At 40.7% G+C, this 216,698-nt stretch overlaps 5 protein-coding genes, 7 long non-coding RNA genes and 2 other non-coding genes across 24 annotated transcripts; 10 read left to right on the forward strand and 4 right to left on the reverse strand.

Moving 5' to 3' along the window:
* The first annotated feature begins 221 nt into the window (after positions 1-221).
* On the forward strand, positions 222-4,866 carry LOC114145522 (uncharacterized). Its single transcript, XR_003595714.1, has 3 exons — positions 222-678; positions 783-852; positions 2,785-4,866. It is a non-coding gene; the product is annotated as an uncharacterized LOC114145522 (long non-coding RNA).
* A 5,171-nt stretch (positions 4,867-10,037) lies between these two features.
* On the forward strand, positions 10,038-21,070 carry LOC114145515 (suppressor of cytokine signaling 1-like). Of its 5 annotated transcripts, XM_028019148.1 has the most exons (6): positions 10,084-10,175; positions 10,755-10,873; positions 11,799-11,839; positions 12,269-12,708; positions 15,683-15,870; positions 19,571-21,070. In XM_028019148.1, the coding sequence occupies exons 4-6, from the start codon at positions 12,490-12,492 to the stop codon at positions 19,893-19,895; spliced, it is 732 nt and encodes a 243-aa protein (XP_027874949.1). In that variant the 5' UTR covers positions 10,084-10,175; positions 10,755-10,873; positions 11,799-11,839; positions 12,269-12,489; the 3' UTR covers positions 19,896-21,070. The 5 variants fall into 5 exon arrangements, with proteins under 5 accessions (XP_027874947.1, XP_027874948.1, XP_027874949.1 ...); XM_028019147.1 differs by lacking the exon at positions 10,755-10,873 and having other exon boundaries at positions 10,078-10,175; XM_028019150.1 differs by lacking the exon at positions 11,799-11,839.
* Positions 21,071-42,013: 20,943 nt separating this feature from the next.
* Positions 42,014-43,338, forward strand: LOC114145519 (ADP-ribose glycohydrolase OARD1-like). The gene is made up of 4 exons (XM_028019155.1): positions 42,014-42,573; positions 42,711-42,769; positions 42,858-42,970; positions 43,077-43,338. Exons 1-4 carry the CDS (start codon positions 42,381-42,383, stop codon positions 43,213-43,215), a joined length of 504 nt encoding a protein of 167 aa, XP_027874956.1. The 5' UTR covers positions 42,014-42,380; the 3' UTR covers positions 43,216-43,338.
* A 140-nt stretch (positions 43,339-43,478) lies between these two features.
* Positions 43,479-44,591, reverse strand: LOC114145521 (uncharacterized). The gene is made up of 3 exons (XR_003595713.1): positions 44,535-44,591; positions 43,989-44,115; positions 43,479-43,776 (listed from the first exon to the last, which is right to left on the reverse strand). It is a non-coding gene; the product is annotated as an uncharacterized LOC114145521 (long non-coding RNA).
* An 8,439-nt stretch (positions 44,592-53,030) lies between these two features.
* LOC114145495 (caskin-1-like) lies at positions 53,031-160,124 on the forward strand. 6 transcript variants are annotated; one of them, XM_028019103.1, is made up of 22 exons: positions 53,031-53,686; positions 96,046-96,097; positions 98,198-98,295; positions 104,687-104,832; positions 104,935-105,030; positions 108,378-108,499; positions 109,341-109,449; positions 109,668-109,776; positions 119,280-119,374; positions 121,305-121,419; positions 121,868-122,131; positions 124,325-124,423; positions 125,481-125,665; positions 132,382-132,463; positions 138,309-138,376; positions 139,180-139,287; positions 141,428-141,529; positions 151,808-151,946; positions 152,816-153,600; positions 153,678-154,320; positions 156,446-157,076; positions 158,462-160,124. In XM_028019103.1, the coding sequence occupies exons 1-22, from the start codon at positions 53,593-53,595 to the stop codon at positions 158,544-158,546; spliced, it is 4,227 nt and encodes a 1,408-aa protein (XP_027874904.1). In that variant the 5' UTR covers positions 53,031-53,592; the 3' UTR covers positions 158,547-160,124. The 6 variants fall into 6 exon arrangements, with proteins under 6 accessions (XP_027874904.1, XP_027874903.1, XP_027874905.1 ...); XM_028019102.1 differs by having other exon boundaries at positions 53,032-53,686; positions 138,306-138,376; XM_028019104.1 differs by lacking the exon at positions 121,868-122,131 and having other exon boundaries at positions 53,038-53,686; positions 121,305-121,440; positions 138,306-138,376.
* Positions 58,150-61,485, reverse strand: LOC114145523 (uncharacterized). Its single transcript, XR_003595715.1, has 3 exons — positions 60,963-61,485; positions 59,513-59,578; positions 58,150-59,378 (listed from the first exon to the last, which is right to left on the reverse strand). It is a non-coding gene; the product is annotated as an uncharacterized LOC114145523 (long non-coding RNA).
* On the forward strand, positions 114,970-115,753 carry LOC114145532 (uncharacterized). Its single transcript, XR_003595723.1, has 2 exons — positions 114,970-115,099; positions 115,189-115,753. It is a non-coding gene; the product is annotated as an uncharacterized LOC114145532 (long non-coding RNA).
* Positions 145,916-148,178, forward strand: LOC114145534 (uncharacterized). Its single transcript, XR_003595725.1, has 2 exons — positions 145,916-146,167; positions 147,689-148,178. It is a non-coding gene; the product is annotated as an uncharacterized LOC114145534 (long non-coding RNA).
* A 1,567-nt stretch (positions 160,125-161,691) lies between the features above and the next one.
* Positions 161,692-164,353, forward strand: LOC114145520 (uncharacterized). The gene is made up of 4 exons (XR_003595712.1): positions 161,692-161,875; positions 163,188-163,300; positions 163,496-163,546; positions 163,738-164,353. It is a non-coding gene; the product is annotated as an uncharacterized LOC114145520 (long non-coding RNA).
* On the forward strand, positions 163,342-163,430 carry LOC114145671 (small nucleolar RNA SNORD60). Its single transcript, XR_003595757.1, has one exon. It is a non-coding gene; the product is annotated as a small nucleolar RNA SNORD60 (small nucleolar RNA).
* Positions 163,580-163,668, forward strand: LOC114145669 (small nucleolar RNA SNORD60). Its single transcript, XR_003595755.1, has one exon. It is a non-coding gene; the product is annotated as a small nucleolar RNA SNORD60 (small nucleolar RNA).
* A 771-nt stretch (positions 164,354-165,124) lies between the features above and the next one.
* LOC114144853 (guanine nucleotide-binding protein G(I)/G(S)/G(O) subunit gamma-13) lies at positions 165,125-171,852 on the forward strand. Its single transcript, XM_028018060.1, has 3 exons — positions 165,125-165,417; positions 171,028-171,135; positions 171,488-171,852. Exons 2-3 carry the CDS (start codon positions 171,038-171,040, stop codon positions 171,591-171,593), a joined length of 204 nt encoding a protein of 67 aa, XP_027873861.1. The 5' UTR covers positions 165,125-165,417; positions 171,028-171,037; the 3' UTR covers positions 171,594-171,852.
* Positions 171,690-208,986, reverse strand: chtf18 (CTF18, chromosome transmission fidelity factor 18 homolog (S. cerevisiae)). Of its 2 annotated transcripts, none has more exons than XM_028018055.1 (22): positions 208,599-208,986; positions 206,919-207,008; positions 206,694-206,844; positions 206,368-206,557; positions 206,178-206,276; positions 204,350-204,399; positions 204,131-204,269; positions 203,822-204,046; positions 203,644-203,741; positions 203,438-203,561; positions 203,232-203,365; positions 202,061-202,154; positions 201,877-201,975; positions 201,653-201,783; positions 194,740-194,854; positions 194,422-194,646; positions 194,164-194,313; positions 190,623-190,753; positions 185,566-185,710; positions 185,376-185,471; positions 175,750-175,819; positions 171,690-172,010 (listed from the first exon to the last, which is right to left on the reverse strand). In XM_028018055.1, the coding sequence occupies exons 1-22, from the start codon at positions 208,684-208,686 to the stop codon at positions 171,889-171,891; spliced, it is 2,766 nt and encodes a 921-aa protein (XP_027873856.1). In that variant the 5' UTR covers positions 208,687-208,986; the 3' UTR covers positions 171,690-171,888. The 2 variants fall into 2 exon arrangements, with proteins under 2 accessions (XP_027873856.1, XP_027873855.1); XM_028018054.1 differs by having other exon boundaries at positions 204,131-204,272; positions 208,599-208,985.
* A 6,450-nt stretch (positions 208,987-215,436) lies between these two features.
* LOC114144858 (uncharacterized) lies at positions 215,437-216,442 on the reverse strand. Its single transcript, XR_003595562.1, has 2 exons — positions 215,939-216,442; positions 215,437-215,847 (listed from the first exon to the last, which is right to left on the reverse strand). It is a non-coding gene; the product is annotated as an uncharacterized LOC114144858 (long non-coding RNA).
* Between the last annotated feature and the right edge of the window lie 256 nt (positions 216,443-216,698).

Raw genomic sequence — 216,698 nt, forward strand, 5'->3', positions numbered from 1 at the left:
GAAGAAGTTCATATGATGCAGCTTTTAAGTTGAGGTCTATCGATCTGGCAGTACAGATCAAAGCTCGGCATGAACTAATCCATGGTTCAGCGTTGGAGACCCAGGGCCGCGTCCTTAATAGCAGATTTATTAAGTTAAATAGCAGCAGAGATACCAGCGGCATATAGCCTGGTGCGGTTTATATATGTACGTTTCCAGGTTTTTGTTTTTGTTTTTAACTTTGTAGGTGCGGCGTATAGTCCGGAAAATACAGTATTCATTTATGGGGCTTCCTTTTGAATAGAATAGTGACTTGCTTGGATTCGTTCAGCTGTATAGTAGCATTATGTCGCCTAGTTTTCTCACAGTTATGTCAAAAGGTACATTCAGTGGAGGGATCAGTGGTAGAAAAAAAAAGAATTAAAAAAAAGACAAGAAAAAAGATTGTTGCTGCCCTGAGAGCAACATGAGGCACTAGTTTAGATATGTCGGAATTTTGCGTCCTCTTGTGGTTACTTTTAAAAACAGCAGTCATTTCACAGTTTGTATTACTCCCTCAAAGACCCGCCTACCAGGTCGTAGCTTATTGGTCAGCTGTTCTTATAGAGGCACGGGATTGGTCCGGAGGCGATTGTCGTCAGCGAAGTCGGAAAACAATAAACACACGGTTAAATGGTATTTAGTAACTTACAGTCTCCGGTAGGTATCGCTTTAAATGTTCACTTTATTTAATTATCATTCAACAGAGCGCGTGTATAAAAGAGGAAACTCATGTTTTAGGTTGTTGTTTAAACTGTGTGCAGAAATGCCAACATCTCCTGTGAAAACCCGGATCCCCTCACCAGCTTCGGTCATCTCATCACAGAGGTGAAGGTAAGATCCCAGAAATATATGCCGTTTGTCTTATAATGATGGAAAACACCAGGAGCCGGTGCTGCAAGACTCTCCACACACAGAGGGAGCAGGATGGTCAGTATACCTGATCCGTAATCAGTCATACAGCAAACTGGATCGTCAAGAAGAAAATAAGACAGCAGAGTCCTTCGCAGGACATGGGACACGTTGAACTACTGAACCCGGACAGCATCAGAAGCGTCCTGTCTGACTCAGGCCCGGCGGGCATTGGGGTTCACTAGCTAATACTTTGAGTAATATTATTATTTCTACGTAGTCTGATTGTCCCCCCCCTCCCCTCCTCTCCCGAAAGTGGAAAAAATGTGACAACCACAAACTTGAACATGCCATCTAAACTGTGGGAAAATGGTGGCAGCATCATGCTGTGAAGATGATTTCCAGAGTTAATGGGAGGATTAACTACATCGGAATGGTTTAGATCAAAGTGTAGCCATATGTTACAATGGTCCAGTCAAAGTCCAGACCTTAATCCAGTTAATAAAAATTGTGGCCAAACTTTAGGATAGCTTTTCACAGATTATACTCTCTATGTAGTCAGACTGAACTAGAAGAAGAATGGCCAAAGCCCCAGTTTTTACATAAAGACATAACCCAAAAATCTTTAAGATGACATTTCTATTTTAAGGAGGATCACACATGCCACAGATTTCAGATTTTTATTTGTGGAAAGAATATACAAACTATGTAAACATTTCTTTCCATTCCATAGCTTTGTACAACCTTGTGTGAGAAAATACATTGAAGTTTGAGGCTGTAACATGACAAGAGGAGGAAATATCCAGGCTTCTAAGTAATTTGCCATAAAGAAATTACAGAACTGTAACATAACTGCAAATTAAGCAACAGTAAAACATGGATTGCCACTAGAGGGCAGAAGAAAGTATTTACAAATGCTTGCATGATCATCCCTCAGGATAGTATGTAGGCCAACATTTTAATCAGGCAGATTAAAAGAACACCCAACCCTGAGTGAGGGAATGTTAATACAAAATAACTTTATATAAAGAAGATGAATGACTGTCAGCTGCATGATGCTCTTCATCTTCTTTAAAGTCACCAGATTGTGTTTGCTGGAGGCTTACTGAAGCTGCTGTTGCATGCAGGGCTCGGCCTATTTTAACACATAAAGTCCAGACCTAACTAAAACATGAACTAGTGGTGGCAGCATGATGCTATGGGAAAGCAGTTCTTGAGCAGAAACAGGAAAACTGGTAGAGCTTAGTCAGAGGGGCTGGATATAAATGCAAGCCACACTTTTCAGATTTGTATTTGTAAATCAGTTTAAAACGTTACCTTTGCAAGGTGCTGAATAGACAGCATCGGCTTTAAAAATGCAATATTTAAAATGTAGTAATTTTCAGGATTTTTGCATAAATAAATTAGAACATTTGACAGAAAAACTTTTGACTAATAAAATATTGGAGCATATAAATTGGGCCTCAGACTCACAGAGGTGACCAGTCATCAGAACAACACATGAAACCTTGTTGGTCATTCCTGGCCATAGATTTCCTGACTGACCGTCTGTCCTGTTAACTCAGAGCTTCATTAGCTCAGAAACAGAACAGCTACTAAACAAACTCAAGTCTTTTCTTGGACACGTTTGATTTAATGACAGACAGGCAGAGGAGAACCAACCAGAACCTTTTCTTCATAGTCACATTCAGCGTCAACACAGACAAATTCTTCATCCATCTGTTGCTTTCACATTCAGTTTGACTGTAACTGCTTTGCTTGACGGTAATCATGTTTTATTCTGTTCAGGAAGTGATCATGTTACCATACTTCTTTAATTGCTGTGGCTTACAGTTTTTTTTTTCTTTTAATGCTTTTAACTTGGGATTGATATCTGTTGTTGTTCTGAGAGGAACATTTTTTTATGTGTTTCAGAAGCAGCTGTTTGGCATCGAAGGACCCTCATCTGTGCAGCTGACCGGTTGGAGGAAATACTGCAATAGCTACACGCTGCAGGGCCTCAGAAACATACATAATGCACTTAAATACAGCACTTCACATACAGCACATATTTAAAACATATATCCAGTCCAGGATAGCAATTCATGAAAAACAATTGTTATACTTTCAATTTTTCACATTTTGTACGCTAAAGCCACTAACTTCAGTTTACTTAGCTGGGATCAGATGTGATAGGGCATCACAGATAATGCATACTTGTAAAGTGGAAGGAAAAGGTGACTTTTTTTTAATTGCCGTATTATTTGTTTAACTATGACTCCTTCAGTATTTATAAAAATGCTATATATATATATATATATATATATATATATATATATATATATATAATTGATTTCATAATTTAATGCCTTGAAATGAGGCTTCTGTCTCTTTAAACTCCTGCTCTTCCTGAAACTCCACCTTTAAGGAAGTCATCATAACATCGCTCCTCTATTAAACCTTTTTGCTGAGAAGGGGCTCCTATAATAAACTTGTAAAATTCAGCTTGATTTAAAGCAGAACTCACAATATACTGAAGGGGGATCTGTCACAGGAATCAGGTAAAATATGTTACACCGTTTAGTTTGATAAGAAAATAAATATCCAACCACTCAATATGAAATTTGTTGATTTTTAGCAACAATGATTTATTCAAAAAAAACCACAATACTGAGAAATAGTAATAGTTATTCTGAAAAATAATCAGTAACCAAAAATCCCTCAAAAATAATTATAGGTAAGATTTAAATCACTCAGTTTATGTCAGCAAAAAGAAAAAAACCCTAAATAATTAAATGTCCAAAAATTCCCGTTCTTTTTTAGTCAGAATAATGTCCGAAAAGGAGTCCCATATCCTCAAAAACCAAAACAAAGTCCTGGAAGCATTTCTCCATTTTAATCCAAAATGAAAAATCCAAAATGTCAAAAACCCCAAAAGGAAGAGAAAAAACAGTGGTACCACCAAAAATCCCAAAAAAGAAAAGTAAAGTTCTGATCTCACGGGGTGCATAAGCACCGGAACAGGGGGGCCCAGGGGACCATTGCCCCCCTCCTCCCACTTCACGGCCCTGCCCAGCTGGTCCCGCCAGACATTTACACAAGCTGCACACAACTCTGACAATCTGTGACTGACATCTCTGTGTTTGTATGCAGATAAAACCTCCAGCACTGAGATCTGGACCAAATCTAATCTAAGGCTCCAGATCAGAACAGTCAAAGGTTTACACACATGCGGCAGCTTCGGGTCGGGTTGGGATTATGAACTGGTCTGACATCTGAAAAAAGGATTGGACTCTGATCCGGTCCAGGTCCGAACCAATTGTGCCTAAAACTGAAATGAGATTTCTGTATTTGTCACCATTTATAGAACCGTGATGATGTTTTCTTTCTAATGGCGTTGGGATGAGAAAAAAAAGAACATCGGGCCCATTTCCTTTTACAGTCCGGACCAAATGCTCAGAGCAGATCATTTTGACTATAATTGCGTGAATTATTATTATTTTTTTCCTCTTTGCTCTTCCAAAAACCAATGAGCCATCAGTAGCCATAAATATCGATGGCTGCTGATGGTTTTCAGGTGTCTGTTTCTGTTGAAATTCATTTTTGTCTGCTAAGTAAAAAACACATTAAAGTTTATTCATGGTGTTTTTCATTTTGTTTTTAATGCAAAGATATTGACATCTCTTTCCACACAGTTTGTGGAACATGCAGCAAATATAATCTGCGCTGCCTTTTGGTTTCAGACCCAGATCATCCAGATAGCTGCTGCTGCTGCTGTGTGTGGTTTGGCGAACTGAAGAGCTGACGGGTCACCCGGCTGGACAACTGTTTAACCCGTTACTGGTGCCTTCACACCAGTGATGTAATGATGACGAAACCTTCATACAATCACACACGGTGTTTTAATACCGTCGATCTGTATTCAGCTGTTCTTGGTGCTGCAGGCATTTCTCCGAATTTTACATTTTTCCAGACTCCAGTTTGGAAAAAGGAATAAAGTCCATTCCACCATCTAAATGGAACTGACAACTTTTAATGTTTTTTTCTGATTATTTTCCACCAAATCTCCATGACCATTTAATAGCAAACAATCATCAAATCTAGCCAGACCGCAGCGCATGGTCGACCCAAAAACATCGTCCTCCAGGTAAGAGATGTTGACTGTTTACTTCGGGACAAATTGCGACAAACCCACTGAATTGATTGACAGGTTTCATCATATCAATTGAACAAGTGCCCGCGCCTGACATTCAAAGTTTGCAACAGAGGTGGCCAAACACTCCATGACCCCCCACCTCAAAAATGAATCCGGCGCCGCTGACCGGGAGCGTCTTTCTTCCCCTCAGCGGCGTTTCCTGGGTTCAAACTCCGATCCAGTTTCTAAAACGCACAATCTGCGGCGCTGGGAAGAACTTTGATCGCTGTTTTATGTCTTTTCTTTGATATTTTTTTACTTGTTTTAAACGTTCGATCAAGTCAAGTCTCCCGCTGCACAGAGCTGACGGTTTGCGTCTGTAGTGGTTATAAAACTATTTTAGACAACTAAAAGGGAAAACAAGATCCAGTGATCTGCGATCGAGTATTTTGGTCTTTCAAGTTTAGTGCTACAGACAGATACAGTAAAAGGTAAAAAGTTTAATGAAGTTTAAAAACAATGTATTTTTCTTTAATGTTACTTTTCCGGCTATGTTTGTTTATAATTTTTAAAAAGTTCAACCTTTTAGATTTTAAGTTATGAGAGTTTAATCATTCGAGTTTCGATTGGTTTTGTCTGATCGGATTTAGGGGAACGCGACGCCTCTGCTCCTCCATTACAACACTGGAGACGAAAGCAGTGACATCGTGTCCGTGTTTTCATTATTCCCCTACAGGTAGAGTTCTTACTCATAAGGGGCGTAACACGTCTTCCTCTCTGGTTGCGCCGACGCCACGCCCCTTTTTCTTTGTTAAAATCAACCACACCTAAAACCAGCATGATGCTGCCCAAAATCAGTTTTAAACGGTGGAAATACGGAATAATTTAAACAATGGAATAACAGCAAATGTTCTACAAAACAGTTTGATACATTTACTTCTTTAATATATTTATTCAGAAAAAAGCAAACATAGTGGTTATGTTACAGACTCACCAGTTCCACCAGGTGTTTACTAATTACCACTAGCTAGTCTGAAGGAGCCCAGTGGCGGAGTCTTGGGGGAGCGCTGCTCTGTGAGGTGGAAACTGCAGCTCTGTGGAGGAGCTGCGCCTCAAAGGCTGGGCTATGTCCACCAGGCGTTTTGCATAGCTGAATGGTTGCCATGGAGATAAAAAGATTTCCCAAACATGCATGAAAAAAATTGAGGTATGTTTTTGGTGAAGAAATAACATTATAAATTAATGTTATAATGTTAAATAATTAAATGCAAATAACTTTTTTTTAAATATATTAACCAGTGCACGACACTGTAAGGTCTGTCCCCTTCCTCCTCAGCCTGATTACATCTTTCAGTAAAATTTCCGGATATACAATCAATTGGTCAAAGAGTTGATGCCTCTTTCCAATACGTTCCCATCTGGATTCTTACAAAAAATCCCATTCAAAGTGGTTGAGAGCCGTCTTACCTATCTCGGTCTTACTATACCCAAAGACCCTAAACTTATTTTCAAACTAAACTTTGCAGAGTTTATATCAGGATTAAAGCAAAATATCAAGTACTGGAAGACTTTTTCTCTGTCAATGATTGGACGCATTAATTCAATCAAAACGATCTCCCTACCTAGGTTCTTGTATTTATGTCAAAATCTTCCTATTTATCTTACAGCAACTTTCTACAAGGACTTGGACTCGATCATTCAATCCTACATATGGAATGGGAAAAATGCTAGGATTTCTAAAGTGCATTTACAGAAGCCGAGGGGGGAGGGAGGTCTGGGCCTACCTGTACTTAAACACTATTATTGGGCTGCCAACATCAGAGCATTAGGAGTTTATAAGGGTAGGAGTAGGAGTTTATAAGTTCTCACTTCTTCCTACCCCATTTTGAGCATGATATGTTAACTGAAACAAAAAATCTGTATTTCCTCTTCTTTTTTATGCACTTCTTGTTACTGTGCACTATTTTATTTTTATATTTGTATCATGTTCGAATAAATTTCATTTCATTTCATTTCATTAATGTCTTGGCAACAGGGCTCCCCGGGTAACCCAATAACTAATATCCCTCTGTGGCTCAAGATGGAATCCAATCTGGCAAATAATTTCTCCCTACCAGCTATGCTGTTTGCCCGGCTTGAAAAACCGGAAGCCTATCGAAATTTGAGCTTTGTGTTAAGACACAAAGTAAGAATTCTAAATCAGATCAGGACTTTCCTTGCACTACCAAGTACATCAGCACAGACGCCGTTTTGCTTTAATCACAGTTTTTTGCCTCCTTGGCAGGACAAAGCTCATCATGATTGGAGGGAAAGGGGATTGGTGTCGATTAAGGACATGTACTGTATATTGGCAATAAGTTTGCCTATTGAAAGAAAAATACAATCTGCCTCATTTACACTTCTTTCGATATCTGCAGGTCAGGCATTACATTAAGTCAAAAATTGAGAACTTTGACACTCTTCCATGGGAGAACAACATTTTTGACATCTTTGGGAGCCCCCTGACTCTAAACATCTCGTTACGAGAATTGTACATCTACTTGGTGACCGCATTGTGACACACACCACAAAAATCAGGGAGGCCTGGGGAAGTGAGCTAGGGATAACAATCCCTGAACCTTTATGGAACAGATGCCTTTCCAAAATTCACTTGTGTTCAATAAACAGCAGGCATCAGCTAATTCAGTTTAAAATCACGCATCGGTTACACTATTCAAAGGTCAGATTGCATAAGATTTATGCCTCTGTCTCCCCAATGTGTGGCAGGTGTAACATTTCTGAAGGCACACTGTCTCATGCTGTTTGGTCTTGTTCTTCATTAACGGGTCTTTGGTCTAAAGTGTTTGATTGGTACTCCAAGGCATATAACCATACAACCTGAACCAGGACTTATAATTTTCGGATGTCCTCGGGTGCAGGGGACTATACCCGCTACAATGCAGCAACCGTTAGAACTGGGACTGATTGTTGCCAAGAGACTAATCCTGAGGGACTGGAGGTCCTGTGTTCCCCCTTCATTCCGCCTTTGCATGATGTCCATAATACAGATAGAAAGATTTTGCAAAGGCTCTAAAGACACTTTTTCATACTACTGGAATCCCTTCCTGGAACACTTTTCACAGACTAGACTAAGTTGAACACAGAGCTGGACTCTCCCCTTAATGGGTGCATGTATTCTCATGTATGTAACTTTGTATACATTTGTTATGTGTGTACACCATTTGTCAACTGGAATGTTTTCTGTATGACCTGTGCATCTGGGTTCTGTCTGTTTGTTTTTCTGTATGTTCTAAACCTTGAAAACTTAAAATAAAATTTATTTTAAAAAACAAATTAACCAGTGAGATCAAACTGTTTAAAAACCTCACACATCGGTGATTGAGAAGCTACTAGAAGCTGATAAGAATCTCAGCGGAAAGATGATGATTTTTTTTCATGTAAATAAAGGAGCAGCAGCCAGCAGGACGGGTTCAGGATGAACACATGTTTCAAGCTCTCAGTTGATCAAATTCTAACTTCCTCTTAATTCCCTGGATTGTGTTTCTTTCACTTCATAATTGTGTACTATGATGTGCTGGTCAATCACAAAATCCCAACAACACAGAAAAGGTTCAAAGGGTCTAAGTTGTTCTGCATATTACTGTCTAAATAAAGGAATTCTCCTTTTGTCTTGGCTACTTATGGGGTCCTGGTGGCCACAGCTGCAGTTTTCCTGATGCACAAACAAAACAAAGATGGAAGTCGGATGTCTGCCTCCACACACTGAAACTCTGGTTCACTTATTGTTATTCTGTGAAGGAAATAAGATTCTTGAAGCTCTGAGCTGTTTACTGCGTGTTTTATCATGTCAGTAAAGGCTACACTCATGCTTCTCTGGTTACTGCATTATTGAATTCAGGTTGAGCAGAGCAAGATTAGGGTTAGGGTACCCTAACCCTTTGCTTTCATCATTGTTTTCTCACAAGATGCTCATCCCCTGTGATGAGTCTGGACTATGATTGTGTTTTCTCATGCCAATCACCAACCCTCTGAAATGTTTTTGGAACATTGTTGCATAAGACTGAGATGTTGAGCAATAAAGAAAGCGATAGTAAGTTTGCTTTTTATTGAAGCTCAATTTATTCATAGTTTGCGAGACCTAATTATTCCTAAAGTTTTATGCATCGTTATGTGTGTGTTGATCTTTTTTATTATGAACAGTGTGCAACACTTTGGTGAAGTGGAAACACTGACATGCTGTACAAGAAGTGAGAACCATCAGTGGCCTCAGAGTAATTCTCAGAAACTGGGAGGAACTCGACTACAAACTCAATTAAAAAAAGAAGTCAGAACAGAAAGCTGTGGCAGGCAGTAACATATTTCAAACCACAGCCTTTAGTATTTATTTCACATTTTTACAAATAGTTTGACCTTGTTTACCTTCCATTGGGTCAAATGTTTATGCTAGAACACTGGGAACATTGGAACAGAAAAGGAATTGTAAAAAACTCAATTCATCTTTGAGAATTTCCTGCAGTCAAGTTCCCATCACAATGGCTCTGACTCACCAAGTCAGACTTTAAAAGCTTACAGATTGGGTTCATTTTAGTTGATTTGAATTTATGTTTAAAAAGTTCACTTTTTACTAACTTACTGCTCTAGAATGGATTTAATACTTTAAATTTCCATATAAGAGGCACTTGTTTAATTGATCATCACGTTTGAAAATCACTTTGAAAGTAGGAGGTTTGGCAGTTTCAGGTCTTCATGTGTCTGTTTCTACACAGCAGCGCCTGCTGCCCTCAACCAAGTAAAGAACCCACTGCTCTCAATTGGTTCTGGGTAAATGACTGAGCCTTTATGATGCCAGTTTTTATTAATCTTTCTTAATTTTGGTCCCAAAAAAGAAAATGTATCAGATATGAATGTTCTCTTTGCATTATAGATATATAGTTTGCTTAGCAACGCTGCATTTCTAAACGATAGAACCGTTTCCACGCACACATATATGAATACTGCTGCTGGAATATCACGTGATTTATAAGAATCAGCCGCCGAGAAAGAGAAAGTAAAAGCAGCGGCTGCTCTAACACCTGATCTCCTTCATGACTCCGCCTTCAGAAATATAGTAACCGAAAGCACAAAGTTTCTGTTAAAACTTCTTCTACCCTCCGCTTGCGATAGAGAAGCTGCCCAGAGCTCACTGCTGTCAGTAAGTACATCACAAACTTTCATTATTTTCAATTCGAATCGACATGCTATTAAAATGTATTTGCGCCCATCTTGTGCGTAGTGACGTGTCACAAGTGATATCTCAGGTTAGAGCAGCGCTGACAGATGAACTATGTTTCACATTTAAATGGGAAGTTACCATCTCCACCCTGCTACAGCACTTCATTAACGCCTCATTAACTTGTTTGACATCATGAAAATATTCAACCTTCCCTTCAGAAACCGGGGTTTGGTTGAATATTTTTATTGAGCAGAACATAGTTTTTGTTGTTGTTTGTTTTGTTTTTTAAGTCAGATGAAATCATTCAAACGGATCCGGAAACCTTACAGAGAAATCCTTATTTCAAAACTAAAAGCTTCAGTAACAGGAGTTGTGTGACACACAAAAAAGGCTCTTGGAGTGACAGAGTTACTGTGAAGGCTATGAAACCATGATTAAAATCTGCAGCTTTGAAATTTTACTGGATGCAAATAAAAGTGAAACCAAACTGCAAAAAAATCTCAAATTTATAGTTGAAGGCTCCTATGGCATTCTGCTCATCTCTTACTGTTCCTCCAGGTCAGAGTTCAGAACCAGACAATAACTGAATGTGGAGCAGCAGGAACTATACTGAAAATCTGAATTTTTCATTCATTGGATCAAAGCTAATTTTGGTGTGTAATGCACCAACCAAACAGGTATTATGAATTTTTACAAAAGAACATAGTACCGGTACCTTTTACCAAAAATGTATAAAAGTTAATAACACCATATTCATAAATTTAAATGTTTACATTTCAGCTAGCTTCAGAGCTACTGCCTTTGTCGTAGAATCTCCAGCATCTTTGTTCCTTCTATGATGACCTTAGAAAAAAATCCTCAAAGATCAGAACTAAGAGAGATTCATAAATCGGTGCATCTCTGAAAATTTACTGGCATTATTTATCACAAAAATTTTTATTTATCAATAATTTTTATAACTTGGAGAGAAAAACACACGGCTTTATCTCCACTGTTGCAGTCCAGTCTCCCTTTCATATCTTCAGCTTATTCAGGATGCAGCAGCTGCGTCTTTCGGCTGACATGACCTCAACTTTCCTGTCCTCAATTTGTCCACTTCCTGTGCATCACAGAATTCATTTTAAAATCCTAATGTTGGCTTATGAATGCATAACAGTCTTATTCCTGAAAAATATTAAACTTTCTGAAGATGATAGTTTGATAGTTTTAAAAGAATCCCATAATACAAATTGAAGCACTTTGCTATATTTTTTCAATACTTAAAATATACAACAGGTTTTCACTCAATTATAGTGTTTTTTAAAATTTTTTTAATCATTTTTAGGGGGTCTGAAATTTTGGCCAAAATATATATTTTTTTCTTCAAAAACACATAGCTGCAGATACATTTTGTTTAATTGATATTTTGATATTCCAGATTATTACCATTTATGCATCAAAGCATGCTCTTCTAACCTTTATATGATTTTTGTTTAACTCATGTGGTTGATGCGTTTGTGGTACAAAACATGGTTGGAGTTTTTAGGTATTTATCTAAAAGAAATGTAATTTTCAGTTTTTGAGCCAATCAAGGAATAATTTGACAAATCTGATCTTTTGCAGGTTGACTGGTGCATCTGTTACCTGTGTTCATTCTAGCTGAGGTATTATAACATCTAAAGTAAAATACAAGTTATTGTCTTCTGCCAATCTTAGAGAGCCATTCAATATTTTTTTGCCATTCAACACACAGCTGAAGGTGTCTAAACTGCAATGCTTGAAACTATTTATTTGCCTTTTTTCAGTGTTCTGTAAGTAGCTGTAATATTATACCTTTACTGCAACTCATATCCTCTCAAATGAAATGAACAATGTTGTTGGACATCATCATTCACATGACAGAGTGAAGAAATTAACCACTCAAAGTTTCTAATTGTTGAAAAACCAAAACCAAAACTAAAACACACTGAGCTCCAGGCGACATGACGAACAGGAACAACTGTAAGCAGTGATTTGTTCCTGCCAGTTTTCAGCAGACAAACTTATTTTTATAGTAACGTGAGATTTTCTGTGTTTATCTTCCTTTGTTGCAGATCACCTATGTTTAACTGGAAGATCACAGAATACGTCCATGCTCTGCCCTCCTATCAGAACTTTGTGTTAGAGCCCAGTTCACACTGAAGCTTCATGGAGCCTCAGAGAGAACCTGGCTGCTGATGAGCGAGTGGGAAAGAGCCGATGATGGAGAGCCTGCTTGTGAAAACAGACGAAACCGGTGCAGTGGGCGGTCAGGAAGAGGATTTTCCATTCTAGGATGGTCAGAGACAGTCTGGACAGAACGTCTGATCAGAACCAAAAACGGGAGCCAGCAGCTGAGCCACAGAGTCCGAGGCAGAACCCAGAGGAGTCACATCGACCCGAACGAGCAGCGGAAAAAATAAACACAGAAAACAAGGACTCTGCAGGATCACACCTAGACTTTCTGCTCTGGTGCAAACTCAAATTCGAGGAGGAGTCGGAGTCCTGGAGGCTGGTCAGTGTGCCGTTTGATTTCTGTACAGCAGCTATGTGCTTTCATTACTGCTGAGTGTTTAGACCAACAATATAAAAGGAACAAGTGAAATCAAGAGAAAGGAACATTTCACTTAGCAGATTTTCATTTATTTATGCTGTACAACAAAAGGATATTACTACACATATATAGTAATGATCAATTCCGTATTATTATTAAGGATATATTTCAGTGTTTCAGCTGCTAAAAATGAGGGAAAATACTTTGTTTCATGTCTCACATGGTCTCTGGAAGTACGAAGTGTTTGAGTCTTCCCAGGTCTGGATGAGAAGATAAAAACAAGTTTAGAAAAAAAATCCCATTTCCAGCCTTAATATGTATTAATTTAATTCAATGCAATTAAAAAGACCACTATCTTGATCCCATAATGAAATGACCTTTTCCAAGCAGCAAAAACTCTGACTCTGGAGAAGCAGCCGCCCAGACTGCTGGATCTCCCACAGCTGTCAGGTTGGGTTTCCCAGGCTGCTGCTTGTCTTCCTCCTGACTCTCTATGCCGGGGGTCTCAAACTCCAGTCCTCAAGGGCCGCTGTCCTACAACTTTTAGATGAGCCTCTGTTGCACCACCTGAATAGAATAATTAGGTCATTAAGGCTCTGGAGAGCTGATCTACACAAGGAGGAGGTCATTAAGTCATTTCATTACCAGTGTTTTGTACCTGTGGCACATCTAAAAACTGCAGGACAGCGGCCCTGGAGGACTGGAGTTTGACACCTCCAGTGGGTTCTAGAGCCACCAAACACGGACATATCCATGGTAACTTGCATGTAGGACAGTGGTGCCCAAAGTGGGTCCTGGAGGGCCGGCATCCTGCATGTTTTAGTTCTCTCCCTGGTTTAACACACCTGGATCCAATGATGGCTCATTAGAGGCCTAAGAAGAACATTGACCTGCTGAAAAGGTTGTTGGTACCACCAGGGAGAGAACTAGGACATGCAGGATGCCGGCCCTCCAGGACCCACTTTGGGCATCACTGGTGTAAGCCATAATGTCAAGTTTGTCTCCATCTTCCAATTTTCTGTAAACCTGAATTGGGGAATTTCATTAAGCCTTTGTCAAAACTAAATGTTACTTTTTAAACTGAATTACTGTAATTGTTTCACATCTGTTGTATTTAATTGTCTAAAAGGCACTTGGATGAAAAAAAATGATGCTGATCATATTAACTTTATTCATAGTGCACTTGATTCAAGTGCACCAAAGCACTAAAGTGTGCACAAGATGAGAAAATAGTCGCATGATTCAATAAGTCAACATCTCAGATGGTGTCAAACTCCAGGGAGAAGAGTTGGGTTTTAAACTGGCTCCTGAGTTAATATTGGAAAAGACATGAACCTGAAACATTTACACTCAAACCAATCGCAATTTTTAGAACAAGATTCTTATTTATAGCTGAATGCATAAGTATTTTTTTGTTGTTGTTTTTACTCTAAGTCTTATTCTAAAATTTAGGATAAGGTAATCTGTATTCAGTAATTTAAAAAAATGTTCATGTGAGGATTAAACCATAAAATGATTTTTTTCAATAAACATTGTTACCTACATTAAATATGTTAAGTCATATTTTGAAAAAAATGCCTGAAGACCATCTGAGAAATCTTTGAATTTTAAGTCTAGAAAACTAAAATATGACATCTATTATAGTTCCCAAATGATTGACTTCATTTGGGAACTAAAGAATCAATCATTTGTAGGTTTATCTGTGAGATGCAGATAAACCTACAAATGATTGATTCATTAGTTCCCAAACCTACAGGTGTCAGAGGAAATCTATTTCCTTCAAGAATGAATAGAAACATGCAAGACACCGAAAGATATATTTTAATGTGTGACTGCATGTTCAAAAACATTTAGTGAAATAGTAACAGGAATAATTTAACAGTATTGATGCTTCAGTTCCTGAAATGTTTCTTAACACATTTTTTGTGGGAGGGTCTTTATTCGAAAGCTTCCAACATTTATCAGAGTGAACTTCAAACCTGATCGCAGAAACTTTTATCTGCAAACCTTTTAGGCCCGTTTAGAAAATACTGTTACTGTATTGTTTTATGGTCGTTGAATAAAGTTGTAAAAATAGCTTGAAATATAAACGTCCAAAGTGTGATTATCTAAACTAGACATTTTCTCCAGGCTTTTTCATATGGAGCGTGTAACTCTGAGTGTTTTAATGCTTTGTGCTTGATGTCAGTGTTTGGACAAAGTCATATGTGGTTTTTAAAGTTGGAAAAAATGGGGTTGTTATTAATGTCTTATTATTTCACTTGTAACAAGACATTATTCCCATATTACAAGTTAATTTATCTGCCTATGTGTAGTGGCACTCTGCGTCCCAAAAGTTCGTTGTACCACCTTTGCAGTTTGTCTAACAACCAATATTTGAATCACTCGACTGAAACCAAGTCTTCTTTTATGATGTTTACTTAAAGAACTCCAAAAGTACACTTACAGAAAAAATGAAAGGCTCGGTACAGATCGGTCAAAAAATTGTGTTGCTTCCACCGAATCCAACTGCAATCTGACCTCAAACGTGCATACGGGCGATGTTAATGTTATGCATTACGTAGTGGAAGCCAAAATTACTTTTCACAATAAAAGTATCCCTTTATATTAACTAAGTTATACATTCCAGAAAATATACTCATCATGAATTTCTTAAAATTAAATTAAGCATATTTATACATTTTTAATCTAAATTATTATTCTATATGAATTCCCCAGTAACTGGCTCTTACACTATGGAAGAAGTACCTTTTCGTCAATATTAAGGAATTATTTACTCAAAACAAGCCCTATATCCTGCTGAAAAGTTACTTTTAATGTAGTATGTCTTATTCCATGTGTACTAAGATATTTGCACTAGAAAGTAGACCAAAAAACTTGGTATAACTTTGTGTTCTTGCAGTGAACGTGATTGAATTGTTTTGTTCTGCTGCAGCCAGAGACAGGAGCAGATGCTGACGGCTTGCCCACACACATCCGTCCATTCACCAGCTTTGCAGAGTATCGTCTGGTCAAACTCACCTACCTACAGCTGCAGGAAAGTGGTTTCTACTGGGGGCCCATGACCATGGAGGAAGCACACCAAAGACTCACTCGCGCAGCTCTGGGAACTTTCCTTCTCAGGTAGCATCACAGCTTCATTTCACTTCTTATTCCTGGTTTACTGCTTTTATTCAGATGAGTCTGGGGCATACCATGAGCTGAGGAGCACTGATGCTTCATAAGTTTTTTGTTTTTTTTTAATTATTTAAAAATAATAGTGTCATTCATCATTCATTTGTTGGCTGATTTTTTTTGTTTTGTTTTTTTTCTACTATTTTAGGGAATTCATATTTTCCTGAGCAGGTAAATATGTTTCAGTGTCATTTGATCTGAGCTTCATACCACATATTGACCAAAAAATCAGTAAATAATTATTGTTTATAAATATAATTACGCACTAGATAAGCTAACACCAGCCTATGATAGAAGGCGTGCTTTTTTGTGTTTCTAAATTTGCATAGATCATTTTGTAGAGGTTCTTACTTCCAGTTTGTAAAATATTTTTAGTAAAAAGTTTTCTCTAGGACTGCATCACGTAACAGTGCCAGGGTTTCCAGAGCAACGCTTGGCAGAGGTAGTTGTTTTTGTATTTCTAAAAAAGAAAAGAAAAAAATCACAACTTTATTTTTAATTTTTTTTTAATAAAAAAAAAATCGTTCCTGAAAAATGCATTTATAGTTGGTGAATTGAACAGGGCATGAAGCCAAGAGGCCCGTTCATAGCAATCAATCACTCTGTTGTGCCTGGTTCTCTGAAGTTTACCTTGGCATGGATCCCATTTAAACTGGACACAGGTTGATCCCATTTAAACTGGACACAGGTTGATCCCATTTAAACTGGACACAGGTTGATCCCATTTAAACTGGACACAGGTTGATCCCATTTAAACTGGACACAGGTTGATCCCATTTAAACTGGACACAGGTTGATCCCATTTAAACTGGACACAGGTTGATCCCATTTAAACTGGACACAGGTTGATCCCATTTAAACTGGACACAGGTTGGTCCCATTTAAACTGGACACAGGTTGATCCCATTTAAACTGGACACAGGTTGATCCCATTTAAACTGGACACAGGTTGATCCCATTTAAACTGGACACAGGTTCACCTGTATGGACATTTATATCAAGCCCCTCATGTTGAGAAGTCATCTTTCTCCAAAGACTCGTTTTTTGCAGAATTCTTCATCAAGGTATGAGTCCAGTTTAAAAGCCATCGCATTTGTTCTGCTTAGTTCAATGTGAAGTGCATATATAACCCTATAGTCGCGCGTTTAGAGGTGCGTGTTCAGCGCGCATTGAGGCCAGTTTTCCACCGGCTCGGCTCGGCTCGCTTTCAGAGCTTTTCCACTAGCTTTTTTTCGGGGCAGGTCCTGCTTTTTAGGTCCCTGCTTCGGAGCAGGTCCAGCCAGGCCGGCCTGCTTTGGTGGGTGACGCAAGCTTGGCTCCTGCTCACTGATTGGCTGTGGGCGTGGTCAGACGGAGCAGCAAAGAAAGAAGAAAAACGAACTTTTCAAACTCACTACAACATGGAAGTGATGGAAGCTGCAAACAAGCCGTGAACTAAAAGATGCCGGCTTTTCTTTGCTTCGGATTTCAATATTCAGCAGCAGCTGGATGGAGCAGTGAGGAATGAGAGGTTTTTGTTGATGTGGTGGAGAGAACGGAAAGCCTTCAGAGCCCCACAGTGATGCTGAGGCCGCTGCTGATCTCCAGCCAGGTGAGCAGTTTCTAGATATATCTGTCTACTTTTTACTATAGTTAAGGTTGCCTACTTACAGCCACGGAAGACATTTGAAACAAAAAGTCTGCTGTATTTTTATTGATAAAAAACACAACTTGCGCATTTTCTAAAGATACTCAGTTGCACATTCCTCAGTTCTAAATAATGTCAGTATTGTACAGCATGTCGCCTTCATTTGGTTTTTATGTTTTATCTTTTTGTGAATCTAAATGCTTCGACTGTTTCTCATTTTTCATATCAATTATTAATTGTAGAAAACATAAAAATAAACGGTAGTGGTATTTTATCCATGGCTGTATGTCTACATAGGTTTAAAAATTACAAGTAATTATGTTTTGTCTTTAATTTAAACAACTATTTGTTATAATTGTTTGTCTGGATGGTAAAAAAAATAGTGTTTGCATATATATAAAGTAACATGTCTGTGTTAAATAATTCCTTCTGTGTATATAACTTCCACATTAGTAACTCTGTTATTTATCTACTTTTCCCAGGGAACAGAAGAAGAGGAACATGGCTGACATGATGGAGAACAATGAGGAGAACCGTCAGAACAACTGGATCTCCTTCAGGAGTTGAGACAAAATCAAGAATAAAATAAAAGCTGTTGTGCTCTCAATGAACAAAGTCTCATTTTTTTATACCCACTCCACACATTATTGTACATACTGTAGTTTGTTTGGCATCAAGGTCCTAATACAATCCTCCCAAAAATATGAGGAGCGTTAGAGTGAAAATAACATTATATTATGTAAATATATCATTGACACTTAACATTGTAGATTACCAATGAAGGTATCCAAAAGTGAATACATTATTCAGCACACCAAACAATTTCACATTATTATCAGGGTTGCTATTAACAAGAACCCAAAATACAAATCATGTTTGTTAGTTTCTACTTTGTACAACATCATTCTATCCACTCACTGTTTAGCTGTCTTCCTGGAGAATCTTCAGTGTAAGAAAGAGAGAAAATGTGTCCAAAACCTGTAACCTGCATTATGTAACGTTAACGTGTTGAGCTTTTTCAAATAATCTTTAAAGTGTCAATGCTTTAACATTAACAGCCTTACAGGAAACATTCTTTATGACCCACAAACCTCTGAAGGAACTCTACATTCACTGGTCACTTTATTAGGTACACCACTTTAGTTTGACCTCCTTTTGCCTTCAGAACTGCATCAGTTGACTCAAAGGCCTTCTGTCAGACTGAGGTCAGACGACTGGACAGGTCATTCTCTGTGAACTTGAGACATGGTCCTGAGTAAAATCCCATCTGATCATCAGTTTCTTGCACCAACAGTCATGACTAGGTTCACTTAAATCACTTAATTCCCCTTTTCTTTCTCACTTTGATATTCACCTTAGACTTGAGTGATCTCTCTACTGTACACAATGTCTGGATGCTTAATGCATTGAACTGCTGCCATGAGATCTGCTGGTTTGTGCTTTGTGTTGACAAGCAATTGAACACAGGACTGTTTCTCAAAAGTAGGATTCAGGATAAGGGATAAAGCCAGGGTTGGCATATCCACCAGTTCATCCTGTCTTTATCCGTTTCAGGCCAAACCAGCTTCAGGGGGTGCAGCTATGTTGAGCCAGGCTTAATTAATTCAGGTGACTGTGCATCAATAGATTTTTTCAGCAGACCATGACAAACTGATGCTACAATAGCAAACGATAGCAGATCGATTGAATGCCTAATTAGCCCAAAATATACACTTTCAAAAAAATGTTATAATCTTACCACTCATTTGCTCAAATAAAAAAATGTAACCCAAGAAATGAACAGTGGAAGTCAAAATAATATGTTAAACTAACATGATCTTACTAATAATTATATAGAACAAACATAACGGGTCAAGATTAAATATAAGAACATTTTGGAGTATCTAGGAAGTATTAAAAACAATTACCGTAATAGTTTGGATTGGTGGACATGTTTTTTTGTTTAAAAGCATGAAATACTACTAACTGTTTAGCAAGCACAGTGATCTGCACAGAGTGACAAGACAGTCCTTGTTTTCACAGGGACAGCGGCCAGCCCGATGTTTTCTTCACTCTCAGCTACCAAAGCGAAGACGGCCCCACCAGCGTCCGTGTCCAGCTGAACAACCTGCTCTTCAGCCTGCATGGCAGCCAAAAAACTTTCCCTTCGCTGTTCGCTTTGCTTGCCTTCTACACCAGCTCCCCCTGTAGGCTGACTGAGCCCTACCGCAGGCAGCGGCCTGAGCGCCTAAAACAGATGTGCAGAAGAGCTCTGGTACGAACCTACGGTGCCGAAAGGATGTGCACCTCACCTGGACTCAGCCCTGATGTTAAGGCTTATGTCGGTGCGTACCCGTACTGTACATAGACAAACCTGTGGATGCAGTGCCTTTTACAGCATTTAGATGTGATTTATTAAGTTAAAAACTGTGTATTTGTTGTTTTTGTATTTTGCTGGAGACAATTTGGTACCACATGTACGGTAATGAGAAATCAGATTGAAAGTGTTTTATTCATGACTTACAACATTATTGTATGCTTGACATCTCCAGTTAATCTGACTGTTCTTGTTAGTAAAATTTAAATGAAAAGGAAGTCAAAACAAGGCACACAAATCATTGTGGACATTTTTTTACCTTTAATATGACATCTACCCAGTGCTTCACCAGAAGAAGAGAAAACCTCTGGCTAAGTCCAGACCTGAGTCTGATTTACTCCTCAGAAGCCGACAAATCTGGAGTTTGGTTTTATAAATTGTTTGTCAAATTGTTAAATTGTTTATCTTGCTCTCATCTTTTTTGCATCATAAAATCCAGACATTTTATCAAGGGTGTGAAATCTTTAGCTCCACTGTTTTCAAATCCTGAGGCAAATGAGGAAACTTTTAATACAAAATGTTTTTTAGACAGCACGTTGCCTTAAAACGTCTTCAGGCAACATGTTGCCAAACTGCACCTCATCTTGCTATTATGTGGAGAAACTGAGAAATGCCATTGCAGCAAGTGTCTTTAAAGTTAATAACATTTGACCTGTGAATAATAACATAATCTGTGATATGCTTAGTAATTTATTTCAGGAAAACAAGAACATAATCATCAAAGCATCTCATGGTGAATTACATAATTGACACGAGTAAGCGACATGTTACAAATTAAGAAATTCATATCTTTTCTGTCTCATACAGAATGGACAGAAAAATGCTTCTCTGCATGTTAGTGGACATGAAGGCCTCATTTGAATTTAGGTGTTTGCAAAAGACATTTCTTTGTTTTTTGGCAGTTTTATTTTTCTGTTTAGATCTGTTGATCTTTCAGTGTTGAATTTTGTTCCATTCTGCATTTGTTTTGTATGTTATGCACAAATCAAACAGTTATGCACTGAACCCAAAGATTGCACTTTGGTTGTTCTAGTTGGAGACATTCGATTCAATTTTACTAATGTGTGCAATTTTAAAACTAATTCAAAACTTGAATTAATTTGTCATGTTCTTGTGTCTGTAAAAATGTATATATTGGTACAAATGCAGCTATCTATTGCACAATCGTTTCTAAAGGCTTTTCCATTTTTTTGACCAATGAAGCTGTTATTTTGGCTAACTTCCCATATTTACTTTAGGTCATGCTAATTATAATTTTATGTTAATATGAAGCCTAGGCATAAATTCAAACTGAAAGACTATTCATCTGACCTGCCCAATCAAAGATGTCGTCATGCGCCTCGATTCCAACCAATCGGTGATGGTCTCCTCCTCCAATCATCAAGCGTCTTCCTTGATAAGGTCCAGCTGTTCATCGTCTTCCGCTCTTGGCTGAGCTTCAAGCTGCTGCTGCTCAACCTCGCCGTGTTCTCGCTCTTTCGTGGAAATATTGGACTCTTTCTTCTTTCTACCCAGGCTTGAAAGCTCCTGTTGCGCAGTTGATACGGATTTCTGCTCTTCCGAGGTCAATCTCACTCAGCTCCGGGATGATCCATCCCTAATCTCTCTCGTTGCACCTTCGCATCACGGGACCCTCCATCCGTCTTCAGTAGCATGTGAACCTTCAACCTCGGCGTTATTCTCCTTCCTCCGATCCAGTTTCCAACTTCTTGTAGCCTTTCGTCTAGTCCTTAAAGTCCTTATCATCTAGTTTGTTATATTTTCTATTGTCTATATTTTAAAGGGGCCGCGCTAGATACAAATCTTAGTTCATCACGTTGTCAAACACTATCTGAACTCTCGTTCCTATTTTTTCACTTGTTTTCTCCCTTGGCAGATTTTCCCGCTTTCAAACCTCTTAGGCAAAACTCCACCTGTCCGTGTCTTCCCAATTTCCATTAGGCAATTAGCCAACCGGTGAAATTGCGCATCTTTAGAGCTGGAACTATTTCTCCTTCGTCTATAGAAATTTGCTCATGTATCCGGAGCTAAGCGTTTGGAAGATCAGACTCTCTAAAACTAAGACGCCTGTTTCAAAGCTGGATTTTTGAAGTCAACTCATTTATATTCATTCCTGTGGCATTTTCATAAATCATATTGCTGCTTCTCGTGCTTTAGAATTATTCTGCAGCTGGCAACAATCATTGCAGCTTCGGTGCCAGAGGAGCTGAGCTGCGGCCGATGGCTTTTATTTGGGGGCAGAATAAACACCCAGCTAGCATTCAATGTCCGCCGGTGTTCTGACTATCAGTGCTACCTCGTCAGATTTTCCTACCGTAGCACGGATAGATAGTCTGTCTGTCGGTGCTACGCGTCCAAAACTGCTACCGTCATGTTTACAAACAGAAAACTACAGCGGGTTGTGTTAATGTTAAATATATTGAATAACATTATTTGAGTGACTGAAGTGGAAGCTTAGGAGTTACTGTATATTTAGCTTAGCATTGGAACAATTTATGACGAAACCACAAGAAGATAACTTCCTTCATCTGAATATCCTACCCGTTTAAAATGAAAAACTGTAGTGTGCACTAATCCTTTACTAGAATATCCTACCTTTTAAAAAATATTTTAAATACAGAGGTGTTTCTAAGAATAAAACAGTATCAGACAGGGGAAACAGGTTTTTATTGGAATTAAATTAAACACAAACAAATCCAGATCACCGCAACTCTTTTGCGCATTAATCCGCTGTATGACGGACTTTATCAAATGCAGCGCAGCCGCAATGTGTCACTGAGCCGCGCAGGTCACTGTGTTCCTGAAATGATAGGATATGATTAACATACACTGATATTACATCGCTATTACACAGCTTCAGTCCCACATAGTATCGCTAACATCTATTTAGCAAAGTTTAATAATAAAAAAAGAGTGTAATTAAACTAAAATATTTTAAAATATAGGGACAAAATAGCTTAAAAAACAACGTATTTTGTCCTGATTAACCGCCAAACAATGACAGTTGTTTACAGCAGTAATGACTTTGCAGAGGGCAGCACATTTCAACAGAACACCAGCCCAAGGTATAAGCAAACTAAGCAGCCACTAAGGGGCCCCCTCAGTGGAGCTGATTTTTTTTAGTAATAATTTCTATGTCACAATATCAAAAACACACAATTTCACTATGAAGTTATTTTCACAATAATATATATTTGATAATGTAGAAATCATTATTTTATGGCTAAAAAGAAAAACAAATGCTCTTGGGGGCCCCTAGTGGCCACAAAGTCCCGAATAACATAAACTTGGTTTTATCTTAATTTAGGAATAATTTGTTCATATCAAACCACTTTTTCAATTTATATAACTCTGAATTTATTTCTATCAAAAGCTGCCACAAATTTTCACCTGTACAAAAAATGTTTGTATTGTCTGCAAATGAAACAAAATTAAGAATTTCTGAAACCTTATACATATAATTTATGTATAAAATAAACAACTTTGGTCCCATTTCGGAGCCTTGGGGAACACCACAAACAATGTCCAGGCATGAGGACTGGAAATCACCCAATTGCACAAATTGTTGCCTGTTGCTTGAGATAATAGAATAGAATAGAAGTACTTTATTCATCCCAGCAGGGAAATTACTTTTCATCCAGTGCAAAACTCCTCCTCTTAGACCTTAGTGCTCGAGTTTCTTTATGAGTATTTCATGATCAAATGTATCAAATGCTTTTTTAAGTCAATAAATTCCACAACAGCAGATTTCTTTTTATCTGATGCACTGGTCACTTCTATTAAATGAAGATCTGCCATCGTGGATCTTTGTGACCTAAATCCAGACTGACTCTCAGTGAGTAGTTGGTGTTTATTAATAAATCTATCAAATCTAGCAACAAATGTTTTTTCCAAAATTCTGGAGAATTGTGCAAGTAATGAAACAGGCCTGGAATTTGTGAAGTGATGTTTATTCCCAGATTTATATCGTGGGATGACTTTTGCAATTTTCATTTTTTGTGGAAATACACCAGTTTGAATTGACAGAGTGCAGATATATGTTAGTGGCTGGATAATTTCCACAATCACTTTCTTTATTATTATCACAGTCAGTTGACCTTTTACTATTACATTTATTTACTATATCTATATTTTCTTTTCCTTTCACTGCTGTGAGAACCATGGAATCTGTTGCTGAGATAAATTAGCCACAGGTTGCTAATAAATCTCAGCAATCTTCTAACTAATGTGTCATTTAGTGTTTCATAAACTGTGGCCTGCAGGATTTCCTCAGCCAATTTAGGCCCCACATTTACAAAATATTTATTAAAATTATAAACTATCTCTTCTATGTTATTAAGGTTTTTATCATTATTTTCAAAGTGTTGAGGAAAGCTTGTGTGCCAGAAACCTTTAATATTATTTTTGTTTATATCTAACTGTTTGCTATAATAAAATTGTTTTGCTATCCATAAAATAGCAGTTAATTTATTCTTATATTTCTTGTATTTATTTTCAGCCTTAGTCGATCTATGCTTTATGACGTCTTTGTATAGTTTCATTTTTTTTACAGGGATTTTGCAGTCCCTTAGTGATTCATGGAATATTTATTTTTATGAATAAACTTTGTATTGGGACAATTTTTATCATATAATCATTTAAAAATATTCAGAAAATGATCATATGCTTACTGACTCCCAGTTTTGTTTAGATAATTCATCTTTAAATGTTTGTATAGATTCTTCAGTCCGTAATCTTTTAGAAACTGGATTACTCTTACTCTTATTTTTCATGTGGCAGTTGTCACAAACAACAAAAACAGGTAAATGATCACTAATATCATTAACTAATAATCCACTTGTTGTTATGTATTAAATTTGTAAATATGTTATCAGTGGCGCAGTTGGTAGCACTGTTGCCTTGCAGGAAGAAGGTCCTGGGTTCGATTCCTGGCCGGGGTCTTTCTGCATGGAGTTTGCATGTTCTCCCTGTGCATGCATGAATTCTCTCCGGGTACTCCGGCTTCCTCCCACAGTCCAAAAACATGACTGTTAGGTTAATTGGTCTATCTAAATTCTCCCTAGGGGTGAGTGTGTGCGTGCATGGTTGTTTGTCCTGTTTGTCTTTGTGTTGCCCTGCGACAGACTGGCGACCTGTCCAGGGTGAACCCCGCCTCTCGCCCGGAACGTAGCTGGAGATGGGCACCAGCAACCCTCCCGACCCCATTAGGGACAAGGGTGAACAGAAAATGGAATGGAATGGATATGTTATCTATTAATGTAGCGCTGTTAGATGTGATTCTGCTAAGTCTTGTAATTTGAGGAAAAAGGCTCAGACTGCATGTAGTATTAATGAACTCTTCAGTCGATTTGTGATTGATTATGTAACCCTGTCTGTGTGAGATCAAACCTCTCTGTTCCTTAGACTCTGTATTGTGCTTTCTTTAATGGTGGTCGTCGCAATGAAACTTGAGGCAGGAATCGAACACGCGGCAATTGAGATCGTGGTTCAGACCGTTGTTTCGGACCAGCCGACAGCGCAGCGGCTTCGCCTTCAGAATTCACAGCAAATATTGTCAACATAAGTCTCATTAACGCAGTTATTTTGTTTTGTTTTTTTGTTTACAGATACAGCGTATATTAAAAAAGAAGAAAAAGACAAAATGATACAAAACTAACCACTTGGACATTAAAAGTAACATTTGGCTACAGTGAGGAGCTAGCGGTCAGTATTTCTTACCTTCATACTGACCGTTGTTCTGCCAACTTGCCGTAACAGACGCCAAGTACGGCGTTCTTCAATGGACAGACTTTACCAACATCCACAACCCAAAGAACAAATCTAACATTTTGGTGGCATCCGCTGACATATTAAAACTCTGCCCTACATTTACATTCAGCAGATTAATATTAAAGTCCCCACAGATCAAATAAACCTTTGGAGTTGGAGTTGTGTAGTTTTTTAAAAACCATTCTGTAAAGAGATCCATATCCAGGAGCCCTATATATACAACTAACAATGACATTTTTATTTTTTTCCATATATATTTCAACTGTTATACACTCAAAATGATCTTTAACCACATTAGTCATGTTTTTAATTATATTATATCTAAGACTGCTTTCCACATATACAGCTACTCCTCCACCAGTATTCCCCTCTCTATTAATATAGCTGAATTCATAACCATCTAGTTCAAAATCAGCTCCCTTCTCAGTATTAAGTCAGGTTTCAGAGATAGTTATGACACTGAAAGGTTGATTAAACTGGCTACAGTCCTTTGATGTGGTTAAAATTCGCATATAAGCTTCTACTGTTGAAATGCATAATGGAAAATGTATTGTTGCTTTAACTGTCGAGTTGTATTGCTGAGTAGATTAGTAGCCACAGTTGTTGTTCATAATGTTATAGAAGAAGTTATTTTCTGGATCCAAGTCCTTTTCCTTGACTTGACTTTTATATGCAGTGTAGTCAAATGTTTTCAGTTCCAGATAATCAACATTAGATAGAGGTGTTAATGTTATGTCCATAGTTGATGAAGACAAAGTATTGTTTAATTGAGACATGGTGATGTGTGTCATGTGCGATTGATCACCTGGGTTCCCAATCATCATTCATAGCATTCAGTTGTATTTATCCAGTTCAGCAAAGCCCCGAACAACCAGAAGCTTTGCTTCCTCTGGAGCTCCATTCAATTTGATAAAGACCTTACAATTTGTTGTCCATGTTGACTGAATCTTTTTCTGTTTCCTCAAAAACCGGGCCTTCCTGGCAATATCAGCATTCTTCTTGGTCAAGTGCTCATTAATAAATACGTCAGATCCTTTCAACAATCTGCCTTGTTTTAATAAAGCAAACTTGTGTTTCCTCTTTGTGAATCTCATGATAATGGCAGGTTTATCTTCTTTTCCACTTCTCAGAAGCGGGTGGCATGCTTCCACAGTGTCACAGTCCACCTCTAAGTCACCTGTTTCTCTGTGGAGTCAAGCGCTTCAACTGATGGTTACCAGCAGGACTTGACTCTACGTCCAGTGATGATCACATCATTTATCCTATTGCATTGCTCCAAATCCACCACTCGGTTCTCCAATACAGCGATCCGTTTGTCCTTTTCCTCATTAAGAAGTCTCAAAGACTTCACTTCTTTTACCAGATCCAAAATGTTTCTTTGACGAAGCCGTATAGCTGCCATGTCCTCAGAAAGAAAGTCCAAGGATTTATTGATGTCATCAGGATCCTCCGATGCTTGAGTCTTTTGAGTCCCATTCTCTTACAATTCCACTTTTAGTCTTGATGTTTGCTTGCTTAGTTTCTTTTAAAATCATATTTACAAGAAAGTGCACACAGAACAAGCCACATCACCACGAGGAAGAGGAAGCAGGAACCATTAGGCTTCAATTTTGTGAATGAAATGGAAATTATAGCAATTTGCAACTTTAATAAAGAAAATAGGCAAGGTGAGTTTATTTTGTGCAGCATTGGTGATACACAAGGCAATGGAATATATTTTACAGAGAAAACAAATGTATAGGAAAGTAAAAAAAAGTATTTTAATAGACAAAAATTGGGAAAATAAATCTTCAGCATTTCAGATAAAGAAGAAAAATTAATTAAAAGGAATTAATAGCTTATCAATTAAGCTATTGATTGATAATAAAATTAACTTGTTTCAGGAAAGTTGCAGTGAGCAATTGTTTCCAATTGTTTAATGAAGCCACATCTCACCAGTTTGAGCTATTTTACTACAAATGGTCGCAGACTTCCTTTGAAGTCTGAAGGTTAATGTCATCCATCCATCCATCCATCCATCCATCCATACATCCATACATCCATCCAATTACCCTTGTAGGGTTGCAGGGGACTGGTGCTTATCTCTCTAGTGGTAATTGGGCAGGAGGAGAGGTAAACCCTGTACAGGTTACCATGTTTTAACTTTGCAACTCCCTCAGTGAGATCTTTGCAGAAACACCTTTGGCAGGTGTTTCTCCATGTACAGCAATTACTGTACATGTAAGTATATTGGCTGCATTTAACTTTGCACATTCAGAAACTCAAATTTCTCACATTTGATGCAGACTATTAACCAGGATTGACTAGTGCTGCCAATACGTCTACATTGTAGTACTGGCTGTACGTCTGTGGTTGTTAAGGCAAACATTTTCCCCAGTCTGAAGTGTTTTCCAGTTCATAGCAGGTTTTCTTCCAGCTTTGTTCTGGGAGCTGATACCCACCAGCTCAGACCAGATTTCCTGTTATTGATTCCCACACCATGATGATGCCGCTACCACACTTCACAAATTAAATGAAATTACACCCAGGTAACTTCTTAAGGTAAATTGGTTGTGCTAGATATTATTTAGGAGGTATCAGAGTAAAAGGGGGCTGAATACAAAGTACAAGACACAATTCAGATTTAAAAAAAAAAAAAATTCATTTGACATTTGGTGTGGGAGACCCTGTGTTCTTATAACTGGGCTAATTACATTAAGCTGACTGGTGACTGGAAACCTTTCTGTCCTCTATATCAGCTCTGCAGTATGTGTCAGTGCTCACTACCGATTTTTTTTTTTTCAATTAAATCTTCAGTCATCTGCTCCACTTCCTGTCCTAAATCTGACTGAGAATGGTCTCTTTGGACTTAAATTAGCACCAAGTACACACACATGCACTCAAACTTTTCTGGTTCTCCATTTATCTTTCTCATTAACCTTAAACAGGTTGATATATCTTTTTTCGTCAAGATGGCGCCAGCGCAGCTGGCTGCCTGCAGACGCAGCTCCCGTCGTGTGTGTTTGTCTGTGTATATTTGCTGTAACCGATTAAGGACCGGTGCTTGAAGAACCCATGGATCATCAGTTGGGCTTTCCACAATGGCTGGATGTGGTTTTGTCGATGTTCTCTGCGTTCTTCTGCTACTTTTTATACTCTTGGTTGCGGAGAACCTCGCCGAGCGGAGTAGCAGCATTGTTTGCTCGCATGAATGGCTGATTGCGTTGTGTGGGCCTCTGCTGCTGCCCGGAGACGGGCCTGTGGTCCCGGAGGAGTTACGGAGGAGACGACAGGGCTGTGGGTCTGGAGTTAAACGGAGGTAGAAGAGGAGATGGCGCAGGCCAGCGGTACCAGCGATTATTGTGGGGAACGTGAAGTCTTTGGGGAATAGGACAGATGAACTCATGGCGCTGGTTAGGACCCAGAAGGAGTACTGGGAGTGCAGTATCTTCTGCTTCATGGAAACCTGGCTGCACTCGCTTATTCCGAACTACAGCGTGGAGGTCCCTGGATTTTCCTTGGTGCGGGGGACAGGGACTTTTCCAAGAGTCGGAAGAAGAGGGGCGGCGGAATTGCACTGTGTGTGAGTGAGAGGTGGTGTAATCCCGGTCATGTTAACGTGAAGGAACAGATTTGTAGCCCGGACATTGAACTTCTGGCTGTGGGAATGCGGCCGTGTTATTTACCGAGGGAGTTTACGTCCGCCATTTTGATCGCTGTTTACATTCCCCCATCAGCTGATGCAGCGGTGGCCTGTGACTGTCGTGTTCTGTGTTTTCTGTGTGTTAATTTCGAGTTTTCGGTGTCCTTGAGTCTCTTCGTTGTCCTGTCCTCCCCTTGATTGTTCCCAGGTGTGTCTCGTTCTGTGATTACCCGCTGTGTATTTAAATCCACCTGTGTTCCTTGTTCCTCGTCGGGTCCTCGTCAATGTCTAGTCCGTTCATGGTCAGTGTGTCCATGTGCCTGTTGCCCGTTGTCTTGGACTGAGTTTCTTCAATTAAAATTCATCATTCATCTTATCTGGGTCCACTGCATCTGCCTCACCACCCCTCACCACACCACTTCTTGACAGAAGGACCCGACCATACCAATCGGTGAGGCTGTTATTATGGACCCAGCTGGAGTGAGGTTACCTCCTAAAGGGCAGAGTGGCCCGAGGCGGAGGTCCGGCAGGGAGGATAGGGTGCTGGCTGAAGCTCTCGCCGACCTGCAGCGGGAGCTTTTCCGGGGAACAAGGCTGGTGTTAGCACCCCCCGGATTCGGCCCCCATCGATATCTCCGTCCGGAAAGCCAGCGACCTGAGCCGCCGGTGGACCCGGCCCCTGGTCGTCTTGTGGGAAAACCACCTCCGCTGCCTACCCGGAGACAGCGACTTGAGCCGCCGGTGGAGCCGGTCCCTTGTCGCTTTCCGGAAACACCTCCTCCGCTGTCTGCCCGGAGACAGCGACGTGAGCCGCCGGCAGACCCGGCCCCTTGTCGCTTTCCGGAGCCGCCACCTCCACGGTCAGCCCGGAGACAGCGACGTGAGCCGCCGGTGGACCCGGCCCCTCGTCGCTTTCCGGAGCCGCCGGTTCCGAGGCTTCGCTCCGGCTCACCTCCGCAGCCAGCCCCGAAGCTTCGCCCCGGCTGTCCTCTGCAGCCAGTCCCGTGGTTTCGCTCCGGCTCACCTCCGCCGCCGGCCCCGAGGCTTCACGCCGGCTCACCTCCGCAGCCAGCCCCGAGGCTTCGCCCCGGCTCTCCTCCGCAGCCGGTCCCGTGGTTTCGCCCCGGCTCTCCTCTGCAGCCGGTTCCAAGGGTGCGCTCCGGGATCCCTCCGCAGCCGGTTCCAAGGGTGCGCTCCGGCATTCCTCCAGCCGGCACACCAGCTGGCGCACCAGAGACCGAGACCCTCAGCCTTCCTACCGAGACCGAGACCCCCTGCGTTCCTACCGAGACCCCGACTCTATCCGTTCCTCCTGAGACCCAGACCCTCAGCGTTCCTCCCGAGACCCAGACCCTCAGCGTTCCTTCCGAGACGCCGACCCTCTCCGTTTCTCCCGAGACCCCAACCCTCTCCGTTCCTCCCGAGACCCTCTCCGTTCCTCCCGAGACCCCGACTCTCTCCGTTCCTCCCAAGACCCCGACTCTCTCCGTTCCTCCCGAGACCCCGACTCTCTCCGTTCCTCCCGAGACTGAGACCCTCTGCGTTCTGACCGAGACACCGACTCTGTGCGCTCCACCTGAGACCCTGCCTCTGGGTGCTCGTCGTCGCCGCCTCTGGGCGCCCCCGAGACACCTCGTCGTCACCTTCAGCGCCGCGGGCGACCGCTGGACCGCCTCTGGGGTTCCCGCCTCCAGCGCTGCGGACGGCCGCCGGACCGCCTCCGGGGTTCCCGCCTCCAGCGCCGTGGACGGCCGCCGGACCGCCTCCGGGGTTCCCGCCTCCTTTGCCTCCGCCCACCCTGTGGGTAGTTTTTTGTTGTTTATGGACTCTTGGCCCTTCCTGTGTTTCCGCCCACAATGGTGGGTTGTTTTTTGTTTTTTCTGGACTCTGGCCCCCCGTCCAGCACCCCTCTGCCCACCCTTGTTGTGTTTTTGTTTTGTGGGCGTCTGGTAGCCGCCCTTGAGTCTCTTCATTGTCCTGTCCTCCCCTTGATTGTTCCCAGGTGTGTCTCGTTCTGTGATTACCCGCTGTGTATTTAAATCCACCTGTGTTCCTTGTTCCTCGTCGGGTCCTCGTCAATGTCTAGTCCGTTCGTGGTCAGTGTGTCCATGTGCCTTTTGCCCGTTGTCTTGGACTGAGTTTTTTCAATTAAAATTCATCATTCATCTTATCTGGGTCCACTGCGTCTGCCTCACCACCCCTCACCACACCACTTCTTGACAGTGACGTCATCAGCTCTGACACAGCCAAACTCCAGACTAAACACCCAGACGTTGTTATTGTGTCTTGTCTCTTGTCTTGTCTCTATGCTGTAACTGCGAAGTAATTTCCCTGCTGGGATGAATAAAGTACTTCTATTCTATTCTATTCTATTCTATTCTATATTACCCCTCGGTAAGAGCAATCTCAGTCAAATTCCATAAATGAGAATATTATTGAAAAGTTAATTTATTTCAGAAGCAGAATGATGATATCAAGCCTTTTTTGTTGTCACTATTTTCTGTTTAAAGCTGATTAAAACACAATACTTAAGATTAGAATATTTCCTCAGATCAACACAAAACATTTTTCTGCAGAAATGTGGTATTAAAAATAATAACAATAAAGCCTGGTGTTTTTTCCAGTGTATTTTTAGTGTTTGGGCTTTATTGGAAGGTATTTGACTGAAGTGTTCAAAGAACTGTGATTTGGTTTGAGCAAACTGGTATCCAGCTCATACTATGAACTGGATCCATAGTATAAAGATCCAAAAGTGGCCAAATAAGCCACTAAATAAACATCGGGAGGGGGGGGTTCACTTAAATAAGTGGATTATTTATTAAATACAAAAAAATATTTAAAATACTCTTAGTCAATTACAGACCCTTCCCAAACAAAATAGAATATCATGGTAAATTATTTTCTTACCCATAATCCCATTCATTTTCATAGGTTATAGATTCAGTGCCCACAGTTTAAACAGTTTGTTTATTTTTACATAATTTTTACTTCCAGCTCATAAAAGCCATGAAAACAGACATTTTTAAAAAATTAGAATACTATGAAGAAATCAGCCTAAACTGCTTATCAGTTTTTGAAGGGAAAAAAAGGAAAGAAATTAAAATCAAAATATGGCATGCAGGGGTGGAAATTAAAACTTTTCTCCACCAGCCACAGCAGCTGGTAGAGAAATTTTTTTACTGGCCACTCAGAGATTTCACCAGCCACTCATTTTCTCTTTCAATTACAAACCCCACCTGCACAAGCAAATTATCAATCAGTCAATCAATCAATCAAATTTTATTTGTATAGCACATTTCTGCAGCAAGGCATTTCAAAGTGCTTTACATCATTACAAATACAGAAACACAATGCAAGATAGAATCAACAATCAAAACATGACATTAAGACAAGTTCCATCAGTAAATTTGTAATTGATTAAGTTTCAAATACAATCCTAAACAGGTGGGTTTTTAGTTGAGATTTAAAAGAAGTCAGTGTTTCAGCTGTTTTACAGTTTTCTGGAAGTTTGTTCCAAATTTGTGGTGCATAGATGCTGAAAGCTGCTTCTCCTTGTTTGGTTCTGATTCTGGGGATGCAGAGCAGAACCAGAACCAGAAGACCTGAGAGGTCTGGAAGGTTGATACAACAACAGCAGATCTTGAATGTATTGTGGTGCTAAGCTGTTCAGTGATTTATAAACTAACAACAGTATTTTAAAGTCTATTCTTTGAGCTACAGGGAGCCAGTGGAGGGACTTTAAAACTGGTGTTATGTGCTCTATCTTCCTGGTTTTAGTGAGAACGCCAGCAGCAGCGTTCTGGATCAGCTGAAGCTGTTTAATTGATTTGTTGGTCAGACCTGTAAAGACGCTGTTGCAATAATCAATACGACTGAAGATAAACACATGAATGAGTTTCTCTAGATCTGGCTGAGACATTAGTCCTTTAATCCTGGAAATGTTCTTCAGGTGATAGAAGGCCAGCTTTGTGACTGTCTTTATGTGGCTCTGGAGGTTCAGGTCAGAGTCCATCACTACTCCCAGGTTTCAGGCCTGATTGCTGGTTTTCAGTTGTAATAACTGAAGCTGTGCATTGACTCTAGATCTATGACTCTAGATCATATGTGTCAAACTCAAGGCCCGCGGGCCACATGTGGCCCGCTACGTCATTTTATGTGGCCGTCTCCCCCCCCCACCACCGTTTTACAGCCCCACTGATTGACTTAAAATAGGTTTTGAGCACGAATTGACTACAAACTACATCTCCCATAATGCCTTCCGATTCTTACCAGCCAACATTACGGCTTCTCGCCACTAGAGTGCAGCAGAGTCACCTCAAGCTGATTATTAATTTTCCCAGCGAATAAAACTGGAACATCGACAAGCTAACAAGCTAAAGAGCGAAGTTCCGTGATGTTTCAATCCAGGACTTTTACCGTCTACTGCCCCCTGATTTGATGCCACAGCTTCGGCTTCATGCAGCTCGTGTTTTGTCCATGTTTGGAGGCACCTATCTGAGCGAACAGATGTTTTCAATAATGAATTTAAACAAGACCAAGACCAGATCGCGCATTACTGACGAAAACCTACACGCCATTTTGCGGATTGCCACAGAATAGAACTAAAACCGGACATGGACGAACTGACCAGGGGAAAACGGTGCCAGACATCCGGCCAGAAAACATTGGTAAGCACAAACAAACTAAATTTAAACAGAATGAATGTAAAACCAAAACTCAGTATACTGGAATATGCATATAGTTTATTGATTTTGCTTGTGTTTTGTTTATTTACAGAACACAACACAATGAGGATGTGTGAGTTGGTGACAGGGTGAAGAGGATCAGCTTTGTGTTCAAGGACAGGCAGCATCACCTCATTGTTTGGTTCTTATGTGAAATACATGTTCGTTGTGTAATAAATAACGAACAAGGTTTTGTGAATGAAGTTGAGAGTTAATATCAAAACTTGTTTTTATTCTTTGTCTGCTTATCTTTAAAGCAGACAAAGATTAATTTTCCCAGCGAATAAAACTGAAACATCGACAAGCTAAAGAGCGAAGTTTAGCTGAGCAGCTTAAAAATACTGAGCATATTTTTAAACTGCTCAGTTTAAAAATATTGTAATTTTTAAACTGAGCAGTAATTTTACATCCATGCAAACTCAAATGTAATATTTAAAACTTGAATGCATAAAATCAGTTATTTAACAATATGAGGTGTTGTTTAATTTATTGTTAACATTGTATTTTCATACATTTATGCTAGGGTTGCCCAAGTCTAGTTTTCCAGACCCATCACTCTGCAACTTTAGACTCGTTCCTTCTCTAACACACCTGGATCATTGACTCATTCATAGGTCTCTACAGAACTGAGTTGCCTCTAATGAGGGAAGTCAACTTTTTGTCTGGGGTATGTTTTAGCAGGGACGCATCTAAAAGTTGCAGTCTGGAGGACTGCACTTGGGCATTCCTGATTTATACCGTCAATGTGGCCCGTTGAGGGTGGCCAATATGCTGAAGTGGCCCTTGGTGAAATTGAGTTTGACACCCCTGCTCTAGATCGTTCCTCTTTAGGTCCAAAAATAATAACTTCAGTTTTGTTTCTGTTCAGCTGGAGAACGTTTTGGCACATCCACACATTTATCTGTTCTAAGCATCTGTTCAGTGATTGGATGGGGTCAAAGGTCACCTGGTGACATCGTAATGTAGAGCTGTGTGTCATCTGCATAGTTATGGTAGCTAATATTATTTCCTGATATAACCTGAGCTAGTGGGAGCATATAAATATTGAATAAGAGGGGTCCTAGGATTGAACCTTGGGGTACCCCACATGTGACCTTTGACCTCTTTTTTTTTTATTTTCTTTTTATCGCCCCCGCAAGGGGTCTTTTTTGTAGGCTCTAGTGTCCCTTTTTTTTCAAAGTAGGCTAACAGGAAAGGGGGAAGGAGAGGGGGAAAGACATGCAGTAAAAGTTGTTGGGTCGAACCCGCGACAGCCGCGTCGAGGCCATGTTGCCTCTGAATGTGGGTCGCGCTAACCTCTCCGCCACCACGGCACGCCCCGACCTTTGACCTCTTTGATGAAAAGTTTCCAATTGAAACAAAGAAATCCCTGTTCTTTATGTAAGATTCAAACCAGTTTAGCACTGGACCGGAGAGTCCGACCCAACTCTCCAGTCGATTCAGTAATATGTCATGGTCAACAGTGTCAAAAGCTGCACTGAGGTCCAACAGAACCAGCACTGTGGTTCTCCCACAGTCCGCATTTATATGGATGTCATTGAACACTTTTATGAGGGCGATCTCTGTGCTGTGGTGAGCACGAAAACCAGACTGGAAGGAGTCAAAGCGGTTGGTTATCGTTAGGAAGCTAGTTAATTGTTTACACACAGCTTTTTCAATAACTTTGCTGATGAATGGGAGGTTCATCAGCAAAATTATATAAAATATATGATTTATTCTTAACTCTATGAAAACCGATTTACTGACAATAAGTTTATCATACATATGTAAATATACAGATTAATTTAACACAGCAAAACATGGGCACCTTAACAGAAGTGTAAAGCAATAAGTTCACTTGAAGTAATTACTAACAGCAAATTTAACTACACAACCCTAACATTCTTGCAATCATTTCCTATGTTGAACATTTCTACATTTTGGCTACAACTCCCTCAGATAGTATTTATTGAAGATGTGTCTAGTAATTTTTAAACATTTTTAAATGGTATGAATAGTTGTTTTCTAACTGTTCTATTTGTTTTCCCTTATTTATAACAGAGACGATATAGGCACCCTTCTGTCAAATTTTAATCGGAGTTTGATGGATGATTGATTGATGACTAATAGATTTTGATTTCCGGTCACAGGATGCCCATCCCCCACCTTTCCCACCCCTCCCCCACCTTTCCCACCCCTCCCCCCACACAGATCCGTTTTTCCCACGCCTTCAGACCTGTATGAGTTGTAAGAATAATACAAGTAAAGTATGGAAATTATGAGTTTTAAGAATAATACAATTAAAGTATGAAAAACAATAAGTGTTAGATAATTGAGAATAATATACAATATAGTATATTTAAATAGGATGTTGTAGTTACCTCTGGTTTTAAACGGAATATCCTCCTGAGACACTGCGGAAACGGGGAAGGGCTCTGCGAGGCAGGTTAAAAAAAATCCTAGTTGGGTGATTCTCATGACCTTTGGGGTCAAAACACATGTTGTGCAAGGAAACTCTATGTCACCGACATCCTCTGGCAAAGAATCGATAACAATGATGGTCAGTCTCTGGTTTTAAAACGGAATATCTTCCTGATCGGGTCTGCTATCAGCTCTTGGAATCTGCATATGTCCCCACTCAGACCCCCCTGCCATGGGTGCTTGTCTATCTGTGTGTGTGTGTGTGTGTGTGTGTGTGTGTGCACCCGTAAGACTGAACACATACCTCTACAGAAAGCCTAGAGTTTTAACTGTTTTGCTGCTTTATTTTGTGGTAGCACGAATAGTCAGTGCTGACTATGAGTTTGTGATTTCCTTCATCACTTCAATTTTAAACTCTAATAGATTTTTTTTCTGTAACACTTGCTAGTGTGAAACATGTCAGTAAATGTTCCTCGTCTGTACACGTACTTCTGAAGAACATGTGACAGACAGTAAACAGGCCTACGTGAGGCTGCTCAAATTTAACTTTTATCTTTCCGCACTTAAAGAATTTGTCCAGACTTTTCCAGAATTTGGCCCGGTATCATTGTGAATGATTTTGTTCAGTTTTTTTTCTTGCTGTTGAATCAACACTGATCTTCCCACTGCTTCATGTTTTCTCCAAAATAGTAAATCCTGGTTTAAATACATTTGAAACTCATAGATTTTTTTTTTTTTTTTCTGTAACACTTGCTAGAGTAATACATTTCAGGAAATGTTCCTCATTTGTACACGTACTTCTGAACAATATCTGACAGGGACTAAACAGGCCTCGGTCAGGTTGCTCATATGTATCTTTCAGCTTTCCCTCCACCCATTATCTTACACACTTTAGTGTGTTCACTAACAAAATATAGTACACCTCTAATTCTTTAAATTTTTCATTATTAAAACTTTTAAATGATCAATGTGAACCATCAGTCTGTATTAAAATAATTAATATAATTCATATTATTTATTTAGATTTGATGTTTTAATGTGTGCCCTTGGATTTATATTGATTTATTCAATGTGTAAATATTTATCAAACTGAATAACCATTCCGTTTTTTATATAGTATTTTTTTTCTTTTGGTGTTTGTTGCACAAATTTAAATATATGCCGGCTATCAACCAACAATTAAATCAGTGAATTTGTGTGTTTTTTCTTAAATACTCCCTCTCTCCGAGACTTACTTACATCTTCTGACAACTAGCTTATAATAACATTGACTAAGTTTGCTATTGGTACACTTTACCTAAAAATTAAAATTAAACATACTCACTACACAACCATGCTCCAAGAGTTGCTCACAACATGGTGAATTGTTTTGTTACCTTTAAAATGATCTGCAGCTTTTGTTCCTTGGTCCTAATGATGCTGTTCACTAATGTTCACTAACAGACAGTACAACACCTCATGTAATTGATAAGCTTATAAATGATCAATGCGAAACATCAGTATGCGGTAAAGAAGATCATATCAGTCAGATTAAGTAAAATATCATTAAACTCAAAGCAATCAAAATTATATTTCTCTGAAAGGTCCTTCAGTCTAGGCTCCTTTTCAGGGAGCCTAGACTGAAAGGAATCATTGGAATATACTATGAAATATTTAATTTACAGAATCCCGATAATAAAACTTCAATTGTGAATTGAATGATTACATTGCATCTAGATACAAAAGAATCAACCGTTAATTATTAATCATACTGACTAACAAGATCTGATCAAACAAGAAACTTGACTACCTCAAGGGATTTCTCACATTGGAGAACAAACCGTCTGACTTTCTTTAGCCACTAAATTTAACCTTACCAAAGTTTTGCCTTGGAGCAAACAGGTACTGAGTTTGAAGCGTGGATCAGACACCTTCAGCCATCAGCTAAAGCTAGACTCCGGCCTTCCTCACTGTAAAATAAAACATTAGACTTAAAAAAAGTTCAAGCAAACATCACTTAATTATCATCGACTTGTTATTTGTACTCATCTTAAACAAGTGGCAGGAACGTTTGGATATAAAAAAAAAGCTTTATAAGTTAATCTATTTAAGTTGAGTCCATGCAACAACTAAAATAAAATAAAAAGTGAACTATTTGAAAGTAGTGAGGATTTAGGGTGGTAAAAGTTGAACATTTTAACATGCCCAGACGTTAGACCATTTCTGCTCAAGCAAACCAAAAGGTTTTGAACAGAACAACCATGTCAAATAATGAGACCATGAATCTTTAATCTATGTAGCAAATATATTGCTGCTGCTGCTGTAAGCAGAAAATAAAAGAAGTTTTACGGAGAATAATATTTTGGATGAGTTTAAGAATATTGTTTGCCAAAATCACACGGTGTAACTACACTTGTCTTTTATATGTTGCAGTAATTGAATCTTTTTGAGGCAATTGGTTTGCATAAATTAAAATAAATACGACCTATTTTCCTGCTCCACATACTTAGCTAGCAATTTGCCAGTTAGCTTCCCAGTCTGAACTTCTGGGCAATGTCTTGATTCAGTCAAATCTTCTATCCTGTATCTCCTGAACTCTGATATTCTACTATATCCACTCTGTGATTGTTTTGCTTGCTGGTCTTCATCATGCTTTGAATGCAGTATCTGGTTTCTCTTACTTTAACCCGCCCAACTTGCACCTGATTGGTATGTTAGCCTTTTGATTCCCTCCCAGTGAGGCGGTGCTTCACAAAGCAAACTGTTTGTCAAACTGTTGATCTGCCTGATGGCTGTTTTAGAAGATATGGTGACTTAGGTTTAGACAGTACTAGCCAGCTCATGCAGCTTGTTTTTATTAGATGGCAGTCCTAAAAGTACATATCTTTAAAATATGAATAAATACGTACAATTCCATAATTATTTGATCCAACGGATATAGAAGTTTTGTAATAATGCAATTCAGGGATTTTACATTTTCTGGACTAAAGGAGGATTTCAGTTCAACACCTGTGGTTTCTTAATGTAAGTGTTTCTGCTAGTGGACAAGAAACAGGGTTAAAAGAGGATTTAGAAAGCAAAATACAAAGATGACAGTTGTTTTTACCGAGAGCAAGGCTGTGACTAGTTATCAGGACAGAATGAGACCTGTAAAACTGTTGGGCCAATATGACCAAGGAGGGAACCAGTCATCTGCTCCAATAATTTATTAGCCTTTAGGAAATATTTTTGGACACAGCCATCTGCAGGAGCAAGATGAAGCAAGAACATCACAACACCAGATGTATTTTTTCATCCTTCTATCCGTGATTTAAAACTATTTTTAATTTTGTGTCATCTTAAAGATGGAAAGAGTCAATTATTTTTTCACCCATGGAAAAGTGTAATGTGTTTATTATGAGTAGGATTAACCAAGCTGAAGGAAAATAAAGAAAAAGGATAAATAAATATTCATTGATACAGAACCGAATCAGCAAATATAAACTTATGAAACTATTGAAACCTTCAAGAATTTTATGTTGTGTAAGATATTTAAGAAACTAATATTCAATCTGCGTTCATGAATTTCTTTATTTGGCCATTATCTGTAAAATACATTTACCTTGTGTTTTGTTGAACACCAGACATCTCATCTCTTTTCCACAGTTTTTCACTTAGTTCCACTACTGCAGTGGATTTTATAGTCAATGTTTAAAGCCAACAGAGTCTGAAGCGATGGAGGAAATTTACGTCAATATGGAACCTGTTGGACAAACTGCATCTAATCACACAGGTAAGAGCAAAGTTACAGAGAAATTTTGTATGTAATGAATTCAATTTTGCTAAGGTTGAGGTTTTTGTTAAGGTTGGAGCAGCTCCAAAGAGAGGCTCTGCCTCCGTGCGGCTGTATGTTTGGGAATCCTGAATGTTTTACTTTTGGCTGAACTCATCGCCCTCAGTGTTCACAGTGAGTCTTGTTCTAGTCATCTTAAAGATGTAAAAAGAGTAAATTTTATGTTTCTGTTATATAAAAAATGTCATTGTTCCCCTTCTAAAATCAAACTGACCAAATAGCAAGGGTTTAAAAAGAATAAAGCTTAGTGACTCAAAGTTTTGCAGAGAGGTGAAACATTACACTAAGACAAAACATTACACATGAGTTTTATTCATTTTCAACAATGGATGCATTTGCAGCCATTTAGGTTAGCGTGTCTCTAATATCTACTCTTTTTCAAACTATTTACCCAACAATTCGTTGTTCAGTGTTACCTCAGTTTAAATTCTACAGGCATAACCAAAATCATGAAACTATTTTATAAGTCTTAAGTGAAAATACGGTCTTGCCACTTCTTTTTGCAAACATGTTTGTTAATTTTTTTTTTTTTCAGCTCATGACATGACAGCAGATTTTTCTGACATCAGTAACATTCTGACCGAGCAGAACAGCAACAGCAAGTTTCCCTCCATGAACGCTAACTTCACTGAAACGGCTCCACGAGCTGAAGACACTTTAAGGTTGGTCAAAAACTTTAAAAAATTTGGATCTCGTTAAAAATTGAATTCTACTCTGAATTGTAGAGTATAACTAATAACTTTCCTTTTTGGTCTAATTGAATGTAATGTAAATGAACAACTTTTATTTTAATTTATTAAGTGCTCTATCATTTGCGTGTGTTAAAAAACAACAACGTAAAACAAACTAAACTTTGATTTTTTTCTCCTTAAAGGGAAATTGTGTCCTACAGAACGAACAAACATCAGTTGTTCCTGTTCATCCAGGGGCTGCAGAAGAAGAGAAGAGCAGATCCACTAGTGATGGATGATTAGGATCTGTGTTCACTGTGATATTATTCACCAAGAATAATGTAGCTTACGGTGTTACATAAAACCCTAAAGATAAAATGTTCACTTCCAACTGTTGTGACCTGCATTTAATAACACAACAATTTTACCGGTTGTACTCTGTGTTTTTCTTTCTTGTTAAAATTCTGACGTGATAAACAAACGTTAGAGGATAGTTTTGTGCGGAGGATCGGTTTAGCATGATGCTCTCTGAATGTGTCTTAATGTGACTTTTACTACGAGACTTTATGGAGTTCCAGTTGTGTCCGGTAATAACGGATTAAATTCTATCTTGGTAGAATTATATTTCTACATTTCCAATTATTTACTATCATTTGTAATAAAGTGATGCCAACACCACGGATTCAACAGTGAGGAGTTTGTTCAAGTCATCTTAAAGATGGAAAGAGTCAATGTTGTGCTGATTCTGAGTAACTGAATGATTAACTGAATGACTTTTTATTCATTTCAGAGTTCAATCAGCGAGATTATTCAATTTTGTGATGGTCCTAGTCTAAGAAAGAAAGAAACAAGAAAGAAAGCAGCAAATGTACATGTTGGTTCCACCAGCTTCCCCTGAAAATACGGATAAATTCAGTCATTGTAGGGTTAAAGTAATTTGAAGAAGGAGAAGCGTATAAACAAGTCAAGTCAATGACGAGTCAATGACATGATGCATTCTGCATTTTTAACTCAGATAACTTAACTTTTTGGGTTTTTTTACTGACTTTAATACATTTAAATCGCTACGTTGTTTGATAAGTAGAATGGAAATGACTTTTTTTTGTAAATGGTTTTGTAAATTAGCGTTTTATAAATCAACTGAATTGAATTAAGAAATTTGACCTTCGGATTGGACTGAAGAGAAATAATGAGCAATGTTTTATGGGTGGATGAAAGCAAAGATTGGTATTTTTGTAACATCAAAAGTTCATTTTATGGTAAACAGAAAATCCAGCTTTTTGTAGTTTACTGGGACTAACAACCCCCGGACAAATTTGGAAAAAAACATTCTGCAAAGTGGGTGGTGCTTTAAGGAACATTGAGACAGAGCCTAGTGTGGGGCCACATGTAGAGGGGATAAGCAAGGCTGTAGTAAGCGCCGTTACCAACTTGGTACTTTGTGGTTATAGTTTTCTCCAAGTTGCGCTTGAAGAAAGTATGAACATGGGCAAAACTGAGGAACTCTATCAATCAACCAACTGGACATTGAAGTATGTCACCGGAGATTTGTTCTCCTGTCCACGCGATGAATCCTTGGCCCACTGCATCAGTGAAGACTGTCGCATGGGAGCAGGCATAGCGGTGATGTTCAAGAAGAAGTTTGGTCGAGTCTCAGAGTTAAAGGAGCAGAGTGAGTCATACTTGTTACTAAAGTCTTTGTTTTGGAAAAAATGTTTTATGTTTTTTACAGTTCATTCAAATGTATGAGTTCAACAGCAAATGCTAAATCATATCCTGTTTTGTATTTTTTTATGTATGTCCTAATAGAGAAGCTGCCGGGGCAGTGTGCTGTCCTGACACATGATCAACGTTTCATCTACTATCTGGTAAACATACCACAATTATACTGCATAGGACCAAAACCTGTTTCATTATTCAATCTGGTAACTGTATCTTTCCTATTATGTGTCTCAGATCACAAAGAAAAAAGCCAGCCAGAAACCCACGTATGTCAACCTAAGACAGAGTCTGGAAGACATGAAATCTCACTGCTTAGAAAATGGTGTCAATAGGATATCAATACCTCGGTTTGTAGGAACTACTGTGAATAAATGACTATAATAAATACCCTTAAATCTTCTTCTTTATTGGGAATAATTAATCAATTTGCTTGTCTCGTATCTCCTCCCTCAGAATTGGCTGTGGCCTGGACCAGCTGCAGTGGTCAAAGGTGTCAAAGATCCTGGAACAGATCTTTAAAGAGACAAATATCTCCATCACAGTGTACAGCCTGCCCTGTGTTGGGTCAAAGCTTCAAATGCATGCCGTGTAGTACATTTTCATTGGGGTTTTTTTAGCTTTAAATCCTTTATAATCTCTTAAAATTTTGGATGAAATCAACACTCCTTAAACGGTTTTAAGGAAACAAAAAATAAGGAAACAATAAAAACCTCCACATGAGATGTTTAGATACAAGACTTTTAACATCCCGCTGATGTAAAAATGATACCGGACACAACTGGAACTCCATAAAGTCTCGTAGTAAAAGTCACATTAAGACACATTCAGAGAGCATCATGCTAAACCGATCCTCCACACAAAACTATCCTCTAACGTTTGTTTATCACGTCAGAATTTTAACAAGAAAGAAAAACACAGAGTACAACCGGTAAAATTGTTGTGTTATTAAATGCAGGTCACAACAGTTGGAAGTGAACATTTTATCTTTAGGGTTTTATGTAACACCGTAAGCTACATTATTCTTGGTGAATAATATCACAGTGAACACAGATCCTAATCATCCATCACTAGTGGATCTGCTCTTCTCTTCTTCTGCAGCCCCTGGATGAACAGGAACAACTGATGTTTGTTCGTTCTGTAGGACACAATTTCCCTTTAAGGAGAAAAAAATCAAAGTTTAGTTTGTTTTACGTTGTTGTTTTTTAACACACGCAAATGATAGAGCACTTAATAAATTAAAATAAAAGTTGTTCATTTACATTACATTCAATTAGACCAAAAAGGAAAGTTATTAGTTATACTCTACAATTCAGAGTAGAATTCAATTTTTAACGAGATCCAAATTTTTTAAAGTTTTTGACCAACCTTAAAGTGTCTTCAGCTCGTGGAGCCGTTTCAGTGAAGTTAGCGTTCATGGAGGGAAACTTGCTGCTGCTGTTCTGCTCGGTCAGAATGTTGCTGATGTCAGAAAAATCTGCTGTCATGTGATGAGCTGCAAAAAAAATTAACAAACATGTTTGCAAAAAGAAGTGGCAAGACCGTATTTTCACTTAAGACTTATAAAATAGTTTCATGATTTTGGTTATGCCTGTAGAATTTAAACTGAGGTAACACTGAACAACGAATTGTTGGGTAAATAGTTTGAAAAAGAGTAGATATTAGAGACACGCTAACCTAAATGGCTGCAAATGCATCCATTGTTGAAAATGAGTCAAACTCATGTGTAATGTTTTGTCTTAGTGTAATGTTTCACCTCTCTGCAAAACTTTGAGTCACTAAGCTTTATTCTGTTATTTAAACCCTTGCTATTTGGTCAGTTTGGTTTCAAAAGGGGAACAATGCCTTTTTAATATAACAGAAACATAAAATCTAGTCTTTTTACATCTTTAAGATGACTAAAACAAGACTCACTGTGTATGCTGAGGGCGATGAGTTCAGCCAAAAGTAAAACATTCAGGATTCCCAAACATACAGCCGCATGGAGGCAGAGCCTCTCTTTGGAGCTGCTCCAACCTTAACAAAAACCTCAACCTTAGCAAAATTGAATTCAATACATACAAAATTTCTCTGTAACTTTGCTCTTACCTGTGTGATTAGATGCAGTTTGTCCAACAGGTTCCATATTGACGTAAATTTCCTCCATCGCTTCAGACTCTGTTGGCTTTAAACATTGACTATAAAATCCACAGCAGTAGTGGAACTAAGTGAAAAACTGTGGAAAAGAGATGAGATGTCTGGTGTTCAACAAAACACAAGGTAAATGTATTTTACAGATAATGGCCAAATAAAGAAATTCATGAACGCAGATTGAATATTAGTTTCTTAAATATCTTACACAACATAAAATTCTTGAAGGTTTCAATAGTTTCATAAGTTTATATTTGCTGATTCGGTTCTGTATCAATGAATATTTATTTATCCTTTTTCTTTATTTTCCTTCAGCTTGGTTAATCCTACTCATAATAAACACATTACACTTTTCCATGGGTGAAAAAATAATTGACTCTTTCCATCTTTAAGATGACACAAAATTAAAAATAGTTTTAAATCACGGATAGAAGGATGAAAAAATACATCTGGTGTTGTGATGTTCTTGCTTCATCTTGCTCCTGCAGATGGCTGTGTCCAAAAATATTTCCTAAAGGCTAAAAAATTATTGGAGCAGATGACTGGTTCCCTCCTTGGTCATATTGGCCCAACAGTTTTACAGGTCTCATTCTGTCCTGATAACTAGTCACAGCCTTGCTCTCGGTAAAAACAACTGTCATCTTTGTATTTTGCTTTCTAAATCCTCTTTTAACCCTGTTTCTTGTCCAGTAGCAGAAACACTTACATTAAGAAACCACAGGTGTTGAACTGAAATCCTCCTTTAGTCCAGAAAATGTAAAATACCTGAATTGCATTATTACAAAACTTCTATATCCGTTGGATCAAATAATTATGGAGTTGTACGTATTTATTCATATTTTAAAGATATGTACTTTTAGGACTGCCATCTAATAAAAACAAGCTGCATGAGCTGGCTAGTACTGTCTAAACCTCAGTCACCATATCTTCTAAAACAGCCATCAGGCAGATCAACAGTTTGACAAACAGTTTGCTTTGTGAAGCACCGCCTCACTGGGAGGGAATCAAAAGGCTAACATACCAATCAGGTGCAAGTTGGGCGGGTTAAAGTAAGAGAAACCAGATACTGCATTCAAAGCATGATGAAGACCAGCAAGCAAAACAATCACAGAGTGGATATAGTAGAATATCAGAGTTCAGGAGATACAGGATAGAAGATTTGACTGAATCAAGACATTGCCCAGAAGTTCAGACTGGGAAGCTAACTGGCACATTGCTAGCTAAGTATGTGGAACAGGAAAATAGGTCGTATTTATTTTAATTTATGCAAACCAATTGCCTCAAAAAGATTCAATTACTGCAACATATAAAAGACAAGTGTAGTTACACCGTGTGATTTTGGCAAACAATATTCTTAAACTCATCCAAAATATTATTCTCCGTAAAACTTCTTTTATTTTCTGCTTACAGCAGCAGCAGCAATATATTTGCTACATAGATTAAAGATTCATGGTCTCATTATTTGACATGGTTGTTCTGTTCAAAACCTTTTGGTTTGCTTGAGCAGAAATGGTCTAACGTCTGGGCATGTTAAAATGTTCAACTTTTACCACCCTAAATCCTCACTACTTTCAAATAGTTCACTTTTTATTTTATTTTAGTTGTTGCATGGACTCAACTTAAATAGATTAACTTATAAAGCTTTTTTTTTATATCCAAACGTTCCTGCCACTTGTTTAAGATGAGTACAAATAACAAGTCGATGATAATTAAGTGATGTTTGCTTGAACTTTTTTTAAGTCTAATGTTTTATTTTACAGTGAGGAAGGCCGGAGTCTAGCTTTAGCTGATGGCTGAAGGTGTCTGATCCACGCTTCAAACTCAGTACCTGTTTGCTCCAAGGCAAAACTTTGGTAAGGTTAAATTTAGTGGCTAAAGAAAGTCAGACGGTTTATTCTCCAATGTGAGAAATCCCTTGAGGTAGTCAAGTTTCTTGTTTGATCAGATCTTGTTAGTCAGTATGATTAATAATTAACGGTTGATTCTTTTGTATCTAGATGCAATGTAATCATTCAATTCACAATTGAAGTTTTATTATCGGGATTCTGTAAATTAAATATTTCATAGTATATTCCAATGATTCCTTTCAGTCTAGGCTCCCTGAAAAGGAGCCTAGACTGAAGGACCTTTCAGAGAAATATAATTTTGATTGCTTTGAGTTTAATGATATTTTACTTAATCTGACTGATATGATCTTCTTTACCGCATACTGATGTTTCGCATTGATCATTTATAAGCTTATCAATTACATGAGGTGTTGTACTGTCTGTTAGTGAACATTAGTGAACAGCATCATTAGGACCAAGGAACAAAAGCTGCAGATCATTTTAAAGGTAACAAAACAATTCACCATGTTGTGAGCAACTCTTGGAGCATGGTTGTGTAGTGAGTATGTTTAATTTTAATTTTTAGGTAAAGTGTACCAATAGCAAACTTAGTCAATGTTATTATAAGCTAGTTGTCAGAAGATGTAAGTAAGTCTCGGTGAGAGGGAGTATTTAAGAAAAAACACACAAATTCACTGATTTAATTGTTGGTTGATAGCCGGCATATATTTAAATTTGTGCAACAAACACCAAAAGAAAAAAAATACTATATAAAAAACGGAATGGTTATTCAGTTTGATAAATATTTACACATTGAATAAATCAATATAAATCCAAGGGCACACATTAAAACATCAAATCTAAATAAATAATATGAATTATATTAATTATTTTAATACAGACTGATGGTTCACATTGATCATTTAAAAGTTTTAATAATGAAAAATTTAAAGAATTAGAGGTGTACTATATTTTGTTAGTGAACACACTAAAGTGTGTAAGATAATGGGTGGAGGGAAAGCTGAAAGATACATATGAGCAACCTGACCGAGGCCTGTTTAGTCCCTGTCAGATATTGTTCAGAAGTACGTGTACAAATGAGGAACATTTCCTGAAATGTATTACTCTAGCAAGTGTTACAGAAAAAAAAAAAAAAAATCTATGAGTTTCAAATGTATTTAAACCAGGATTTACTATTTTGGAGAAAACATGAAGCAGTGGGAAGATCAGTGTTGATTCAACAGCAAGAAAAAAAACTGAACAAAATCATTCACAATGATACCGGGCCAAATTCTGGAAAAGTCTGGACAAATTCTTTAAGTGCGGAAAGATAAAAGTTAAATTTGAGCAGCCTCACGTAGGCCTGTTTACTGTCTGTCACATGTTCTTCAGAAGTACGTGTACAGACGAGGAACATTTACTGACATGTTTCACACTAGCAAGTGTTACAGAAAAAAAATCTATTAGAGTTTAAAATTGAAGTGATGAAGGAAATCACAAACTCATAGTCAGCACTGACTATTCGTGCTACCACAAAATAAAGCAGCAAAACAGTTAAAACTCTAGGCTTTCTGTAGAGGTATGTGTTCAGTCTTACGGGTGCACACACACACACACACACACACACACACACAGATAGACAAGCACCCATGGCAGGGGGGTCTGAGTGGGGACATATGCAGATTCCAAGAGCTGATAGCAGACCCGATCAGGAAGATATTCCGTTTTAAAACCAGAGACTGACCATCATTGTTATCGATTCTTTGCCAGAGGATGTCGGTGACATAGAGTTTCCTTGCACAACATGTGTTTTGACCCCAAAGGTCATGAGAATCACCCAACTAGGATTTTTTTTAACCTGCCTCGCAGAGCCCTTCCCCGTTTCCGCAGTGTCTCAGGAGGATATTCCGTTTAAAACCAGAGGTAACTACAACATCCTATTTAAATATACTATATTGTATATTATTCTCAATTATCTAACACTTATTGTTTTTCATACTTTAATTGTATTATTCTTAAAACTCATAATTTCCATACTTTACTTGTATTATTCTTACAACTCATACAGGTCTGAAGGCGTGGGAAAAACGGATCTGTGTGGGGGGAGGGGTGGGAAAGGTGGGGGAGGGGTGGGAAAGGTGGGGGATGGGCATCCTGTGACCGGAAATCAAAATCTATTAGTCATCAATCAATCATCCATCAAACTCCGATTAAAATTTGACAGAAGGGTGCCTATATCGTCTCTCTTATAACGTTTTCTATTGAAATTCACAATTATTCTTACTTTTACTAAAAACATCTCAGAACGTGTTCATCATTAATTCCATGGCCGTCATTATTCCTGTGTTATCCCAGAGTTTTTCAGTCTGCCTGCTAGCTTAGCGTTAGCTTTCCCCACTCACTCAGACCTGCCGTCCTGCTTCTTTGTGAACATGTTCCCTCCTTTTTACCAGGCAGCAGCAGCTAATCTGTCCTCCATAATCTGTCCCTCTTCACGTCTCTCTCATCCTCCTCCAGTGATAATAAATCCCCTGAATCGCTAATTCTCCCTCCTTCTTTGCTCCTCAATCTGCTCCAGCGGTCATAAATTATGTGGTAAACTTATCGGTTAGTTTGACAATTTTTTCTGAATGGGTTTATGCACTTTTTAGCTTTTGTTATGGTAGTTGTGACCCACCCAGTCTCTTATCCGCTCACTTTGCTCGGACTCCGGTTAACTGAAGTGGTTCTGGAGGGCGGGCTAAGGAGGACCGAGGGATTTCATTGGCCCAATGTCCGTCAATAAAATCAACCAATGGGCTGTTGCAGTCGATAAAAATTATATTTCATGTACTTTTTTGTTAAATTATGACAACCTAAGGCCGCCCCATATACAGTATGTGTATTAGTCTGTATCCCAGACAGTCAGTCCTCCCCTGGACAGAAGTTAAAACTGAATGGAGCTTCTTTTTTTTTCTGTTCAAATTGTCAGATGTGCATTGCTCCAATTTACACGCCACTTAATGCTTTTACCCGCATTTGGCCAGTGGCGGGTGTTAATTTCCATCCCTGATGGTGTGACATGTCAATCTTTAATACTTGGTGGGAAGTCCTCTTACCTTAATGACTGCCTCGATGCGATGTGGCATTGCCTGGGAGTTAGGGAAACCCAGATTTCCTTGATACTTGCTGCCAGCTCTTGTTTGTTTTGGATGTGGTGCCCCTCGTTTTCCTCTAGAGCAGTGGTTCTCAAATGGGGGTACGCGTACCCCTGGGTGTACGTGGAGGTACTGCAGGGGGTACGTGAAGCTTTTCAAAATATCTTTAAAAAATCAGTATTCTCCTCATAATAAGTCTTAGGAAAAATTAGTTTGTAAAAAGTTTGATAAAATATAAATGTGTGTTCATGCACTGAATTATTATTTATGTATATATTTAATTTTGTACCATTACAGAGACCAATATAAATTAGCAGCGTTTTGCATATTTCAGTTTTGACTGGTTTTATACCTTCCTGGTGGTCACCGTCTTCTGTTTTTCTTTTTTGTTTAACCATGCAATGTTTGTAATATGGATGTATTTGTCAGGTTCACTGATATAAGTTGTTTGGCTTTAATAAATCAGACAGTGATTTTACAGCACTGTACCTCTTTTTAATTCCAAAAATGTTTTGCCCGTGTCAGGGGGTACTTGACTAAAAATATATTTTTAAGGGGGTACATCACTGAAAAAAGTTTGAGAACCACTGCTCTAGAGAATAACCCGTAGACTCTCAATGGGGTTTAGGTCCAGCGAGTTGGCTGGCCAGTCAAGCACTGTGATGGCATGGGCATCAAACCAGGTTTTGGCTCTTCTGGTGCCAGGGAAGGGGCCAGGTCCTGCTGGAAGATGAAATCTGCATCTCCACACAGATCCTCAGCAGAAGGAATCATAAAGTCCTCTAAAACATTCTGGTAGACTGTTGCAGTGACCTTGGATTTAAAATAGCAGAGTTTACCAACACCTGCAGTGGACATTGTGCCCCAAATCATGACTGACTGGATATTTCACTCTGGACCTCAAGCAGTTTGGGTTCAGTTTCTCACTTGTCCTTCTCCAAACCCTTGGACTTTGATTACCAAATGAAAGACGTTGGACCAGTTTAGACACTCCCTGCGTTGGCTCAGGTTCAGAAGAGGCTTCTGACAGTTGTAGTCCATTTCCTGGATGTGTCTGAATTTGGTGATTTTTGAAACTGTGACTCTTGCCTTATTGTACTCTTTCTGGATCTATGCCAGATTCTTCAATTTTCTCTGTTTGATAATCCATTCTCTTCTATTGCCTTATTTTGCACTTTCCATTGATGTGCTTGGACACAGCATTCTGTGAACTGCCAGCCTCCTTATCTATGAACCTTTGTGGCTTACCAATCTTATGGAGGGTATCAATGATGGTCTTCTGGCCAGTTGGTCTGAAGTCTTTCCCATATTGAACCAAACTGATATAATGACACCTGGTGGAAACCTGTGCAGGTGCTTTGAGCTTAGTAGATGATTATTGTGTCACATTTAGATTACAACATCCAAGTCCTGCAAAATTTGGACTGATTTCTCTACAGTATTAACATTTTTTTGAATTCCTGTTTTTGTGGATTTTATTAGCTGGAAGCCCAAATTATATTAAAAATAAACAACAAATACTTGAAATTGTGAGGATTTTGTTTTTTCTATTGTTTTCTAGTTAATTTAGTTCCTGTGTTATCTTGTCTGCCCTGATTGTTCCCAGCTGTGTCTCATGTTCCCTGATTGACCCTTGTGTATTTAGTCCCAACTGTGTCTGTGTTTCCCTGTCGGGTCCTCTTCACCCTGCCTCTGTTCCATTCATGTATTTTATTCCAGTGTCTGAACTCCTAGCCTTTTGTTCACTTGTGCTGCCTGGACATCTGTACTCTTTGCCAACATCATTACAATCATTATTGCACATGTACCTGGGTATACTGTGTCCATCTTCACCTCTCAAAGGAATTATGGCAATTACGGTAAACAATTTTTCCATGATTTTCTAATTTTTTGGAAAGGGTTTGTATAGCTTTCATTTACAAAGCACATATACAGTATATATATATACATATATATATATATATCATTTTATATGTCATAATTCCATTGTTGACTGCTGCAAAACATTATATTTTAATCAGAAGGCAGAGCAACCAGTTAGTAATTGGTCAGAGGTTCAAAGGTTTTTAGAGCTGCAATGATAGTTTAGATTATTTCTGTCAGGTCTGGGGTTATTTTGGAGTTTGATTTATTGATTCTGGTTTCATTATTATGTGTTCTTTAGTGTCTTTCTTTCATGAGATCAACTTTGTTTCTGTTTTACTTTAGTCAGTCCTTTCTTAGTGATACTAGTTTATTATGCTTAATCATTTCTTGTGTCTACTTATTCTTTACTCTAGTTTAATTATGTTTTTCATGTCTATTCATTCTTTGGTGTCAAATTGATTTTCCTAGTTACAAGTTTGCGTACTCCCCTTCGCCCACTGAGCCGTTTTTTCTCTCTCTCTCCTCAGCCTGCATTCTGTTCTCTCCCCTCACACATGCAGCCTGTTTCTAGTCTTTTCCTTGTTCCATAGTCAAGTTCCCAGTATATTATACGCTACTCATTCTCAGTCACTCCTTGCTGGTTCCGCCTGTGATCTCCCTATTACTTCTCCGTTGATTCCCTGATGTTCTTTTCCTCTGAATTCCTGTTTTTGTTTTCCTCTGGCTCCCTATGTTCAAGTCTTTTTTTGTAAGATTTTTTTCCTTCATTTTCATTAAAAACTTCATCACCTCGCTGTCTCTATTTCATTGCGTTTGGATCCTCTTTCAAACCAACAACTATGACAATTTCACAATCAAACCTATGACATAAATATGAAACAAATATTTTATTAAGTTGAAGGATTTCGTCATGTATTAAAATGACCAATTATTTAGATTTTAATGAATAAATTTCACACTGGATCATGTATCAATGTGCGTAATTGTCACATTTAAATATCAGTGAATGTGTCAGGATCTGGAGTTGTTTGCTTTGGGTTTTGGATTTCTCTCATTTTTGGTGTTTTTTTTATTGACTTATACTTTGTTCTTCCTTAGTGATTCTATTTAGGTTTATTTCTTTGTCTAGTCTTTTTTAGTTATTCTAGTTTGAGTATTCTGTGTTCCCTAGTCCTGATTAGATCAGCTTGTTTCTGTTCAGTTCTTTTGCGGTTTCTCCTTGTCTTTGTCCCTCGAGTTAATTATGTTTCTTCAGTGTCGAGAAATGCATTTTTAAAAACGAATGTATTCATTTCTTTTGTTGTGGCACTTTTGGCACTCCGTATAAATAGTGCCACTGTACTGCAATAAATCATACAACTTGACCTATTTATTTGGAGAAGGTGACCCACAAACCTGACCGGGCTGCATCAGAACGATTTGTCCTAACATGGTGCAGCAGCGTCACAACTACACTGACACGTTTTGAAGTGCCACTTGCATGGCTTATGTAATAAATATAGCCGAACTGTGGTAGTTTGCTGTGTCAGTGCGCGTGCGTAGTTGTCGCGCGAGCTGGTCTGCCGCGGCGCGGGGACTGAGGCGACGGCGGTGACACGTCGAACAAAAATCCACTGACTGCAAGACTCGTGAAGGTTCGAGCGGTGCGAGGGGGCGGGGGTCCGAGTTTGGCCCGAAGGTGCACGAGGGCGCTCACGCTCCACCGTTTTTCACGCACGGGACGCATCCAGACCTGGTGAAGTCGTCACAGGGGTTAGAGTCTGTGGAATCTGACGCGACCGTTTGCGGTCTGCCTTGGCCAGTGGAGGCGCGACAGCGATCTGCGCTGAAAGCTTCCCTCTCCTGCGCAGCTGCATCCATCCTTCCATCCATCCCGACAACCGCCAGCTCCAGGTCCAAAGGGAGGCCGGGGAGCGGCGACAGGATGTAGCGGCGGATTAACAGAGGAGAGAGGGGCGCTCAGAGGAAGAGGGCTGGGCCGAGTGGACCGGACCGGGGTGGCACAGAGGGGACATGGGGAAGGACCAGGAGCTGCTCCAGGCCGTGAAGACCGAAGACCTGCTGACAGCACAGCGCCTTCTACAGAGACCGCGGCCAGGAAAAGCCAGTTAGTATCCATCCATCTCCCATCCTCCGGTCCCTAGCACACACACACACGCAGGCACAAGCAGCCCCCTGCCCCCACACACACCAGTCATTTCCAGGTCAGGACAGTACAAGCTCAATCTAATGTAATGTCTTTTAACCTAAATGTTTCACCAGTGCTTGTGTGGGTGTGCACACTTCCCTGCAGCGTGCGTCTGTTTGTGCTTTGACGTTGAGAATGCGATAGTGATGACGTTGAAATAAGTGAGGGCAGTCATCATCAGGTTGTGATTAGAAATTAGGCAAGCTTGTCTCCCCATCCTCTGCAATTAGGCAGTTTGTGTTGGCATCTGCATGTCTTCACAGAAATATATCTACATAGATGTCCTTCATGTCCACAGTAAGGATGCTGTGCAGGTGGAGAGGTAGAATGTCCTGCAGAGGAGGATTATTGGTGTGTGAAGGCGCCAGATGTTAGTGGGAATAAATGTGATGGTTGTAAGGGAACACGTGCAGACATATTCATGAAGCGTGAGCGTGCTCCTAGCATGGATTCAGCTTGAGGTGATAATTACATTTCAATTACAGCCTTGAAAATGTTCTCCTCTGCCGTCTCACAAGAATCTTCCCTTCTCTTCTTCTGTCACCTACTTTCCTCCCTGCTCTCCCTTCACCTCCTCCTCCTCCTCCTCCTGCTGTGTGTGTTTGGCTATGATGAACGGTGGTGGCAGTGACATGGAAAAGAAAAAGTGCTTCTCTCTTCAAACGCCAGAACAGATCAGCTCAGAGGGCTCCGGCCACTGCAGAACGACAAAGGGAACCGGGGGGGAGGGGGGGGGTGCAGGACAGAAGGACTCAACCCATGAGATATGGATGCAGGGAGGCGAGGAGACAGAGTGTGCTGGAGGGTGGTTAAAATGTGAGTGACGGCGTGTGTGTGTGTGTGTGTGTGCTGAGGTTTATGTTTGAATAATTAAACAGTAAGCCAGGTCTCCCAGCTGGAGGATTGTTGCCTCCACAGACACAATCCCAAACACTCTGCACACACAGTCACAGGCAAGCATGATTGGAAACACACTTCACACTTTGGGTGTTAGTCATGTGCTTGACTGTGTTTGCATTATTAATAGAATGCTAATGAAGTTCAGAGCAGCAGTGTGGTAAGTTGTGGTTGGGGTCATTTAGATCAGTGCTGTTGAAATGGCACAAATCAATGTTAGGGTTACAGGTGGGAGTGATACGACCATACTGTACATATTTATACCTGTAGAAATAAAACGTTTGCATCAAATCTTTTTCTGCTTGATATCTTAGTGTGACAGTTTGTGGTACATCCAGCTAATGAGACAAATGAGATTTCAGAAATAGTGCTAGTTTTCACAAATGAAGTTTTCACAAATAATGTTTTTCATTGAATTTGTAATAGTTTATTCTACGCTTAACAAGTCCATCCTTGACTAATTCTAAGGAGCTTTTACATAGACATGCACTGATCACATTGTGTTTGATGAATAGAATTAATTTATTTATGTGTTTATCTTTTGTGGGATTTGTTTTTTTAAAATATTATTTAATTGTAAATAAAAGGAAAAAATGGTTTTTGGCTGACTGATTTGTCACTAAAAAATGCATTAAAGTAGGCCTGTCGCGATAAACGATAAATCAATTAATGGCACGATAAATTAAAACTATCGACGTCATTTTAATTATCGGCATTATCGTCTCTTACGGCCCTTTTCTCTTTCTGTTAATGACACCGAATGAAAAAAGGCTCAACTCCGGTGCTCTGGAGTTGAGCACTGGAGTTGGTGCTCACACTAAGCTTTACACTAAGGAAAGCTGGGCTTTCCTTAGTGTAAAGCCCAACGCACACCAGTTGTCGGCCGATTGTCGGCCCATTTTCAAAACCTGACAGACCAAACATTAGCCGACAGAGATCCTTGGTATAACGGTTCCATCGGGTTCGGTCCTGCCGTGTGGTGTCCAACAATGGGCACAAAATAATGGCTACAAGTCCAGTGAACTAATTTTAAAACCAGGCATTAATCAATGCTTTACTACAGTCTACCTGCAATGCATGTGGCTAGTGTCAGCATAAAGTCCTGACTGAATGAAAATCATTAGAACCTGTTTACGTCACGTTAACAAAGAACAGCTGAAAAGTTACCGGGTTTATCAACTGCGGTAGCAATTTCGCTCCAACTCCTCCTCTTGTCATTTCTATATTCTTTGCATGTTAAATAAACATTAATGTTGTTTCCACGTCGGCTGGACTTCGGGTTGCGCCGTGTCAGCTGTTAGAGATTCCCCGACGTAATTTCCCCTCAAAAAGCTCGGAGGAGAATCCTCGCTTTCTGATTGGCTACCTGTCACATTCAACAGGTGTAGTTAAAGCTCCCAGTCGGGGAAAACCCCTGATTTAGATCGGAGCGGCAACGACGATCTACCGTAACACACCACACAATCTTAGAAAGACCAACGATCTAAGATTGTTGTATGGGGAAAAATAGGAGCAAAAAATCATGTAGTGTGAACTATTGCATCAGGTAGTCGATGTGCCCATCTTCTCTATTTAAATCTAATTATTACTGAAGGGCAACATAGTATACAGAATATACATCTGCACTCTTTTGGTTGAATGCAGTATTTATTTCCACTTTGGCTTTATGCTGTTTAGTTTTTTTTTTTCAAGTGAGTTTTTTGTTAATGGAGACTGAGAATCCATTTTATTTTTGTTTTTGGTTGTTTTGTTTATTTTGTTTATCAGCTCCAGTGTTAAATATTCTTTTGAAAATAAAGTGTATCTATCTTTGGCAGGAAATCGCATGGATTATTAGGTCATTTCCATTAAATCAGTGTAAAAAGATCTTCAAACAATATTATCGTTTATCGCAATAATTTTTGAGACAATTAATCGTTGAGCAAAATTTGCTATCGTGACAGGCCTACATTAAAGTATTCCCTTTATAAATGTTTTTATGAATATAGAGTAAATGTTGAATAAATCTCAAATTGTATTTTTAAACAATGTCTCTTTGGTTTGAATTACCACAATGTTTCAAAAGCTATAGTTCTAAAACAGCTGATATTTCTCATCATGCCCTTCCTTTGGGTAAAAGTGTTTTGACACCAGAGTAAGAGCTAACATGACCAGGGTTTTCTCCAACTGGTTGGAGCTTACCCATACAAAACAAAATATATTGCAGACATGTTGCAGTATACTGGAAAATATTGTTCAATACATGAAGCAATATATTCCCATATCTGAGATTTAGTATGTATGTTTTCCTATGTATTCCCATATAAGCAGGTTTCCCCCAGAAAACTTGCTAAGTCCAGCGGTCTGGACCCCGGCGGTCGGGACCCCGGCGGTCTGGACCCCGGCGGTCGGGACCCCGGCGGTCGGGACCCCGGCGGTCGGGACCCCGGCGGTCCACCGTGTTTTTGTATTAAAACATTTTACATTGACAGGAAATGTGAAAACATTACTGGGTGGTTATGTTACTGGAAGACACTGTTGACAATGCTTAAAAACAACTATAGTCTTAATATATTTTTTGCACTTCTGTTAAATCTTAAGTGGTAAAAAATGACCACTCACCCTCCCCATCCTGTTGCTGCTCACTGCTACTTAGCTGCTGCATTTTCCCCTTTCTTTCTGAGTTTTAAAACTCATCATGCCAAGACGACAAACTTTGACCAGACATATGACATTTTAATTTGATTAAAAAGCTAATAAATAGAATTCATGGCTTGAGGTAAAAGTCAGTCTCTTAGCATATAAAATAAAGCAAGAATAAAAGAGCCAGAAATACTTTCTCTGTTATATTAATGCTTATCCGACTCCAGACATTACATCACTCCTTTTTTTTTTTTTTTTTTTTTTTTTTTTACAAACAAATCCTCATTCTAAACCAGACTTAGTTATTTTCAACCAAATTAAACTTCACAGTAAATACAATGTTGTCTGTATTAAAACATAACACTACTCTATAATAAGAACACCAGAATTGTTTCCGGAACAAATCAGAAATGTCCAAATCAACACATTAATAGGACTGGTATAAACAAATAAGAAAAAGTAATTCAAGTTCTGTATTTGGTGTGAACTGCTAAGTGTGAATCAGTCTTTAGTTTGCTTGAGGCCATAAAGGTGTTATGAGTTGGCTCTTCAATTTATATATGTTGTGGTACACTGAAAAAAATAACTCTCTGGATGAACATAAAGAAATCATGGAAATGATTTCCACCTGATTACTTTGCTTTATTTCAGCACCATGTAATTCTGTTACCGTATTTTCCGCACTATAAGGCGCACCTAAAAACCTTCAATTTTCTCAAAAGCAGAGAGTGCGCCTTATAATGTGGTGCGCCTTATATATGAACAAAGTTTTAAAATAGGACATTCATTGAAGGTGCGCCTTATAATGTGGTGCGCCTTATAGTGCGGAAAATACGCTACTCCTATTTAAAGCAAATGTGTTGGGTCAACTTATTTTTTTAAGGTTCATTTAACTCATTTACCATAGTTTGACCCAATGTAATTTAATAGAGCCAGCCCAACTAATTTGCAATGTCTTGGACCAAATAATTGATTTTACTAGATTAAGACTAATGCAAATTTAGTTGAAACCACCATATGTTACAGCGGTACCTTCACACTACTTAATTAAGTTGATCCAACTCATGAAAATTAAGTTAGCTCAACAAACATGCTTCATGCTGAAAGAAAGCTATTTAATCATGTGGAAATTCTTTCCATGATTTAATTACATTAATTCAAAGACATGTTTTTAAGTTACATCACATGAAGTGTTTTAAGACGGGACTGGGTGAAAGGGTAGAAAGAACACTCAACAATTAGAACAGGTACAGCAGAACTGTATTTTCAAAATTGTTATCCATTTTCTTTTACATCTGCAGTGCAGACGCTTTACTACAAAAGGTATAAACTCTTGCCATATGACAACCCATTTGAACAGCATTTAAACTAGTCACAATTACAAAAAGTTGTCATTTTTCAGTAGTTCATGAAACTGCATACTTTGCTAGCTTTTAAAAGTTTAAATGTGAACTTGCAACTTAATTGACCAAACTCACAAAAAATATATATTTTTCTAATTAAAAAAACATATATGTATATTTTAAAATCACTTGATTTTATTGTCAATTTAAATCTGACAAACTGAAGCTAAACAAAATACAGTATTTTGCAGCAGCAATATTTGCTTGTTACACAAAAGTCAAAGTATTGCAACCAAAGTGAAAAATAGTCAGATCTAAAAACATAACTGATACATTTACAATCATGATAATATGACATTGAGTACAATTAATTAAATAATCTTTACTAAAACAAAAGTACCCAAATGTCAAAGTTTCCAAACTACATTCATATCAGTTAAAGACAGACAGGATGAAAAGGAAAGACTCTCTCTGACCTTCCTTCATTGTTCTGTCCTCCTGTCTGTCTATTAGAAATGGACAGAACAGATACAGAGAGACAGACAGAGAAAAAGACAGACAGGGAGAGAGATGGAGTGTAAATGTGTAATTTTACCATTTTAAAATGGTAAAATTACATGGTTCATGAAGGAGGAGAATGGAGACATGCAGGTTCACTGCTGTGTTCTACATAAGTCGTCCTGTTGGTTGATGTCACTTTTCCGTTTGCAGCTTTTGTTCCATTTTCTGGGTTGAGGCCTATGAATCACCTAGAATAGATGGGAGACAGTTTAAAATTACCCTTTTGTTTTTAAGTACATATTACATTTTTAGATTAGATACCTGTGAATTACCAAATATGTTTTGTAGAGGCATTACTAAAAATAGTTCTCATAGTTCTCACCTATGAAACAATACTCTAGGTGGCAAAAGGAGCTGCTGGACCCGTTTGTGCCCTTGATGCCGTTTCCTGAAAAATAACAATGTTCATTGATACTAGTTATAATTTTAATTTAATACTATGGTACACAGAGGCATTTCCATAGACAGATACATTCCTCTGTCTCTATCCATACACTATGTTTGCAGACAGAGACACCTTCTGTAACTTCTGTGCTTCTATGTGTAGACATAAGGTTGGCAGATACAGTAAGATGGCAATATCTCACTATGTCTTCATCCATTAGTCTATGGACAGAAGGATGGAAGTTACAGTGAGACACAGACAATTGGAATATCTAGGGCAGTGAGAGGGGTGAGAGGTCGGTCTTGTCACCCCCACAAGATGCTGCCCTGGGCGGTTGCCCGTGTGGCCCATAGCAGAATCTGGCACTGGCTGATTAATCACGATTAATAACTATGTATGCCTAACTTTGTAGGCTTGAAATATAAATATGCACACAGCTGTGCAAACCCCTCTTGCTGCAGATAATCCAAGCAATTATCTTGCATTTGTACATCTGTAGTCTCCCATACTCAATAAAAACTAAGAGAAATTTACTCCACTACATATCCATACAAGTGGTACCAAACTTGTTCAGGAGCCAACTGATAGATAAGATCTATTTTATTAGATCTATTTTAATTTCTAGTTCTTGGATGCCCCCCCCTTTTATGATACCATGAAGCCCATATCAAACATGCACATTATAAAAAAATGTTTTGTCTCAAACCAACCATGTCTAAAGATTCTTAGTTTTCCAGGTTTTTATATTCAAGAAGGTTTATAGAAACTCAATTTGTTTTAAATGTTGGTTTAGAAATGTTCCTCTATATTCATTTCCTGTGATGAAGCGGGACTATATTGTCCTCATTCAGCTGGTGAAGACCGGTGTAATTCGTGCACATGAAACTGAGGGCTAGTAAACTAGATGTGCACAACGTTGGTTAAAGATCCAACACAAGAAACTGTTGAAACTGTTCAACTCTTGTTGCTGTCTGTGTGCTGTCGCAGAAAAAGTATTTCGCTGTTCGTAGCTCCCCGTGTGTAACGTGAACTAGATAATCCTCAACGGGAGAGGGGCTCTGATGTTAAAATAGATGGCTTGATTGATCTGTGTTATGTAATATTAATGCATTAAAATGTTCTGGTTAATCGCGTTAACGTTGACAGTCCTATGTACGAGAAAAAACAAAACAAAACAAAAAAACAGTTGAGGGATCCTACCCTCAAACAACTTAAGCAAAAAGACCAGAATACAGCCATCCGCATATTCTAGGTGAACTAAAAGCACTTGTGTTGCACACTTGTGTTAGCTGAGAAATAACCGAAGTTAGCTTTAACCACATAAAATACATTTTCTTACACAAACAAACACAAAACTGCAACATAATGTTTTTTAAAAAGTACTTACCCGGTGAAAGTCATTGTTGGCCCGCCCTCCAGCCTGTGAACATTCACCTACAGCCGGTAAAAATCCCACAATGCAACTGTACATTAAAAATTTACAGTACAAGTGTAAATTTCCGCATGTGATCCCCAGTTGTCTGATCATGAACAGTATTCATGATCAGACAACTGGGGAGGGTTGGTAACAACTTCAACATGTAGAGGAGAGGGAACCCAAAACTAAAAGCTTCAGTTACTAATGTGCACCCAAAGAGGGCATCAGAAATTTAATACGATCCTGCATCCTGTAAAACTGCAATGCAGGAACAGATGAGCAAGTAATAAAATGCTTTTTTTTAATCACTTAACAATAATTCATGATCAATTTTGTCGATCTTGAATCAGCTGCCTGGTAATATTTGAAACAACTTGACTGAAATGATCATAAAGGACAAATTTTCAATCTTCATGCATTCTGCAGAAGAGATCTACGAACAAATTTCACGTCCCATATACTGTCCATACGCATTTCAGATCACAGTAAAAAGCTGTATTTTCATGCTGTAGTTTTTACAGCCATTTGTTACAGTGCACTTCTTAAGTGCCAGCAGTGCCCTGAGAAATACAAATATCTATAGTTTAATGTGTAACTAAAACCGCCTTGCAGTTTTCCCAGGCGCAAAACAGTTATATCGTGTGATCTTCCATAATCTCGCGTGATCTCCTGATCTCTCTAGACCCTCTTCGGCTGCAGAAGAGGTTATGCAATCATTTGGATCAGCTGTTCTGGAATAGAGGCACATGTAAAACATGCAGAGCAGGAGGGCCTGAGGACTGGAATTGAGAAGCACTGCCTTAAATCAACATTATCAGAACAAGAATCTAGAGAAACCCCTACTAGTTTATAAATCATGGACTACTTATTCTTAAACACCCGGTTATACTATTTTTGTTTTCTTTTTTCTTCTTTTGCTCTTTCCTTTGGTTTGTTGTTTTGTTGTATTTCTTTCTAATTCATGCAAATCATTTTGAATTGCCTTGTTGCTGAAAATCCATTCATTTTTTTTCACTTATCTGGGGTCAGGTCACGGGGGTAGCAGCCTAAGAAGGGAGGGCCAGACTTCCCTCTCCTCAACCATTTGACCCAGGTCCTCCGGAGGAATCCCAAGGCGTTCCTAGGTCAGATGAGAAACACTGTCCCTCCAGTGTGTCCATCCAGGAGGCATCCCATCCAGATGCTGGAGCCACCTTGACTGGCTCTTTCTAAGGGAGAGCCCAGACACCCTACAGTCTGGCTTGTATCCATGACCATGTTCTTTCGGTCATGAGGCAAATCTCATGACCATAGATGAGAATAGGAACGTAGATCAACGGGTAAATCAAGAGCTTCACTTTTTGACTCAGCTCTCTCTTCACCAGGACTGACCGGTCCAGCGCCCGCTTCACTGCAGACATTGTGCCAATCCGTCTGTCAATCTCACGTTCCATTTTTCCCTCATTTGTGAACAAAATCCCCAGATGCTTAAGCTCCTCCACTTGGGGCAGGACCTCCCCTCCCCCCGACCCGGAGAAGGCACGCTACCCTTTTCCGGCTGGAGACCATGGCCTCGGATTTGGAGGCACTGAACCTCACCTCATCTACTTTACACTTGGTTGTGAACCACTCCAGTGGAAGCTGTAGATCATGACCTAATTAAGCCAGTAGGACCACATCATCCGCAAAATGCAAAGATGCGATCCTAAGGCCTCCAAAATGGATCCCCTAAACTAGGGGCGATTCTAAGATCTGACCTTTAGGGGTGCTTAGCCCCCAGCAGGGCTAAGACCCATGAGAAGATATTCATTGGTGCAGTTTTCTAAATCTAACTGCTTATTTACATACATTCACAAACAAAATGAAGAGACATGTTGTCAGTAATTCTTATAATAAAAACATATACCTCTAAAGAGTAAAATTAGAGAAACTTTCAATTTTTTCCAGAGTTGTATAAACTCCGTTTGAAACAGAATCTGTAGACCACGTCATACCTGCCAACATCTGCTAACATTAATGAGACACAAGCAGCTGTGGAGTGACACAGTCCTAGTCAATCAATCAATCAATCAAATTTTATTTGTATAGCACATTTCAGCAGCAAGACATTTCAAAGTGCTTTACATCATTACAAACACAGAATCACAATGCAATATAGAATCAATCATTAAGTCAAGTTACATCAGTAAATTTGTAATTGATTAAGTTTCAAATACAATCCTAAACAGGTGGGTTTTCAGTTGAGATTTAAAAGAAGTCAGTGTTTCAGCTGTTTTACAGTTTTCTGGAAGTTTGTTCCAAATTTGTGGTGCATAGATGCTGAAAGCTGCTTCTCCTCGTTTGGTTCTGATTCTGGGGATGCAGAGCAGAACCAGAACCAGAAGACCTGAGAGGTCTGGAAGGTTGATACAACAACAGCAGATCTTTAATGTATTGTGGTGCTAAGCTGTTCAGTGATTTATAAACTAACAACAGTATTTTAAAGTCTATTCTTTGAGCTACAGGGAGCCAGTGGAGGGACTTTAAAACTTGTGATGTGCTCTATCTTCCTGGTTTTAGTGAGAACGCAAGCAGCAGCATTCTGGATCAGCTGCAGCTGTTTGATTGATTTGTTGGACAGACCTGTGAAGACACTGTTGCAATAATCAATACGACTGAAGATAAACACATGAATGAGTTTCTCTAGATCTGGCTGAGACATTAGTCCTTTAATCCTGGAAATGTTCTTCAGGTGATAGAAGGCCAGCTTTGTGACTGTCTTTATGTGGCTCTGGAGGTTCAGGTCAGAGTCCATCACTACTCCCAGGTTTCAGGCCTGATTGCTGGTTTTCAGTTGTAATAACTGAAGCTGTGCATTGACTCTAGATCTATAACTCTAGATCGTTCCTCTTTAGGTCCAAAAACAATAACTTCAGTTTTGTTTCTGTTCAGCTGGAGAAAGTTTTGGCACATCCACACATTTATCTGTTCTAAGCATCTGTTCAGTGATTGGATGGGCTCTGAGTCACCTGGTGACATCGTAATGTAGAGCTGTGTGCCATCTGCATAGTTATGGTAGCTAACTATGCAGTGGGAGTACCCCACATGTGACCTTTGACCTCTTTGATGAAAAGTTTCCAATTGAAACAAAGAAATCCCTGTTCTTCATGTAAGATTCAAACCAGTTAAGCACTGGACCGGAGAGTCCGACCCAACTCTCCAGTCGATTCAGTAATATGTCATGGTCAACAGTGTCAAAAGCTGCACTGAGGTCCAACAGAACCAGCACTGTGGTTCTCCCACAGTCAGTATTTATATGGATGTCATTGAACACTTTGACTAGGCCAGTCTCTGTGCTGTGGTGAGCACGAAAACCAGACTGGAAGGAGTCAAAGCGGTTGGTTATAGTTAGGAAGCTAGTTAATTGTTTACACACAGCTTTTTCAATAACTTTGCTGATGAATGGGAGGTTGGAGATCGGCCTGTAGTTCTACAGTAGTGATTTGTCCAGATTGTTCTTTTTTATAAGTGGTTTGATTACTGCTGTTTTCAGAGCCTGGGGGAAAACGCCTGATGAGAGCCATGAGTTACTATTTGGATCAGATCAGCAGCAATAACAGGCAGGACTTTCTTAAAGAAATGTGTGGGTAAAACATCCAGACAGCAGGAACTTGAGCTTAGTTGACTTATAATTTCCTGTAAGGTTTTATAATTAAGTAGTTGAAATTGGGTCATTTTTCCTGTATTTGTTTTGTTTGGGCACAGCATTGGTACTGACTTTATAGTGGATGTACAGATTAATCCTCTGATTTTTTGAATTTTCTCTGAAAAGAAGCTGGAGAACTGGTTGCAGGCGGCAATACATTGGAATTCAGGCGGTAACGTCACAGGAGGGTTTGTGATTCTGTGAACTGTTGCAAATAAAGCTTGAGCATTGTTAATGTTTTTGTTTATGATATCTGCAAAGAAAGCCTCTCTTGCATGTTTTAGTGTTAAATGATAGTTACGTAGTCTTTCTTTATAGATGTCATAATGAACGTGAAGTTGAGTTTTACGCCATTTTTGTTCTGCTCTACGGCAGAGTTGTCTTGCAGATCTAACTGTGCATTTCTCCATGGAGATTTCTTCCTACCAGACACAACCTTCATTTTAATTGGGGCAATGGAATCAATGATATCTGAAACTTTAGACTGAAAATCATTTACCAACTTATCTACATCATTACAGCTTAAGGGTGAGGAAGAAGAGTAGATTTGATTAAAAGTTTCTGCTGTGTTTTCAGTGAGAGAACGTTTTGTGATGGTTGCTGTTTGTATAAGTGGGTTAAAGAATAAAGAACTTTCAAAGATAACAGCGAAGTGATGCGACAGGCGACATCAGTTACAGAGACATTGGAAATATTCACACCCTTACTGATAACCAGGTCCAGTGTGTGTCCTTGAGTGTGTGTTGCTTGTTTGACATGTTGTGTTAGACCAAAAGTCTCTAAAATATTAGCGAGCTTTTTTGCCCCTCTGTCTTGGGGGTTGTCAACATGAATGTTGAAATCACCGACAATTATTAAACAATCATAACCAATACATATGAGAGATAGAAGCTCATTCAAGTCAGTAAAGAAATTTTCCACAAAAGTTGGAGTTTTGTATAAAGTTACAGTCAAAGTTCGTTTGTGGCCTTTAATCTCAATTCCAAGATACTCAAAAGAGGTGAAGTGACTCAAAGAGATTTTACTACAATTTATGGTATTCTTAGAGGGGGGTATGGTATTCTAGTGGGGTCTGTTCCCCTGGAAATTAAAATAAAATCTACTCAAAACTATGCATTTCCAGTCATTTGAAGAACATTTTGCTAAATTCATAGAATTAATAAACCTAAAACCAGTTTATTATCAATGTAGAAGGTCAGATTAATGACCAGTTCTCACTAGTCATTAACCTGAACTTTATTTGAAAATCATACTTAGAAATTGCATTACCCTTATTTTTATCTGAACGTTATGTGGCTTTTGGCCTTTTTTCTTTAAACAAGAATGATTGTCCATCTATGGAAAAGTAGACATGATGAGTCAGAGCTTTACTGTTTCAGTTCACAGTTCATGAAGTGGGTCTGTCATAGTTTCAGGACAAAACACCTTTTTCTTCTCAAAGAAACAGCCTAACATTCTGCACTGTTCTTTAGCTTGACCTTATTTAAGTAAACTTAGTGTTGATGTGTCTATTATAGGCGTGTCTATTGGACAGTTATGTGTCGGTTCAATACGATACATAAATAATAATGGTGGAAGTGGGTTGTGGTCTAAGAGAGAAATTCAAATGATTGAGTTTGAATCCATCATGTAACGGGACGCACATTTAACGACCAAATATGGGATGACTCCGTATTTTACGGGATGAGTGGCAATCCTATTTAGGGGTGCTAAAATACAGTTTTCAGGCGATACAGGCGATTCTAGCCCTAAAACAGGGCTAGAATCTAACCTAACCCTAACCCTATTACAGGGCTAGAATCACCACTGCCCTCAACACCTTGGCTTTGCCTAGAAAGTCTGTCCATAAAAGTAATGAACAGAACCTGTGGCAAAGAGCAGCCTTGGCGGAAACCGACTCTCACCGGAAACGAACCCGACTTACTGCCAGCAATGCAGATCAGACTCTGACACCGGTCTTACAGGGACTTAACAGATCGTATCAAAGGACCTGGTACCCCATACTCCCAGAGAACCCCCAGAGAGCTCCCCAAGGGACACGGTCGAACGCCTTCTCCAAGTCCACAAAACACATGTAGACTCACGCACGTGCAGAGGGGGGGTGGTGCGAAGGGGGCTTGAGCCCCTGCTCTTTTTATCCTTGATGCCCCTAGTGCCCTTTCTGATTTTTTTTTTTCAAAAACATTTTTATTTTATTTTTTATTTTTAATTTGTATGTCAGAAGGCCTGTTTGTGCCCCTCAGCAATAATATTTAGCTAAATATAATAATTTAGTAAAAATTAACTAGTCTGGCTGCCCTCAGTCTAATAATGACTCTCAGAGCCTCTATGTTGTTTAGACTCCAGGTCCATGGTGATTAGGAAGGGGCGGATCTGTGTCCTCTAACTATCAAATTATGGGCAAGAATATTTTTTCATACACTGGTTTATGAATAAAAACGTAGGTCTGAAGCTGACGTTAGAAAAACTGTTTCTATTTATATTTTCATAATCGTCCTTGCAATAGCGGGACAAAACCCGCCTCGCCCCTAAACACAGAAATGCTTCGGCTGCAGAGAAACTACTGACTTTAACTTCATCATTCTGCTAAAAGCCCGGTTCACTACAGGCAGCTTGAGTCGGTCCACCGACAGATGTAAAGAATATCTGTCTTTATATCAGACATCCTGATATAAGACACGGTACCGACTGTCACCGTGAGTCGCAATGCAGATCAAAGCCCCGGTACCACCCGGTACCACCTGCTCTCTGTTTGCTCTGCTTCTCCTTAACGTTTCTACCAGGCGGTTTAAAGCCGCTGTTGACGGAATCTGGGCTGGAGGTTCTGGGCTGTAAATAGAAGTTATTGTAGAACCTCAAGTGTTAAAGGAAGATTCGGCCCAGAACATTTAGAGTTCACAAAATAAACATCAGAGAAAATATTGTAGCAATAATTAGAACCGCAGCAAAAAGCCAAACATGCCACAATTAAATGAATCAAAATGCCACTGGGGGATTCCAGGTAGATTCCGGGTAGATTCCGGGTAGATTCCAGGTAGATTCCAAGCAGATTCCAGAGATGCGCATTGCAGTGGCTGCTCATGCAGGGCCCAAGGTAATATGGGGCCTTAGACAGAACCCCCCTCCCTCCGGAACCCGTCCTACTAAGAACTTCAGCATCACTAACATATTTAAATATAGATAAGGTGAATCTGTGAGAGGGAGATCAGGTTTATTGGCTGAGTTTAAAATCAATCACTGATTATTGGTTATTTGCTGTGATGTATTTGTGAACAAACCCAATTCAAACACAAAGATTACACCATATCTTAGCCATGGTAACACCACAATCAAACTATCAAGATGATTCTTTAAACCTTTACAAAGTAAACTTCCTAATTACATCCTAAATGTACTATTTATTTTTCTCAACTGAATGCATTAAATAAAATGTAATAACATTGTCATTCTCTATAAAAGATGCTACAGGTTTAGCTCTATGGTCTGTGTTACAATTAAACCATTTCTAGGGGCCCCTGAGTGTCTGGAAGCCCCTGAATGTCTGGAGGCCCCTGAATGGCCCCTACTAGTAGCTACTGAGTTTTCTTTGCCTTGATATCTCAGTCTTATAATTCTAGGTCTCAGAGGTGCTAACATCAGATTATTATATAGAGTTAACCCCTTTGAGCGTTTTGATCTATAAATCAGTCTACAGCCAGGTTGTTCTAGAGGTTAAATAGATATTATTAGGGCTTAATTATGAAAATGGCAGCAATTTTGCTTATTTTATAACTTCATAACTTCTCTCCTCTGATCTGTTTAACAGCTACAGTCTCAGATCAGCTCAGCCCTCCAGGACTGTCAGCAGCAGAAACAGCAACTTTATACCTGTGGGGAAAATATAGACTAGATTTGCTTTGTATTTCCCCGCATGATGGCAATGATATAGTAGGGTCCAATTAGATTCTTGATTAATATGGGTTGTTGCTATGTTGTACGGAGTTTTTGTTCAATGTGCCCCATTTTTAAATTTGAGCCCCTGCCCCTCCATAGGTCTCTGCACGGCCCTGTGTAGACTGGTTGGGCAAACTCCCACTCACCCTCCAGGGCCCTGCTGAAGGTCCAGTGTTCAACCAGGGTGAAAACCACACTGCTCTTCCTGAATCCGAGGTTCGACTATCCGGCGGTCCCTCCTCTCCAGGACCCTTGAATAGACCTTGCCAGGGAAGCTCAAGAGTGTGACCCTCCTGTAATTGGAGCACACCCTGTGGTCCCCCTTTTTGAACAGGGGGATCACAGGGTGTGCTCCAATCCAGGGGGACTTGCCCCGATTTTCATGCGATATTGCAGAGTCGCGTCAGCCAACACAACCCTACAACATCCAGAACTCCGGGTGGATCTCATCCACTCCTGGGCCCCTGCCACCGAGGAGCTTTTTAACCACCTCGGCGACCTCGTCCCCAAAGATTGGAGAGCCCAACCCAGAGTCCCCAGGCTCAGCTTCCTCAATGGAAGGCATGTTGGTGGGATTGAGGAGGTCTTCGAAGTATTCTGCCCACCGGCCCACAATGTCCCAGGTCGAGGCCAGCAGCACACCATCCCCACTGTAAACAGTGTTGGTGCTGTACTGCTTCCCCCTCCTGAGGCGCCGGATGGTGGACCAGAATCGCCTTAAAGCCGTGCGGAAGTCTTTCTTCATGGCCTCTCCAAAATCCTCCCATGGTCCAGGTTTTTACCTCAGCAACCCCCCGAGCCAAATGCCGCTTCGCCCACCGATACCAGTCAGCTGCTTCTGGAGTCCCACAGGCCAAAAAGTTCCAATAACACTCCTTCTTCAGCCTGACAGCATCCCTCACCAAAAGTGTCTACCAACGGGTTCGAGGGTTGCCCCCGCGACAGGCACAGACAACCTTGTGGCCACAGCTCCGGTAAGTTGCCTCGACAATGGAGGCACGGAACCCCCTCAAGGTCTCACTGTTATTGCACATGTAAGCATTGAAGTATCACATCGATCATTTCCGGTTGCCTCGTGTTGCTATTGTTTTTAGCGATAGCTGAAAGAGCTGTAAAATGATCAAGACACAAAAGTTAAAATATCTGCAAGTTATAGATACAACAAATTTTTATGTGCTACTGTATCCAGTGATTAGAAGTTATAATCCAGTGATGAGGTTTTTTTTATTTATTTATAATTTTATTTTCCTGTTAATAAAGGACGTGTCTATCAGCAGAGAAAACTTAGTCACTAAAGCTAACACACAGATGTGTAGCCACCCAGCATTTCAAACTTAAGGATATTGAAGATTTAATGTATGAAATAGGAAGATGGCAGTTAAAAAAAAGGAAGCTGTTCTTGCGTCATTCATTGGAATAATTTGTTGGAGGAAAATCATGCTCTCTGGGAGGAAATCCGCCGCTAGGGGAAGAGGTTGAGATCAGTGGCAGCGAGGCACAAGTCAGTGTGTGTATGAGTTTGTGGTATACGGAGTATGAAATTATTTTAGGCAACTCTTCCATGAGTTTTATCTAAAAACATAATACTGTTATGAATTGATTTATTCATAATCAGAGTGTTACAGGTCCTGAGTGTCAGAACTGCTGTAACAGTGATGATGCGATCTAAAGGACAAACAGACAGGAGTCAGCAGTGGAACGTTGCGCTGCCTTTAGCATCCAGATTGCTTTTTTTTTTTATTATTATAATTATTATTTGTTAACACACAAAACCATTGTATTATAACACAGTAAATCCTTTTACATTGCCACTGGTCTACCTTCATGACAGGCAAAAGTCGACCCCACACTGCTGAAGACAACCGCGGCACATACACCAAACAGGACAAACCAACTGCCGCAAAGCTTCACTGTAATTTTACTGTATTCCTTTTTTTTTAAAAAAACAAACAAATAAAACTTCTCAAACACCAACACGTTAAAATATAACGGTCCCACAAGAAGACGTTATATTTCAACGGCCCCACATGAAGACGTTAAAACATAACGGTCCCCAGAGCGAGCCGGCACATTACCAACTACCCCCGTCCGACAATACTGACAAAACGGTGCATAGAAACCGCGACTCAGTGATACATCACGTCAATCAATATATACACATCTTACAAAGTTGTCTTGGTGGGTTTTTACCACTGTATACTGACCTAAAGGACAAACAGACAGGAGTCAGCAGTGGAACGTTGCGCTGCCTTTAGCATCCAGATTGCTTTTTAGGGCAGACCGGAAGTCCATCCCAAAACCAACCTGGAAGCAACGCCCCCCAAACAAAGGTTCCGCTTCGCCACTACCACTCCCGTCCCCACCTCAGGAACGCAGTACTAATGTAAACAAATGAACTTGCCTAACTGTAAACAAAATAAAATTTGTTAATTTATTATTTTTCTTTTAGAAAATAGAATAAATTTTATCTGAAACTATTTCAAAATTAATAAAAAAAACTAAATACTGTGGTGACATTTTCTTTTTAGGTGCACCACAAGAGTAACCTTAAAATTTTCCACCATTCCCATCATGACGGTTTATATTTAACCTGCTAACTGAAGCCTGTGTGTAATTTGTAGATGAGGCATTAAGAAATCGACTGATTTTAGTTTAAATGCAATAATCTTCTTTGATCAAAAGCTGGTGATCATCACACTGCTCTGTTTGCCACAAGCTGTCACTTCACATTTTATGGTCCATAGCACTGATTTTCTGTGGTTAGGGATGCCCACCATGCCCGCAGAAGTGGTACACTTTATTTCAAGGCTATTTTTTGTAAAAACAAAAAATCAATAGTGCAATCGTTTGTAAACAGAGGTGAGTTAGAATGCAATGTGATCAGCTCGTGAATAAAACTGATTCAAACACATAATAAAAATAGATGCAACACAAATTAATTCTCATTCATAAAACAGGTTTCTGCATTCATTTTAATTTCATATTAAATTGAACCACAAACATCCAAAATCCATCCAAGAATTTTAGCAGTCTGTTAGAGCTTTCATTTCAGTTCAAATCCAAAACATGTATTGATCCCAAAAGAATATTTGACATGATTCTTTTAATGCAGGACCAAAACTGACATAATAAGAAATAAAAGCATAAATATATATTTAGTTTTTTCTTGTCCTTACACATGAGTTACCGTCAAGAAATGTATATATTTTCTTTTTCATTTCCCCTAAACATGCATTTTTGTCAAGAAAAGTAGATAGTTTTGTTTAGTCTTTTCCTTGTACAAGCCCTCATTCTTTTGTCATTGTCTCCTCTCATTTTTCTGCTTGTCCTTTTTCTATTTGTTCTTTTTCTACTTCTTCATGTGCATTTTTATGTTAATAAGGAGAGCTCCCTTCTATGTCCAGCTCCTACTATTGGCCAATAGAGCTTTGGTACCAACGTCACTGCGTAAGACGTTGTGGGGCATTTACGTCTCATGCAGTCGCTCTTTATAGGCCACAGACCAAAACAAACTTTATCCCGGTGTTTTTATTGTGTTACCGACTGCAGTGAAGTTAGTTTCGAGTTGGATATTTTTATATTCCAATTTTTGTATTCCGAGCAAGCGGCGTTTAGCTCAAGGTTGATCTGATTTATGAATGCTAATTTCGGCCAGCCGTTCTCAAGCTCCCTCCTCAAGCACTCGGAGGTTCACTTAGAGAGTGTCAACAAATTTCCAAACCAAACACTCCTGTCAAACAAATGTTAATAAATGCCTTGCCTTGTGACCAACTGATACAAAAAAGTGGTAATTCATTCTTTTACATGAGACACACTACTCTCTATTAAAATGTTAAGTCATATTCAATATTTTTAATAATTTTAATATTAAATAATATAATGTTTTCTTCAATAGCTTCCATATTGTGTGCTACATTGACTAGAAATCAGTGTCTAATTGTTGTACTAAACTTTATATATGATGCACACGCATTTTTATTTGATTTAAACTCATTTTTTTATTTTTGTTACCTAATTTTTTTAAGTTTAAATTTAGTATTTCTCTTTAATGGCTTCTAGGTCATGTTACCTATTGAGTCAAAATCTGTGTGAAATTGTTCTACCAGTCTGTACAGATGAGTTACACAAATTTTTATTTGATTTGACCCTTTATTCCATGTCGATACACAGCTCTACATTACCATGTCACCAGGTGACTGTGAACCCATCCAGTCACTGAATAAATGCTTAGAATAGATAAATGTGTGGATGTGCCAAAACGTTCTGCAGCTGTGTCATGGAACAGTGCGGTGTAGGGGATGGTGAGGCAGACGCAGCAGACCCAGGTAAGGTAAATGGTGAATTTAATGACGGAAGCACACTCCAAACAACGAGCAGCAGGCACATGGACACACTGACGACGAATAGACTAGACATTGACAAGGACCCGACGAAGAACAAGGAACACAGGTGGAGTTAAATACATGGGAGGGTAATGACAGAACGAGACACACCTGGGAACAATCAAGGGGAGGACAGGACAATGAAGAGACTCAAGGACACAAAAAACTCTAAATGAACACAGAAAACACAGATCCTGACAGTACCCCCCCCTCAAGGGCGGCTACCAGACGCCCACAAAAAAAAAAAAAAAAAACACAACAAGGGTGGGCGGAGGGGCGCTGGACGGGGGGCCAGAGTCCAGAAAAACAAAAAACAACCCACCATCGTGGGCGGAAACACAAGAAGGGCCAAGAGTCCATAAACAACAAAAAACTACCCACAGGGTGGACGGAGGCAAAAGAGGCGGGTACCACGGAGGTGGTCCGGCGGTCGTCCGCGGCGCTGGAGGCGGGAACCCCGGAGGCGGGACCCCCGGAGGTGGTCCGGCGGCCGTCCGCGGCGCTGGAGGTGGCGATGAGGAGTCCCGGGGGCCGCCCACAGACGGCGACGACGAGCCCCCCGAGGCAGGGTCTCTGGTGGAGCACAGAGAGTCGGGGTCTCGGTCGGAGCACAGGGGGTCTTAGTCGGAACGCAGGGGGTCTGGGTCTCAGGAGGAACGCAGAGGGTAAGGGTCTCGGGAGGAACGCAGAGGGTCTGGGTCTCGGGAGGAACGCTGAGGGTCTGGGTCTCGGGAGGAACGCTGAGGGTCTGGGTCTCGGGAGGAACACAGAGGGTGAGGGTCTCAGGAGGAACGCAGAGGGTGAGGGTCTCGGGAGGAACGCAGACGGTCAGGGTCTCAGGAGGAACACAGAGGGTCTGGGTCTCAGGAGGAACACTGGGAGTCTCGGGAGGAACACTGGGAGTCTCGGGAGGAAGTCCAGAGTGCAGCCTCGGGGCCGGCTGTGGAGGTGAGCCGGGGCGAAGCCTCGGGGCCGGCTGCGGAGGTGGGCCGGAGCGAAGCCTCGGGGCCGGCTGCGGAGGTGGGCCGGAGCGAAGCCTCGGGGCCGGCTGCGGAGGTGAGCCGGAGGGAAGCCTCGGGGCCGGCTGTGGCTCTGGAAATCGACGAGGGGCCGGGTGCACCAGCGGCTCACGTCGCTGTCTCCGAGCGGGCAGCGGAGGTGGCGGCTCCGGAAAGCGACGAGGGGCCGGGTCCACCGGCGGCTCACATTGCTGACTTCCCAGATGGAGGTATCGACGTGGGCTGAATCCGGGGGGTGCCAACACCCGCCTTGTTCCCCGGAAAAGCTCCCGCTGCAGGTCAGAGAGAGCTTCAGCCAGTGTTCTCTCCTCCCTGCCGGATCTCCGCCTCGGTCCGCTCTGTCCCTTTGGAGGGAACCTCCTTAATACAGCTGGGTCCATCATGAGCGAGCCTCACCGATCGGTCTGGTCGGGCCCTTCTGTCATGGAACGGTGCGGTGTAGGGGATGGTGAGGCAGACGCAGCAGACCCAGGTAAGGTAAATGGTGAATTTAATGACGGAAGCACACTCCAAACAACGAGCAGCAGGCACATGGACACACTGACGACGAATAGACTAGACATTGACGAGGACCCGACGAAGAACAAGGAACACAGGTGGAGTTAAATACATGGGAGGGTAATGACAGAACGAGACACACCTGGGAACAATCAAGGGGAGGACAGGACAATGAAGAGACTCAAGGACACAAAAAACTCTAAATGAACACAGAAAACACAGATCCTGACAAGCTGAACAAAAACTAAACTGAAGTTATCTTTGGACCTGAAGAGGAGCGATCTAGAGTTATAGAGTCGATGCACAGCTTCAGGGTTAGGGTAGGGGGTTAAAACAAAAGACAAAACAAAGATATCTACTTTTCTTGACAAAAACGCATGTTTAGGGGAAATGAAAAAGAAAAAATATACATTTCTTGATGGAAACTCATGTGTAAGGACAAGGAAAAACTAAATATATACAGTATGTATGACTTTATTTCTTATTATGTCAGTTTTGGTCCTCCATAACTTTTGGCCCCTGTGGCCTAAGGTAAACATTAAAGCTCAAAGGAAAAATAACAATTGAAGCAGAAAACAAATATATAAGAAAATCAGTTGTGTTCTTCCTTGTGTTGCTGGTCCTGTGGGGCCTCATGTGGCTCTGTGATGCTTTTATAGTGACACAGATATTGAAATTCATCAGCAGGGGGATGGGCTTGTCCTTAGATATAATCCAAGACATAATGGGGGAACCTAAATGTGCGCAGTAAACGGCGATGCTACATCCCAGCAGGAAAATTATGTCAGCTTCATAGTTTAAACAGAGACAGACAAGCATCAACCAGCATGAACTTTTTAGCAAATTACAGTGAAAATTAGAGTGTGAAAGCAGGATGAAGGGATGAAGAGCAGATCAAGCCGTAGGGAGAGGGAAAAGCTTTTCCGCAGATTATAGAACAGCTACAGATTATGGCCTCCGGATTATGAGGGTTTGACCAGAACATAAAAAAAGAGGCTGAGTCCATTTCAGAGCATTTGTTGGATTTTAACCCTCCTTCAAAAACAATGCTGCTTCTCTCATGTGACTGTTATTAGTTCCAATAACACACCGATATATAGATAAATCTATCTATCTATCTATCTATCTATATATACAGTATATATATATATATATATATATATATATATATATATATATATATATATATATATATATATTGTATATACACAGTACAGACCAAAAGTTTGGACACACCTTCTAATTCAATGAATTTCCTTTATTTTCATGACTATTGACATTGTAGATTCACACTGAAGGCATCAAAACTATGAATAACATGTGGAAATATGCACTAAACAAAAAAGTGTAAAACAACTGAAAATAGCCCTTATATTCTAGTTTCTTCAAAGTAGCAACCTTTTGCTGTGATTACTGCTTTGCACACACTCTGCATTTTCTTGATGAGCTTCAAGAGGTCGTCACCTGAAATGGTTTTCACTTCATAGGTCAACCTGCCCTGTCAGGTTAATAATTGGGATTTCTTGCTTTATATATAGTCATGAAAATAAAGAAAACCCATTGAATTAGAAGGTGTGTCCAAACTTTTGGTCTGTACTGTGTGTATATGTATATATATATATAAAAAATTCCCTTCTCACCCACCGCGGGTGGTTCTTATCCTCTGAGCTCGGGTCCTCTACCAGAGGCCTGGGAGCTGGAGGGTTCTGCGCAGTATCTTGGCTGTGCCAAGGACTGCACATTTTTGGACTGAGATGTCTGATGTTCCTGGGATCTGTTGTAGCCATTGGTCCAGTTTGGGGGTGACTGCCCCGAGGGCCCCGATGACCACAGGCACCACTGTGGTCTTCACCTTCCAGGCCCTCTCCAGTTCCTCCCTGAGGCCCTGGTATTTCTCTAGTTTCTCGTGCTCCTTTTTCCTGATGTTGCAGTCGCTTGGTATTGCTACATCTACCACAACAGCTTTCCTCTGTTGTTTATCCACTACGACAATGTCTGGTTGGTTGGTTCGCCATTACCATTTTGTCTGTCTAGATCTGGAAGTCCCACAGGATCTTAGCTCTGGCGTTCTCCGCCATCTTTGGGGGTGTTTCCCACTTTGATCTCGGGGTTTCCAGTCCATATTCTGCACAGATGTTTCTGTACACTATGCCTGCAACGTGGTTATGTCGTTCCATGTACACTTTCCCTGCCAGTATCTTGCACCCTGCTGTTATGTGCTGGACTGTCTCAGGGGCCTCCTTGCACAACCTACACCTTGGGTCTTGTCTGGTGAGGTATATCTGGGCCTCTATTGCTCTGGTGTTTAGGGCCTGTTCCTGGGCGGCCAGGATGAGGGCCTCTGTGCTGTCCTTGAGTCCAGCTTTTTCCAGCCATTGGTAGGATTTACTGATATCAGCCATTTGGGTTATTTGCTGGTGGTACATCCCATGTAGGGGCTTGTCCTCCCATGATGGTATCTCTGGCACCTCAACCTCCGTTCCCTGTTGTCTGAGACATTCACTGAGCACATTGTCTGTTGAGGCTTTGTCCCTGATGTATTTATGGATCTTAGTTGTTTTGTCCTGGACTGTGGTTCTCACACTCACTAGTCCTCTGCCTCCTTCCTTGCGGCTCGCGTACAGTCTCAGGGTGCTGGATTTGGGATGGAACCCTCCATGCATTGTTAGTAGTTTTCTAGTCTTAATATCCGTGGCTTTTATCTCCTCCTTTGGCCAGCTAATTATTCCAGCAGGGTATCTGATTACTGGCAGGGCATAGCTGTTTATCGCACGGATTTTGTTCTTGCCATTGAGCTGGCTTCTCAGGACTTGCCTTATTCGATGGAGGTATTTAGCTCTGGCTCCTTTCCTTGTGACCTCATTGAGGTTGCCATTTGCTTGTGGTATACCTAGGTACTTGTAACTGTCCTCTATGTCTGCTATTGTTCCTTCTGGGAGTGAGACCCCTTCTGTGCGGATGACCTTCCCCCTCTTGGTGATCAGCCAACCACACTTCTCTAGTCCGAATGACATCCCAATGTCCGTGCCGTAGATCCTGGTGGTGTGGATCAGTGAGTCGATGTCTCGCTCACTCTTGGCATACAGCTTGATGTCATCCATGTAGAGAAGGTGACTGATGTTGGCCCCATTTTTGAATCGGTATCCGTAGCCAGTCTTGTTGATAATTTGGCTGAGGGGGTTCAGGCCTATGCAGAACAGTAGCGGGGACAGAGCATCTCCTTGGTATATGCCACATTTGATGGACACTTGTGCAAGTGGTTTGCAGTTGGCTTCAAGGGTGGTTTTCCACAGCCTCATCGAGTTTGCAAAGAAGGCTCTCAGAGTCCTGTTGATGTTATACATCTCTAAGCATTCAATGATCCAAGTATGCGGCATTGAGTCATAGGCTTTCTTGTAATCAATCCAAGCCATGCACAGGTTGGTGTGTCGGGTTTTGCAGTCTCGGGCAACTGTGCGGTCTACGAGGAGTTGGTGTTTGGCTCCTCTGCTATTTACACCGATACCTTTCTGTGCCGTGCTCATGTGTTTATCCATGTGTTTGCTTATCTTGGTCGCTATGATGCCTGACATGAGCTTCCATGTTGTGGAGAGGCAGGTTATTGGTCGGTAGTTGGGTGGGACTGGACCCTTTGATGGATCCTTCTGGATTAGGATTAGGATTATATATATATATATATATATATATATATATATATAGCTAGATAGATATAATGTGGGATGCATGACATTACAGGCATGGAATCAGACATCGGATATTCCGTCAAAAATAATTCACCGATATGAAAGGTGTTTTTATACGACAAACCAGTGACAATGATGCCTTCAGCATGGCACAACGTCATAAGAAACTGTTAAGTATTAATGCATGACTGATGTGCTTTTCACTTGTTGCTTGTGAGCAGGTAGAGTTTAGTTTTTTCTGAAGATTTACAAATTTGAACTGTTTGAGTGTCGTCATTGAATACAGTTGACATTAAACATATTACAAGTTGAAAGTGTTACATCATTTTCAGCCTCCTTTTTAGCATTTGCATTTGTAAATTTAGCTGGCTAAATTGACAATGATAATGCAGCATGTTAACTCCACAGCAGAGAAAGCCATATAGTTTCAGTAAGTAGGTATATAAAAAATCAAATATTGATATTGGTGTCGGTTATTGGCCAAATGAGTTTTAGTATGTTGGCTTATTGGATATTGACCACAAATCCAATATTGTGCCTCCCTAATATATATGTATATATATATATATATATATATATATATATAAACGGTCCCAGTGTGTTTAGCATCCTGGGTGAATTGTGAAGATTTGGTTTTTCTGTATGTTTATTTAGGTTTCTGTGTTCAGTTGTGTCTCCGTGTTGTCCCGTCTACCCCTTGATTGTCCCCAGCTGTCCCTTGTTTCTCCTGATTACCTTCCTTGTGTATTTAATCCCACCAGTGTTCCCTGCTCCTTGTCTGGTTCTAGTCGTGTCTTTTGTCTCCAATCTGATCTCAGTTGCTACCAGTGTGAGAGTACTTTGCTGTCTGCTGCCTGGATTTTGTATTTTGTTATTCATCATTAAATCAACATTACTCTACAACCTGGGTCCACCGCGTCTATCATCACAACCTCCAAAACTACACATCCTTACATGGACAACCGCACCTTTAATTTGTATTTTAGCTGTTGTAACCTAAACAAAATAATCAACCCGTATTTTATTTTGGTGGGTCAAAATGACGGCACACTTTAAGTTCCGGGTCAGAGGTGAACTCGGATCTCCTCCATTGCTGTTGCTGCTGTTGCTGTGGCTACTTGTGTTGGCGTTTCCAAAATCTCTGAAGAATCTTGCTGAATCTAGCCTAATTGACACAGCCGAAGGATTATATTGGGTGTTTTCTGGCAACCACTCGACGGTGAGTTGTTTATTTTAGGTCTTTTGGTTTTTTTTATATAGTACAAAATGCAGCACACCCACTTAAAATCTATGTTTCGGCATCTTAAAAATGGTCTTGTAGATTAAAAGATCATTCTCTTTTTGTTAATTTTTTGGCCGAATAGAAGATACATCCTCAAAGTACTAAAGAAGCCCTTTGATTTTTGTAAATTTGTCCTTTAAAGATACTTTTAATTACTTTTCATTGATTTTTTGACAGCCTATTGAACTCTGGAATTGGTTAATTTATTTGGAGTTGCTCAACAAAACAAAAGTTAATTGTTTATTGAAGCAGTACTTAAGTCAATTAAGTTTAATGTCTATTAAACTTAGATACAACTTGAAAGTGCACTTTACTTTGATCTGTAACTTTAACTTTGATCTGTAACTTTCTGTAACATTAATGTGATCTTTAACTTGAAATTTATTTGATTCCTGACAAATACTTTATGGAATATAGCTATTTTTTTCTGAATGTTTAGTTGTTTTGGATAGCAGTTTAACCCTGAATGCTAATTTTTGTTTTTATCTATGACCTTGTTTAGGGCAGGTTTTTTTCTCCACCCCCTGTTTCAACCCAGGATGGTGAGTTACTGGATCACCGCAGTTTTGCGGTAGGACTTAATTGAACCAAACTACTTTATTTTTCCAGACCTATTGCCCTGGATCATGGACTAAAAACAGTCGGATTATTGATTGATGGACCATTAATCACCCTGCATGCAAAAGAATGGACTTGAATAAGAGAAAAAACTCTTGGGTGTTATCAGGGTTTATGTTTTTTTTGTTATTATTGTCTTCCTGTTGTGTCTATTGTTTATACTTATAGGAAAATATTATTATTATTATTATTATTATTATTATTATTGAATACTCTCCTAATTATATGCAAAAATATTAGTTTGAATACAATAACTTAAACTTACTTTCTGACTGATGATGTTTTATTCACACACACACACACACACACACACGGGCTCCTCAGCCGAACCTTTCTGACTGCCGACTACCATATTTGGCCTCAGTCAGGTGCCTAGCCTTAATTAGTGTTACACTGACTGAAAAAATAAGACAAGTTGTCCAACAAATGCAGTGTTTTCAAAAACTATGAATTTTTAGGTTTATTGTTTAAGATTAATCTTAGATTGAACTGTAAAATATAAGTAATTTTTAGAAAAAGTATGTGGGAAAAAATTGTATATTCTTTTTTTCCATTTTTAAGTCTGTTGTAAATACAATAAATGCAAAACTTCATCCATACATGTCACAATCATTGCATCTAGCATATCCATATGAACTATAGTACGAATCTATGCATGTATACATGTATGCACATGTGCATACACACACAATTGAACATATAGAAAAGAAAAAAGAAATTTATATCAATCAATATATCTACTTTAATGGAATGCACACAAGAATAAATCTATAAAGTAAGTGTATACCCATTGTACATACATACATACATACACACACAATATACATAATACAAAAATTCTATTTAACATGTTTGAAAAGGGGTAGGACGAAGTAATTTATTTAAAATTACCCAATACTCCATAATTACAACATGCACCTATAAGATAATACAGAAAATAATCTGGTATTATTCAGATGCTAATTTTTTATAGTTGTAAATTCACTTCCAGAGACATTCACATCCAACTACCCACGAATATTCCCATAAATATTCACACTCCCATACACAATGCTGCACTCTTGACACCATAACCACCCAAGTCCAGTCTCCCCCCAAAATGCAATAGCACAGAGGGACCAGGAAAAGCTAAGGAGTTCCAACTACCTCCCCAATACAACAGAGCTTATCCACATACATTCACCTGCACAAAATATACAATCATACACATGCATACAATCCTGATTACTGTATTATAGACTCCAACTCAAATTTACCTCAAATCATCAATCCTATGCTTGTTGAAAATCATCAGTTTGAACTTTTTCTTAAATAAACTTGTATTCAGACATTGCTTCAGTTCTTGGCTGAGTTTATTCCAGATTCTTAGACCACTGACTGAAGTGCACATTCTTTTCATGGTTGCTCTGACAACCACGAAGTTATAGGATGGTTCCATAACTTTAGAACCATTCTGGCTCTAAAGTTAAGATTTCCACTGTAATCATAATCCCCCTCTCTGTCAGTAAAAACAATTCTGTATATTATCTTGTATTTGTATCTAGCTTTATACATCAACAGAACTGTTTGAAATTCCACCAGATTTGGAAGTTTTAATAAGCAGGAGTTTGTAAATAACTGAGTATTGTGGTCCTCAAAAACTGCCTTATGAGCTTCTTCTAGTGGGTTTGCCTGTGTATGGGGGAATGTGGCTACTGTCAATTGTAGCAACCTGCACCACCCACTGGATGCAGGGAGTTCTTGGGTGAACAAACTCCTGCCTAATATCAGAAGGCTGTTAGCGATCAGTAGCACACTGCTAGCGGATCTTTAGTATAACATGGAGCGGAACACTGAGGCCATTGTTTCTCCCTACATCCAGTGGGTGGCGCAGGTTGCTACAATTGATGGTAGCCACACAGGCACATCCGCTAGAAGGAAACAAACGCACCCACGACAACCCTTTGATTCTATTGGCTGAGAGGTTGCTAGTCGACTGTCAAACAGCAGTTCCATGTTTCATAAGTGAGCAGAGAGTCCAAGCAGAGACCAAGTCTAAGCGGGAGGACAAGTTTTGAGTGCATGCGTTACAAGTTTTGAGAAGAAAGACATGAAGTCCTGCTTTCAAAATAAAAATGTAAGCAAAAGTATTAAACGTTTTTAGAACAAAAGACAAGAGATCCTGCTTTCAGATTGAAAATGTGTGCTCTTGGATTATGGCAGAAAAAATCCCCCACATGTAGGCATGTGGGGGAATAGTCTGAATGTAAACATTCACACTATGAGTTCCTGTTTTTTATTAGGCCCAAGCAGCGAAGCGCTGCGAAGGCCTATTAGAATCCTAAGATTTCTTATTATTTTTCCATCAAAAGATGCAACTTTTTGGAGCCTTTGACATATTCGAAAACTCATCAAACTTTACCCAAAATTGTCCCCCAACTAAAACTTTCGGATTCCAATGGAACAGCGCCCCCTAACATGAAATAGGACAAACTGTAGGTCATAGAGATCTGAAACTAGGTACATAGGTAGATCTCCCCAAATCAAGAAAAAAAGTGTTTTGGAGTTATCCCCTAAAATGTACAGGGAGGCGGCCATTTTCAGTCAAGGGTCAAATTTTGGCCATTTTTCACTTTTACTCACGTCGAACTTTAACAAACTCCTCCTAAGGATTTTGACCTATCAGCTTCATTCTTGGTGAGGATGCAGTTAAAGGGTGGGGCTTTAAAAGTTATCAAAAAAATTTAGTTCTTGTATATGTTCAGGGGGCATGGCCAAGGGGCGAAGTTGGCGCACTCGCCAAAGCAAACAAAACAATATAACTTTCACATAAAAAGGTCAATTTCCACCAAACTTGGCATGGGTGATCCTGGTTGGATACCAGACGATTCTATGTTGTAGATGTCATAGTCTGACATCAACTAAGCTCCGCCCCATGAAAAGAGGGGAAGTGACTGTTTTTACTTGGAAAGCTCCATCTCTGATTCCCTTGACCTAATCAAGATGATCTTGTGGCAGATGATGGATAACAAGTTGGTCTCACTTGCTTTAAATTAAGTAAGTTTTGGTGGAGGGCATGGCAATGGCGGTGCAGCAAAGTGACAGGTCATACGTTTGGTTCTAAATTCCACAAACTTACTGTGATTGATCCTTGTCAAAACCCCGACAGAAATGCAGTCCATGCAGTGGGCATGGCCTAATTCCTCCACAGCGCCCCCTAGAGTATTTTAAAAATCAGCCCCAAGCTATGCTTTCACTGACAAAAACGTTAAAAGGACGTTAAAAAAACTAAAAGTCTTTTGGAGCCATGGTCTAAACCAGGGTTGCTCAAGTCCTGTCCTCCAGAGCTACCATCCTGCAACGTTCACATGCTTCCCTGCTCCGACACCTGAATCAAATGAACGGCTCGTTAGCAGGCCTGTTCAGAACTGATCCTGGTCAGGTCTGTTGGAGGAAGGATGCGTCTAAAAGTTGCAGGACGGTAGCTCTTGAAGACTGGACCTGAGTGACCCTTGTCTAAACCCATCAGGAAGTTGGACATTTTGGATCTTTTTTATAGATGTTATATCTGAGCGAACTCGTCCCACAGCTTTTGAGATCTAGGCTTTAAACTCTGTCAGCACAGTCTTGAGGCATTGAAAGTCAAAAGTTATCATAGGATTTTTCGCATGTGAAAATATGTCGGTGTGGCCAAGCCTCAAATCTGGCCATTCGTCATGAAATATCAGGGTGGAATAACTTCCACACATAAGCTCCCAGGTACATCAAACTTTCTTTTTACCATCACAGACCAGAGCTCATCAATTTAACATGATCAGTTAGTGACATAACCTTAGCCCCGCCTCCCTTCAATACCTGTTTTACAACTGTTTTTCATTCTTTTACTCTAAGGTTCATGCAGATTTCAAATTGTTTAATGAAATAAAACAACATGGTGATAAATCCTTCTCTCAACATTGGATGCTGGCAGGAGCATCCAGTGTGGAGATATATACACACTGCTCAAAAAAATAAAGGGAACACTTAAACAACACAATATAACTTCAAGTAAATCAAACTTCTGTGAAATCAAACTGTCCACTTAGGAAGCAACACTGATTGACAATCAATTTCACCTGCTGTTGTGCAAATGGAATGGTAAATGGTAAATGGACTGAACTTATATAGCGCTTTTCCAGTCATTTTTGACCACTCAAAGCGCTTTACACTAGAGTCACATTCACCCAGTCGCACTCACAAACACACGCACATTTATAACACCGATGCGCAGATCGGTAGGCAATTTGGGGTTAAGTGCCTTGCCCAGAGGCACATCGGCATGTGGCAGGAGGAAGCTGGAATCGAACCTACAACCTTCCGATCGCAAGACGACTACTCTACCAAAAAGAGCCACAGTTGCCCCCCTGAATAGACAACAGGTGTAAATTATTGGCAATTAGCAAGACACACTCAATAAAGGAGTGGTTCTGCAGTTGGGACCACAGACCACTTCTCAGTACCTATGCTGTCTGGCTGATGTTTTGGTCAGTTTTGAATGTTGGTGGTGCTTTCACACTCGTGGTAGCATGAGACGGACTCCACAACCCACACAAGTGGCTCAGGTAGTGCAGCTCATCCAGGATGGCACATCAATGCGAGCTGTGGCAAGAAGGTTTGCTGTGTCTGTCAGCGTAGTGTCCAGAGGCTGGAGGCGCTACCAGGAGACAGGCCAGTACACCAGGAGACGTGGAGGAGGCCGTAGGAGGGCAACAACCCAGCAGCAGGACCGCTACCTCCGCCTTTGTGCAAGAAGGAACAGGAGGAGCACTGCCAGAGCCCTGCAAAATGACCTCCCGCAGGCCACAAATGTGCATGTGTCTGCACAAACGGTTAGAAGCCGACTCCATGAGGATGGTATGAGGGCCCGACGTCCACAGATGGGGGTTGTACTCACAGCCCAACACCGTGCAGGATGCTTGGCATTTGCCAGAGAACACCAGGATTGGCAAATTCGCCACTGGCGCCTTGTGCTCTTCACAGATGAAAGCAGGTTCACACTGAGCACATGTGACAGACGTGACAGAGTCTGGAGACGCCGTGGAGAGCGGTCTGCTGCCTGCAACATCCTTCAGCATGACTGGTTTGGCAGTGGGTCAGTAATGGTGTGGGGTGGCATTTCTTTGGAGGGCCGCACAGCCCTCCATGTGCTCACCAGAGGTAGCCTGACTGCCATTAGGTACCGAGATGAGATCCTCAGACCCCTTGTGAGACCATATGCTGGTGCAGTTGGCCCTGGGTTCCTCCTAATGCAGAACAATGCTGGACCTCATGTGGCTGGAGTGTGTCAGCAGTTCCTGCAAGATGAAGGCATTGAAGCTATGGACTGGCCAGCCCGTTCCCCAGACCTGAATCCGATTGAGCACATCTGGGACATCATGTCTCGCTCCATCCACCAACGTCACGTTGCACCACAGACTGTCCAGGAGTTGGCGGATGCTTTAGTCCAGGTCTGGGAGGAGATCCCTCAGGAGACCATCCGCCACCTCATCAGGAGCATGCCCAGGCGTTGTAGGGAGGTCATGCAGGCACGTGGAGGCCACACACAATACTGAGCCTCATTTTGACTTGTTTTAAGGACATTACATTAAAGTTGGATCAGTGTGTAGTGTTATTTCACTTTAATTTTGTGTGTGGCTCCAAATCCAGGCCTCCATTGGTTAATAAATTTGATTTCCATTGATGGATTTTGTGTGATTTTGTTGTCAGCACATTCAACTTTGTACAGAACAAAGTATTCAATGAGAATATTTCTTTCATTCAGATCTAGGATGTGTTATTTGAGTGTTCGCTTTATTTTTTTGAGCAGTATATATATATATATATTTTTATTATTATTATTATTTTTTTCTGTGTGCCTTGGAGTTTCTGTGCTGATGAATTTTTTTGGCTTAGTGATAAAAGCTGGGTAACTCTTGAATTGCTACAAAATGAAGCTGTATTTCCCTCAGCCCACTGGCTGCAATATTGACGCCATTAGACCTAAATTCTGAACATCGTGGCATGGAATGCATCCCAGTTTTCCATATCTGGCATATAATCCATTCATTTTTGTCTTTAAACTGGTTATATTGATCCTGTGTCCAGACAGAGGGATGATCAGTAGGCCTAGTAGTTCTGAAGCCTGTTTGTTGTGAAGATCCTGCAGCTTCCACTTCGTCTTCCTAACATGGCGCCTCCTCACCCTGACTCTCATACTGATAGGAACCACAGAGCTCTGTTAAGATAAAGCCACTTCTTCTGAAGTTGGGATATTTTTCCTCCAACAGGTTCCAAAGAATCACCTCAAACCAGATGTTGGACTGGATTTTATTTCAATGTCTTTTGTGAATGTCAGCTACTCAATTTCAACAGTGAAGAAAGTATCAACATCAATATTTCCACTAAATAAGAGACAAAAATAAATAGCATGTTTGACAGAGGAAAAGCCTCTCAGAATCTGAGCTCAAAGCAAGATGCCAGAAACTAGTTTTTTTTTTTATATTAGACAATTCATTTAATTTCACATAATTATTGCGGTAGAAGCCATTTGTTTGTTACTTAATACACCTAGTTGAAACAATAATCACTGAGATTATTATTTTTGTTGGGTTATTTGAATATGTTTTGTTGATTTAAAAAAAAAATTCTTTAATAAAGTTACGAACGTTTTGATAAGCGAGTCAGAGGAGGTCTCAGCGTCCTGGAGACGTTTAGTTTGTCACCTACCGCCGAGATCCACGTATTTAGCACCCCTGCTAGCATAACACGAACAGTTCAGAAACAATGTGAAATGAGGAAAAAAACTATTAACTGATTAAATCCTGTTTTAGATTGTTCTTGAAAAACTCATCAGTCATGGCTGATCAGTGAGTGCACTCACGGCTGCACCCACTGATTCTTTACAGCAGACAGCCACTCCCCTCTCTAGCCGGTACTGCATACCCACACTAAATCTTTTAGTACCTGACCGTACCCGCCTACTTTCACCCCTGGTTGACTCTAAATCATATATGCATCATCCAATTTGTATCAAGCTTCTTATGATTGACCTTTGTTAACCTCTAAAGAGCCCAATAGCTTGAAATTGCGATTCAACTCCACTGTGCCCCCTAGATTATTCCAACAGCTCTGTCTCCTTAATACATCAGCTGATCTGCACCAGATTTTTGTGTCGTCAGAGAGCACTGCTGAAAACATCAGTGTGTATTGCCTAGTGGATGGATGCAGGAACTGAGCGTCGACCGTGGTGGAACTTATATAGCGCTTTTCCAGTCATTTTTGACCACTCAAAGCGCTTTACACTAGAGTCACATTCACCCAGTCGCACTCACAAACACACACACATTTATAACACCGATACGCAGATCGGTAGGCAATTTGGGGTTAAGTGCCTTGCCCAGAGGCACATCGGCATGTGGCAGGAGGAAGCTGGAATCGAACCTACAACCTTCCGATCGCAAGACGACTACTCTACCAAAGAGCCACAGTTGCCCCCCTGAATAGACAACAGGTGGAATTGCTGAAAACATCAGTGTGTATTGCCTAGTGCAGGCAGGTCCAAAGTCCGGCCCGGGGGCCAATCACGGCCCGCGGTCAGATTTCGTACGGCCCGCAGCTTCGGTCTTATAATGTATTATTTATGGCCCGCCTGCACTGTGAAACAGAATAAATAAATTATAAAACTTGAAACTGTAATTCCTCTTTTCACCAAATGGTGGCAGCACCACTTTAATACTATCAGTCTCTGCCTCCGTGCAGGAACCGCTCTCCGTTCATTTCTGCCATGACCACTGCAAAGAAAACAAGTTTACAGTGAGGGCCGCCGCTTTCAAGAGAGATGGGAATTATAACACTTCTTCACTGAAAATCAGGGCAATTGTGCTTGTCTAATTTGTGAGATTGTTGACTTGTTTAAGGATTTCAACGTAAAGAGACACTACCAGACTAAACATGCTAACACATACAACAAGCTGACAGGAAGTGACTGTGCTGAAAAACTGACGCAGCTCCAAGCTGCACTGGCATCACAACAGCGATTCTTCACGCGGGCCTGTGAGTCAAAAGAAAATACCACCAAAGCAGCTACGAAGTTAATGTTAATAGCTAAACATGGCAAACCTTTTACTGAAGATACATTTATCAAAACTGTGTTATGAAAATGGTGGAGAACATTTTGCCCTGAGAAGAAGCAAGAATTTGAGAAAAATGTTTGCCTGGCAGTAACAGTGTGGCACTGAGAGTTGAGGACATTTAACTGAGTGTTTTGAACGGCAACGTCTGTCACTATCAGCAGTGAAGAGCCAAAAGAACATTTATGGCACTTATTTTTATTAAACTCTTGAGTAAGATTTGGTTATGAACCTGTAGATGTGACAAACTATTACTTTCTGAAAGATATTGTAAATGACGAGCAAAATTCACTTGTTTTAAGATTTAATAATAATAGACAACTTTGCATTACTTTAACTCCTGTTTAAAATGTTCTTGAGGCAAAGATATTTTTAAACTCATGTAAATTTAAGGTATTTCATACAGTTTGTTCAATGTTATCTGACTCTCCAGATATGAAAGAAAGGCAGAATTTGGGTTTTTAGAGTTGTTCTCATTTGCCTGAGTGGCTTATATTTGTTTAGTTTTTTTTGTCATTTGAAAAATAAAGATAATTGTGACAATGAAAATTGTTTTATAACAGTGTGTGAAACTTTTGTAGTTAAAAAATGTCCGAACAAACTATTGGCCCCCGGGCATCTTCACTTGATCAAATCTGGCCCTCTTTGCAAAAAGTTTGGACACCCCTGGCCTAGTGGATGGATGCAGGAACTGAGCGTCGACCGTGGTGTGTGGCATTGCTGGAACTCCTGCGGTTGCCATGGGGACGGAGAGGCGCAGAGCTGCAAGGGCCTCCGTCGCTGCTTCCAGCTTTAATTTTGGTTGCTTCGATACATTGCACACTTTTTGCTATTTCCACCATTCAACTTTTATTCTATTCAGCTTGTGATTCTAATGCCGGCTAAATCTTTTGATATTCATAACCTTCATATTTTTTCAGTTTTTTATTAATTTTTCCGTCCCATTGAAATGAATGGAAAAACAGGAACAATTGAGAATTACAATATAAAATGAATGTGTTTCACAGTTGATGTTTTAGGTTCTGTCTATTAATGGCAATGAATCATCCAGTTTCAGGGCTGTCATGGAGGACACAAGACAGTGGCCATTTTGAAGTTGGACCGTTTAACAGCTTTTATGCTGTTTAAAACCTGGGAATAATTTGAGCTTTTGACATTGCTTTTTTCGTACTGCATGTGGGATGTTTTTTGTAGTCACTGTGCTAAACGATGCCTCCAAACAAATGTTAATATCTCAGGAACTATAAGAGGTATGGATTTCATTCACCCACCGTTTTTATCTGAAGGAATGGGGGAACATTCATGTCATTTTCATATTTTAGGTTTTACATTGAGTTTTTCATACTGGATGGAATATATTACTGTAACTCAACATGCTAGTGGTAGCCTAGATATTACCATTAGTATTTATCTACATTTAGCTTATTATCTCATTTTACCTTATGAACTGCGGCGACCCTACAGTTTAGATTTGCAAACACTGTTCTCCACCAATTTCTAATACTGTTTGGGTGGAATTCTTTCATTGTCAAAAGCTTTTACTCCTCTTCAACAGAATGCTAGGACATGATGTCCTACCACTCTGAAGTCTCCTCTCATTGTTTTGCAGACAACATTCAAATTTATCTACCTGCAACTACAAATGACAGCCAGTCTGCTGTCCATATGTTACAGGATTGTCTTCAGTAGAGTTTCTCAATGGAGCGGTACCGCCCTGCAGGGGATGTTCAGAGGACAGAAGGGGGCGCTGGCGGACATTTTTACAAAAGGGGGGTATTTGCTCGAAGGTCAAATTTACCCCTTAAATGCACAACAATACCAGTTTAGACTTTGAGCAACTTACTAAAACGGTATTGTGTAACAATAAAACATGCTTGGCTGCAACTGTATCGATGGCAGCTGCTCTTCTCTTCAGTGTTTGTTAGCCTCTCCTGCTACTGGTAGCTTCACCACATCAGTTCAGCGTTACACCGGCTGATGACGGTGCTGTGATTCACTTGTCTGGTGTCTGATTTTCAAATATTTTATGTTTTATTGAGGATTTTGTACATATGTTTTGGTAGTACTGTGATCATGTCAAAGTAGCAATTTATATTAAAAAGTGTACTAAAATCATGATACCCTCACTGTGTGTCCATCAGAAAAATGAACCCATTTAAATAAAGAAATCCTTCCATGGATGATATCATGATAGAGAGTGTTCATTTATAGAGTTACCATCGGTGCTGAAAGTGATCCGGTATGAAACGGTAGTACCACAGCACCTTTGAGTTTTAATCATCAGAATACCGGGATTTTCCCCGTTGTTTTAAAAGGTTTACGTCAGTCTGCTTTTCTCCATCGATACTCTTCCCTATTCCTCCGCATGGGGTTAGAAAAACGACAAGCACATCACGCAAAACTCTGAAATAGGAGAACCGGGACGTATAACGGAGCAACGAACTAGATGTGAATCAGGATCAGAGAATCCGGAGGTGAACAGTGAAAAATCAATATGAGAGGCAAATTCATCTGAAGATTACTGGTGGTGAGCGTCAATACAAACAATAAAATAAACCTTGCAACATAAAAAATCTAAAGAAGACATAACAATAAACCAAGAAACAACAATACTAATCAAAGAAAATTAAATGGAAATGAATGAAGAACAAAATGCAGGAATAAACTAAGAAACTAAATTAAATACAGAGGAATAAACTGGTATGGCAAGACCTCTCAAGCAATAATTAATACAGAGGACTATATGGCAGGAATAAACAGACACTGGTTTCAGATAAAAGGTAAAATAATATTGAAGTGCCATGGGTTTGTTGGGACCATATCTAGAACTAAGAAGAAATATATCTTACAGATACAGTAAGAAGCTAATCACTAATTTATGTTTTTAATTATTTTTTATTTTATATATTTATTTCTTCAATATTATTTTTCATGACAGTGTTTAATATCATGAGGCTTTTCAGTGACTCCATGACACTTTCAATCTGATTCATTAGGATTTGACTAAGAACCAGCATTGTTCTTTGTCATTTCTGTCCAGTAAAACTATCCATCCATCCATCCATCCATCTTCTTCCGCTTATCCGAGGTCGGGTCGCGGGGGTAGCAGCTTCAGAAGGGAGGCCCAGACTTCCCTCTCCCCAGCCACTTCTGCTAGCTCCTCCGGGGGAATCCCGAGGCGTTCCCAGGCCAGCCGAGAGACATAGTCCCTCCAGCGTGTCCTGGGTCTTCCCCGGGGCCTCCTCCCGGTGGGACGTGCCCGGAACACCTCACCAGGGAGGCGTCCAGGAGGCATCCTGACCAGATGCCCGAGCCACCTCAACTGGCTCCTCTCGATGTGAAGGAGCAGCGGCTCTACTCTGAGTCCCTCCCGGATGACTGAGCTTCTCACCCTATCTCTAAGGGAGAGCCCAGCCACCCTACGGAGAAAACCCATTTCGGCCGCTTGTATCCGCGATCTCGTTCTTTCGGTCATGACCCAAAGCTCATGACCATAGATGAGGGTGGGAACGTAGATCGACCGGTAAATCGAGAGCTTCGCTTTTTGGCTCAGCTCTCTCTTCACCACGACGGACCGGTACAGCGCCCGCTTGACAGCAGACGCTGCGCCAATCCGCCTGTCGATCTCCCGCTCCCTTCTTCCCCCATTCGTGAACAAGATCCCGAGATACTTAAACTCCTCCACTTGGGGCAGGACACCCCCCCTGACCCGGAGAAGGCACTCTACCCTTTTCCGGCTCAAGACCATGGCCTCGTATTTGGAGGCACTAATCCCCATCCCGGCCGCTTCACACTCGGCTGCGAACCGATCCAGCGAGAGCTGCAGATTACGATCTGATGAAGCCAAAAGGACCACATCGTCTGCGAAAAGCAGAGATGAGATCCTAAGGCCACCAAATCGGATCCCCTCAACACCTTGGCTGCGCCTAGAAATTCTGTCCATGAAAGTGATGAACAGAATCGGTGACAAAGGGCAGCCCTGGCGGAGTCCAACTCTCACCGGAAACGAGCCCGACTTACTGCCGGCAATGCGGACCAGACTCTGACACCGGTCATACAGGGACCTGACAGCCCGTATCAAAGGGCCCGGTACCCCATACTCCCGGAGAACCCCCCACAGGGCTCCCCGAGGGACACGGTCGAACGCCTTCTCCAAGTCCACAAAACACATGTAGACTGGTTGGGCGAACTCCCATGCACCCTCCAGGACCCTGCTGAGGGTGTAGAGCTGGTCCAGTGTTCCACGACCAGGACGAAAACCACACTGCTCTTCCTGAATCTGAGGTTCAACTATCCGACGGACCCTCCTCTCCAGGACACCTGAATAGACCTTGCCAGGGAGGCTTAAGAGTGTGACCTCTCTATAATTGGAGCACACCCTCCGATCCCCCTTTTTGAACAGGGGGACCACCACCCCAGTCTGCCAATCCAGGGGAACTGCCCCCGATGTCCATGCGATATTGCAGAGTCGTGTCAGCCAACACAACCCTACAACATCCAGAGCCTTAAGGAACTCCGGGCGGATCTCATCCTCCCCCGGGGCCTGCCACTGAGGAGCTTTTTAACCACCTCGACGACCTCATCCCCAGAGATTGGAGAGCCCAACACAGAGTCTCCAGGCTCAGCTTCCTCAATGGAAGGCATGTTGGTGGGATTGAGGAGGTCTTCGAAGTATTCTGCCCACTGGCCCACAATGTCCCGAGTAGAGGTCAGCAGCACAAGTCGATCATCGAACTGCGGCCTAGGGTGTCCTGGTGCCAAGTGCACATATGGACACCCTTATGCTTGAACATGGTGTTCGTTATGGACAATCCATGGCGAGCACAGAAGTCCAGCAACAGAACACCGCTCGAGTTCAGGTCGGGTGGGCCGTTCCTCCCAACCACGCCCCTCCAGGTCTCACTGTCGTTGCCCACGTGAGCGTTGAAGTCCCCCAGCAGAACAAGGGAGTCCCCAGGAGGAGCACTCTCCAGTACCCCCTCTAAGGACTCCAAAAAGGGTGGGTAATCTGAACTGTCGTTCGGCCCGTAAGCACAAACGACAGTCAGAACCCGTCCCCCCACCCGTAGGCGGAGGGATGCTACCCTCTCGTTCACCGGGGTAAACCCCAACGTACAGGCGCCGAGATGGGGAGCAACAAGTATGCCCACTCCTGCCCGACGTCTCTCTCCCTGGGCAACTCCAGAGTGGAAGTATGTCCAGCCCCTCTCAAGGAGACTGGTTCCAGAACCAGAGCCATGCGTCGAGGTGAGACCGACTATTTCTAGCCGGAACCTCTTGACCTCACACACTAGCTCCGGCTCCTTCCCCACCAGAGAGGTGACATTCCACGTCCCAAGAGCCAGTTTCTGCAACCGAGGATCGGACCGCCAGGGTCCCCTCCCTTGGCCGCCACCCATCACACAGTGCACCCGACCCCTTTGGCCCCTCCCACGGGTGGTGGGCCCATGGGAGGGGGGGCCCATGTTTCCTCTTCGGGCTGAGCCCGGCCGGGCTCCATGGGTAAAAGCCCGGCCACCAGACGCTCGCCATCGTGCCCCCCCTCCAGGCCTGGCTCCAGAGTGGGGCCCCGGTGACCCGCGTCCGGGCGAGGGAACACCAAGTCCAAGGTTTTCCTTCATCATTGGGGTCTTCGGTAAAACTATTAATCTATAAATCAATAGTCAGGTCTATATTTAGATATAATCCATGTTTCTGTCTCATATTTGTATGGCATTGAAAGAATCTGGATTTTTTGTGTTTCCACTGAAAGCTCTGGTTTACACAGTAAACGCCATGTGGGTGAAATTTTATGAATGATACTCTGATGTCCCATTCTCCTGAAGGCAGCACTGAGCTGCAGCACAAGAAACTCACAGAAACATTAAAGAGAAGGAGAGTTCTGATTGGTATAATAATTGCAGTTCTATCCACATTTTAATGCGCTGTCTTTTTGCAAATAGTTTAAACTTTAAACTGGCATTGTTGTACATCTTTTATCTGGTCATTTTGTGAAAGATTTAACTGAAATTGCACAGAACAAGATTATTTGTTTCCACTCTGATAAGCTGCCCACAGGCCTACCGATTTTAAGTTGAATGTTCATTGCATTTTTCGTAGACGCCTGTAAAAATAATTTCTACACACATTGCTTTTTTGTTCTCTGGGAAATTATTTTTGATGATAAATACAAAAACAACCATAAAAATCAAAACATCAACAATAGTGATGGTACTATTAATAGTACAATAATATTCAGTGCAAAGTACAGTAGCCTACAACTTCTTTGAAGGGGAGTGGTAAGGGACCTGGATAATGGATAGGAAGGTGCTGGCCCAAAAAAGGTTGAGAAACACAGATCTACAGGATTTATAGGCATTTGTTAAGAGCAAATGTTCTGAACCTAAATAGAGAGAAAACGGAGATTTTAGTGTTTGGTCAATGCAGTTCTCTGCTTGGACGTTACAGTATTGTTGGTTCCCTGTCTTCCTTTTGTCGTCCATTCATGAAAAATCTGGGTGTGATTGTTGATCCTTTGTTTAAATTATCAAAGCCAAGAGGACCCTTGCTAAGATGAAACCTTCCTCTGCCTGTCTTTGAGATGACTATCCATGCATTCATTATATCGTGTTTAGATTATTGTAACTCTTTGTAGTTAGGGTTGGACCAGAGCTCCCTGCAGCGACTGCAGAGCGTACAAAATGCTGCAGCCTGTCTGCTGACTAAAACAAGGAGGTTTGATTCCATTACTACGGTTTTGCGCACCCTTCACTGGCTCCCTGTTGCTTTTAGGATAAAATTTAAGGTTTTATTGATTATTTTTAAGTGTTTAAACTCCATGGGCCCTTCTTACTTCAGTGAGCTCTTGCAGCCCTACACTCCACCCAGAGCCCTAAAGTCAACTGACCAGCTTTGATTGTATGTCCCTAAAACTAGGCTAAAAACTAGAGGGGACAGAGCCTTCTCTGTGGCGGCACACAGACTGTGGAACAGTCTTCCTCTGTCTGTTAAGCTTTCTCAGTCAGTTTCAGTCCAGCCTGAATACTCATCCATTCTCCCTGACCTTCAAGATCAGTTAAAGAGAAAAGGTAAAGGACTGAAGAGAATTGTTGCAGCTAAATTTAAAAACTGTTTGGTTTTTATTCATTCTATTAGCTTTTAGTATATCTGCCAATTTTATATTTTTCTTATTAGTTTTCCATCCATCCATTTTCTAACACCCTTGTCCCTAGTGGGGTCAGGAGGTGCTGGTGCCTCTCCAGCTAACATTTCAGGCAAGAGGCAGGGTCACCCTGGACAGGTCGCCAGTCTGTCGCAGGGCACTTATTAGTTTTACTAAACTTAATTTTATTTTTCTTTTCTTTTATTATTATGTATCTACCTGTGATGTTGTTTGTTGTGAAGCACTTTGGTCAGCCGAGGCTGTTGTAAATGTGCTATATAAATAAAATTTGACTTGACTAGGTATCCATAAAATAATTGTCTGTTTATTTCTATATTCATTTTGCAATCCCTTTGTAATCCATAATGTTCCTAACTATTTATTTCTTTTACTTTATTTCTTTAAAACTCAATATGTAATGGACTTTAAACCAAGGAGAGTCTTCATAAAAGTCGTAAAATGTACTCAATTAATTTGATCAGGTATAAAATCTTAACCCTAACCTGAAACCATTATTTTACATCACATTTAAAAGAAACCAATGTCTTGCCAAAGGCAGAGCTATTGCTTTAATGTTTTCAGACGCATTTAGCATAAGCATGAACAGTCAAAAAGCAGATGGTAGCTTCAGCTTGCACAGAATTAAAGTTTAAATTTAAACCTTAAAGTTTTCTCAAGTCTTTTTTAACACTTTTTTTCTCTTTTAGAGCTACTTGGAGCAACAAAGAGGGTTAATGTCAACATCCAAGATGCAGATGGGTGAGAACCAACAGCTCCTTTCTCCCCCTCCTGTTATAATTGCTCCCTTCTTTTTACATAGGTGAATTTTCAGAGAGAAAGAAAAACTGAAAGAGAGCACATACAGTTAGTCACAGCAAAGACTCTGCCAATAGTTTTGTGGAGATTGCCAACAGAGTTAAACACTGAAAGACAGTGAATGATCTAGAGAAGGATAAAGTTGTTTTCATCACTTGCTCAGCCCATGTCCCCCTTCTCCCTCTCCACACACACACACACACACGCACGCCGACACACACACACAAGAAATTATCGCAGCTGCATAGAAACCCCAGGCCAGATGTTATGTCTATAAAGAGAAAAAACACAGAGGGAGAACATAAAACTAAAAAATTGGAATAACAGCAAATACTTCAAATTTTATTGGAGAGTCATATGAGAATTTAATAGAGAGGAAGAGCAGTCAGTTTGTCCATCAGCAGCCTGAACCTATAGCAACGTAACCACAGAGATGACTCAGGAGCCACTGAGCCACTCTAACTATAAACTTGATCAAAAAGTTATAAACCTAGTCTTAGAAGATAGGAAAGGGGCGCGACGGTGGTGCAGGGGTAGAGCGTGTGACATGTGTACATGGCCTCAGTCCTGAACGCAGATGTCAGAGGTTCAAGTTCCGGCCCACTAACCTTTGTCTTTCCCCTGTCTCACTACACACTTTCCTGGTGATTCACTAGCAAATAAAGGCTACTAGAGCCAAAAGAAATCTTTAAAAAAATAAAAGTTGACAGGAAAGAAAATGATACATTGTATATAAATGTAGCCTTATCCTGTCATGTTGTACAAAGGGGTCAGAGGTCAGGGTTGATGAGAAGATGGATGAAGCTAAATACAGGGCAATCCTGGAAGAAAACCTGTCAGAGGTGCAGAAGACTTGAGCCACCCAGAAACTCATCAATAACCTGAAACACACAGACGGAGTTACAGTGAAATACTATACAACACAGCATATTGATGGTTTAGATTGGCTCTGTTAACATCCCAATGTACTCCAACCAGTCTGGCTGGGATGAAACAATTTTGCAAAGAAGTCTGGGTAAAAATTTCAGTTTCCAGACGTTGCTAGAGACTTACCTCAAAATACTCACCGCTGTAACTCTATCGAACAGTGGTTCTATGAAGTATTGATTGTTTAAATGGTATAATTAAATTTGGAGAAGACTGTATGTAGATCAAAACCAGTGATAGCACCTAGAGTCCAAACGCTAATCTGAAGCATTCAGCTCTGACAGATGAAGACGACCAGTAACAAAGGCTAACGTCAAAATGTTTAGATGCATCCACTGCTATTAGTGTGATGTAGCCTAATAACAATGGACTCAGTACAGTTAGCAGTGTACTCACTGCTAACTGGGATGTAACTCCCAGATGCAGGTTCTCATTTTTCTGTGGAAATGGAATGCAGCAATAATGAAGGAAGAGAGAAAAACTGCTTACCTCTGTTCAACTTTCTGTGACCAACTCATGTGAAGAAAAACATCCTCCACTTAAATCTGTGTTTGTCTAAATGAAACCATAAAGATGGTCCATAATCAGTGGTTAAAGGCAGATGTGCAGTGTTGCCAAGTTTTAATTTGGCTGTACTGCTTTATGTTGCTTCATCTAGATGTGTGCACATGCTTGGCTTGTAACCATGTTCTATTTTGCTCCATCAAATAACAAGAATCATTTTATTATGTTGGTGGAAATCAGATAATTGGGCTCAGCTCCCTGTTTAATGACTGATGACTCGTTGATTTGACTCCAGGGGCTGGCTCTTAGATTCACAGGGGATCCATACACTCACACACACACACACACACACACACATGCACACACACACATAGATGGCCTGTGTGTTCTCTCCACTCCAGGATAGCAAGATTGCTTATTAATGGAAGTAGGTCACCCCTGCCCCCCTGCTCCCCCGCTCCCTGCCTGCCCGCCTGCCTGCCTCACCCATCCCATCTTCCACATAGAGCTGAAGGCGGAAGGGAGATTAATTCAGCAAAGTTCTACTCAGAGCTCATGCTGATGCGTAGACGTGAATGTTTATTTTCACTCTTAATCTGTGTCTGTTTGAAGGCTGTCTCCACTGCACCACGCTGCTCTTAGTGGGAACAAGGAGCTGATCTCTCTGCTGTTGGAGGCTCAGGCAGCAGTGGATATCAAAGATCATAAAGGTAAAAACTCTCACAGATCCAAGGGTTCACACAAAGTACACACAAAGCTCCCCACCTCCCACCTAAAAAAATAACTAAACATAATATTTAAAATCTGAAAAAACACTAGAGTCCTGTGTGAGCTTGTTGAAAATGCAATCATTTGTTTTTGTTGTGTGTGAGAGAACAGCGACAGATTTATTTGTAGAGTAAATAATAGAAAACAGAGGATAAAAGCTTCATGGCTGCGTAACAGAGAGCCAAATGGCATCAGAGCAGGAAAATATCTCCAGCCAACGTTGGTGGATTCTGACGGAAGAAAGAGGAAATCTCAGGGCAGATGGGAGCTATAATCCCTGCAGGATGTCGGCCTCGTCTCTCTGCACTCAGTCAGTGGCGCCCCTCCTCCACTCCTCTAAATACAGAGATACACCTGGTAGGGCCTCCTCCTCTGTAATTATAATGTAGAGAAAATACCAGTAAAACTTTCTGCATTTCACAAACAAGCACTTCTTTCATGGGCACTTTTTACTTTTTACCATTTAAAACGAATGAAGGAACTGACTGACCAGCTAAGAGCAATAGGTGCTGTAATTGAAGAGGAAGATCAGATTGTAACACTCCTGGGTAGCTTACCACCAAGCTATGCTACGATTGTCACTGCTCTAGAAACAAAGATGGCCAATTTGACATTACAGTTTGTTTAGCAAGCATTAATCAATGAAGAGCAAAATAGAGTCAATGTTAATGATGTCTACAGTGCTGCTGCATCAGGTGGTGCATCAGCCATGTCAACACAAGTTCACAGAGAAATGCAGGACCATTCAAAAGTAGTGGGAGCTGAAAGACAGAGTTCATGGAGATGTTACAAGTGTGGCAAAGAAGGACACATAAAGCGTAACTGTCCACGCTGGAAGAAACGAATCAAAAATCACAAAGCCAAGAATGCGGTATGTGAAAATGAAGAAGACCCCTCTGAGAGTGCCTTTGTTGCAGAAAATGCAAATCTAACTGAAGGACCAGCACAAGATGAGTGGTTGATTGATTCTGGAGCATCAAAACACATGACCTGTGACAAAGAAATTCTTCAAAACTACCAGCACTTTTCAAAAACACAGTCTGTAAAATTGGGTGATGGCAGGGTGGTGGAAGCTCAAGGATTTGGCATTGTTAAATTGAACATGACCTTCAAAATAAGTGATGCTAAATCTGCCACAATGTATGATGTGTTATATGTCCCAAAGTTGTCTGGAAATCTTTCTTCAGTGGGAGCTGCTACAAGAAAAGGAAATACAGTGCAGTTCAAAGAATCTCGGTGCTACATTCATGGCAAGGATGGAACTCTTCAAGGAATGGGAACACAAAGATCTGATGGACTGTAGCAGTTGGATATTAAAGGATCTATGCCGGTCTGTCATAGTGCATCAAGTGCATCAGTAACAACTAATCTGTGGCATCAGCGCTTAGGTCACACCACCAAACTAAAGAAACTAGAAGCTCTGGTGAATGGAGTGAAATTCTCTGCAGACAAAGAATTTCCTTTCTGTGAAGCCTGTGTGGAAGGCAAGCTCACAAGACAGCCATGTAAGGCAGTGGGAAAAATCCGTTCCAAACGTAAGCTGCAACTGATCCATAGTGATGTCTGTGGACCCATGCAGACTGAATCCATTGGTGGGTCAAAATACTTTGTAACATTCATTGATGACTTTTCTCGCTGTTGTAAGGTTTACTTCATAAAACAAAAAGTGAAGTCTTAAGCAAATTCAAGGAATTTGAGAGAACATTCTCCAATGAGTGTGGACACAAAGTTGCAAGACTGAGATCAGATAATGGTGGGGAGTACATTTCAAGTGAGTTTCAAGAATATTTGAAGGCTCAAGGTATCCACCATGAGATGTCTGTACCTCATACACCTCAGCAAAATGGAGTTGCAGAGAGAAAAAACAGGACATTGGTTAAAGCAGCTAGGAGCATGTTGTCACATGCTAAACTACCAAAGATGTACTGGGCTGAAGCAGTAGCAACAGCAGCCTACATACAAAACAGATTGCCAACATCTGTTCTGAAGCAAGAGACACCCTACCAACGATGGTCTGGTAAAAAACCTGACATGAATCATGTGAGAGTGTTTGGTTGTGTTGCTTATGCACATGTTCCAGATGCTGAAAGACAAAAACTTGACAAGAAAACTGTAAAGCTCAGGTTTGTGGGATATGCGAACAACGCAAAAGGATATCGTCTGTTTGATGAAGAAAAAAGAAGAATTCTGATTCGAAAGGATGTCATCTTTAATGAGTCGGACATTGACTGGAAACAGAAGGAGGAAGTTTCCTGTCCAGAGAAAGAGGTGATTACTATCACAGAAGAAAAGGAAACAACTGATGATGACGTCACTGTCAATGAAACTATTAAAAGAGGAAGCCGAATCAGAAAGGCTCCAAAGAGATATGGATATGACGAGTTTGCAGATATGGTGACTGTTGACCATTGTGCTAATGTGTGTTCTGTCATGGAACCAATCACACTGAAAGAAGCATTAAAGAGTCCAAATGCAAAAAAATGGCAAGAAGCGGCTGATCTAGAAGACCAGTCACTGGAAGAAAATGAAACATGGGACCTGGTGGAACTACCAAAGGACAAAGAGGTCATTGGGTCAAGATGGGTGTTCAAAGTCAAGCATCAAAGTGATGGAGAAGTGGAGCGATACAAGTGCAGACTTGTTGCCAAAGGCTACTCACAGCTCTATGGTGCCTGTGGTACGTTTTAGCTCAATTCGTACATTATTGTCCTTTGCCATCCAGAATAACCTACATGTACATCAAATGGATGTTGTCACTGCATTCTTAAATGGACACCTGGAGGAAAAAATATACATGGAACAACCTGAGGGATCCATCAAACCAGGTCAGGAGCATCTTGTATGCAAACTAAAAAAAATCAATCTACGGATTAAAACAGTCTCCTCGTTGTTGGAACAAAGAGTTCACAAAATTCATGATGGAGCTTGGATTTAAGCAGAGCACCTCGGATCCCTGTGTGTTTGTGAAGTCATCACAGGAGCTGGAGATAGTTGCAGTTTGTGTAGATGATCTGATGCTGATTACAGAGTCAACTGAAAGCATGGATGAGTTAAAACTGACTCTCCAAGAGCGCTACAAAATGAAGGACTTGGGTGAACTGTCCTACATCCTCGGCATCTCAGTTATTCAAGACAAAGCAAAAAACTGCATCTTTCTTCACCAGAAACAGAACATTGAAAACATTCTTCAGAAATACGGGATGGATAAAGCAAATCCTGTTGCAACCCCTGCTGGCATCAGTGTAAAGCTGAAAAAGGATGATGCTGTCAGTAATCCTGTCAATCCAAGCACATATCAGTCCATGGTTGGAAGTCTACTGTATGCGGCGATGACAAGACCAGACATAGCACAAGCAGTGAGTGCAGTGTCAAAGTTCAATGCAAATCCAAATACTGCACATCTGACTGCTGTGAAGAGGATTCTTCGATACCTGAAGGGAACTGTTAACCTTGCTCTAGAGTCTGACTGTACAAAGATTTGACTGGTTCTTCTGATGCTGACTGGGCTGGAGATCAAGACGACCGCCGTTCAACAACATATTTCTACTCAGCGGAGAAGCAGTGAGCTGGCTAAGCAAAAAACAAGCAACGGTTGCACTTTCAACAGCAGAAGCTGAGTATGTTGCTCTCAGTCAAGCAGCTCAAGAAGGAACCTGACTGAGAAGATTACTGAACGATCTGGGTTTGGTCACAAAGCCTACAGTGATTCTGGAGGACAACCAAGGAGCCATTGCAATAGCAAAGAATCCGGTGGACCATTCAAGAACCAAGCACATAGATATTCATTACCATTACATTCGTGAATGTGTGCAGAATGGTGAAGTCAAGTTAGAATATTGTCCAACCGATGACATGAAGGCAGATATCTTGACAAAGCCTCTTGCAAGACAGAAGTTTGAGTATTTTAGAAAAAAGATTGGACTTTTTCCAATGTAAATCTGTGATAGAATGTCTTACTTTGTAGTTTTCATTAATCATCATAAATGATGTATGTGAGAATGTGGCTGTTCTTATTTATTTATTTATTTATTTTTTACCAGTTGTTTGTTGATTCTTGCGTTGTGTGTGAATTGTGAGACAGTTATTTTTTGTTTTTGGGCATGTGCACCGACTGATGGCACCCTTTGAATTTCGTTGACCTTGTGACAATGACAATAAAGATTTATCTTATCTTATCTTATCTTAAAGTTGACTATTTCTTGTTGAGTATAGCAAGACAAAAAGTAAACTATAAACAGAAAAGGACTAATACGTTAGTCTTGCAAGTTGAGTTAAAATTGATTTCAGCACTATCTTGTGTCTTAATACTATTGTAAAAAATTAAGTGGGAGTGTTGAAATATGAAGCAGTAATTTGTTCAATGATTAATGGAGAGGCTGTTATGCTGCCATCTGCTGTGTCTTCTGAGTACTGCAGTTGTATTGTACCGTTCTGAGAAAGACAATAAATGAACGCACATTGAAATGCCTGCTCTCTTCACCTTTTTCTTGGCTCAACTTTATTTTGCCTTACTCATGTTTTGTAGTGGCCCAGATGGAGTTTCTGCTTAAATCTGAATTTGTGGTGGGACCTAAAGGTTAGGGAGATGGCCAAGAGGCCTTCTAACTTCAGGGACATGGAGCTCATTGTCCAACAGAAATAGTCAAAGCAACAGTATAAACATGTTGTATGTATAGCAATCATACATACAACATGTATGCTAACAGTGCCAACAGTTTTTCACTGTTAATTGAGAAAGGAATAAGGAATTGCTTAGAGATTTTTTTTAAATTCAGAATTTTTTTTCTCTATCATAAACAAACTTCTTGGTTGAAAGAAAATAATTTGCGTGGCGTATTAAGAAATATCTGCAAATAGAGTTGCACAGTTTACCATGAAAGTATTGTCATTTCAATAATAGTGCAAAGAATGTAATAATTGTTTGCTAATGATTGTTAAGTATCAGAAGATCACTCTGTCACAGTGAGGATTAGGAACATGTTTAAAAACCAAAGGAGGAAGAAAACTTGATTTACGGTCACCAATTTTTATTGTCCCAATTTTAACCGATAAAATTGCCATTGCATAGTTTTCTAATATTGTGCAGCTTCATTCACAATCATACTTTTCAATAGACCTGTGTAATATTCTCTACTTAGTGGTGTCTGCAGTGACTCCTGGTTTTTTGGACTGTTCTCAGACTTGCCCAGTTCCATGCAGTGTTCTCTTTGGACCTGTTATGGCACTGAAAAGGGTTTTGTTGCCCTTCGTCTCAAGCTGCTGTCTCAAATGTCCCAGGAATGTCATGTTTGCAAATACAATAGTTCCAGGGTCACAAAGGGTCATAAAGATGTCAACAACAACAAGACGAGCCATGTTAGCCTGGAGATCCCAGGCTGTTGAGATATGGAAATCTTTACAAACTTTAATGTACACTGCTCAAAAAAATAAAGGGAACACTTAAACAGGTGTTTAACACTTAAAGTGTTCCATTTATTTTTTTGAGCAGTATATTATATTGCCAGAACTATTTGATCACCTGTCCACATTATAGCAATCATGTATTCCAATGATGTCCTTGGAATACGAAGCACCTAGGCATGCAAACTGTTTTTACAAACGTGTGAAAGATTGGCTCGATCTCAGGAGCTCAGTGAGATCGATCACAGTTCCATAACTGTGATAGGATAGTCTGCAGAAATGGGCAGATTTAGGTAAATTATTGTTTTCTTGTGGAACAATTCTGACTTATAATGATTTAACACACTCAAAAAAGATGTTTCATTGTCTTTCCCATTTTGAACAGTGGCTATAAAAAACACAAAAAGTAAAGCAGAAACTAATGTGTCAGTTACATTCAGTCTGGTTTTCAAAGGAGAGATAAATGTTGCACTAGTCATTTTGTTAAAAACTACTTTTTTTGTTAAATTTTTTGCATTCAGAAATACATGCACTCAAACCGATTGTGTATTGTTGCTGAATTAACAGTGAAATTGTGTTACTGCCACAGAATATGAATATTTTTAAAAACTTTCCAAACATATTTGCCATGTTGCAGGGAGAGTGCAGAAACAAGCTAACATTTTTAATTTCAATGACTTTCTTTAAAAAGAGCATTTTCTCATTTGGTGATTATTTTAGCTGCACTAGCTTGTTGTCTTTTTAAATACAAGTTATCTTTTGCTTCATAACTAGGTAGTATTTGGATAGTTAATGTTTGCCTGATGTCTAGTTGTAAACTGATTGATATAAATGAGAAACTATGTACTGTATGTCTGTGTTTTATGGTTGCTGTCACATCTGGCTCTGCCTGCTCGGGGTGTGTGTGTGTGTGTTTGGGGGGTATTTGTGTAGGAATGCGTCCTCTGCATTATGCTGCATGGCAAGGGAAGACTGAACCAATGAAAATGTTGCTGAAAGCAGGCTCCTCAGTCAACGGACAGTCAGACGAAGGACAGATCCCTCTCCACCTGTCAGCTCAGCACGGACACTATGATGGGGTAACTCAGTGTGTGTGGCTGTTTGTTTCAGTCTAGATCTGATGAGGCATGTTTGAAATTCGGGTCAAATAAACCAGTAATGATTTTGTGTGTGTGTTGCAGTCAGAAATGTTGCTACAGCATCAGTCCAACCCTTGTATCTCAGATGCAGCTGGGAAAACTCCCCTGGACCTCGCCTGTGAATTTGGGCGTGTTGCAGTAAGTTCAATAAACAAAAAGAAAGTTTTTAAATTTTCTTTGTTTGAACTAAATATCTATATTTGATATTTAAAAGAATGTTGTAGTTTCCTCATAATCAGACAGGTTTATGTGTATGGCCCATTTCAGCAACAAGACAAAAACAAAAAGTCACAGAAACATCATGCAGTCACCAATTTGAGAACAATATAACATTTTATCAAGTGTCTTTATCGCCTCAAGGGCGGCTACCAGACGCCCACAAAAAAAAAAAAAAACACAACAAGGGTGGGCGGAGGGGCGCTGGACGGGGGGCCAGAGTCCAGAATAACAAAAAAACAACCCACCATTGTGGGCGGAAACACGGGAAGGGCCAAGAGTCCAAAAAGAAACAAAAAACTACCCACAGGGTGGGCAGAGGCAAAGGAGGCGGGAACCACGGAGGTGGTCCGGCGGTCGACCGCGGCGCTGGAGGCGGGAACCACGGAGGCGGTCCGGCGGCCGTCCGCGGCGCTGGAGGCGGGAACCACAGAGGCGGTCCGGCGGCCGTCCGCGGCGCTGGAGGCTGGAACCACTGAGGCGGTCCGGCGGCCGTCCGCGGCGCAGGAGGCGGGAACCACGGAGGCAGGAACCACAGAGGTGGTCCGGCGGTCGTCCGCGGCGCTGGAGGCGGGAACCACAGAGGCGGTCCGGCGGCCGTCCGCGGCGCTGGAGGCGGGAACCACAGAGGCGGTCCGGCGGCCGTCCGCGGCGCTGGAGGCGGGAACCACAGAGGCGGTCCGGCGGCCGTCCGGCGGCCGTCCGCGGCGCTGGAGGCTGGAACCACGGAGGCGGTCCGGCGGCCGTCCGCGGCGCAGGAGGCGGGAACCCTGGAGGCGGTCCGGCGGCCGTCCGCGGCGCAGGAAGCGGGAACCCTGGAGGCGGGACCCCCGGAGGCGGTCCAGCGGCCGTCCGCGGCCCTGGAGGTGGCGATGATGAGCCCCGGGGGCCGCCCACAGACGGCGACGACGAGCCCCCCGAGGCAGGGTCTCAGGTGGAGAACAGGGGGTCTCAGTTGGAACACAGGGAGTCTCGGTCTCGGGAGGAACAGATAGGGACTGGGTCTCGGTCGGGGCGCAGGGGGTCTCGGTCGGAGCACAGGGGGTCTCGGTCTCGGGTGGAACACTGGGGGTCTCGGTCTCGGACGGAACGCAGAGGGTCAGGGTCTCAGGAGGAACGCAGAGGGTCAGGGTCTCGGGTGGAACGCAGAGGGCCAGGGTCGGAACGCAGGGAGTCTCGGTAAGAACGCAGGGGGTCTCGGTCGGAACACTGGGAGTCTCGGTAGGAACACTGGGAGTCTCAGAAGGAGCGCCGGCTGGAACGCCGGCTGATTCGGCCTCCGGTGCGCCGCCGGCTGATTCGGCCTCTGGTGCACCGCCGGCTGATTCGGCCTCGGGTGCACCGCCGGCTGATTCGGCCTCGGGTGCACCGCCGGCTGATTCGGCCTCGGGTGCGCCGGCTGAAACGCCGGCTGATTCGGCCTCGGGTGCGCCGGCTGGAGGTGAGCCAGAGCGGAGCCTCGGGGCCGGCTGCGGGGGCGAGCCGCAGCGAAGCCTTGGAAGCGGCTGCGGGGGCGAGCCGCAGCGAAGCCTTGGAAGCGGCTGCGGGGGCGAGCCGCAGCGGAGCCTTGGAACCGGCTGCGGCTCCGGAAAGCGACGAGGGGCCGGGTGCACCGGCGGCTCACGTCGCTGTCTCCGAGCTGGCAGCGGAGGTGGCGGCTCCGGAAAGCGACGAGGGGCCGGGTCTGCCGGCGGCTCACGTCGCTGTCTCCGAGCTGGCAGCGGAGGTGGTAGCTCCGGAAAGCGACAAGGGGCCGGGTCTGCCGGCGGCTCACGTCGCCGTCTCCGGGCTGAACGCGGAGGTGACGGATCCGGAAGGCGACGAGGGGCCGGGTTCACCGGCGGCTCACGTCGCTGTCTTCCCCGGCGTGAGTAACGGCGGGGGCGGCATCCGGGGGGCTCTGGGGTGGTGACTGGTAGGATCTGGCGTTGGCTAATCGCCAGGGTGTAGTCCGACTCCAGTCCCATCTCTTCCAGCAGCAGCGGAGATGGCAGGATCTCTACGTCCCTGTAGAGATCCCGCTGAGCCAACTCCAACTGCTGCTGGAACCATACCTCCGGGTCGTGCTGGGCCATGAGCTGCTGTCTCACCATCGGACTGGTCGGGTCCTACTGTCATGAAGTGCGGGTGGTGAGAGTGGTGAGGCAGATGCAGCGGACCCAGGTATGATGAATATGATGATTTAATGATGAAAACCAGTCAAAACAACGAACAGCAGGCACACGGAAACACTGACGATAGCTAGACTAGACATTGACAAGGACCCGACGAGGAACAAAGAACACAGGTGGAGTTAAATACACGGGAGGGTAATCACAGAGACGAGACACACCTGGGAACAATCAAGGGGAGGACAGGACAACGAAGAGACTTACGGACACCGAAACTCTAAATAAACATAGAAAAACACAGATCCTGACAATAACTGAGGACTTTTGCCATAGGAATGTGCCTCATTATCAATTATAGCAATTGTATATAAGTGAAAGCCATAACTGTTTTCAGGCATCACACTGCTCAGCAAGGTTCTGCGTCCAAGAACAAAAGAACTTGTTTTGGTGCAAAATGTTGGAATAAACCACAGAACAAAAACTAAACTATGAAGATGTTTGTTGAACCTGGTAACAGTGTCATTGTCCACAGTGAAGCACATCATGAAACCCCACTCAGCCATGAAGAAGCCTTTTTTCCTAAAGTAACCTAGAATCCAGATTACTGCTTGTGAATTGATTCAAGGACAAAGACTCTGCATTCTGAAGCCATGTCCTGTGTTTTGATCAAGTTTTGATCATTGAAGTGATTGGTCATAGTGACCATTGTTACAGTTGCTTGATAAAGAGAGAAGTTTGTGAGCTTAAAAATGTGAGCCCAGGTGTGATGTGTTGTGTGGGTGCACTTCACAAAATACATGGGAAGGCTGAACACAAATGGTTCTTCTGAATGATCAATGACCTTTAGCATACAATCAAACTAATTACAGAGATTTAAGGACAGTATAGTTAATGTTTTGGGGTGGCCATCACAAAAGTCTGATCTCACCTCCATAGAAAAGTTGTGTGTGAGCAGGGCGGCCTCCAAACAGGAACTGGCCAAAATTACAGAAACAAATTGAGAGACATTTGCTCCCAAGTCAAGGTGTCTAAAAGGAAATTCTATCAAATACTAAGGAAGTTTAAACTTCTGAATTTGAATAAAGTAAGAAAAAAATTGTGTTTTTATCCAACATTCACTCATTGAAGTTCCCACTGATACTGTGTTTTCCTGTTTAGGTGGTCCAGCTCCTGCTCAGCAGCAACATGTGTGCAGCCATGCTGGAGCCGAAACCCTCAGACCCAAATGGAGTCTCCCCGCTGCATCTGGCTGCTAAGAATGGACACATAGACGTAATACGGTCCGAACAATAACTCTTAAATCATAATAGTCATTTACTCTAATGAACAGTACATTCAATGTTTCTATATTCATTTTAAAAAGTACTCCATAGTCCATGCCTACATTTGCAGATTTACTTTCACTCAAAGCAGACAGTTAGCACTAAGTCAACACTTTTAAGCCCTAAAGCTCCCTAACTCAACTCAAAAACCCACAATCCAAATACATTTCAGAACTGCAGTCCAACTCTTTTCCTGTACATTTGCTTCATAAACAATGAACTAAGGAAACAATTACTGTCTAATGGTAGATACATGACAACATGAAGCATGCAAATGTACCAGCAAACAGCAGCCATCTAATCTCTTTCTGCTGGGATATATTGAACCATTAAACATGATTTCTGACTACATTGACTGCTTTCATCAGATAAAAATGCCAAACTGAAGGCCGTCAAGCTGATTCTGAAATTGGAGTTTCATGACTAGGTTTTTTAAGGCTACCTGGATGATGTCCTGGAATGACTTGTAACTGTAGGACCTTTTTGTTTACTTGGTTCTCGCTCAAATTGGTGTGCAAAAAAAGTAAAACACACCAGAGAGAAAACAAACAGTCATCCAGCCTGCTTGGTATCTCTATCTAACTAAGTAAAAAAATCTATTAAAAAATTTAACCACAATAACTCTTGAAGATGGTTGAATAAAAACAGGCCGTCTTGGATTGCGTCCTAAATCTCTGCCAGCTATACAGCGTTTGTTTTTATGTTTTTCATGCTTCAGAATCCTCAGACCCAAATCATTTTGTGATGGTGACTTTATAAAATAAACAAAAGTGTAATTTAAGTTGATGTTGCTCTGCAGGTTGTTGATCCAGGCTGGGATAGACATCAACAGACAGTCTGAGTGTGGCACTGCCCTGCATCAGGCTGCCCTCTGTGGGAAGACGGAGGTGGTGCGGCTGCTGCTAGATGTAAGTATTTTGTTCTTAAATGTGTTTTTTTCAGCCAAGCAAATTTACACCTCATTGTTCATCATTCTTTACACTGTGCAGTAAAGAATATAAAGACATTTCTGGAACATGTTGCATAAACAGACAATCTGGCCAGCCTCATGCTGTAACCACACCATCCCTCATACTGATCAGTGTTCCAGCTTTGCCCCTTGTTTATCTCCTCTGTTTCATTGTAGAGTGGCATCAGTGCAGGAGTGAGAAACACTCTGAGTCAAACTGCCTTGGACATTGTTAACCAGTTTACCACCACACAGGCCAGCAGGGAGATCAAACAGTTACTGAGAGGTGAGGCCTTGAACTCACACATTCACATCCATACTGACCTCAGCTTTGGGTTAGGGCTCATCTATAACATTGCTAGGAGTAAAAACTGAAATGCAGTCAGAAAAAGTAGGTAAAAAACAAAATGCTCCCTCCTGTTTCTACACAATGTTGGAGCAAAAGTAGCTTCCAGGGCAGGGGTCGGGAACCTTTTTGACTCACAGAGCCATGAAAGCAAAAATATTTGGATATTTATTTCAGTGAGAGCCATATAATATATTTTAAGACTGAATTCTACTAAATGTGAGTATAATAAGCCTCTGAATTTATTCTTTTAAATAATGTTGTTATAATACTCACCATTAATGTGACTTCTGGTGCTGCATGAATTTGCTGATGGCTTTTATTGAAGAAGAAGATCATTTAATGCTAGCTTTGGACAAAAAGTTTTGGCTCTTTCCTCTTTTCTCTCCCGAGTCCTTGGCGAGTGGCGGCGTCCTGCTAAAACGAAACTAACACAGCGTGTTGACGTCACAGATCACAGAGTTTAATTCATAGAAAGCGATGAACAACAAAGCTGCAGAGATACAGAGATATGCATTAACTCATAAAATAACAGACACACAAGGGATAGACAAACGAACACAGAACATATAGACAGACAACGGCGCCCAACGTGGAGAGGAAAAATGGAAAAACTCTCTCCCTGTATTAGCGTTACATTGTACTTTATACTGACTAGGCGTTTCCTCACTTTAATATATGCAAAGAAGGCGTTCCGTAATTCAACCAATCAGAGACCTGTTTCGGCCCCCAGAGAAACCTGAGAAGTCTCCCCCTTTACACCCAACTCGAACGGGCGTCTGGTCTCCGTCAAGCCAGAAGGGGAAGAACACTTAATCTCAGAGGTACTGGGTACGACTGTCCCCAGCACCGAAGTCCTGAGATAAATCTCGCAGACTCCCCTGGAGTTTTGACGTCCCACATTCCAGCTGCCGTTTCCATGGAGATGCTACTTTATGGCCCTTGTGTGCTCTTTAAGCAGACAGTGGAAGGCGTCTGCTTGTCTCCTTGGGCCATCTCAAAGGGTCACACAAAGCCTGTTTTTCCAATAAAAATGCTTAATATTCCTTTACACATGTTGTAAGTATTTTAGCACTTAACTAATCGTTTTCCTTTACAATCCCCCTGTTGAGGTCTGAAAACAACAGACCTCAATAAAAATCTATCAAGCCGCGCAATACACAACCAAAACACAGAACAAACAAAAAACCCAAAATATGAAACAAAAAATAAAACAGGGACATATACAAAAAATTAATAAGAAATGCTCTGCAACTTAAAAGACAACATACATCACAAAATTACAATCTGTCAAAATGAAAAACACACAAAAGTACAATCTGTTGCTCGTCTTTTTCTGTTTTTTTTTTGTTTTTTTTTATGTCCATCGATAGTCTCTGAAAAACAAAATACGCAGTCTTCGTCAGGAAATGTTCAAAAATATGCGCGCAAAAACGAAAGTCCTTTTTCAGAGTTCGCAACGAACGAAAACACGCAATAAAAAGTTAATGATGATCCTCTTGCAGCCTGAACCTCCTCGGATGGAAACCTCAAGTTTCCCACCTGAGTGGCTGTAGCTCACTGAAAATTGGATTATTATGCCAATATAACAGTGAGTTTCAAAAAGAAGGTGAAATCTCGTCCTGAGAAAACAAGATCCTGCCACGTGACCCGACACCAGTTTATAAAACAGACATTTTGTTTCAACATAAGTTTCATTAGCATCAGAAACACACTTACAACATTCTGTAATATCATCATAATCAAACAATGGGTTCACTGAAAAACAATTTTGTGCTTTGTCATTTTCCATCAGGAGAATTATTTCTTACTCTTTATCAAATAACGCAGACTTTGAAGGAGATCACATCCAGAAGGCACCAGAACAACAGCAAACTGAAATGAGAAAGCAGATGTAAGAGTCTCCAAAAGCATCATTCATTTGTGTATACCACACAAATATCTTCAATTCACTCGTGTCCGAGTGAATCCTCCCCGCTCGTGACTCTGTGGCTGTTATCTTTGAAAAAATGTGAAACCGCTCCTCCAAGCAGCTGCACACCCCCTCTAAGACAACAGCATTTGCCGTAAATTCCAGAGTCAGACTTGGAGCTCGGAACTTCAGTCCAGTCTATATGTAGAAAACCGTGAGCAGATCTCATACCTGTCTCGTTCTGCACATTCGACGTAGGATGTGATCCATTCAACCTACGTATCAATTATTTCATATCATACCTCCAACTGGTGGAAAACGCCAAAACCTTGTAATCACTTGCTTCAAAGGACATGTGTCCAAAGTAATGTTTTGCCAGAATGTTAAACAAATGCAGATCTTTTCTTAAACCAATCTTGTAAAAATAGGATTAAACAAAAACAAAATAATAACAAAAGCTTAAAAATGTAGTTGTAAAGCTTACATTTACCATCAAAACAATGAATATTAATGTGAATTAAACAGTCCAGTTTAAATTACTTTTATAGAAGACTAGATCTTACTGGTTGTTTGTCTAAAACATTCAACATGCTTTCCTTAAACAAAAATTCAAAAGAGTTAAACCTGGAGAAATTATAATGTAACAAATCCAGACATTTTCAAAATATACCACTTTTACCTAGGTCTTTTGCCTGTCGAATTTAAAGTTTTATTCAAAATCGTTTTAAATGGATATAAATCAAAACAAAAATCCAGTTTAGAAAAATCATTATAATCCCACAACTCAGGCCCCCTGAGTGCTTCTACTGATTAGTGATACTTTAATCAAAAACAGATTCTTCAAAACATTTATTAAGACGTTTTACTCCATTAAATTAATGCTCTGAAAATGGCCAGCGCAATACTATTTTTAATTTCTATAATTATTTTCCCAAGTTAATTAACCAAAATATGCTTCATTATCACTATAGATTTTTATTGGTTTCAAAATACTTTAGCCCATTGTCAGAACATTTTTCAATGGAGAACAACTCAAATCCATTTAAAATAAGCACATATATTACCAGACCATATTTTCCTTTCACTTTTATGTATAGCACAGATCAGACATGTCCTTCAAAAGTTTTGTTTAAGTACTATAAATTACAGTTTTTGTTTAAGCACTATAAATTTCAGTAATCTCTAATTAAGTAAAATAAACCCATAACATATTTTCCCCCTGTTGATGATGCATTAGCTATTAAATGCAACATCATTCCCAGTACCTGAAAAAAAAATGTTGATGAAACAGGGTTAACATGTTAGCTGAGAACCCCACCGATATGCAATGCTGCCTTTTTCTAAAAAGTAAAGTTTGCAAAACAAACAGAATACGTCATTTTAGCATGTGTTAAACCGTCAAGAATACGATGTTCCCAAAATACTTCACATTACAGGTTTAAAACTCAGTATTCAATTTTACACTCATGATTGTCAAATAATTTTGTTTAAAACGTCTCAAGAATTTTTACTAATGGCTGACAAAGCATGTTTACCAATTAAGACTCAGTGAAGGTTTTGCATAAACCAGCCAGAGAGACGTTGAAGAAAATTCAAAACACAGTTAACAAAGAAAAATCCAAAAAATAAGAAATTGGGCCCAAACTGAGATCAACATAACAAAACACAATTCAGGCAGTAATAGAACAACTCAAGGCACAAACGGACTTACCAAGACACGAGGGAAACTGAGATACTGGCTGATCAGACCATTAACACACACCAAAGGGTAAGTAAACACACAAACTTAACAAATACAGGTCAGTATATCACTAAATTTACAAACGAAAGAAATTAAACTAAAGACCAAAGTTCCCTGTCCCCTGGTGAACGGGTCCAGGGGAAACTAGTAACTCCAAAGAAAAAATTAATTTGTTATACTTAACAAAATAGACAGAGAACTGACTCGAATAGCTAAATAAAAAGTCAGACTAAGGAAAACAAATTTAAAAACAAAAATCTAAACTATTCCCCAAACAATATAAAATAATATGAAAAGAAAACAGAAAATCATTACCAAGAGTATCTGTGTGTGACAGACTCAGTGTTTTGATGATAAAAACTTATATTCAACCTTTTCCACATTAGTCCTTGCTCACTATGTATGTGCTTTGTCAAACTATTTACCTGAAAGAGAAACTGGTTCACTAAAGCTAGGAAACCAAACAGCATCAAAATCCTGTCTTATGTGATGGTAAAGACACACAAAAATTAATTAAATACTGTAATGTTAGATTTCACAATTGACATTTTAAAGTCACTACACTATTCTGAGCAATCTCGATTGTCAGACCATAAAACAAAGTCTTAAGCCCACCATAAAACCCCCTTTAGACTTCTCGGAGGGGCCGACTGCATGGCAGGAAAAAGAAAAACCAAGAAGGACTTGCAGGAGGAACTCCCAATTCAATTACTACTTTATTTTCTTATTTTATTCACAGCACTCTCTTCTTTCTGTAGGCACCGTTTAATCATCTCTTATTACAGTTCAATCTTGATTCTCTACACTAGTGCCATATGATCTTTTTTTTTATTAACCAATAAGTTATTCCAAACGGAATATTATCCTTGAACAACAAATCTTGTAAATTTCAGCAAACTTTTCTATATCTAATCAATGTCTATTTATTTAACAAGAGAGTTACTTCTAATTTATCCTGTCTAATTATCAGTAAGTCCTGTAGATTTAATAATATTTTATCTATCTTGAAGTTTTGGTCAGTTCTAAAAAGACTGATTGTGAAAATATCTAGAATCAGCTGCATGCTACAGTTTGTTGTTATCTGATCAATCCCTCTTACAGTTAGAGCCTGTTTCCCTAAAGATCTTTGTTTTGTCTGCATCCTCCACCCATTTTAAAAGTCCCATTGTAGCTAATTGTATTTCATTCTATCAACATTTATATCTACTATTTTAGTGCATAATTCTATACACAGTTTTATTTTATTTATTTCTCTACCTAATCAGTCATGTATTTAGCTATGTATTCATTCACTTTATTTATGTATTTATCTATTAATTTGCCAAGACAGCATGTCTACAATCCTCTGTGACCTAATTTTCTTGGCTTATTCTTTCTTTATTTATTTATTTATTTATTTAACCTTAGAACCCATAATTTATTTTCAATTTGTTCAGATGTTTTATTTTATCAGGATTCTATCTTAAATAACCTTCCAATCTTTATACTGCAGGTCACACTAACTGCTGTTATTGCCTAATTTTAATAATTTAGTCCAGTTTAACACATAGGGTGTTCTAAAAACTGGAGATTGTTACACCACGAGACAGCACTAAAAAATACTCTGTAGAGTAATTTCTACTTCAACTTGGTGTCCCAAGTGAGAAATTCTTGCCTATGGCATCTGCTGACAGAGGTGCTGTTTACCTTCTCGTGGTAGTTAAATGACACAAAATACCAAGTGGTATCCTATCTCCAATCATACAATCTTTCACACCAACATGAATTACACCACAAACGAAGACATACAACACAAACACAACACATCTGGCCAGTTTTATAGTCAGTCCAAGTGTCAGTCAGTCCCCATTATTTCATCAAAGTTTTACTGTAATTTCATCAAATTTACTGAAGCTTCAGAAATTGTCCAATGTTTTATTAACATAATTTCACGTGTCAATTTAATTTATTTTAAACTCTAGTCTTCAGGAACCTGTTGTAAATATCGTGCACGTTCACAAAGAGACATGTCAAAATTGTTCAGCAATGAGTAATTTCCCGCTATCTGGTACCAGTATTTTACTTAACCCTTAATTTAAAACCAAAACACCACGTGTTTTCTGTACTTCACTTTTCAAAACACCACGCAGCAAAATCAATGCAAATTCACACAAACTGCTCCCTCTTTTTTAAAACACAGCGTTCCGCTCAGAGCGATCACACAGATACACACGCAGATACAAACAGCCCCGTGCCGCGGCAACAAGCACACAAATCACCACACAGATACACACAACGTAACACTCCGCTCAAACACACAGCCAGCTCGAACTCGCACACGCGCACACACACACGGCCACGCACGCAGACACACACTCAGACACACACGCAGATCTCTGCACACACTTCACACAGAAGAGCAGCTGGCTGCAAAAGCACCACAAACAGACAAACACAGATACACTAAACAGAATGATAGACAAAATAGAAAAACAGAAGGAGAAGGAAAACAAAAATACAAAGAAAGCACCGGCTAAAAATAAAAGATGCAACATCAAAGCTTACCGCAAGCTATGCTAAGAATTCACCGCAAATCCTTTCCGTCGGTCTATCGCAGACCTGTCTAACTCAAAACAAAAATACAAACCAAAGCTTCCCGCAAGCTATTTTAAAGTGTACCTCACACTATTTTCAAAGCTTCCCGCAAGCTATTTTAAAGTGTACCTCACACTATTTTCAAAGCTTCCCGCAAGCTATTCCAAGAATTTACCACAAATTCTATCCATTACAGTCTTCCCCAGACTTGTCTATTCCAAAAACAAAACACATCAAAGCTTCCCGCAAGCTACATCAAGAATTTACCGCAAATTCTTCCCGTCGGTCTACCGCAGACCTTTCTGATTGTCCAATTATTAGTCCATCGGAGATGAGCCGAAATCTCCCAGCTGATGCAAACTCAAACTAACTTTTAATACACAATTTCCTTTCTATTTGGAAGTCCAAGACTAAACATTCCGGGGAAAAGAATACTACTAAGAAAAACCCGACCTTTACAACAATAGGGTAGCAAATCCTATGTTTGGAACCGTCACGAACCTCTTGTTTCACGTGTATTTTCAATCCAATTATTATAAAGACTCTTTTAAAAACACAATCTCTGCATCCCTGCAGCTCCGACAACTCCGCGTGGCTGCACACAGCCAGAACAATCAAGCACCCCTCCCCTTTCCGAGCACATGGCCCTGTAGACAACCAAGGAGTAATTAAAACATGTCTTACCGCACGAGCCGAACGGATCGATCGGGGAGAGACCGCCACCCGCCAAGATTCCAGAACCGGACGAAGCCCCCAATTATTGAAGAAGAAGATCATTTAATGCTAGCTTTGGACAAAAAGTTTTGGCTCTTTCCTCTTTTCTCTCCCGAGTCCTTGGCGAGTGGCGGCGTCCTGCTAAAACGAAACTAACACAGCGTGTTGACGTCACAGATCACAGAGTTTAATTCATAGAAAGCGATGAACAACAAAGCTGCAGAGATACAGAGATATGCATTAACTCATAAAATAACAGACACACAAGGGATAGACAAACGAACACAGAACATATAGACAGACAACGGCGCCCAACGTGGAGAGGAAAAATGGAAAAACTCTCTCCCTGTATTAGCGTTACATTGTACTTTATACTGACTAGGCGTTTCCTCACTTTAATATATGCAAAGAAGGCGTTCCGTAATTCAACCAATCAGAGACCTGTTTCGGCCCCCAGAGAAACCTGAGAAGTCTCCCCCTTTACACCCAACTCGAACGGGCGTCTGGTCTCCGTCAAGCCAGAAGGGGAAGAACACTTAATCTCAGAGGTACTGGGTACGACTGTCCCCAGCACCGAAGTCCTGAGATAAATCTCGCAGACTCCCCTGGAGTTTTGACGTCCCACATTCCAGCTGCCGTTTCCATGGAGATGCTACTTTATGGCCCTTGTGTGCTCTTTAAGCAGACAGTGGAAGGCGTCTGCTTGTCTCCTTGGGCCATCTCAAAGGGTCACACAAAGCCTGTTTTTCCAATAAAAATGCTTAATATTCCTTTACACATGTTGTAAGTATTTTAGCACTTAACTAATCATTTTCCTTTACACTTTGTAGTCTGGTTGGTACTTGGTAAGGTTAAGCTTCATGCAAGCGTTGAGGCTTTCATCCGTTAAACGTGATCGTAGGTTGGACTGGATGTTGTTAAGATGTGAGAATGACTGCTCACACGCATACGTAGATCCAAACATGGTGCTGCTCAGCAGCTCTGGGCAGGCTTTCTTTCTGCTGTCTCCCGCCGGGTATTTTGACGCAAAGGTAGCAAGGCGTGTGTCGACGTGCCGCTTTACATTAGACCGTTTCATCGGCGCAATTTTGTCATTGCAAATTAGACACACCGCAGAACCTGCTTTCTCCACAAAGGCTAATTCTTCGGTCCATTCGTCCTGAAATGTACGATACTCCTCGTCTTTTTCTCTTTTCGCCATCTTCTTCGTCAAAGGGTTAGCTTTGAGCTAATGCCCCAGCAGACTGATTCAAAAGGGGGCATTTACCTGTTTACCCAGCAACAGCCAACGTAGGCTATTTTCATCCAATTAAAATAATGGACTGCTCCAGCAGCCAATAGCAAGCCTGAACAGGACATGAGCGGTGGAAAATCGATGGATGGATAAAAACTTGTTTTAATCCATCCAAATTAAATATTTTATGTTTTATCTGCGAGCCAGATGCAATCATCAAAAGAGCCACACCTGGCTCGCGAGCCATACGTTCCCGACCCCTGTTCCAGGGGTTTAATCAAGAGTTATTGATTAAATGTCCCTCAAATGTCAATCAATCTACATTATTTATACCACAAGGTAGATTTGGTTACAGTGACGTGAGCCAGCTTTCTTGCCATGCAGGAAATTTGATATAAACACGCAATAAATACATACAATACATGATTAAAAGTGTTTTTTATGTTAAAAAACATAAAAACAAAAAAATAAATACACATAGACTTAAATACAGTATCCTCATTTTTACAACTGAAAAAAGAATAAGAAAACCATGTTAAAACTGTACTAAATTGAATTTTAAAAACTTATGGCAGCAGGCAAGAAATTGGTTTTATAAAAACTGGTTTTACATTTGTAGACCAAATATCTGCATCCAGAAGTTGCAGTGCAGAGGATGACACATCTTTGCAGATGGATGTAGATCATCTCACCAGTCAGCTTCCTGAACCAGTTTACTACTTGGGTCAGGCAGTGACCATGTGTCAAACAGGACTTTGTTGGTATGAAGTAAGGGAGCAAATGGACTAAATTTGCCTAAAGCCATTTCTAAATTTCACAATCAACTCATACAAAGTTCGAGAAGCAGGTTTCTATTCTTTTAGATTTTAGAACAAAAGAGAAGTAATGAATGGAACCTGACATATTCATTCAAATAAATTAAACATTTTTGCTTTAAAAGTTAGGTCATTCTATTGTGATATTAATGGCAGCTAATTCATGAAAACACAATAAAAGTGTAAAACAAAACTTTTTTTTTACCTTAAGATTCAAAAACACTGCAAAGTTACTAACAGCCTCTGTGGAGCGCCTAGTGTTAAATGATCAAGTTGCCCTAAAAACCTTTCTGTCTAGAAAAAATTGAAAAACTGAAGTGTTTCTTATCTGGGCTGGAAGGGAAAATGTTTTCTGAGATATTCTTTACTTTTATGTAACATTCATAGATAGTAATGTATAAAAGTTGATCTGCCCCAGCTTCTGTTTTCTCATTGTGCCCCTTTGTCCTGTAGATGCATCAGCTGCAATGCAGGTCCGAGCGCTGAAGGATTACTGCAACAACTACGACCTTACCAGCCTCAACATCAAAGCTGGAGACATTATCACGGTACATTCACCACATTTTGCAACCACTGTAAAATATTTTCTGATGATTTCATATACTATAAAGCCCTAGTTCTATTTGTTGTGGCTTTGGTCCCTATTTAGGCCTGTTGTTTCTTTTTAAATATATGTTTTGTGGCATTTCCTGATGGGGAACTTGATTTATTTGTGTCTCTAGCCTAGTTGATCAGAGAAAATGACAGAAAACGTTAGTCCCCAAGACGAGTACAATTAGAAATGAAATGCTCTTTGGCAGACGACTTTTTTATTGCCCAGAAAGGGTGTGGAAAAACCAAAACTGCAAAAGTACAATAGAGTACATTAAAAAAATGTTTGTCTTTCCTAGGTCCCTACTTCAAATCTCTGTCCTTGAAGGCTCCACTAATAAAATATGCAGAAGTATACGAGCTATGTTCCAGGATTTGTTTCTAGTGAAAAACTTCAGGGCCTCGTTTCAGAAAGCAGGGCTAACTAACTCTGATAGGTTTATTTTAATTCCTAACTTGCAAAGAATCAACCAGAGACATAATTTTCTTTTCTGCAGAAAAGGAGGGAAGATCCGAGACGCGGAAAGCCGCCGTCAAACACTGTCTGGGATCAACTCTGTCCGATCTTTGTCTGCATTTGGCTTTATTAGAAAATACAAAGAAGGAGGTTGGGCTTTTCACATAGTCACACAAAGAATTTGACCGATGACCTTTTTCTACAGGGTGTTCTGGAACCTTCTGTGGACATGCCCTTAAAAGGGCATGGGGCTGACCACAACTAATCAGTTACACATATAGCTGATAACACAGGAATGTGCAAAGTCTCTAGCCTCCAGGCAAACATCCTAAAAATGGTTAATAATGTTTCACAGAAGAAAAGGAGTCAAGTAAACATCAAACAAAATAATAATATGAAAACATAACCTTTCAAATAAACTCACAAGTAAATGAACTTAGATAATTTTTCTAACAAACTCGGGCAGAAACTCTGAAGAAACCACCTAGTCTATGATAATCAGGGTTTTTGGTTTCAGAACATGTTAAAGTCACAATGATGTACAGCTCAACAGTGGGAGGGCTCATATTTAAAAAGCTCCATCATAAAATAAAATTTACCTAAAAATAAGCTTTTCATGCCTGATACCAATAACATAACAGAGAAACAGAATAGCTTTAATAAAGAGCACCAGCCAGGGATTAAACCCTGGTGTTTGGTAGAACCTCATCATGTTAATGTGAGTAAGATTCATATTCACCTCATAGGCGTCTCTGCTGTACATTAATAGTTTATGTGCTACAGTAAATTTTCTAACAAGATCTGGTTGGCAGTAAAACAAAGTGCAGCACAAAGAATGTCCTCGTTGTTTCATATGAGTGATGTGCGAGCAGAAGTTTTGACTGTGGCGAAAAACAGTAACGCTAGAAAATATATTAGTCCGGGAATGATAAAACATCTAACTGCAGCGTGATCACCCTCATCTGACAGGGATTTCTGCAGAGTATTTACTCTCCAACATGTAACGGCTCCCACAGAAAAGAACACTTCATTTCTAACGCTTTCCTTGTGCCAGGTTTCAGCTAAAATATAGAACAAACTTAGGGTTTGTTCAAACAATCCTGCTGCCGAGCAGGGATGGTTCACGGAGTAAGTTGCGGTAGTAAGTTGACTCTGGATAGCTGATACACAGCTTTCTGAAACGGAAAACCCAGGATATGCACATAGCTACCCCTCCTGCTTTCTGAAACAGGACACTGGAGGAGCTTCTCAAACTTTCATCTTGAAGATGCTTTTCACTAGTTCTCAGGAGCAAATGCTCCGTGCATTTAAACATAATCTAAATAAAATCATCTGATACCAGGCATCTTCTGGGCAATAAGTCAGTGCATCATCTTATTCATCCATTTTTCCACTAAGTGTTCCTAGTTCAGACAGATGTTTGTGTACAGGTGCTGGAGCAGCACTCTGATGGCAGATGGAAGGGCTGCATCCATGACAACCGCACCGGAAACGACCGCGTGGGCTACTTCCCATCCAACATCGTGGAGGTCATCAAGAGGGCAGGTGACCACCCACATGACAGCTGTATGTGTGTGTGTGTGGCTTGTGTGAGTGGTTTGCATGTGTTGTGTGGTAGCTAGCAGCAGCTTTTGGCCTCCATCAGCCTGTTGCTCATCAACAGTGTCCTCTGGCGGCTGTTTACCTCCTGTTCCTTCTGTCTCCTTCCTTAACCTATACCAACCTCTTGCCTCTCTAACCTCCCCCCTGCCCCCACACACACACCCCTCTTTGCTTCCTACAACTGCTTTATTAGACGCTTTTGTTCATTTTATGTGTTTGCATTATTGCTTAGAAAGATTCCATCTGGATATATATGGATGTTTTCTGGTTTTAATTTCAATCAGTTCTATTTTTATGCATTTTTTTTTTACTTTTTGACTGATCAGTTGTTGTTGTTGTGTTGTTTTTGTTTTGCAACCTCCCCTCTTACCCCCTCTCGGGTTGTACCCAGGCCACTCCCCCTCCCAGCAGTGCCACACCCTGCTCCTCCGCCGGCCCAACCCCTGCCCCATTGCCTCAGCCAACGGACACCCATACCCCCCCTCCAAAGTCCTCCCCCTGCATCTGCATCTGCCTTCTCCCCCTCCCCTCCATTCCGGCACACATTCCCTCCCTCGCTTCTCCTCGTTTGGGTATGTTCCTCTTCCCATCTCTCCTCCTCCTCTGTCCATTTCTCCTCCTCTCTCCACTCCTCAGGAGCAGCAGAGTCAGACAGGTACATACTGTAAACCACAGATAAGCATCCTTTCTTTTTTTATGCTCTTTGGACAGAAAACTCATGGATTGTCAGCTGTTGCCTGGCTTTAGTTAAAGCTCCAGTTCACTCAAATGGTGAAAACACCAAACTTTGCCACACCAGTGTTTTGCATTTTATTTTAAACCTTAAAATCGATAAGTGATTAGTTTTAATGCTATAGCTAAAGTTCTTTTGTTTAATTTTTGTAATACAGTGTAAGAAAGTCAGTCCCAGTTCTTTGTATAAATAATCTGTGTGAACTGATCCTTTAAGAGAAAGATTCTGTTAATTTGTGTTAGTTCATATGATAAACAGTGCTGTGCAAAAGTTTTGTGTAATGCTACATTTCTTCCTGTGTTCCTTCTAAGCAGTCAGTCTTTCCTGTAATATGTTAAACTGCTTTTCAGGATTTCAGAAGGGATTTTACTGAGCTTCTCATCTCTAAGGGAGAGCCCAGACACCATACGGAAAAAACTCATTTCGGCCGCTTGTATCCATGACCTTGTTCTTTCGGTCATGACCCAAAACTCATGATAAAATGGAGAGTTCCACTTTTTGACTCCACTCTCTCTTCACCATGAGAGACAGGTACAGCGCCTGCTTCACTGCAGACGCTGCACCAATCCGTCTGTCGATCTCCCGTTCCATTTTTCCCTCATTGCTGAACAAGATCCCCAGATATTTAAACTCCTCCACTTGGGGCAGCCCCACCCCCCTCCCACACCCCCCACCCCCACCAAGAGAAGGCACTCTATCCTTTTCCAGCTCAAGACCATGGCCTCGGACTTGGAGGCACTGATCCTCATCCCAGCTGCTTCACACTCAGCTGTGAACCGCTACAGTGAGAGCTGCTGATCATGGCCTGATGAAGCCAACAGAACCACATCAACCACAAAAAGCAGAGATGAGATCCTAAGGCCACCAAAACGGATCCCCTCAACACCTTGGCTGCGCCTAGAAATTCTGTCCATAACAGTTATGACAAAGGGCAGCCCTGGCGGAGTCCAACTCTCACCGGAAACGAGCCCGACTTATTGACAGCAATGAGAACCAGACTCTGACACCGGTCATACAGGGACCTGACAGCCCGTATCAAAGGGCCCGGTACCCCATACTCCCGGAGAACCCCCCACAGGGCTCCCTGAGGGACACAGTTGAACGCCTTCTCCAAGTCCACAAAACCCATGTAGACTGGTTGGGCGAACTCCCACTCACCCTCCAGGACCCTGCCGAGGGTGTAGAGCTGGTCCAGTGTTCCACGACCAGGACGAAAACCACACTGCTCTTCCTGAATATACGGTTCGACTGTCCGACGGACCCTCCTCTCTAGGGCCCCTGAAAGTAATCCTCTAGGACTCACTCTTAAGCCTCCCTGGCTTAAGAGTATGATCCTTCTGTAATTGGAGCACATTCTCTGGTCCCACGTTTTGATTAGGGGCACTACCACCCAATCCTGGGGAACTGCCCCCGATGTCTATGCAATATTGCAGAGTCACATCAATCAACCCAACCCTATGAGGGGTTGGGTTGGATGATTTTTGGGAATCCAGTTCCCAAAAATCATCCAAAAATCAAAGTCTGAAGACAAACTTTTAAAGACCTCCAGAAACAGATCTGTATCTCAAAACTACTTAAGCACATTGGAAGAATCTCTGAAATAGGAATAAATTAGATGTGGTTTAAAACTTTTGCACAGTACTATGTATTTTATAATAACATTATGAGGCTGTTCTAGGTTCTTAAAAGTACTAGTCATGGTTGGACAAAGCAAATCATTTCATTTAAAACTTTTGACTTACAATGAATATGTTCACATTTATGAAGTATGTTATTATCCAGTATAAGTATAAATTAATTTCACTGTCAGATTATTGGAAATTGTATCACCACTCATGCAGTATTTTTTAATAAAAACAATAGTTTTTAGTCAAAATGATAAATTATTGAACCAAAACAAGTTATTTTAAACCCTAAAGCTCTTTTAAAATCTTTAGCTTGACATGAGTAATAATGATTTATAGGTGACAGATTTATATGGAGATATGCATTGCACTCACTGTCTTGGAGAATTTTTTTGTTTTTGTTGTAAATGATTAGAAGTTGGCCTCAGAAATAATTTGATTTCTTCTTCAGTGACAATAAAAATTGTGTGTATATGTGTGTATGTGACAGGTTCCCGGACAGCAGAGCTGAGTCCTCAGGGCTCACCCACTTTAGGACATCAGAGCAGCACCAGCGAGGACATCTGGGTGTTACGCAAACCAGTGGCAGGTACACCCCAAACTCTGCCTGCCTGTAGGAAAAAATTAGAATTTCTGCAGTTTTGTTCTATATGACCTATAACACCATAGAAAAGCTCAAAAATCGATATAGTTTGCTTGCTAAAGAGCCGGTTTTTTTGCAATCTTTTAAATTGATATTGTTCATCAGTTCCCCAGGTTTTCTCAAGCCTGGGGAACTTGGACTTCAGTTGCATTTTTTGTGTTTCCCTCTTTAGCTGCTTTACCTGACTAGATTAGCCCAGTGTTTGCTTAGAAATAAGGAAACTTGACAAGGCCTTATTGTAAAGCCACACCTAGAACACCTGACTCACTGTCGACAGTTCTGTCAGACAGAATGGGCTCAAATTCCAGCAAGCTATCACGTAAAGGCTGTGTGAGGATACCCAAATGTTCCACCCACAACATGCAGTTTAAAGGGAATGCTACCAATTACTGAGGCAATGTATGTAAATTTCTGATTTTGAACTTTACTATACATGAAGGCATGAAGAATAATTAAAAATAATTTTGGTAATTCTAACTGACTGACGTTTGGTCTGATTTAACTTCAGGTAGTGAGAAAAAATGTGTGTCTTTTTATTTGTTGTATATAAACTTTTAATTTCAGCTATATGTTCTACATAATATACACACCCACTCCTAGAATGTCTCAGCAATAACTACAGATTAATAGCATCTGTTCTCAAGGTGTTCCATGCAAATCCTCTGTCTGTACCGTTGAAGATTAACTCACCTCATTATGACTGATGCTTGGTGTGGCTCTTTGAGCAGGGCCTGTTGAGTAAACTACCTGACTGATGTAGCTAACACTAATTTTACCACTAAAAGGCTCTCAGACAATTATAGTGCATTAAACTTTCAGCCTAAGATGGTCAGGCAGTTGGATCTGGACTTTCTACTGAAGCTCCAGATAACTGACTGGAAATTATCAAAAAATCAGCAAAAGTCCAAAGAAAATCTTAAAAGACATGCAATTACTCAAGACCACTTTCAAAAGATTGCAATGAAATTTGGCTTGCTGGAAGATATGACGTTTCTGATTGAAGGAGGAGAGCGCAGTGGCAGTGTGTGCAGCTTGGGCAGCGTTCGCTCCTCCAGCAGCCTGCAGGGATCTGGAAACACCCATGTCCTGACAACACCGGCCCCCAGTCCTCAGCCGGCCCCTACGCCAGGACTCAACACTCATGGCCTCAACGCTCCAGGGCTGCATGCTCAAGCTGAAGGGGTTAAGGTAAGAGGCTTCCTGAATGTGTTCACATACACAGGTTTTTACCACATTTCTGCTTTTAAGTTTCACAGTACAACCAGCACGTTGTTTACTGGAAACAACAAAACAATTTCAGGAAGCTGACACAAATGTGTTTACCATGTTAACCACAGCTATGCTTCCTGTCAGGTTGTTTTTCCGCTGCATCATCTTTTTTCAGCAGTTAAACCAGGTGCATTTTGGTTTGGCCTCCACTTTTCTCTTTCACTTTTACTTTAACTCTGATTTTGTGGGTTGCATATGCATCACTCAGAGAGCAATGCATATTAAAGCGACCAAAAAAATACTTAGGATTTTTTCCCCCCTTTATGTAAAAGTTTTTGCACAGTGATAAATTTAAATGGGATAAAGTTTAAATTAACTAAATAGAGTAGTGCCAGTTATGATATTCTTTGAATATCAATATCCAAGTATTGTCACCTATCCTTAGCCCTGGCTTTTGGATCGGTCATTCTAACTTCTAAATAAAATTTGACCCATTCCACTGCAGCTTTGGCCAAGTCTTTGGGGCTGCTGTCCTGCTGGAAGGTGAACGTTTATCCCAGTCTAAAGTTCTTGGAGTGTCTGGAAGGGCTTCTTCCTGTATTTGGCTCCAAAAATTTTCCCATCATCTCTGACTAGCTTTCCTATCCCTTCTGAAGAAAAGCTCCCCCTATTGGTGCAAAAAGTATCATCTGACTTGGACTCCTTATTTCACCTGTTTGCTTTGACTCCCACTTGGCTTGTGGCAAACTGCAAATTTGACTTTTTTGTCTTTCAACCAGTGACGTGTGGTCAGGGGAGGCATGGATAAATAATATATAATAATAAAATAATTTAAATTGCTATTTTCACCCTGAGGTTTGTACTACAAAATATTTATTTTTCATTTAGCTTAACCAATTTAGATTATTTTTTCTTCAAAATCGCTGAATTTGTCCAATTTCCCATTCAAATGCTTGGTGAGGCAGCATAGATTCAATAAGGCACTGGAAACATTCCTCAGAGTCTGGTTCATATTAACATGATAGCATCACTCAGTTACTGCAGATTTGTTGACTGCACATCCATGATGTGAATGTCCCATTTCACCACATTCCAAAGGTTCTCTATTGGATTGAGATCTGGTGACTGTGGAGGCCATTCGAGCACAGTGAACTCGTTGTCGTGTTCAAGAAACCAGTCTGAGATAATTCGCGCTTTATGACATGGCTACTTCCATCCTACTGAAGTAGCCATCAGAAAATAGATACACTGCAGTCATAAAGGGATGGACATGGTCAGCAACAATACTCAGGTAGGCTGTGGCGTTGACACAATGTTCAATTGGACTAATGGGCCCAAAGTGTGCCAGGAAAATATCCCCCACACCACTGCACCACCACCAGCCTGAACTGTTGATACAAGGCAGGATGGATCCATGGCTCCATGATGTTGACACCAAATTCTGACCCTACTGAATCTGAATGTTGCAGCAGAAATCAAGACTCATCAAACCAGGCAACGTCTTTCCAATTTTATATTGTCTAATTTTGGTGAGCCTGTGCGAATTGTTGCCTCAGTTTCCTGTTCTTAGCTGACAGGAGTTGCACCAGGTGCGGTCTTCTGCTGCTGTAGCCCATCTGCCTCAAGGTTCAACATCTTCAGCACCTTCTCACATAGGCTGCTCCAGCTCCGCTGTCGTAGGGACAGATACAGGAAATCCTTCCTGCCACATGCCATCTCACTGTACAATAAAAGCTAAATCATTGTTCTGCACTAATCAGTCCAATTTTGCACAACTGCACTGTGGCACACTGCTGTACATATATTTACATATACATACTGTATCTGCATTTTTTGAATCTTTGCAAGGACTGCTATAAGTTGCTTTTTATATTGACAGCATGTTATATTTTATTTTTATTTTGTCTACAATTGCTACTCAGTGGTGGTTGTTATTGTGTCTTGTCTCTATGCTGCTGTAACTGCGAAATAATTTCCCTGCTGGGATGAATGAAGTAATTCTATTCTATTCTATTCTATTGTGCATTTAGAGATGCTTTTCTGCATACATCAGTTGTAACGAGTGTTTATTTGAGTTACTGTTGCAGTTCTATCAGCTCAAACCAGTCTGACCATTCTCCTCTGACCTCTGGCATCAGCAAGGCATTTGGCCCACAGAACTGCCGTTCACTGGATTTTCTCTGTAAACCCTGGAGATGGTTGTGTGTGAAAATCCCAGTAGATCAGCATCTCTGAAAATCTCAGACCAGCAAGCCTGGCATTAACTACCATACTATTGTATGTTCAAAAGTCTCTTTAATCACCTTCCTTTCCCATTCTGATGCTCGGTTTGAACTGCAGTAGATCGCCTTGGCCATGTCTACATGCCTAAATGCATTGAGTTGCTGCCATGTGATTGGCTGATTCAACATTTGCATCAATGAGCAGTTGGACAGGTGTACCTGATAAACTGGCCGGTGAGTGTATAGTCGCCATCATCCAGAACTTTTTCTCTGTAGCTCTCTGCAGATGGTTTTGACCATGTCTACGTGCCTAAATGCGTTGAGTTGTTACCATGTAAGCTAACATTTGCACAAATGAGTGGTTGGATAGGTGTACCTAATAAAGTGGCCGGTGAGTGTATAATACCAGTTTATTCAGGTAGACTTAAAAACCTTCAATTTTTCACAATAGTATAAAGATTCATAGAGCTCAGCTTCTTAAAAGCTTGGTGTAATGTAGAACAATCCAGCTGATCTAACCAGTCTTAATATTAAAACTCCTTTGAAAATGGCTAAATAAGAAATCTTAAGATGTAAATTATACCATCAGCTAATTATTATGCACGGCGGTGTTTTCTTATAGTACCTGTGCACATTATAGGCTTGTCTGTTGTTCTTAACTCAACATGTAAATAAGCAAAAGACAATTCTTCCAGTACACTATTTAGATGACCACTTAGTTCCACCCTGAGCATGAATCAGTCAATCAATCAATCAAATCAAATTTTATTTGTATAGCACATTTCTGCAGCAAGGCATTTCAAAGTGCTTTACATCATTACAAACACAGAAACACAATGCAACATAGAATCAACAATCAAAACATGACATTAAGACAAGTTCCATCAGTAAATTTGTAATTGATTAAGTTTCAAATACAATCCTAAACAGGTGGGTTTTTAGTTGAGATTTAAAAGAAGTCAGTGTTTCAGCTGTTTTACAGTTTTCTGGAAGTTTGTTCCAAATATGTGGTGCATAGATGCTGAAAGCTGCTTCTCCTCGTTTGGTTCTGATTCTGGGGATGCAGAGCAGAACCAGAACCAGAAGACCTGAGAGGTCTGGAAGGTTGATACAACAACAGCAGATCTTGAATGTATTGTGGTGCTAAGCCGTTCAGTGATTTATAAACTAACAACAGTATTTTAAAGTCTATTCTTTGAGCTACAGGGAGCCAGTGGAGGGACTTTAAAACTTGTGATGTGCTCTATCTTCCTGGTTTTAGTGAGAACGCAAGCAGCAGCGTTCTGGATCAGCTGAAGCTGTTTGATTGATTTGTTGGACAGACCTGTGAAGACACTGTTGCAATAATCAATACGACTGAAGATAAACACATGAATGAGTTTCTCTAGATCTGGCTGAGACATTAGTCCCTTAATCCTGGAAATGTTCTTCAGGTGATAGAAGGCCAGCTTTGTGACTGTCTTTATGTGGCTCTGGAGGTTCAGGTCAGAGTCCATCACTACTCCCAGGTTTCAGGCCTGATTGCTGGTTTTCAGTTGTAATAACTAAAGCTGTGCATTGACTCTAGATCTATAACTCTAGATCGTTCCTCTTTAGGTCCAAAAATAATAACTTCAGTTTTGTTTCTGTTCAGCTGGAGAAAGTTTTGGCACATCCACACATTTATCTGTTCTAAGCATCTGTTCAGTGATTGGATGGGCTCTGAGTCACCTGGTGACATCGTAATGTAGAGCTGTGTGCCATCTGCATAGTTATGGTAGCTAACTATGCAGTGGGAGTACCCCACATGTGACCTTTGACCTCTTTGATGAAAAGTTTCCAATTGAAACAAAGAAATCCCTGTTCTTCATGTAAGATTCAAACCAGTTAAGCACTGGACCGGAGAGTCCGACCCAACTCTCCAGTCGATTCAGTAATATGTCATAGTCAACAGTGTCAAAAGCTGCACTGAGGTCCAACAGAACCAGCACTGTGGTTCTCCCACAGTCAGTATTTATATGGATGTCATTGAACACTTTGACTAGGCCAGTCTCTGTGCTGTGGTGAGCACGAAAACCAGACTGGAAGGAGTCAAAGCGGTTGGTTATAGTTAGGAAGCTAGTTAATTGTTTACACACAGCTTTTTCAATAACTTTGCTGATGAATGGGAGGTTGGAGATCGGCCTGTAGTTCTACAGTAGTGATTTGTCCAGATTGTTCTTTTTTTATCAGTGGTTTGATTACTGCTGTTTTCAGAGCCTGGGGGAAAACGCCTGATGAGAGCAATGAGTTACTATTTGGATCAGATCAGTAACAATAACAGGCAGGACTTTCTTAAAGAAATGTGTGGGTAAAACATCCAGACAGCAGGAACTGGAGCTTATTGACTTATAATTTCCTGTAAGGTTTTATAATTAAGTAGTTGAAATTGGGTCATTTTTCCTGTATTTGTTTTGTTTGGGCACAGCATTGGTACTGACTTTATAGTGGATGTGCAGATTAATCCTCTGATTTTATTAATTTTCTCTGAAAAGAAGCTGGAAAACTGGTTGCAGGCGGCAATACATTGGAATTCAGGCGGTAACGTCACAGGAGGGTTTGTGATTCTGTGAACTGTTGCAAATAAAGCTTGAGCATTGTCAATGTTTTTGTTTATGATATCTGCAAAGAAAGCCTCTCTTGCATGTTTTAGTGTTAAATGATAGTTACGTAGTATTTCTTTATAGATGTCATAATGAACGTGAAGTTGAGTTTTACGCCATTTTTGTTCTGCTCTACGGCAGAGTTGTCTTGCAGATCTAACTGTGCATTTCTCCATGGAGATTTCTTCCTACCAGACACAACCTTCATTTTAATTGGGGCAATGGAATCAATGATATCTGAAACTTTAGACTGAAAATCATTTACCAACTTATCTACATCATTACAGCTTAAGGGTGAGGAAGAAGAGTAGATTTGATTAAATGTTTCTGCTGTGTTTTCAGTGAGAGAACGTTTTGTGATGGTTGCTGTTTGTATAAGTGGGTTAAAGAATAAAGAACTTTCAAAGATAACAGCGAAGTGATGCGACAGGCGACATCAGTTACAGAGACATTGGAAATATTCACACCCTTACTGATAACCAGGTCCAGTGTGTGTCCTTGAGTGTGTGTTGCTTGTTTGACATGTTGTGTTAGACCAAAAGTCTCTAAAATATTAGCGAGCTTTTTTGCCCCTCTGTCTTGGGGGTTGTCAACATGAATGTTGAAATCACCAACAATTATTAAACAATCATAATCAATACATATGAGAGATAGAAGCTCATTCAAGTCAGTAAAGAAATTTTCCACAAAAGTTGGAGTTTTGTATAAAGTTACAGTCAAAGTTCGTTTGTGGCCTTTAATCTCAATTCCAAGATACTCAAAAGAGGTGAAGTGACTCAAAGAGATTTTACTACAATTTATGGTATTCTTAAATATTGAAGCCACGCCTCCTCCTTTTTTATGTTTTCTATTCTCACTGAAGAAATTGTAGTTAGGAGGCGCTGATTCAATTATTACGATTGGTTCATTATTGTCATTCAACCATGTTTCTGTCAGAAACATAACATCGATATTATGCTCAGTGATGAAATCATTAATTAATAGAGTTTTAGCACAGAGAGATCTTGTGTTTAAAAGAGCTAGTTTAAGTGACTTGGAGGCCAAAAGTTCTTCAGTCTGAGGTTCCTTTAGGCAGGGGATCAGTCTGATGTTTGAATTAGGTCCCCTGTATTTTATGTTTCTGTTTCTTGTAAATTTTCTTATAGTGATCCGGACAGGTAATGTCCTGTTCTGCAGTGCCGAGGGGCCAGACACATTCTGGAGCAAGAAGGGTGTAAAGATAAAGTCTGGACCACGGCCTCAGACCTCAGTCTGAGGCCTCAGATAATATGAAGCCATATTATTCATATAACAAACCACAACTGCTTTCTTTATTTAGAAAATGCATTAAGCAGAGATAATGATGTTTATTACTTTTACTGTGCTTTAATCCCCCCCCACCACCACACACCACCACCACCATTCCACAATCTTTCTCAGTTTGGATTTTTTTGTAAAAAACTTCAAATGCATGATTTTCCTTTTACTTCACAATTATTTGCCATTTTGTATTGGTCTATCGTATCAAATCCCAATGAAAAGGAGTTATGATGCTTTTTTGTAATGCCTGGTATTCTATTCATACCTAACACAGTGTAATTGCTTAGGGTAAAAGATCTATATTCAAAAATGATATGAAAATTGTTTTGGTGAAAGAGGAGTGTGTTCTCATTTCTATTATATGGATATAGAATTGGGAGGTTGTAGCTTCTCTGCAGGAAACTACAGTAGCAGGTGGAGGATCATACGCTGATATCTTTTTCTTCTTTCCTATTTGCTGAAACACAGATCACCTCTGGGATTTGAATGACTACGCTTGACAAAGCATTTCTTTGCATGCCTGCTTATGCATATATGTGTTTTTGTGTTTTAGCTGCTGGCCACTGTACTGTCTCAGTCAGTAAAAGCAAAGGAGCATCTCTTGGAGCAGTCACAGTCTGTGGAGCAGTCAACGAGTAAGCACCCGCTGTTATCACAACACTCACAGTCACGTCTCAATGTTACATTCTGAACACACATTTAAGTAGCATTTGTGGTTGTCTGCATAGAGGGAGAATACCACCATCCATTTTAAATGAAAAGCACTGCTAGTTTAGTGATGACGACTGAGAGTGATCAAGGCGTTGTTCTTGAGTACAACAGTTCCCTCTGGGCTTTCTCTTCATCTCACTTTTATTCAGCCTGACCGTCTAAAGACCACCTGTCAGCTCACATCAGACACCAGCAGCACTGCCCTCCACGCTCCTTTTATTTTTGAACTTTAATGGTCTATTAATAACAGATGCTTTCATATGCAGACAGATCTTCAGATACATCTGTTCCCAGCAATCTGCACTTTTACGCTTTAACAGCAGTGACAAGGATCAAAGATGTACAAGCCCAGCAGTGAAGTCGCCCAAACTAAAAGAAATCCCAGATATTTAGGGCTCCTAAGCAGTCTGGAAAGTCCAGAAAATTCTAGAATTTGATTTCAATGTTTTGCAGTTCTGGAAAAATATGGTAAAACTACGTTAGAATGTAGGTTAACATTTGTGTTTCCATGCTTTATCCCATCTGTCATAGTCTGAATATTTTCTTTCTTTCTTTCTTTCTTTCTTTACTTTGTTGCTTGTGTCTACCATGTGCCTTAACTAGTTTCCTTCCTTATACCCTTAAGGACACATGGGAAAAAGAAATTCCTTCATTCCTGTAGCAGCTCCCCAGCACTTGAATTAATCAGCCAGTCTTGACGGGTGAATTTGGCGTTTTTCTTTTTCTTTTACGGGTGATTCAGATTCACCATGATCACCTCAATCACCTCAGTCACCGTGAAAACTAAAACATATACAAATATTAGAATACAAACATAAACTTACAATACAAACAACAAAACAAAACGTACCTCGCTGCTTTCACTGGGAAACACTAAGTGTTGATTTCTTCATGCCAATCATCTTGACAATTCAAGTCATTGATTAACACAATGATTCTACCAGCCTTTATAGGGCCTGCCCTCATTACCTACGGCAGCCCGTGAGGTACATACAGAAAACCCCAAAACATTACAAAGTGTAAATACCATTAAACAAAACAAAATAAAAAACCAACAAAAATGCCAATCAAAACAGACAAACATCCATAAACAATCTGCGACATTCTTAATTTAAAATATTCACTTTGAATAATTTACAATAAGTAGTCTACAAATATAAATTATTTGGGCAATTTATTTTAAATAGTTCACTATCCATTACAATTCCTTTCTTCTTTCCTTGGTTTCCTTCCTGCCTTATATTTTCCTTTACTCCCCTGTGTTTTTCCTTTCTTTGTGCCTTTCCTCCCTTCTTTTGTGTTCTTTTATGCCTACTCCCGTCTTTCCATCTGTCATTACTTCCTTCCTTGTTTTTTTTCGTGTCTCTCCTTCCTTCCTTCATTTTTATTTTGTATTGTTGCTTCCTTCAATCAAATCTGTCCCGGTTACTCGTAACTTTTCTTTCTTTATTCCTGCCAGTTTCTGGAATTTCCAGGTTTTGTAACTACAGTCTGCTGACTGCAGTGTGTCTGCCTTTAATTCATCATCAACTTAAATAATTGTATTATTTTAAAGTAAAGGTAAAGGAGTCCAAAAAAAGCATAGTAACCCTGAATGTTCAAATGCTTCTTTATTTTTCATAGCAGAATTTTTCTGACACTTCCACATTTGTATCTTTTAGTTAAAAAGTTATCAGTAAATAAAATTCCCATTATTAATATACAATGGCACAATGAATACAATCATCTTAAAGTAGAGAAAACATTCAGAAACCATCACATTACAAATTTGGACGTCTCTCCAACATTAATGAAAAGATGGAAACTGTTCAATTAAAATCTCAGGAGAACAGGCTGCAGATATTTCCACTTTTTACTGATGGAGTTTTACAGCAGATAATAATCTCAACTATCCCCTGTTTGTCTAAAATACACTTCAAAAACACCAACTCACACCAATTAATTTTGCTCTAGTTTTTAAATATCTTAGTACACTCGAAGTAGGACAAAACTAACTTACAAGTAACTGGCAGAAAAATATAGGAGCTTATTTTAAGTTAATAATTCTTTAATATTAATGAAAAGGTACTGCTTGTTAGGATCTGTTAGCTCTGTCTCCTGCATTTGGATCCTACAACAACCATTTACACAACATGACACTAGTTCCACTGGCATTTCACTTATAACAAGACATTATTCCTGTCATGAATTGCGGTTGTAGGTGGTGAGGTAGACGCAGTGGACCCAGGTTGAAGTGAGAGAATAATGGTTTAATGATGATAAAACAAAATCCAGGCAGCACAGGTGAGTAGAGGCAAGGAGCTCAGTCGCTGGTAGCAACTGGCTGACAGGGTAAAGACAATGACGTGACATGACGACACGGAGACACGACTGAACACAGAAACCTAAATAAACATAAAGAAAAACCAAATCCTCACAATTCCCATGTTATAAGTGAAATAATCTGCCAATGGAACAAGTACTTTTTCATCAATATTAAGGAATTATTAGCTCTGAACAAGCATAGAGTATATACATATATCTTGCTGAAAGGTTTTGTCTTATCTCAAGTGTAATAAGACATATGCTCTAGAAACCAGACCAAAAATACTTGGTAAGACTCAGTGTATTTGCAGTATAAGAAACAGAGTTAAAAAGCAAACATTTTTTTTATAAAGAAGGGACCTAATTCTCATAGATCCTGCTGGGAAAATGAAAAATGGCCTGAATTAACAGAGTTTAACTTTTTGGCCACAGATACAACAGCCATTGTTATGTACTACCGATGGTGATGTAACCCATATTATTTTAATGGATATGAATTACAGCCTGTAATCCACCTTATTACTACTAAGTGGCAGTAAATGGCTTCAAAGCACCCTACAGTTACAGCGATGTGATACAGAAAATGGGCTAGAACAACCAAAAAGGAAGAAAAAAATGTTTTGTGGTCACTTTATTAATAAAACTCAGTTTTCTTTTCAATGGTGGTACACAGCAAAGATTTTCAAAGACAGTGGTGGCAGTATCTTGATCTGGGCTTCATCTGAAGAGTGCAATAGGCAAGATAAGAGATTTTTAGAACTTTTTCAAGTTCACAAACTTGAAAGAGTTTGAGGATCACAAGTCAACATGTGATCCTAAGAGTCTCAGATGCAGGTGGCTGACTGCAGAATCAAAAGGTGCGTAAGCAACAATGTTAGTTTAAAAGTTTCGCCAATATCCATCCATCCATCCATCTTCTTCCGCTTATCCGGGGTCGGGTCGCGGGAGTAGCAGCTTCGGAAGGGAGGCCCAGACTTCCCTCTCCCCGGCCACTTCTTCCAGCTCTTTCGGGGGAATCCCGAGGCGTTCCCAGGCCAGCCGAGAGACATAGTCCCCCCAGCGTGTCCTGGGACTTCCCCGGGGCCTCCTCCCGGTGGGACGTGCCCGGAACACCTCACCAAGGAGGCGTCCAGGAGGCATCCTGACAAGATGCCCGAGCCACCTCACCTGGCTCCTCTCGATGTGAAGGAGCAGCGGCTCTACTCTGCGGCCCGGTACCTCCCAGATGACTGAGCTTCTCACCCTATGTCTAAGGGAGAGCCCAGCCACCCTACGGAGAAAACCCATTTTGGCCGCTTGTATCCGCGATCTCGTTCTTTTGGTCATGACCCAAAGCTCATGACCATAAATGAGGGTGGGAACGTAGATCGACCGGTAAATCGAGAGCTTTGCTTTTTGGCTCAGCTCTTTCTTCACCACGACGGACTGGTACAGCGCCCGCTTGACGGCAGACGCTGCGCCAATCCGCCTGTCGATCTCCCACTCCCTTCTTCCCCCATTCGTGAATAAGATCCCAAGATACTTGAACTCCTCCACTTGGGGCAGGACACCTCCCCTGACCCGGAGAAGGCACTCTACCCTTTTCCAGCTCAAGACCATGGCCTCGGATTTGGAGGCACTGATCCTCATCCCGGCCGCTTCACACTTGGCTGCGAACCGCTCCAGCGAGAGCTGCAGAGCACGACCTGATGAAGCCAAAAGGACCACATCATCTGCATAAAGCAGAGATGAGATCCTAAGGCCACCAAATCGGATCCCCTCAACACCTTGGCTGCGCCTAGAAATTCTGTCCATGAAAGTGATGAACAGAATCGGTGACAAAGGGCAGCCCTGGTGGAGTGCAACTCTCACCGGAAACGAGCCCGACGTACTGCCGGCAATGTGGACCAGACTCTGACACCGGTCGTACAGGAACCTGACAGCCCGTATCAAAGGGCCCGGTACCCCATACTCCTGGAGAACCCCCGGGGAGCCTGTGTCCCTCAGGGCTCCCCAAGGGACACGGTCAAACGCCTTCTCCAGGTCCACAAAACACATGTAGACTGGTTGGGTGAACTCCCATGCACCCTCCAGGACCCTGCCGAGGGTGTAGAGCTGGTCCAGTGTTCCACGACCAGGACAAAAACCACACTGCTCTTCCTGAATCTGAGGTTCAACTATCCGACGGACCCTCCTCTCCAGGACACCTGAATAGACCTTGCCAGGGAGGCTTAAGAGTGTGACCTCTCTATAATTGGAGCACACCCTCCGATCCCCCTTTTTGAACAGGGGGACCACCACCCCAGTCTGCCAATCCAGGGGAACTGCCCCCGATGTCCATGCGATATTGCAGAGTCGTGTCAGCCAACACAACCCTACAACATCCAGAGCCTTAAGGAACTCCGGGCGGATCTCATCCTCCCCCGGGGCCTGCCACTGAGGAGCTTTTTAACCACCTCGGCGACCTCATCCCCAGAGATTGGAGAGCCCAACACAGAGTCTCCAGGCTCAGCTTCCTCAATGGAAGGCATGTTGGTGGGATTGAGGAGGTCTTCGAAGTATTCTGCCCACTGGCCCACAATGTCCCGAGTAGAGGTCAGCAGCACACCATCCCCACTATGAACAGTGTTGGTGCCATACTGCTCCCCCCCCCCCCCGGAGACGCCGGATGGTGGACCAGAATCGCCTCGAAGCCGTACGGAAGTCTTTCTCCATGGCCTCTCCAAACTCCTCCCACGCCCGAGTTTTTGCCTCAGCAACCACCTGAGCCACATGCCGCTTCGCCCGCTGATACCCATCAGCTGCTTCCAGAGTCCCACAGGCCAAAAAGGCCCGATAGGACTCCTTCTTCAGCCTGACGGCATCCCTCACCAAAGGTGTCCACCAACAGGTTCGAGGGTTGCCACCACGACAGGCACCGACAACCTTGCGGCCACAGCTCCGATCGGCCGCCTCGACAATGGAGGCACGGAACATGGTCCACTCAGACTCCATGTCTCCCACCTCCCCCGGGACGTGTTTGAAGTTTTGCCGGAGATGGGAGTTAAAGCTCCGTCTCACAGGGGATTCCGCCAGACGTTCCCAGCAGACCCTCACAACACGTTTGGGCCTGCCAGGTCTGACCAGCATCCTCCCCCACCACCGGAGCCAACTCGCCACCAGGTAGTGGTCAGTGGACAGCTCCGCACCTCTCTTCACCCGAGTGTCCAAGACATATGGCCGCAGATCCGATGAATTTCGCCAATATTGTAGAAGTAAATTTGCCCAACCTTTATTTATTTTCTGACATTTGAAAAATAAAAAAGTACTTCCTGTTTCACAGAAAAAGTTAACTAATTCAATTTAGCCCAAACATAAAGCAATTTAGTACATTCAAAATTAACCCATGGACAGGATTTAGAGGAATCCATAGATGGTGAATTTATTTGATCTGTTTGTCAGTAATGTTTTGACTTCTCCCTTGTGTCTATTCGTCTCGTCCAGCAGCCTCTTCCAGTCGCACAGTCCATGAGCAGCGGTCTTTTGAGCGCAAGACCGAGGAAGATGATGGGAAAGTGAGTCACCATTAAAAATAAAATGCCTTTTTTCTGTTTGCATCTGATTTTCCTGTACTTGTTCACTGGATTGGGAGGAAAGTTCTTCACAATGATGAGGTTCAGTGGATGCACTTGAGTGACAGAGGCTGTCTTGCCTTATGTCCATCCAGTCACGAACTGTTCTTTGTTTTTTATGAATGATGCTCTGCTTTCAGGTCAACAACTATTGTTATTTTTAATTAATTTAAAAATATTAAATAAAATAAATGCAATAAATGAATACAATTGCTAGAAATGGGTTCATAATTTCATATTTAATGGCGCAGAAAATAATTTTTTGTTTCTGTTGAACAACTCAAGTCTATTTTTCTTTAATTGTGCTTCTAAATCACAAATAGCCCTAAATGTTATTAATGCACACAACACTTGGTAGTATTGAAAAACTTGTTTTTATTTCCATGTATTTGACATCATTAGAAAACTTTCACTCCACACTTTCACAATCTGGAAATAAGTCAAAATGCCCAAGTAGACGTGTTCATGGTTTTGTTGCGGCCAGTCACATTTCCCAAACAGCATTACTCTTCTCATTCAGATGAACAAACAAAACAACAGTGCATGAGTTAAGAGACTAATATTTTCATTTCAGATTGCATTATATATTAAGATGTGTTATCGCGGGGGCGATTTCAGGTTAGGTGGTCCGTGGCTGTTAAATGGGTTTAGTGGTCCTCAGCCTGAAAACGTTGCAGAAACACTGGATTAGAGGAACCCTGCAGTGTTCCACCAGCAGTCAGTAGTGTCTTGGTTTTGTGTTGTAGAAGCAGGCTGTAGTGACGTGGCTAGGAGAGTTTCAGCTGCAGTTCTACACCACTCACTTCCTCACTGCAGGATATGATCTAGACACCATTAGCCGGATGACCCCTGAGGTAAGGTCATAACCTCTTCATCAGTCCATCCCGTACCTGGTTTATCATGGGTCTTCTGTATGTGTCAGCCATTCTTCATTTGTCTACCTGTTCTTACACATTCAGATCGAGTCTGGTTTGGCAGCACATATTAACTGCTTAACCTTTACTCTGCACGAAGAGGAAGATTTCAGAGAACAAATGGGAGAGGCAGTTAGTCCCCTCAAGTCCAGCAGATGCAAGAAATATTCAAATATTTTTGCATAATGTTGCAGTTCTCTTTGCTTCAGCAACAAACACAGAGGGAGACAAAAGCTGCTCATATATATATATGTATACTGTATATATATATATATATGTATATATGTATATATATGGGGGGTGTCCTGCCCCAAGTGGAGGAGTTCAAGTATCTCGGGATCTTATTCACGAATGGGGGAAGAAGGGAGCGGGAGATCGACAGGCGGATTGGCGCAGCGTCTGCCGTCAAACGGGCGCTGTACCGGTCCGTCGTGGTGAAGAGAGAGCTGAGCCAAAAAGCAAAGCTCTCGATTTACCGGTCGATCTACGTTCCCACCCTCATCTATGGTCATGAGCTTTGGGTCATGACCGAAAGAACGAGATCGCGGATACAAGCGGCCAAAATGGGTTTTCTCCGTAGGGTGGCTGGGCTCTCCCTTAGAGATAGGGTGAGAAGCTCAGTCATCCGGGAGGGACTCAGAGTAGAGCCGCTGCTCCTTCACATCAAGAGGAGCCAGTTGAGGTGGCTCGGGCATCTGGTCAGGATGCCTCCTGGACGCCTCCCTGGTAAGGTGTTCCAGGCACGTCCCACCGGGAGGAGGCCCCGGGGAAGACCCAGGACACGCTGGAGGGACTATGTCTCTCGGCTGGCCTGGGAACGCCTCGGGATTCCCCCGGAAGAGCTGGAAGAAGTGGCCGGGGAGAGGGAAATCTGGGCCTCCCTTCTGAAGCTGCTACCCCCGCGACCCGACCTCGGATAAGCGGAAGAAGATGGATGGATGGATGGATGGATGGATGCATATATATATATATATATATATATATATATACACAGTGCAGACCAAAAGTTTGGACACACCTTTTAATTCAATGAGTTTCCTTTATTTTCATGACTATTGACATTGTAGATTCACACTGAAGGCATCAAAACTATGAATAACACATGTGGAAATATGCACTAAACAAAAAAGTGTAAAACAACTGAAAATAGCCCTTATATTCTAGTTTCTTCAAAGTAGCAACCTTTTGCTGTGATTACTGTTTTTTGCACACACTCTGCATTTTCTTGATGAGCTTCAAGAGGTCGTCACCTGAAATGGTTTTCACTTCATAGGTCAACCTGCCCTGTCAGGTTAATAAGTGGGATTTCTTGCCTTATAAATAGTCATGAAAATAAAGAAAACCCATTGAATTAGAAGGTGTGTCCAAACTTTTGGTCTGTACTGTATATATGTATATGTATAGAGAGATCTATAGATATCTATCTATATCTATATATAGATATAGATATATATAGATATCCTAACCCTATAGATATTTTTAGATATCTATAGAACTATAGATATATATATATAGATCTATAGATATCTATATATATATTAGACCCTTAGTCAAGTCAAGAAAAGGGTTCTTGACTTGACTAATCCTCTTAAAGTCAGAACAACAGCCAAGCTGAGCCACTTGACTATGTAGTGCCACCAGCTTTCAGCAGCCAGTATGTTTTCCTTCAATCTGTGTGACTGTTTTCAAAACACTAAGCATTTTTTATGACTATAATTTACATAAATACACACAGATACAGAGCTTTATTAGGAACATATCTTTTGCATAGAGATTGAGCATTAGATGGATGCACTAGCTGATTTTCTCCAATCATGAATTTAGTTTTTTCATCTCCATGTCATTTTAATGTAGTTGTTCATCAATTTGTGCTGAAACAGACACAGCCATGTGACATAATCCACACTAAAGGCAGTGGACACTCATTGGTGCTTTCACTACCCAAAATGTTCTAGAAGACATGTCTCATGCAACTCATGTAGTAATGTCAAACTAGCATCAGATCATTTCTATATTATGAAAAAACTCCATCAGTGCTAGTGGTGACCACCTGATGTGTCTAAATACGTTTCTCTTTCAGGACCTGACAGCAATTGGCGTTATAAAGCCTGGACATCGAAAGAAGTTATTGTCAGAAATCAGCAAGGTGCCCTCCACAGACTGGCTGCTTGACCACAAACCTGTAAGGCATTTCCAGGACTGTGTGAATTTTTGGCAGCAAAAGTATTGTGCTTAAGTTTTGAATCACATTTAATTTAGGGTTACCCTATATTTTGTAAGATCCAAACTTTCTTGAAACAACAGAGGCTTGAAAAGGTATTCATATCCATTGAACCTTTGCACATTTTGTCACATTACAACTACAAACATAAACATATTTCATTGTAATTTTATGTGAAGTACAAAGAAAATTACATGATTCAAAACATTTCTGGCAAATAAAAAATGAAAGTGCAGTGTGCAAAAGTATTCAAAAATCTAATTTTCTTTGTATAGCACCTTTCAGCAGCAGGCATTTCAAAGTGCTTTAAATCATAAAAACACAAAAATAAAAAGTCAACACAGTCAACAACATTATATTTTGCACATCAGATTATTGATTAATGTTTCATGATTATGTTTCAAATACAACTCTAAGCAGGTGGGTTTTTAGTCTACATTTAAAGGCACTTTAAATGTAGTACAGTTTTCTGGAAGTTTGTTCCAGATTTATGGTGCATAGAAGCTGATCGCTGCATCTCCATGTTTGGTTCTGGTTGTTGCAGAGCAGAACCAGAACCAGAAGACATGAGAGGTCTGAAAAGTTGATAAAACAACAGCAACGTTCAGTGATTTATAAACTAACAACAGTTTTTCAAAGTCTATTCTCTGAGCTGCAGGGAGTCAGTGAAGGACCTTAGAACTGGGTTGATGGGTTCTAACTTCCTGGTTTTAGTGAGAACATCAGCAGCAGCGTTCTGGATCAGCTGCAGCTGGAGGATTCATTTGTTGGACAGACCTGTGAAGACACTGTTACAGTAATCAATGTGACTGAAGATAAACACATGAATGAGTTTCTCTAGATCTGGCTGAGACATTAGTCCTTTAATCCTGGAAATGTGCTTCAGGTGATAGAAGGCCAGCTTTGTGACTGTCTTTATGTGGCTCTGGAGGTTCAGGTCAGAGTCCATCACTACTCCCAGGTTTCAGGCCTGATCTCTAGTTTTTAGCTGTAATAACTGAAGCTGTGCATTGACTCTAGATCTATAGAATAGAATAGAATAGAATAGAATTACTTTATTCATCCCAGCAGGGAAATTATTTCGCAGTTACAGCAGCATAGAGACAAGAAACACAACAACCACCATGGGCTCTGAGTCTCCTGGTGACATCGTAATGTAGAGCTGTGTATCATCTGTGTAGTATTCAGCCCCACTTTCTCTGAGTTCAACCAATTTCCTTCAGAAGTTACCTGTTGACTGTTAATGATTAAACAAAGTCCATCTGTGTTTAATCTAATGTCAGTTGAAATCTAGCTGCTCTTTAACGCCTCAGAGGTTGGTTAAGAGAATATTGGGGAGCAAACAGCGTCATGATGTCCAAGGAACACAGTAGACAGGTTGAGGAGAAGATTTGTTAAAAGTTAAAAGCAGACTTGGGCTATGAAAAGCTTTCCCAAGCTTTGAACATCTCACTGCTTAATCCATCATCTGGAGATGGAAAAAGTATAGTCCAACTGTAAACCTACCAAGACAAGGCCATCCACTCAAACTTCCAGCTGAGTTCTGATTAGAGATGCAGCCAAGAGGCCCATTGTGACTCAAATGCAAAGATCCCCAGCTCAGCTACGGGAATCTGTCCATAGGGCAACTATTAGTGATGCACTGCACAAATTTAGTCTTTATGGAAGAGTGGCAAGAAGAAAGCCATTGTTAAACAAAAACTACGAGGAGTCCTGTTTGCAGTTTGCCAGAAGCCATGTTGGACACAGCAAACATGTGGAGTGACCTTTGTTCTGGTCAGACCAGAACAAAGTCAAACCTTTTGACCAAAATGCAAAATGATATATGTGGCAAAGAGCTAAAACTGCACATCACCTTGAACAAAACATCCCCTTTGTCAAATATGGTGGTGGCAGCATCATGCTCTGGGATGCTTCTCTTCTCTTGAGATGTTTCCCTTTGGGATCATCTATCCATCCATTTTCTGTACATCCTTGTCCCTAGTGGGGTCAGGAGGGGTGCTGGTGCGGCGCCTATCTTCAGCAAACGTTTCAGGCGAGAGGTGGGGTCATCCTGGACAGGTCGTCAGTCTGTCACATTTGGGATCAATAAAGTATTTTTGAATTTGAATTTTTGCAGAAGAATAATGAGCAAAAATTTCAGTCACTAGATTAATGTTTTTCAATGAGGCGGTACTGCATCCAGGGGGCGTTCAGGGGGCGCTGGCAGAAAAATGTACAAAAGGGGGGCGTTTGCTTGGAGGTCAAATTTACCCCTTAAATGCACAACAATACCAGTTTAGACTTTGAGCAACTTACTAAAACGGTATTGTGTAACATTAAAACATGCTTGGCTGCAATTGTATCGATGGCAGCTGCTCTTCTCTTCAGTGTTTGTTAGCTTCTTGGCGCAGCTCCGCGCTTCTGCTACTCTAAGCTTCACCGCAACAGTTCAGCGTTACACCAGCTAGTGGCCTTGCTGTGATTCACTTTTCAGGTCATGGGTGTCTGGTTTTCAAATATTTTATGTCCTATTGAGTGTTTTTATACATATGTTTTATCAGTGACGTAATCGTGTTGAAGAGCAACATTGACATGACTTTTAAATTAAAACAGGAGAAGTGTTTTAATGTCTGTCTGGATGCTGCCCGCTTCCATGGAAGGACAATGGAATATCACTCTTATAAACATGTAATTACTAAAATCATGATACCCTCACTATGTGTCCATTAGAAAAATGAACCCATTTAAATAAAGAAATCCTTCCATGGATGATATCATGATAGAGAGCGTTCATTTTATGGAGTTACCATTGGTGCTGAAAGTGATCTGGTTTGCAGCAAATTTGGAAGCATTAACCCAACTCCTAGAGAGTTGAATTAATTAACACTTTATATTGGTCTATATTGGTCCACTCTTGATGGTGTTAAACTAACACTTTTGAAAGTGTTATTTGTGATAGAGTTGAATCAACACTCTCAGTAGTTGAAATTTAACACACATCAGTGTTGAATTTCCCTAACACTAGTGTGTAGTGCCAAAAGTTAACACTGTGAATGTGTTAATTTAACACAGAATAGTGTTAAATATACAGCTAAATAATGTTAACTCAAATGGCCTTCAGATTTTTCTGACAGTTTTAATGTTCAGTTAACCACTCGACACCTTGTGCTATACCTGCTTGGCTAGCTTTAGCTGCTAACAAAAATACTAAACCAAGGGTGCTCAGGTCCAGTCCTCCAGAGCTACCGTCCTGCAACTTTTAGACGCATCCTTCCTCCAACAGACCTGACCAGGATCAGCTCTGAACAAGCCTGCTAACGAGCCGTTCATTTGATTCAGGTGTCGGAGCAGGGAAGCATCTGAACGTTGCAGGATGGTAGCTCTGGAGGACTGGACTTGAGCAACCCTGTATGTACAGGGTTGTATTTGCCGTGATATCTACACAAATAAACTTATGTTAAAGAGAACCATGTATATGACCCGGTACTCTTGCGCAAATGGAAAATTAATGCATCCATAAAAAAATAATCAAAAACATGATAATCTTAACATGAAATTTGCCTTGTTATGATCATAAACATTAATACGTAGATGCCAGGGCGTAAATCCTATCTCATTATTGGGGGGGACCATAAACAGGAACATTTCTAAAGACCAATTTTGGGGGGCTCAGCAAAGTTACAGTGAAATGTAACGTAAATTGTGGTTTAAAAAGTTTTTAAATTATATTCAAGTTGCAGGACCAAAAATGACCAGTAATGCACATCAAACATGTTTTACTCTCAGTAAACAGCCTGCAGAGAAGTAAAACTAAAATTCAAATGTTGCTCAAATACAAGTTTTGTTCAGTCTCACTGATCTAATCTCTGCTTCACCTTTACAAAAATTTAAGGTTCTAAATAAAAAAGCTTTAATGAGTAACTCCTCTTAATAAAATTCCTCATAAACATTGATTTCTTGTAATGGCTCCCAATACAAGTTATGGGCTATTTAAATTATAACTTAAGTTGCTTTATTTTTAGTTTAACAGAACTTTGTTAGTTTTGCCATGTTAGTTTTGCCATGTCCTGGGTGATGGAGAACCAACAGGTAGATAGAAATGAATATCTGGGGGTATCATGTAACATTTAAAGCACCAGGGTTTTTATAGAAAAATCTTCAGATTTTATTTTGTGGTTGTAAAAGCTCTATGTTGAAGACGGTGAGAAATAAAGGCAAAACTTTCTACACTTTGGACTGAACCATTGTTCTAATAACGGTAGGGGGGACCTCAAAATGAATTCTTATTTTTTCTATGATAAATGGCAGATTTATTTTGTTCTTTGTTTCCTTTGGTTTTTCATATTGATATTATTTAAATGCAAATGTCTCTCCATTTTTTTTTTTTTTTGGGGGGGGGGGGGGGGCAATTCTAGACTTTTCCAAGATTGGGGGTGGTCCGGACCCCCTTGGAACCCCCGGGATTTACGCCTATGCGTAGACGCCTCATTGAGCGCTGAGTCCTACGTTACGTCACCGCCATCTTGTAGCGGTCGGAGCTCCCAAGTCATGCGCAGTGTGGGCTTGTTTCAACCGTTTTACAAAACAAACTGGATTCATTGTCATTACCTTCCACAGGTAAGGATGAAATAAAATAATAACGTAATTTTTGCGAGCAGAATTACTTGATTTTGCAGCCAGAAACTCGCTTCTAAACCACCGAGAAATATTTTCTATGTACGGTAGCTAAATTGACCCGAAGTAACCACTGATTGTTAGCATAGCTAACATTTTCATACTGTGTTTTCTAATGAGAGAGAGCTGATGAGAAACTGCTGTTAGAGGGGAAGTGCTTTAAAGACCAGGGGATTTTGTGAGGAAAGACAGTGACGTCAGTAACGCGTTACTTAGTAACGTCACTGAAAAAAGTCGGACCACTTTTTTCACGCGTTGCTATTTCATATCCAGTAGTCAGACTACAGTTACTTATCCAAATCATTTTGCGTTACTGTTTTCTTTTGTAATTAAAATGTATTTCCTCTAAGTGTCTTGGGGAGTGATCGCTGTTTCTATGCGACAGAAATGTAAACCATGCGCATTTTGTTGCTGGAAAAACAGAAACTATTTGGAGTTAAGTCGCCAAGTCCGATTATTATAAGCAGCTTTGGGCTGTTTGTTTTGGGGGGGTTTTCTAAAGTTGCTTGCAGATTTAATGAGTCGCGGGTTGCAGTTTTTGGGCTTTCAAATAAGTAGACATAACATGAACCCCAGAATGTGTCTGACCTCCAGTTAGTTTTAGTCAGGCTCTCCCTCTCCATCATTTCCCGGATCATCTGTCCCGCTGAGTCTTTGTCAATGTAATAATGTTAATGTATTACCTCTGAATTACGTCGAGCTTCGCTTTGCGCTCCAGAAAACTGCAAACATCTAGACTAATATGAACAACGCAATAAACGTGAAAACAGCCATGAATGAACGAGTAAAGTTGGGCTACTAAACGCAATTATAATTATTAATATTAAGATAAGTGTCACAAATCTGTGCAGCCATCTGAGTTGAAGAGCCGCAGGAGGAGCGCTGTGCGCTGCGCTCTGACAGCAGACACAGGGCCGTGACGCACAACCTGGAGACTGGGGCGGGGAGGATGGGGGGGGGAGTGTCTAAAATACTATTTATAGTTTTCCAGACAATAGAAACGCACAAAAACATGCACAAATTACTAAAGAATTTTTTGTACTGTTTTTGTACCATTAAACAGTCTCCCCTTCAGTTCAACCTTATAAGTGGAGACACATTGTTGATGTTAACATTATAACATAACTTGAAATTAAGATTTGGCAAAGACCAATGTAACTTTCACAGGTCGTGAAGAGTTGTTGTTAGCAGCTGCTGAAAGTAACTAAAAAAGTTACTTTTAATGTAACTTAGTTACTTTCCAAATCAAGTAATCAGTAATCTGATTAAAGTTACTTTTTCAAAGTTACTTTGCCATCACTGAGGAAAGTCAGTCAGGATCAGAGCTGGAGCTGCTGTTCTTCTGTTGTTGCTATTTAATTCTAAAGATGCTAAAAGTCAACATGCTGAAAATATAGGTTTATTCTGAATGTGAAGGAGTCAGATTTCTATTACACTTTTTGATCATTTCTCTTTCATCCTTAGCTTTAGCCTGAGTACCAGGACATCTCAGAACTCATTGGACTTCTCCCAGTTTGACCAGCAGACTGAACCTCCTGCCTGTGGCCAGTGTTACCAGTATAATATAAATGAATAAATTTGTGTTTTATTCCACACTTTTATTCTTTCACTTTTTGTGTATTTTTAAGAGAAATAGCTCAATCTGAAGTATTAGTATATTAAGACAACTTATGTAATGAAATAAAAATAATTTACTCTGTTAGAATATTTTCACTCTTTGTCTTTGCTGTCCATAGCAGAGTTGAGTTGTACTGTAATATTTTTTTCTGAAAAAAGCAAGAAAATATGTAGCTAATGTTTGACAATGACTGATTTATCAAATTTTATTGTCTTTAAAATAAAATGTCACAAAACAAAAGGAAATAATTATTTTTCTTGATATCTTGAAATGTTCAATGTACATTAAATTGTAGAACCATGTAAATCTGTTCTTGAATAAAACACTGTAAAAGTATGTGTCTGTTCATCAATGTTAATATAAAAACTATATATCAGAATCATTTGTAACAAAAAACATTGTGCTCTTTATTCAGAAATTCCCCAAAACAATTAAATAATCACATTAAAAGTCAGAAACGCTCTTTTTAGAGCTTTCTTTGATTACCAAATATATGAGTGTGTGAGAGAATGTGTCAGTGACAGGTATTAACTTCAAATACTTTGTAGAACGGCACTTTGTGAAGTTCGGCCCATTTACTGGTATTAGCTTACTGGCAGACAGTGACGTCAGTAACTTACTGACGTCGGACCACTTTTTTCAGTAACGAGTAATCTAACGCGTTGCTATTTCATATCCAGTAGTCAGACTACAGTTACTTATCAAAATCATTTTTGTGCGTTACTATTTTCTTTTGGAATTTAATTTGATCTCCGCTACGTTTCTATGCGACAGTATCAGCAGCGACAGAAACGTAAACTATGGAGGGCAGAGGGAGATGCGCATTTAGAAAAATACGCAGGTAGAAAAGCAGGAACTATTTTGAGTTTCTGTCGCCAAGTCTGATTATTATAAGCGACTGTGGGCTTTTTTTTTTTTAAAGTCTCTAGCAAATTTAATGAGTCGCGGGTTGCGCTTTTTGGGCTCGTCTTTGAACGTGCAGTTGCTCATTTGGGCTTGGAAATAAACAGACATAAACCCCAGAATGTGTCTGACCTCCAGCTAGTTTTAGTCAGGCTCTCCCTGTCCATCATTTCCCGGATGATCCGTCCCGCTGAGTCTTTGTTGATGTCTAGTTAATATATTACCTGTCAATTACGTCGAGCTATCCAGAACATTGGAAACATCGAGACTAATATGAACAGAGCAATAAACGTGAAAACAGCCACGAATGAACGAGTCCGTAAAGTTGTGCAACTAAATGCCATTATAATTATTAATATTAAGATAAGTGTCACAAATCTGTGCAGCAGCCATCTGAATTGTGGAGCCGCAGGAGGAGCTCTGACCTCTGACACCAAACGCAGGGCCGTAACGCACAGGCTGGGGGCTGGGGAATGGGGGCTGGGGGCCGGGGGTAAAATCCTTCTTAGAGTTTTCCAGACAATAGTGGAAAACACAAAAACATGCACAAATTACTAGCGTTATTTTGTTTGTACTGTAACCATTAAAAAATCTCCCCTTCAGTTCAACCTTATAAGTGGAGACACATTGTTGATGTTACCATTATAACATACTGTAGCTTACAATTAAGTATCGGCAAAGATCAATGTAATTTTCACAGAATTGTTGTTAGCAGCTGCTGAAAGTAACTAAAAAAGTTACTTTTAATGTAACTTAGTTACTTTCCAAATCAAGTAGTCAGTACTTGGAAAATAGTTACTTTTTCAAGAAGTAATCAGTAATATGATTAAAGTTACTTTTCAAAATAACTATGCCATCACTGCTGGCAGATAAGTCACATTCAATATGGCGGACACTGTGGCGTATCGCAGCAACAGCCCGACCCGCTCAATGAGGCGTTAAGACGCCATGCTGCTGTCCCCACTCCTCAGACAAACACATGACGTCACAGATACGTTACAATTGTGAGAGCAACTCTGTCTGGTGTTGATTTCAAAATCATCACCAGACAGAGTTGCTTAAATTTAACTCTCTAGAATAACACCAACTCTTTAGGGAAACTAACATTCATGTTGTTGAATTAGACTAAACAAGAGATGAATTAATGGAAATCTAACACTTTTGAATTGGCTGTGAGCACTTTTAAATCTCACTTATCAGTTTTCCGTTGTTGTAACAGGTTTATGTCAGTCTGCCTTTCCCCATCGATACGCTCCCCAACTGCTCCGCACCATAGAGGGAGGGTAAAAAAATAAATAAAAATGAAACGACGCACACGTTGAACAAAACTCAGAAAGAGGAAAACTGGGACATGGAACGAAGCAAGGAACTAGATGTGAATCAGGATATGAAAACAGAGAATCCGAGGCTGAACAGGGAAAAATCAAGAGCTTATATGAGGGCAGATGAGGTGAAACACATGATGAGGAGGAGCAGCAGGTGAATGGGTGAATGGGTGAGATAATACAAACTAATAACAGGACAGAAACTAAAGAGAACATAGTAAACCAAGAAACAACAATACCTATCAAAGGAAACTGAATGGAAATGCACTAAGAACAAAATGCAAGATTAAACTAAGAAACTACAGTAAATGCAGAATAAACTGGTATGGCAAGACCTTTCAAGCAATAATTAATACAGGGGACTGTATGGCAAGAACAAACAGACACTATAGATGAAAAGTAAGATAATATTGTGCCATGGGTTTGTTGGGACCATATCTAGAACTAAGAAGAAATATATCTTACAGACAATAGCAGTAAGAAGCTAATCACTTATTTATGTTTTTAATTATTTTTTATTTTATATATTTATTTCTTCAATATTATTTTTCATATGAGATTTAATGTTATGATCCTGGTAAGTGACTCCAAGACACTTTCTTCTTTGTTATTTCTGTCTAGTAAATCTATAAATCAATAGACAGGTCTATTGAAAAATATCATTCATGTTCCTGACTCATATTTGCATGGCATTAAAAGGATATCTAACTTTTCTTTTTCCACTGAAAGTACTGGTTTGCATGGCAAGTGAAATTTAATGGATGATATTCTGATGTCCCATTCCCTTGAAGGCAGCACAGAGCTGCACTACCAGAAACTGACAGAAACGCTGAAGAAGAGAGTTATGACTGATATAGTTGCGGTTCTATTCATGTTATATTGCTGCAGAGCGCTGTCTTTTTGCAAAGTTTAAACTGGTATTACTGTGCATCTTATCTGGTCATGGTTTAGTAACTTACATCAGAAAATGTCACAGAACAAGATTTTTTCCCACTCTGATTGGCTGCTGATAGGCCTACCAAGTTTAAGTTGAATGTTCATTACATTTTTCTTTAAAAATGATTTCTATTCACGTGGCGTTTTTTGTTCTCTGGATACGAATAATTCAGTAATGTACTGCTCTTTTAAGGATTTTTGACGATAAATACAGAAACAACAATACAAATCAAGACAGCAACAATAATGATAGTAATATTAATCATAAAATAATAATCAGTGCAAGTAGCTTACATTTTCTTTGATGGGGGCGATAAGGAACCTGAATGATGGATAAGGAGGTTCTGGCCAATAAAGGTTGAGAAACACTGTAGTAGATGATCAAAGCTGGTAGAGACGGACTCTGGAAGACTTGAAGCTGGAATTGCACCAAAAGGTTGATCCACAAAGGATCCAAAGTATTCAGGGGGCCTGAATACTTTTTCAGACCACACGTTTCAGTTTTTTATTTGTAAAAAATATTTTGAATCATGTATAATTTTCTTTTTACTTAACTGTATACCACTTTGTGTTGGTCTTTCACATTAAATTGTAATGAAATATAATTATGTTTGGTTGTAATGTGACAAAATATGGAAAAGTTCAAGAGATATGAATACTTTTGTAATCCATTGTATGTCAAATGTTCCTCATGAATAGTTCTTCAGGCTCTATGAGGGAGTTTTAAAAAAATTTTATTAGACTTTGCTCTCAGTTTTTCTTGATTTCTGTCCTATTAACTATGTGTTCTGTTTCATTTAGGCCAACCTGGCAGACTGGTTGTCTCACCTCGGTCTCAGCCAGTACTACCAAGTTCTTGTCCAGAATGGATATGAAAACATTGACTTTGTTTCAGACATCAGCCTTGAAGACTTGCAGGAGATTGGCATTGCTAAGCTCGGTAAACCAGTAAATATACAATGCTTAGCAAAAGTATTCCTATTCCTTTAACATTTTCACATTTTGCCAAGTCACAACCATCAATGTACTGTATAGAGTATTGCTGCTCCATGATTATTGGCCAAAAAATTCTGTTTGGGTCTCATGTGACCAGAGCTTATTCCACCATTTTGCTAAGGCCTGCTAACAGACCTGATTTTATTGCTTTCATTGCCACTCTTTCATTAAGACCAGGTTTCTGAAGTGCAAGACTGTCTTGTTGACAGATTCTTCTACCTGAGCTGTGGCTTTTGGCAGCTCTGCCAGAGCTACCAAGGGCCTCCTGGCTGCTTCTCTGATTAATGCTACCTTTGGTCACCCAGTCAGTTAGGTTGAATAGTCACCTCATGCTGTGTTTGCAGTTGTGACAAAACCTTTCCATTTTGGGAAGATGAAATGAAATGCATTTGTGAAAGGTTCAACCCAGTTTTAAATGTCACCACAACTTTTTCTTGATCTTGCCTGCTGTGTTCTTTTGTCTTCAAGAAACTAAAGTCATCTAACAAACCACTGAGGCCTTTACAGAACAGCTGTACTTTACAGAAATTAAATTACACAGAAGTAGACTCTACTTGCCAACTAGATGACTTCTCAAATGTTCATTTAGGAGCTTAAAGTCAGCTAAATACAACATGCATTAGTTTTTCTTTCACTTCATAATTACGTCCTATGAAATGTTGAACTGTCACATAAAATCTTAATGAAAAACAGGTTTCTAGTTGTAACATGAAAAACTGTGAGAGATTGCACAGTTATTAATATCATTTCTAGGCACTGTAAATCTGTTCTCAACTTACAATAAAGTCTCCATCTTTTTCTGACGTCCTGCAGGACATCAGAAAAAATTGATGTTGGGCGTAAAGAAACTCAAGGAACTACAAGGAGGAGGAAGTGGCTCAGAGCCTCCTCAGAGTCCCACTTCCCCTCCTTCCAGCCCAGGAGGAAGCAGCGCCTCAGAGTCACGCAGGGAGGCAAGGAAACTGAGGGAGGGGGCCCCTAGCCCGCTGGCCAAAGCTCGCCCAGGTCTCACTTCTTCACAAACGCCTCCCCACACACCGAACCAGACACCCCCACAAACCCCTCCACATGCCCGCACCCAGCAGGCCTCCCCTAGGGCTCGGCCAAGACCGTCCACCCAGACATCCGCTGTCGATCCATTGGTACCGCTGTTGCGACTGCCCTGTGAGGAGGAGGAACGACGGAGGACTCACAGCCTCATTGGCTCAGATTTGGACTCCCGATACGCCACCGTGTGCCGAAGCAGCTCCACTCATACTGCTGCGCCTAATGATGTTACCGTTAACCGCAGCCAGTCATCCGTTACCCTCCGTCCCCGTCGGAAAGGCCGGCCTCCTACGCCACCTAAACGCTCCTGTTCTTCCATCACCGGCGGCGACGGGGACAGTGAAGGACAGGGTTTGGGGCTTTTGGGTCTGCCAACCTATCGAGAGAGGCGAGCCAGTGACTGTGGCAGCTTGGGAGCAGCGTTAAGAGCTCAGGACTCTGCTGGCCTTCAGCGATCAGAGGGGGCTTCTGGGAGTGTCCGCAGTCTCGCAGCCATGTTGGAAACATCAATGGTGCCAAGAAATGTGGGAAGTGGCACCAACTTCCTACAGGTGAGTCTGTGAAAACTTGGAATTTTACACTTTCAACCTAATGCGAGAAGTTTTAGTAACAGCCTTGTGACTTTTAGGCAAGTCCTCCTCTGCTCCGTCGCCAGGCTGGAGCTGGAGGTTTGGGAGCATCCGAGGATGATGTTGCAAACCGGCGCAGGACCATCAGTGGACTAGAAAATCTTCCTGATGAGACTCCTGACCAGTTACCTCAACAACCTGTCAAGCGACGTCCAGAACCTCGACCTCGCTCCATCGTGGCCACCTCAGCCTCTGAGATCACAGATGCAACAGCTACGCTCAGGAGGAAACCACGTCCTCCAACTACAGAATCTGAAGCCCTCACATCAACAGCTGCCACTGTAATAACCATGATAACTGGCTCAGAATCGATATGCAGATCACGCACAACAGAGCAAACTGAATCTGTTACTCAGAGCAATAATCAATCAAATTCTCCTGAGGGGACAAAGAAAAACGTGGGCGAGCCAAAGCAGAACGGGGGTGTAGTGCTGAGGCGGAGGCCAGTGTCTGAGGCCTCTGAGAGGACGGAGGCCAGCAGCGAGACCTGTGAGTGGATGGAAGCCAGGAAGTCTCTGAAGCCACCGGTCTCACCCAAGCCTTCTACAGTCTCCCTGAGAAAGACCCAGACAGACCCACCTACTCCGACTCGAAGAGTCCCCATACCAGGACCAGATAATGCTGAGCCAGCACAGAGTCCAGGTAAGAACCCACAAATACAACTCTGTGCAAAAGTTTTAAATTGCCTCAATTTTCTTTTCAACTCTGTTGAGTTAAACCTTCATGTTATCTTTTTAAGTGGTCTTGATCAACACTTGCCTGGCTAAGAGGCTATCACACCAGCTCTGTTTAGTCTGCTTTAATCAAACTTTCATTTGCCTAGAAAGTCTGCTTCATTTTAGGCAGTGTGAATGTGCAATCATACTGTAATGCAGACCAAAAAAGCAAACTACCACCTACAAACGTAAGTCTTGGTTTGGTTGAAGTGAACTCTAGAAAGGTTCAAATACATATGTGAACACCAAGCCGCTCCAAAAGCAGGAAGTACACATAGCACAAGGCATTTTCGGTACACACAACTGAAACAAATGCACAAGTCTTAGCACGTACTGGAAAAATAGCTCGTGGTTTTTTGTAAAAGACAAAAGAGAAACCCCACAACCCTTAAACTCTGGTGCCACGCTGTTTTTGCTTACATTTTCTGAAGAAGGAAGTATTTATGTACATGGAAATTGAGCTCAATGTCTTCTTCAAGGGTTTTTAAGATTTTTCCTTCAGTGATTCTTGGTACAGCGCCATCACAGGTGAGGGTGGGGAACAGGTTGGTCAAAGGGTTTGATTAGTTGGCACAGTGCATTGTGAATCCAAACTGCGGCAGCTGAAAATGTAGCAAATGTTGAAACTTGGTCTCTAATCAAACCAAATCTAGGTGTGAAAACATCTTTCAATGTTTATCTTTGGATTCCTGTTAGTTGTTTAGTCATTTCTGTTCAGCATCCAACAGGTAAGAAATGACATTTCATTGAAATATTTATTGTCAAAGTTAAGTTGGTCTTAGAAAGATTTGATTCATTACTGTCAGCTTGTAATTTCCCTGCTGGGATGAATAAAGTACTTCTATTCTATTCTGTTCTATTCTATTCTATTCTATTCTATTCTTACTTTGTTTGACAAGGGAAGTCTTAGATATTATTTTTCCCAGGTGTGAAAGTGAGGGCTAGCAGTTTGACAGCTTAAATATGAAGATATTATGTCACACTCTACTCACAATGGATCTCTGGAGTATCTCAAGACGATCTACGATAATATCAGTATTGTATCAATATCAAAGTAACCTTAAAATGATGCAGCCCTCTTTTGCAATAACAGAGGAGAACAAAAGATTGTTATATACAGTAAAGATTAGACAAACTGATGCCAAACTTTTTTTTGTTGTTGTTGTTGTTTTGGGTATATTATATTTTACATTGAATATATCAAATATATGAATGTTAAAGATATGATATTGATATTCTTTAGATATAAGCAAAATACACCAAAACAGCATTTGTTAATTTGAATGATTAGTTACCAATTTGAGGTCTGTTTTATCTATTAGTATTTAGAGTTGCAAAGGAACTTTTCCATCTATACTGTTGGAGTGCAATAGCTGTAAGGCTGAATATATATTTATATACAGTACAGACCAAAAGTTTGGACACACCTTCTAATTCAATGGGTTTTCTTTATTTTCATGACTATTTATAAGGCAAGAAATCTCAATTATTAACCTGACAGGGCAGGTTGACCTATGAAGTGAAAACCATTTCAGGTGACGACCTCTTGAAGCTCATCAAGAAAATGCAGAGTGTGTGCAAAGCAGTAATCACAGCAAAAGGTTGCTACTTTGAAGAAACTAGAATATAAGGGGTATTTACACTTTTTTGTTTAGTGCATATTTCCACATGTGTTATTCATAGTTTTGATGCCTTCAGTGTGAATCTACAATGTCAACAGTCATGAAAATAAAGGAAACTCATTGAATTAAAAGGTGTGTCCAAAGGTTTGGTCTGTACTGTATGTCTGATATACTGTATATTCATGGCTTATACAAAAAGCGTGACTGAATGAACTTTGTGTCATGTGAGATTCCACCTTAAACAGTATAACTGAAAATATGTCTTTCAAAGCACATGGACTTATGGGAATAAATGTTGAAAGACTTCAAGAAAGCGAGTACAACTAATGTGTAAGGCCACTTAAAAATACTTAAAACTTTGGCTGCTTAAGTTGATTTAAATTGATTACATTTATTTTGCATATTCATCTGTCATTTCTCTGTGACCAGAGCCAAAGCGTGTCCCTCCTCCTGTATCACCAAAACCCCGTGGGCCACCAACGGCTCCCAAACCAGGAAAAGCAGCAGTACCTTCAGCTGCGGCGAGCCCCAGCCCTGCCTCTACCAGTCCAGCTGCTACTAGTCCCACTCTGGCCCCCAGACCCTTCTCTCCTCCGGCTGCTGCTCCACTCCCAGCTCCTGACACCCCTTCTGCTCCCTCTCTTTCTCCGGGACTCCCTCTCACATCCATCTCTCCGGCCCAGAGTCCTTCTACTTCGTCACCACACCCAGTTAAACCTCCCCGCTCCTCCATCGTCAGCCTCTCCATTGACCTGCTGGGAGGACGGGAGGCAGAGGAGGAAGAGGAGAGGATAAGAAAGGAAGAGGAAAGGATGAGAGAGGGGGAGCATCAGAGGGAAACAGAACAGGAGGAGGAGAAGAAGAAAAGGGCAGAGGATGAAAACTTGAAGGAGATGGAAAGGAGGCCTTTGAGGAGAGAGAAAGCAAAAGACGAGAGTCAAGAAGAAGGAGGAGAGCAAGAAAGGATGATTCAGCATCGTTTGGAGGAGACCAGTACCTCCTTGGCTGCAGCTCTGCACACTGTAGAGCATAAAATAAAAGAGGAGGACAGACCGAATGAGTGAGTATTCATAAATAAAGACCTTCAGAGGGGTGCATGTTAGCGTCAGTGTTAACTTTAATTGTCATATAAGTTATGTGAGATGAATAACTTTACAAACCAACAGCTGTTGCAATAACATCCCTGCACACATGATGCTAACCTCACAAGGAATGGCCTACCTGTCTCAGAAGTTAGCAAATTAATCTGTTCATACTAAAGAAGATGGCAAAAAGTCCTACTAATACATGTAAGGTCATGCATTGCTGACCTTGGGTTGAGTTTTTTACTCGACCCAACCTGAGTGTGTCCTAGACACCATTAGATCACCATTTGAGTATAACTTGTCCCATTTTTAGATTTCATTTAATGTCTTCCAGCTCCGCTTGTTGTAGCTGCAGTGTAAATCTTCTGGGACGTGTGATTGATAGGATCTTTTTTCCACTGCAGCTGAGTTTGTTCCTGTCAGTTTAACTTCTGTTCTTTTCTTACTATCCTGAATTCAGACTATAACCAGTAGATTAACACAATCAAGTATTCTCATTTGGTTTCTCTGCAGGCCTATTAAATGTGCCACTGAAGCCTGAGTGGGCATATTCTGACGAAATATTGTGACAATATTTTGTCACAATATTTTGCGATATTAATGTTATAACAATAAAAGTGACAATAATAACTATATGTAACTTATTTTTTAGCTAACTGTATGGCTGTGACTGTGTCACAACAACTAGAGCCAAAAATAACAATGTTGAAAGATATTTCCATTTGTAATGCGCTTCAATATGACACCAATCACAAAACAGTGTGTTAGTATCATGAAACTGCACAGTAACTTTATTTTCATATTTCTTGATGCTTCTACTGAAGGAACAGTGGAGAAAACAGTACAAGTAACAATCCCAGCAGTCAGGACAATTTGGGAGAATTTTAAACATTAAATGGAATTTATTGTGACAACATTAAATCAAAATTGTTATCATAAGAAATTCATCGCAATAAATGCTAAATGATACAATAAATTCCCACCCCTACTATCAAGTAAATAATTCTGTCCCAACCCGGCCTGCGTTTTGGTTTAGGTCGGGCTTGGGCCATGATTCTAATCTCTACTGGGTATAGCTGTCTCATGTACGATAGAAAAGTCTCTTTATCTGTCATTGAAATTTATTTGGTTTTGGTGTACCAGCTCAGACTTACTGCAGAGACTCAGGAAGTATTTTATCTATCCTACAGTTAAAGTCTGATCACTGTAGAAAATATCTGAATGAATTTAATATGAACATACAAGCACTGAAAATGCTGGAAATTTTACTTTAGGAAAAAATGAAATTGTGCTGGAGCTTTTATTCCTGGTATTAATGTTGGAGCCTTATACATTTTTCCCATCTTAATTCTGTTTCCAGCAAAAACGCAACAGTCTCCATCCTGGATGACATCGGCAGTATGTTTGACGACTTGGCAGACCAGCTGGATGCAATGCTGGACTGAACTCCCATCCACATGCTTCTTCCAACAAAGTCCTCCCTTCTGTCCCCCTCATTGTGTGTAGGTGTACAATGAAAAGTCTTTCCCAAGGCTAAATGCTGGTGTGCACATTTTTTTGTAAGAGCTTCCCGAGTATCCTCATGCAGATACCAAGGAGTGGGAGAGCTGTTTGTTGCTCGTTCTCTTGCTGCAAGGACAATGCTCCCACACAACCTCTGACCTCTGCAGCCCACATGACGATGCCTCCGCCCAGGCCCAGACGGCTGCGTGGACCAAGAAGCACAATCTTTTTGCGTACCCTTTTATCTGATAAGCATATTGCTTGCAAAATTAAGCACAGAAATAGTCTGACAGGCAGATTGATAACCTGATAGAAAACAGAGGGATTTTTTAAAAAAAGCACACAGAAAGAAAAGCTGCTGTCAGAGTCCTCCAATCTGAAAACAGAATCCCTTTTTTCCAGATGAATTGTAGCCTCCTTCTGCTCTGTGTGAGTGGAGGACTCCTGCCCCGCGTGTCGTCTCTGTTCATGTTGTCGTCGGTGCCGTTATCGTTGGCTTTGTTGTTTCGAGTGTGTAGTCCCTGCTTATAGGCTTGAGTCAGTTTTCCCACCTATTTTGATCAGATAAACTAAACACAGATGTGTCCATAAATTTATAAGAAATGCAAACAAGCACACACACACATTCATACACACATTGGTGGAACTTCCATTATTTTAAATATTGCTGGTGGTGTTGCTGTTTATCTATCATGTGTGGAAGGATTGCTTGGAAATAATTCATGAGAAATACATGCAAATATGCACGCACCCCCACCCATCCACCCACACCCCTACACACACACTTATGTGGTATATCCCTGTGTGCTGCTGCAGTGAATGGTGTTTTCAGAAGATACTCCTATATTTCAATGCTTTACATCGTACATACAGTAAAAAAGACACATAGTTTATAGTAGACCTGGATATTTGAGCTGTTAGAGCTCCATCTACTGTTGGTTAGTGAAGTTGCCCTTATCTGACCTACTTCTTCTTTGAAACCTGTGTCTAATTAGGTAAATCTGCAAATCTCTGTGCCTTCGCAGTGTACTTTATATATTATTTTGTTTTTTGTTCTTCTTTCTGTCTACTATAATGTTTTTGATCTCTTTAAACCCTCTCTGTCTGGTTTGTTCGGAAGTAACTTCTCAGTTATTTGTGAGTCTTGTACCCCTGAAGTTTAGTCCTCCATGTCTATAAGCTGTAATAAGTTGGCTCCACTCTTCAGTGATTTCCCCCAGACAACAGACCAACCACCAGTTTTCATCCCAATGAAGAGTTCACTTGTATTTTTATGCTCTTTGAAAACAGAGATATATTTGAGAGACTGTTCTATGTGAATAACAATATTATTAATCATTATAACTATGATGGTGTTAAACATTGAATGGGCTGAGCTGATTTGAGCCTGTATATTACTGGTTGAGTTCTGATGTGTTGTGACAGCTGTTGTGTCATGGTTGGGTTCAGTTGGATGTTTCTGCTGTGACGATGCATTCCTGTACAGGTGTCATAAGAATAAATGTATAAATTATCCCTGATGTCACTCTTTGAATATTTTTATTTTGACCTGGTACACTTTCATGTTTTTCCAACAGCTTTATTGATGCATTCCACAAGTTTCATAGAATAATTTCAAATTTTGTCACATTACGATCTCCAGTCTGTTTCATTGGGGTTTTATGTTATTGACCAACACAAAAAGTGCCTAATTGTGAAACAAAGAAAAACATTTGAAATTTCTTCATATTCTTCAACAATTAAAAGCTTAAAAAGTGTTATGCACATGATTGCCCACCCTCTCTTCTAATACATTTAAGTAATATCCAAGTCACTTACCTAATAAATAGTCTGTATTTAAAGTAATCTCAGTGTAAATAGCTTTTCTATTAAAACGATATCCCAAGGTCACATAAGCTGCAAACTGCAAACCTTCTGCCTATGCAGGCTGGCCTGGGAGAATCAGAGAAGCAGCCATGATGCCTGTGGTAACTAAGGAGGAGATGATAACACGTAACTAAGGAGGAGCTGACAACACGTCAGATGGGGAAATCTGTAGACTCAGTAAAGTGTCGGCATCTGCACAAATCTAGCCTTATGGCAAGAATAACTGCCACTGTTAAAATTAATGAAGTGGGTTGTATGACAAACCAAACGTTATCTATCCAGATGAATTGGATAGATAATTCTATCCAATTATAATTCTATCCAAGCCTCCTTGGTTCTATCTATCTATCTGTCTGTCTGTCCGTCTGTCCGTCCGTCCGTCTGTCCATCTGTCTGTCTGTCTAGGTCTGCTTTTATGTAAAAGTGGATTTTGTAAGGTTATTTTAAGAATCTTAAATAAAAAAGTGGGTGTTTTAAATAGTCATACAAGAAGACCTTAAAGTTTAAACGTATTCTGCAGCTCATGTGACCAAACCAGCTGAAGAGGTGAAAAGTTCAGACACTCAACATTATCTTATAAACAACCTTTAGTTGGATAACCCGAAGATCACTAAGTGTTCTTAAAAGATGAGTCTCTGAGAACAGTTCTTAACAATATAGCCAGCTCAACTTAGTTTTCAACAAAGTTGAGCTGAATGACCAAAGTATACAAAATTTGCCACAGTTTCAACAGGTTTTCCAGAGAAACTGAAACCACTTTGAGGTCTTGTTAGGTCATTTAATTAGCTCTACCTCCTTACGAAAATGGAAAATGTATAATAAATAATAAAGACTTTGTGGTATTCTGATTTAGTAATATAATTGTATTAGTTGTGTTACCACCCCCATGCCACTAGAGGCAGTATCAGGCCCGAAAAGATGCCACTAAGGAGCAGGTTTAGAAGTACACAGAAAGCTACAGAATCTGTTAAAATCTGTGAGCTGCGCTGAAGTAAATAAAAGAGAGAAGTTCAAATACATGCTGAGAGTGAAAATCCTTATGAGTTCTTAAAGACGAAGATATATCACAGATTTCAAAAGAAAATAAAAACGGGAGGCTGCGGATAACATAGGAAATAGCGCCCCCTTCACTTCCGAAGTGCAATGGTCTAATGTCCAAATAAGGTATGAGACGGACAGTGTCACACCCTCCCGCCCTTTCTGTTTGTCGCAGCGAGGTCCGAGGGGAGGGGCTTGCTACGGAAGCCAGGAAGTTAACTGCTGTGAGGTAAAAGTTCTTTCTTTTCGCAGCAACATGGAAAGAGAGCGGACCAGTTCCTACAAAGAGCTGTTGGTTTCTGAAGATTTACTACTATATAGTTTTCCTTTCTGCCGTGGGTTACCGCAGTGTATCGACTGTAAACCGGTGAGTATTTTTCACGTGTTCAAGTTTCAAGTCAACGTGGTGTTGGCACGTAGCTGTCCTGCCAGAACGGCTCACACAATGTTATCATGATTACTTTGAAATAATATCTTGTGGTTTCATTTACTTTTAAAATATGGGTTTTAGTGTTTGATATGAAACCCGGTCAACTTCGGTTTTCCTACTTTGATCAAGTTTGATAATGCATTGGCCTAAATTCAATCGCTCTTTCTGTCTACACAATTTAAACCTTAATCTCCACTGGTCAGGGTTTTGAAATGTGTAATCAATAGAACTCATTATGCATAAATGATTCTGTGTTTTGTCTCTTAGCTACTTGCATGCGTACAGCTGCACGCTTAAGACTGGCGACGGCCTTTTAATGTTACACATAACAGAAACCGAGGCCAACTCCTCCAGAAAGGTGAACACCTGAAATAAGAGCCGAGCCGGAGGAAAAGGGGCATTGGAGAAGGTGAGCTGAGTGGAGCCCAGCGCTGGATGGTTTTTTGTAACAGCAGCAGCCGATTAAACTGAAAGTCACAACCTTGACATAATTATGAGTTTTACCGAGAAATCAATAAGAGGCGCCGTGAAAATGGTCGGTTCTGGCTGCAGTGTACACTCCTGATTCACAGGGGGAACAGGTTTCTACAGGGGGAACAGGTTTCCACGGAGGGAACAGGTTTCCACGGAGGGAACAGGTTTCCACGGAGGGAACAGGTTTCCACGGAGGGAACAGGTTTCTACAGGGGGAACAGGTTTCCACGGAGGGAACAGGTTTCCACGGAGGGAACAGGTTTCCACGGAGGGAACAGGTTTCTACAGGAGACTGGAACTGGTAAATGGACCTGACTGGTGCACAGAGGGGAAAATGGGTGCACTACACAATAATAAATAGCAGATTCCAGCTTTTATATCAAAATCAGATGTCTTATCTGAATATATAAACATCAACAAATTAATTTAAAAGCATCTTGTGCAGCACAAAGTTCAGTTTTATATGTTTTGTTTTATCATTAAATAAAAAGTAACTTTTGTTATTTAGTAAATGATCATGCTGAGTTGTACATCATGTCATTTAAAAACGCTCTTTTCTCCAATTATTTCTCCAATTATGGCTGGACTAAAAAAGACAAAGTACTAAATGTCAAAAAGCATTTGTAATATTTTCTGCTGCCTCACATTATTGGGCTCTTGTCAGTATAACTGATCTTATATTTTAAGTTTCTTTATAAAAATGTTATTCTTAGTCAAGTTTTGTTTGAATTGTGTGGCATTAGAAAATCTAGTTTGGTCTCGTTTCTGTTCACAGACTGAGGGATGAGGACGTAAAACAAATATCGCTGTGAACGTGGTCTAAACTGGATGAATTCAATCCAAGGATGATGGTATAATCCCAGGATTTAATCTGCTGTGGATCAGCTGGTGAGTCTGGTGTTCATAAAAACGCCGTCATGGCCGCTTTCAGCCTGTGATGACAAAATGAACTCATTTTTCTGACACCTACTATGAGAGCCTAACCACAGCTCCTGATTCTGACTTTATTCTGAGGCTAGCTTATTAGTGCATTATTTCACTGAGCTGTCACTGTGACATAACTTTGAACAAATGTTTTTACAGGTGAAAATGGGAGTGAAAACTGATGTCTGGATGAAGATGGGTTAGAGAGAGGTTGGTTCATTTGCTGCTGATTGAAACATTTAAAGCCAATGATGACAGAACAAGTTAACTTTTCTGACACCTACTATGAGAGCTGAACCACGGCTCCTGATTCTAACTTGATTCTGAGGCTGCTGGTCTATTTCTTCACTATTTTATACAGATTGTTTTAATTTTAACAGACTTTTGTTCCCCATTAATAGCTTGAAAGCCAGCGCAGAAGACCACCGCTCATTCTGGGACTCCCTTTTATGGTAAACTCTGAAGTTGCATGGAATCAGCAAAGCTAATTCTTGTGAGTGGGGATGAGTTGGGCTGTGATCAGAAGTTCTATTATCAACTTATCCACTTTATAGCTATATTTATACATTTTTCTAGATGGCTCTAGTGAGATTTCTTTCAGAACTAGTGATAAATCTAGTGACCCTTTGAAGCTGTTGCAGCTCAGCTGCAACCTGTCTGTCCTGAGTGAGCAGAGAGTTCGGCCATTAGCCGCTATTAGCTTCTCCTGCTTCCTAACCTTAACCCCAAAATTCACACAGAAACAAAGATACTAAATAACCTATGTACACTGTTTTATCAGCAAAACAGATGATTTGTGGGTTAGTTGCGCTTTAATCTCTTCTGCTCTCATCCTCACTACAGTTCCGACTGAAATTTTATTTGTCTCCTATTGGAATGAAATGGTTTGCATTCAAATCTGATTCTAACAAGCTGATGAAACGAACCCATCGCATGCAGTCTGGAATGATCTGATCTGAAGAAGAACCTTTTTGTTCAGTTGTATTTGCTGAATAAACCACTGAACTTTGTATAAAATGCTTTGTGGATTTTTTTCTTAATTTTAAAGTTTGCTTCTAGTGGGGCTTTATATATTTTCAACTTATTGATTAGTAAAAAGCTTGTTCTGAGTCTTGCAGGGGTCAATCAAAACTGAACTGTGAACAATTCTGTCAGTGTAAAAAATATATATATACATTTTATATTTAGGCATTAAAGAGGGGCTAAGAATGAAACGGTGGAAAGTTATGCATTTTAATCTTAATTATGCTTTTGCCCCTTCAAACATCTGAGTAATGGGGCAAACCTTCCTCAGGTCCATGTTAGCCACTGGTAGATGATGGAATTGCTTCACTGGAGTGAAGCAATTCCACCGCCTCTCGCATGAGACATTTCATGCGAGGCGGGGTCACCCTGGACAGGTCGCCAGGCCATCACATGGCAACACACAGACAGATCAATTCTCTCTAAATTCTGCTTAGGTGCAGTTGTTTGTCCTGTCTAACAGTCATGTTTTTGGACTGTGGGAGGAAGCCGGAGTACCCGGAGAAGCTACGCATGCACAGGGAGAACATGGAAACTCCATGCAGAAAGAACCTGGTCCGGGAATCGAACCCAGAACCTTCTTGCAAGGCAACAGTGCTACCAACTGCACCACTGAGTAGCCTTGAGTCAGTATTCATAAAAAAATGACTTAAGAATAAAGTATTAAAGCAACTATTTCTCATTCTCCTGGAGGTCTCAGGGAGCCTGTCCTGTATTACCAGCCTCATTAGAAGAGAAAAGGAAATTCCTGCTTGTTCTCCCTCTGGCTCGTCCTGATTTGCCTGACTTGCCAGCCGGGATTTGCATACAGGTGTCCTGAGCCCCGTTTGATAGTCAAACCAGGCAGCTCCTCTTTCTCACTCTCCGCGCTGCGCAGCCCGCATCCAGTCGCTGTGTGAGAGGAGCGCAGGGGAGTGCCGACCGACAAACACCTATTAGCCGCCTACGCCTCCTCTTCTCTCGCAGTAGCCGGAGAGAAGCCACTTTCAGCCGATACTGTCGCCGTTGAAGCCCGATCAGCGTCCTCCATCCACCGGTCCTCCCCGGCAGGCCGGAAGGTAAGACTGCGGCCATCCATTATTGTGGCGATATGTCAGCCTGGGATGCTGTGGTTTATCACAGGCCTCCTCCTACACCCGAGTTATCCCACAGAGCAGCAAACACGTATTTATAGATGGAAAGTGGTCAGCATCTCAGCTTTCTGGAGAATGGAGACAGCGGGCCAACATGGATCCATGAAAACAGATGAAGCCTCTAAACAGGAAGACCAATTTCATGTATGGTTTCCTCCTGTTTTATCGCGACTGAAATATATCGCGTGATAAGGCGGAATGATAAAAAACAATGCAATTAAATATTAAGCGTAAAAATGATTAAAGTTGATAAAATAGGGAATACGCTTGTAAAATAAAATAAAGATAACTTCACTGTATGTAGCAGGGCTCGTAGAGCTGAGCCTGTGTATAGATATTTTACAGGTGAAGCCGCTGAGATGTGGCTCAAGCATAACGAACCATACACAGTACAATACATGCAAGTATTGTGATGAAAATGGATCTCAAGATGTGCAGAAAGTTTTGACATATTGAAACATTTCAGTACAATTTGCTTTATTCAGATTTGTATGCTGTATATGTAATAGCACATACAGTGCCATCGGAGCTGTATGCTGGCTTTAAAATGAGTTCATTTTTGAACATTTACATTTTTAGTTTGAGAAAACAAAAGTGTGGAAAATCTAAACATAAGGAAATAACTAGTTGTTCTGCAAATATCATAGGGCAAAGTCTTTCAGATGGATGGATGTCTACATGCGGAGAGAAGGATTTTAAATGCTTTACATATTTAAAACCCTAGAGGTTTTTAAAGATTTCTTTCTGAGGAATGAGCAGATTGAATTTGTGTGGTGAACCATTTCTGTACTGACTGAGCCTCGCGTTCCAATCATTTTCCTGCTGAAATACCCGCCACACTTGATTTAACAAGTTGCGATATTCCAAACTGTTCATGATCCAACGCATTCTAATGCGTTGATAATTCTATTTTTTTAGCTATTAGTGCCTTAATAATTTTGTAAAAAGCTGAACATTGCTTAAGATTGCGCCATCAAGCCGCCCCATGTTTCCACTGGGAATTTGATGACTTGTTTTTAGTGATGATAGAGTCTAAAGTTGAAAACCATTCATGCCATAACCTTCTAATCTTTTGCTCCTTCCGAGGAGTCGCTATGGAATTCTACTTGAAACTCTGGATCGCCCCACAAAGATTACTTTAAGCCTAAATCTGCCAGACATATGAATAATTTGGAGTTTAAGTGGAGCTCCATAAGATGACTGATGGGTCACTTGTCAAAGTAAATGATGGTACAACTCTCAGCTCATGTCTGATCACACAGATCCAGTGAGGAAGGATAAAAAGTATGTTGTTCCTTTTATTGAGGACTACAAAAATTTTAGAATTACAAAACATGAAACTTTGTCCATGCTGCTCAACTCCTTCAATTCATCTTAACTCTGTGAAAATCAAAGACAAAAAACCAGCACCTGTTGTATGTATGCATTGATTTTAAACATACGGCTTCTTGATCAAAATCAATCAATCAATCAAATTTTATTTGTATAGCACATTTCAGCAGCAAGGCATTTCAAAGTGCTTTACATCATTACAAACACAGAAACACAATGCAACATAGAATCAATAATCAAAACATCACACTAAGTCAAGTTCCATCAATAAATTTGTAATTGATTACATTTCAAATACAATCCTAAACAGGTGGGTTTTTAGTCCATAGAAGGTTTACCTGTTACACTCCGACTGTGTTATATGGAACAAAATACCTGTTGCTATTTTTATTCCCACTCACTCTCACAATCACACAGTTTAAAACGATGTAGACGCATTTTAATGGGCTTCTGGCACAAGGCTCCGTACACCTCTTTCACGGAATTTCAAGCAGGGACTCCTTCGTCCCTCACGGATTTTTGTACAATTTCAACATAGAATCAACAATCAGACCATGACATTAAGTCAAGTTCCATCCATAAACTTGATTACACTTCAAATACCATTCTAAACAGGTGGGTTTTTAGTTGAGATTTAAAAGAAGTCAGTGTTTCAGCTGTTTTACAGTTTTCTGGAAGTTTGTTCCAAATTTGTGTTGCATAGATGCTGAAAGCTGCTTCTCCTTGTTTGGTTCTGATTCTGGGGATGCAGAGCAGAACCAGAACCAGAAGACCTGAGAGGTCTGGAAGGTTGATACAACAACAGCAGATCTTGAATGTATTGTGGTGCTAAGCTGTTCAGTGATTTATAAACTAACAACAGTATTTTAAAGTCTATTCTTTGAGCTACAGGGAGCCAGTGGAGGGACTTTAAAACTTGTGATGTGCTCTATCTTCCTGGTTTTAGTGAGAACGCCAGCAGCAGCGTTCTGGATCAGCTGCAGCTGTTTGATTGATTTGTTGGACAGACCTGTGAAGACACTGTTGCAATAATCAATACGACTGAAGATAAACACATGAATGAGTTTCTCTAGATCTGGCTGAGACATTAGTCCTTTAATCCTGGAAATGTTCTTCAGGTGATAGAAGGCCAGCTTTGTGACTGTCTTTATGTGGCTCTGGAGGTTCAGGTCAGAGTCCATCACTACTCCCAGGTTTCAGGCCTGATTGCTGGTTTTCAGTTGTAATAACTAAAGCTGTGCATTGACTCTAGATCTATAACTCTAGATCGTTCCTCTTTAGGTCCAAAAACAATAACTTCAGTTTTGTTTCTGTTCAGCTGGAGAAAGTTTTGGCACATCCACACATTTATCTGTTCTAAGCATCTGTTCAGTGATTGGATGGGCTCTGAGTCACCTGGTGACATCGTAATGTAGAGCTGTGTGCCATCTGCATAGTTATGGTAGCTAACTATGCAGTGGGAGTACCCCACATGTGACCTTTGACCTCTTTGATGAAAAGTTTCCAATTGAAACAAAGAAATCCCTGTTCTTTATGTAAGATTCAAACCAGTTAAGCACTGGACCGGAGAGTCCGACCCAACTCTCCAGTCGATTCAGTAATATGTCATGGTCAACAGTGTCAAAAGCTGCACTGAGGTCCAACAGAACCAGCACTGTGGTTCTCCCACAGTCAGTATTTATATGGATATCATTGAACACTTTGACTAGGCCAGTCTCTGTGCTGTGGTGAGCACGAAAACCAGACTGGAAGGAGTCAAAGCGGTTGGTTATAGTTAGGAAGCTAGTTAATTGTTTACACACAGCTTTTTCAATAACTTTGCTGATGAATGGGAGGTTGGAGATCAGCCTGTAATTCTGCATTATTGATTTGTCCAGATTGGATTTTTTTATAAGTGGTTTGATTACTGCTGTTTTCAGAGCCTGGGGGAAAACGCCTGATGAGAGCAATGAGTTACTATTTGGATCAGATCAGTAACAATAACAGGCAGGACTTTCTTAAAGAAATGTGTGGGTAAAACATCCAGACAGCAGGAACTGGAGCTTATTGACTTATAATTTCCTGTAAGGTTTTATAATTAAGTAGTTGAAATTGGGTCATTTTTCCTGTATTTGTTTTGTTTGGGCACAGCATTGGTACTGACTTTATAGTGGATGTGCAGATTAATCCTCTGATTTTATTAATTTTCTCTGAAAAGAAGCTGGAAAACTGGTTGCAGGCGGCAATACATTGGAATTCAGGCGGTAACGTCACAGGAGGGTTTGTGATTCTGTCAACTGTTGCAAATAAAGCTTGAGCATTGTCAATGTTTTTGTTTATGATATCTGCAAAGAAAGCCTCTCTTGCATGTTTTAGTGTTAAATGATAGTTACGTAGTCTTTCTTTATAGATGTCATAATGAACGTGAAGTTGAGTTTTACGCCATTTTTGTTCTGCTCTACGGCAGAGTTGTCTTGCAGATCTAACTGTGCATTTCTCCATGGAGATTTCTTCCTACCAGACACAACCTTCATTTTAATTGGGGCAATGGAATCAATGATATCTGAAACTTTAGACTGAAAATCATTTACCAACTTATCTACATCATTACAGCTTAAGGGTGAGGAAGAGGAGTAGATTTGATTAAATGTTTCTGCTGTGTTTTCAGTGAGAGAACGTTTTGTGATGGTTGCTGTTTGTATAAGTGGGTTAAAGAATAAAGAACTTTCAAAGATAACAGCGAAGTGATGCGACAGGCGACATCAGTTACAGAGACATTGGAAATATTCACACCCTTACTGATAACCAGGTCCAGTGTGTGTCCTTGAGTGTGTGTTGCTTGTTTGACATGTTGTGTTAGACCAAAAGTCTCTAAAATATTAGCGAGCTTTTTTGCCCCTCTGTCTTGGGGGTTGTCAACACGAGACACCCTAGGTTGCAGTTCGATGATCGACTTTGTCATTAGATCTGCGGCCATGTTTTGGACACGAGGGTGAAGAGGTGTGTGGAGCTGTCCACTGATCCACTACCTGGTGGTGAGTTGGGAGGATGCCGGTCAGATCTGGCAGGCCCAAACGTGTCGTGAGGGTCTGCTGGGAACGTATGGCAGAGTCTGATGTGAGACGGAGATTTAACTCCCATCTCCAGCAGAACTTTGAACATGTTCTCGGGGGTCGTGGGGAACATTGAGTCTGAGTGGATCATGTTCTGCGCTTCCATTGTCGAAGTGGCTTATCAGAGCTGTGGCCGCAAGGTTGTCGGTGCCTGTCACGGCAGCAACCAGTTGGTGGACACCTTCAATGAGGGATGCTGTTAGACTGAAGAAGGAGTCCTATCGGGCCTGTGGGACTCCGGAAACAGCTGATGGGTACTGGCGGGCGAAGCGGCATGCGGCTTGGGTGGTTGCTGAGGTAAAAACCTGGACCATGGGAGGATTTTGGAGCGGCCATGGAGAAAGACTTCCGTACGGCTTCGAGGCGATTCTGGTCCACCATCCGGCGCCTCAGGAGGGGGAAGCAGCACCAACACTGTTTACAGTGGGGATGGTGTGCTGCTGACCTCGACCTGGGACATTGTGGGCCGGTGGGCAGAATACTTCGAAGACCTCCTCAATCCCACCAACATGCCTTCCATTGAGGAAGCTGAGCCTGGGGACTCTGGGTTGGGCTCTCCAATCTTTGGGGACGAGGTCGCCGAGGTGGTTAAAAAGCTCCTCGGTGGCAGGGGCCCAGGGGTGGATGAGATCCACCCGGAGTTCTGGATGTTGTAGGGTTGTGTTGGCTGACGCGACTCTGCAATATCGCATGAACATCGGGGCAAGTCCCCCTGGATTGGCAGACTGGGGACGTCACACACACACACTGTTCAAAAAGGGGGGGGACCACAGGGTGTGCTCCAATTACAGAGGAGTCACACTATTAAGCCTCCCTGGCAAGGTCTATTCAGAGATCCTGGAGAGGAGGGTCCATTGGACAGTCGAACCTCATAGTCGGGAAGAGCAGGGTGGTTTTCGTCCTGGTCGTGGAACACTGGACCAGCTGTGGTCCAGCTGGCCCAGGACCCCAGCAGGGTGGCTGAGAGAGAGGGAAGTCTTGTCTAAGGGTTAAGGTTGTGTGACAAAATGCAGCAGGATTCAACTGGCTTGAATAGCTAGACTGAGTGTGTTTTGAATATTTAAGTGACTAGCTACTGTTTCAAATGTTCTTGTGTGTGTGTGTACCACAGCAACTGCATCATGGCAGAGTTGGACGTCCCACAGATGAAGAGAGAAGTGGAAAGTCTTCAGTATCAACTGGCGATCAACAGAGAAAAATCCTCCATTACTGTAACGGAGTGAGTGGAGCATGAACTGTCTCTCTCTCTCGCACACATACACATATGTTTGCGTGGCTATCTTTGTGGGAACTTTCCATTGACTTCCATTCATTTCTACATCCTAAACTTTACCCTAACCTTACCCATTACATACCTAACCAAAACTCAATTCACACCTTAGTCCTAAATCTCACCCCTGACCCAAAAACAATTTTTCCCTTGTGGGCTTTGGTCCCCACAACATAGTATGTGTCAGGAAAATGGTCCCCACAAGGTATTACAAACAAAGAAAACCACACACACACACACACACACCTCTCTGCCATTCTGGAATAAATTCGCTCATGGTAATGATGGTTTGTTTCCGCAGGCTGGTGAAGTGGATTGAAGGCTGTGTTTGTGAAGATCCATTTCTGAACCCTGAGCTTATGCGAGCCAACCCCTGGGTAGAAAAGGGCAAGTGTGTGATCCTCTAGTGGTCACACACACAATCAAAGATGTATATAATCTGAAAAAACAAAAAGCATGCACTCTCACACCGCCTTGCTGCATGAATTCACTCCCAAAAATCATTGCTTTAATTTCTGTTTATTTATTTGGAGATTTCTGGATGCTGTTGCTTGATGTGTCAGACTGAGTGTGCAACATGGAACATCTTTCCTTGGGTCTCGCAATGTTCTTTTTTTTTGGCTTTTTGCACTGTCAATCCAAATAAAGACTGTTTGAATTAACAAAGCATGTTGATGTCGATCCATTCATGCAGGAGGAGTGCTACTGAAGCTCTCTGATGTAAACATTGCGTCTGACCGCATTGGACATGCCTTCGTTGAAACGGAACCACACATCACTGTTTCCCACGGCTGTTCCCATCGCAACAACAGCACACTTCTCACCTATAGGGACAGGAAACATCTTTTAAACATCAACTCTAACGTAGCAAATCACAGACTACCAAAAGAAACTCCAAAATGAGGCATTTAGCCACAAAAATGATCTGTCTGAGTACGGCAACTGACAGGAACAATGTCCCACTCCATGAAATCTGCTGAGGGTAAAATTATTCAAGAACTGGCTGACAGCCCAAAATGAATGCTGACCTCTTTCTGTCTAAGCATGTTAACACAAACCTGCATGCTGCAGAGCAACGATCTGTTAAGACTGCTTTAATGGGGGGTGCTGTGGTGGCGCAGGGGTTAAGCACAACCCATGTATGGAGGCCTTAGTGCTCGACACAGCCGTCGCAGGTTCGATTCCGGCCTGGCAATCTTTGCCTTGCCCCCTTTCTCATTACCAACTTTTCTGTCAATTAACTATCAAATAAAGGCCACTAGAGCCAATAAAACCTTTTTTTTTAAAATACTGCTTTAATGGCCAGACTGGGTGATGAGCAGTTACTCAGGTCATTTATTTACAGTAAATCTAAATTGTTGGTGATGACACACAACACTTGAATTAAAAGAGGGCTGTGATTTCTTTTGTTAGATTTTCTTTTTATATCACTATGTGTTGACTTTGTAAGCCCAAAAACTTAAAAACAATAAATTATCAAAATATAGAAATATCATAGACATGTCAAACTGTGATAAAATAAAACTGAATGAAATGGAACCCAAACCAGACAGCTTTCCATTTAATGGCTTAGAAGTAAACCAGGACAGATCACAGGTTTCATTCAAATCCAGTAAGTTTAGCTCCAGTTTTATGAAAGTAAATATGTCACCAGGATTTGAATTAAAAAAAAATACCACTGAAATTGTAATGTTACTCTTTCAGTGTTAAAATATATTCAGAATACATTTTTAACCTAGTGGCTGGTTGTTGGAATCTGACATCCATTGCTAATGTCTGTGACCTGAAGTAACCTTTTTACACTGAATTTTTAGACATTGAATTCAGACAGCAAAATTGAACCAATTGAATCTGAAAAGACTGAAAATATTGCAATAAAATTTTGAAAAGTAGAATTTTTTTTATATGTCAAATTTTTTAACACTGAAAAGTTGAACAGCTATTGAAAATTAGATCACTTCGAAATAGCAATGTGAATTTTTAGCTTGAAGTGAAAATAAATAAAATTTCAACCATGTAAAAATAATAATGAACCTTTTTCATGTTAAAAATGTATTCTGGATATATTTTAACACCGAAAGAGTAACATTAAAATTTCAGTGGCAACTAGACTTTCAACTGATTCAATATTCTACAAGATTGAATATCCATCCCCTTTTTCTGGGTCTGATTCAGGATTTCAATATCTGGGGGGAGATATAAGGCCTAATGTGGGGACTTGCTGAAAAATAATCTTGCTAAAGTACAAAAAAATATTAAAAGATTTTACTAGATGGATAAACCTGCCAATTTCATGGATGGGGAGAATAAGTCTCATAAAGATGAACATCCTGTCAAGATTACTTTACCCAATGCAATTGTTATCAATCTATATTTCTAAGCTAGCTAAAAAAATTGAAAGGGACTTTTCTAAATTTATATGGCAAGAGAAAACACCAAGGTTGAGTATGAGAACTCTGCAACTGCCAAAGGTTAAAGGGGGTTTGTCCTTCCCTAACATTAAACATTATGACTGGGCTTATTATGGCAAAAATCATTAATGAGTGGCTTCACAATTATTTTAAAGGCCAGGAAGCACCTTTTGAAAAGAAGGCATGTAAACCTTCAATTTATTAGGAGAGCTTACAAGCATAAAAAATTCCTGTTTGAAGAGGGAGGATAAATACAGCGAAAAGTTGGCAAGAACAATTCTGATGGTAGGAAGGATTCTCTTGCCTATATTACACAATAAAGACTTCCTCCCACAGGGGTGTTCAGCAGTATTTGGAAACTGGCACAAAAAATGCATCAAAATAATAGCAGATCTATTTGATAATAACATATTGATGACCTTTGCCCAGCTTCAAAATAAATTTGGCCTCTCATCCAAGGATTTCTATGCCTACCTACAAATTCGTCACTTTGTAGCATCTGGCTGCCCCAGGACCCTTGCACACTTCCAGAGCCAACAGAAAAGCTCCTTAACAAGTTTACCTTAAATACAGGTTTTATTTCGAGATTATATGTTTTACAAGGAAGTGTTTCTTTTGTTAGAAATGTCCGCAGACATTGGGAGGAGGATCGGGGAAAAGTCTGTAGGGAAGAGGTTTGGGAGAACTGCTTTAAATTATCCCATTCTTTGATAATAATCTCTAGTACCTTTATATTTATCTACTTATATATTTTTTCTTTTATTTAATTACTTTGTTTCATTATTTTAGATAAGATAGATAAGTTAGGTAAGATTTATTTGTCATTGTCATCAACAGATTACAACGAGATTAAGATTTGCTCGACTCGAGTTAAGATGCAGGTTATGTGTATATACGTAATATGCCAAGATAAAGAAATGAATAGTACAAAATGAGAAATAAACTTAGACATCAGAAGATGGTTGCAGCGCCTGGAGGTGTCGCAACAGAATGTAGATTTATAACAAAGTGGTGTCAAGAGCAGAAGTTCTTATGCCTTTGAATTTAGTGCCATGATTGCCATCAGGTAAAAACTGTTTTTTAGGCGATTAGTCCTGGTTTTTATTGCTCTGCATCTCTTGCCTGATGGCAGCAGCTGGAAGAGACCATGGCCAGGGTGTGAAGAGTCATTTAAAATGTCCAAAACTTTCTTGTAGAGCCTGGAAGTGTAAATCTGTTCCATAGTGGGGAGGCGGCAGCCTATGGTTCTCTCTGCTGCCCTAACAAACCTCTGGAGCGCCTTCTTGTCCGTGTTTCCTTCTTCATTCCAGGTTTTTTTTTTTTTTTTCATTTAAGCGCGGCATAGTCAGTTTATATCATAACTACACCTGCTCTGTGTTATGTTGGTTCTGTTTTTGAAAATAAATAAAAATGAGTTAAACAAAATTTTAGTGGAATTTTGTTATTCAAATCCTGATGATCCATATTTACTTTCATACAGTTTTCTCCCAAATGTCTCCATCTGCTTTGGATGGACACCTGGACTAGGTCTCGTCAGTGAAAACAAGACTTAAGTTTAGCATAAAATAAGTCAGGGAACAATGATGAAAATCCAAGGTTAACTGTGTCTTTGAAGGACACCAGCAGATAAAATGTAGTGATCAGCCAAGGCAGCAGGACACTCAGGATTAGGAGCTGTGCTGTTCCAGCGTAATCACCCTGTTGATCGACTGTTTTCAGGGTTTCAGTTAGAAGCTTTAAGTGCCAGAACCACTCAGTGCAGAACCTGGGCCAGAGACAGCACTAACAAAACTAACTGAGTGGTTCAATAACTGCACAGAAAGTCTCCTCAATATATACTCAAACTACACTATTTAGCACAGAAATGTGTTAACCGCTGTCATTATTTCTCATCATATTTTCAATAGGATTCTGCAGCCATTCTGATAATACAGCAGCAAAGAGTACTCTGTAATCTAATTTATTTAATAAATTAAGTTATCTTTGGATGTCTATATTTGTAAAATGGATCTGAAGCCCTTTGAGAGGCAAAATGTACTTTTAATGTCATTTCTTTGGTGAGTTTACAGCATACCACAATTAGAACCATCACACACTTTATCAGCTGTGGTTTGAGTGAAGTTGTGATGATGTGACTTTGCACACACAGTACCTGAATCTGAGGACAGCAGGGGCCTCTGAGGTCTGGGGCCGACGGCTCGACCAAAGAAATCCACCTCCGGCTGCAAAACAGAGGGTGGGGGAGGAGTTAAAGCTGGGTGAGAAGAAAGTAAAACAGGTCAGAGTCAGGGAACACACGACATCTTTTTTATTAGCCTAATTTCACCATCAGGGGCCGCATTCCCAGGGGCTCCTCGTTACCCTCATTTCTGCCCTCTAGAGGCTCAACTATGTCATTACTCAACCGAGAAAATTACAGGCTGTGGTTTCCAGTCCAGCTGTTGAGCTCTGTACATCCTAAAGGTGAAGTAGTGCAGTTCTGCGTTGCTGTTGAGTTTTATCATCAGCATGTTCAATGCTGAAGCTGGCTTCTGATGGGTCGGTGTGGTAAAGGGACGTTTGACTTTTCTAGCTGCATCTGGATCACCTACTGGCTCTAAATCAAATCAGGATCATCTATAGGAAACATTAAACAGATTCTCCTACGTGTTAATTTTGCCAATTTTATACTGATAGTAACAATTCAAAATGTACCACTGGTCCACTGGATTTTTTGAAGTAAATGGTAAATAGTCGTGTACCGGACATTCTAAAGAACTTTATGCTTTTATGAAGATGTTGATTTCATTTCCCAGCAGAACTCTGGACCAGCCTGAAGTAAATGACCTTGGAGCTCCTGTTCTCGATTGTCCAGCAAACTGACCTGACCTGAATGTCTCGCAGAGTTTCCAAAGCGTTACCAAGAGGAAGATGAGATACACCAGAGCCAACAAGTCACATGACCTGAAGGCAGCTATCAAAACAACCTGGACTTCCTGAACCTCAGCAGAACCACAGGCTGATTGCCTCTATACCAGGGGTCTCAAACTCAATTTACCCGGGGGCTGCTGGAGGTAGAGTCTGGGTGAGGCTGGGCCGCATTCACACACACGGTCTCCTCAGCCGAACCTTTCTGATTGCCAATTACCATATTTGGCCGTAGTCAGGCGCTGTAACAGCCGTAATTGTGTAGTGTCTCTTTAAGATACTCTAGTATTGCTAATGATGTCAGAAGTATGCGCCACGGCTTCTCTGTAGAGAGCGTGGGAGAAACGTGCTAGACGGACATGTTAGCTCCCTAACTTTTTAGTAATGTTACGGGTTGTTTGGACGCTGCTCAATTTTCATGTCTGATAATATAGCAGCTGTTCAACCGGGCTTTGTAAGGTTGGTGAAGAGCGTATTTATTAAAGGACAACACTGGGGAATTCCCAGTACCAGTGTGGTTGTGAGTTTTTGACCGTCCTGACGAATCTGCCGCCTCCTCTCCTCCCTTAAACACAACCCAAGCGTTACAGCGCCTAACCTTAATTACGTTACACTGATCAGCAACTTCCGGGTCTAGACTGGATGCTGAAGCACGTCAAGCGGGAGCGGCCGCGGAAATTGCGCATGTACTGCATGCAAATAATGACAAATAGAAAATGCAAATAGGGATGTGCTGTGGTGGCGCAGGGGTTAAGCACAACCCACACAAGGAGGCCTTAGTCCTTGTCCCGGCTGTCGCAGGTTCGATTCCCCGCCTGGCAACCTTTGCCGCATGTCTTCCCCCTTCTCTCATTACCCACTTTCCTGTCAATTAACTATCAAATAAAGGCCACTAGAGCCAATAAAACCTTTTTAAAAAAAAGAAAAAGCAAATAGGCCCGGCCGATGTCCCGCCCCTGAGAGCAATATACTCCACCGTGATTGGTAAGTTCGTTCAGCTCCGCACAAAACACTGAAAAGTGCCAATTATATCAAACTCGCGGGCCGCACTAACATTAAACTTTCATATTAAGGCGGGGGCCACAAACTATCGTCCCGAGGGCTGCAGTTGGCCCGCGGGCCGCGAGTTTGAGACCCCTGCTCTATACCATGCCGCATTAATCCAGTAATTCATGCAGAAGTATGGAGTGCACAGAAATGAACATACACTTGCCAAAAGTATTCACTCACCTGCCATGACTCATATGAGCTTAAGTGACATCCCATTCCTAAGCTATAGGGTTCAATATGACGCTGGTCCACCTTTGCAGCTAGAGCAGCTTCAACTCTTCTGGGAAGGCTGTCTACAAGGTTTAAGAGTGTGTTTATGGAGATTTTTGACCATTCTTCCAAGCCCAGCTCCTGAAAAACAACCCCACACCATAATCCCCCCTCCACCAAACTTTACCCTTGGTACAATGCAGTCAGACTACTACCGTTCTCCTGGCAACTGCCAAACCTAGACTCGCCCATCAGATTGCCAGATGGAGAAGCGCAATTCGTCACTCCAGAGAACGCACCTGCACTGCTTTAGAGTCCAGTAGCAGCGTGCTTTACACCACTGCATCCGAAGCTTTGCATTGAATGCAGCTGGTCCACCATGGAAGCCCATTCCATGAAGTTCTCTGCGCACTGTTCTTGAGCTAATCTGAAGGCGTCATGAAGTTACGAGGTCTGTAGTGTACTTTGTGGCTTAGTTCCATTTGTTGCAATGGAAGTGCTTGTTTCAGCCAAGCACTTCCATTTTCTTATAATACAGCTGACAGTTGACTGTGTGGAATATTTAAGATCGAGGAAATTTCACCTGTGGATTTGTTGCACAGGTGGCATCCTAACACAGTTCCATGCTGGAATTCACCAAGCTCCTACTTTCATTAGTACAAGCCTTAGGTTTCAGTCTACTTTTCCATATATTCAGTTTTTTGAGCAGTAATTGCCTATTTCTATTTAAAACAAAAGGTCAGCAAACAGCCACCAAAATCTGATCAGATTAAAACTCTTTTAGAAAATCAAAAATAAAAACTGTATTTTAAATGTTAATAATAATAGGGGGTAATAATGCCCCCGGACAACTACTCTGGTTCTGGTTGATGAATACGGAAATGGTTCTGTTCGTTCGTTCTTCTCTGACCAGCTTCAGTGTTGAGAAGGGTTTGTGAATCTGAGTTGGCAGCAATTGCTTCAGAGTGCCTGATCAGAACACTTCTAAATATTCAGATGAAGGTAGAACAAAGAAAGAGGAGTCTAAATCAAAGTTCACTCTTCATACTGAAAAGTTGCCAGAATGAAAAGGTGGCCTTGGTGAAACCACATACTTTCATATATGACAGTATGTGTGTGTGGTTTCTGTAAGAAAGCAGAATAATACTAATTAATTATAACCAAAGTTATAACATAAACATAAAAGTACAGTGAAGCTGTACTTAAATACACTGTAGAGCTAAATCAGTTGGCATATTGGTTCAGTCTGGTTAACTAACTAAACTTGAAGTTGGTTAATTATGAATTAACACAGAGCATGCAGCTTTACAACAAGGGCACATTAACACAGGGGTGGCGACCATGCAGCATGCAGCACATGAAATTTTGTTAAGCTGGCGCTACAAGTCTCCAGTAGTTGTCAGTCTAACAGGAGAGACTTTAGGTGATAGATGGAAGCTGAATCATTTAAGAATAAAATCTATTTCCATGGTAGCAGCTTTCCTCAACAGTATTTCTGTCACCTGCATAATTTCAGATCGGTGCGCCACATCCAAGCTCAGAGGATTGTGAAGCATAGGTGGGAGTTAAGCAGAGCGAGCTGCTGCTGCTGCTACAGAAATAATAAGATAGAAGCAAGTCAGAGTTTGCGCAGCAGGCTGTGGTGTCGCTAAAGAGAAAAACAAACCAGTTCTGATCTCATTAACACAATCAATAGTGTGCGCATCGCGGTGACGCGCAGAGTGGAAGGTTCATGGATTTCAGATATGGAGTGATTTTTTTTAAAGGCAAAATAAATAAATAAATAAATAAATAAAAAACAGAACCAAAGTGAGAAAAATCGGAAAGAAACAGAGACTCGTGTGATAGTTTTAATCAATAATATTTGAGTGAGGTTTAATTTGTATTAATGCTTGAAGTTGTGTTTATATTAATAATAATAATCATAATACTTTATTGATCCCCTAAAGGGGGAAATTTAGACTATTGAGCAGGGGTGTCTCCAGGAAGTTTTAAAAGAGGGCTAAAATGGGACAAGAGACAATTTTGGGGTGTTACAAAATCATGTTTAAAGTACAGTGTAAAATATGCAAATGGTAGATGTTACCACAATACTCTCAAATAGATCTGAGCCATGCGAGTAAATTGTCCTACATGTTTCAAAAATGTCCTGCATGAGACACCACATCCACAAATTTGGCAGACAGAGCTCAACAGTTTTATGTTTGTCCGTGAATGACTTTTCACTGACACACATGTGAAGGAGTTGCTTTGAGTAGCTATAACTGAGTACAAACCAAATCTAAAGACACTTGCAAAAAAAAAAAAAAAAACACTGAACTGTCAGGTGTCTCACTAAGGCCTTACGGACTAAGAAGAAAACTGTTTCAGCAGGTAATGTGATATAAAGCTAATCTTGAAATTGTTGTGTGGCTCTTTACTGTGAGATCATGAGCTTTATTTGGCTCTTATTGCTGAACTGGTTCACCACCCCTGCATTAACATTATCATTCCATACGCAGAGCATAGAATCAGCCACACAATAACAAATGAGGTATATGCTAAACACCAGTTAGAAATAAATCTTTATGCTAGCCAACTGCCTCTTATGCATAGCTTCATTTAAATACAAACAGTGAAATAAACTCCTAATAAGTCAATGAAATACACTCATGGTTTAACATAGACAGAATTGTGTGGAATTCAGATTAATTTTGATGCATCTCCACTGTGATGTCTCAGAGTGTTCCAGGATGGCTGAGACCCTATTGGAGACAAAAGTCTTAAATCTGGTCTTGAGGTACTTTAGCACAGCCGTGCTGTCAGTCCAAAAGATCGATTCAGCGAGCTCCAGCTCTTTTCTTAGCAGTGTGTCCATCTTTGTGGCTGCCATCAATTCCATTCTTGGGATGGATGGTGACTTTAAAAGTGCAACCCTTGTCTTGGCCATGAACAATGTGCATTGAGATTCACCAGTTTCAGAGCACAGCAGCAGGTAACTTGCTGTTCCATAGGCATCTTCACTCGAAGAAAGTGATGAAGCTGTGCGTAGACTGGCATACCAAACTGCTTTGACTTGACACATCAACTGACTCCAAACTTCTCGAGCAGAGACAGACTTAAAATGGAACTTTTCCAGATTTTTGCAACATTGTCTTGCAGATCTTCATCCCCGCTATACTTCTGCCGACATAAATTCTTTTTGCTGGAAGTATTACAGGAGCAAGAAATCCCAAGGGGTCAAAGATGGAGCTGACCAAGGAAAGCAGACCTTTCCTAGTGTGTGGTCGATCTTTGGGGTTGGTCTTGAACCTGAACTGATCTGATTCAGTGCACCACTGGATGCCCAATGTCCTTTCCATCGGCAGATGGTCTTCATCTAAGTCCAGATTTTTAATCCTTGTGAATTCTCCTCTTCTGGAATTGCTGTTACTGCTGTTACTTGACCGTTTGGTCAGTCGAAATCCTCCTTTTTTCAACATGCTTCTTAACTCGGCGCATAGCGTGATGGCTGTATGTTCATCAGAAACTGACTTTACTTGTCTATGTAAAAATGTTTCTGAACTGTTTTGACCGTCTCCTGAGCAAACTCATCTGCAAAATCTGTTGAAAGCTTGAACTGCAGTTGCCAGAGTTCCTCTAGATTAGCCATTGAAATCCAGTTTGCACCTGTTCCTGTCAATGTGTCACTCATCATGTCCATTTTGTCTCTAAGCAGTCTATTCACCATCCAGCCCAAGATTGTCTTTATTGCATATGATCCGTTGTCCACACTGTTAACCACTTGCAATGGTTCCAAAACTTTAGGAACAATTGCTCTGGTAAGCAATCCAACCTCTGTTTGGACAGTGGGGATTTTCACCTCCTTGAGGTGGGGCCAACCATCAATATCCTCTTGATGTGGAATATTGTCCTTAGTTACAGGAATCTCTCTCTGTGAATAAATCTCAGAAAGTTCCACAAATTGATTGGTGTCCAAGCTGCTGATCTCCAGACCAGTCATAATGTGTGTATTCACAACTGATTCATTTCCCATAGTTCACAACGAAATGTTGATGTTGCACCCATCCATGTTCAACTGATTAATCAGTGACTCTGTAGCAAAGGAAGCCGAGCTACCTCAATCCAAAAATGTATAAGATGTCATTGTCTTGGTCTTCTTTTGTGCCTTAACACACACCAGAATGATCAACAGGACACAATCATTCCTACTGGCCCCAGTGACACCACAGGTTTCAGCTGTTTGTACAAAAACAGTTGTTACAGATTGACATTGCAGATTCACAACTTTACTTTACTGGTTCTTCTTTAGTGCCTTTGGTTGTAATATGTAAAGATATGGGGTGACATCTTGAGCATTCTTGACACTGAAGTTTCTGTTTGCAACTGCTACTCATATGTCCTTGCTTCAAACGTGCAAAACACAAACCTTTGCTCTTCAAGAATTCAATTTTGTCCTTATGTGGCTTGCTCTAGAATTTTTTGCAAACTGTGAGGCTGTGGAGCTCTCCACCACAATAAACACAAGGTCTGGTGGTAGTCTCTGCTGTTGTAGATGGCATTTTTGAAGATTCTTGTTTGTTATCTTCTGTCTTTTGAAGAACAACAATTGTGGTATACACCTTCTTTGGTTTGAATGATTCCAAGTATTGTTTTAGTTTAGTAGGTTCTTTCGTGGTTATGGTAGTCTCCGTTAAGTTTCCATAGAGTGGGTGTAAAAGGTACTTAACCTGCTGGAAGGAAAAAGTTAAAGTCCTTAAATTTGGCTCTTTTCTTGGTCTTTTCTTGCAGGTCACAGGCAGATTTTCTCCACGATTCTTTGAGCTTGTATGACAGTTTATTTGCCAAAGACTTTATATTAGCTGTGTTGCCCAAGTTTTCTGAAGATATTAGCTATCTAATAGCCAGTATTAGCTATAGCTAGTAATAGCTAATAGCTAGTATTAGCTATTAGATAGCTAATGATAGCTAGTACTATCTATTAGATAGCTAATATCTAATAGCATCATTGAGTTCAAGCAGCCAGTGAAGAAAAGTGCAAAAGACTGAAGAGCAACTCCATCTTCTGGTTTAATTGCTGGCCAATAAACAGTCTCTTTAATGTAGGCTTCTGAGATCTTGAAGTCATTTCCAAAGAACTCCTTTAACATCTGTTTAGCTGTAGTATATCATGCTGAAGATGAATGCAGCTCTTAACCAAATCATGTGGTTGTCTACTTGTGTTTTGTAGCAAAAACTGAAGTCAATCACGATCGTTACCGGTATGACTCTCGATTCCATGTTCGATGGCTTCAATAAAAGATCTGCATTCGTCAAGATGGCGCCGGTGCAGCTGGCTGCCTGCAGACGCAGCTCCCGTCGTGTGTGTGAGAGGTGGTGTAATCCCGGTCATGTTAACGTGAAGGAACAGATTTGTAGCCCGGACATTGAACTTCTGGCTGTGGGAATGCGGCCGTGTTATTTACCGAGGGAGTTTACGTCCGCCATTTTGATCGCTGTTTACATTCCCCCATCAGCTGATGCAGCGGTGGCCTGTGACGTCATCAGCTCTACCGCAGCCAAACTCCGGACTCAACACCCGGACGTTGTTATTGTGTCTTGTCTCTTGTCTTGTCTTGTCTCTATGCTGTAACTGCGAAGTAATTTCCCTGCTTGGATGAATAAAGTACTTCTATTCTATACTATTCCAACGGCTCTCCATGAAATATTGGTATGGTGAGAGCTGGAAGAAATGATGCCTTATGGTTCTTCACCAGGTACTCTGTGACATGGGCTTGTTGTGAAATAGCTTGGCCAAGCCTGTCTAGCACTGGCGCATGCTGATCTCTAGGTTCAACTTCTTTTGCAGATGTAGCCATTTGAACAGATGCAGCTGGAGCAGTGTGTTTAAAGCTAGCTGGTTTTAATGTGTTCTGTGACGGTAGCAGCAATGTAGGTTTTATACCTTCTTTACTGTCTTTTTGATCAGCTTGAAAAACGCTGTTGTTTTGAGCATTTTCATATTTCTGCAAAATCTCCATTTTAGCACTGGATTCTGCTAACGCTGTTAGCATTGCATGCATGCATTTCTTTGATTGTCTTTAAAGTAGCTTCAAAAATCTTTTGCTGAGCTTTAAACTCTGCTTCTTGTTGTTTTTCTTCAGCCCCTAATTGAATCTTCTTGAAATGTTGCTCTACATGCCACTCTGCTTCTTCTTTTTCTAGTTTTTTCTGTAAAGCAGCAGCCTTTGCCTTTAAAGCAGCCCGCTCTAATTCTGTCTTTAATCTCACTGATGAAGATAATGAAACTGAGCTTCCACATTGTGATGAGGAACTACTTTTGTGTCTGCTTGTCCGTCTTGATGTCATAGGCCTACTATTTGCAGGTGTTTTCTGTTTGTCACATTCCTCGGCCGGGTCGGCGCCATTCTTTCATCCATCCTCCACAGCGTCAAAAGAAGTCATCCATAGCATCAAGCTTCTGTCTGAACCAGTCTTTTTGATCTTTCATGGATTCTTCATCATCCATAACTTTCTGCAGATCAGAGTTGAGCTTTTTAAACTCTTCAACATTTGAGTCATTTTCCATTAACTGCTCAATTGGCATCTTCAAGCTTGACAACTGGACTAGCGTGGACCTGAGACCTTGGATTAGCTTCTTCTCCAGCCTTTCCAGTCATTTTCGTCCAGCCTCGTTCGTCCATAACAAGCTGAACTTCTACGTCTTATGGACAATAATGTCAACAGCACATACCATTCCACTTCGTAATTCCACAGAGCCACCAAAAGCTTGCCTTCTTTTTTTTTTTTTTAACTCAAGTACTTCAGCTGCAGCTGTCACTCGTTATCCAATGTACTCCTTTTCCAAAGCCTCCGTGCTGTTTTCCTGAAACAATTCCTTGTAAGTTGTGTTGTTCCAAGTCGATATGGTTCACACATAGAGCAAGTTTTTTGACTAATATAGATTCCTAAATAATGAAGCCATAAGCTTGACACTCTCCGTATTTCCCCTTCTGTCCACTTGATGTCGAAATGACAAAAAAATAAAAACAGACTGGATCCTCTTAAAGTTAAACGGTTTACTTCAAAAATAAAAACGATGCAAATGTTACTTTTCCACTACAGAATAAAGAACAAAATAAAAGAGACGAAAGAGGTCAAAAAACTGTGTGGCTCCACTCCTACTGCCCAAGTGACTCTCTATCCACACCCTCAAATCCTTAACTGCAATTAGACATGCACATTTACTAGAAGGTCTTAGTATAGTCTAATTAACAAATTCGTATGCATTACGAGATTTAACTAGTAATCATTTTTAACCTAATAAACAAATTATCATAAGAAATATAAACCTAATTTATTCTACAGGTCTATATGAACTAAAGTTGAATTTAGGCTTCTACAATGGGAGTTGGTTCTTTTCTTTCTGTTTTATTTACTACACTCTTTGTCAAATGCTTTATTTTGTTTTGTTCTTTGTCATTTTATTATTATTTGTGTCTTGGTTTGATCCGCTTCAGTGTTGTACAGAACTTTTGTTAAGCAAGTTGTTTTTAAGTGCTTTAGAAATATACTGGATTTTGCTTTCTGAACTTTAACTGTCGGTACATAAAGCACACATTGCCTGGAAAGAAAGTTTTTTGTGCACCTCACCCTGGTCTCCACTGTTGTCTGTTTCACAATGTTCTCCAACCTCTGCTGATGGTTCCTGGTCGGTTTCGGACCTGCACTCTTTCTTTCTTCCTCTTTCTTCACAACAAACACATGCAGCACATCACAAATGATAAGTACAGTTTCATACACACTCAGCTTTGTTCTGACTAAACGGGCGGTGGCATCTCACGGGAGAAGGGTTCCTCTGCAGCATCATCTGCTCAGCTCTCCTCATCTTCTCCTGCTCCATTTCTCTGCTGATGGTCTGTTTGGCCTGATACGTCAGCTGGCGACGCGGCGGCAGGCCTGGAAACCTCGCCACCTCCTCCACACGCCTGCACACACAACAAACTTAACATGTGATGGCAAGCAGCTGAAAACTACTACTACTCTAACTTAACTGTTGAATACGTAGTGATCTGGTCCTGTCTGCAGTTGATAGAGAAACAAAAAATCTAACAAAATGTTGAAAATGGCTTATTTATCACAGGGTTCTATCAAGTCATTGACTGACTGAATGAAGCAGTAAAACATTGCTTGCATGAGTCAGCCGTGCACCCCTGGACTGGAAGCTGTTTTTTGTTGATTTTTTTACCTCAGAGTGGCCAACTTTCTATTATTCCTATCTCAATTTGATGCAGTAGGGGCTTCTGCACTTCCTGTATCTGTGCCCTCTGTTCCCTACACGTTTTTCAGCCATTACAAATGTTTATTCCATTGTTAATAACAAAATTCTAATGATCACTCTCCAATGGAAATCTCAAAGGGTTCATTCACAAACTGATGATGGCAAGCTACTGGACTGTAGCTACAGCTGCCCTTCTAACCAACACCAGGAGGAAAGGAAGGAGAAGTGTATTGCCCAGGAACACAAACAAATCAAACTGGGGATGCACTGATTGCAGGGCAAACTCCTAACGCCACAGCAGTAGTAATGTTAACATGTCATAACATGTTTTTCCGAGCTGCCTTTCAACACAACATAAGCATTAATGCTCATGCCAGTTTTACACCTGTGTGGCAGCGAGGGAGACCTGCTGGGGTGTACTTGAAGGTGTAACTGTAACTTTATCTTGAAAAATACCTCACATGTTAAAAACAGCAAGCACTATTTTTAGTATTTATCCTAAATCCATAAGACCTATATTCTTAAAAAAAACAAATATCCAAAGTAAAATGCAATGGCATTCCAATTTCACAAGCTGACGTTTTATTCTCAATACAACATTAGTTTGCTACTAATTGTCAACACTAGGACAATTAGATAACAAGGTCCAAGGGTATGATATTTCACAGGTCATTGAAAAGTTTGAATAAACAAATGTAATATGTCGATGTGCAGCGCTACGTGACCCACACACCACCTCTGAAAGATCATTGGAGGAGCTGTTTAAATAAGCTAATCAACCACCGCTGTGTTCAGATGATCATTTTATAATCTCAAAATAAACATCAAGCAGAATGTGGTTGCAGAATAGGTGGAGATTGTAACTAAAGCATATCTCTGTCTGTTCTCCTCGCGAGATAAAAGAAACTAACCCTCTCTTGTTCTTTCTTGTGTCTGTATTTCAATGTTCTAGGTCATTCAAACCTGACACAGCCTCTCCTTGGGCTGCCACCTTATTGTGGTGGAGGGGTTTGAGTGTCCCAATGATCCTAGGAGCTATGCTGTCTGGGTCTTTATGCCCCTGGTAGGGTCACCCAGGGCAGACAGGTCCTAGGTGAGGCACCAGAAAAAGAGCAGTCCGAAGACCCTGATGATGATCAAAAACATCGGACTTGGTGTTACCTCACTCGGACGCGGGTCACCGGGGCTCCACTCTGGAGCCAGGCCTGGAGGGGGGCACAATGGTGAGCGCCTTTTGGCTGGGCTTTTTCCCATGGTGCCCGGTCAGGCTCAGCCCGAAGAGGAAACATGGGTCCCCCCTCCCATGGGCCCACCACCTATGAGAGGGGCCAAAGGGGTCGGGTGCATTGTGAGATGGGTGGTGGCCAAGGAAGGGGGCCCTGGCGGTCCGATCCTCGGTTGCAGAAGCTGGCTCTTGGGACGTGGAATGTCACCTGTCTGGTGGGGAAGGAGGCAGAGCTAATGTGTGAGGTTCCGGCTAGAAATAGTTGGTTGTCCAGCAAGCAAAGCGGCATGCGGCTCGAGTGGTTGCTGAGGCAAAAACTTGAGCGTGGAAGGAGTTTGGAGAGGCCATGGAGAAAGACTTCCGCACAGCTTCAAGGCGATTCTGGTCCACCATCCGGCGTCTCAGGAGGGGGAAGCAGTACAGCACCAACATTGTTTATAGTGGGGATGGTGTGCTGTTGACCTCGACTCAGGACGTTGTGGGCCGGTGGGCAGAATACTTCGAAGACCTCCACAACCCCACCAACATGCCTTTCACTGAGGAAGCTGAGTCTGGCACCTCTGGGTTGGGCTCTCCAATCTTTGGGGACGAGGTCGCCGAGGTGGTTAAAAAGCTCCTCGGGGTGGATGAGATCCACCCGAAGTTCCTTAAGGCTCTGGATGTTGTAGGGTTGTGTTGGCTGACGCGACTCTGCAATATCGCATGGACATCGGGAGCAGTTCCCCTGGATTGTCACACTGTGGGGACCCCACTGTTCAAAAAGGGGAACCGGAGGGTGTGCTCCAATTATAGGGGGGTCACACTTTTAAGCCTCCCTGGCAAGGTCTATTCAGGGGTCCTGGAGAGGAGGGTCCATCGGAAGGTGTTTGACCGTGTTCCTCGGGGAGCCATGTGGGGGGTTCTCTGGGAGGATGGGGTACTGGGCCCTTTGATAAGGGCTGTCAGATCCCTGTGTGACCGGTGTCAGAGTCTGGTCCGCATTGCCGGCAGTAAGTCGGGCTCGTTTCCGGTGAGAGTTGGACTCTTCCAGGTTTAATTTACATTAAATCAGTGTAAAAAGGTCTTCAAACAATATTATCATTTATCGCCATCATTTTTGAGACAATTAATCACGCAGCAAAATTTGTTATTGTGACAGGCCTACATATATTATTTAATTTGCCTTTGGGATTATTAAAGTATTTTTTAATTTGAATTGAATATATTGATGGTCAGTCTGCAACCCAACTGCCCCAACCAACCCCCAAAATTTCTACTGAAACTCTTGACGAGGAGAGACACAGATGTGACTTGCAGTGGCGGTTTTTGATATTGGCAATATGGGCAACTGCCCAGGGTGGCATCTTGTGGGGAGGTGGAGCTGAATTTTGCTGTTTTCAACTGCAGGCAAGCATTGAGCAAATACACCATAAATTACATAAATTAGAATATGTCTAAAAAGTTAATTTTTTTGTAATCCCATCACCAAGTGAAAGACGTTATACAGATTCATTAAAGAACTAATGTTTCTACATCTTTACATCTCTTAGTATGTTTAATATCTTCTAAAAGGTTTTTATTTTCAATAAGTACTATTAATCTGACAAACCTCATCAGATTGTATATCCTGAGTTATTGAGTAACACAGCCTGGCATTCACATTTAGGTTTTCGCCTCATTCTTGGCACAAAAAAAGGCCTTCTAGGGTACACTATCCCAACCCTGCCCCTTGACTGTTCCTCACAATTTGTCCCCACCAATTTACAACTCAAAGTTACAACCTTGTTTAATTTACTTTAGTTGCTGTGGTGTTCAGAGAACAGTGTGCCAGAGAACCTCAGCTCTGAGTGCAACAAAATAGGGATCTGCTTCTCCACAAGAAGTGTCAATTAAAAATTCAGAATATTTTCAAGGCGTTAAAATCATTGTGCCATTATGTGGCAAATCAAATAAAAATATGGATATAAATAAATGAAAACCATGTCAACACTACTAGATGTTTGGTCTTTAGAAAACATTTTTTCTCTCTTTCTGACAGTGTAGGAGCAAACTTGGTGTTCACTCTTTCTTTCTCTCCTCTACTCTTATCTCTACCTTTCTTTCCTTTTCCCACAGCTTTGGGTTTTCTCATAGCAAAAGCAGTTAAGACTCCATTTGTGGAAGTAAATCTGTTGGGCTTCACCTTGGCACTCAAGACAATAATTCTGAATGTCACACCGCGAGAACACATAAAAAAAGAAAAAAACACTAGAAGTAATAAAACTTCCAGTTCATACTCATCTAGACCTGGAAAATGATATTAGCAAATTCCAAAGTTTTCCCAAACGCAAAGGAACAAACTTTACTTACATTTTCTTTAGGGATGCGCCAATATAAAAATTTGGGCTTATATTGATATCTAATATAAAAGATGATTCCTCCAGATCTAAAACCAGAGCAGTCCAATGACATATCTCCACTTGTGCCAAACATTTAGGCTGCCTTTGATGTCGACCACTCATTTCCAAACCGCCCTTCTCCACCAGTCACAGGGTGGTGTTGTGGTGTGCCAGTGAGGGCAGGTACAGGAAGGTGTAGACCAGGAGCAGCAGTAGCAGAGCCAACACCAGGGGCAGGCACCAGTGATTGGTGACCAGCACCTCGTCACAGCGAGCCTGCAGGAAGGAGCCGTCCTGGACGCCCAGCTGCTCTTCAGCCGACCGCAGCATGCCTGGAGACTCCCAGCCTGACCAACCGTGAGCCTCACACAGTCTCGGGATTTGTTGAAACACGGCGTGGAACTGAATAAAAGTCCCAAACATGAATACAGCCTCCAAATCAAGCACTGTTCTAAAGCATTCCTGCTCCATATACATTGAATTCCGCCATATGTCAGCTGAGTCCAACTCTTAGTCAATTCCACTGTACAACAGCAATGAGGCTTTGCTGTCTGCTACCCTGTTCTGACACAACAACCATCACACACACACACACACACACTTACAAGGTATTTAGTACCTTGTGGGGACAACGTTCCTGACACATATTATGTTGTGGGGACCCACTGTCCCCACAAGGGGTAATGCTGTTATAGGGTTAGGGTTTAGGTTTAGGACTAAGGTGTGAATTGAGTTTTGGTTAGAGTTAAGTATGTAATGGTAAGAGATAGGGTTAGGCTGTAGAAACAAATGGAAGTCAATGAAAAGTCCCCACAAAGATAGCCTGACAAACATGTGGGGGTGTGTTGGCGTGCACGCACACACACACACTCCAGGTAATAAGGGGATTATTCTCTAAGCTGTTATGCAGATAAACCACAGTGTGGACTAGCGCAGTGACCTTCAACACCCCAATACCTCACACATCTGCTCAGCAAGTTTCCCTCCCCACTGAGTGGCGGGCAGCAGGAGGTTTGTTTGGGTGTGTGTGTACTCACGGCTCCAACATGAAAGTGTACTGGCCCTCAGGTGTGCGGTCCTGCCTGTATGAGAGGTTGTAAGCCAGCATGGTGTTGATCAGCTCCCGCATCAGTTCCTTCTCTCTGCTGCTAAAAAGCTGAGGATTCACCTGAAAGTAGCAAATGCTGCACATTGAGCAGGTGTTTAGTGCAAAAAAGGAAAAACATGTTGAAATGGCAGGTTTTTGTGGTATTAAATTGAAACATAATCAATCATTTTTCCACTTTTAATGCGACCATGTCCTGCACGATTCAACCAAAGCTAAAAAACAAAAAAATTTTGAGAAGATTGGGGTATTGTCTGCATTCAACTTCTAAACACCACAAATCTGGAACAACCTTCCAGAAAACTACAACACAACCAAAACATTGAGTGCCTTTAAATCAAGGCTAAAAACACACCTGTTTAGAGTTGCTTTGAACCATAATAAATGGAACATAAAATAATATATTTCATGTGTATTGATGATTAGACGATAGCCCTCTCTAAAATGTAATGTTTGACATGCAGTCAACAGCAGGTGAACAGGTATGTTGACTGTATGCTACTTTTATGACTTCTTATTCTTGTGTTTTTATGATGTGAAGCACAAACAAGGAAAACTAACATTCACAGAGCAACTGAAAAGGAACTGAATTAAACTATGTAACTTTAAAAAAATGTATATTTTTTTTTACATATTTGTTGAAACTGTCACTATTTTGTGACAGTATGGTATGAAACAGATGATCTGTGAAAAAATGGAGCTCCTCTGCCTTCTCCCAGTTTCAACTAGAAACAACCAGTCAGAGCCAGCAGGCACTCGTCAATCACACTCATGTGACGCTGCTTGTCCTCCTGTCTTTATTCTTTCTTCCATGCTGTCCGATACCATTACAGCTTTTCCCTGTCAGCAGCGCCTGTTGTTACATACTACAGCTTTAATGGAGAAAATGTGTTTAGTTTTCATTTGTGTCATAAGAATGAAGTCTAGTTTCCACATGTTTTTTTCTTGCAGTGTAGCATTATGCTAGCAGACGACAAGAACACAAATAAAGTCATCCATGTTGTTCCACAGTCCTTTCACATCTAGCAACATGGGAGGAAGCACTAGAATTGAGATTACTTTGAATTTAACTGCACTGTTAAAGTTTCTTGCAGTAGAACAAAATAAAATATGTGTGACATTGAATAATGACTGCACAGTGGCACAGGTAGCACTGTTGCCTTGCAGCAAGAAGGTCCTGGGTTCGATTCCCGGCCCGGGATCTTTCTGCACGGAGTTTGCATGTTCTCTCTGGCGTCCTCCCACAGTCCAAAAACATGACTGTTAGGTTAATTGGTCTTTCTAAATTATCCCTAGGTGTGAGTGAGTGTGTGTGTGTGTGTGTGTGTGTGTGTGTGTGTGTGTGTGTGTGTGTGTGTGTGTGCATGGTTGTTTGTCCTGTCTGTTTCTGTTTTGCCCTGCGACAGACTGGTGACCTGTCCAGGGTGTACCCTGCCTCTCGCACGGAACGTTTGCTGGAGATGGGCACCAGCACCTCCCAAAACCTCTAAGGCAGTGGTTCTTAACCTGGGTTCGATCGAACCCCAGGGCTTCGATGAGTCAGTCTCAGGGGTTCGGCACAGCCTCTGCCGCGGAGGTAAAGACACACTTGCGTAAAGTCGTGATGACACGCCCCGCTTGGCCATCACTTGCTGCAGAGGATCATGTTACATTGCTCGGCCAATCAGTGCTGCAGGGAATTTAGTGCGCGCAGTATCAGCAGCTGTCGTAGTTGTACGTTGCGTGGCTTCTTTCTTAATAGCTTAATCCATACTAAATATGTCGAGCAAAAAAAGAAGAAAATGAACAGACTTTGCTCTGAAGATGCACTTGCCAAGGTGAAGCCACGCCTCTCTGAACTGGTCTCCCAAAAACAACAGCAGAAGTCACACTGATTTGCAGGTATGTAATTTGTGCAATACTTTATTCTGGCCCCAAAAAAGTATTTTGTGGATTCAAAATGACAAAAAACAAACTAAATTTAGAATAAATAAAAAAATAAGTTATTAAAAAATTTGTCATTTTTTTGAAAAAAATCCACATTTATTTTTAAATTAGTAAAATAGTAAAAAAATATTTTGGGGGCTGAAATTCTTTTATGGGGCCAAAATATTTTTGGGGGCCAGAATAAAGTAACACTGTAACTTGCTGTGAGTTCATACCCATGTCTTCAATTTGGAAAAAAAAATATTTTATTTATCACTAAAGAAGGGTTCGGTGAATGCGCATATAAAATTGATGGGTTCGGTACCTCAAAAAAGGTTAAGAACCACTGCTCTAAGGGAAAAGAGTGTACAGAAAATGGATGGATTGAATAATGGGGAAACAGCCGAAACACTGAGTGCCTTTAAATGAGGTCCACTTGAAAAGGTCTTGGTGAGCTCACCAAGACCTGCTTTCCAGCTGCTGTTATTGGGTTTACTGATTTTTTAAATGTTTTTTTCATACCTTGCCTGGTATGTGTGGTTGTTCATTAGCCCTAAATTAACACATTTTCTAAATACTGATGGTTTTCAAGGATTTTGTCACAGCCAACTATTTTTTAAAGGTTTTATTGGGCTCTAGTGGCCTTTATTTGATAGTGAATTGACAAGAAAGTGGGTAATGAGAGAAGGGGGAAGAATTGAGGCAAAGGTCACCAGGCTGGGAATCAAACCTGCGACGGCCACATCGAAGACAAAAGCCTCCTTATGTGGGTTGTGCTTAACCCAGTGCCACCACAACATCCCCCAACCAACTTTTTTTTTTTCAGGCTTTCCCCTGGTATGTAATCCATATGCAAAAGAACACTAGAGCTAAACTGACACTAGTAAAAACTAAACAAACTAAGAATTTTCAAAAATCAACTAAACTAAGAAACAAATTACTAGAACTAATAAAAGTTCAAATAGAATTGAAAATCTGAACTCAAAATCTGAAAATCAAAACTAAATCAAACTAGAAGTGTAAGCAGTTATCAGCGGCTTCCAAACCTGATCCAACAAGTCCCCGGTTCTCTGCCTCCCCTCATCCTGTCAGCTTGGTGTTGCCAGGACTAGTAGCACATTGAGCGAGTTGGGAATTTGCAGAACAGTGCTCACTCCTTAATGTTATCATTACAATAAATGTAGCCTATATACAGTAGCATAGGAGCAAATCCAAATGGAACGCCTGAGGGAAGTCTGGGGTTCCCTCCCGGACCCGTTCCCCTGTGAACCAATCTCAGACAAGCAGAAGGCAATGGATGAATGGAAACATTTCAGGATTCTAAAAATGTGACCACATTTTCTGAAATACCTCTGGAATAATGTTTAACTTTCAGACAAGGATGTTCTTGATGCTTTATCTAAACTCAAGTTTGGAAAGGACCCAAAATAATCTCAGCAACATTTTAGGTTAAACTGTGCAGGATATTCACCAGATTAAAAGGTGAAAAAAAGTTCCTAACATTTTAAATATTGAAAAATATTTTTTTCCAACTTCAAGTAGAATTACAACAAATGCTTTTAACGTACAGGTCGTAGTTTTGGACAGATGATGTCAAGAAGCAGGGTCAGCACATCCAGAGTGAGGTGGAGCTGGCCGATCCTGGATCTGATGCTTGCCGGGATGTCGGCCAACACGGTGGACAGAGCGTTCCTGCTGCTGAGGAGGCGAGAGGTGGCCTGCAGAGGACACCAACAGGAGTGCTTCAGAGTTTCTGTTACAAACACCCAAACTAACCTCCTCTCTTTTTTCATCAAACTTCTCATATTCAAGCACAAGACTGTAACCTCCTGTTGGCTGTGAGGATAGCTGATGCGAGGCACATGCGTGTGGGCAAACAGGAAGTGAAACGTCACAGACAGGAAGGGCAGATATCTCAGCAAGGAGAAGTTCTGTCCATGCAGAATCACTTGGTTCAGCCTGTCGGAAAACAGTAGCCAATCCAGAGCCTCAGACACGCTCTGCAGTTTGGGGTCCCGCACTCTCACTGACAAATAGTTATCGTAGAGGCCCTGGAGAAAAGAGGGCAGTTGCTTTACTGTCATCTGTGCAGAAATTGAGCAAAGAAAGAAAAAAAGCATTGGTGAAGCTGAAGAGTTTATTACCTGAGAGATCTTTTCATATTGTCCACTTGATGAAGCGAGGTGCAGAATGTGCTGAAACCTCTGAAAGCCACTTCCTGAACCAGGTGCCTCTTCAAAGCCTTTGCCAATATGTTTTCTGGTCAACACAAACCAACTTTTCTCAGCAACCAGTTAATGTAAAAAAACATTCTAAAGACCTTTGTATTTATAGCCAAAGAATTATTCCCTGACTGCTTGTTTGCACTCAACATTTTACATTTGCTAAAAGCTATTGAAAGAAAAAAAAAAAACATTTCACAGGGAAAGCCTGGTATTGTTTGCTAAATGTAACATTTCATGTTCAAAGGCCAACACTGAATAGTAATAGTGTTGGCATAATATGTAAAGCAATATAAAGGTTCAATATATAGGATTAACACAACAGGAGGACAAATGTTCCAGCGGGTCTGAGGATTTCTGCTGAAAGCTTCATTCTCTGTTTACATGTTGATAGTTGATCAACTTTGTCCTGAATTAGCTGCTGAATAACTTTTCTGGTGGTTGGGTTTCTTTTCCCACAGAGAACTCAAAGAATGAGTCACTACAAGCATTCAGACTGTTTATTGGTCAGATGAGTCCTGGGCAGGAGAACCAAATGTAAACACAGGAAGCATCTGCTTCACTGTCGCAACACTGCATAATAAATTAAAATTAGCCTGATAATTTCCATTCTGATTATTAATAATTTCTGAAGGGCAATTTGTTTACAGTGACAAAATAATTCATTTTATTTATGATTTCTGTTGTGTGGTTTTTATTTCCGTTTTATGTATTTTTTTGTAGTTGCGTTTTATATTTGGATATTTAAAATGTCTTCTAATTACTGGCCCCTCTCCTCCCCTCCTCTTTCCCCTCATCACTTTCTTCCCCTCATTCAGTTCTGGGTGGGAGAATTTAATTACTGGGTGGGGATTTATCACATTTTAAATTAAGCAGTTGAGAACAGTGGGTTGTGATTCCTTTCTGTACACTTTCTTACTTGTCTGTAGGCCTGTCACAATAGCAAATTTTGCTGAACGATTTATTGTCTCAAAAATTATTGCGATAAACGATAATATTGTTTGAAGACCTTTTTACACTGATTTAATGGAAATGATGTAATAATGGATGCGATTTCCTGCCAAAGATAAATATTCTTTTGAAAATAAAGTGCAACACTGGAGCTGATAAACAAAATAAACAAAACAACCAAAAACAAAATGGATTCTCAGTCTCCATTAACAAAAAATGTACTTGATAAAAACTAAACAGCATAAAGCCAAAGTGGAAATAAATACTGCATTCAACCAAAAGAGTGCAGATTATGAAGTCTGTATATTATGTTGCCCTTCAGTAATAATTAGATTTAAATAGAGAAGATGGGCACATCGACTACCTGATGCAATAGTTCACACTACATGATTTTTTGCTCCTATTTTTCCCCATACAACAATCTTAGATCGTTGGTCTTTCTAAGATTGTGTGGTGTGTTACGGTAGATCGTCGTTGCCGCTCCGATCTAAATCAGGGGTTTTCCCCGACTGGGAGCTTTAACTACACCTGTTGAATGTGACAGGTAGCCAATCAGAAAGCGAGGATTCTCCTCCGAGCTTTTTGAGGGGAAATTACGTCGGGGAATCCCAAACAGCTGACACGGCGCAACCCGAAGTCCAGCGGACATTGGAGATGATATGTGGAAACAACATTAATGTTTATTTAACATGCAAAGAATATAGAAATGACAAGAGGAGGAGTTGGAGCGAAATTGCTACCGCAGTTGATAAACCCGGTAACTTTTCAGCTGTTCTTTGTTAACGTGACGTAAACAGGTTCTAATGATTTTCATTCAGTCAGAACTTTATGCTGACACTAGCCACATGCATTGCAGGTAGACTGTAGTAAAGCATTGATTAATGCCTGGTTTTAAAATTAGTTAACTGAACTTGTAGCCATTATTTTGTGCCCATTGTTGGACACCACACGGCAGGACCGAACCCGATGGAACCGTTATACCAAGGATTTCTGTCGGGTAATGTTTGGTCTGTCAGGTTTTGAAAATGGGCCGACAATCGGCCGACAACTGGTGTGCGTTGGGCTTTACACTAAGGAAATGAGGAAGGGGGGAGTCTGTGGAGAGCACCGGAGTTGAGCCTTTTTTCATTCGGTGTCATTAACAGAAAGAGAAAAGGGCCGTAAGAGACGATAATGCCGATAATTAAAATGACGTAGATAGTTTTAATTTATCGTGCCATTAATTGATTTATCGTTTATCGCAACAGGCCTACTTGTCTGTAAATATTATTGACCATTTGTGCATATTGTATTGGCACAAAAACATCTACAAGTCACAACAAGCAGTGGAGCAGTCCCCTGTTTGCACTAGAGCAGTGGTGCCCAAAGTGGGTCCTGGAGGGCCGGCATCCTGCATGGTCTAGTTCTCTCTCTGGTTTAACGCACCTGGATCAAATGATGGCTTGTTAGAAAGCCTAAGAACACTGACATGCTGAAAAGGTTGTTACTACCAGGGATAGAACTAGAACATGCAGGATGCCGCCCCTCCAGGACCCACTTTGGGCACCACTGCACTAGTGGTATGCCCCAACCACACAGCCACTTTGATGCTGGCTTGTTTGCAACCAGCTTCTAAGGCAGGATGGCTAGGGGGAGTATCAATCGGGGTAGGACAGATATTAATGTTTGTTTTAGTGTAACAAAAATAAAGGGTGTAATTAAACAAAAAGTGAAAGAGAGGTGGCAAAAGTTATGGGTAGAAGAAAGGAAAGGATGGTGGTTTTATAAAATAAAAAAAGAGAATTGGACAAATGAGAAACACGGAAAGAAAAAGGAGAGAAGAGATGATTATTTCATGACTTAGAATAGGACACACTGGATTGAATAGCACATTATTTTTGATAGGAAAACATGAGACAGAGAAATGTGAGTGTGGGGAAGATGAGACAATAGAACATTTTATTTATTTTATTATTTTGCATTGTAGGAATTAAGGGATTCAGAGAAACAAGTTAATTAGGAACCTCAGTAATATGAAAATGAAATTTGACATTGTTGATTTACTGCAAAAGGATTCAGGAAGCAGAGGGTATCAGACTATATTAGATTGTTTTTGAAAAAGTGTAAGTTGTACATTGGAAATAGTTTTTTGTTGTTGTTTTAGTCATGTGGTCCACACGCCTTACCGGTTGGTGGCGGTAATGCTCACCTAACGTTTTTTCCCAACCGCCAAAAAATTTCAAGAAGAATGAACCGGCTTCTCAATTGAATTCTACTCTGAGAACTTTTGTGGTAAGTTTGGCGATATTGCTTTTATCTTAACTGTGTTTAATGAAAAATAACTGCATTGTTTTGTGCCTATTGTAACCCAGGTTATTTTGGGGCAACCCAGACATTTTAATAATTGAGGTGCTGTGCTAATATCTGTGCTGCAGTCAGATGGTTTACACCAGTGGTCCCCAATCCCCGGGCCGCGGACCAATTGGTACCGGGCCGCGTAAGAAACAATTAAATATTTCCGTTTTACATATTATGTGAGTCTGGAGGAGCTTTTATTTTGAAAATCCTTTTACCGGACTCTCTCGGTTACATCTTGCGCGCCAACATTGAGCCCACAAACAGCAAAATGAGTAAGAAACATATCAGATGTCTTTGGAAAGTTTCTTTGAGAGCGGAAAAGGCCCAGAGAAGAGACAGGAGAATGGATTTATCCTGGACCAGTAGGTTATTCCCACATTCCAAGCCCGCTCTGCATGATATGGTGACCGGCTCGTTAATGAGGGAATGAAGCCTTCAAACTGCTTCGCCACGTAGAGACCAAGCACCCTGTGCATAAGCAACACTTCGGGTGTCATTGTCTCTCATCACTCCCAGATGGAACCATCTTGTTGCAGAGAAATAAGCTCAGGGCTCCCATTAGTCGTTATCATAAGTTAAAATTTTTGCAAAAGTTAAACGTTCGTTTTTATGGTGCATCTGTATCTTATTTCGAAGGGATATGTACACGTTACCATAGCGACCCGAGTCAGAGAGCGTTAGGGCAGTGGTCGAGAGTAGAGGAGTAGAGCTTGTGAGTTTTAGGTCTGGTTCACACGGCACGATTTAAGGATTGTCGGCCGATTTTATGACCACACATGACACGAGCCGATAAAAATCCTACAGGTTCAGTCGGTTCGTGTGTCCAGCCACACGGCAGGAGCAACACACCACACGAACCGATTCCACTCGCAAACATCCCGATTCCAGAGGAAAATCCAGTAAAACCCCCAACATACCATACGTGAATTTAGAATAATCAAACACAGATGACGATGTAGAAGCAGCAGTGATAGTTTGTGGTCTCATTTTAAACGATAAAAGACGTAACAAATAGAAAAGGTGTTTGATAAAAGACGGTGGGAGCAGCCGCTCTATTTGCTGCACTATGATTTTAAGGTGAGTTATGTTTTTTCGTAGTTAACATTTTTAACTGAATAAACATAGCCACAAATAATAAACATATATAAAATGACCTTTACATATAGTAATAAACATTTCCACATATCACCTCCGACGTCTACCGGACTCTCAGTTGCCATGGCAACTGTTTGGGATTCCCTCCATTCTTACGTCATCGCGCTTTCTGATTGGCTACCTGTCACATTCAACAGGCTGCGTTCTCGCTCCCAGTCAGGGAAAAAAACTCACAGGCTGTGAAGTACAGCTCCTTCTCGTAGCTTTATTTTCTAAGCTTCAGAGCTTCTGCCTCACAGAGCAGGCCTTCGCCATCACTCCCCACTCGGCTCCTTCAGACTAGCCAGCAGCAATTAGCAAACACCTGATGGAACTTCTAGTCTGCTGAGCTCATTATAAGAGCTAGTTCTCAGCGAAACACAGGAAAAAATACAGTCATGGCCAAAAGTATTGAGAATGACACAAATATTATATTTTCACATGATCTGCTGCCCTCTGGCTTTCATGTGTGTATGTCAGATGTTGTCATCACATACAGAAATACAATTGCAATCATATTATGAGTAACAAAAGCTTTTAATGACAGAATGAGTTAATGCAGCAAGTCAATATTTGCAGTGTTGACCCCTCTTCTTCAGGACCTCTGCAATTCTCCCTGGCATGCTCTCAATCAATTTCTGGACCAAATCCTGACTGATAGCAGTCCATTCTTGCACAATCAATGCTTGCATTTTGTCAGAATTCCTAGGTTTTCGTTTGTCCACCCGTCTCTTGATGATTGACCACAAGTTTTCAATGGGATTAAGATCAGGGGAGTTTCCAGGCCATGGACCCAAAATCTCTATGTTTTGTTCCCTGAGCCAGTTAGATATCACCTTTGCTTTATGGCAAGGTGTTCCATCATGCTGGAAAAGGCATTGTTCATCACCAAACTGCTCTTGGACGGTTGGGAGAAGTTGCTCTCGGAGGACATTCTGGTACCATTCTTTATTCATGGCTGTGTTTTTAGGTAAGACTGTGAGAGAGCCGACTCCCTTGGCTGAGAAGCAACCCCACACATGAATGGTTTCAGGATGCTTTACAGTTGGCATGAGACAAGACTGGTGGTAGCGCTCACCTTGTCTTCTCCGAACAAGCCGTTTTCCAGATGTCCCAAACAATCGGAAAGGGGATTCATCAGAGAAAATGACTTTACCCCAGTCCTCAGCAGTCCACTCCCTGTACCTTTTGCAGAATATCAGTCTGTCCCTGATGTTTTTCCTGGAGAGAAGTGGCTTCTTTGCTGCCCTCCTTGAGACCAGGCCTTGCTCCAAGAGTCTCCGCCTCACAGTGCGTGCAGATGCACTCACACCTGCCTGCTGCCATTCCTGAGCAAGCTCTGCACTGCTGGTAGCCCGATCCCGCAGCTGAAACACTTTTAAGAGATGGTCCTGACGCTTGCTGGTCTTTCTTGGGCGCCCTGGAGCCTTTTTGGCAACAATGGAACCTCTCTCCTTGAAGTTCTTGATGATGCGATAGATTGTTGACTGAGGTGCAATCTTTCTAGCTGGGATTCTCTTTCCTGTTAGGCCATTTTTGTGCAGTGCAATGATGACTGCACGTGTTTCTTTCGAGGTAACCATGGTTCACAGAAGAGAAACAATGATGCCAAGCACCAGCCTCTTTTTAAAGTGTCCAGTGGTGTCATTCTTACTTAATCATGACAGATTGATCTCCAGCCTTGTCCTCATCACCACCCACACCTGTGTTAATGGAGCAATCACTGAAACAATGTTAGCTGGTCCTTTTAAGGCAGGGCTGCAATGAAGTTGAAATGTGTTTTGGGGGATAAAGTTCATTTTCTAGGCAAATATTGACTTTGCAATTAATTGCTGTTACGCTGATCACTCTTTATAACATTCTGGAGTATATGCAAATTGTCGTTATAAAAACTGAAGCAGTAGACTTTGTAAATATTAACATTTGAATCATTCTCAAAACATTTGGCCATGACTGTATTGTTAAAGGGTTAATAAAGGAGCAATATTGTGATGAACTCCTGAAGGCAGATCTTCAGGAAGAGTAAGAGTTTTTAAAGAGACAGACGCCCAATTTCAAGGAATTAAATCAGGAAGTAAAGTTTCTTTTAAGTCATTTTTTTAACAACTGAAGATATAACAAACAGTTACTTGATTGTGCTAAAAAATGGCACTAAAATATCCCTGTAAAACACATAGTACTGCTCCTTTAATTTATTATTTAATCATTTTCCTGTATTTTATTTGAAATATTACTAATGTTTTAACCAATGTTTTGATTTATTTTCTTTGGAGCTGCTGTATCAATCCAAAGGTAAATGCAGTCAAAGATCCCCAAACCAGGAAGATCTCAGGCTCTTCTGCAGGTTCTCTTCTAGACTTCCCACTGCTACAGTTATCTGTCAACACCACCACTCACAGTACACACAGTTTACCGTTTAGTACGTGGTAACTGGAAGATCTCCTGCCACAGATAGAACAAGCCTTTGTTCTGGTCCTTCTGCCCAACAGAGACTCTTTGGATGATTCTGGAGTCCAGCTGCTTCAAGCCACGCCCATGCAGGAACTGCCCAGACAGGAGCCATATGCTAAATATGATGTGATGCAATGCAATGTAAAACAGACAAATAAGAGGTTTGTTCAGAAAATCACCAGGCACCTGTAGTGTGTTGATGCAGGAGCGGATGTCATTATCTGTCTTCTCACACAAGCACATCAGAGCACCTGTGTCTGCTTTCAGGCCCTGCAGCGTGGAGATCTGGGAGAGAAAAAAGAAAGAAGAGGAAAGTCTGAGCTTTAAAACTTGTGTCTTCATGTGAGTATTTACATGTTTAAATACTGACCTCTGCCAATCTCTGAGAGAGGCGAGAAGGCTGAGTTTGTGGGAAAGCCAGAAGAAAAGCTTGTTGCCTGAGAGGTCTGAGAGCAGGAACATAACTAAAAGAAGGGGAAAAAAGTTGAAATATGTAGAAATGAAACATTAAAGACATGAACTGATGTGAAACAGAAAGAATCCCTCTGTTAGTTTTGAGGTTGTGCAATCTGGGTCATGATGAAATGAGTCTGTTCTTTACTTAGTTCTAGACATTAAACAAATCTAACCTCCACTGTACAAAATTACAGAACAGATTCATCACCATCAATATTTCTTAAAGATCAAACTAAAATGAAGATCAATGTGAAAAAACTAAGTACACCCCATTAAGTCCAGCAGCTATACCTTCCAACATTTGTTTATGTCCAAAAAGGGTAAAACCTATTTGAGAACATGGATTCAAACATGAGGCTTCAAACATTCTTTTTATTTAAACATTTTCTCTTGAAATTTTGTTGGTTCAGCTCCGTTTTACTTTCTGTGAAGAAAAAGAGAAAATTAGATACACTCACTTCCCGTGTCCAAACAAAAGCAAAACCCTAATGTATAGATTAGTACAGATAGGTGGACCTGGTGAGCCGATCAACATGAACAAAAAAGTACAGCAGGGGGCCAACAGAACACAAGGCCATGGAAGCCCCTGCAGGGAAACCAGACTAAGGCAAAAATGGTCCAAAAAAAACCTACTGCAAACAAAAGAAGTCAAAACAGGACAACTGTTTCCACCGGGCCAAAATTACAACAAAAAAACCCAAACAAAGGTTGTGGAGTGAGAGAAGAGAAAGACGGTATTCTGAAGGTCAGCCTATTTATAGGCAGGAACAGCTCAAAACAAACAAACAATAATTACAAAATACATGTAATTAACCAAACCCCAAAAAACACATATTTGCCTGTGACACAGTTGGTGCCAAATTCAGTTGTTGGGATAACAGACTCTATATGAAACACAAAAACCTTTTCCTCTACAAAGTGTTTGTATAAAGACAGGCAGTCAGGTCCTGCAGCTGCAAAGCCAGCCCACACCATCACTCCTCCAGCACTGTGCTGAACAGCTGGGATGAGGCGTTTGACTACTATGGTGCAATGCTACAATTTCAGAAGGATACTTTGCTGTTAAATGTCATTGTTTATCTTACAGGTCGTTACATATGCAGATGATTGGGCGAAGCAGTACAAACTCCTTCTTTTTCTTCTTGGCCGTCTCTGTCCCAGCATCCCCACCGTGTGTGTCTTTCCTGTTCAGCGCTGATAACAGGATGTTGATGGCCGCCTGCAGAAGAAGGTAATGTTTAGACCCGCTCTAAGTCACCCAGCATCTCTCAGCGCAGCCTCAGGTCGTTACCGCCGGTGCTCCGTCAATCTCGTCAATAATCAGGCAGTTGGGCCTCTCGTTGGCTCCTAGAACAGACTTCATCTGAGTTGCCGTGTCAATGCGTTTCTGGAAGACCTCTGCACTCCGATCGTCGCTAAGGGAACAAAGAGAATTCAGATCAGGATTAAGCTTCTTGTTTAACTCTGATGATGAGTCCTGACTGCAGAAGGTCTGACCTGGCATTGATTTCCACCACATTGTACCCAGCATGCTTTGCTATGACATGAGCCAAGGTGGTCTTCCCTAAACCGGGAGGTCCAGACAGTAGCGCCACCTAGAAGGATACACAAATTCGTTGTGTTCCAAATTCACATGATGGAAACCATGGCGATGGTGCAGCTGCTGAGTGTCTACCCGGTATTTGGGTCGTTTGTACTGGTCTAGTTCAGCCTCCAAGATTTCCTCAGTCATCTCCATTTTGCTCTTGAAGCGGTTTGGATTCTGACTTCCCTGGCTGAGTTTGAATGAGTTCTGATTGGCTGATTGTCTGTCGGAGCGAACGGGGCGGGATTTCCTCTCCCTTCCAAACACCACGTTGTCCCACAGCTTCAGCCACTTCAGCAGACACCGGTTAGTGAACTGGACAGAGAGAGCAAATCGCAGCATGAGCCCCTGAATCCCGAGAAGGGATGACCACACACAGAATGAAATGGGAGCGCTTACATCATCACTGAGGAGCTCTGTGTAGTGACGCGGTGAGAATCTTTCCACCCACAGTTGGGATGTTTGTCCCTCGGCGTCTTGGGGATCCTCATTCTCCTGGTCCTCGGCGTTTCCAGAGTCAGTAAACACATTGTTTAAACTGCTGCAGGTGGAGACAGCAGTTACAACATCCATTTCTCTTCTCTGAGTGTTCAGATAACAGAAAGGCAAGCGAGTTACCTGACCAGCAGCTCAGTAAGACGCTGTGACTCAACAACCTGCTGGTGATGCTGTAGGAATAATTAAAAAAAAAAATAAGAGCAGGTGTTTAGAGTGCTTCAAAAATATAGAGTGTCTCCTGGTCTATAAGATTGAAACCTTATAATGTCTGCACATGCTCCTGATAAAGCTTTGGTGGTGTGAACAGATAGGACCTTGAGAACTCATTCAGACATATTTCCCACCATTAATGTGACACTATTGTTGTATAATTCAGCTGATAAAAAATGTGTATCTGAAAAATCTGTTCAATAAACAAAAGTATTAATGACTCTGAACTCATCCAATCACTGAATAGATGCTTAGAACAGATAAATGTGTGGATGTGCAGTTTTGTTTCTGAACAGAAACAAGTCATTATCTTTGGACCTAATTAGGAACGATCTAGAGTTATAGATCTAGAGTCAATGCACAGCTTCAGTTATTACAACTGAAAACCAGCAATCAGGCCTGAAACCTAGGAGTAGTGATGGACTCTGACCTGAACCTCCAGAGCCACATAAAGACAGTCACAAAGCTGGCCTTCTATCACCTGAAGAACATTTCCAGGATTAAAGGACTAATGTCTCAGCCAGATCTAGAGAAACTCATTCATGGGTTTATCTGTAGTCACACTGTTTACTACAGCAGTGTCTTTACAGGTCTGCCGCTAATTCAGAATGTTGTTGCTGGCATTCTCACTAAAACCCAAGAGGATAGAGCCCATCGACCCAGTTCTAAAGTCTTTCCTTTGGCTCTCTGTAGCTCAAAGAATAGACTTTAAAATACTGTTGTAAGTTTATAAATCACTGAACAGCTTAGCACCACAATAAATTTAAGAACTGCTCCATATGTCTCAGGTCTTCTGGTTCTGCTCTGCAACCTCAGAACCAGAATCAAAATGGGGAAGCAGCGATCAGCTTCTATGCACCACAAATCTGGACCAGACTTCCAGAAAACTGTAAAACCAAGTAAAACAGCTAAAGTGTGGTTGTTGTGTGTCTTGTCTCTATGCTGCTGTAACTGCGAAATAATTTCCCTGCTGGGATGAATAAAGTAATTCTATTCTAAAGCCTTTAAATCTAGACTAAAAACCAATCAGTTTAGAGTTGCTTTTGAACCATAAATGAAACAATGACTAACGGTTTTATGTGTATGCATGGCTTTGATGATGGTACTCATGAAAATGTAATGTTTGTCACTGGTTTCTCAATTATTGTTTTTTTGACATTTTATTTTTATGTTTTTATGATGTAAAGCATTAGAACTGCCTTGCTGCTGACATGTGCTACGCAATTAACTTGACTTATTTTTTGATTGATTGATATTGTTATACATTTTGTCCATCTGTGTCAAGTATCTGTATTCTATAAGAGCAATACACCTAGACAAATTTCAGATTTGTCTAGGTGAATTGCAACAAATGACTTGACTTTAGTAGAACAAAAGCATCACTTGATGGAAATGAAATACAAGAAAAAGTGACAAAAGACTGAATGGACAGATTCAGATGGACAGACAGACTGATAACTTTTAGACAGCAGGATATCAATCCTGATATCTAAAAGTTCCTGTCTTTATTCAAAACATCAAAAATGCACCAAATTCTAGGCTTTTCCAGACTCTACAGGGAAAAAAAAAGTCAAACTTGTGGAAAGCTGTTCCTTAAAAAACACTTTGTCCTGCTATGCTTTTACTGTAATGATCCAGTGGGAATACCTCATTTCTGTATGTCCCAGTCAAATCCCTACCCTCTGTTCAGACCCACTGGCAGTTATATGACCTCACAGAGTTGCACTGATTGACTCACCCTCTCAGCCGCCTGTTCTCTCAGCACTCTTACTGGCAACGCCAGCAGTCCCAGTGCACTATGGGAGTTTGGCGATATTCTGTTTGGCGAGTTGACAGTCTGGAGAATTTGAGGGAAAATAGGTGATAAACTTCCAGATTTGTTCTGGAGAAGCTTAACAGACATGTAGGACTAACGCTGAGAGGATTACCTTTGTATCAGCCTCTCCTTTCTGTCGGAGGTAGACCCGATTTCCTGATGAGTCCGTCACACTAATGAAGTCTCCCTCCACAGGCGGGCGCCTCAGAACACACTTGGATGGTGGGGGCGATGTGACGGGCCGCCTGGGTGTCTCTGGGATCTCAGCCAAGCCACTGATATCCAACACAGCAGGAGTAGATCTACCACACAAACCAATCCCTCTCATTTCCATTTAGACATGCAACATGAAACTTTTTCTTTTCAAGCTGAACCTCTGTCTCCCTCCTTGTGTACCTCTTTGTGTATTTTTCCCATCCCAACATTAAGTTCTGATACCTGAAGGTGTTTGACGGCTCATAATGCTCAGGGGAGGATGGAGGCGTGATGTTATCATCCTGTGACGGGACGTTCCTCTGCTGAGTTTGGGATGCATTGAAAAGACGCTTAACAACTCCCGTATCTTGCTTCTGCCGCTTTGCTTTATGAGCTGCAAGAATTTTACTTTCAATCAGATTACATTAATAATAATCACAATGAATAATAATTAAAGGCTGAACTTACTGCTGGGTTGATTATCCAGAAGGTGCTGCATGTCTGAAATGTCTTCTCCCTGGACCTGTTTCAGACATTGGGCCGGCTGGGAGGTTTCCTCTAGAAGATTAAATTATAATCTGTCATTTTCTTGTTTCATCAATGACTTATTAATTGTGTAAATAATCCATAATAAATTCAAACTACGAATACAGTATATCAAACAAGTGCTTTATCTTTAATAAACTCTTCAGCTTAAAACTCAAATTGATTTCACAAATTGGGTCAAATGTTAAGGGCATCCTTTATAGAGCTTTTCATAAATGGTTGGAATATTTTGCCCATTTCTCCTGAGAGAACTGATATAACCAAGTCAGATTTTCAGCTTTGCCTTCAAGTTTTCAAAGCGATTTCTTTGATTTTGTTTTAAACCACTTTGTATGTATGATCAGTATTAGTCCTTTGGAAAGAGTTGTTTTTTTAAAATATGTCTAAATATATCTAGATATGCCTTAATTTCCTTTAATGTTTTTCACAAATCAAAATCTTACACCACAATAGATGTGAACTTTACCAAATGGTTTAAAGCCTTAGGCAATCTCAGTGTGTTAAGACTTACAACTTTTAAGTAAGCTAATATTTTCTGAAAATAAAAAATTTTCCTATTTTATCCAGCCATTTAGCAGAATAAATATAATTTTTAGAATCCCCAAATGACCTAAATATGAAAGGTCAGTCTGATCTGATTTACTGTCAAGCTGTAAGAAAGAAAACAATGTGGTTATGAGCTTTTTTTAATCAGTGAATGTAAATATGTGGTTTCAACTCCAAGTCCTCTATGATAGTGTTTCCCAACCCTGATCCTCAAGGCGCACTGCTCTGCAGGATTTAGATGTTTCCCTGCTACAGCACCTATGATTTCAATATATGGCTGATTATGATATGGCTTTTGTTGTTGTGGAATCATGTGAATTAGGTGTCTTCAATCAGGGAAATATCTGTATGGTATAGTGCAGCCATATGTGCATAGAATCAGCGTTATAGAGAGAAAAAAAGCTTGATTAAACCTGCAAAAACATGGTGGAAAAAGGTTTACAAAAGCACAACTACATAAAAACTCTAAAACATAACAACAATTTGCTTACTTTGCCATTAAAATTAAATTAAAATAAATTTGAACATCAAATTACATAAATTAATCGTTCACTCAATTAATTTTAATTAGAATAGAACAGAATATAAATATCCATTACTGTCCCACATTGTGCAGAAGAATAAAATTATGTTGACAGTTAATATTTGTGTTGTTTGGTTGTTTTGCACTAAGGCTTGATTTTATCAAAAGGAAACGTACTGTGTCACTCTGACCTTCTTTTCTGGAAAGTCAAGAAGGAATTCGGATTTGGAGACGTGGAAATAATAATTGCTAAACTGCTGTAAACACCCATGTAGCCAGATCTTGAAATGCCCCAGCTGTGGACAATTCCGGGAAACTCTCATAGCACTTCAGCAAAACGCGAGCCGAGAGACCTGCGTCAACTGGTTGAGAATTCTACATACACATATATGGGCATATCTGAGTTTAAATACGCCGTGCTCACAGCAAGAGTTGGGGTTTTATGTGAGTATGTGTGATTTGGGTAATGCAGGTGCGCCCAGAACCCTCCAAAGTTGGCCCAAATAAAGCAGACATAAAGTTTAAGGACTCACCCTCCATCTGAGCTAACACTTCGAGCTCGTCGGCAAACTGCTCCTCGAATTGGTCTTCAATCTCAAAAAGTTCGTCGTATTCGTCCATTTTTCGATCGTGTGAGAGCAAAACACAACCTGAAAAACAACGGCTGCTATATCCAGCCCCTAAAAAAACAAAGAAACTGTTGCTTTCATCAAGGTTTTAAATCTAGCGTCGGTGGCAGCCTCCTTTACAGAGGGATGTTCGCGGTCATTTTTGTTGCGATGTTTTACATCCGGGTAACTCGACTTACCTGACACCTGATTGGCTATCATAGTTTCCTCTTCTTCTTCTTCTTCTTCTGTTGCGTTTTATGGCAGTTTACAGACTTTGTGCATTACCGCCATCAACTGGACGAAGATGTAACTTCAGAAATTAATTTTTTACTATAAATCTTCAAATAAAAAAAATACTAAATTATATTCATACTTATACACTCACACACATACATACCAAATACTCTCAGCTAATTTTGCCTTTTTAAAATATTTAATAAGTGCTTGAATTATGTCATGTGATCGATGCTTCCCTAATAAATTATCCATAGTTACTGAACTCCCCATTACCCTTTCCAGTTCTTTCCTCTCTTTTATATATTTTCTACAATAAATCAACACATGTTCTACTCCTTCTGTTTCCCTGCAATAAGAACAATCACCTGATGGATGTTTCCCTATTAAACCACTATTAACTAGTATGCCCAATCCTCAACTTTTTGTTTCAGAATTTACAGTATACTGCTACTCCTGTTTTACCATTTTCCTCTTTTGATGCATCTGTATATATTTGTGTCATATTTTCATACATTATTTCTAAATACCGCTGAATAATTTCATACAAACCTCCACAGGACTGTTCTATTGTTTTGGTTTCTAAATTTACTATTGGCAATTCAAATAACCACGGAGCAATTTTAGATTTAATTACAGTTTTACAGCATGCTATTTTATTTATCCCCAACTCATCTGCATAAATATTTCTTTCCCATCCAAAACTTGTCATGTTATGGCCATACTCCCAACATTCTATGAATACCTGTTTGTAGGGTGATTTTCCTCATGTGCTTGTAAATGTAACCAATAATTTGCTGACAGTTTCATCCACCTTAAGTCCATTGACATTTCTCCAGTAATCACCTGAAGAGCATGAATTGGAGACGTTCTAAAGCACCACTTTGGCTTGGATTCTATCTAAATCTAATCACAAAGAATTTGCAGCTGACTTATATACAATACATCCAGAGTCCAACACAGATCAAATTAAAACATCACATAATCTTTTCAAAGATGTGCTTGTCGCCCCCCAATCATTCCCTGACAGACATCTCAAAATATTAATGCCTTTTTTACATTTATCAATAATCTTTTGTATATGCGTCTTAAATGAAAGTTTTACATCAAACCATACTCCTAGGTACCTTACAATATTTACCTGCTTCAATTTTTGCCCATATACTCTAAGATCTACTGTGGGATTACGGTAACCCTTTTTCTTGAAAAACATATTACTTGTGTCTTCTCAACAGACAAATGAAACCCCAATTCATGTGACCATCTTTCAACCTTTTTAATTGCTGATTCCATTCTATTTTTTAGGGTTAGGGTTAGGGCTGGGTAGGTAACCCTTTTGTTATGTTTCTTGTTTTGTTATACAATGAGAGAGAGAAGAACCGGGAGAGATTCTTGAAAGTGAGGAGGAGCAGACCACAGATTTACAGAAAGAAGCAGAAGAGCTTGAAAAGTTTGTCCAGCTATCTGAAGCACCCATTTCTACAAATATGGCCTCTGATTTAGGTGACAGAGATACTGGTCCTGTCACCTAACAGGACCAGTGTCCTGTTTACTTGTTGCCTCAGTAGGTACTGAGGCAACAAGTAAAGCAAAGTGTCTTTGGCACACAGAATAGAGCCTTTAGTGTAATTGGTTCCAGAGTTTCATCTAGCTGGAATACTCCACTACAAGGAATGCTGCATTTTGCTATAGTTGTAGGGTGTTTGGCAAAAATTTAAAAAAGGATGAATTTGGGGCATGCTGTGGTGGCGCAGGGGGTTAGCATGCCCCACGTTTGGAGGCCTTAGTCCTCGAAGGGGATGTCGCGGGTTCGACTCCCGGTCCCGACGACCTTTGCCACATGTCTTCCTCCCTCTCCTCACCCTCCTTCCTGTCTGCCTACTGTGGAAAAAATACGAGCCACTAGTGCCGCAAAAACTCTTCGGAGAGAAAAAAAAAAGGATGAATTCGTAACTGGTGGGGTAAAAAATTGGAGAAAGGTTAGGGTTAGGGGTAGTTCAGGGAGAACAAGTTATAAGCTGATATTCTGACTGACTGATTGGCTAGACTGGTAAAAAACCTTATGACCACCCACGTGCATAATGAGCTGCCTAAAACCTACCTATTTATACTGTGAAACACCCACGTCCCAAACTGAAATTAATTAACTAATTAAGTGAATTACTACCCAAAGAACATATAATAATAATAATAATAATAATAATAAAAAACAGGAATCAGCTTCTCATTTTTCTTCCAGATTATGCTTCACTTTGCGTCGAAATAACAAATTAAACAAAAATTCTAATTATATATCAATTAGATAATAAGCAAAAAATAAAAATGAACTAAACAATCTAAATTCTAAGATTTAACTAAAAATGGAGAAATAGCTCCTACACACTATGTAAATGAGTTTTAACAGGTTTGGCTAAATAATTGGTGACTATTATCCTGGTACTCAGCCTTGTTAATTACTCTTGTTGCTCTTTCTTGAAGTTTGATTAGTGTCTCTTCTGCTGTTTTGTCATTAATTACCCAAACTTCTCTGGAGTCACTTAAATAAAGTCAAGCTAAAGAACATCACAGCATGTTAGCAGATGTTTCATATGTGAATGTATGCACATAAGCAGTGACATTTAGAAAAATGCACCAACAAATATCTACTGTTGGGTAGGGTGACCAAACGTCCGTATTTCCCGGGACATATCCGTATTTCACGTCCTGTCCCGGGCGTCCCGGGTTTTTTTTAGAAAGTAAGGAAATGTCCTGTTTTTTTAAATTTCCTTCATTGGACCATTAAATTTACATGCACTAGGGCCCTGCGCACTGCGCTGCGTGTGACGTAATCCCTGAGCCGCGTCAGTGCGGGCAGCCCTGTTCTTAATCAGAACATAGATAGCGTGGCTGTCAGTACGCCAACAACATGCCAAAGCGCAAATGTATGGAGTTTCCCCGCTTTTAGAGCACCCCCCCGCGCTCCAGGTTGTCCTGGTTTTCCCAAATTAAAATATGATCACCCTACTGTTGGGCCTTTCCTGGTGGAGGCTGCAGAGGGTTAAGCAACCCTAAAGGTCAGATCCTAGAATTGCCCCTGCGGGCTCGTAACTAGATGTGCACAACATTGGCTAAAGACCCAAGACAAGAAAGTTGAAACTGTTCAACTCTTGTTGCTGTCAGCTGTCGTGGAAAAAGTATTTCGCTGTTCGTAGCTCCCCGTGTGTAACGTGTTGCTGTGAACTAGATAATCCTCAACGGGAGAGGGGCTCTGATGTTAAAATAGATGGCTTGATTGATCTGTGTTATGTAATATTAATGCATTAAAATGTTCTGGTTAATCGCGTTAACGTTGACAGTCCTATGTGCGAGAGAAAATAATAATAAAAAAAAATCAGTTGAGGGATCCTACCCTCAAACAACATCTGCAAAAAGACCAGAATACAGCCATCCGCATATTCTAGGTGAACTGAGCTAAAAAGCACTTGTGTTGCACATAATGTAGCTGAGAAATAAATAACCAAAGTTAGCTTTAGCAAACAAGCAAGAGTAGCTCAATATAACCACATAAAATACATTTTCTTACACAAACAAACACAAAACTGCAACATAATGTTTTTTAAAAAGTACTTACCCGGTGAAAGTCATTGTTGGCCCGCCCTCCAGCCTGTGAACATTCACCTACAGCCGGTAAAAATCCCACAATGCAACTGTACATTAAAAATTTACAGTACAAGTGTAAATTTCCGCATGTGATACAGCGGTCCAATCACGTCCCATATAGCCTACTTTCCATACGCATTTCATATCACAATAAAAAGCTGTATTTTCAAAACCCAGCCACTTTACTGTATTTCATGCTGTAGTTTTTACAGCCATTTATTACAGTGTAGGCTTCCATCCCTTAACACTTTAGCTAATTCTACATCTCAAATAACTTTCTTTAATCCATTTGACAAACTGATAGGTCTTACTCCAATCATATCCTATCCTGCCTTAAATTTTAATACAACTTTGAAATCTTCCATCATTATTTTCTTTCTTATTTCAACTCTTTCTTCCTCATCATCAAGAGATCATTTACCAGCATTTAATCCCTTTTTAACCTTATCTTTCCTCCTCCCCTTCTATTTTCTACCATAGATCTTCCTATGTTGATATTTTCATCTTCGAAAAGCCCCCCACTACAACTAGTCATCTTGATCCACTCACAATCCAGATTATGCCAAAACCACCTTTAAATTTAATTTAGTACTGGCCAGATAACGTTTAAGTGTCATAAAAAAAAATGGGATGTGATGGTGAGGCAGACGCCGTAGACCCAGGTTGAAGTGGATGAAATGAAGATTTAATGAAAAATATCCAGAATAAACAGTCCAACACAATCCAGAATGCCGGGCAGCACAGCCGAGCGGACACCAGGGCTCGACGCCGGTAGCAACCAGTTAAACGGAGGAAGAGACGGACTGGGCACACAGACGACAGCGACAAGACGCCAACTGAGACAAGAACCAGACAAGGACCCGACAAAGACACAGGGACACAGGTGACATTAAATACACAGGGGGCAATCAGGGAACCAGGGAACACTTGGGAACTATCGAGGGGAAGACAGGACAGCACAGCGACTCAAAGACGCAGAATCTCAAAATAAACACCCAAAAAACTCAAATCAACACAGAGAAAAACCGATTCCTAACATTAAGCGCTTTCACTTTCAAAAATTCCGCGTTCTCTAATCAGCAACATCTGCCGAATTTCCTCCAGAAGTCCGTTTTGTCTATTTCCTGTCAACAAATACTTTAAAAACAATTCCCCCGACATTTTCGCTTTTATTTAAATAGGTTTAGTAACTAGTGTCTTATTTTATCTTAAGTCGTAATTTTTCAATTTCACGATTCTACTAATTGTACTAAAATGTTTTAACATGTTGTTGTGAATGTTTAACACAGGTCGCTTTTGAAAGTCAGCTCGCAGTGAGGTTTTTCTGTCTACATAATAATAAATGCAAAATTGTTAAAGCAGTTTTTGTCGTTCTTCTGGGAGCAGTTTGGTAAAACGCCCAGCATGTGGCGCTGTCACACCGCTTTTCGGTAAAGTGAGCGATGGCTCAGGATAAATTAAGCAGCTGGGATAAAGCACAAAATTTTGGCTACGTCTCTATTTCCACTATGATATCAGGTCTCTTTGGTACCTGATATCAGGTTCTATTTCTTTCTACCACAAAAAAAGAAACAAAGAGGGAAAGTAACAATGTCCATCAGATAGCAAATCTTTTAAAATTTGACCTGTCAAACGTTTTTAGTTTAAAATGAATCACAATTGCTTCTCTCTCCTCTCCTAAACTTATTTAACAAGTTTGAATATATTTTTAAAAAGAAAAAATTCTAAATTTGACACAAGAAAACATTTTTTTTATTTAATATTACTGTTTGTCTCCTATGTGTATTCTTAAGTCTATAAGTTTATTATTTTGTGGTCTCAGAAAACTGACACTAGAAGCATGTTAACTGCTTTACTTGATTAAAGACATGAAAACTACAGTTTAAAATCTCAAAATTAACTTTCCATGTTAGTCAAATGTAATCTAAAAACTCCACACAAATAAACCTTTCATAAGCAATATGCTTAAACAGTTCTAGGTTCTTGTTATACTTTGTCGTGTGTGGGAGGAAGAGAGATTAATGATGATGATGTGTGTGACGTCAGGGTGTTTCTATCACCGCCATCTGCTTCTTGTAGTAGGCAAACACCAGCCAGGGTTTGTGTTAATTTCACATCTTGGAAGCATGAAAGCAAACTTATTGAACACTTTTACCTCTGACGTCTTGTCCTCTTGTGTTGACATACCACTTAAAAAATGTGCAGGTGCATTATGAGTTCTGATTTCTAGATAAGTACCATTTAAAGTATGAGATCAGTCGACCTATTGTTTAGATTTTACCACATTTACTTTATAAGAATACATTTTAGGCATTTGAAACAATGAGGAATTATTTTCATATAATGTAGCTCATGTCAAACAATATTTTATCAAAGTTTATATAAAAGTTTCCTCATAAATCTCATGATACATCTGGCTTGTTATAAAGTTAGTGAAGTTTTAATCTTCTGTGGAAATAACATAAAATTCAGATCTATACAGCAAATCAAGATTAAAGGAATGGAAATGAAAACATGTGCCTAATATGTACAGAGGACATCTAGAGGAACCAGTTTTGGTGCTTTTACACATGCAAATTAAAAGATAATATGTGCATTTCAAGACTTAAATTTAGGTACAGTAGATACTGTATGTGGCAAAAACATAATAATACATGAGAAAATTTGAATTCTTTTACAGCTTTTGGTTTTTTCTATTGCATAGCAAAATCATCAGTTGCTCATCTGGCCACCCTTTTGAAAACTTTCTGGGGGAAATTACTGAAAACAATCAAACATTACAGTCTGCATGTGTAACTATTCTGTATTATAGTAATAGGCTACTCAAATTGTCATGTTGGGGTTTAGGTTTCTAGCCCACATGCAGAACACCACAGGAGACAAAGAATCAGTTGAAGAATATTTATTGTAAAACAATAGCCCAGTAAAGATGTTGGCGTGGTTTGGGTCCGATACTTGGGGGAATGCTGCTGACTGCGGCTCATTTCTGGTAGATATAGTCTCGGATTGAGAGGGTGGATACTGCGGGTTCCGGATGGGCAGTAGAGCTGAGCGAGGTCTAAAGGTTGGGATATGGCGGTTGGAGGGCGGACAGGTAAGTTCTGGATTCGACGATGATGGAGGGAAGGGTCCGACAGCTAGCCGGAGGAAGTGAAACTGGAGAATCTTGAGATCCGACAGTTGAAGTGAAAATGGGAACCTGTGGGAACCACCCACGGCGTCACGAGGAGGGCTTAATCCTAAAGCCACAACGAAAGTCTCTCAGGGAGAATCCAGGGAATGACTCGAGAGGAAACACCTGAAGAGCACAGAAAACAAAACGACGAATTACTCGAGAGGGAATTCAGAGGGAACGAACTCAGAGACTGACTCCGAGGGGCTCAGAGTACCGTTTTGGCGAAAACACTCCAGTGTCGAAGTGCTGGCTGTCAGCGTCTTTTCACCTCCAGCTGACGATGAGAAGATCATCGTCAGGTGTGCAGAACTACAGGCACGCCTCCCCCGGAAAAAAAGCCTCTGGCGCTATCTGGTGGACAACCCGTGAGCCACCAAGAGGATCCAAAAATAAAGAAAAAACAGAACAAAAACCCCAGAAACCGACACAAATTTTATGTAGCCAGTCTTGAAATCATAATCTGTTCATGTGCTTCTTAAGCAGTGATGTCAGTAACTTACTGACATCGGACCACTTTTTTCAGTAAATAGTAATCTAACCCGTTGCTATTTCATATCCAGTAGTCAGACTACAGGTGTCAAAATAAATTTGCTTTACTGTGCGTTACTATTTTCTTTTGGAATTTAACTTTATTTCCTCTATGCGTCTTGTCGAGTGATCGCCGTTTCTATGCGACAGTATCAGCAGCGACAGAAATGTAAACAAAGGAGGGAAGAGGGAGATGCGCATTTTGTTGGTAGAAAAGCAGGAACTATTTTGAGTTTCTGTCGCCAAGTCTGATTATTATAAGCGACTGTGGGCTTTTTTTTTTTTAAAGTCTCTAGCAAATTTAATGAGTCGCGGGTTGCGCTTTTTGGGCTCGTCTTTGAACGTGCAGTTGCTCATTTGGGCTTGGAAATAAACAGACATAAACCCCAGAATGTGTCTGACCTCCAGCTAGTTTTAGTCAGGCTCTCCCTGTCCATCATTTCCCG

Source organism: Xiphophorus couchianus, chromosome 5 (genome assembly GCF_001444195.1).
Source record: "Xiphophorus couchianus chromosome 5, X_couchianus-1.0, whole genome shotgun sequence".
In the NCBI taxonomy this organism is placed as follows: Eukaryota; Metazoa; Chordata; class Actinopteri; order Cyprinodontiformes; family Poeciliidae; genus Xiphophorus; species Xiphophorus couchianus.

Coding starts and splice junctions, on each gene's coding strand:
- LOC114145495 (XM_028019102.1), top strand. CDS start 53,593: ATGGGGAAGGACCAGGAGCTGCTCCAGGCCGTGAAGACCGAAGACCTG. Junction 53,687..96,045: donor ACCGCGGCCAGGAAAAGCCA/GTTAGTATCCAT, acceptor TTTCTCTTTTAG/AGCTACTTGGAGCAACAAAG. Junction 154,321..156,445: donor TGAGCCAGCACAGAGTCCAG/GTAAGAACCCAC, acceptor CTCTGTGACCAG/AGCCAAAGCGTGTCCCTCCT.
- LOC114145519 (XM_028019155.1), top strand. CDS start 42,381: ATGAACATGGGCAAAACTGAGGAACTCTATCAATCAACCAACTGGACA. Junction 42,574..42,710: donor CTCAGAGTTAAAGGAGCAGA/GTGAGTCATACT, acceptor ATGTCCTAATAG/AGAAGCTGCCGGGGCAGTGT. Junction 42,971..43,076: donor AATAGGATATCAATACCTCG/GTTTGTAGGAAC, acceptor CTCCTCCCTCAG/AATTGGCTGTGGCCTGGACC.
- LOC114145515 (XM_028019146.1), top strand. CDS start 12,490: ATGGTCAGAGACAGTCTGGACAGAACGTCTGATCAGAACCAAAAACGG. Junction 12,709..15,682: donor AGTCGGAGTCCTGGAGGCTG/GTCAGTGTGCCG, acceptor GTTCTGCTGCAG/CCAGAGACAGGAGCAGATGC. Junction 15,871..19,570: donor CTGGGAACTTTCCTTCTCAG/GTAGCATCACAG, acceptor TTGTTTTCACAG/GGACAGCGGCCAGCCCGATG.
- LOC114144853 (XM_028018060.1), top strand. CDS start 171,038: ATGGCAGAGTTGGACGTCCCACAGATGAAGAGAGAAGTGGAAAGTCTT. Junction 171,136..171,487: donor TCCTCCATTACTGTAACGGA/GTGAGTGGAGCA, acceptor TTGTTTCCGCAG/GCTGGTGAAGTGGATTGAAG.
- chtf18 (XM_028018054.1), bottom strand. CDS start 208,686: ATGGACGAATACGACGAACTTTTTGAGATTGAAGACCAATTCGAGGAG. Junction 204,273..204,349: donor CTTACTGAGCTGCTGGTCAG/GTAACTCGCTTG, acceptor CTCCACCTGCAG/CAGTTTAAACAATGTGTTTA. Junction 190,754..194,163: donor TCTGTCCAAAACTACGACCT/GTACGTTAAAAG, acceptor TGCTACTTTCAG/GTGAATCCTCAGCTTTTTAG.